This window comes from Typopeltis vanoorti, chromosome 9 (genome assembly GCF_054136105.1).
Source record: "Typopeltis vanoorti isolate ZY-2024b chromosome 9, IOZ_Tvanoo_1.0, whole genome shotgun sequence".
In the NCBI taxonomy this organism is placed as follows: domain Eukaryota; kingdom Metazoa; phylum Arthropoda; class Arachnida; order Uropygi; family Thelyphonidae; genus Typopeltis; species Typopeltis vanoorti.
Window position 1 is genome coordinate 139,236,898 of NC_143557.1, and position 251,425 is coordinate 139,488,322.

The window sequence follows — 251,425 nt, forward strand, 5'->3', positions numbered from 1 at the left end:
TTTTTTTTTTTTTTGATGTCCTGTCTGCTGTGCATCTGACTGTTATCGTTATTATAAGATCTTTATCATAGATAATAATCCTTCGCCTAAAAGATCGTAAATTAATGTGATGGTCCTCTGTCGTAATTGCAATCTCATTTTCTCCAAAATGATTTTTGATCTTCACGAATGAAAGTTTTGTTTTTATTTCTTCTCTCCTTGACTCAGTAATATGTTAACTGGCTACCTAATTACTACCTCTCCGATATTCACCGAACCGTGTTGTGTGCCTGCTTCCATAATTTTCCATTTAATAGCGCTCAACCTGTACGGAAATGCATCCACGAATGCTCGCTCCATTCCCATCCCATAATTCTGTTTCCAAAGCATCTGCTCGCATTTTATCCATTTTCACTACTTCGACCACCGATTGTATCACTCTGCGCACGCGCACTCTCTCTCTCTCTCTCTCTCTCTCTCACACACACACACACACGCGCGCGCGCGCGCGAGTCGTTATGTCTGCTGCAGGCAGTCGCTTGACGGCAATACCCGTTTCTCTGTGATCGGTGTTTCACTTCTTTCATTGCGACACGAGCAGATAATGAGGGTGTCATCAGTCTTGAGCCTCGATGTATACAGAGCGCGTGCATTAAGCTAAACAGCAAACGTCAGTGATTACTTCATTATGTACGGCATAACTCATGGGCAGCTGCTAATGGTCCGTGATAATCCCGCATTATGAATAGTGCTACGAAGCCTGACTGCACGCTTTTAGTTACCATGCAACTGTGCGCTATCGAAAGAAAAAAGAGAAATAAATAAGAATTAAGGAAAGAGCCGCAGTAGTGGCGAGCTTAGATATCTGTAGTGAAAGGGAAAAGAATAGCATTTTCTGTGGGTTTGCTGGAAAAGACTACAATTTGACTGCTTGCACTTTTGAATTTAAACTGCCACTCAAAACTATACACGTTTAAACACGAAAAGCAGAGCGGTGGTCCCATACCAGGCAACTAAATTGGTCTCCAACCTAAACCCATTAACAACATTCGTTCGTATCTGTAGCGGGATTCGAATTCACAACTTCTAGGTTAAAGCGGACACACTCAGCCACGAACCAACAAGATTTTCTGTAGATTTTTCTACTTTTACAGAAGAAATTGGCGATGCTTACCAAACCATTAAAGATTGGATTCTGTCGAATGCAAATCTACCGAACTTGCCTCCAATATCTCAAAGGTGTTGGTGGCAACTTCGATAGATTTCTATGGAACCACTGTTATAGTATACAAATCATATTTCTCGCATCTTTTACAAAACTTGCTTCATTAATGTTTGAAAAACAAGTAAATGACTTGTGATTTTTGTTTTTCAGATCTCCATCTCAACGAAAAATCTAGTGATGTAACCTTAAAAAAAATCGAACCTTTCGAGGTAAGTAGAGTGTGAGTTCTCCAGGATTCGAGAACAAGTGAATGTTTCTATTCGGGCTTTTTATTTTTTTAATTTTGGTTAATTCTTTGAATTACTTCAAAATTGTAGCACCAGAGGGAATACTAGCAAATTCATAAAAATTAGCGAGACATCGCAAATGAACGCCAATTAGTCGTTAAAATAGTAAGAAGAAATTACATTTTAAATATTTCTTCTTATATGGATTTTATTTCTTATAAGAAGTGCAACCTAAATTTTCTTGAGTTTGTTTACCAAGCTGACTTTCAAACTCTTTCTTGTCCCTGCTGATGCAACAGTCCTTCACTCCTTCTATGTCAAGAGCAAGACTGTAACTCGATCCGGTCCTGTTGGCCAGCCAATCCTGTTGTATGTGTTTTACGTCATTAACACGACAGCTTTTCAACTGGATTTTAACTTTTGGAAATTAAAAAGATGTCCGCTGGTGTTAAATGGGGCGGCTAAGGAGGATAAATAAACAGTTGAACTTCTCGTGTTTTTTTCAAGAACTATCCCACAAGAAGGCGGAATGTGCTGGCGCATTGTCATGGTGAACAAATTAGTCGCTTCCATGACATACAATTTTTCTTTGCATTTTCTCTCTTAGCTGCCTTAAACTGACGTCATGAAGTGTTTGGATCGCAGTGCTGGTCTTGAAACAAATTCTTCGTGAATGAATCCTTTCACGATGTGCTTCTGCAGAATTCTCGGATCATCATTTAGTTTATGGTGCCGTTCATAAAGTTTAGCTTTATCTATTCTTGGTTTCAATAATATTATACAATGCCGGAAGTACGACATCTTTCAACAGAATGCGTGAATGATATCTTATTTCCCCATTTGGCTTCCGTCACTATGAACTACACCTCATATCTCAACACTAAAGAAGGATTTGCATAATCTGCACTAATGAGAGACTGAAGTGTTGTAAGAGTCAAGGACATTTCGTTCGACTAATAACGACCGCCCCCTCTACAGCTCATCACCAAAACTAGTCGCTATATTAAACATGTAGCCCTCTAGCGGTCAATTCTTTCGAAGTACCATTTGTATGTAATCGAAGAATATTCGGCATTTATTTTCCTACAGAAAACTGAAAACGCACACACACGCACTTAGAACTCTTTAGTTAGAGAAGCATTCCAAGAACTATAGCAGACGGATTGTATTTCTGAAATTTAAATGAAACTAATAACATAAATGTCATATTAAATGCATTTTGAAAATAAATCAAGGACTTTATGAAGTAACCATTAATTTTTCTTTGCAATATCAGGAGTCAAAGCAGCTTTTTCCCTTAGGGTCATTCCATATTTCTAGTTAGTTTTATGACTATGTAGGCATATATAGACTAATTGCTGTATGGTGCGCGAGTAAACCATGCACTCAATCGAGTATGCAAAGCATTTTTTGAATAACTGATTTGATTTTCTGTTTTGTGAATGAATGTTCATATTTTAGATCTCATTAACAATTGAAAGAGTTTAGAATCCTGTGAAGACGTAAAGCGTGGGATTTTTCAGGCTTGGAGAATCCCTCTCACCTGAGCACGTCACTTATTTACCGTCTCTTTTGCGTGGATAAATGAAGACAGAATTAGCTGTCTAAAATGTCGTCGTCTTCGACGCGAAAAGGAAATGAAAAGTAACAAGCTATCAGATCTGGTTACATCAGGGAAGCGCAGTATGCACGAGGCTGCTTGAAGTGAAGGTTGACAAATGATCTTGGTGTAATTTCTTTAGCACACAACAAAAAGTCCTTCTTCCCTTAGCGCTCTTCCTACTCGGTATTGATTTTTTGGATAGAGTTACATGCATCGTATTGCAGTGGGAGAATATCAGAAGAGCGCTTCCTCCTTCTCTGCCGTTAACTAAGAGAGCAATTCTCACTGCTTCCGCATGACCTTTCTTTAAAATGCTAACGAGTCTGCATTCCTACATATTTCGATGAAAGTTTTATCAACAAGGAAGACGAGCTAAAAACGAAAGAATGAAAAAAAAAAAAGGAAGAACAAAAGATGATGCAGTTACTGCTTCGATCAGTCAGTCGCCAGAGACTAATTTATATAAAAGCAACAAACAAAGTAATTGGGAATTCATTTCTCTTTCCGGCTTCTTTTGTGCTGCCCTCTGTTGGTTGAAAATACAATTACAATTATAATTTTTCGTTCGGAGTGATATCATCTCACGAAGTAAGTTTTTGAAAGATTGCTAGCAATGGAAGATATTTATTTCTGCTTTAAATCTGATCTCAGCATTAGAAATCTTCCCAATAGGCACGATAGCCACTTAGCTCCGTTATGCTTCGTGTGTTTATTCCAATCACATTAACGCCACGCGGACTAGCAATGTGTGATCAAATGTCCTGTTCCGTTTGGCCACCCAAGATCGCTCTCGTTACGGATGACCGACCACACGTTACGAAATGAAACCCCATCGTACAACCATCTCCATCAAATAGCGGCCATCTGCATTGGAACGCAAAGTGAATTACAACACTCGTAGATTAACTAGTACACTGCTGCGAACACCAGGGGGCGCCTTGTTTTCAAATGCACCGCATTCTTCAAATAGATAGATGGGTGGCGAAAGAGAGACACTAATGGATGGCGCCATCTTTTTTAACAGAATGCCTGAACGATATATTATTTCCCCATTCTGCTTCCGTCTAAATGAACTACGCCCCCCCCCACCTTTACTGTCAAATAAGAAGTTTAATAAAGGAAGAAAAATGAAGCACTGGGATTCCAAGAATCCTTTCGCGTACGCATTTGCGGAAACAAACTCAACACCTTCGGCAGTGTTCCTAATTTCATTAGGAACATGCTTCGAAGCGGGTAATTCACCCGCACGTTATGAGTTTCCTACCTACAATCACCTGCTCTGAAAAGCTCATTATCGTAAGCACTCCGCCGCTAGAACCGTGAACGAGGAACCCCTAGGGGAGTGTGGTCGTTAATGTCTTGAATGAGCCAACTACCAGCTCAGCCTTTACTTTATACAGGAAAGGAAACGAAGTTCGTGTAGAAACCGCTAGATGTCGCTTAGTCTACACTGAGAGAATCTGCCTCTTTCTCTTCTAAGTTTAGTCCCGTGATACAACAGCAAATCACGAATTGTTTGGAGAGAAAGGAGGGTTGAGTGACAATTTCTTGTCATTCACGTACAACTTGTTCTTATAGTACACAATACCTCGGCGAGGGTTTTCGACTATCCATCATTGTGACAGATTCTGCATAGTGACAGAAATTTAGGGTATTCTCGAACTCTCTCCGCAAGGCCTTAAGCAAGAAACTCTGAATGGAAAATTTATTCGTTGCGATAGAAAACTGTCTCGTGAAAAAAATAAGACATGGGTATGTGACAAGGACACGCAACAGTGGTTAATTCTCTTCTCCGCAAACTTTGAGTAAAGAATTTTAAAGACCTTCTGAATACTGAACGAGAAGAAATGGGCGTTTAGAAGTTTGTGCACACATCCAAAAAAGATTCAGAAAACCAACCGACACCTGCATTCTCTTTTATTTGTTACGCTCTACATTCCAGTTTCTATCGACGTCTGCAGTTATGCTGGAATATAGAAAATATTTCAATACCCGCGCGTGAGAGTACGTGTGTGTGTGTCGTTCCTTTTATGTGAATCCCACCCAATAAAGGTTGGACAATTTTTAATATATCACTATATCCTTTGTCCCATTGGGACATAGGATTACATAATCTTGGAACGGAGGGGATCAAACATGGAACTTAGTTTTCGTTTGTCAAGCCACTTCACGCCTCCTGTAAACAGGATGGTCTCATGTTGAACTGCATATCATATCATCCATCTGAGGAAATGTGCTTTGAACCTACCTTTAACTGCCTTAAATAGTATTAAACATTTATTTAATATTTAAAACAAATTATAATTCTAAACTACGATCTTATCCACGCCGTGAACGCCCGTAGCTTAGTCAGTATCGAAACTCCCCTTTGCTTGAAAAAACTAGGGTTCAAATCCCATTTAGGGCGCGAAGAAACTACAAAGGTTCTTTATAGTTTTATAAAGGGATTCTATATGCGATTCGAAGAAGCTTTATTTGCTTTCCAACTGGAGGAAAGGTTTTATAAGAGGCTGACAGAGATTTTCCTTCACCGAAACTCAGGTCTGCCATCCATTTAAATAGACTAGAAAGAACACACGCAGCTTACAGACATAAAATAAAAGAAAACGGATTGTAGAAGTTGTTGCATTTGTACACCGTTTTCAAAATGTTTCGGCATAGAGATGTTGTTGTTGTTGTTGTTGTTGTTGTCTGAAACATTCCTTCTGAAAATGGAGTACAAATGCTACGACTCCTACACTCCTTTATTCTTTATTTTAGTGCAATTACATACAGTTTTTTGTTTCTTAAAATGTTTCAGTTTTCTTGTTTTCCGGAGTACGTCAACCAAATATTAAGCCTAGTCTTTGGCCCCTCGCTTTATAGGCTCCGCATATACAAACGTTAGATCTTGAGGCAATTTCAAACTCTCGCTGCTTATTCAAAGGATTTCAAAGCAATCAGAATGGCAGAATAGTTCATGGCCGGCTGACTTCGTGAATAGTCTTTGTTTATTCTTCGTGAATTTCTGATAACTTAATCATGGAATAAAAGATAGAGATGTTTTGAACCTACCTTGGCGGCTCGGTTACGATATAACACTATAAAGCTTTGAGGAATCTGATAGCAATGCGGCGTTTCCATGGTGATCAATAGTAAGGTTTAGTCACTGAAGATGTCACTATCAGCTCATAAACTTCCGCGTATGATTTGTAGAATTTAATATATTTTACAGGACCAAGTTACAATATGATATTTGTTTCTGCTACGTCTGATTCCAAGTTGTTCTAAATATTACTTAAGGACAGGGGCGAATGCTTATCTCGAAATTCACGCTTGCTCTTGTTATCATTCAGGGAGTGAGAGGTGTGATTGAAGTCTGATTAGCGGAATAATGAATTACTGACCATTTAAAACTATACATTTAGAAATTTATGTACGTTTAATCATACAAATACAACATTTATTTTACAAATGATATTCTATCTTTTTCAATTTAGCTACTTGAATACAAATTCTACCCTACGGTTCTTCTTTATGAACTGGTCAATAACATCGTCATGAAAAGTTGGTTGTAACTTAATTTTCCCAAGCAGCACGCACACTTGTAAAGGCTGGCTGAAGCTCACTGGCTAGAGCTACTTTGACTGCGTATGGCCTGTGTTTAAGCAACTGGGTGAGATGATGTGAAATGGCTATGCGCGTGCATGAAATCACTATGCTGCTGCGAGGACCTGGAAGCTCCCACAACCGAGCAAGCCAAGGTAGGTTTGACTAGACGAGCAAGCATCGGCCTTCGATTCACAACGCAAAGCTCAATTATTGCCGCGCAAGCCTTAAGACGTCTTCTGTCTACAAAAATAAAACCCTAAATGGAATGCTTATAAATGCATGCATTCATTAACAAATCAATAGTACTTCTTTCTCAAGTAATGAGCTTGCACAGCAAGCATGGAGAATTCGCCTCTGCTCAAGGAAGATGCTTCTTTTACTTTTAACACCAAAATGAAGCGATTTATTCGTTACATTTAAATGAAGCAACTGTATATTTGTATGGAATGTCTTTAATTTAGGTTCATGTAAAACTATTGGTGCATAGCAGTGGTTTGTTTCGAATTTATCGTAGATTTAGAGATACTCTGAAGTGGAATCCATCGCAAAAATGCGATGTAAAAAATAACATCAACTAGATAAACATGCAAAATTAATATAGATTTAACCTACAGTAACTGATTGGAAAACTTCCATTCCGTATGTCGATTTTTGTCTGATAATTGGAAATATGTCTTGTTCTCTTATACGTCCAATTGGAAAAACACTGGTTTGGCTCCACAACATTTTAAAAGAATTTCAAATACCGAATTTCAGTGAAATCCGTCACAGTGTAAGCATGACATGCGGAATACTTGTTTAGTAGTGCTGCCTTGAAACACACCTAAAGCAGTTTTAAACAGCTAGAGATTATTCTTGGCCAGCAGTTATGTGATAATTAAATAAACCCATATATATATACAGAAAACCAAGCTACAATACTCATGCTATATTCTAAATGAGAATCATCAAAATTTTAGAAATAAAAAACGATCTTAAGTACACTGCTTGGAAAGAAGTCAACAGACACCATAGTGTGAGGTACAAACAGTCATGGCGCCCACCTTAATAAGCTGTGATAGGACCTCCTTTCGCTGTGATAACTGCAAGAATCCTACGATAGCGATCAGTGGGAATTTTTGGACATTTTTCCTGTAGGCATGTAATAAGGTCCTGGACTGTTGTGATGCGGACGTCCGCTGACCACACCTGGCGCTCCAGTTCATCCCACAGATGTTCAATAGGGTTGAGATTAGGGCTTTGTGTAGGCCAGTCCAGTGTGGTGACATTCATGTTCACAGACCACACAGTTATAGCAGTAGCCTTATGACACAGAGCATTGCTGAAAGAGACAATGGTCAGTCATAGAAATAGAAATACAAATAGGAAGCATTGCATTGTCCAGAATGTTCAGATACCTCTCTGGGTTCAACGTTTGTGGCACCACAACAGTGGTCCGATGCCAAACCAGGAAAAACAGGACCATACCATCACACCGCTACCTCCGAATTTCATAGTTGGGGTTACGCACTCTGGTAAGAGGCGTTCACCGGGCATCTGATCCGTAGATGGTGTAACGTGATTCTTCGCTCCATAACACAGCTTTTTAATCTTCTACGTCCCACTGTTCACACTCTTTGCACCATTGAAGACGATGCTAATGTTGGTTCGGATAATATGGGGATTGCATATTGCTGTCCTGCTATGGAAAACTACGTGTGCGCCTCGTTTCTGAATATTTTTGTGCAAATTCCTGTTCCAGTTGATGCCCGGAACTCCGCATTCAACATTGGCCAACGAATTGCGATTTTTACAAATGATCCTTCTTAGTACTCTACTATCATGTTCGGTGAGTGTGGTGGAACGTCCACTGAATTAACGTCCCGCACTTTCATTTCCGTATGGAATCAGATCGGTGATTGTTGACTTGGGATGGCCCAATTTGTCAACAATTTGCCGAACAGATAGGCCTGCAACATGGCATCCTATCACAATTCCTTTTTCGAACTCTGTCAGTTCCCTTCTCGCATCCATTTCATCCTGGACACATTTGCACTGAGACGTGGAAGCATCATATTCCTCCAATTTATATTGGCCACAAACACGTGACCCGTTACATGCCACGATGCACTTTGCCCATGGGAGTGTCGTATACCACGAAAACAAAATAAGGAATAGAAAAAAATATATAATATGTGGAAAAATTTTAAAGAAAAAAATAAGGAAATATTTTTAATTTATTATTTTTTTACCTTTGTGGTTTAGCATCATAAAAGCGTTGCTACAAGGCTACCCATACTACCCGTGCTTGGTTTAATGATGTTGTTAACAATAAAATATACGTAACTTGACCAGATATACCATGGTACTCTTGGATTTTGCTAAGGCTTTTGACAGAATACAGTATGGTAGACTGTTGCATAAATTGGAGGAAATGGGTTTGGGTTATACACTATTAGCATGGATAAGAGGATGGCTGACTGAGAGATAACAAAAAGTGGTATACGAGGGATGTGAGTCTGTAAGGTTTAAGGTAACAAGTGGTGTACCACAAGGATCAGTGCTTGGTCCACGGATCAATCTCTACATTAATGATATCGGGAAGGATTTGACAAGCTACATGCAGCTATTTGCTGATGATGCAAAGATAGGTAGGGTAATCAGGAATGCTGCTGATATGCAGTCTTTGCAGAATGATTTCAATAGGCTGAAATTGTGGGAATGGGAAAATGGATGTGAGTTCAATGTCAGTAAATGCAAATTCATGCACTTTGTGTGATTAGATATCCAATATCATATTATATTGGTGGGATTAGGCTAGAAGAAACTGATGAGGCTAGGAATCTTGGAGTGTTAATAGATAGGAAGTTGAAGTTCAGAGGCCATGCGGCAAAGATTGCAAATATAACACAAAAGATAATTGCAATACTGAAACGAACGTTCATGTAAAGATAAGGATGTTATTTTGCCTCTTTACAATGCCTAGATAAGACTTCACTTGGACTATTGTGCGCAATTGTGGTCGCCTATTTTCCATTGTGATTCTGGTATATTGTAGAGAGTACAAAGGAAAGTGTTTAAAATGATATCAGGATTGTTTCATGCTGATTATGAAGACAGGTTGAGAATTTGTAGATTGCAGACACTAGCAAATAGGAGAAAGAGGGGTGATATGATTGAGACTTACGAACTTCTGAAAGGGTCATACGGAATTTCAATTGATGGAATTTTTCAATTTATGGAGGGTGGAGGAAAGGGCATCCTTGGAAGCTGAGAATGAAGGCCGCCAAGAAGGGTGTGAAGGCTAGATTTTTCTTTCAGAGGGTGGTGCGTGATTGGAATGGATTGCCATTGGATGTTGTGAGTGCAAGCAGTGTGAATGAATTCAAGAATAAGTATATGTAGTATGGGGCCTCCCTCGATGAGTCTCTAACTCCCTGGAGATCTCTCTTTTTTTTATTATTCTTTTAAATATTTACATATGTACAATGATCATCTATTTAGTATATTATTTAACAAGGTTCAGCACTTTGTGCTACATATAATGAGATTTAAATAGTAATGATGACAACAGTTTTTTTTTATATAACAGTCATAATAGTAATTTACAATTATATTGTTCAGAGTTACATAAGTTGTATAATATTTCATGTTGTAGTTTACTATTTTTCTTTTTTCAAGTTTGAAAAGGTATGATTATACAACAGTATTTACACATATGCAATCTGAATATTATGTTTCCTTATTCTCACAAACATACAGTGTAAACTTATAATTTACATTTAAAAGAATTTTTTTTTATTCCATTGCATACATTTGTTACCGTTATTATATACATTACATACATTTGATTACATATGATACATTACTTACATTTGTTTACATGTGATATTTACATTACGTACGTTGGTTTACATATAATACATACATTGCATACATTGGTTTTCATGTGATACGTACATTACATGCATTTGGTTACATATGATACGTCTTGGATGAGAACTAATTTCTTTGCTTTCATCCTCGAAGCTTAAATGTAAGCTTATCTGAGGATGACACCAGTTGGTTATTATTTAATGCGAGCGCACTCACACACACACACACGCGCGCGCGCGCACACGCACGCACGCACACACGCACACGCACGCACGCACGCACACACACACACACACACACACACACACACACACACACACACACACACACACACACACACACACACACACACACACACACACACACACACACACACACACACACACACAATAACTAGGAATGTAATGTATTGATGCATCGCTGAACTGGAAGCCTGAACGAATATATTGTGTTTCATTAGGTTTGTATGCTATTTTGGGTGCGTGTTTCTTGTTCGTAGTATGTCCTTAGACCTCTTTTCAAGCTATTGTAATTTGTAAGGTTTCTGTATTCAAAAGGTAATTTGTTTATCATGTCTGGGATGTAGAAGTTTCGCGTGGCCTTTCCGTAGTGTAGTGATTATTGTATTTATATGTGATATAATTAGTAGTCTGAGGTCTGGTATGTATTTCTGACTGTCCTGTAGTTGGCATCGAAATAATGTTTTAGCAATGCGGCATAATTAATAATAATAATAATAACTTTAGAACGTAAGATAATTTTTATTTATATCACCCCACATGTGGGAGATTTTGAAACCTGTAGCGAACTAATGCAGCGTTTGAGCAGGAATTGGTATACTCATTTTTTTTTCATATGTCTAGTCGTAGTTCATAGTAACTTTGAAGAAATAAAAATATTTTTTTTAAAGTTCAAAAGATTTCCACCAGAAACGTAGTGTCATCTATCGGAGAAGAAATTACTCTCAGTGCCAGTTAACTATCTTTCTCTTCGATCGATATGAACAAGAATAATTTACTCGAATGCTATTTCAGAGAAAGCCGCATTTGAAATGGCAGTGAAATTATTAAAAGTTAGCTTAACGTATTTTGTTATGTAATGTATTTCGCCACAGTAATCGAAAACGTTAATGACAAAAATGGGTCGTTCTAACAAGGGATCCACTCTCTTCTTTAATTCTGTTCATTTTCGGTACTTACTGGGCCATTCTCTGAGCAAGAGGGCTCACAGAAAAGTAAAACACGGGCGTTCCTCCAATTAGATGGAATTTCTTCGTGACGAAAATTATTAAACAAGTCAGCTGAATAATTACAACCAGAGAGAAGTCCGTAAAATTCATAATACAAGCGATTACTCATTTTATGCATAATTAGCTGAAACGCCCAATGAAAAACGGAAGTATTTTTAAATGATATTAAAGAAACCGAATGAAAAATGCGCTGTTAAAAGACAACACCGATAAGGTTCGTTTTAGAGGCGTTCAGTAAAAGTCGTCATTTACATCTTTAGATTTATTTTATCCGTTTTCCCTAAGCAAGTTTTTCCGAGGCTCTTATTGGAAGAGCTTATTGGGATTTGGTTTTTAGGGTGTCTGAATGCCAAACGAATATGTCACTCGTGTAGTCTTCTGACTTGGTTTTCATGAAGAAAACCTTTCACCTCCGTATGTGACTCACCATCAATTGAATAACCCCGATGAAGGATCTACACATCCTAGACTCACACCTATATCTTTCCAGCCAAAGTACCTGATACCGCGCTGCTACAGGGGGCCCATGATAAAAATAGAAAACACGAAATTATATGTGCACAGTTAAATAACAAATAGCACTTCAAAAAAAGTATGATAATGTTCGAAGCACATATTTTGCAAAAGTGTCACCACTAGATTAGAAGGACATCATGACATTGCTCGCCAAAACCTTGGAAATATCGACATTGGAAAAACTCTGAGCTCTGTACTGTGTGGAAATAAATTAAATCTAATGTTAATTTGGCGATATGCACACTGTGAGGCAGTAATTTTTATTTCTAGGTTCAGGACCAGTTGATGACAAGTCTTTGTCTCCTTATAATTCGATTTATTCACAAAATGATTCGAAAATGATTATAATTCCTACATGGCTTGATGAAATTTGCTGATATTTGACATCCAACCAGATTACTATTAAAATTGCTGCGTCGTTTCAGTTTGACGCATTTTAGTAGCAAAATTAGACCCAAAGTAGCCTCCATATTCAATTGTTGTGATTAAATGGCATCATTATACAAAAACATTGATACGAAACGCACCCTATTTATGTTTGTCTACGATCATTCCTCATATTTTCATTTTTGCAATTAGAAATCACTTCTCAAATACTTACTGTAATTAAATAAATAAATACGAAATGCAAAAGGACCTATGAAGAACAAAAAAGTCCTCTAAATAGTTCTTTGTTTATTATATATTAAATTACGCAAACTAATCTTCAGTCATCTCGCATAAACTATCATCTGTTTAGTCTGCCACCTGGTAGACGTAAGCGCAATCTATTGTTTCCATGGAAACAGTGTATCCCATCGAACTTATTCGCTGAAACAATGGCAGTTATTTATCTGTATAGGGATATTCCCAAACAAAGCGTTATATTATGAAAGCATATTTTGGTACTGAAGATTTATAATACCTTGCAGTGCAATGATCGTATGACCAAGGATGATCTCCAGTAACGGGTGCGATGATTTAAAGAAAAACCTGCAAATATCACAAATCGCTTAGCAATTGAAGACCAGATATAATAACGAAAATAAATAGTTTATAACGTCTGTCCCGTTTGGAGAGTACCACACCCCTAAAGCTCACCACCAGTAACTTAGCCACTGTCAGTGTCACCCAACAAACTGAAGCAACTCTTTTTTTTTTGCTGAATGGTCTCATCATTATGACTTCCACCACACACTTCACAATTCAATCATTGCTTCTTTTTTTACTTGAAGGTCCGATAGCGTTGCCAACTGCCCAAATATTCAAATACAAAATTTTAATACAAAAGAACTTTGGCTTATTAAGGATGTTATAGCGAAGTCAAATAGAACTGATAACGAAGGTGTTGTTTATGACAGTAGTGTACACAAGATTTTTTTTCTAAAGCGGATATATTAGGTTTTTCTTAAGGATATGACTAAGGTTTTAATATAAATTAATTTTTCACTGTTATGTATAAATATTCCATATGAATAAATAACAAACATTCACATAATTTTGCAGAGAGACATATTCATCCCAGAGGGCGAGGAGGCTAACTACTCCACTGACTTCCTCACACGTATTACCAGTTTTTGTGTGTGTGTGTGTGTGTGTGTGTGTGTGTGTGTGTGTGTGTGTGTGTGTGTGTGTGTGTGTGTGTGTGTTTGCACCAGTGGAATGCACTGTTTAAGATGTAGGTCTATAATTACACTGAAAAATACATAACAGTAGCTGTGTTGACACGAATAAAAATGAAAATATTTTTTGTCTACTAAATTCGTTTTTGGCAGTGCAATCCCTGTTACCTTATTATAAACATCCCGCTCCCTCAGTACAGGACCGAGTACTTTCTTGCTAAACTCTGACGAATTCGAACACTTCTAAAGAAATATCGTTAATGCATTTTCCAAGCACGCCAGGGGGTGTTCCACTCGCACACGTACAGAGACCAGAACGATGTTAGATAGTAATTAGATTTGTCCTTGTGTCTGAGTATAAGAAATCGATGGCTGGGACAAGACTCCTGGCAAATGGAATAATAAAAGGTTCTTGAAATATTTATTTTGAAACAACTTCATTCGTGTTGTTTCATTCGACGATTGGCGTCCATTATACGTTGCAAAAAGAAAGAAAAAAATAAACGTTTATAGCGCCACAAGTAGCTTGTGTTAACAGCGGTTGGACATATGCGTGATTTTCATGTTAATTTTGTTTTGTATAATATATTCCGAGTTGGAAGTAGAAGTAGCGATATTATCAAGAAGCGGAGGAGATGAGACACATGCTCGAAGTAATTTAGTTGTTAAAAAAGTCGTCACGGTGGCTGAATTGCAATCAACGGATTAAAAAAGTAATTACAGAAGAGTGTTTGTATGTTATCTACTGTGTCGTGCAGAGAAAAGAAAAACAGAACAAAGTATGGGACAAAGTTCGTGCAATAACGAAGGTTAGATCAAAATTCTATGCAGGTACCTTCTCCGTCTTTTTTGTCTGCGTCAATTGCATTAAATATAATATGCAATAAATATTTTGCTTTTGAAGTTTCTCCTAAATAGAAGAAAAGGAAAACGTCACAGGAGACTATGTCACGTGTGTAAGGTCGACATTATTACTAGATGAATGTTGTGTTTGCTAAAACACTGCAAGAAAGTGAGACTGAATGCTGGGATTCTTGCAAATATATATATATATATATATATATATATATATATATATATATATATATATATATATATATATATATATATATATATATATAAAGGGGGTTTAATAATAAAACATGACTAGTTTCGGCTTAAAACAGCCTTCATCAGGTGACATTATAAAAGAAAAGAAAAAATACTAACACTGAAGGTTAAAAGAACTATGAACAACATAGAGAGTCTTTATACATAATTAGCATGAAAACGTTGTAGTTGTATTTAAAGCTGTTCTTGCGTTTGTTGCATTGTTGGGAGAGTGCGTGCTTGCAGCATCACGTGAACGCCAGTACATGATTACAGCTGAATGACTATCTGGGAGGTTGTAGCTCAAGTTATTATTTAGATGAACAGGATTGAAGATGATTTCTCTAGATTCCACGATTTTTCTCTCCAATTCATCATGGCAACGAAAGATGTTAGTAAATCTGTCCCAGCGGACTGCATGACTTGGGGTTTCATCATTAGGATTAGCCGAGAAAAGGATAAGGCATTGGCTCGCTGTCTCTTGTAAGCAATGTCCCTCGCGTGTTCCTCCATGCGTAATTCAATACATTTGTCTGTCTGGCCAAAATAAGGAATATCACAATCACACCAAATTTTGTACACACACCAGGATATTTAAGATGATGATGACTTTTACCGTGACTTGCACTACTTTGAGGGTTAGCTAGACATATATATATATATGGGTTTATATGAAAAAATCGCCTTCTGGGATTTACACATCCCATATTTGGGAATGTCATTCACATCTACACTCTATTACACCGTTCTGAAGTTATCGTGGTCAACTACATCCTTACCGTGAAAAGTACGCGAATCACCTGTTGTTGTTGTACTGGTTGTCATTCACATTTAATGTTAAATTTGCAAACTGGACTCCTTTTGGATCACCATTTATTATCATTTCATGTCAGTTGTATTTTGGGTGTTTGTAATTCTTAGTGCACTTCATGTTAGTTGTATTTTGGGTGTTTGTAATTCGTAGTGCACTTCAAATCACACCAAAGAATAGGCGTGAATTCTTTGGTGTGATTTGAAGTGCACTACGTTCCAAACTGTAACGATATATGAAACGTGGCGCAGTATGCGTTCTTATAAATCTAATACCCTCTACAATCGTTTTGGATGTCAGTACTCTTCCTGTGAGATATGCTTTAAAAGATTCCACGTGTGTTATTTGGTTCAGTAAACCATCAATTGTCTTGCTGAAAGTAAACTCGTCATACCAAAGCGAGTATTAAGCCTTCTACTGAACGAATGCTATCGTGCTCACTGCGAAAGCTCAACACGAACAAATACACCAAGCCATTTTCATGTCAATGGGATCACCGAACCTCGACAGTTGTTGCAGTGTAGCTCACCAGTTGAGATGAAATTTGAAGAGTTGTTCTGCAACAAACGCTGTATGTCTCGAATTAACTATTTTGTGAACTACGAAATTCACGTACGCGCGCGCACACACTCACACAGACAAGAAAGAAAGAGAGAGAGAGAGAGAGAGAGTCCATCTCTGAAGAAAATTTCAACACACACACACACACACACACACACACACACACACACACGCACGCACGCACGCACGCACGCACGCACGCACGCACGCACGCACGCACACACACACACACACACACACACACACACACACACACACACACACACACACACACACACACACACACACACACACACACACACACACACACACACACACACACACACACACCGGTGGTTTAAAATCTGTTCATTTATTCTACTATACAACAATATCTACCAATAATTGTCCGGACACCCCTGTTATTTGAGATTATGGAACAGTCCAGGTTTGTTAATAACATACAAATCCGTGTACAGATAATAGTAGTAGTAAGCAGTAGTTCATCGTAACAGGAAGAGTATGGATATCCATAACACCTGTGGAATACAGGTGGTATGCAACACGACGTGAGCTCAGTGACTTTGAGAGAGGTATTATCGTGGGCTGTTACATTGGTGGCATGTCCATACGTGCCATTCAACTGGAGCATCCAAAATCAACGGTTGGCGATGTGATCAACAAATGGAGACGTTCTGGCATCATTAGTGCAGGAAAACACCCAGGGCGGCCGCCGAAAATGACTGACAGGGACAGTAGGGTGTTAAAACGGGTGGCACACACAAAACCGGCTACGATCGGTACAGACCATCCGTGATGAGTTTCAGAGCCCCAGTAACACCATGGTGAGCACTAATACTCTACGAAAAGAACTCGATTTACTGGGTTTCCACGGAAGAGCAGCGGCACACAAGCCAAACATCACGACAATGAACATGGCGACTCGTCTGGCCTGGTGCAAAGAGCGTGTGAACTGGACAATTAACTACTGGAAAACAATACGCTGGAGCATTGAATCAAAGTTCACCTGCTTCCAGTCTGATGGCAGGGTATGGGTGTGGAGGCAGCCTGGTGAACGCCTGTTACCACAGTAAAGTTTGGTGGTGGAGAAGTAATGGCTTAGGGTGCATTCAGCTGGTTTGGAGTGGGGCCACTGGTCGTTGTCCGTGGTTCCATGAAAGCAGCCCAGTACCTTGATATTATAGATAATCAGCTGCTGCTTACGCTGTGGAGTTTTTGTGTAACTGACCCGTGGTGCTATCAGGACATTGTTGTCTTAGGACATTGCATAACAGCTGTCATAAAGCTGCAGCTGGTATGCAATGGTATAAAAAGATGGGTGTTAAACGACTGCCCTGGCCTGCGCAGAGTCCTGAACTCAATCCCATAGAACACTTATGGAACGATTGAGGTCCAGAGTAGCACGTTCTCGATCTGTCGCTGAACTCAGTGCTGCTTTGATGGAGAATGGAGACAAATTTCACCTGACGTTCTGCCGCACGTTGGTGCAAAGCCTCCCTCTAAGAGTGCAGGAGGTGATCAAAGCCAGAGGTGGACATACCTGGTATTAGGGTTCGCTGCTGATATCAATTGTAAATTGCTAGTGTCCTGACAATTATTTCTTTATAGTGTAGAAGTGGTGTAGTTGTGTGTTCGTATTTTTGTTCCTCTTATTAATGTTGGCCTTGAATTGTTAAAACGGATGGTAAAATTGGTTCGTTGCCACGTAAGCACATAAGGCACCCCCCCCTCTTAATGGTTAATTTTGCCTAACCATCCGTTTTTCCAAGGAATCATTTTCTGTTAGTGAACAAACCCAGTTATCAGAAGTTATATATTATATGACTCCTACCACTGAGAGCTGCAACCCTATAATGCTTCAATATCGTGGGTTAGATAATATGGAAACTCTGCTCTAGAGACCAGGCATGGAACCCGAAAGTCTTCCAAGGAAAGATGAAAGCGAGGGAGGGACGAAATGGAAGTTTGATGGAACTACAGACAAAGGATTTTTACTTATGAGGAAGTATCGAACCTCACACCTAGTCGATCGATAAACCGCTTCTACCCGTGGCTCCGTTGTTGCTGGGCTAAGTGAAGGCTTTCTGCACATTCAGTTGGCACTTTAAGAACGAAATGGGACTTAAACAAGATTCGTTGCAAAGTTGTATTAAACAATGCCTTCACTTATTTCGATGCTTCTACTTAAATATAAGAAGTCATAAGAAGATATGCAACCCGTTTTCTTTACTCCTTTAAATTTTTTTTTTTTTTTTTTGTGTTCTGTGCGCTGTTGTCATTCTTATCAGTGTCCGGACATATGGGGTGATCATGTGAAAAAGACGGTGCGCATCATCGCCTGTTTTCCTTATCACGGTCGGGAAGATTCTAATACGGGTAACGATCAGCTAAGCAGCACGGGAATGGGTTGTCGTTTCTGACACAGCAACACTCAGCAGTTTCCGTTGTTGCGTTACCATAGCGACGTATTTTTTCCCCGCTGCGTGGACAGCGAACGCAGCAAGGCAGTTTCTTCCAATAGACGGCGGATCTTCTCCTCGCTCTTTTGAATCCCCCCCCACTCACCCACACCCACACCGAAGCGGCTGTCTTGCGCTCCTAAAATCGATGTCATCGGCGATAATTTCATGAAGCTCGGTAGTCGTTGGCTAATAAAGAAATGTATTTGGAATTCAGAGGCATCTAAACAGCCCCCTGCAGGCAGATAACAATACTTACAAATGTGTCAATTCACTGCTATTACGTCATCCTCCGGATGCGACTTTAATTGGCTCAGTTTTCTTTCCAGTTGAACAGGAAAGAAAATAAGTTAACTTGCAAAATTCTCTTAACTAGTTTCTTATTCTTAATTTCTCTCTCTCTCTCTCTCTCTACTTTTTTTTTGTTATCGTTTTTAAATGTTTCGCAAAATGAAAAATTTTATTCAAAACGAATTTTATTGAAAAAATTTCGGGGCAACCTCAATCGACCAATTTTTATTTTATTTGCAATAGCTAATACAAAATTACATCTGTAAGAGTATACATGAGCCAGAACTCGATCTGGCATTTAGCTGTTATTAAAATGATGACGACATCACACAAGGATGGTGTTACGAAATGCATCTTTTTAAATTGGATTCTGCTGGGTTGTTTGGAATTATCACGAAAGCAACTAAAGCTCGAATATTATATTATGTTTATCGTAATTATTTTTCATTTATCATTAGAGTAAAAGGATTAAAACCAAATTTATAAAATTTCGTGGTATCTTTAATATATATATATATATATATATATATATATATATATATATATATATATATATATATTAGGATTACCAATTAATTTTATAAGCTTGGTTATTTTACAAACTTAATTGTTTGCATACTTGGGATTAGGAGTTAAATAACCAAGCTTATAAAATTAATTGGTAACCCTAATATACAGTATCACTAATATTGTCAATGATAGTTCATGGAAAATAACAGAAATATCGGCAAAAATACAGTTCCGAACAATTTCAAATTGTACTTACTATATACAAGCAACTGAACAAGGTTACTGCTGAGATCTGCATTTGGTCCTATGGTTACGCTTTAATACTGTTCGATGAAAGACTTTACGTGTTGCATAAAAACGGATTTATATATATATATATATATATATATATATATATATATATATATATATATATATATATATATATATATTATATTACTCATTTATTTAGAAACGACTGTTTTAATCCTAAGTTTTTTAGTCGTAAAAATATCGCAAGCATGACCTTTTCCTGTTTTTTTTTTCTGCTTTTATTTAGCAAATGATTTCGAATAATAATGATAACACTAACTCCTCCCTGGCTTGATAAAATTTATTAAAATTTAAGCTCATTAATTTGTGGATTCATTCTATTTGGATATTTTAATGACAACATTAAGCAAAACGGAATTTCATTCACAGTATATTTTGCCAAAAAACAACTTTAGGTTCACCTGTTATGATAAAGTATAACGTCATTGTGCAAAAATTCTAAAAATGCAACTTTTTTCTGATTGTTTACATTCAGTTCCTTACTAGTTTAATAGTAGATGGCTTTCGGATTAAATTAATAAAAGACTGAAGCTTTAAAAACCCTGAAAAGCGCAGTAACGAATGCCTTTAATATCCATCTGCCATCTTGTTTAATTGTCTCAACGGTGCCAACTTTTTTTCCTTTGACAAGTCAAGAGCCAACCCCGACTTCAATATTATATAATTTAGTATATCTACTGCACTCCATTATCTACAAGAAATTATCTGCTGATTTTTCTTCCCAAGTCGCTAGCAGATTATTTTTAAGGGGAGTTGCAGCTACGCATCTAGAAATGTACTACTCAATTATCTTTTTGTCGACCAAGCCATTACCAGTAAAAAGATTGTCGACTCTTGTGATAATGATATCTGCTTTACATTCTTGGAAGAGCGAGAAGTGATTAAGATAACCTATTAGGAAACTTTGCCTACTCAAACAAAAACATCTCATCTCTCTCTGCGTTTACTGGCGTCACTGGAATCGACCGTACCAAAAAAAAAGTTACAAAAAATGCAAAGCGGTGGTGGCAGGTGTGCACAGCTACACAAAAAAAAAAAAAAAAAAAAAATGCTAAAAGTGCCTCTTACATGCACGTACATCTTTGTAGGCGTCATAACTTGGTTGGTATTTATGTAAGCGTTTTTATAACAGCCTTGGTATATAATCAATGATGAATGTTGTTCTCAGCGTCTTCATTCACTTAAATATGGCATTAATGATAGTATTAAAAAAGAGAATGATAATAATTTCAGTAATAATTAAGTGTTTGATGTCTCTTTTCGTGTACATTGCTATTAATGATGATTTTCTTTCCCTATAGATCATCAAGAGATGTCTAGGAGGAGAAAGAGAAAGCACATCCTTCTAGCATATCAGGAAAATATCACTACGTTAACCGGAAAGTGATATTTTTCTCTTTTTTACCAATCTTCAAACCATCGAATAAATCAATCCCATCTCATCCGAATAAAGGTGAGATAGTCGGACGTCTTAAAGAGCTTTTTTTGGACTTCTTTAAAACGAAGAAGGCGCCAATGTAGCGTGGGAGTTCTTTCAGACAATGCCCCGACAGAAGTTCTTCGCCGATGGTTGCGCAACCCTTGTAGCTGGCGTGCACGCGGATTTGAACTCACAGTGCGAAGCAATGGGGAAGCGGCCTGCAGGTAGATGACACTCTCAAAAGCCACTGGACAAAGTCAACTGAACTCTCTTTCGAGTCACGTGGTTGGGAGAACCTCATGCATTCTCTAATGACCTAAGTGCCTGCAGAGACCACGGACGGACGCGCTTCAAGTTGTAAATCGGCGTTCTCACCTGGCGAGACGTGAGTGTCAATTACGACGTTGTGTGTGGATGACGCAGTGGGCGATTCAATCGAACGTGCTGTGATATGTACATATAAACGATATTCTGTATATTATATATAAAAACAGCTTGCTCGCACTCTTGTTGAACGTGTCTATACGAGTTTGTGTTTTATGTTGTGGCCTAACGTCTTAACAGCTTGAATGCAACGCAGTCACTGCAGCGTATGAAGGGAATTTTTTTTTTCCTATTCTGTGTTCGTGTGACCTGCTGATCTGTTTGTTTATCAATTCCGTGACTGATGCAGATTAACTGTGATGCTTGCATTCCAACTTAATGTTCGTCAAATGACCCTCGGAAACACACGAGGAGCATCATGAAGACCGACCAAGCAGACAATGAACAATCGACATCAGAAACTGACTCACAAAAGGCATCTGAGTTCTCACAGGTAAGTTGAATTTTAGAGAACTATAATTTTATATTAGTAAATAGTGAAACTTATCATACGGTAGTCTCTCTCTCTCTCTCTCTCTCTCTCTCTCTCTCTCTCGGGTATTCTCATTCTACTGTACACGTTTTATATTTTCCACTGTCACTTCTTTTTTATCTGCATGTGTATTTTTTATCGGTGTTCATAGCTGACAGAAAACTCTTCTCCTTTCTGAACTGATTTCTCTTTGATATCATCTGCAAATATATTCATTTGTATGCGCAGATCTTAACTTTGAAGGCTTGCATGAAGTTGCAAAATGTATCCTCTGAATACTCAAAGTATTACTGCACGTAATACCATGTTTCGCAAGATGTATTTCGATTCTAATGCATTACCCATCTCTTACTGTGCTTCGCCTGCCAGCATGAACCACCCAACCAAACATAAGATGTCTCTTTCTTTCCTCATAAAGCGCCAAATGATAGAACCTTAAAAAAGGACTTGCACTGTCCATAAAGAAGCTTGAGTTTCCTTTCCCTGCTTCATTAGCTAATAGGGTACAGCATAAAATATAATTCAGTATTTAAAATGAGTTAATGCATCCTTGTTTCAAAAATTTCCATTAATCCCAATTTCCTAATTTACTGTAAAATTAACTTTTAATTATTATAAATTTTATTATGATTATATAAATATTATGTATATAATTAACTTTAATTATATAATTAAAAATATAATTACTTATATAAATAATTTACATTATTCTAATAGAATTTATGCACTGTAATAATATTATTTACATAATAATAGTAACAATATCAATAATAAATTAACATTTCATTAAAGAATGAATCAGCCGAAATCCTATAAAAATTATATAAAAAGAAGAAGAGCACTTAAGTAGTGTTTCTCTCGAAATTATCATGCATTCCATTTCTATCCCTAACCTGTGTAATAAACGGAATCTTATAACATACCTAAATAGCATTATTATAATTTTGCTCTAAATTAGCTTTCCAATATTTAGTTGTGCATCGAGAATTAATAATGTTGTAAAAAGAGTGTTAATAATTTAGCCAAATCTCGAAAATCCAAATATGACAATGGATCGAACGATTTTTTGTGAATGCAACGTTTATCATGTTGTGAGAAGCTTACAAATCGAAATACATTCTCCTTTTCTATTTGCTGTTATTATGAAACACTCCTTATGAACTAGAAATATAGGTTTATATTTAATTAACACGTTCATTGCCAATCACGCGATATGGCGCGATGCGAGTTCTCACCAAACGGCCGATCACGCGTTATCGCGTGGACGTCGCTAACTAAATAAAAAAATAAAAAAAATTTGCCCACCACACGAAATTCCAATTTTCAGCTTGGCAATGAAAGTGTTAATAGAATATTTAATTGTTTTCTAAATTCAAATTATTTAACCAACGACTTAACTCAAAATAAAATGCAGCCATCTTTTCTTAGATTCTGATAAACAACCAGAGCGCTCTCTCTCTCTCTCTCTCTCTCTGTGAACAAATACATCGGTAAAAATGTCTGAAATTCATTAAAAATTGGGGTGAACGATTAATAATCATAATAATAATAATAATAATAATTATTATTATTATTATTATTGTTCCGGACAACTCCAAGGAGTCGACAGACTCATCGACGGAGACCCTAACATCATGTCGAGAACAACTATTCGACATTCACACAGTATCTATCATACCTTGCCTTGAACTCATTCACGGTCGTAGCACCTACAACAGACTCTGGAAGCTTATTCCACTCATTCACCACTCTCCAAGTAAAAAACCTGGCTCAACACCCTTGTCAACCACGCTCTTGCCCAGCTTCCATGCATGGGCCCTAGTCCTCCCACCACCAGTCATATTTTTCAAAAATATCTTCTGGATCAATCTTATAGAAACCCTTCAGTAATTTGAATGTCTCAATCATATCACTCCTCCTTCGCCTATCGTCCAATCTCTTCAACCTATTCTCATAAGGTTCATTCCACAGACCTGCTATCATCTTGGTCACTCGTCTCTGAATCCTCTCCACTTCCTCCCCATCACGAAGAAACCCTGGTGCCCATAACTGGGCACAGTAGCCCAGATGGGGTCTTATCAAGGCTCGATACAGAGGAACAACAACTTGTTTGTCTCTGCATGTTAAAGTATTTTTCAAAAGCCAAGTGATTTGATGAGCTGATTTAGTCAGTTTTGCAATGTGCCCCCTAAACTTCAATTCTCTATCCACCAACACTCCCAAATCCCTGGCCTCATCAATCTCCTGGAGTACGGGTCCACCAATGCGATATACTGCTGCTATTCTTTTCACCCCAAAATGCATAACCTTACACTTTGCCACATTAAATTGACATCCATTTTTTCTAGCCCAGTCCTCCAAACTATCCAAATCATCCTGTAAAATTTTGACATCCTGTGCACTCACAATTGCTCTACCCAACTTTGCATCATCAGCAAACAAGTGAACACTTCCTCTCAAATCCTTTCCTATATCATTGAAGAACAAATTGAAAAGCAGTGGTCCAAGAACAGAGCCCTGCGGCACATCACTAGTCACAAGCCGTCCTTTAGACTCCACTCCTGAATAAACCACTCTCTGGTATCTATCCTTCAACCAACCTCCTCTCCATCTCACCAACCCTATATCTATCCCCATTTGCTCCAGTTTACTGATTAGGGTTCCATGTGGTATCCTGTCAAAGGCCTTGGCAAGGTCCAGTAGTATCACTGTAAACCCATTACTCCTATCCAGTTCAGCCGTCACTGTGTTATAAAACGTGAGTAAGTTACTGAGGCATGATCTACCCTTCACAAAACCATGTTGTCCCCCATACAATATCCCATTTTCATCTATCCAATCCTGTATTCTTTTCTTGACTAATTTCTCTAAGACCTTGACAACGATTCCTGATATGCTAATCGGTCGGTAATTTACAACAGCAGTCTTGGAACCACCTTTATGCAGTGGAACTATTTTCCCCTCTTTCCACCCCCTCGGGACTAACCCAGACCTGAGACTCAAATTAAACAAAATGGTCAAGGGTACTGACAATTCTTTAGCTGCTTCTCGTACGACACGAGCTGGTATACCATCCAATCCCACGGATGTATTGACATTGAGGTTATGCAATAGACTACTCACCTCCACTTCATTAACCACAATTCCCGTATAATCTAGTGGTTTATTCGTTTCTGCAATGTCACCACCTGGATGATATACTCTTGCAAAGTGCTCACTCAGTAACTCAACTATCTCAACTGATTCAGTTATCTCCCTACCATCGGCATTCTTTAAAATCAATCTGCCATGTACATTTTTCCTTTTACTTGCTACATATCTAAAAAACTGTTTAGGATTCTCTTTAGCCTGCATGGCCAATGTTTTTTCATAATCCTTTTTTGCTTTTCTTACCACACTCGTTACCCTTCTGGCCTGCGCTTTATACCGGTCACGTGCCTGCCGGTCACCTTTCTCCTTAAATTCCCTCCATAGTTGTTTCTTTTTTTGCAGCTCAAGCTTAATGGTGTTATTCATCCATTTAACCCCTACTTGATTTATTATTCGGACTCTAGGTATACAGTCAGCCATTGCTTCATGCAAACACTTCTTAACTGCCTCCCATGCACTATCAACTTCTAGTCCTTGCAGTTTTACATGCCATGGCACTGAACCAATCAAACTCCTAAGCTTGTCATACTTTCCAGCCCGATAATTCCACATGTACCCTGTCTTAATTGAAAATTCCGCACCTTTAGCCACCTCCCAAGTTAAGACTAATGTAATTGATTACCATATCGAAAAATATATTAACACTTTCTATTATTATTAATATCCCCAAGTTTTGAGATATTGAAAGATTCATTTTCTGCCTGTAAACAGAAACCTTTACAGCGTAGAAGTTATAGTTATGGGCATGAATAAAAAATCCAAATTATTCACTAGGCCTTATGAAATATTGTTCAAATGAACCAATGATAACAGACTGGAAAAGTAATGTCATTTATTCAAACTTTCATGACTTTCACTCTTTAATTTGGATTCTAAACTCTTAATAGCTTGATAATTAACTGTTATTCATATTTCGTATTATTTTATAGAATTTGCACTCTAAAATGATCTCATTTAAACCAAACACTGAGGTGACTCCGAGCTTTTAATAACGATTCCAATTACTAATTCAAAATCCATTCGGCCAAGTTACCGGATGGATTTTGTTTGTGGTCAGAGCATAACAACACTAGTATTCAATATCTGATTGAGTGAAGGAATAAGAAGGAATACGTTATTTTAAACATTAGCGTTAGAGAAATTGTGACTGTGTCACACACTTGATTAACCCTAATGACTAACAATTTACGCTTAACACTTTCAGTTTTTGAATGTAAAGCATATCGAAATCTCATTTTAAAAATTTTGATAGAAACCGTACATTTGAAATTCATTCTCAGCTTGCCTTTGCAATTATATATAAAGCATTATTTCAGAACGTTTTGCTTCAATAAACAAAGAATAAGAAAATACTGACTGTGCGAGTTTCATCAGATGTCTTAAAGGGAGGTTGTGGTTCTCAGGTAGAGATTGACTTTTCATTCCGAAGGGAGTGTTCATTAGCAAGCATCAGGGGATTACAAATTTATACTTATTTAATTGAAAACATAAACAAAATAAAGAGACGATTGTAGAAGATTAAGAATTAGCAACAGAATTTTAAAGTTCCGAAACAAACTAATGAAGTCAGCTCGCCACTTAATTCCATCTGATCCGCTGTCAGATCTCTGCTTTTACTTGAAAAAGTGATGGAAAAGTATTCCAATTAATAAAGGATTAACATAACGATGAAATTAATATGATAAAATTACTGGTATTGTGTTGGTTGGAGTGTGTGCTTGTACGACATCTAATTTTGTTTCTTTTTCTAATACGATGTCTGTGGGGGCGTCATTAAGATAAAACCACTATAGGATTATTGCAACCACTCCTCGAAGACAAGTATGATATCGCGCGCTACCTTGTGGAGTTTGTCTTATTCACGCATGATAAATTGACAACATAAATGGGCGCACTTCGTTTGTAATGACGCTCCACACCATTCAGCCCTTTCTTTACTAGTATCAAGAAACCTAAGGAATGTTAGGAAAACATTATCCAGACCATCCCCACAGATGCCGTCTTGTTGGGATCAAGCATTGTCGCCTTCGTGTTTTCGTAGCCATAATATCCTTATGCTTTGGTCGGCATGAAATAAACGAAAGTGGGATTCATCGCGCCATACAACCTTCCTCCATTTCTGTGTTGTTCGATGTCGGTTTTAGGTCAGTCATTCGCCTGAGATACAGCTGCTTGCTTTTGTTCGGCCAGATAAACACACACAAACCCCATAGCCATAACTGTTTTGGAAACAGACGAACTTCCCTGAGGAGTTTGTTGGAGACTAAATTATGGAGTCGGTGTCCCGAAATTAGATAATTTCTGGACAAAAAAATAAATAAATAAAGTGCATTTATAAGGATTCTTTGGTGGTGAATGATATGGAACATCTTTTATCAAGCGTTATCATGAACGATAACGCAGACGCGTAAAAAGACTGCTGGTACTTGGACAGTAGTCAGCAGTTCTTCAACTGGTAATGTGTGAATGTATTCCAAAGACCGCTGTTGTTTTGAACTGCTTCCGAAACAGCTAAGGCTGTGAGGTCTGCGTGTATTGGCTGTTAATTATTCTTCTGAGGTCTGCTTGTTTTGTAGGTTAAACAAATTCGGGTTTTCAGAGGGGAACCCCCCCTCCTCTTCCTGAGTATGAGCTTAGCTAACAGATAAAAACCTTCAGATAAAAAATTCTTTATAAATATTTGTCACGTTTTTGATAGAATTGGAACGTCTTTGAATCCATAAGGCAACGTGAAAATCGACGAACCCTCTCATGACCCTGAGGTCTACGTCCTTAAATAAGGTAGGTTTAAAAGAGAATGAATGGCGAAATTAAACATGCAACCTAGAAGAAGACATTATATAAGGTGAGAAGATATAAAATTGCACAAAGGAAGGCGACGCGAATAGTAAGGCAAGTGAAAAGTGTTGTATGACAAGAAGTTAGCCAATCAGGCACAAAAACAAGAAGAAAACTCCTCATCTCATGTTGAATGTTCTTTTGACATGAGGTCAGTAGAAGAAAAAAAAAAACAATTATGGTAGCATGATATTAGTTAATGGAGTAGATAACCACTGTAAAGAGTATCGTCAAAGTACTTATATGGATAAAGATGTTTCATGCTGATGAAAATATTATACAAGCCTGAAGGAGGAACTCTTATCAGCCTTATGAACAACGACTTTTGTCGTTGTTCATAAGGCTGATAAGACTCAATGACATATCGCTGCGTGTTTTAATAACAGCTTTGCAAAGGTGAGGGGGGGGGGGAGGTTCTAAACTAGAATATTTTTTCGATTACAGGTAGTTGTTTGTGTATCCGGAGTTGGGGTCAAAGTATGAGTCTCTTATAGGATAGACAATGAAAGTGTGTCTTCCATCATGTCAACCAATGACACTGAATTTGTGGTGGACTTGACAAGGAATTCCGTCATGACTATAATGTGTGCACTGATAATGCTTCTTTTCGCTGGCATGTTCTGAGTAGGGGTTTCGATGGTAACAGACTAGAACATGTTGACTGATCAACTGAATTCTTGAATTTAAATATAGTTAACAACGAATCAAACAGAATTTCTTGATTATTTGTGTAAAGCAGGGGTGTCCAACCCGTCGATCGCGGAGCGATTTTTGGTCGATCTCTTGTGTATTCCTCCTTACTTACAAATTTAATTAAAACTGAAAACATGATATTTTATTTATCATTATTTTGTATTATTTTTAATTCGCTTTAAGTGTGTTGCTATTATTTATTTATTTTTCGTTAAAATTGTCAAATCAGTAATTTTCTTATAAGTCCGAGTAAATGAATTAATTTGGATCAGTGGAAGTCAAACAGCGAGCCGAGTGAATACGATTATAAGCAAAGTGTAAAAACTCAATTGTAGCTTAAATATCAAATATTCCAAAGCACATTACATCGATTTTTTATTTAGATTAAGTCCCATGTGAATATTGTAAAAAAATAAACTTTGTTTGTCTCGGTGTAGTTTGTATTAGATGTTTTTGTAAATAACTCTTTTGAAGCTAACTGTATATACTGCTTTAATAAGAATATACTAGAGTGCTAAAAACAAAGGCAATGTTTTTGTCGCCGAAGCTGTACATGGCGGCATTAGAAAGATTGTCATTGAAACTTGTATGTATGAGAAAGGCTTGCAGGCTCTACGTGTAAACATATCCGAAGTCAGTCAGAAAGAGTTCAAACAACTTTCCAATGGCCAGCAACTTACAATCAAAAGAAAGCGGAGGAGAACAAAAGGCGTGCCGAACTTGAAACTTAAGATGAAAGACTCATACCGATTCTTTTGGGTTGCCAAACTGCATGCGAGGTCTCAGAGGAAACCTAATAAAAAGGGACTGAAGCAAGCAGAAGGGGCTCCGGTTTCAGAATTGCTGTCAGAGAGGAGGCCGCCCGGTCCAGAGTCGCCGTCAGAGAGACTACCTGGATCCACGTTGCTTCAGAGAGGAGTTTCCCGCTTCCAGAAAGGAGCTTCTCGGTTCGAGTCGTCGCTAGAGAGAGACTACTTCTAGGCCGCAGACAAGGTTTCAAATTGCCGAAAGGAAGAGTTCCAATTGCCGGAGAAAGGTTTCCAGGCCAGGTTAATGTCAGACATTCACCAGTGTGTTGCGTTTTCATTAAAATTTGATGAATCGAACGACTTCATTGATATTGCTCAGTTAATGGTATTTATTCGCATGGTATTTCAAGATTATTCAAGTAAAGAAGAACTTTTGAAAATTATACAATTATTGGGAAGGACTAGGGGAGAAGACATTTTTTCGGCATTTGATGAATTTGTGAAACAACACAAACTTCCGCTTTCTAAACTTGTGTCTATTACTACTGATGGTGCTCCTGAAATGATAGGTAATAAATGAGGCTTTATTTCATTATGTAAAAACGATGACAAACATCCAGATTTTTTTTAACGTACCACTGTATTATTCACCAACAACTACTGTGCAGTAAAAGATTAAACACAAAAGATGTTTTGGATATTACATTTAAAATTGTAAATTCTGTTCGAGGAAAAGCCCCGCAACGGCGGTTATTTAAATTACAGGCAGATGATGATAGGGAACTTCTGTTGTACAATAATGTTCGCTGGCTCAGCAGAAGTCAATTTTTAGAAAGATTTCTTGTATTAATTAACGATATAAAATTTTTTCTTGATGAAAAAGGAGATATTTATCCACAATTGAGCGATAAAAGAGGGTTGTTATACACTAATCATTTTAGTAGATTTCTGTACTAAATTAAGCAATTTAAATTTAGAGTTACAAGGTAGAGATAAAATTTTAATTGACATGTTAAGTTCAATAAAAACTTTCCAACAATACTTACTTTTATTAAAGAAAAATATAAATGACCGCGAATTTAGATATCTCCATATTTATTGAAATTTTTTTAACAAAATGAAGAAATGTTTCGCTATGATTTAAAATAATTTATTCGTGAAATAGAATTAGTTGAGGAAGAAATAAATTCAAGATTTAAAGATTTTAATAAAACTGAAATGATTGTATCTTTTATCAATAATCCATTTCAAGAAAACTTGAACATCACAGAAATTTCAAATAAAATTAGTCGGCTGTTTGATATTAACCAAGCCGAAGTAGAACTTGAGATAATAAACATTCAGAATAGTTTACATTTAAAATCAATAAACAATGAAGTCATTTGGAAGTATGCACATGAAAAATTCCCAATATTAACTGATATTGCGCGAAAAATTCTGTCTTGTTTCGGATCGACATACTTGTCAGAATCCGCTTTTTCAAATATCACCGTCATAAAAAATCAATTAAGAAACCAAAGTACAAATGATAATTTGGATGGTTGTCTGCGATTGGCCACTTCAACTCATATCAACTTCGCTATGAAAATATTGCGAGGTCCAAACAATGCCAAATTTCACGTTAACTTTTTTTTTTAATCAACCAGCATTTCCTGTAACTTGTGAGTTTGTAATCAATTGTTGTTTTTTCTAACTTTGGTTTTCCAAAATAGAGAAATAAATATTTTATTCCAATATTTTTTTTGTTGTATTAAAATAATTAAAAGTGATAAATACATTTTTAAATACAAAAAGTTTTTAGTTGTGTATTTTTTTTAGTTGTTTATTTTTAGTTGTTTATTTGTGAGTAATCAGATATCAGGTTGGGGAACGTGATCTATATAAGAGAGTAGATCGCCGAATCACTTTTTATAGAAAAGTAGCTCGCGTAGTAAAAAAGGTTGAACACCACTGGTGTAAAGCATCCTTGTTTCTTTATGGATGCTGACTGAATTAGTTTATATACTCTCCTAGAGACGTTAGAAGAGAATCTCCGTAGCTCATTCGGTATAAACGAAGCCCTTTGGTCGGAAAGACCTGGACTCGATTCCCGTCAGTGACGTGAGGAACCTTTATGTGGTCTCTTTCGACTAAAGGTGAGTTAGTGGTTCTCATATACGGAAGTAGAAGGTGTTTTTTTTCACTCGGAAACTCGGGTTTTTCGTCCCTCAGAATAGGCAAACCTACCCCCTGAACACCCGCATCTACAGACATAAGACACTCCTGGAATAAGGATTAACCAACGTACTCCGGAGGGTTTGAGTGTCGACTGCCAGCACGGTGAAGTATGGGTCTACGCGTGAGTGTAAATCAACAACAACAACTGGTTAGAAGAAGTGTCACTGAGATCTTAACAAAAACTCTTTCGTTTTCATTGCTTTATTCACAAAACTTTTTCCAGATTATCTCGACAACCCAGTCGATGTATTCTAAATCTAGTTATATATCTGAATCCCTCATAAATATTATGTTAAATAGCATATAACTGAAATTAGAACTGGAAAAGAAAGCATTGGCAGTCATAATCCGAAAACTTAATCCTCTCTCTCTCTCTCTCTCTCTGTGTTGTGTTGGGTGTGTGTGTGTGTGTGTGTGTGTGTGTGTGTGTGTGTGTGTGTGTGTGTGTGTGTGTGTGTGTGTGTGTGTGTGTGTGTGTGTGTGTGAGGCGGATACGCACACTCAGATCTGAGGTAGTATTGTCAACAAGCGTGGGATACATTTAGCGCGGACTATGAGAAAAGCACGACGAATTCGATATATTCTGCGAGAGCACATTACACATCGACCTTATGCATTCAGAAGACGTCGTGCCTTATGACCGACGCTGTCACCCGAGAGATACAAAACTATGAAGCCATCTCTCCCATGCCGCATATACAACAGCCGCTGCGGAAACTACCCAGTTCCGCTCGAAATGGAAACAGACGTAGGTAATGTCTCCGACCACTCTCTTCTTGGGAAACTGATGGCACTCATCTTGGAATCATTAAAACTTTATTCCCATATTTTCTCTCTTCCCTAGCAGTGACAAATATTCCTTTCTCCAACTAAAATTTTATTCACCAGTGTTGTCGAAGCTGCCCATGGTAAATTCTGGCCATTTGTCACTCTACTATCTGTGCACCGCTTGTTTAGTTATCTAAATGGTCATTTACAATCTTTATGTGTATTGTTGTGAGCGTTATGCTAACAGGTGCGCCCTCTATTGACGTTCTGTCCAACGGTAATGTCACTGTCTTCTTTACAACTCCGAATTTATAATTTAATGCTAAATCAAAAAGATATATAAAGATGAACATAACTGGCTTATGAGTTAGTTTTTCTGAGATGATGCTACTCGCTAGCTGTGGGTTGGCATATACACAAAACTGTGTGTGTGGACCGTCATATACATAGTTTCGTGCATGACAATAGATTTGGGTTCTCTAAAATTAAACAGCCCTTTGTTTTTGAGTGGTATTGAAATAAATGTGTGTTACGAAGCTTGCAAAGTATTTCCAATGCAGTTTTGATAAATTGTTTAGGCTGTAAATTGCACATTTTATCATTTTTGTTTTGTAAATACGCGATGACTAATAATCATGCTTGGAGTAAAGAAAGAAAAAATGATTTACACATACTTCATATGTCACCAAGGAGATTCCCACTCCCAACTTCCGAGACCAGTGCACTTACCACTGAGCTACGGCTATAACTCGATAAATTGCAAACCCTGGCACTAATGTCGTTTTTGAATAAGTGCGGTCCTCGCCAAGTCGCTGTTCCTATATATCTCTAATGCAGCCCATCCTCCTTTTCTAATACTCCTCACCAAAATTATTCCGTTTGTTCCGGTTGTAAGTTAAGTTGTGGTTTTGTATATATTTGCAGTATTCTTTGCCCATTATTATCGTATCCGTGTCTACAAATCGTAAAAATATTAGCAAGGCAGCTCCTGTTCATGAAAGAAAGAATACAAGATGGATTGCATCGTACGATAGATAGTATTAAGTGGTGAGTGAGAGGTAGACTTTGTCTCTGTCTTTGGGATGGCGGAGACGAAAAACCAGCCAGTTAAAAGAATGCTAAAATTTATGAAGCGAAAGCTATGATGATGTTGAGGCATTCTGATATGAACCTTACACAAAGTAAAAGCGATGCGACGTAGATTATGGAACATGCAAAATAGCCATAAAATCCCCTCAACGTTTATCTCTCATTGAAAAGAGCCTGCGTAGCTCAAAATCAGGCTTAATTGAAAGGAAAAAGAACAACACTTTATTTTTATTTTTATTTATTTTTGCTTATCGCATTGACGCCATTGGTTTTATTTATTAGCAACCACTCCTAGTTTTATTAATCATTGACAATTAAAATAGAAGAAAAAGGAAAAAAAGTAATCCTTCAAAAAAAGAAAAACAAGCATCCTGACCCTAAGAAAACAAAGAGTAAGGAGTTCTAACTCGTGTCAGATTAGTTTAGTTTAGTTGTTTTTTTGTTTTTGTTTTTTCAGTTACGTAGCACGCCATTTTTCTCTGCATTACAATGTTTGCGCCGACAATTTTCCCCTAGTTAATTCGTTGATTATGTTTTATTCAGGCGTGTTTGTCTCGCTTTGTTGCCATGAAATATGAACTCGCATACGTACAACAAGCTGTTGGCCTGGAGACTGCATGGCACAGCGTTAAGTAGCTTGGAGACTGCATATTTAATTCGAAGACAAATGCGCACTTAGAAACTTGCAAAAGATCATTTTCATGGCACGAAACGCAATGCCAGAAAAAAAAAAAACATTTTATGGCCTCACAACAACGCCAACGAATATTCTGTGGAGAAACTGCATTTCTTCATAATCAGAGCCAACGGATGCATGCGTTAGTTTCTAATCCGAAACCGAAATATTTATTATTCGGTGCACTTTGAGCCCGTTCGCGGACTTCGTAATAAATCCGACAACCGCGAGACCCTCGTTTAATTAACAAGTTCATTTGCGCCAGTGGTCACATGACAAATCTTGAGACGATATAAATATTCGATACTACTCACACTTTCAACACCGTTCAAGTTCATCTTTTAATACTAACTCTTAGCCAACTTTCCTGCCAAGTTAACTAACAACTGAACACATTCGGAATTAAATTAACAGTTGAAGTAGGTTTATCGTGGCCTTCGTACGGAAATAAATTTTGGCGTATAAATATTCGAAGGTATTTGTGTATTGTAATCTCACCGATGCCTTCTTAATTGAGTTGTTTAGAATATTTTGTAAGCCTAATAGTATATTAGTACGTGGGCAGGTTAAGAACTCTTTCAGTTTTTATTAATTTTATACATTTGTTGTATTTTATTTTTAATTAGTCTTGGTATTTACAGAATCGCTGTAAATACCAAGAGTGAAATGCTTTCCGGGCTCTGCTTCAGGCCTCCAAGAAGGGAGGCGGTGGTCCCCACATGGGCATTGAAATTCCGATCTCACTAAAATTAATCACAAATTTCTTCCAAAGGTGAAATTCAGCCTGGTTGCCGGAGACAGAGGATACTGTAATCCATCTGTCCAAAAAGAAACCGAACCTTTCGAAAATAGAAGAAACAAGCGGCGCCACCTGTTGTATCTTTTTGTTGTCGAAAGCTGCAACCTTCATTAGTGTTGTGTCGACTGTTTATGACATTTGCTTCGTTAGAAGCCGAAGTTAGTGCAAAGAGTGACAGTGTGTTTTGACGAACGGTCGGTCGTCACGATATTCATGCCATACGCGACGAAATCTCGCTATCAATTGCTTCAAAACTTCGAGATAAAGCTCACCATTGACCGTTTGGGCAGGCGGAACGAATTCTTTGTGGATAATGCCCTTGGAATCGTAGAAACAAATCAGCATTGTCTTTACTTTTGACTTCTCCAAGCGACTTTTTTCGGATGCCCTCTTCTGGTGGTCCTTGCAGTGTTCAATTCGATACATTTTTTGGTCGTCGGTCAACTTCTGTTGGGAACAAATCGCGAATTCAATTTACGAAGGCCCAAACTCTCGGTCAAAATGTTGTGCACAGTTGATATTTGAATCCCCAATTCATCCCCCAATCAATCTCATGGACGATTTTGGGTTTTCGTTGATGAAATCACGCACTTTTTCGATGTCAACTTCGCTCAGTCCAGTTTTTGGACAGCACAGCCCGGCTTTTCGTCGTCCTCAAGCGTCTCACGACCACTTTGAAATCGCTTAAACCACTCGTAAACTGGAGTACGGGATAAGCATTCATCATCGTATGCTTTTTGAAGCATTTAATGCGTTTCGGTAAAACTTTTACCAAGTTTAACACAAAAGTCAATCGCAGCTCTCTGTTTGAAACTCATTTTCCGACCGTTCGTCAAAACACACTGTCACTCTTGACACTATAACACGGCTTCTAATGAAACACACGTCATAAACAGTTGACACAACACTAATAAAGGTTGCCGCTTTCGACAACAAAAAGATACAACAGGTGGCGCCACTAGTTTCTTCAATTTTCGAAAAGTTCTGTTTCTTTTTGGGCGGAGGGTGTAGGCCAGCAAATTATGAGATGAATAGGATGAATATAGGAAGGAAATTACTGTAGGAAGAATTCAGTTCCTTTTCTTTCTATTCGAAAAAAAATTCATTTATTTATGTTCAGTTGATGAATTCATTTCATTTCTATTATAAAAATTCCCAAGAACAATCTTCAATGCTGAACCTGTTAGCAGTTATTTTGAATGCCAAGTAATTGAGAGGAAAAACAAAAATTAATAATCAGTTGCCTGGACCTTGTGGAAACTTTTCTTGTTACCATAATGCTAGATCACCCCCGCATAAAGACAATTATAACAGATTCGACATTACTCGTCGACTAGAAAATTTTTCTAGATATTTTTTTCACACAGTTCTTGACTTAGTTGATCTTTAGCATACAAGCATTTTTTATCGGAAACTCAGAAATCATTGGCTCACACTGTTTTGATTTAGCAGCAGTTGTCTGCATAATCTTGCCCCGAAGTATTCAAAATCAACGATAGTCATGAACTCAACTATCGGTGACACAGGGAGAGGAGGAAGAAAAACGAAGAACAACTGGCTGTGTACCACCATAACTCGGTAACCGGGGATTAATTAGGGATAAAAAGATATCGACAATGTATTTCATGAAGTTAGTCATGCTTCTGTTTAAATTCATACACAATTGTTCATTTTTATCTGATGCAATCAAATAATGGAATGAACATTCGTCCGGTAATTACAGGATGAATGAATAAGAGTTAATCTTACTTAATTAGTTAATTACCGCAACACTTTTGTTTTTGAAGGACTTCGGAAATTTCATTAGAACAAAGTCGTGCAGTTTCTCCGCATAAAAATATTATTTGGTGTTGCGATGAATTTCATAATATGCTGAAAAAAGAAAAAGAAAAACATGGCAGAAACAGAGAATGATTAATCACAAATATGAAAAATTGTATATTATTCTTTATATGAGAGAAATTTCTAAATGGAACCGGTTAAAAATCGGATGAGACCCGATAATAACAACACAAAAAATAAACCTCTGCCTGCTGCTCTACTTGAAACAATGTTGTCACACGCACGCACGCACGCACACACACACACACACACACACACACACACACACACACACACACACACACACACACACACACACACACACACACACACACACACACACACACACACACACACACACACACACAGAGAGAGAGAGAGAGAGAGAGAGAGAGAGAAAGAGAAATAAAAACTGGTTCTTTTTTTTTTAGTTGATAGGAGCGAAGCTGGTGATTGTTCACTGCCAGAAAAGGATTTAAAGTAGAAAAAAAAAATCGCTTTCCCAACCATGCGATGAAATCGGATTTTAAGTGAAAAGAAGAAAAAACTGTGAACTTTTATTTATTTTAAATATATGGGTAGGAAACAAACGTTTCAAGAGTTTAATCCTTTTTTTAACTGCGCGAATGTTTAAAAGTGAGTTTGAAAATCCTAACTACTAAAAAAAAGCAGAAGCCTCTGTGGAAACATTGCACAAAAGCAAGCAGCTTTGTTGCAATTCAAAAAAAAAAAAGTTTTTTTTTTCTTTTCCACAGAGAACATAAAATCGACAGTTCTCATTCTTTGTTTTAGCTTTTTTCTGTTTCCCTTCCTTCCTAAAAGATAAAACTCGATTATATTCGTTCAGCTACTTGTTTTGTATTTCAAAAACAAAAAAAAAAAAAATCAAAAGTAGTCATAGTCAAATATGTGATATCGAAAAACATATTGACATTAAAATTAAAAGGCTGAGATTATGTCCAAACTAGGAAACATAATATTTAAGACTCGGTAACTCGGGTTTTTCGTCCCAGAACAAGCAAACCGATCTCGTGAACACACACGGATTACAGTCAGGAATACTTAAGACCCAGCCACAGGCCTGATTCGTCATCTATGCGTTCCGAGCCCGGATAAAATTAGAGGGGTTTGAGATGCTGCCGTACTTCCCTGTAAAAAGGGCCTCACGCATAAATAAAATAATATTTAAGAGAAAGGAACTGTAATATGATTTCTTCAGATTCAGAATGCAGTATTAGTTGTTTGTTTGGAATTATGACAGAATTAGCTGAGACCATCAGGCCGGCGTGTTATAATCTGATAACTGTGCCTCTTCTTCAGACGGTTTTCGGTTCCCTATGATTTCTCATCATGAAAAACCCGATATTTCTGTTCTCGGATTGGGAGATCTTTCTACAATTCACCATCAACAGCTATTAAGGTGTTTCTTCTCCTAGACTGCAATCGAACCCAATCTGACCAAAGGGCATCCTCCGTACGGAAGCTCGCAACATAACGTAAACATTTGCGCTAATATTTGTTTCGAAGGTTGCATTTATTGAGAAATGATGAAAGAGATTTAAAAAAAAGCAACTCCAATTCTTCAACAGCAAGGTTTGAAATATACTGAAGAAATATTTCCTTTTATTATTAAGTTTAATCTCAAATTTCACCGATATTAAAAAGAAATATTTCTTATGCTGCTTCTGTATATCCTACTCTCAAAATTGCTTTTTTTTCTTCTCAAAGAGGACGAAAAGCAATATTCGAAAATAGAAGAAGCATTGCGTGGAACCAAATCTCCTTAAAAGTTGAAATGTGAGCATTTGATACGAAACGATCCAAAAAGATGGGAATATACGAAACGCAGATAAATCACAGGAAATTGAGCACGTGAAAAAATCACGTAAAAAAGAAATCACATGAATTTTAAAACATTTTTCAATCTCGTAAAGATTTTCATATTCTTGAGCGCGGAGAGATGGTTTGGATTTCCTCTGATTTTACAGTGTGACCAAAGGTAATTATTACCGCCTTTCCTAACTGGAATAATTGAAAACTCTCTCTCTCTCTCTCTCTCTCTCTCTCTCTCTCTCTCTCTCTATCTATCTATCTATCTATCTATCTATCTTTCGTGTCAACAGAAACTGTTGCCGTCTCTGTTTTCATTGTTAAGGTCATCCCTTTCCATCCCACATATTATTTGTCGTGCAAAAGCCTAATCTCATTCCAAAACTAGATTGAATAAATATTCACTGCTATTGTGATGACTTCGCGAATCACATCAAAAACTGCAGCCTGTCCAGACATTGGCCACTTTTTAAATGGAAAGAATAACTTAAATGGCTGTGAAAATACTAAAATGCAGCACTACTCTCCTTATTCCCAATAATGTCATCGCTTTACATACCTAAAAATCTGTCATAGTATTAAGGAAAGCTAATTTACTTGAGAAAACTACGCAAGCACATTTCTCGAAGTATCAAAGTAAGATGACGCGACTATGAGAGTAAAGTGGACACTGTCATTATTCAACCCGAAGATTACAGCGTGGATCGCATGGTTATTTAATTAAATAAACAAAAACGCATCTTTAAGAGCATGCGGAGTTCACGTAGAACACAAGAGGAAACAGGTGTCACCTATCATTAGAGGAAGTTGATGAATACTCTGCCAAAAACTCAGCCGTACAGCAAATATTTTCGACAGTAACAAGATTGTAACGTATTTATAAAGATAGTGTCCTTCTTCTGGAAACATCTAGGTTTACATCCCATCTAGGAGATGAAGAACTTTTTTTTTCTTAATCTGAAGGTGAGGTAGCCAGTGTCCTATGTAGATGGACTTGGGTTTTGTTTTTCATATCGTCAAACAGGAAAGTCAGCCAGCGAACACACGCAATTATAAAGCATAATGCTCTAATTCTGCATCTTTCGTTGCGACTGCCATTAATGCAAACAACAGTCTTTAAACATGGATTCGAGCCAGACTAGGACAGCCGGGTAACTTCTTTTTGTGAAAGACTGCAAAGACTATTCAAACCTATAATTGTTTTTGAAGAGAGACTAAGTGTTGGACCCCTGCAGGGAGAGAAAATAAAATTTTCTTAATTATCATTATAGTGTTTGTTTGCTTGCTTGACTAAGCGAGTTGTTTTTATATGCACCTTTTAACATCAAAATAAGACTTTTGTGCAAAAATCTTATTTTGATTTGTGATTGACTGATTATAATAATGTTTCGTTTCTCGCTCCTCCTTGAATAATTAGTTGTACAGTGTAGGGAAATTATTTCTCTTTTTATTAATAACAAAATGTTTTTTGTTACCTCAATAACAAAAAATCCTCTAGTACTTCAAAGATGCCGTTTCATTGAAAGTGGCAAAACTCATGAAAAAATTCCGCCCAAAGAAATACATGCGAATGCCCACATTTATTAAAATACACGGAGAATTTGAAAAAGAATTAGAATATCAGTATTAGGAGGAATTATGTCCTGCAGATTAAATAGCAGTCATCATCATACGTATCAAGGATTAAGGTCGCATGGCCTGTTCCGGCCTTAGAAGTCATCGTTGAATCTTTTAAGAGGACGTCCTGGTTTTCTTTTTCCAAATGGCTTGTACTTTAAGGCTTGTTTTGGTAATCTTTCTGTTTTCATTCTTTGAACGTGTTCCATCCATTTATGTTTATATTTTTTAATTTTTTCTATTACTAGTTCTTGGTTTAATTCTTTCATAATTTCTTCGTTTCTTTTGTGATCATACTTTGCAGTTTTTCTCATAAACTTCATTTCTGCTGTTATTAATCTTCGTTTGTCTGTTTGGTTTATTGTCCAGATTTCGCTTCCATACATTAAGACCGGTAAGGCTAACGTATTGTATACTTTTAGCCTGGTTTGTTTTTGAAATAGGTTTGGTTTAAATATAGAGTTAATTACACCTGTTATTTTTAAATATTTTGCAATTTTTATGTTTATATCTTTTTCATTTTCATATGTGATCGTACATCCTAGGTAGTTAAATGAATTCACCTGTTCTAAGATCTTGTTATCTATTACTATTTTAGTTCTCGCTGGATCTTGTCCTTTAAAGGCCATAGTTTTTTACTTTTCCGTTGATATTATCATACCATAATCTTTGAATATCTCATTCAGATCTAAAATAGCTTTCTGCAGTTTATCTTCAGAATTTTTGTAATTATTATTTGGTCGTCGGCAAAGAAGAGAGTGTTTAAGTTTACTGCAGGAGAAAGTTTAATTCCTTGATGTAAATTTTTATTCCATTTTATTATTATTTCATTTAAGTAGATATTAAGAAGAGTTGCTGAGAGGGGACATCCCTGTCGGACCCCTTGGTTTATATCTCTCGTACATGATCTTATTTGTATTTGATTATTTTCATGTATACTTGTGATAGCTTTTAGGATATTATTTGGTATTTGTCTTTCTTTTAATATGTTAAATAATATGCTTCTTTGAACTTTGTCAAATGCTTTTTCAAAGTCAATAAATGCAATATGTGTTTCTAAATTGTATTCGCTTCTTTTCTCTATTATTAATTTTAGGCAAAAAGCCGGGTCTATACATGATCGTCCTTTTCTAAATCCATTCTGTACTTCTAAAATAAAGTTTTCGGAATATTTCATTAGTTTGCTATTTAGGATTCTGCTGTATATTTTGTAACAGGAATTTAGTATACTGATACCTTTATAGATTTTAGGGTCATCTCTATTACCTTTTTTAAAGATAGGAATCACAATTGCTTTTTTCCATTCTATTGGGGGGATACCAGTTGAATAAATTTTATTTAAATAGCAGTAAGTAGTAAATAACATAAACAATCATGAAAAAGAATTTTGCTTCAGGTGGAGAATTGTAAACAAATATTGTCCACTTGAAATTGTTCTATGTGACCCAAAATTCGATTTGGGTCAAATAGAAACCCAAATCGAATTAACCAGACAAAATGTGAACTCAGGATTCCATTTTGCGTTAAATTTCATAATTCCAATCTATAATGATTACTATCTGTCGAAATAAAATCATTTTGCCAATAAAATTATTCGAGTGTAACCAAAAATTTATTCGTGGACATATTCTGGTCTACATCCCAACTATTAAAATTTTATTCATTCCATCCAGCCAAAGCGGAGTTATTGCAATTACCCCTTCAGCTATTCCGATGATTAAAAAAAAATTATGAAAGTTCGACAAAGTGAGTACTAATCACAAATGCAGAATTTCAGCAATAACCTCAGTCTATAAATAATCTACGCTCGAATGAAAAAATAAAAACGAAGCTAATAGATTCTTATGCAGTTTGAGAAGCGCACCTTAAAAAAATATGAAGGTGGCTTCACCTTTGAGCTTTTCACCCTTACACGAAAGCGGTGTAACAAGCCAGCGAATTATGCCCGTCAATTGCGTATGTTCTTATAACCGATTTGACTGTTTTGCTTGAAGGAAAACCTGAGTTTCTGGGAAAAACCACGCAACTCCTGTATATTATCAAACCAATCTTAATTCGAAAAGACGTTATAAAAAGGTTCTTCGCGATTCATACGGAATTCAAGCCCGTCTTTCCAGTCAAATCAAAGATGCCGATTAATCTGTTGTCATGGAGACCCAATGGGCATTAATTTTACGCCAAATTAAAATCAAATCCAAATTCTAGAAGAATCTTCTTCTTCCTCCCAATTATTTAACACTGTCATCCATCTCAGTCTTCCTCAGAGTGTGATCCTCAGTCCACTAGTTGTCCACGTGGTTTACCTGGCGGGTCGCTCGCGAGAAAATTTGATAAGTAAATACTTATTTTTCATCTTAGTTTGTAAATGTGCAAGTGTGTTTATATTAAACGATATATTAAAAGTTCTTTTAGATAATTCTTTTAATTTCAGTATAATAATATGCATAATATTTGTGGTACATAAAATCAGCACTGTGTCGTCACCGTACGGAGGATAGAGCAGTCTCCTCACTACCCGCGCAAATACATTTGATATACTTCGCACTTTTTATATAAAAAATTTAATTCCTTGATTGCTTGACCTTGAATAAAGCGTTAAATACAAGTGTCTCACTTTTCGGTATAATTCACGATGCATCTCCTTCCTATCCTAACTTCCTTCCTACTTAATTTTCCACTCATCAATATTAAGGTTATGTACGTTGTATGTCAACTACTCTATTTTGCACTTAGGGACGGTATATGAGGCCTCAAATCCCATTTAAAACGCGGGGAACCTTTATAAAGTATTTTCAGCTGAAGATAAATTAGCACGGTTTATAAGGGATGGGCAGGATTTTCCCCTCCACGAACTCCAAATTTTGCTTGCCAAACCTGTAAACTGGTCGCAGAACACACACATTAAAACATAGCCTCTCTAGCCTTCGGCCGAAATTCTAACCAACCGTTTCGTTATAGTAGTTAGTATACAAATTTGACTTGATGTATGAAACTCTCCAAACTAACAATAAGAGGAACTTATTACTGCAGTGCGTCAGTGAGCTACACTTCATCATATGCTGCTTTATCGAGTGTGCCTACAGTGGAACTTATTGCTCTCCTAATTATGAAATAAGAGAACCAGCTGTAAATGTAATGCACTACAGTTTAAAATACTCTTCTAAACGATAGTTGAGCTTTGTCAGTAGAGCTGTGTATTGATTTACTCGTTGGTCACTGTTTGTAATTAAGCATTGCGCAGTGGTTGTATTTGACTGCACTAATTAATGTAATTAATATTATAGTGATAATCGCAATCCCTAGGCCATAAAATATTGATCGTTAATTATTTGATTAATTCTCGTGGCGCCATCTATTGTTGTAATGAAATATTTATTTAAAAATCCAGTTATTTGTTTATCGTTTGCAGTTCAGTGATGAATTCAGTGATGAAGTTCAGAAATGAATTCATTTCTTCATGTTACTATTACATGCAGTGTTTTTTATTTTCCTTTTTTTTTATTAAATCATTCGTGTTCCCCAGTAAATTGCAAATTATCAATGAGGTTATCAATATTTTTGCTGTTTGTCTAACATTTTGGATATTAATGAATTGCACGCATTCAAACGTTTTTGCTGAGATAACATTCGGCGCTGATACTGCTAGCGCCCCCTAGCAGTATCAGCGCCGAATTTTATTTATTTTCTTATCAAAATAAGAAAATAAAATTTGATATATAAATTCCTTTATTTCGTATATCAGTAGATATCATGTTTAAAAGGCATACTTTTATTAATTTCAACAAAGAAAAACTAAATTAACTAAAAATAAATCTCCCTTTGGCTCATACCTAATCAATCAATAAATTTACTAAGATGCAATACATATTAACCCACAAAAAATAATTTATACATAATATTATGCATCAATTGTCATTTTCCGAGGCTTTAAATTTGTTGCTTCAGCATTTTTTATTATCTCACTTACATTGTTTCTCAATGTGAATGTTGTCGTAGATACTAGCGCCACCTAGATGATAAGGCGATCGAAAAATAGTTTTCAATATTTATTTTTAAATATGAAAATTAAAAACTATTTGTAATGTTTTTAACAAATCGTTTATTGTATTTTACTCTTTATTTATAATTTTTAACTATGGAGATTCTAAATTTGCTGCATTTGGTTTGATTTTTTTTTTATGAAACAATTTTGTTCTAAATTTATTGTAACTGGTTGAATAGCAGCCATGAAGTATTGTCTTACTGCCCTCTCTAAACTGTTAAAAACAATTAGTGGAGTAGAAATTTTTTCAAGAAATTTAATATATTTTATAGGATTTTTTTCATGATTTTCAGAGCTGGTCTAGTATCAGGCAATTTCCCTCATATATTTCGCGAAATATTTTTATATTGACTTTAACATCTGACTATGAATATTTAGCGCTTAAGTATGCCTTCGTATTTATCTTAATAAACATGTAATTACTGGAATCTTTCTTATGAGATGCCTTGGCATGTTACATCTTGCGCCAGAAACAGTTTTATGAACTGGATCAGGCTGCTGCTAATAGACGAGTTTCGTGTTCTTCTGAAGTTTTGACTAACGATCAATTATCTTTATTTAGAACAGATAAGTAACATTATTTGTGAAGTTGGGTAAGTGTGAAAATGGAAAACTTGATGTGTTATTAAGAGGTCGACACAATGATCAAGCAATTACTAAAAGTTCTGACAAGTTTAAAAAATAGATGAAAGAAGGCCGGAAGGTTTTTTCACTAAAGATGCGAGAAGCAGTCCCCGCCTCCCAGTAACTCCATCTATTTCGCGTCCGTCTGAGATGGGATAAATCCTAATTAAGGATTTTAAATTCTTGCCATTCCTCTCTTACATCTCCTAAGAGGGAGTATTTTATGTCTGTAAATGCGTGTGTGTGTTCAAGGGCCGATTTGTCTGTGTTAAGGGACGAAATACCGGAGTTTCCTGCAGAACCCCCCCCCCCACCGATATACGAGACCTGCTTACTCATTTTTAATTGCGGAAGCCCTGATAAAGGTTGCTCACACCACAGACGGGTTTCGAACCCAGATCTTTCCAACCAAAGGGCTCCGTCGAAATCAAATAAGCTCGTCCAATGCAGGAAATAGGCAGCAAACATTCCTTCCATGTAAACGGAGGTTTATATCTACTTCAACTAGCCAGAGTACCCGCGGACGTTGTTGTTGATGTCGCTATTAAATCCTAAAACAATAGCGTTCGCGGAGAATCCTTTCTTCATTAAAACTTTGTACTTGTTAGTTGGCACACGTCCCTTTTACTCGTGATTTCTTTAAATCGCAAGCGAACGAGACGCATGCCAATGTGCAATTATTGAATCGGAGAAATAGTGTTCGCGTGAAACATATGTCATTGTTCTCAGTCGTTTATACTACACGATAGGTTTTGTCACTCGCGAGAACAAGTCATCACAATGAAACTTTACAACCCGACATTTATTTCGCTTGATTCGCTCTCGCCATCTGAAGATGGTGTTATTGAGTTCTGATAGGCAGCCATTAGTATAGTGATCAACTGATAGCTCTACTGGAAAGCTATTACCGCATTTTCTTCAATAATCACGCAATCAGAACAACGCTTGAGTTGTTCTCAGAGAGATAAAAGACGGAATTAAACCACTTTTATAGATTTAGAAATCAGCTTTTACGTGCACGCAGGTCTGTTTGATCCGAACATTACTTCTCACTTTTGTCGAAAACTTAGCGACCTAAAACTCAAATATTTTTAGGTAAAATTTGTCATGCAGTTTTGATGAGACGAGTTAACATAATGAACTTCGGCCGCTCAGTATACTGGCTCTAATAACTGGAAAAGAATAATCTATTAAACCTTCTCATGGATCATGGGTATCAGTTGGAGTAGCGCTACCGCTACATTTAAATGAAAGAAAAAAAAATAAACTTCATGTTCTACTTTCTGTTATTATAGTGCAATTAGCTGCGTCTCTTTTTTTTATTTCATCCTTTTCTAATTAATATTGCACTGCAGCAATTATTTATAAAAACGAGATCTCTTTTCTAATTACTTAAACACATTACAACACGCAAAAATCTTCAGATGGCAATGCACTTAATGTATAGCGGCTAAATGATCCAAAGCTTAATGGTAGTTTGGCTTATTTCGAACTGTAATGAACAAAACAAAAAAGGAATGGGCAGACCGCTTTTATCTTCAGTCACAAGATGTGTGTGTACGAATCATTTGCACGCTCTGTGGGAGTTCTCCAGAGGTTTCAAAATCTATGGAAATTATAGTTTCATAAACCACCGGCTCTGACTGTAATGGTAGTTAGAAAACATTCCAAATTTCCATGTAATTAGACTACTTTATACGGATCTGGTTAGTTGCTACATTCTAAGATTTCGTAGAATTATAAAAAGGCTACAATGTATGCAGAGTGTTGGCTGTAACTTTAGGAAGACTAGTTCCCTCAAATTTCGTACAACTGCTCAATATTATGAATATCTTTTTAAGCCATAAACTGTCATAGAAAAAAAAATAGGTGACCATGCAATAGGCATTAATCTGCATAACCACACAAATCAATAGTGTTCTTGCATTTACAGGAGGATAAACGTGGATACAAATGTCTCTATGAGATGCACAATTTACTTGCTTGGATCTTTAGCAGACAGTCAATAGTAAACTTGGCTCTTTTCCATGCGCAGTGTTAGAAATGTCTGTCTAAAAATTCAAAAAATTTCTTTATGAAGTACTAACGTCGTACGGTGTATATACAAATGAATACAACCTGTCGAGACAGAGACTTCAACAGTTGTGCAAAAAATTTGATTAGAAAGAGTTTTCGATGTTTCCAGATTCATATTACTCTCTCTCTCTCTCTCTCTCTCTCTCTCTCTCTCTCTCTAAATTCTGTATAATTTAGCAACGGACCTACAATTAAATAATTGTGATGACAATTTCCTTCATACCAAACACGATGAGTACAAACACAAAATGGCGTCCATGAACGTGGTTATTACGAAGCTATTGACCGAGGATATTGTGAATATTAATGGTAATGAACTGCATGTAATCAACAGAGGATTCATCTTTATTGAGGAGAAGTTCACCACTCCTTGTATGAGAAAGGATTAACCCTTAAAAGATAGTCTTCATAATGCTGTTCAGTCCTTGTCTTTCCAAACAAAGGATACTTTACCTTGTTCTTAGACAAAAAATCAATATCTGAAATATCTTTAAGAAATTCGTGATAAAAGTTATGAGAATTCAAAACTTAATAACCTGTCCTATGCGAACATCAGTTAGATTTCTAAGAAACCATGTTACTTGGATTTGATTGGCCCTAAAGTCCTTGGACAGTAAGCATAACATGTAAGGGGAAGAAGAGATCAATTTATTTTAATTAAAAACTTAAGAGAATTCAGAGAGAATATAGTAAAGATAAATTTATATATATATTTCTCTTGTAGGGGTGCTGCAAAACTCAGCTTTATAGAGAGAGAATCCAAAATGATCGAGGTGATATAAAAACTGAAAGTAACTATATTCCGAAAATCTGAGGAAGCATTCGGAGCACTTAAAAAGTCATTAAATGAGCTAAGCAGCAATAACTCTGGGCAGACTCCCGTCACTGGGCTACAAGATAACTGGATGGAATGCAGTCGTATATATTTCAATTGTTAAAGTAGCAGCAAAAGCCACTGGAAGCCTGAAATTGAAAAAGTAGCTGGAGTGGATGATGTCGATTCCCAGATGACTGGAGTCGTAGAGTCCGTCTACTAACCCACTTCGGAAAAGGAAATAAAAAATTAAATGCGAAAGAATTTCCCTGTCGCGTGTTCGTGACATGGTTTATGCAAATAATATTTGGAAAGCAACTAAGAAAAAGCTTTAAAAATAAATATTCATGACGGAAAGTAATTTATGTAGATGGAATTGTCATTAGTCTTCCATAATGAGGATATTAATGATCCGTCATCTTTTTTATAGCCAGATAAATGGAAACTTAAAGGTTTCGAATTTTACCAGAGAGTATATAAAGAGATATTTAAGACTAACAGTTCGCTTGTCAAAAATAAGAAACTTTTCAGTTTCTTATATCTTGAAAATACATATAATAAGATACTAAAGACAAAATTGATAGAAACTGGAAATATTTCGTCTGATAAATAGAACCACACTGGCATCGGCATATAGTTTACACTTAATTTGTAATTCAAAGGTTAACAAAAAGATGATGGATCATTAATATCGTCATTATGGATGACTAATGAATAGATGATGGTGGTGACATCGAATCAGATATAAAACAGAGTTACATAATGAGTGGTGAGGGTATAAGAACCTCCTAGTTAATAGCACATTGGACTCGTCAGTTGACTTAAGGGACTAGTTCATTTAGGTAAAATCGCTGTCGAATTCTTGTAAGATTCCTGGATGATACTTGTCTTCTGATGAAACTCCTTATCTTGTTGGAAGTGTCCCTCACATTCGAAAGAAATGGTCAGCATAAGTAGATGTACTCAATTGGCAAAGATTTGCAGGATTAATCACATCCCCCCCCGCTCTTCTTCTGATATCAAACTTCACAACTATGTTTTAGATGTTTTGTATGCTTTGTTCAATCTTCTGTTATCCGATGCTGATGCACTTATATCCAGCTTACTTGTGGCTGCTTGTTTCTGTTGCTGGCACGATATAGCCGAGGTTATCTACTGTTATACCCATTCGATACCATGTTCTGAAGCATAAACTTCTCCGTGATCGTTGACTGTATACCAGGTACAGGCTGTTTGGTGAACTATAATCAGGTCTGTTCAGTTTTATGACCCTGTTAAATCTTTGTCTGGCTGTCGCACCGATTAGCTGTTTCCGGCCACGTGCCTAAGTTGACATGATGTTTTCCGTTTATCGTAACAGTCTAGGTATACCGTAGTTTGTTTGCAAGACCATCTAGGCAAGGCAATGGCTTCCGAGCTTCTCTTACTCGCTTTCCCTCCCGTATCACTATCGCACTCTCAGCTGAAGCTGAGAGTGCGATAGTGATATAACTCGGCTCATAACTGCGTTTTGTAATTATAACGGATGACGTCGCACGTGCACACGCACGCACGCACGCACGCACACACACACTTGAACGGAGATTCTCGCCAGGAAGAGAAACGTTGCCCTCTTCGTGTGAGACTGGCTAACTCCCTATTAGTTCAAAAGCCCTTCCGTACGACATCTACGACTTTTCATTTCATATCCCGAGCCTCACCCGTGTCGCCAAGCATATGTTTCTAATAATTGTGTTAATGAATGCGATCTCCATTTTTACACTATCAATGGACAAGATCAGTGGCTGCTTGGCTTGAAATCGTGGGGTGCTGCAACTTTCGAAATATACACACACACACACTGTAAGTTCAGTGCATACGTGTTTGGATAAAATATTAAAATTGTGGTAAAAATTAAAAAATAAAAATAAACATTAAAAATATTGTTTATTATCGATAAAATTATGAAGTTTGGTATAATTCAAAATTACTTAAAAATGAAATCCATTATTATAACCCCAGTAATGTTCTAAAATAAAAACTATAACAAATGTTATGTCTTTAATTGTAATGTCCAAATATTTAAAGAGACGGAGTAAACACGATGAGCACTACGAACACTCTACTACTGGCGCAAACTGCATATAAACAACAGTGGAACTGCACGACGGACAGTGCCGCATTACGCTAATAGCTCGCATCTCACTATCACGTGCATACGCTTGCGTGCGTAGCAATATAACACTGTGTAAACACAGTGCTGCTAGCGCCCTCCAAGTGCTACAAGATTGATTTTTATTATCTTTTATACAAAATAAGAGAATTGTATGGGATTGCTGATGATAAAATTAAATATTACAAGCAAATATAAATAAATTAATAAATATATCGAGAGAAATTAGGGGTGTTGCAGTTCCGTAGTGCCTATGCACGAGTCGCCCCTAGACTAGATCAATGAAAATTAGAATAAACTTAATAACACGTCCATCCTATGACAAGGGATGGCGACGTGTCTACCGTTGTGTTAAAATAAACTTTTGAATTCCACTTCGATTTAACTTTCTTAAGGTCGTTAATTTTAAGCTAAAATCAATATTATCACTCAGACAAAGCTATATTAAATAATTAATGTTCGTACGACATTACTCTTTAATTTTTTTTTTCGTTCCATTTATTCTAGGAATTTCAGTGACTAGGATTTCGTTATTTTCTAATAGAAAAAGGCTTTTATCGTTCCTTCAGGCAAAACAGTTTTTTTTTGCCATTATAAAGAGAAACGAGTTGAGTAAGGTTTTTATAGCAAAGAAAATCATCTAAATTTTAATGACTTTGGGCTATTATGAAAAGGATACGAAAATAATGTTCACTGAAGCGAAGTAGAAAGAAAGAAAAAAAAAACTTTCTAAACCTGTGCAATTGCGTTTCTTGTTCTGAAATTTCATAATTACTTTGGCCGTATAACATTTATTTCGTTGATTGCGCAGAACGAAGTCCTTAATTCAACCTCCGGGCATTTAGCATTGAAAGCACGTGACTTAACTCGAAAGCAACTGATATAAGAAAAACATAGTGTCTTATAACTCGTTATTATGCATTTTTGAGACGTAATAAAATTGAACTTGTGAAGTTTCTAAGACATCTTTACAAAGACCTTGTTCTAAAAAAAAAAAAAAAAAAACAGAGAAAGCATTTCTTCTTCGAGAGTAATCGCAACAATTGCACGTTTTCGTTTGGGCTGAATGGCGACTAAAAGTCTAGAGTTATTGTGTGCGTGTGTGTGTGATATTGTAGCTGTTAAATTTTCTATCATTTCTCTTAACTGAGCAGTAAAATGCGTCTGAAGGAAAGCAAAATTGAAATAGTTTGACAAAAGATTCTCTAAGTTTTGTTTAGTAAACGTCTTTTTCACCCTAATGGATGCTGTTTGAAATAATAAAATCATTTGGAAGTGTTTCAAAATGTTTACTATTATTACTATTGAAAATCACAAAAAAGAATTATTTATATAGCAAACATAACGCTCACAATAAATGTAATCTCACTCCCATATGCCTTTTTATTTGAAAACAGTGACGTCAATAATGTACAGTCGTTTCTTTTTTTCTTTTGGTAATATTTTTTTTTTCAAATGTATAAGCGAAAAGTTAATTTTTAAACCCGTCAGGATTTTTTGCACATTTGTTGCTCGATCATGTTCTTCATTATTGACAGTTTAATTCGTTTAATTTCTACGGAAAGTTAATTTTCTTATGCGTGAATTACATAAGCATCTGTGAAGTTGAAAAGGAACAAAATGAAATTATTTTTTTTTATTGGATGCTCAGGCTTTAGTTTAAATGTCAATATAATTCATACATTTTAAATATTAGTATAATAATATCTATACACCATTTGGTATATATTTAAACTTGTTGATAATGATAACGGATAATTCATTCATAGTTTTCAATAAAACTGACTGATCTTAGAGAAATAAAGGTTGGCGCCAAGGTTATAGAAAACGATGGGGAGGTTGTCTGAAACGAGGTGATGTCACAATTGCAATATATAGTTAATTAAAAAAAAAAAAAAAACAGCACTACCTAGAAAAGTTGTAATTTTTACTTTATACGGAAACAATATATTTAAAAATTCACACCATCAAATAGCTATCGCAATATTGACGTAATAATTGATTGCATAAGCAGCAAATTCTTCACCAAGACAAACAATCATCCAAACCCGCTGATCAAGCAAGCTTCAGACTACAATGAAGCAGAATTCTACAAATACGAAAGATCCAAGTCAATTTTATGCTCAGCTGACCACATCTAATCTCACTGCCCTTCCTGGGCCAGCTTAACGCTCAATAACTCTCCACTCAAACAACTCCCCCTCAGACAAAGGGGAATATAAAAAGCACTTATGCTTCACCCAAACAAATCTGCAACGTTCTGCCTTCTGCAACCTTCATTGCCGGTTGCTGAGTGATAAATGTACCCACTTTTCCACCAACAATCTGCTGGTTTAAATTCTCTAATAAGCCTGGATGTATGCGAATGTTCTTATATAGCAGATGAATCTCACGCCTCTGTGAAACACGGCCTTGCTCATTGGACGTATGAAGTGGCTTGAAAAAAACTCATGTTTTGTCTCTAGAGCGGGGTCTGGACTATGTCGTTTCTTCTATTGTTCGTGACGGATATCACAGCAACATATTAGCAAAAACACTGGATGTCAGCATTCAACATACATCAGATCTTTCATGGAAGAGATATATCAACATATATCTCTTCCAGAATAAAACATGAGATTGGTGATGTGCAAAGGAAACCTGAAAGTGGAGAGAAAAGATTATCTACGAATAAGTAAGTAAATGACTGTGGTTCTAGGGGAAAGATATGCTGACAAAAGCATGTTACTTGAGACTCCATTAAGCAAGTGGTGGTCTCACACCAGACGATAAAAATTATCTGCTAGCGATGCTGTCACAGTGGGATAAGACCCTACACACCGCAAGACAAACACTCCAAGACAAACACGCTCTCCACTCAGGCAGGATTATAATAGAATCCTTAAGTTGCCACACTTTTCCTGCAGTCTAAATACGAACTGTGTGTGTCCTCAAAGTACAGCGCTAGCTACTGGTGTTTGTACACTGAACAAATGAAAAAAAAAAAAAAGCCTGTATATTGCCGGAAGGTTTATGTAGACTGTAGTCCTTTAGTTTCCATGCTGGTAAAGATAACGGACTGCCGTTGTGAAAGAGAACTGCCTATAACATTCAATGACTTGCACAGGAGTTTTAAAAATAGTTTTTTTTTTTTTTTTTGAAGTTTCTGCAGGAAAAGTGTGGCATAGCTCCCAGCAGGAGCTATGCCAACAGCTCTATTTCAACAAACACATCACGACTCTTAGAGAGTTTCAAACAAGTTGGTCTCATGGGGTGTGGAGATAAGCTCGCAATGACTTCACATCGAAATGAAGGTTTAGCTTGCAGCGAATTACGGCCATAAGAGCGGAAGGAAAGTGAAATAAGATTTGGAAAGATGAAGGAGAATGAAGTAGGATACAGACCATAAGATCCGTGTGTTTGTTGCTGAGTTAAAATGGAGTAAATGTTTACTGATGATTTTTTTATAATTTCGATATTTTCAAAGGATTCATCGAATGAACGGTAATTGGTTCACTAATTTACGGAGCCAATAAAATGACCTTTCATTTCATTTAGCAGAAAATGGCGCCCAAGGTTTAATGAATAGAAGATTGAAATCAACAAAATTGTTATTTAGACAGAACCCAGCTTCACTTGTGCTTTTTCAAGCAATATCAAATAAACGCTGGAGTTATAATTGCTTCGTATAACTGAACAAAAACATTATCTTTGATATTTAAGCCCGAGATTGCATATCACATACGTACGATTGCAGTCAGTAACATCTAAATCAATGTTCAAAGCACGCTAATCAGTTGAACAAGTTTTCGTATTGACATTTAGGTAGTTAAAGCCGAAAGGTTTCAATGGGTTATATTTACAAACTGTGTATTCTTCTTCTTTCAATAAAAATATCAACTGATTCCTTATTTCGCAAAACCATCGCTTATAGCCAACACATAGCACTGATAGGCTACAGATTCTTCTACCTCTCGTATATGTGCGTATATTACAGCCTTTGCTTCAGAAACAGGTGAGACATGGATTGTGCAAAGATCATTGGAAATCGAAATACGTACATATATGCTGGATCTGTTGCTAATCTGGACTTCTCCATGAGAAGTCCAGATTAACACCAGATTGCAGGTATATGATTATGCTTTCACAGAACTTATATACAGTAGGCATGTAAATTATTACAGATTTACAGTACCGCGGGCGTGTGGCACTTCATTTACCCCATTTACACCAGTTATCTTTGTTATTTTAAAACAGTAAAGACCAGGGCTCACGCTAGGCTGCACATCGCCCGTCTGCAAAGCAGAAATGGGAGCCCCCAAACAAATGGCAATTTATTTATTTTTTTTATTTTTATCATAATCACGTGGAAAGAATTTACAATAATTTTTTGTAAATTTGTAACTGTAACTTTGCAAATTTGTAACTTTTTGTAACTCTCAATTTGCAGCAATTATATTGACTTACCTAATTATTATTACTTAATTCGTTTACAAAAATTTAATAATTAATAGGCGCGTCCACCTTGTAGTGGCGCTCGCCTGCAATGCAGGCTCGCTTTCCCCGGCCCTGGTAAAGACAATATGTAGAGAGACGATTGTTTGGCTCTTTCACTATATGTACAGGGTGGCCATAAAATAACTTTCCCTCTTTGGAGGCATCTGTAGCTAAAACAAATAAATGATTTCGGTGAAAAAAAAAAGATTTAGTATCAAAAGTCACTGATAGGGGAAATTTTGGCGCTGGTGGAGCCGAAAACAAGCGGATAATTACATTAAAGGCAGATAAAAATGGAATAATAACATTTTGACGGTGTAAGGGTCGTCACACAAGTAAAGCACGCTGAGGCAAGGTAGGACGCATATTGAGCACAATTCGTCAGTCATTCGAATACCTGCCTGAACGTTCCCAATCCCTTTTTAAGTGGAATTGGCGCTGCTGTCACGTACGCACAGTAAAATTTGCATAATCCTTTTTGCCTGCGTTTACTGCAAATATTTTACTGCTTTCGGCTCCGCCAGCGCCAAAATTTCCCCTATCGGAGACTTTTGGTACTAAATCTTCTTTTCGCGGAATTCATCTCCCCATGCCTTCGAAAGTCTCGATATAAAATGTGGTCTCATTCCGTGTATTAGTTTTAGCTACAGATACCGCCAAAGAGGAAAAGTTAATTTATGGCCACCCTTATATTCTGCAATCATTTTTACTTAAGGATGATGTCGTAGGATGAATTTGGGATTCATCAAGTCTATGTACAGACAAAGTCTGAACTATTCGGTCTTTCCTACTTTCTGAACTTTCTTACGCTATAAGATTCATCAATAAATTAAGAAGATTTATTTACACGTAACACTTGATGAATGGTCGGTATTAGACTATGTACCTGAGTGCTCTGATTCTGTTGAGCAGTCAAGTTGTTTAAAAAGCGATAGTATATAGCGGAAAGGTGTTTGTTATCCAGCGCAAATACTTTCCTATTTCTTTTCGCTCTTCCTGTGATAACCTCATTAATACACTTCTCCTTCTAATATCCAGTAAATATTTTTTTCTTTGCAATTCTCCTACCTCCTACCTTATAAGAAATAAAATTTCATAATAAAGTTGGAAAACGTGCGTGTGACTTAGTAGACATTAAGGAGTTTATACTGAATAACACTCATAATAACTGTCTGATAAGGCGAGTTATTAGAGATGTTCTTTTTGAAGGTTAGGCGTATTATTACCTCGTGTTTAGAAGAAGATAGTAGCTGGAAGCCATCCGAAGTTTATGTAATGTATTTGACAAAATTCTTGCACTGCTGGAACATCGTTCTGCATTGCGGCTCATATATCAACATCACGGTGTTTGCTTCGACAGCATCCTCTGTCTAAACCTAGTTAACAGTATCGTCATCATCATTCGCTATCTAGCCTAAGAGTGCAGTTTATAATCTCCCCAGAACAAACACCCTTCCGTGTATCACCACAATTAATGCTACCGTTCGTGAGGTCGCTAATAAGAAGTAGAATTCAATTATGTGTTTGTGATTGATGGTCAGCGCTGACCTTCCTCTTGACAACAAAACACCCCTATAATTACACAGCCTCCCGTTGGTGTGGCTAATGGCGTGTAGCTGTAATAAGAGAGCCGTAGTTTTATGTGGCAGCGATAAACATGACCGAGATTGCTTGGTAAAGTCTTTCTCACAACTAACGAGTTTGTCCTAAGCAAACACTGCCCATTCGCCTTATATTTGATAGTTATAGTTATTAAGTGTTGAATGCTGGGGGGAAAGTGGTTCGAGGCCATTTATTAACATTGGTAGACGTTGGTCGATGTTCAGCTTTTCTTTACATCTGAGAATCTGCATTGAAGATGATCAACGTCATCTTTTAACCTTTGCGATTTCGATCTGTGTTCTGACTTCAGTGCTACGTGGACATCTGAGCAGTTATGTCAGATTGAATATAATTAGCCTCTAATCCAGAACATGTTGATACGCTAGCTGTTGGTAAAAGCATAAAATCTGGATATATTTCATACAGTTCAGCACAAATCGTTGCCTCGAGCGCTGTAGGCAATATTATAATGGACATGTGGTTGTATTACAGCCAAAGTCGATTGCATTTCTCTTCGTATGGAAGTTTTGCCCTTATATTTCTCCCTTGAGATGAACTCGGAGGATGTCCGAAACAGCAGCCGCTACCCTCCATAAAACCACTCCGATATCTTGAGTTTTCAGTGTATTAGGAAATTGCAAGCACAACCGAAACTTGTCGGCAACATGAGATGGCGTGTGTTTTCACTGCAGACTCACAGATTTTGATACTCACAACGAGTGTTTGCGTATACTTAACTTTTATTTCAAACATATTTAAATAGATAAGATTTCTAATATTGATTTAGATACTGTATTAATGTATTGTCACACACACACACACACACACACACACACACACACACACACACACACACACACACACACACACACACACATACACAGAGAGAGAGAGAGAGAGAGAGAGAGAGAATCACTTTAACCTCTATTTCTGTGTCTGTTCTACTGGTACTACCACTGAAGTCTGTGCTCCATTGAACTTACTTTGCAATCATTTCTCCACTTTCTGCTATGGCTGTAGAAACAAGGCCAGCAGTGGTCTCTCTTTTCACTCAACTACAAATACACAGAGCTTGCTTATTTTCTTCCTCATTTATTCCGGCTACCTCTAGAATAATGTGTTTCTCAATAATAACAACTTCCGACTGTTCAAGAAAAATGTCAATAGATTTCTTCTTTCTTAACGCTAGCCTGTGCTCCGCACACTATACTGATGAGTCTACCTTGTTTAATGCCTCTATCAGATGGGATCAAAAATATATAAAAAAAAACTGTGTGTATGCACGCGAAATCTTTAAAAATAAACATAAAAATACACTGCTCATTGTTTACGTGCTATGAGCCAAATATGAATAGGGTGCTGCCTTCCACTCTGAAAGGTAGCACCAAATAAAAAGTTTGGTCCGTATTAGGGCTAATCGTTTATTTAAAAATAAAATTAAATAAACACATGGATATTACTGCCTCCCCACCGGGCTCCTCTTGAGACTTTTTATTTCATATAATGTTAAACGTAAAAGAAACGTTAAACAGCTTTTAAATTGAAGAAGTCTTTGTCTGAAGTAGTGTGCCCGGTCGTCTTTTTTCACTAAGTAATACGGCTTTAAAAAATTTAATTCGGATGACGAATAGGATAGTTAATCCCATTTCTGCAGACAGTATGTGTTCTTCTCTGACTGAGTGGCCTGGTTTGGGGATGTTAATGGTGGAGGGCGGGGGACGGGGAAAGTCCTAGTTACCAACAGGGGAACAGTTCCACCTCCGTGTGAGACTGGGTGATTTGTCTTCATTTGAAAATGATGCGAAGTAATAGAGATATAAAGCTCTTATCACTCACTATCAGTGGTAAAGTAAATTCCACATATGGGCGAAATTAGCATACCATTTATACACCATACTGCTACCTGGTTGGCCGAGTGGTTAGCGTGTCCGCTTTCCCGCCAAGAGGCTGCGGGTTCGAATCCTGCCATGGGCATAGATGTTTGTGATTGTCCTACAAACTTTGTGTGGAAAAGGAATCTGCGACCTTATTATAACATAAGATATCATTGCCAAAACCATGTAAGGTACGGCGTCTACGGATGTGAAATTTGTTTTTTTTTTTTTATTTTTTCTGCTTGTAATTAACATATAAAATTTGGTACGCAGGTAGTTCTCGGGAAAATAAAAACCTTTGGCAAAAAAACCTTCGAAAAAAGCCTGTAACTCATGAAATGAGTTACAGGCTTTTGTAGTTCATGATAAAAATAATGTTTCACGCAACATTCGCCTTCACAACATCAAGAAGCGTTTTAGAAGTCTACAGACATCTTCGCTCAATCCACTAAGAATAAGTAGCAAGAATAAACATGAAATAATTTGCCAAATATGAACGTCATTATTGTTAGATTAAAAATTTCCCTGTTTAGTATTGGAGCCAAGTTTTCTGTGACTGTCTTATGCCAACAAAAATGATGCAACGTTTTTCTATTAAATTTTTGTCATCTAGAGTCTTTTAAAAAAATTAGCGTCGAAAACAAATCTTCCTCATTGTCCTTTTTTTTACTTGAGAGGATTCGATTTGTTTTGCCAACAAAAATGAAATTATAACAAGAAACGAAATATTTATAACGAATAATTATAGCGTTGTTATACTTATTCTGTTCAGAAATGAATTTTCAATTGTTGGTTGTTTTCACGAGAACTTGTGTTATTCAAAGAAGAATTGTATCGAGTGTTGATGCTTTTGCTAAAATCCACGAGTGTTTCTGAAGGTAAAGCACATTTATGACATCAATCTGTTATTGGTTTGTGTACTTTTGGCAGATTTGTTCTTTGCTAATTTTGTTTTTACAAATGGTCCGACAGAAACCAAAATTTAAACAATTGGTCAAATGTGAATATTGATTCTATGTATTCAAGTTTATTAAATTTCATCTGACCTAAGCGAAATTACTGCAATGAATACTTTGGGCTCATTTTGCCCCTGCAGCTGGTCTCCGACCCATGCCAGAGTGGAATAAAATGCATCGTTAGCCTCTTTGTATCCAAATTTTATAAAGGCTTGTTGAAATATAATTTGCATACATGATCGGTAATAATATGTCCAAATGTACAAACGGGGAAAATAAAAGTGACAACTTGCAAAACATTCACCTTCTTTTATAAACGGAGAAGAGGAAGATGAAACAGACTTGGAATAAATATGACAGTCCCATTTGATTGATTAATGTGCACTAAATACGCCCTTAGGATCCCGCGTGACAGTTTTGCGACATCTCATTAAAAGCCCAGGTCACAACTCTAATGTTTTCCACTTTTATTAAGTTTAAGCAGTCGAATGCCTCGAGATACAGCATCAAGACAAATGACTGAACAGTTCCATTTGTCTTCCCATATTGCAGACTTTAAATTACGTTTTCAGTATGTATTCATTTCAAGTCAGAGATATGCCTTGCTGATTAGCGAAATTGCAAACTGGATGAAGAAAATTTGCGATTTTAGTACATAATTCGTTATATTTCAGTGAACAAATAATGCATTACTCTTACAAGATTATAATAAACGAGTATCTAAAGCATTCAAATTCCTTATGTTAATATATATGCTAAACAACGAAGACTGTGAAACCAGAATATTCTATCTGTTAATGGTGTGTTTATTCTTCTGACTGGCCTATTGCGGGAAGAAGTTATCTCGCGAGGTTATATCCTCAGAGGATACAACACATATACTGTGCTTATTATTTGTTATTTGTATACTACCCAAAAGGCTGTAAACCTATCGGTACTCAATTCAGGATTGCTGTCTATTTCAAAGGGCCACCCTATATATGAACCCATACTCAAAGACAAAAATAAAAAATCGAAAACCTTAAGGTCGGTCGTTTTTTACAGAAAATTCTTTTTACTGCATGCTCTGTTAGGTTTTGATTCCATGTATGCTTTTTGGTCGGCAGGGGTATCTTTCTGCTGGTGGTAATCACTTAACAGTGATGTTCAATCTCTGTTTTGCTTCTTTCCGTCTCTTCAATTCTTCCTTCTAGTTATTATTATTATTATTATTATTATTATTATTATTATTATTATTATTATTATTATTATTATTATTATTATTATTATACGGGCACCTCCATGGAGTCCAAAGACTCATCGTGGGAGATCCAGTCTATCTACACAATCTCTCATACCTCTCCTTGAACGCATTAACAGACAAAGCACTCACAGCTAACTCTGGCATCCATTTCCACTCATTTACAACCCTCCATTTCTTCATCACTCGACTTCATCAAACAAATCTACTCCTTACACCCCTACTAAACCTTTCTTCAACTTCCAGGGATGACTCTTGTTCTAGCCACTCCGACCAAATGCTGAAATATTTTTCCTGTATGAATCCTATAAAATTCGTTAAGTAATTTAAATGTTTATTGCATATTCCCTCTTTCCCTCCTATCAACCAACTTCTACACTCCACAGATCCTTAATCTATCCTCATAGGGAACGTTCCACAGACCACTCACCATCTTGGTCACTCGCCTCTGAATCCTCTCCACCTCTTCTCATCCCCAAGAAACCCTCCGGACCAGACTTGAGCACACTAATCCAGATGTGGATGTATTAAGGCCTTATAAAGAAGGATTACAACCTCGTTATCTTTACTTGTTAGTGTGGTCTTCAATATCCAAGAAATGTTATGAACTACCTTGGAAACCTTAGTAATATGTCCTTTAAACTTTCTACCTATTTTCATAGTTTGATCTTTTTATTTCCATGCCAAATTTGTTACAGCTGTTATACAATTTAGTTAGAGAATCCTGGAGACTTCCACAGCGATGTATTTAGGAGTACGACATCTGCATTAAGCAAAGAGTTAAGTTTGTTATCTGCGATTCTAATATCGGGTTTAGATTCCTTGAATGTGTCCATGATAACAGTAATAATAATATTAATCCCACTTTCTTTCCTAATGCGATCCATATAGATGATGAATGAGTATAGATAACATGCATCCTTGTTTTAGCCCTGAATTTGCATCAAACCATCTTCTTGTATGCCCTTCAACTCTAATTGCTGACTAGCAACTTAAATATAGATAATGTTCCATTCACCCCATATAATGGTAGTGTTCTGAAAAGCTTTTCTCTGGGCATCGTGTCGTGTGCCTTTTCCAGAGCAACAAAACTTAAATACAGATCCTTGTCATATTCCATATGTCTTAAAGTGATCTTGACAACTTTTATTTTATTTTAATTTTTAATGCGATTTCCACCACGAAAGATGATAGGCCTGTTGTTCATTAGCATGAGTAGGTTAAGGATTGTTTGGGGACTATTTTATTAATTTTGTAATTTTTTGTATTTTTTTAATTTATTCTTTAACATAGTCCAGAATGGACTATGTTAAAATTTGCTCTGGAGACCAAACATGGAACTTTTTCATGCCACTTCGGGCCTCCAATAAGCTGAGCGGTATTCTCGCACCTGGCGATGAAATTCATCTTTCACCTAAAGACAGTCCCAAACATCCATGCCCACTGCGTGATTAGAGCCTGCCAAATTCTGGAATTCAACCCTCTGACCAGGCCTTCTGAATTATGCAGTGCAGCCACTGCTACTTTTATATTTTAGCATTTCGGGTCGAATATCATCCACTCCAGCTGCCTTTCCACATTTCAAGTTTTTGATGGTTTTTTCCTACCTCAAGTATTGATATGTTTGCAATCATCTTGAAAAATTTCTACTTCTGCTTGTTCCATTCAACAATCCTTCAGCGTAATTACTCCAAACATCTTCAATATTTTCGGTTTCAGTTTTTCACGTCACTTTTATCATCTGTGATTCCTTTTAATGTGCTCTTTCCTCCATTTCAAAGCTTTTTCAGTAGCCTCCAGAACATTTTGCCACCTTCTTGATACTTATTTTCTATATTTTTACTGAAGTCTTCCCATGACTTTTCTTTAGGTAGTTTTTCAACATTTTTCTCTGCGTTCTTTTAGGGCATCTGCCGACTTATTTTCTAGGAACTTTTGCCGTGCTTTCTTCTTTTCTAGGAATGCTGCCTTGACTTCATATGTCTACCATGCCGTTCTTATCATGTTACCGTTTTTACATTCTTTTTTTTTACATCCTTATTTTTACAGCCTTGCCGACAAGCTCACTACATGTCTCCCTAGCTGAATCAATCAATGTTCTCTTCAAAGTTTGCCACTGAGACTCTAAATTTGGTTCTTGTTTTCAATTTGTTTCACTTTTTTCTTCAGTAATGTTTGTATAGTTGAGTAGTTTACTTGTAAAAGCTGCTACGTATTGCTGTTTTCAGTGTGCTATTTATTTTTTTCCTATTTAGAACTAACTGATGGTCACTTCCAAAGTGATGGACCGCAAATGCAAATTGAGGATAAGGGGAGTACGTGAAGGATAGCAGAGGGCGGAGAATACTGAAAAATATTACTTGCTGTTTAAAGATTGACGCAGTTGAAAAATAAAATAAAATAAAATAAAATCAGCTATATATATAATCGCTTGACTTCAAGAAATCCGCACAATACTTTCTTTTTCACTTAATGAAACGATAAAAACAGGAAAAAGTACTTTTGCAAGCAAATACTTACTAGCATGTGAACCCTAAACTGCTTACTCAGCAAAATCCCTAGAAGCATAACACGTAAATAAGAACTTGCGAAGCACAACCCAGTTTTAAGGTGTTTTAAAGGCACCTTCAATTTGGGAAGTACATACAGAATTAGATAGGACCATCAGCGAACAGCAGTATTTAAGCATAACATGAAAATAAGTAACTAAATAAGTGTTAATGGTTTCTTTTTATCTTGTCCTGTAATTTTTATAAAACTAAATGCACAAACCTATCTATCTTTAAAAAAAAAAAATAATAAAAATAAAATAAAAATAAAATATATATATATATAGTTTAACGTTATTTAGACACATTAAAATGGAAGTTTTAACACTTGTCGCGAGAAACTAATTCGCTACCATTTCAGTAATTTATCTAATTCTTTATTATTCTGACGATCCTTCTGTAATATGTAATAGACTACTGTGTTTATTACTTTAAAAAAGTCCCAATGAAACTACAAGTTTGTTTTGTTTTATTTAAAAAAAATCGATTTGTAATAGGTAATAGATATATTTATTTTGAAAATGCAAAGTTTCAAAAAAACTGAAGCGAGACCTTTTAGTTGCAATAAAATATTTACTAGAATTAATCGAGTAGTTTATTACTTAGTTATGTACTTGTTATTTATATACTCGCAGAACATTAAATAGTTTCCAACGTCGCAAAACTTTATAACTCCCCGATATCCCGTTTGCTGTGTGACTGTCGTCTGCTTTTTTTTTTTTCTTCTTTATTTTTAATACGTAACCTGTGTATTGCTATTGGTTAGCTGTAGAGTAAGACGGTCTCGTATCGCGCAGGATGAAATGTTCGTCTGATAAGAGGTATATTTTGTTTGATGCATCGTCCCTTTCCTTGCTTCTTGCCAGTATGTTTTCGGCAATTAAAAAACCGCTGATAGTGCAGCGGAGCGATGACGAACACCAAGTCGTACGCGACGCGGCTGCTGTTAATGAAAAGAGTGTTGCCGAGAACGATAACTAGAGAAGAAAAATGGCGACGGAAAGGAGAATTTGACGTGGTGATTAACTTAACTGGTCGATCGTAAATGGGAAACGTACGGATGCAGAAGTCAGAGAAACGTTAATGAGTGCTACATTAAACAGCGGTTCTTTTGAAAATTACTGAAAGAACTGCTGCTGTTGTGAATAGGCAGATGATAAAATGCATTCGAATGATAACGCACGATGTTTTTATCTGAATATCTAATAATATAAATTCTTAAGCATTGAAAAGGGCATTCACACTCTGGAAAAGACCTCTTCAGCCAATGATTACATAGTACTAAATTGCCAAGTGTAATGGATGATTACTTTTTAGCATAACATGGGAATGGATTTATTTAAAAAAAAAAGTAGGAAGGGAGAAAAAAAAGCAAATGAAATCAAATGAAACAAACTCCGTAAGATTACAAGGACATCATTATTTTCTTGATTGTTACTCTAACTAGTTAGAAAGTACTCTTTTAAAGAGTCGAATGCTAGTTTAATTACGATATATCTCTGCTCTTTAAGAATAAAAAAAAAAAATCACATAATACATAGTGCAGTGTTCGGCATTAAAATTTTAATGTTCCGATCAAATTAACCAGATTTGGGCACCATTTTATAACATCGATACACTATTCACATTATGATCAGTTAATCAAATCTTTAGTGAAGATCTGATTGCGGAACCCAATTCAAAAGTTGTGTATGACGTTTTATATGACGTCATAACTCTGACTTGAAATTATGACGCAAGAAAAAACGTTTTCCGAGAGATGGTGCTAGTTGTATGCCTTTTATTACTGAGATATGAGTAAGATATGACTCTTCATTAGAAAATGGGAAAATTAGAAAAACCTGAAACCTGACAAAAATGCTGCAGAATGTCAAAGTTACAGACCTATCGCATTAACTAGCATACTTTGTAAAATTACTGAAAGAATCATACACTCCAGGCTTATGCACTGGCCGACAAAAAATAAGAAAATCAACTACTACCAAACTGCTTATAGAACTCGTCATTCGACAACAGATCAATTATTCCATTTCTGCCAAACAATAATAGACTCATTTCAGGAAAAACCAACAAAAAAGACAACTGCCATATTCCTTGATATGACTGCTGCTTTCGATCGTGTTTGGATCAAAAAATTAATACAAACAATACATGATATTGGAATTAGAGGAAACGCTTTAATCTGGATTGCTGATTTCATCAGAGGAAGAAAGATCAAAGTCAGAATCAATGCAGCAATATCAAAAGAGCGGAGAACCTGGGCTGGTGTTCCCCAGGGCTCAGTACTCAGTCCCTTACTATTCCTTCTATATGTCAATAATATTCATCCCTACCTTACAGAAGACACAAAAGTAACTTGCTATGCAGATGATATAGCCATCTGGCACACTAGTGCTAAAATCAAAGAATCAGAGGAAATTCTAAACAAATCCATGAGAGGATTAGAAAAATGGTCAGACGAACTCAAACTTAAAATCAACCCAGACAAAACAAAACTAAGTACATTTAGTACAGACAGGAAAAATAGACATTCCTACAATCCCAAAGTCATGATCAATAACAAGCTAATTGAAAAAGTCACAAATCCAAAATACCTTGGTATTACGCTTGATCAGGAATTACGTTTTGCACAACACATCTCTAACACTTCCAACAGAGCTCTAAAAAAATTAAATATACTGAAAAGGCTTTGTGGAACAAATTGGGGTGCAAAGCCAAAAATCCTCAAAACTACTTACACTACACTAATAAGGCCAATAATGGAATATGCAGCACCTATCTGGTCACCTTCGGCTTCATCGGTAAAGAAAAAACTAGACAAAATACAAGCAAAAGCATCCAAGATTATCATTGGTGCAGTCTCATCCACTAACAACATCAGAGCCCAACAGGAATGTGGGCTTGACCTGCTGGAGGACAGACGAAAATTTGCCACCATAAAATTCATAAATAATATCAGAAGCTACCAAAGTGATCATATCTCCCTAAAAACTTATGAACATTGGAACCAAATTTGCAGACTTCACAGATCATCGACTTTACAATATGATGACACTATCAGGAAAGAAATAGGTCTTGATCAGCTAAATGTCCACATAAACAAAGAACCTCTATTTTCCAGTCCTTTACCTTCAAATACCTTCATAAATCTAAACCTTACCAAACTCTGTACAAAAAAAGAACCAAAAGAAATGCTTAAAGAAAAAGGCCTAAATACCATCAACCTTCTTTCATCCTCCAAACAGGTTATTTGTTATACCGATGGATCATCAGACACCGATATGATTAATGGAGGCGCTGGTGTTCTCCTTCTACTCCCGAAAGGTGAAAAACTTTCAATAAAAGTTGGATCTGGGAGAATCGCTTCCAATTTTACCAGCGAACTCTACGCAATAATTAAAGCACTAGAAGCCTACTTAAATCTATCATCATCTCAACAATCTGAAGGAATTATAATTTACAGTGACTCAAGATCAGCTATGGAGGCAATCAAAAATGGCAATACCAAGCTCACACAAGACATCCATAAACTCTTAAATCATCTAAAGTGTTTAGGTAAAAGTTGCATTCTACAATGGATTCCTGCTCATGTAGGCATTGATCACAACGAAGCAGCTGATAAATTAGCAAAAGAGGCCAGAGAACTCAACCAAGAAACTCATATGATAACTCTTGCTGATGCCAATGCACTAGCAAAAGCTAAACTAATTCCATTGAAATCAGTGATACAACATCAAATTCCCGAAATCAGTGCTGACAGAAAGACCTCCACCACGATAGCAAGACTGCGAACAGGACATTATAGAGGAATGAAGATCAATACAGATGATACGAGAACATATAGAAACTGCAACAACTGCCCCAATACTGAACTGACACCCACTCACATCTTTACCTGTCCAGCAATTACAGCAGCCTTGCAAGAAATAGATCCTAATCCTGAACAACAGCTCTATACAAACAAAATCACAGACATAGCCAAAGCAGTACAAAGAGCGCACGGAAACATCTAAGACTCTTCAAAGGACAAGACAACAACAACATGAGTAAGATAATCATTATTTTACAAACACCTCCTGGTGTCAAGACTCATCAATTGCATTCTTTTAAAATAACATTTTTTTTTAAATGCTAAGATTTTAGCTAGTCTTAAAACAATAATTCAACAGACAGTGTGTCATTATTAATTAAATTACCACCAAATGCCTTGACACTGTCTATTAATCATTAAGCTCATTATTTGCGAACTAAAATACACTAAATCTTGAGTTGTTCAAAATTCCAGTGCAACTATTTAATTTTTTTAAAAACCATTTCGTTTAAGAAAAGTTATGTCCATAAAAAAGTAATCCAAAAGCAATTTAGAGTCGAACTATGGAAATTAGTTTAATATTTTGACTATATGAGGACATGTCAGAAAGCATCTGCGATGTATTTTAGTAATATGATTATAACAACAATAACGCAGAATGAAAATAAATGCTAAATTTGTCAACTTATGAAGGGTTTTAAAAAATGAGGCTGGTAGTAAGCCGTGTTCTCATCCGTCATCGATGTGCAGTGGTGTAATTATGATTAATCGGTCCTTTGTAATATACTTTCAGCTGACACCTTTTTCGCTTAAGATGGATCCCCTTTATTTATAGCCAGTGCCACGCAGTGGGTAGGAGGCGCCCTTGTGCAACATTTTTTTCAGCGCCCCCATAAAATATGTTTCCATGAAAACGTTTGCGAAAAAGTTTACTTTGTTAAAAGTACAAAACAGTTGATACGCATGCATAAAAATAAATTTTATTTAACAGTAGTAGAACATTGTAATCACTGAAATTCATAAATAAGAAATTTTTAATAATACATTTTTTTTTAATGAAAATTTTTTTATTTTTTATAAATTAATTTTTATAAACAAAAATTACTTTTATTTTAATATAAAAAGAAATATTACATAACAAAGATAATTTGGAGATATGCTTTTAACTATATAACAATTAATATAAATGTAGATTTATTTTACATATTTATCCGTCTTGCTTTTGCCGCCACAAAATTTTTAGTAATATCTTTAATGTCTAATGAATCCATAATATTATTTTTCAATTGATATAATTTGATAAATCCGTTAGACGCTCTCCAGACATTGTTGACCGCAAATAATTAGTTTCAGTTTTGTAAATCTTCTTTCCCCTGATGCTACGGATATTGGTAATGTTAAATAAATACGCATCACAATCGCAGTATTCGGAAACGTGTCGGTTTATTTATTTTCGTATATACAATTTAAAACATCCTGAGGAGCCGAGTCTTTTTAATAAAACATTGCAAAGTTTTTAATTCCTCAAATAAACTCATACCATCAATATCGCGATTGTCGGAATCTTGATTGTCGCTCAGTTTTAAGTGCAAATCTTTACAATGTTTCATTAAATCTTCATCGCTCGAATCTTTTAATTTGCTAATGTCTCAACAATGACTGAAGTTATTGTCGTGTCTAAAATCGCGAAAAAAAAAAAATATTTTAAAATTTTGTTTAGGATTATGCGTTGTCTCATCTGATGCTTCGTAACCAAACATTTTTGTTTTTGTTCTTTTGCGAATGTCTGGAAAAATAGGATCAATATTAAGATCGTTTGCTACTTCTTTTGCAGTTCTAATAATATTTTCAAAATATTGGTCTGTTCGGCGAGTATTTAATTCTTGTATAACATAATCAAGATTTTCTGTAATTTTTCCTATATCAAATGTCGGATTCTGCATTATTTTGCTTGCAACATTTACGAGACTTAAGATTTCGTACCAAACATGAACAGAGCAAATAAATTTAAACGAATAAATCTTTGAAATTAAGTTGTCTGCCTGAACTCTAGAATCGATATCTTTAGTTTCATCTTCCGTAATATCAAAAAGAGCCTGGTAAATTTCCTTGCTATTATTTTTAAGTGGCTTTATTGCTTCTACTCTACTTTCCCACCTAGTAGCAGAAAGTGGTTTCAAATTAAAACACGAATATGTTTTTTTTTTAAAAAAATATAGCCCAACGCTTCACAGATATTGAAAAATAATTATACAATTCCTGTATTATCCCCCAAAAATTTAAAGTTTCACAGGATATCTTAGCTGCATCATTAACTACCAAATTTAATGAATGAGCAGCACACACAAAAAAAAAAACTTTGAATTTATTTCAAGGATTTTTTCTGCAGTCCATTATGTTTGCCTCGCATATTTGAACCGTTATCATAAGCTTGGCCGCGTAAATCCGAAATGTTAATATTCAATAAATTTAAATAATTTTTTATAAATTGAAATAGTCCTTGCCCAGTGGTATCTTCTACAGATTGAAAACCCAAAAAAGTTCATGAATTTCTGCTATATTTGCGTCCTTTGTGCTTGGTCGCTTGAAGTCAGACTTAAGTTCGTCTAGTCGCTGACTGGAGGAAATTTTTCTAAGCCTTTCTTCGACCGATTCCCGAGTTTGTCGATCTCTGGCACGGGCAAGCGGGTTTTTCCTCCCGGAAACTGGAGTTTTTTATCCCGTAAACTCAAGAAAATCGACCTTAGTACCCACATTATTTCAGACAGTAAAATATCTTATTAGGGTTAGGTATCAAGAGATGGCAACACTTATTTGCCAGCCTCTTCATCGGCAACTGCTATAATTAGTGATAGACATGGGCCAGCTATCTCTGATTGGCTACCGATGGAGATTGAACAGCCCACTCCGAAAGCTAGATAGGGTATAAAGACCTCGCCTACTCCCTATAAAGGGAATAAAAAGCGTTAGCTGATTTTTTTTTTATTTTGATTAACAAATCTAATAACAATAGATAATTGTTTTGTGTGGCTTATATCCGGAGAAGTGTCAAGAATTAATGAATAATATTTCGCCTCTTTAACCATTTCTAAACTTTTTTTTTGTTTTATAGCTTCAGAAATTATATGGATAATTTCATTTTGTACTTTATCACCTAAATAATGAGCAATGTTCCTTTTTTTGTGATGTTTGGATGCGATGCAAGTGTTCTGCCATTATCGAATCAAATTTAGCGACAGTTTCTACTAACTTTAAAAAATTGCCGCTGTCATTTTCAAAAAGTTTTTGTGAAGAACCTCTAAAAGCTATACACTGTCTTAATAAATATTGTATTATGTAGATTAACTGTTCTATAACAGATTGCCAATATTTTTTCTCAGTTTCGTATAATCTTTGTTGTTGTGTGCAATCAATAATGCATTTCTTAATCAACGACATTTTAAGTTCGCTGTATTTTGAACAGTTTTTAATGTGCGCGGAATTTGTCTCGTGTATTTTTAGTATATGACTCAAATGTTGGCAATCGTTACAACCGTATTCGTTAGTAAGTTGGGAATTTTGACTACCAAATATTTTGGAATAATAACAGAAAACCGAATTTGGCGATTCTGAATAAACTAAATAACTTCATAAAAGTTTTTCTCCATTTGCTAAAGTTCGATAATAGTATTGTCGTGACGATTCCTTTTCTGTCGTGTTCTAAATCTATCTAGTTTCAAGTCACTTTTATGAATAATACAACTAATTACGAAATGATCACCAATCCAAAAGTAGGGAAATTTATATTTATACTGCGCCACCCTATTCTTAGATTAGTCTATATAAATAGTAGGATCAGTTCTAAATTAAGTTAGCAGTCATCTCATTAGGCCGAATCATCTATTATCATTTTTACTTGGGGTTCCCGCAAGATTCGAATATTTATGAACGGTGCAATAATAAGGAATTCAGGCAAACACAATATTTAGATCAACAAAATAAAACATTTAATATATGATATGGTTAACAAATACAAAAACTCTATTTTAAAATGGAACTATACAATTAACTTAACACATCTTCTTAGGTCACTGATGCTAATTCAATGTTCTAACTTTCATATACTATTCACAGTCTCAAAAACACAAATCTTCTTATCTCAAGTTAATATAACAATTTCACATTTTATTCAGTCTTCACAAATCTATCAGCTCAATGTTTACATTCACAGCAGGCAATAAACTACGTAAGCTATATTCCAAGCAAATATATTCCCGGACCTTGAGCATCGGAGGTATATTACAGTTAATGCTAGAATAGAGAAACTTATACAACTACTCTTACCAGACAAATTCTTCAATACATCAAATTATTGAGAGAGCACTTATGAATTAACTTAATTAACATTAGCGGAACACACATAACAAATATTCTCCATAGTTAAAACTGTATTACTGTAAGTCGCACTTCACTATTCCAAACAACAGTAATTAGGTACTAATATCTTTTCCTGTTCACTTTTCTCCAAGTAATCAATATAACCTTTTCCTAGGGCAACATAGAATTTAATCGTAATCCAGATTAACTGGAACTAATCAGAATTTTCGCATTGACTGTCCAGTTTCCTTTTATCTGATTACGGCATCAACCTTTCTTCATAACAACAGCAGTTTTCGCTTATAACATTAAACTTTATGTTTCACTACTTGTAGGTTCACTTCCGAACACTATACTCATAAATCTCTGCCCTGAGGATTATATAATCTTGGTTCCGCAAAACTCTCTCCTCACTCCTTAATAATAATTCTTCTCTTCCTTCCTATCTTATCTATGACCTTCCCTCTTACCTTACTCTCTATATCCTTCTATATATGACCTTCACTCCCACCTTACGTTCGAACGCCACGCTCTACTCCACTCGTGGTTGTTTACGCGTGCGTCTCCATGACAACAGACTGCACGTAAACATTTCGCTAATGTAATGTATGGTCTATTATTATTCATGAGTGATTACATAACATTAAATATTTCACAAATAAAAACAACAGAATATTTAAGCTACTTCTTTAACTTTTTGATTACGTATACAGTTAAATATAAATTAACACTTTACGTTACACCATATATATTTAGTTATACAAAATTCTAAACATATTATTATTTTATAAACTAATAATAGGTCAGGTTTTGAATAAATTTTTAATTAGTAATTCTTATTTAAAGAATAATAAACAATTTTATATAAACCATGATTAATATTTAATAAGCAATGTTAAATGTGAATAAAAAATAATAAATTACATAACATGGCTTCATTCACAATTTAACATAGGCTCACCCTTTCTTTGAAAAATATATAGAATATATATCTCTATATAAATAGAGATATATAGAGAGAAAGAGAAAGAGGAGGGAAGGTCATAGATAAGATAGAGAGGAAGAGAAGAATTATTATTAAGGAGTGAGGAGAGAATTTTGCGGAACCAAGATTATAAAATCCTCAGGGCAGAAATTTATAAGTATAGTGTTCGGAAGTGAACCTATAAGTAGTGAAACATAAAGTTTAATGTTATAAGCGAAATCTGCTGTTGTTATGAAGAAAGGTTGGTGCCGTAATCAGATAAAAGGAAACTGGACAGTCAATGCGAAAATTCTGATTAGTTCTAGTTAATCTGAATTACGATTAAATTCTATGTTGCCCTAGGAAAAGGTTATATTGATTACTTGGAGAAAAGTGAACAAGAAAAGATATTAGTACCTAATTACTGTTGTTTGGAATAGTGAAGTGCGACTTACAGTAATACAGTTTTAACTATGGACAATATTTGTCATGTGTGTTCCGCTAATGTTAATTAAGTTAATTCATAAGTGCTCTCTCAATAATTTGATGTATTGAAGAATTTGTCTGGTAAGAGTAGTTGTATAAGTTTTTCTATTCTAGCATTAACTGTAATATATCTCCGATGCTCAAGGTCCGGGAATATATTTGCTTGGAATATAGCTTACGTAGTTTATTGCCTGCTGTGAATATAAACATTGAGCTGAAAGATTTGTGAAGACTGAATAAAATGTGAAATTGTTATATTAACTTGAGATAAGAAGATTTGTGTTTTTGAGACTGTGAATAGTATATGAAAGTTAGAACATTGAATTAGCATCAGTGACCTAAGAAGAAGTGTTAAGTTAATTGTATAGTTCCATTTTAAAATAGAGTTCTTGTATTTGTTAACCATATCATATATTAAATGTTTTATTTTGTTGATCTAAATATTGTGTTTGCCTGAATTCCTTATTATTGCACCGTTCATAAATATTCGAATCTTGCGGGAACCCCAAATAAAAATGATAATAGATGATTCGGCCTAATGAGATGACTGCTAACTTAATTTAGAACTGATCCTACCATTTATATAGACTAATCTAAGAATAGGGTGGCGCAGTATAAATATAAATTTCCCTACTTTGGGATTGGTGATCATTTCGTAATTAGTTGTATTACTCATAAAAGTGACTTGAAACTAGATAGATCACTTATGAATAATACAACTAATTACGAAATGATCACCAATCCAAAAGTAGGGAAATTTATATTTATACTGCGCCACCCTATTCTTAGATTAGTCTATATAAATAGTAGGATCAGTTCTAAATTAAGTTAGCAGTCATCTCATTAGGCCGAATCATCTATTATCATTTTTATTTGGGGTTCCCGCAAGATTCGAATATTTATGAACGGTGCAATAATAAGGAATTCAGGCAAACACAATATTTAGATCAACAAAATAAAACATTTAATATATGATATGGTTAACAAATACAAGAACTCTATTTTAAAATGGAATTATACAATTAACTTAACACATCTTCTTAGGTCACTGATGCTAATCCAATGTTCTAACTTTCATATACTATTCACAGTCTCAAAAACACAAATCTTCTTATCTCAAGTTAATATAACAATTTCACTTCTTATTCAATCTTCACAGATCTATCAGCTCAATGTTTATATTCACAGCAGGCAATAAACTACGTAAGCTATATTCCAAGCAAATATATTCCCGGACCTTGAGCATCGGAGATATATTACAGTTAATGCTAGAATAGAGAAACTTATACAACTACTCTTACCAGACAAATTCTTCACTACATCAAATTATTGAGAGAGCACTTATGAATTAACTTAATTAACATTAGCGGAACACACATAACAAATATTCTCCATAGTTAAAACTGTATTACTGTAAGTCGCACTTCACTATTCCAAACAACAGTAATTAGGTACTAATATCTTTTCCTGTTCACTTTTCTCCAAGTAATCAATATAACCTTTTCCTAGGGCAACATAGAATTTAATCGTAATCCAGATTAACTGGAACTAATCAGAATTTTCGCATTGACTGTCCAGTTTCCTTTTATCTGATTACGGCATCAACCCTTCTTCATAACAACAGCAGATTTCGCTTATAACATTAAACTTTATGTTTCACTACTTATAGGTTCACTTCCGAACACTATACTCATAAATTTCTGCCCTGAGGATTTTATAATCTTGGTTCCGCAAAGTTCTCTCGTCACTCCTCAATAATAATTCTTCTCTTCCTTTCTATCTTATCTATGACCTCCCCACTTCTTTCTCTTTCTCTCTAACCTTCTATATATATGACCTTCACTCCCACCTTACGTTCGAACGCCACGCTCTACTCCACTCGTGGTTGTTTATGCGTGCGTCTCCATGACAACAGACTGCACGTAAACATTTCGCTAATGTAATGTATGGTCTATTATTATTCATGAGTGATTACATAACATTAAATATTTCACAAAATAAAAACAACAGAATATTTAAGCTACTTCTTTAACTTTTTGATTACGTATACAGTTAAATATAAATTAACACTTTACGTTACACCACATATATTTAGTTATACAAAATTCTAAACATATTATTATTTTATAAACTAATAGCAGGTCAGATTTTGAGTAAATATTTAATTAGTAATTCTTAATTAAGGGATAATAAACAATTTTATATAAGCCATGATTAATATTTAATAAGCAATGTTAAATGTGAATGAAAAATAATAAATTACATAACATAGCTTCATTCACAATTTAACGGTATGAATCGGAAAACTTGCGTTTAGATTCATCTTTGGGAAATTCTTTATTAAAACTACTTGACGCGGGCAATGCTCAACTAAACAATCTCTAACTTTGGTAGTTATATGGTAAGGCCAAGTACTTGGATCATTAACATTAAAATTTAAAGTAAAATTTGAAGTTTCGTGTTTCGCTCAATCGGAATCCAATATTTTTTCTGCTGCAACTTCTGTAGACAGTCCAGTCAGGTCAGTTTCATTTTCGCATGTAACATTTGCTTCCTCATAGTTACCTTGTGTCCTCTCTTTTTCTGTGGTAGAGCTACACGGAGTACTTGCTTCGTCAGAACTTTCTGTTCTTCGTTTTTTATGTCGTCCTGAAGTTAAAAATTTATTCAGCGATCCAGCCAATTTATGTTCTAGTTGTACTCGTTGCAATTGTTTTTTCCTGTTTTGTGCACCAGATAACTTCTTTGGCTTTTTTACCGACGTCTAGGGGTTAACATACTTGGTTAGACTTTAAAATAAGAAGAGCGTTAAAAGTTGTCCACAAAATGAATAATAATTGTTGAAATTTTTCCTTAAACTTATTTTTTAAACTCTATTATTTGTAAGGTAATAAATAAAAATGGTCGAAAACTGACTATTTTTTTTTTACTACAGAATTTGATTTTTCAGATGTTTTGAATAATAAATATGCTTACATTTTAGGGTTTTTTTTTTTTTTTTGAAAATTAACAATATTAGGCACTGATTGATTTCTCAGTGATATTTATTTAATATTTTTTACATTCTGGTAATTGTTTAATAATTAAGAAATTTCTAGAATATTAAAATTATTTATTAAAGAAATTAGTAAAAGGACCCCAACCCCAATGTCTTCCAACCAGAACAAGAACAAATATATAAATAAATCTCTTATTGGAAATTATTTATTTTCTAGACGTCTACCCAACATAAGATAAAAAATCTTTTGTTTTCAAAATAAGATAACTAATGAAACAATTTAATTGATTTACAAACTTGGCAAAGATATAATAGTTTACGTGAATAATAATCCAAATTCACAAAAACAAATCAAAAATTGTCCGAAGTCACTTACACACAGAATACACAATACACTCAATATGTTTCCCATTCATTATTACCAAGTACCTTTTCAAAATACCCTTATCAAAATAATAATAATAAATAAAAATATATTTCTGTTTTATTTGAATTTAGATATACATTTCAACAACAACAACAACAAAAAAAAAGATTTATTTTTAATAGAACAAAATTTATAAAGATACTATACATTTTTACTTAATATAAATAATTTATCATCAATGAAAGGAGTGAAATTGCTTATTTCTATATCCGCTATATTGCTCTCTTTTGTGCGTTTTATAAATCCAGTCTTTAACCAATGATCCATACTTAACAATTTGAAAGCTAAAAAAATTAGCGTATTTACTCGACTATAACTCGCACTTTTTCCCAAAATTAAAGCTAAAAAATCGTGGTCCGAGATATATGTGGGGATTTTCGTAAACTAAAGTTTTCAGGGGAAAAAAACTGAAAATGGGTATGACTTAAAAAGAAGTTTCTGTTCTCCATCACTTCTTCTGTCCTCGAGAGCAGTTTCCTTGTGTGCAATCAAAGTTATCTACCGAAACAGAGTCATCTCCTTTCCCATTATATCAAGCAAAAATTACCAGTAATTTAAGACTTGAGATACGTAATGAACAATCCTTGACAAATTACTAATGAGAAGTGAAAGATGTGCGCGATTGTAGGCCAGTAGAGAAAAAGCAACTATTAAGAAGTGTATATGATTGGTGCGGTATTAACAAAAGATCGCGCGACCCAAACAACACAAGCTTACAATTGCTAATTCTCTTAAACCGATTTCCGTAATATCTGGAATGCATTCACTATATATTTCTTAGTTTTAACACGCTCATGACGTGGTAGTGTCAAGCAAAACTATATGTTGCACCTGCAACATGTGGTTTGCTCCAGTCTATACAGCAGAGGAGATGTGATTATTAGTTAGTGTTTAAATATTCCCAGTCGTCTCTAATTGCACTGTTTGTTGAGAAATATATTACACAGTCTGCAAATGTCTGTGAACCTTATTCAGTGACATGAGAAAACGAATTGTTTTTCGTGTTTCTGCAGTATAGTTGCTGTTGTGGAGGGCGTATTGTTTACTGCAGGGAGTAAATTGTGAAAGTCGGGGCGATAGTGATTCGCAATTTGATTCTATATATATATATATATATATATATATATATAGACTATAAAAGTTTATGAAATTCACACCGTATGATACTTTATCGGTTGTTTCCTTAAGTATCTAATAAGTGGGTTCTAAAATGTTTAGTTTTAGTATGTATGACTGCAATTTTTTATTAATAAAATATAATAAGCAGATATTTAACTTTCAATGGGAAATGGCGCCTTTTTTATTTGGTAAACTAAATGCTGTATTTTTGTAAAATATCATGTTGCCGTAATACGGCTGAACGAGCACCCTTATTAAGCAGCGCCTTGAGGCAGGCTGCCTCTATGCTACACCCTGTCGACGGTACTGGGCAAAGCACAGCGTAAGAATGAATTCACGGTCTGTCTTAAACTAACAATTTCCACTAAAAATATAATAAACAATCGAGAATATTTATACAATTTTCGCTGATTCGATGCTCTCTGTGAAATAAAATCTGTGGTAATATTGATAACGTTTCACTTCAAACAAATTATAATAAAACTGATGATGTATTAAGTTAAAAATGTTGTTAGATTATTTAGAATTCATAATAATTTGACTGATTTAATTTTATTTTTATCGCATTAACTATAATTTGTAATTGTAATATTTATATAGTACGATATAATTCAAGAATAAGAAAATTTAAATATATATATATATATATATATATATATATTATTATTATTATTATTATTATTATTATTTTCCGCCGTGAAATGGCGCCCCTATCTTCAAGCGCCCTTGTGTGGCGCACAATCTGCACAACCGCACGGCTTGGCCCTGTTTATAGCATCCCATCCCTCTTCCTAAGCTCTTTCACTGGATTCGCTAATTCTTTTTCTTCCCCACTATGAGATTCTTGCTGCATGGTAGTTATGTCGCTGTTTGTGTAGATACGTACCACGATTTGTCTTTGTCAGTGATATGGTTGATCATTTTGAATAAGCTAAACCACTCGTATATACTCGATACGTTCACCACTGTCCTATGTTGTTCTTTTAGCGGAACAGCAATGTTCACAAGGATAATTCAGCAAGAAAGCTGTTTAATCAAAGTCAACAATGACATTTAAATAACAGTCGGTTCTCGTGCTGGTGGTTGCATTCATAAATACAACATGGTAGGCTTCATCTTTGCTCGAGTTTCAAGTATTATACACCAAATCGATGGATTCCATTCCTCGGAATGGATTTTTTTAGATACGTTGCACATCATGACGGATACCGATTTATACAGGAACATTATAAAGTAACTTTACGGCTTACCCATGTAGCAAAAATTATATAGAATTTTATTTAAAAACTTCACCATATTTCATCTAACGTTACGTGGACTTCATCAGGGAGACACACCGTTAAGCACATTCAAAAAATTAATTACAATAATGAATCATAAATCATGCGCATATTAGTTCGTGTCTCGGTCACAGCTCAAGCATATAATATTACACTATTATAGTTCAAAGGAACAATTGTAAAAAATTGCGTAGATAAAAAAAATAAATAATAAAAAAAAACGTACGAACAGTTACTAGTGATCACTTCCCAAAACTTGCATATCCTCATGAAGTCTGATCACTTCAGATTCGGACGATTCCGTAGAGTTTCACATGTTTCAAGGAAACGTCGATCGAATTTGAACTTGCTGGAATGGAGAAGTTTAGTCTACTTCCAAAGAATTATGTGCATAGTGTCAACGGCGTGCAAAGCAAGGCCAGACTTGTCAAATGCCAAAAATATAATATGGTCTTGATGTTCTTCAATTCTAATCAATGCAGAATAGCTAATCTGTCCAAAACAACAAAGATGGCATGAGCAGGGTACTTGATAAACGCCTGGTAAGGAAAGTGGTGGTAATGCATCTTTTGTGGATGGCGGAAAGGAAGACACTTTCCGAGCTGGTCTGAAGAAAGTATGTAGATTGAATTTTCGACGAATCTTTCCAAAACCACCTCCTTTAAATATACTCTTCTCAGAAGTGCAAGCTGTACATTTCCTTCGCCAGAACACCGATCTTGTCTTCACAAAGGCTGACAAAGGTAATGTCACTGATGTCATGGATATTACAGAATACAATTATAAAATTAATGTCTTACTAAGAGACAGGTCAACATAGAGTGTTATCAGCAGAGATCCAACAAAAAGTCAAATCAGCAAACTAAAATTAGTTATTAGACAATTATGAAATTGTGGGATACACTACTGTTGAGAAACTACGAATTCTTCATGCCCATCCGCCTCGTCTCTGTAGTCTTCCAAAAATGCACAAGAATGGCAACTTGTCCTATAATCAGGGGCGCGCCAGTAGTGTCCAGCGCCTGTGTGCAAAACTTTAGTTGGCGCCCCTATCCCCCCTCCAATAAAAAAACACTTTAAAAAACGTTTTTTTTTTTTAAAGTATTTCCTCCTCTTTGGCGCCTTTACTATCCTGTGTGCGTCGCACACATTGCACATATGGCCGGCGTGCCTCTGCCTATAGCAGACTGTATTGGATCTCGAAATCTTTCAAACCGTCTCTCTCGTCATCTTCGTAATCTCTTATATCAAAACAGTCTTGGGTTTAAAGAGAGAATAAAAGATCTATATATGTCCAATAACAAAATTAGGATTTCTTTTGATGTAGTCTCACTTTTCACCAACATACCACTACAAGAGACTCTTCGGTTTTTAGAATCTAATTTCTCAGAAGATATTATTAACTTATTTAAATTCACCATCACTGCAGGCTATTTTAAGTGGAATAATAAGTTATTCAAGCAACTAGAAGGAACAGCGATGAGCAGTCCTCCTATCTCAACAGCCTTCGCAGATTACTTTATGGAACATCTTGAAAAAGAACTCTTTGACACCATAATTCCTTGGCCTCGTGTATGGTTACGTTTTGTTGATGATATATTTGCAGTCTGGTCCCACTCATAGTCAGAATTACTTCAGTTCTTAGAGAAAATAAAGTCCTTGCACTCTCGTATCAAGTTGACTATTGAACGTAAGTCCAATAACCAACATTCTTGAGCTTAAAGATAAAATAAAAGATCTATATATGTCTAATAGCAAGATTATGGTTTCTCACTTAATTATTCTTAAATTTTTTAAAATAATTTTTAAATTATTTTGGTAGTTCTCCCACCATCATTCAACTTAGAAAATGGGTATTATCATGAGTCTTGTACATAGAACTCATGCGATCTTCTCTTCTGATTCCTTTTTGTTAGATGAACTGAATAAAATCAAAAACAGTCTGATATGTAATGGATACAACAAAACTACCATTCAAAAATTATTGTTAATTATCATCCTTCTACAAGACTACAATCTGATATGGATAGAATTTCAATACCCTACCTTAAAGGAACCTTGGAACAAATAGTACGGATTATTCATAAATTCAATCTATACACGTCCTTTAGATTAGCTCGGAAACTGCTTTCTTTCTATCATTCACTAAGGACGCATTGCCACCTCTTTCCTTACCTGGTGTTTATCAAGTACCCTGCTCATGCCATCTTTGTTATTTTGGACAGATTGGCCGCTTTGCATTAATTAGAACTGAAGAACATCAAGACCATATTGGATTTTTGGAATCCGAAAAGTCTAGACGTGCTTTGCACGGCATTGACACTAAGCATAGAATTCTTTGGAACCAGACAAAACTTCTTAATTTCAGCAAGTTCAAATTTGATTTTCTTTTTCCCAGAAACATAAAACTCAACGAAACCGTTCGATCAGACTGCTTGCAAGTTTTGAAAAGCGATTACTATTAATTGTTCATATGTTTTGTTTTGTTTTTATCTTTGCAAATTTTTACAATTGTTCCATTGAACTTAATAGATCATGTAATTCAACTGCGACCGAGACATCAGCTGATATGCGCATAAATTATAACTTACTGTTGTCAGTTCATAATTGGAAAACATTACTGTCTCCCTGGTCCACCGTAACGTTAGATGAAAACTGCAGTTTTTAAATAAAATTCTGTATAATTTTGCCACATGTGTAAGCCATAAAGTTACTTTATGATGTTATGTGCACGTACCCCATTAAAAATATGAATAATAGTACTGGATATTGTTCGAAGTTGTACAAGTGAGAAGTATTATCTTGAATAGAAGTGGGCACAACGTTTTTTGGACGCGGAAGAGGTTGTGGGCGTAACGTGCGTATGCTAGAAAAAGCTGGAGGTGTAAATCAGCCCAAAGAGAGAAAATTTATTTTGTTGAGAGATTTGCACATTGTCAAATTAAGGGGGGAAGTGAAGCGAGATCTCTTATTCTATTTCTTCCAAGAGCAAATAGAATAAGAGAAGTGCACTTTTGATATTACTGACGTTCAATAAAATAAAAAATAAAAATATCTTTGTAAGAAATACTTTTGGATGCCCTTGATTTTTTTTTGCTTTTTGTTTCTAAAAAAAACCCTAATGTTGGCTATCCCAACACAAACAAATGCGGAAAGAATATGATATGAAAAATCCAAGCTACAGGAACGACCGTTTGACAGATTGACCACACAAAATGAATGCCCGTCTATCACGCATTTTCGTCTGATTTATAGACAAGGAACCGAAATCGTGGTTTGTTATTTGGCCTCACAAAAGCACTGAGAAATTTAGTGTAAAAGAAGGAAAAAAAAAAAAAGCGTGAGATGAAGAGTGGGTAGCCCAACGAAAGATGCATTCTTCAGTGTGTTTCAGGAAACTATGGTAAGAAATATGATTGATCGGGCAGACGACACTGAACCGTATTTTTCTCTATCAAACGACGCTAGCAACCGCGCAAAAGAAAACAGCGCGCGAGATATCGGACACCAAACGAATAGCCAACGCAAAAATGTTAGGCCTTTTCAAAAACCGTCGACATAACTGCAGGCTACTTTTCAGTGAACTGAGAACACGCCGCAGGGGCCGAGCGAACGTGTCATGTATGCAATCGACGTTCTACTAGTCTAAAATTAGGTTAGCTGTAAGGTGGACATGCAAATACTGAATGTAAGCGTAATGTATGTGTAGTATAAAATTGTCGATTCATTTTATTTTTTTATTATGGTAAAAAAATGCTTTAAAGGATTATGGAAACGCATTGAAGTTTTCAATAACAAACATGTAGTTCATGCAAATTAAGAAACCGATAGCTGACAAAGAAAAAAAAATCTATACTGTTATAAAATGCTTTTAACAAACTTGTATAATTGTATATAAAGGGTGTCCCAAAATTCACGCAAGATTTAAATTTAGCGGCATTTGTGCGGTAAAGTGTTGCCAACGAGAAAAAAAAGACAGCGTGACAGCTGACAGTTCAGGGTTATTAAAAATGGAGCGCTACACGAAAGAACAACGCATTTTCATTGTTGAGCAATATTTTAAAAATAATGAAGGTTTGGCAGCTACAGTTCGCAATTTTCGTACAAAATATGGTCGGAATAGTGATTTAACTTCATCAACTGTGAAAAGATTAATTAAAAAATTCAACGAAACTGGATCAATCAGCGATCTTATACACTCTGGCCGTCCTTCAACAAGTCGTTCCACAGAAAACATCGAAGCAGTTGGTGAGAGTGTTGCTGAGAGTCCAGGAACATCAATTCGGCACCGTGGTCTTGAATTGGACATTTCGATAAGCTCTCTACAGCGTATTCTCACGAAAGATTTGCATCTTTATGCTTACAAAGTTCAGTTGACTCAAGAACTGAAGCCTACTGACCACACACAGCGAAGAGAGTTCGTTGAATGGATTATGGAACAACAACAACAACAAGTGGAAGCTTATTTTTCGAACAAAATCATCTTCAGCGATGAGGCTCATTTTCATCTTGATGGCTTCGTTAATCGACAAAATTGTCGCATTTGGGGTTCAGAAAATCCACGAGTGATTGTTGAGACACAAATGCATCCACAACGTGTCACGGTTTGGTGCGGATTTTGGGCTGGAGGCATCATCGGTCCATTCTTCTTCGAAAATGCGGCTGTAAGGCAATAACAGTTAATGGTGCTCGCTATCGTGACATGATAATCCAGTTTTGGATTATCATGTCACGATAGCGATTGTGCCTAAATCGCAAGATATGGATGTGGACGAATGTGGTTTCAACAAGATGGTGCCACATGCCATACAGCCCGAGAAACAATTCAATTACTGCATTAGTCATTTCCTGATCGTGTAATTTCCCGTTTTGGTGATCAGAATTGGCTGCCCAGATCATGTGACTTAACGCCGTTGGACTTTTTTCTTTGAGGTTTTTTGAAGTCTAAGGTCCACGACCACCCACGCCTTGACGGAGGAAATTGAGCGCTGTATCAACGAAATTCAGCCACATTTATGCAAAACGGTCATGGAAAATTTCGACAAAAGAGTGCGTATGTGTCAGCAAAGCCGTGGAAGCCATTTACCCGATATGCTGTTCCATGCATAACCCTATAATGTATACTTTATGAAGCAATAAGAAATTACAATTTTTAATTAAAAACCTGTGCTTTCTATCGAAATTACTTCTTGCGTGAATTTTGGGAGACACCCTGTATAACACATGTCTCGTGATTAAAATGTGCAATATTGTATAATTAATACATCTGTAGATTTTTGCTACAAATGATAAAAATGATGATAAAAAAAACCTTGACTACTTGGGGATCAGAAACCACTCGTAAAAATGCATCAAAGAACTCAGTCAGTAAATCCATAGTTGGTGCCACGTGCTGCATCTAGCAATGTCGGCACTAGCAATACATTCATATATTGCTAGTGCAATATATGAATATTCAATTATAGAAATAAGCTCTATTGTAAATTGTATATGTTTGAAATCTTTATCCAGCATTGAATACAATATAAGAAACAAAATACAGTACGATAATGTAAGAGAAAATAACGCAAAACAACACACAATTAAGTTAAAAGCACGCTATTTGTATTTCGCATTTGAAACCAGGGGATACGGTTTATGTACCATCCAGGTTTCAAGGTCAGTTTTTGGTATTGATTGGCAGCAACTCTGTTTCTTTATTTGAGCTGTGAACAGAATAAATAGTAGCTAGAATCTAAATAATTTGTTAAATTAATCATTGTTAGGGTTTCTTCAGCATAATCTTAAATTGTGAAATATTATTTTCCAGTTTTATTTTGAGCCTCCGTAGCTCAGTCGGTATAGACGAAGCCCTTTGGTCGGAAAGTCCTGGGTTCGATTCTCGTCAGTGACGTGAGGAACCTTTATCTGGTCTCTTTCGACTAAAGGTGGGTTAACCGGTCTCATAAGGAGGTAGGGTGTTTTTACCCCGAAACTCGGGTTTTCCCAATCCCCAGAATTCATGAATACTTCCCAGCCATATGCCGATCCTGAGCGCGGATAAAATGGGGGGGGGGGGGGAAGCAATGGTGAACTATCCTGTAAAATTCTCACTGGGAATACTTTTGTAAGCAATGCCTACAAAGTCACCTACGGTTGAAAACGACTGAAAAGGAAAATCAGATAGATAGATAGTTTTATTTTTGAATCAAGGTTGTTGTATATTTTAGGAGATAATTATGTAAAATAATTATTTTCACGGGCACCTTTGGTGGCAAATTAAGTGCGCTTTTTCCTCTTTTCGTGTTATATGTCAATAAGCTGTTTGACATCTACACGTCACACTCCTAAATACTAAACACATCCGAATATGAACACTCTCTAGAGCTGGACAGCTGCATTGTTCTTTGAAAATACAATTTCTTGGTAGTATTCTGTGTAGGGAATCCCATTTTTTGAAAACAAAAATCCGGGACACAATACATTTTGCAGAATTAAGGGTTAAGAGAAATAAATTTTATTCGTTACCATTATGTATTTTAAAATAAAAAAATTAAATATTTATTTGAATTATTAATGTAGATAACATAAATGTTTATACATGCGTCAAATAAATAGAATTCTAATAACAATACTTAAACACAGATGACAATACTTAACACGTAACACCTGACGCGTGAAGCTTAGTTCGCATAGCGTACGATATCCGACGGTCCGAAATGTTTCTCATTGGTTGAAAGAAAATGAACTATCGTGGTACGTTAATATTCAAAAACATGTCGACCAATGAGAAACATTTCGGACCGTCAGATATCGTACGCTATGCGAACTAAAGCTTGAGACAAAAGATTGCAAAAAATTTACGGCCGACCAGACGAACGAAATAGAAAAGGCATCAAAGGACGGATGAAAGGGACACCGGTAACCTCAAGTGGCGGTGGTAAGGTACAGAAATTTCTTATTCAGTTAACATTAGAGGAAAGGAGTGAACGAGAATTTAGTTGGATAGTAAGATGGACAATTACTTAGAGAACTTTTGAGTGATTAATGTGTTTAGGGATTTGTTAGTTCCATTGGACGGGTAGTCTGAAGATTTAAGATTTTGTGGGAGACCTAATTAATGTGGAGGGGGGGCCTATGTTGCAATGGAAGTTAGGAATTATGAACATGTATTTTATGCTAAGGGTGTATTTATTTATTTAACCTAAGGATGTGTGTTGCATGTTTATCAATTAGAGTGTTCTTTCATTGTTTGTCAATTGATTTAGCAATGATAATGTGATATGCTTTTGATATGTTTAAACCTATTTGTAAGCTCATTAGATTTTTAATAAACATGTTTCGCTATGTAAAAAAAAAAAAAAAAAAAAAAAAAAAAAAAAAAAAACGAACGAAATGGATGACGTGGTTGCGATTAGTTAGTTAAACATACAGTTGGGCGACTGTCTCCCTCATTCTGACATTCTTTTCTCCGGCTGAATGAAATGTATGGAACTAAATCGTTTTCCCAAAAATCTAGCATTCTGGTAATTCACCGAACTACAAAATAAATATGTCTCTGCTTTTTGTTTTGTAAACATACGTTTTTAAAAGCACCCCAAAATATTACGACTTGTACTTATTCTTATTAGAAATGTTAATATTTTTATATTCTAAAAAATCCGGGGCATTTAGCGTTCCGAAGTAAACATATCGGGACGCCGGAACAGAAGTAATAAAACCGGGACTGTCCCGGGCAAACCGGGACGTATGGGATCTCTAATTCTGTGTCAATTGGAGCATTTCTTTTCATTAATTCGAAAACTATAAACTTTGCTTTTCTTCTGTTTAAATATTTGTTTCTAGAAGTTCTATTAACCAATAGGTGACATTCGATTATATCATCAAACTGATTTAGTGTTTCAATACTAGATCATCTTTATGCACCACTTCCTGCAAAACGTCAGAGTGCGCTGCAACTTTTTTTTTTTTTTTTTGCGAATTTAAGCAAAACAGTTTCGAAACGATACACAGCACTAACTCGATGTAACAGCATTTCCCAACGTGTGGGCCACAGCTGGTATCGATCCTTGGACAAAAACAATTGGCCGATTTGTAGCAAATATAAAAATTCAATTATGGCCTATGCACCGATAAAAATAAACGCCCGAAATGTGCAACTGTTGTTTATTCAAGTGTTTAATTACACGTGCATACACACGGAAAATACGCACTAAGTGGCAAAACAAAGTAAAATGTTTGTCGCTGCACTTGGATCCATGCTTTGATGTACAGTGGCAGTGCAGCCAGTCACAGTGAAATTCAAACTATTTAAATATATTAGCAAAAGAAGGTCATCACCAAAGACGAAAATAGACAGTACAAGGAATAAAGACATCAGTCACGGAACTTGAAGTAAGTAAGGAACTGAAGAAGTTAAATTCGGGTTGTTTGGGCACCTAAATAACACGGACAGGAATAACAATGCAGATAATTTGCTCATATTGTTTCTAGATAGACTAGAAACAGTCAGTAGGTGAGTAATAACTTATTATCAGCTGGTCTTCCATGAAATCATCTACAAAGGAGGATCTTTAAACATGAATATCAAGATAGTCATCAACCTAAGCAATGAACTTATTCCAATATCTTACTATATGATATCCGAACATCCTTTGTAATGGTCCTTAGCCACTAATCTGTACGACTTCGAAGAATGCCCCTTGATGTGATTATCGCCCTTGCAAAAAAAAACAAAAAAAAAAACAGCCAGAATATTAACTTCCTTTTAACTGGTTGTTCTTAGCTTCAATCCGCTGTTCACCAACACATTTAGATACTTTACTTCATCCACTCTTTCTCCTCCCTGTCCTTTGTTATGAACTTATGACCACTTAGATCCGAACTTCAGTCGACCAAAATGCATAATCACAGCACATTGAAATTAGACTAAGCACCATAATGTCAGTATCGTATTTAATAACTCTTCTAATCTTTGCATTATCTGCAAAGAACTAAACATTACCCATGGTACTCTCAATATTAAGATTAAACATAAAAGGGAGAGAATCGATCCTTGGGGAGGGGGGAAACTCCACTAGTAACTCTCAATATTCTCATGTTAAATAGCTGTTTTCTTACTTTTCATTGTTTGATCTGTACAATTAATCTTTGGTATCATACTGTATTATGCAGTATAATCACATGACTATAATGTACCAATCAACAATTGTTTTTCCTTTTTTTTATGCGTCAATAAAAAAGAATTCGAAATTCCTTAAATTTAAGAATTAATTTATTAGGCCTGCATTAAAATTTGTGAATCTATTTTTCTATTTTTTTTTTTTAATTATCAACAAATTCCAAAAGTAGTTTTACAATGTAATGCCATTGGATATATTTAGCGGTAGTCGTCGATAGATAGCCGCTGAGTTTACGTGAGTTGTGCGTGTCGTGCAGAATAATGCGACTGCGCAAAATCACTCATGAGTGGAATTAATAATGACAACATAATTTTGTAAACACTAACGAACGGCAATTAAAAGAAATTGATCCCGTTCATACTTGAATGAAATATTAATGGAAGAGTGCTTCTGACGCTTAAAGTGTATATCATTGTCGACTAAGTAAATATTACCGTAATGTACAGAGCGCCGCGAATGCGGTGTGGCCGAAAATGACATCCGTTAGAAGAATTCAGTTCATTCGGCTGTTAAATTTAGAAATATGCTTCCGATGACAATCACAGCTTCTCTATCTACGGCGAATTTACAAACTGGAAGTGAGCATACCTAATTTCCAGACATTATAGATTCTCCTAATGATTTTAATGCGTCGATAGTAATTCTAAATAATGTAGCGAACTTCCTATCGAACTGATTATATTGGTAATTTATGCTATGAGAAAGATGAAATGTGCTCCATATTACGGTAGTGCACCACCTCTTCTCAAAATTAAATGGGAGGGAGGGAGGGAAAATGTACCGAGCGTGGATAAAATTAGCTCTCGGTTTTTTAGTCTTTCTAATCAGGGAAACTTATAGCCATAGAACGTCGAGCTCATAGCTTATTGGTGTTGTTTCGTTTTGTCAGCCATTTTACATAGACTGAAATTGTGGTATGTAACAGCCATGTTATTGCTCATAAAGTAACCTAAGTAAAGTGTTAATGGTAGCATATGCTTCACAACGATTTTTGTTATTTCTGATGAAAATTGTGAGGATAAATGTTCATTATGCTATTTAAAAAAATAAAAAAGGTAAAATTTATTAAAAGCTTCTTGCTGACGGCTGCCTATTAATGATGAATGTTTCTAACTTGCAGCCAACTTTCTGTTTTTCCCATTTCGAATAAACTGTGGGTACGTTTGCTGATTACTTAAAAATTCTTTGAGCTGACATTAATTTTTTCAGTTTCAAGACGTCTCTTTGTACTTTAATTGTATGAATGATTTGTGGTGTAAAAGAAACGACACGCTATTACATAACGAGCTTTTTATGATTATCTCGGATAATTTTCACACTCTTTTTTAGTAAGGGATTTTAACTGAAGTCAGCACACAGTATATTTTTATCCTCAGATTGATCAATAAAAGATATTTTACTCTTCGCGGTCAAATTTAATGTTCATGACGATATGCTAACTGAAGATGATAAACACAGAGTAACTTAGGAGTAAAATACATGGGCTGTTCGATGAGTAATAAGACTAATTTTACTGTGGCGAAACCACTCATCACAATATTGATTTCTGTGGAATAAAGAAATGTTGCTGTCTGTATTAACAAAAGAGGTTGATAGATGGTGTATACGGGCTGATGTGCCAGAGTGTCACGTGACTAAACGCAAGTGCTCATCGGCGCGCCTACGAGGCGCGACCAGTCTTCGAAATGGAAGCGTCCTTGGAACAGCGTTATGCGATTAAATTTCGAAATGCGAAAAAATCGGCATCGGACACTTTTAACATGATACTCGAAGCTTTCCACGATGAAGCAATGTCGAGAGCAAGTGTTTTTCGCTGGCATAAAACTTTTAAGGAAGGCAAAATGTGGAAGATCTTGAACGTGAGGAAAGACCTTCAACGTCTATCACAGAGACAATGATCAACACAGCAGCGATTATCATCAAGCACGTCAAAAAGAAGCGTCCATTGCTGAAGAATGGCTTCTTATTGCACCACGATATTGCAAGGCCACATATTGCTGGTTGTGTAGTGGACGTTTTGCAGAAGAACAACACAGATATCCTACCACACCCTCCATACAGTCCTGATCTCGCACCGTGCTTTTTCTGGCTGTTTCCTCAGCTCAAGAAACCCTAAGAGGCTGCCATTTCGAAAGCAACAAAGCATGTGTAAAATCTGCGGAGGCGGTTTTGAAAGAACTCTCAAAAAACGGACTCTCACATGTGTTTTAAGAAGTGGGCGCAACATTGGGACAAATGCATCGAGTCTCACGGTAGTTACTTCGAAAAAGACCATGTAAATGATGACGATTAAAGGTAATCTGTTTTCTGTATAAATATAGTCTTATTACTTATTGAACAGCCTACGTATATTAAACAGTTTAATCATGTTTGGAATGACGCCATTATTTCCAAAAATCACTGTCCTGAAATGCGATTAGTATTCAACGCAAAAAGAAGTAAATTACAAAGTGCTTCCATTTGCTGCATTTCAGACAAAAATAAATTCAGCCGTATCCATTGCCAATATCTGCCAAGCGATGCCTGAAACCTAATCACTGCTAAGTGCCAGAAGATTCTAGAAGAATTACTGACATTCGAAATCAATTATGAGTCAGGTCCTAGTAGTTATCGGTTTGATATATGACATTATCTTATGGTTGTATGACTTTCCAAGTCATGTATTATTACTTTTTATCTCCCTCATGTCAATTGCTATTTCCGTAGCTTATAATTGTGGACATATTTTAATCGACTTAATGTACATCGGACTTCAGATGTAGTCTCCACTTATCTTTAATGTGTCTTAATATCCGATCAGTAGAAAAAGGACTAATACTTGTATGCCCTTCTATTAGAAAAAGTATTGAAACTGGGAACAGCTTTTTTTTGTCTGTTTGTTGTTCATATATTCGTAATATCACGTTGTTCATTCTTATATTGTAAATCCAAACGTATGTTTGAAAATATTGCAGTAATTATAAAAGTAAGGAGCTGTCGGTCTCTATATATTTGAGCCGGGGGAAGATTTGGAGTGAAAGTGAGAAAAGGGCTCGTAGTCGAGGAAGATTAGCGAGTTAAAAAAAAAAATAAATAAAAATGAGATAGGAATTTGAATTACTGAATAAAATTTTAAGACTGTGCAAATTCCTGGTTCAAAGTTCGAAAGATTATGGAGATACTGTATATAGGTTATTATTTTCAATGTAGCAGAATTTATTACTATTTTTTCGAAAATTATGTAAAATTTTCTATGTATATGGCGTATTTCATAAAGATCCCAAATTTACGATGCTATTTTAAAAGTAACAAAAAAAAAAAAAAGTCATACAGCAGAGGAAAACATCAAAAGCGTTAAATGAACATTTCTGTCAACTGCAGTTAGCGCTGTATTTTGTGAGTGAAGCAAAATGACTAATTTTCAAAAAATGTGAAACTTCAAAAAAAAATTCTGCATTCTCTTGTACTTTATTTTACTCGACTGCACTGTGTAGGGGTATATCGAGGAATGTTTTCATTTACTCAAAGACACTTAATGAACTAAAATAATGCATCTGCAAAATCGTAGTATTAGTGACTAGCAGGGCGGGTTGTCTTTAATATTACAGTATACACGTGGCGTGTGGAAAAGAACAGTTTCGAAGCTAACCACATCGATATGGATGAGATTAATTGTATTGGGGAAAAAAAATAAAAAATTGCTTACAAACTTTTTGAAAAATCTTCAGATGAAATAAAAAACAGTATTAATGTCAAGTTCTATTTATTTCGCATGGAGTTTTCCCCTTTCCTGTCCCATCCCTTAGGACGGGAGAGGAAACTCAGGTCTTTCCGACCAAAGGGCTTCGTTTATGCTGACTGAGCTACGAAGGCTCTAACCAGTACAATAAACATTATCCACACCAAGTTCCTTTCTTTTTTTTTTCATAAGCGAAATACATTTCTCAAACCCTCAATTTATCTAGAAGGTATTTTACAAACATCCTGGTACAATTCGAATTCTGTTTGGCTTCGAACTTTGAAATTCGGCTTGTAAGGCATGCATACTGACACATCAGTAAAATTTGTTAGCCTATTTCACTTTTGATTTCACAAAGAGGAGAATCATGTAAAATGAAAAGAAACTGTGCTGTGTGCTGTGATGCTTAGAAGAATAAAGCTTCCTCCCCCCCTTCCCCAACAAATGGACTAACTAATTTGCAGTAAGAAATCGAAGTTTCAGATGTTATTTAGTATAACCTTCGGCAGGTCTTCTTGTTTTGTTTTTTTTAAGTGTATAAATATTAGTATTCTAAGTTCAATCACCAAGAAGTGCAGCAATGAGGTCACTGAAATAAAAAAATAAGCTCATATAAAATATGATCTTCGAGGTTGTATCATTTAAAAATGCAATACGGTGGTAACCCATTTCCCAGCGCACAAGCTACTTTCACAGTTCTGTCATTTTAGAGACCTATAATAAATTTAATTTCCAAAATGAGACCGTTTAGAAGGCCTTCTCTACAAAAATTACGGTATTCGACAAAATGCTGATGTCTTTATCAAGCGTGTTGTCCAATCAGATTGATCTTATGCTTCATGAAATAAAAATTATAATTTTTATTTCAATTAAAACATTTTGGATTGCCATTACAGTTATGAAGAATGTATATCACATGACTGATCAAATATGGTCACTATCAAAAACTTCCTTTTTCTTGATTAGCGCACCCAAAGAACACCCTCTCTGAGGAGCACTCTAGTAGCTGTTTCCAATACAGGTCAATACGAGTCATCTTTATCCACTACAGCAGTGATGGCAAACCTTTTTACCCAGGTGTGTCAAACATCTTTTTTTTTTTTGTAAAATATTGACGTTGTTGATGTGCAACGCTTGCATACATGCATTATAAATGTAACTACATAATCATAGATGGTGACTTATACATATCCTATTAGGCTATTTATTTAATAGGACATTGATATAAAATCTATGAATTCATATTATACAATTAGTTTAATAAAGTGAAATTACAAACTTCCATTACATTTAATGACTTTTCTGTTGCGGAGTGCTGGTAGAAAGTCCCTTTATGGAAGGGCTATAGTGTGGACATTTTAATGCTACACAGGCAGTGCTGAAATCATTGCTCAATCTATTTCTCCCTTTCGATTTGATATTATTTAAGGCAGAAAATAGAGTATGTAGAAGAGAAAATTGTTAGAAGAGCTTTAACAAAGATTTTAAGAGCATGAAAGTTTTCGGGAGGGCTATTTCACACGCTTAGAATTTCACAGTCTGAATTTTTACACACAGTATCATGCAGACGCTCAAGTTCTTCTAATTCATTTCTAAGAGCAATAAACTTTCTTTTCCAGATAGGATTACACTGAAAGTCGGCTAGTTGCATTTCTAAATCTTTTAAATCCAACCACTCAAAGCCATCTAATTTAAGATCCATGAATTCTGCTTCATCAGGATACTTTATGAATTGGATTGTTTGTTCCAATATTCGATATTGTTCAAATCTAGAAGAAAACTGCTCAGTTATTGCCTTTAGAACTTTGATAGATCGGTTGATATGTTGTTCACGATTTTTGGGGCTGGTTTCGTTAAAAAAATTTTTCACTCTTGGGAAATACTTAAAATTGTTACTTTCTAAATCATGTTGAAATATTTTGAGTTTATTCTCAAAGCTCTTGATCGTGCCAAACATAACATCGACAGATTTTCCTTCAGAAAATTTCCGACCAGAAATTCATTCAGGCGCAATGAAAAATCTGTGAAAAACATCAGCATACTGGGCCAAGCAGAATCGTTCAACTGAGAAAATTCGTATTCCCTTCGTATTTAAATAAAATTTAATTTCATTTAAACATTCACCAAACCATTCAAGTATTTGGCCACGACTCAACCATCGAATATTATTGTACATTAATAGACCATTGTACACTGATTTAACTTCGCTTAAAAGTGAATTAAATTCTCTTGTTTAAAGCCCTGGCAGCAATAAAATTAGTTACCTTTGTCGCAATTCTCATCACGTTATACAAACCCTTTAAGCCTGATTTCACACAGTATCTCCTGATGTATAATATAATGGAAACAAACCAGGGGATGACCAACATATTCTGTAAATTGTTTCATAAAACCGACATTAGTGCCATATTAGGCGCCATCAATTGTGATCGAAAATATTTTCGATAAATCTACCTGTTTCTCACGGAACACTTTAACAACACAGTCGCATATGTCTTTACCTGTCATGTTTTGAGATAAATTTTCTAACTTTATCAATTCCTCGTGCATAGAATCACCGTGAACATACCTTGCAATAATAGCCAATCGAACTGATGACGCAATATCTGTAGTTTCGTCGAAACAAATGGGAAAATAATGGCATGAGTTCAAGTCTTGTTGTATTTGATTTTCTATACTAGCATTCATCGATATAACTCTGTCTTTAATAGTATTCCTACTTAATGGTAACTCTTTCATGCGCTTTACAATAGCTTCGTGTTACAATAGTTTACAACAAGTGGTCTCTATGGAGACTAAGGGGTGGCATGATAGGGGAGACATAAATTAGTGAGAAACTATCAGATAGAACAGGGAGAATACTACGTGGAGAAATAGGCTGAAGGAGGGAACTTCCCTTCTTAGCTGTTTTAAGGATTGCATGGATAAAAAAGAGAGAAGTAGATTTTTGCGTGGAAAGTAATGAATGAGTGGATGGCAACAACAATAATTTGAGTTAAAATTTCATAATTCCTTATTATGAAAGTCCTCAAATAAAAATGGTGCACACTTTACAGAAGCTTCTTTAATATAATCACCATCACTAAGTGGTTTCCCATGTTCAACAATAGTATGTGAAATACTGTAACTTGCGGCTACTAAATTTGAAGGTCCTGAAACAAATTTAATTGAAATCCCTGATTGTGATTCTGCCAGTTTTAGCTGTTGCGATATGTATTCTTTGCGCTCTTCAAAAGTTTTTTTCTAGGAGCCATTTGTGCTTAGTTTCAAAATGTCTTCTTACACTCCAAGTTCTACTCACAGGTAGCTCACTCACCACACAATTTACAGAGAATTTTATCGCCTCCGTCAATAACAGCATATTGTTTAATCCAGGCATCTTGGAAATTTCTTCCACTTCCTTTCTGTGATAACTTTAGTTTTTATTAGTGCTAGCTGCCATTGTAAAAGGGTTCACAAATTAAAAAGGAGCACAATTATATACAGCGGTAATTAAGCAGTAATAATTAATAAGAAATAACAATTACTGGAAAAAAATTATACACCAGCAACTCAAATTAGACCATGCAAGACTACTTCTTTCAGCAGGGTTGCCAGATTTATTACTGGTACGTTCATAGCAACCTTATTACGTTTTACTCTCTATCATGCTACCAAATAGCAGCTATTTAGTAGGTTTTGTTGCGACGTCATCGTAAGTTGTTACTATTTGCATTATTTAACAAAATTTACTGAATTTATTGCAACTATAAAAATGTTTTCATTATTTACTCAGATAAATTCAATATTTAATGCTGAGAATTATATTTTCTGTTAAAGTGGTTTTAAATATGTTTAGAACTTTTTTTATTATTATTATCCCATGGTATTATTACACCAGATCATAGAGGTCAAGTTCATGTATTTTATACTGCACCTTTTCTGGGTTGTTATAGAGTTCACATTTGGAAATATTCATACAGGTTAGCAAATGCATTGGTGATGCTTCCTCTATGTTACAGATTTTGCAGGTGGGGAAGACTTTTATGCCATTGCTAAACTTGATTGGTCTTGTGTGACCGGTCTTGAGGCGAGAGATCATGGTAGTGGCACTGCGATTAAACTTGGAGTTGATGGTAGCTCCTGGATTTTCTGCTGAGTACCAGTAGTGAATCATGTCCCGGAGAATTGTTCTTTTTATGTTTTCTTTTTGAATGGTTTAAAAAAAATTGAAATCTGTGATATCACTTGATGTTGCGGCCATTTTTGCTACTTCATCTGCAGTTTCGTTTCCCTTTAATCCCACATGGGATGGGATCCATTGGAAGATTAGTTCGGAATACTTATGTAGTTTGTTTTTCTTTTTCCCGTCATGGAGACAAATTTCAGTGATGTTTAGAACTTGTATTACTCAGTCGAGAGACTTGGAATGCATGCATGAACGAATTTCACACAGAAGTCAAATGAAAACTTTAAGTTTATAATATATAAAGCACGTATTTATAAGTTTGTATCATATAATATTGATAATAATTTTTATAAGTGTTTATAATATCATATGGCTATGCAGAAATTATAATGATTAAGAAAGAAAACGTAAACTTAAAATGCTCGTTGTTTATAGGCTAACTACAGAATAAAATAGAAATAGGCTAAATATAAAATATAATTCTTTCAATGAACCGAAACCTACTTTCGCCTTAACTGAGAGCGATCTTACACGATTTATCGCTATTTTTTCATCAGAATACCAATAATTTTCAACATCCAAGGTGTGCCACCTAAAACCCTGAAGTGTGTCAGTGCTGACACGCGTGTCATAGGTTCGCCATCACTGCTGTAGAGTCTACACCTGTAGACGCTAGAGGATAAAAATGAAATACCATCAGAGAAAACAATTGATGTAGCGTTAATGAATTGAAGGATGTTCCAGGAATCTATCAGAATGAAGCTGGGCATGCGAATGCATTATATTTGCCAGCAGAAACCTGACGATTCATAACAACCACTACAGCCGAGTAGTGCTCGTCAAATGTAGTGTCCAGATTGATGATGCACCGAGAAACGGTCATACAAATCTCTCTAGAAATGAAGAGGATGAGTAGAACTCCCTGGAGTGCATTTCAAGGACTATTCAGTTTGTGGCGAATATTGGAATGATGAAACTACTAACTGGGTATCGGATTGACATCAGATACGAACATAACAACAAGAGGTCTCTATGGAGACTAAGGGGTGACATGATAGGGGAGACATACGTTAGTGAGAAACTATCAGATAGAACATGGAGAATACTACGTGACTACGTGGAGAAATAGGCTGAAGGAGGGAACTTCCCTTTTTAGCTGTTTTAAGGATTGTATGGATAAAGAAGAGAAAAGTAGATTTTTGCGTGGAAAGTAATGAATGAATGGATGGCAACAACAATAATTTGAGTTAAAATTGAGACTTGAAAATTAGGTAAAAGAGTGAAAATGATACGAAATTATTTGCATTATATCAGCTCTTAGCATATTTAGTGCGTACAGTAAATTGTGGAATTTATTTGTTTACTATAAGGCATAATGAAGCACTTCTCAGAGCAAGAAATATCTATGTAACAGGAAAAATTAAGAAAGAGAAACAATTTTAATGATAAAAATATATTTATTGTCATCAATTCTTTATATTAATATTGATAATATGACCAGTTTTAATACACTTTTAAATATAATTTAATTTGCGTTGCCTCGTGATCAAAACCAGTGATTCTTAAGTCTGTGAATGTGGACCGATTTTCAGGACATTTCACAGTTAGTCATCTTTGAAGCAGGCAAGTGTGTACGGGATTCCTCCAAGAAAAAAAAATTAAGATTTTAAAGTCGACACAGATTGTTGGTTGTTTTGAAATTACTGCCGAAGCGAAGCTATTGTTAGTTAATTGATAGTTAATAAAAACAAAAGTACGTGTACTTCGCCCTTCAGTGTTAGAAATTAGAACTAAAAAAAATATTTTTATTGCAATTATTTATTTACTTTCTTTTTAAATATTTCCAAAATGGTACTCATTATCACTGGAGTCTTCCTTTTTACAGCGTATTTCACTGGTTGTGTGGAAGATTCACATCATATTTGAAATAATGACGTGGATACATTAGTCCGTATGGCAGTTGACACAGTGGCCAATCAAATTGTCATCACATTATCAATCAGTAAGAGTAGTTGCCAGAACTTTATGTCTAGTTTGCATAGTATTGCAGGTGGAAGTTTCATTGCCTATTGTTGTTAAATGTTCGAATGATATTCGTTTGGAAACTCTGGACCTCAGTTTCTTTGTTATAAAAAAAAAAGATTCAAAGAAAGATTCTTATTATTTTAAAATAAAATATATTCAACTGGTATCCCCCCAGTATAATGGAAAAAAGCAACTGTGATTCCTATCTTTAAAAAGGTAATAGAAATGACCGTAAAAACTATAGAGGTATCAGTATACTAAATTCATGTTACAAAATATATACAGCAGAATCTTAAATAGCAAACTAATGAAATATTCCGAAAATTTTATTTCAGAAGTACAGAATGGATTTAGAAAAGGACGATCATGTATAGACCCAGCCTTTTGCCTAAAATTAATAGTAGAGAAAAGAAGAGAATATAATTTGGAAACACATTGCATTTATTGACTTTGAAAAAGCATTTGACAAAGTTAAAAGAAGCATTTTATTTAACATATTAAAAGAAAGACAAATACCGAATAATATCCTAAAAGCTATCACAAGTATATATGAAAATAATCAAATACAAATGAGATTAAATCACGAGCTATCGTATACGAGAGAGATAAACCAAGGGGTCCGACAGTGATGTCTCCCTCTCAACAACTATTTTTAATATCTACTTAAATGAAATAATAAAATGGAATAAAAATTTCCATCAAGGTATTAAACTTTCTCCTACTGTGAACTTAAACACTCTCCTCTTTGCCGACGACCAAATAATAATTACAAATTCTGAAGATAACTTACAGAAAGCTATTTTAAATCTAAATGAGATATCCAAAGATTATGGTATGATAATATCAACAGAAAAATCAAAACTATGGCCTTTAAAGGACAAGATCCACCAAGAACTAAAATAATAATAGATAACAAGATCTTAGAACGGGTGAATTCATTTAACTACCTAGGATGTATGATCACATATGGAAATGAAAAAGATATAAACCTAAAAATTGAGAAATATTTAAAAATAACAGGTGCAATTAACTGTGTATTTAAACCAAACCTAGTTCAAAAACAAACCAGACTAAAAGTATACAATACATTAGCCCTACCAGTCTTAATGTATGGAAGCGAAATCTGGACAATAAAACAAAAAGACAAACAAAGATTAAGAACAGCAGAAATGAAGTTTCTGAGTAAAACTGAAACGAAGAAATTATGAAAGAAGTAAACCAGGAATCAGTAATAGAAAAAATTAAAAAATATAAACATAAATGGATGGGACACGTTCAAAGAATGAAAACAGAAAGATTCCAAAACAAGCCTTAAAGTACAAGCCATTAGGAAAATGAAAACCAGGATGTCCTGTTAATCGATTTAATGATGACTTCTAAGACCCGAACAGGCCACGCTAGGCCTAAATCCTTGATACGCATAATGATGAAAAAAAAAATTATTTGCACTTTACTTTCGGGAATAAAATAAATTTTTAACAGTAACAGTATAGGGTGAAGTGCACTGAAATGGGTAAGAGTATTCTAAATTTCCGGTCCCTATTATTTTATTGATGTATTATGATAATATAAAAGCTACCAGATCTTATTACCGACTACTGAATTAGAAGTCTTTACGTAGATGTGCGTAAACGTCACTTACTCAGCGTACATGCAAAATACTTGGTCACGTGTCATCCGTCACCACGTATTCTAGGCAACTACTGTATTTACGATGCTACTTGTCAGTAATTGTCATTAGTGTTGATCACAATGGGAAAAACATAGGATCTTTCGAAATTCGATAAAGGGCTTACTGTAGGTAACCGTCTGGCTGAAACTACGATTTTGAAAACAGCAGAGCTGATTGGTTTCTCAAAAGTGAGGTATTCGATATCCTGGGAGTTTAATCAGTGGAAAAGTAACCTACGTTTCTTGTCTAAGAGACGTAAGCATGGTCCGAAGATAGTCTGTCAAGAACGAGTTCGCCGTCATCTGAGAAGATTTATACAGGCAAACAGAACTTCCTGTTGAAGTCATCTTGTAGTGAAAGCACTGATTGCTGCGAAGAACTGGAAAGTTCGTCTACAGTGGTGTCAGGACACATCATGACTGGACACTGGAAAAAATGTCATGTGATCCCACGAGTCAGGGTAAACCTTCTCATTTAGAGGCGGTAGGCAGAGAGTTTTGCAGGATCCCCATAAATCAATGAACCCAACTTGCCTTGTAAACACAACTCAAGGCTCTGGAGGTAGTGTTATGGTGTGGGGCATGATCATGATCTGTTGTTACAGAACGGAACACTTTGATATTGCTGGAAGGCTGGGTGACCTCCAAGGAATATCTGAACATTATAGCCGATCAAGTCCATCCTACAATGTTGACTTTTATCCAGCAGGTTACGGTTTGTTCACGGACGACAATGCCACTGTCCATCGAGCAAGAACTGTTCAGCGGATTTTCAGCGAGCATGGCAGCAACTTTCACCATCTTTCTTGGCTACCAGAAAGCCCGGATCTGAAACCCCCATTGAGAATGTGTGGCCTCTTTGTGTGTGTGTGTGTGTGTGTGTGTGTGTGTGTGTGTGTGTATACTATTGCGTATACGAAGTAACTTATTGTATTCGTACAAATGCATACCTTATGCCAGAGCTAGAAACACGTCAACCACTGTTTTTTCTCAATATGGACTGTAAAATGTAACACATCCCACTCTACGTCCGCATGACCCACTTCCAACAGTGAGGCATGTGACCATCTTCCGATGGTCACGTGACTCGGAGAAGCATTGGTTATCACGAAAATGAACGTGCTTATAAATACAGTATGTGATATAAATAAAAAAAAAATTATAACAGCCTAAAAGGGATAAGCACCGGTTCGATAACTCAGAAAGGTTTAGGGTTAGGTTCACAGAGTACAACCTCTTTGAAATTACACAAATTACTTCATCCCATCTTCCCTAGTCAAATTATAAAATATTAAAATTAAATAGATAAAATAGATAAAATAAACTGTAACGCCTTTAATTCCCCACGGAGAGTAAGGGAGGCTGTTTATCCATAACTAACTTTTTTGAGGACTTGAGCAGACAACTCGATCCTTAGCCGTCACTGTCAGCTGGCTCAAGATTATAAGTGATTTTCGTAGGCATCCGGGGAGTGGATTACAGCAGATAACTCTCGCCATCCTGTGATCTCTAACGCTAAAGCTGTATATTAGTGTCTGAAATAGTGTGGGTTCTCCAGTTCGTTTTTATGGAGTTGAGGAGTTAAAATCTGATTTTCTGAGAGATAAACCTTACCTGTCAATGCAAAAGATAGAGTAAATCGGAAACCGATTGAAAACGTGCCTAGAAAAAGTTTAGGCGGCGATTAGACGTTAAACTTAGCAACATTAAATTTACTTTTCATTCATCTGCTTTTTAAAGCCAACCTATGAAAATTAACTTATAAAAGCAAAGCCATGATAGCTCTGTGCCACTACCTTCCCGATGCAGTCAGCAAACACTAAATGTCTCCTCTCAAATCGTAAATATTATCATCAATATATATATAACATGGAGGCGGCCCTAAAACAGAATCGTGAATACATCTTATTATCCCCCCCTCTTTTTTTTTTATTTGAGACATCACTCTTCCATCACAACTACTAACTTCTACTAGCCAAATAAATGGAAATAATCCATTAAATATTCTATTGAGCTCCTTTTTGAAATATGGAAAAATCACTGTACACCTCCTATAATGCAGTGAGAAAACTGAAGGTTTCTATTCTTAAAATACAAAATTTATTTGCTTTCTCTAACCAGTCTCTACCATTTTTATCAACACTTCTGATTTGCAAACTGGTCTGTTTTTCATCAATGACATGTACGCTCCCTTGTGCTGTGCACTATTTTTCTCTTTCCATTCTTCTGGAATTATTCCTGTTGCCAGACCTGTTAAACAACTAAGTCAAGGACATAAATATTTTGTACATTCTCCCAACACAGGCGGTGATGTCCCACAACAGTTCTTGAACTGCTAGTCTCTGTATTTCTTCCAAACTGTATTCGGTGCCAATTCATTATCATGAGATATAAAGGATACTCAGTTGCAAGAGAACTATGAATATCCTTTATACCTAATGATTACCTGCATAACATCAATTTGCAATACCTGTTTAAAATCAATCAATGAACTATTCAATATCGTTTATATGATACTCTCTCTCTTCACTACTAGTTTTCGGAAATGCCGACTTCGTCAGGTGAATACAGTACCAGGGAGTAAACATCTTAAAAAACATTCTACTTTAACAAACACAGAGTTTAGAACAAGTAGTAGTTGTGTTTGAAATTGAGTCTGAGCGTTAGTTCTGACGTGAAGCACTTTGCGTGTGAATGATATCACGAGTACGCCAAAACTGGATTACAGCGCTGTAACTGAGATTGCTGTTTAGATAGGCAGGGTCGAGAGCTATTTCTTTGGATTCCAGGATACGTCTCTCTAATTTGTAGGAGCATTATGGATGTTTGAAGTCAAGTTCCAGTCTATTTAATTTTTTGACGTCCTTCAACATTGGTATTAGCAGAGAATAAACGTGGCTGGATAGGGCACCCAACCTTCTTCAGTTCCCAGGAATATACAAAATCATTTGCAGTTGTGGCAAACCATATTATGGCCAGACAGAAAAGTCCATCTCTCTTCGCCAAGAACATCAACGTGACGTTTCTTACAACAGAACCCGTGCTAAGGTTGTCCAGCCACATTTTATTCTCTGCCAATACCAATGTGAAAGACGACAACATCAAATAGACTGGAACTTCAAACATCCATAAATGCTGCGATGAATTACAAAGACGTATCTTGGAATCCAAAGAAATAGCTCTCGACCCTGCACATCTAAACAGCAATCTCAGTTATAGCCTACCCGATTCACATGGCGCTGTAATCCAGTTTTCGCGCACTCGTGATATCATTCTTCACACGGATAGCGTTTCACGCCAGAACTAACGCTCGGACTCAATTTCAAACACAACTACTACTTGTTCTGAACTCTGTGTTTGTCAGTGTGCAGTGTTTTTTAAGATATCGTTTACTCCCTGGCACTGTATTCACTTGACGAAGTCGGCATTTCCGATGAAACTAGTAGTGAAACCTTATTATTAAATCTGTTATATTTTTCTCGAAGTTTAAGTCAGTTATTAATAATTTTATATATATATATATATATATATATATATATATTTTTTTTTTTTTAAACCTGGTTTTACTCCATTTCCCAATCAAGTTTGCGCTTGCAGGTAGTGTAAGTCTAACTGACCCATAAGGTAGTGCAAGTCTAGGCAACTCGTAGTAAAGGTGGAATAAGCTCTGATCACTATTCTTAATATTTACCCTTAATGCAAAGCCCATCTCCTTGAGGAGATGTATGATGCTACGCATTAAAGGCAAGGGGCCACTACCCAGACCGTTTTCGACCTTTATTGAGGTCTCATCAGTGGGAGCCAGGCTTAGAAATACCAAGGTAAAGTAATACAGAGCTTATAAGTATTTTACCAAAACAAGTTACCAAAAGGTGCTTTGAACTTATTAAATAAAAATCTCAGGATGAGAGATAGATTTAGAAAGTTTTTTACCTTGGGTATAATATATGTTGAGAGTTTATTTTTCACTTGGTTAGACTATAATGAGTTTAGTTTAATCCTTTATCCAAGTGTGAGCAAACAAAGTTTACGCCTGAAGGTGTCTTCAGGACTGGGGTAAGGTAGTACAACACCAGACAACTAGTTGCAAAGGTGGAGAAAGCTCTCCACCTTTGCAACGAGTGTTGTACTACCTTACCCCAGTCCTGAAGAGACACTTTCAGGCGCAAACTTTGTTTGCTCACACTTGGATAAAGGATTAAACTAAACTCATTATAGGGTATAATATACGTTAAAGATACCAAGCTATTTTAAACCTGGTTTTACTCCATTTCCCAAGTAAGCAAACAGACAAATAAGTCAAGTTTGCGCCTGCACATAGTGTGAATCTAACTGACCCACAAGGTTGTGCAAGTCTAGGCAACTCGTAGTAAAGGTGGTATAAGCTCTGATCACTATTCTTAATAATATATCCTTAATGCAAAGTCCATTTCCTTGAGGAGCTTATACCACTTTTACCACGAGTTGCCTAGACTTGTACTACCTTGTGGGTCAGTTAGATTCACACTATGTGCAGGCGCAAACTTGACTTATTTGTCTGTTTGCTTACTTGGGAAATGGAGTAAAACCAGGTTTAAAATAGCTTGGTATCTTTAACGTATATTATACTCAAGGTAAAATACTTTCTTCATCTATCTCTCATCCTGAGATTTTTATTTAATAAGTTCAAAGCACCTTTTGGTAACTTGTTTTGGTAAAATGCTTATAAGCTCTGTATTACTTGACCGTGGTATTTCTAATCCTGGCTCCCGCTGATGATACCTCAATAAAGATCGAAACCGGTCCGGGTAGTGGCCCCCTTGCCTTTAATGCGTAGCATCATACATCTCCTCAAGGAAATGGGCTTTGCATTAAGGGTAAATATTAAGAATAGTGATCAGAGCTTATACCACCTTTACCACGAATTGCCTAGACTTGTACTACCTTGTGGCTCAGTTAGACTTAGACTACGTGCAGGCGCAAACTCGACTTATTTGTCTGTTTGCTTACTTGGGAAATGGAGTAAAACCAGGTTTAAAATAGCTTGGTATCTTTATACTCAAGGTAAAATACTTTCTACATATATGTAGAAAGTTTTTTACCTTCGGTAAAAAAGTACCGTTTTTTTTTTTTTCATATTTCCCGGCCGTCCCGTCGTTTTAATAAAAATGTCAATTTTGTCCCGTTTTTAATAAAAACTATAAATATACTTTAGTATTGGTAAGTCATAAATTATTATTCATAACCTATAATCGTATATCGATATCATGGATATCAATAATTTGTATAACCATGGAATCGTATTGTTGCATACTAAATATCGAATCTGCACTGATTTATTCAGAGAAAATAAAAAATTCACGTTGGCAACACTTGCGCGTTTCAGACGAGACGTCTGTTCTGCTATAGCGTTCTGCTGCTGTCGACTGTTTACCTTGAGATTGAATGGTTTGCAGTGAAAGTACACAAATACTGTACTTCAATATACACACAAGTCAGAGTTGAAGAACTGAACGGAGAATTTCTATGAAACCAGTATGCCATTCAAGTGGAAGTGCAGTTTAGGAAACACTGAGAAGTTCAAGCTACTAAGGATGGCACCTGAATGAAAAGAAATACAGGGCAGCCTAAACGTGGAACTCATCACACGCACAGAAACAGAAGAAACTCGTGTATTCGATCAGTGGACCCTCATAAAATCTATAATTGTGAGGCAGTTGGATATATGGAATAAAGAAAGCATTCCTGTATCTGATAGATGAGTACAGATTTTTTTTTTTTTTTTTCTGAAATGAGCGAAAAACGCCTGGACTTTCAAGACTTTTGTAATATTGTAGTTTATTACTACGATAAAAAGCCAAGAGGCTATTGTTGTACTTCCCAAGTGATGACTTACACTTGGACTCACCGATAGTTCTTCGGCATGAAACTCTTGGATTTCGATGAATTTCGATCTCCGAGTTTCGTACCCGGCCGTAAAATAATACGGGATTTATTATCCCCTTAACTTAATTGTAGTTTATTCTTTGTCTTCCAGGAAATACAGCACCTGTTGAGAGAATATTTTGTTATGAACAGTATGTGGTCAAAGGAGAAATCTAGATTAAGTATTGAGGGCTATGTTAGTTGTAAGACAAAATTGTGTCATGGAGTGTGAGAAGTTTTATGAGCTGTTGAAAGACCGAAATTTACTGCGTAAGATCACTTCATCGAAGAAATATTCATGGTACGATCGTGATGAAATACAGTCACTCTCTACATCTATCTAAATATTTTGTATGGGTTCTGTCACTGAAGAATAATGTAAGCTCAATATGTTTATGTAATAAAACTGTTTATTGTCTTTTTCATGAATACAGAATATTACATAACCCCCGCGTTTTTGCCATCCCAGAATCCCGTTTTTGTCTCAAGGAAATATGGTCAGCCTATTTATTGAGGTCTCATCAGTGGGAGCCGGACCAGGGAGAGATATCAAGATTGAATACATACTAAGGCAAGTGATATGAAGTAATTAGTCTCTATATACAAGTAGCTCAGACATGAATATATTTCACGCGCAAAACATTGTTTTGCTTCCTTGGGAAAAGGATTAAAACCAAGTATAAAATTTCTTGGTATCTTTAGCACGCGCACACACACACATATATACTTCAGGTATATGTATTTCAATCACAAGTATGAAACGAACCATATTTCAGAGTAGTAGCCTCACACCGGCGATGAAAATCAAACGTCAAGGTTTCATGACTGCAAAGAACACATGCAGTTAACCAGGGGCGAATTCTCCATGCTTGCTGCTCAAGCTCATTACTTTAGAAAGAAGTAATATTTATTTGTTAATAAATGCACGCATTTATAAGCATTCCATTTAGGCTTTTAGTTTTGTAGACAGAAGATGTCTTAAGCTTGCGCGGCAATAATTGAGCTTTGCGTTGTGTATCGAAGGCCGATGCTTGCTCGTCTAGTCAAAACTACCTCGGCTGTGGGAGCTTCCAGGCCCTCGCTACAACGCTGTGATTTCATGGGCGCTCATAGCCATTTCCTCTCCCTTCACGTCGTCTTAAACACAGGCCATACGCAGTCAACGTAGTTCTAGCCAGTGAGCTTCAGCCAGCCTTTACAAGTGTGCGTGCTGCTTGGGAAAATTAAGTTACAACCAACTTTTGATGACGATGTTATTGACCAGTTCATAAAGAAGAACCGGAGGGTAGAAGTTGTATTCAAGTAGCTAAATCGAAAAAGATAGAATATCGTTTTTAAAATAAATGTTGTATTTGTATGATTAAATGTACAGAAATTTCTAAATCTATAGTTTTAAATGTTCAGTAATTCATTATTCCGCTAATCAGACTTCAATCACACCTCTCAATCCCTGAATGATAACAAGAGCAAGCGTGAATTTCAAGCCCAGCATTCGCCCCTGCAGTTAACAGACATATTACACTGGCTTTAATTGCTTCAGCTCTAATAACAACAACAACCACAGCAATCAGCTAGTTCAACAGCACTTCATTCGATCTTATAAATCTTAAGGACGGCATTTTAATATGCAAAAATGCCCCTCTTGCGAAATATTTCTGCACTTAATGACTTTCACTGCGATAAGATTAATAAATATCTTATTTATTAATATTATCGCTTCTTATTTGGAAGTTTCATCATATAATAAGCAGTTCCGAGCAGTAGCACGCGATTCACCCAAATTTAATTGAATAAAATTGAAACAGTTTCTAATTGCTGTACAAAATACTAATTACAGATTCAGCCAAATTATCAAACAGAAATTACTACTAAAAGTTCGCCTATGAATAGTCTTGCTTGCTCGTTATTGGCAAAAAAATTTCGGTTTTCAAAGCTAAAGGGACTCTGAATACGGGATTCGAATCCGGTCTCTCTAACCAAAGGACACAGCATCACAACACTGGAGCGCCGGTCAGACATCATCTATATAGTCCTAGTCCTATCGCTTCGCGTGGTGAATTGAGACTTCTTGTGACTCCGTTTGTAAATATATATATAAAAAAAAAATTAATAAAATTTTATTAAGGAATTTTTTTATTATGAAAAATTAAATTATGAATATAATTTGATTTTTATTGCAACGATTACTATCTGTGATAATATCCCGTCTAAAAATTACGCCTCTCCTTTCAAAAAAACAAATAATTTGATATTTGATTACATGTAACATTTTATGCTAGAAACTATTCTGAACGAATGTAATAAACAAAAGATCTGACACCATCGAATTCTACAGCAAGGTAAGATATTTTGGTTTAAATTATGTTGATCTATTGTTTGGGACCTCCGCACACCTTTAATTAGCAATACTACATAAAGAAAAAATAGATCTAGTTTAAATGTCTGTAGATGTTAGCTACATTAACGTTAACATTAACACAGGCGGAATTCAAGTTTATTAAGGAACTTGATATAAATCTTCAGTACGCTTAATGAATAAATAAACATTTTATTTACTTTTGTTTACAAAAATCATTGAACTTGCGCATTTATGCGTTTTGAGAAGATCAAAAATGTCAACATATGCTTGATAGCTTTGCACAGAACTTTATATCGAAGCCCTTTTGTATCCTGGCAGCAATTATATAAATATAGGCAGCAAATCATGCACTTCATCTCATGCCTAGATCTTTTGTTGGTTTTTGAGGATAGTATTGATAATATTTTGTGATATTTTGGAGGAGAGTATTTTGATAAAATGTAGCTATTTCAACGCGCAGCATCGCAAGCTGCAACTTGCTTCCCGCAGCGAAAGATGTAGAGGAATGCTATCTAGAAACAGCCAATGATCACGAAGACCTTTGTAAGGCTGATCGGGATTCAAGGTCATCGATTAGTTGAGAAGGATGGCTGCGCTAGTGAGGCGAATGTCTGACGCCTCGGAATGGAGATTCCCAACGATAAACCGAACAACATCTGTATTTAATCTCAACCTAAAAAGTATGACAGTATGGAGTACTTCGTAAGTAAGTGACTTGCTAAATGATTTTGGAAAACTGGTGAGTACTTTCTGCTGTTCACTCCGTTCGTAACAAACCGGTAGTCCATCCTCTTGCCGTCAGTTAAAGCGTCGCAATCGAAATGCTGGTCTCTCATGTGATGTGTTGCTCAAAGCACAGATTCTCTCCATTCAAGAAGTACAACGGTCGCATATTTTGCTCAGAAAAATAATCATTGCATGTCAGGCAGTTGCGAATTATTTCCGTCATTTATTACGCTATTCCGTCTTAGGATGACAGCAGAAGTGTTTCATTTTGAACGTGTTGTCGTCGTCCATTGATGAGCTGAGAAGTTCACATATTTACTATCTAAATCTGTCCGAAAAAATACCATCCAACGGCCACTGTTAGTCAATATACGTCCTCCTATGTGCTTGCGGTCATTTTTCTTTTACATCTAAGATATTTTCATGCCTTTATTTTGGAATATATCTGCCGAATTATTAATTACCTTGCAAAAGCAGGAATTTTTATAAAAATGGCTGCGGTTCATTTGCTTCTTCGTATTAGGACTTTTATGTATAACCGTAGATGCATACCTAGATATATTAACGATGGAAAGTCATTTAGGTTGATGCACGAAGTAGCAATATCCAAAATATTCGAAATTACAGAACTGCATTTTTGAAATTCATATTTTGGGCGATAATAAAATGACATTTTGTACACAAATCTAAAATGAAGGAACTAGAACATGTACAGCTGTGTGGCATCGTTTGAATTGAAGTGCCATGTGATAGATAGTACCAAGAAAATTAATAAGAATCATCTAATTTCCCTTTGGGAGCACAGTATTACTCTCGGCCATGGGAAATGGAATGAACAAGGTAAGGATACACTTTTGAATTCCTAAATACGCTACCCTTTAAATCTTTCAGAATGTAATTCTCTATTTTTATTGATCGTTATTGATATGTTTTATGTGCGGCGGGGGGGGGGTATTGAAAAAACAAAGTTCGTTAGAATTATTGTAGCGTTTGTTTACGGAAGTGTTCACTAGAAACCTGAAGATTTTATTCATTGAGGATCAAGTCGTTTGTTATAGAAAAACCTATATACTTCCGGGTTATTATCCCCCCCCCCCCATTCATGTGTTTCTTGAAAAGTTGTTTATTTTGATTCAGAAAAGTCATTTTTGATAGTGGCAGCATTTTTTTTTATAAGAATTGCCGATCCAAGGATTTTTTCTTAAGTCACCATACCATATGTTATAAACTATTAATAGCATGATAAACAGTTGTTTTCATTAGAAAATGAAAATTTTCTTGAGCAACAAGTATTTTTGTTATGAATGATATTTCTTATTGTTTACTTTACTGCTTCATTAAGTAGGTCCTATTTTTTTATATATATTTTACAAAATAAGCTGACGTCCTCACCCTGTATATTTGCTTCTAGAACCATAATCAACAGCATAATGTACATTTTATGAACTGAATTTCGTTGATCTTTTAATCATTGAGACAACTGACTTAGAAGTAGAGTCGTTTTGATAGTTTGAATATGTAGGTGCCAATCACATTTCATATATATGCCCTGCATTATATATGAATTTTACATATGTGCACTTCACATTCAGTAATATGATTTATCCAAGGCTTATGTATTGTTTAAGTTATGAGATTCTGGAGGTGGAGTTGGGAACTCTCTATGTGATTAACGATTTCACTTTAAGAAAAGTTGGCTGAGTGGTTAGCTTTCCAAATCTCCAATCAACAGATTGCAGGTTTGAATCCTGCTGCAGGCATGGATGTTTGTGATTGTCTTACCTTTTGTACTGATACAACCTTTGATATGGCACAGTATGACCTTTGCTCTCCTTGTGCCATTAAAATCATCATCACTTTAAGAAAAATCCTGTTAAATAAGATGTATTAACTAGCTTCATGCTAGTTAGTTTTCTTTGAGTAATTTTTCCAACATGTATATTATCTTATCCATGAAGTTTTTTACAGTCATGGTTAAATTAGCCATTGTTAGATGCTAGGATCCCTTGTTTCAACTATAATTTCACCAGACATCAACAGATGCAAAACAAAGACCTCATCAGTGGGAGCTGATGAGGTCTTTGAGAACTTATTGAGGAATAACACGATCATGGTTTGGGCCATTTTTCCTTGCCAACCATTTAAAGATTCTCGATCAATCCACACTCTTCAAATATATTTCTTGCATTTTTATTCAGTCCCATGGATGAGACCAGTATTATTCAAGAGTCATGGAAGTGGCTGCTCTTGATACTGGATATGTCATGAAACTACTTCAGGCCCGATGTTATAGTGGGATTAAACTCTGCATCATGATAGCAAAGTGATAACAGCTCTACCCAGTCAGTAGTGAATTGAGTATGAATTGAGAATTAACAGTGAATGGATAATAGCATTATCCATTCACTGTTAAATGTCTATAGCCAGCCCTTGTTGCAGTTTTTTGGGTAGAGTAGTTATCATCATAAAGATGAGTTTTCTACAAACCAATTTAAAACAAATTGCTCTGATCTGTGAGAAATAGTTTTTCAACTGCTGTTGATTTACCAGTTATAGGGACTACCATTCACAATACAAGAGAGGGGAGTATAATAAGAGCTCTCGGAACAGATCTTGTTGGTCATTTGACATGTACTTTCACTCTAAATATTCAGTTGAAACAAATTGATTACATATATAAAGTTTGTTTATAATTTCAACCTGACTTTTCTTCTAAAATAGAAATATTGAAACAGCAAAAACTAATAAAATTGAGCATTAAATGCTGCAATTAACATATAATGTCTATATGTTGATATTTTATTATTTCACAAACACTCCTCTGGAGTTAGACACTCATCAAGGAACATGATAGGAAGTGATCTAACAAGTACAATATTTATCATATTGTAAATTGATTCCAGTATCTGTGCATTCACTAATTGGCTGGTCTCCATGCAAAAAATGCTATGCCTTACTGTCCCATGCAGCACACCTTTATACAATTTCCAGGAATGACATCATCCTTATTTTGTCTCTTTTCTCAATCTTTTGAAAAATACTTGGGGTATCTATTTGATAATCTCCTTCTAACACTTTATTTCTAAACTGTATCATCATTCCTCTACCCATTTACCAAGCCCTGAAAATTACATTTCTTCAGCCTGTAATCATAACCAGTATTCCACAAACTCAATACATTGCTCTTGTTCTATGCCTCTGAACCTTTTCCAAATCTTGCCTATGTTCGAGAAATCCAGTAACCAAATCTATGTGGTCTAATGAAACCCTTTGTATAGTGGAATGACCATCCCTTTAACTTTATCACTCTTCTTTTTTATTGTATATCTTTTGCAATATGTCCTTTGAACATCAGTTTTCAATGCATCATTATCCAAGATTGTCACTTCCTCCACTTCTTGTAATACACCACCACTGTGATGCAAAGCATTTTTATATTTCTGAGTTCTGAATTGCAAAAACTCTGCATTTATTGATGTTGAATTGTAATTGCCAGTTGTCTTCCCATGTAGCCACTCTGTTTAAATCATTGCAAATACAAACTCTTTGAATCTAACTTAGTAGGTCTGCCTAACTTTGCATCATTTGCAAGGAGTTATCTCCTTGCAAACTACTCACAGTATCATTGATATACAGGTTAACAGCAGTGTTCTCAGGATAGAATGTTGATAGTTATTAGATATTTATCAGGGAGCTAGTTTTATATGCATTCAACTAATGAATTATTCACACCCATTCCTCATAGCTTATATAACAATCTACTGTGGCAGTCTGTCAAATATCTTTTGCAGTACAGCATATGAATCTTCTTTATCTACCTGTGCAGTTGCCTTCCTATAAAATGTAACTAGATTACTTAGACAAGACCGTCCTATAACAAAATCTATGTTGACCTCTATACCAGTGTTTTTCAAACTGTGAGCCATGAAATAAGCATAATCATAGAAATAATAGAAAATATCAGAATGGATTTCACAGAGGTATGAAATCTGTGAAACACTTAAAACACTGATTTGAGTGTGTGTAGAAGTATTCAGATCTAACTATAAGACACAAATGGATGCCATGCTTAAGAAAATATGCATTTAAATGAACTTAAATGTTAATATACTCATATTTGTTAATAACTTTGTTTTTTTTTTTTTACTTGCATGTAGTAAGAGCATGTACTGTTTCGTGAAACTTTTGTTCAGTTTACTGTGTGCGTGTGGTAGGTCATAATGTAAAATATTTCATATTGCGAGTTGCTGACAAAATAGTATGAAAAACACTGCTCTATACTTGTTTTTATGTGCATTTTTTTAAGTGTGTGTGTGTAACTGTATGCATATGTGCAACAAATGGCATAATCTTAAACTGTAACTGTTTCTGTGTAATTTGACATGGATGCTGATAATGGGTTGTTAGTGGAAACTGTTACCTTTTGTACAGCTCTGTAAACTCAAACTTTTATGCTTTTATATGTTGATGTGGATGATTCGTAATAGAGGTTCAGTGTAGTGGTGGAGACAGAGTTGTATAGTAGGTGTCCTCTCGCGCTGAGTCTTCAGACTCCTTGGAGGTGTTACGAATAATAATAATATACTTGATTTGTTCTTAAGTTGCCTAAAGTCATCTTCGGTCATCATCCTGTCTTTGGATTAGGGACCTTTTGGTTTCTGCTGTTATATTACTTCATCACTTCACTAAGTTTATGATGCTTTTATGGAAAAGTAGGAAGAATAACGTATTCCCTTTGATTAAAGATACCAAGAAATTATGTACTTGGTTTAATCCTTTATCCAAGTGTAAATAAACCTTTTGGAAACTCATATATATAAAAATATGGCCTGCATTAGGGCAGTTCACTCAAGATTCTATTCTAGTATTTCATAAAAAAGTATTCGAACTGATTTTGTGTGGTGGGGATATGCATGCTTTTTGGATCTTTTCCTGTCTACTTGGTAATCCAAAATCTAATCATTGTCTTATTATTCAGTAGAACTGTTTTAATGACATTTCTATATGTCTGTTCTTCTCATCATTGCCATAATCCATTATGCTATCAAAATTCTTGGAACCCTAAATTTCAAGTCTTATCTACCATTATCTACAGGTCATTATCTCCTGTGCTTCCTTCAATAATATGCAACATTTTTCATCTTTTGCTTTCCACATTTCAAAGCCTTGCTCCTCACAGCACTGAAGTGCTTAGACTCATTTCCCATGCAGTCTTCAAATCCTCCTGGAGAACCATGATATCAGTTATGAGTCTTCACATCTCTCTCTCTGTCTTCTGAACTTTGCATCACCTGCATTGAATTGCATATTATTATATAAACCTAGTAAATTATACTTAACACAAAATTATATTCTTGTTTAATCCTTTATCCAAGTAAGCAAACAAGCTTTTTTTTTTTCATGAAGTATTTTCATGTTTACTTCACATGAATTGCCTTAATATTCCATAATACAAAGCATACTTCCTTTTGGATGTGTATATTGCTATGCATTAAGAAAGGGTCTAAACTATGCCAGTTTTACCAAAGTTGATTTAAGGTAAAAGTCATATTTTCCATATACAAGTAGTCAAAAGGTTACCAGTTAAAAGTGAATATACTTGGATATAAAGCAAATTATACATGATAAGAATATAATTTCTTGTTAAGTATAAATACTTTGTAACCAAGTGGAAAAGTCTTCTACTCTTATAAAACTTTTCTCATAAATTAAAGATGCCAAGAAATTATATTCTTGGTTTAATCCTTTATCCAAGTGTAAGCAAACAATGTATGCACCTAAAGCATTTTCAGGACTGGGCAACTCATATATAGAAGTATCCCATAATGCAAAGCACATATCCTTATGGACATGTATAATGCTATGCATTATGGGAAGGGTCATACCCAGACCAGTTTCAACCATTATTGAGGTCTCATCAGTGGGAGCCAGACCCAGAGGTGATACCAAGGTTGAGGTAATGAAGAAGTCATATTTTCATATATAAGTAGCCAAAAGGTGTCACACCTTCTATATAGTTGCCCAGTGTTGAAAATATTTCAGGCTCAAATGTTGTTTGCTTACACTTTGATAAAGGATTAAACCAAGAACGTAATTTCTTGGCATCTTTAATTTAAAGCAGGGCTGTCCAACCTTAAGTAATCCGAGGGTCGCATTAAAAAAAAAAATTATTCCGAGAGCCGCATCACAATGCATATCTAGTAATTTGGTGAGCAGCAGCGACACAATCTCGAAAGCTGAACAAACGAACAACACTAATTACTCATGTTCACGTTCCCCGTGAGCGCCCAGAGCATGCGCGTTGGAACAAAACAGTGTAAGAACACTTCTTTGGCACGTCTAATATTTGAAAAACATGTGGGTATATAGTGATGTAAAAGCACCAAATAAAATTAGGAACATCGAGATTATCAATTAGTGATAGAATTAAAATATCTAACGTGCATTCGATTCAAATTGTCATTTTATATTTTGCTTGTGAAAATCAAAACCTACAGGCGGGCCGCACAAAATCACACTGCAGGTCACATGTGGCCTGCAGACAGTGCTTTGAACAGCCCTGATTTACAATATAACCAAGTGGAAAATCTTCCAAAAATCTTTCCCAGTATTATTAACATAAGTTAAATAATATGATCTATAAAATAGACTCTACTGGCTCATTACAAATATTGTTTTCCTCTTCTTAGAGACTGCTCTCGCACGTCAGTTAAACAAGATGCTAGTAGAGGTAACAGAATTTACTTTTCTGTATTGCACTGGATCAGCCAGTATAGCCTTAGAATAAGTTTTGTTGTATGAAGTATGTAGAAAGACTTATGTTCAGTTCTAGTTTGTGTCATAATTCAGCCTCGAAGTCATAAAGATCCTGTAAAAAAAAAAGTTTTGCTTGGTTACTAAGTAAATTATAATAAGCAATAAATTATATTATTGTTTATTACTTAACCTAAGCAAAGTTTGCAGATGAAATGTCTTTGCAGAACGGCTACTTGTGTATAGAGACTGCTGACTCGGTGTCTCACAATGCAAAACATTTCTTTTCAGAAATGTATACTGCTGTGCATTATGGGAAGGTCACTACCAAGACCAATTTCCACATTTATGGAGGGTTCATCAGTAGGAAATAGACCCAGGAAGATACCGAAGTCAAATCAATATAGAATTTGTATATTTTCCATATATATATGTATATATTTCATCATACATATCTATATATTTCATCATACATTTTTTTTTTTTTTTTCTTGCTTGGTTACCAATTTAATTTACAAGTACCCAGGTTGTGAAGATACCTCATGTGCAAAGGTTACAAACCTAGTACATTTGGTACTATGGATTTTTTTTTTTTTTGTATTAGTTTTATTTATTTTGTATTTTTAATTTATTCTTTAACATAGTCCAGAAACGTTGCTCTAGAGAAGAAACGGAATTTTTTCAAGCTACTTCAGGCCTCCAATAAGCAGGGTGGTGGTCTCACACTGAGCAGTGAAATTCATCTGTCACTTTAAGGATTGAAACAAGAATATAATTTCTGGCCTCTTATATTTTACTTAGTAACCAAGCAAAAAAAAAAAAAAACCCTTTCTATTGACTTTCTCTAATCCAGAGTATTTTAATAATATGGCAATACATCATTTGATTTGTATATGGAAAATATGACCTCTGCATTGATTTAACTTCAGTGACTTCTTGGGTCTAGTCCCACTGATGAGAATTCCATAAAGATATCGAAACTGGTTCTGGGTAGTGACCTTTCCCATAATGCAATGCATTATTAAGAATTAAAACAACAATATGGTTTTTCTATTATAATCTACAGAAGGATCTATTAATGTTATGATCAAATATAGTGTGAATTGTAGCCATAATAGTAATTTGTATACAAAATGCCTTAATGATAATTTGTGTATAATTATTCTTTAAATTGATAATGAAGTCTTATTTTATTTTAGGTTCTTCCTGGTCTTTATGTCGGAAACTTTCGTGATGCAAAAGATCAGGAACAACTCCGAGCCAACAATATCACCCATATAGTTTCCATCCATGATAATGCAAAGAAAGTCCATGAGGTAAAATTTTATGTCAAGTATTTGTGTAAAAGGTATATCATGGTATTGGTCATATCCAGGTTTGTCAAGAATCATAGTGATTGGTTGGTTTAAGTGGGCAGCTCTTTCCTATCTATTATATATAGGCTGTGAGTATGGATCTCTGTATGGAATGAATGTTTGCTGACGCCTTTAAGGTGGTATATAATTTCCATTAAGTAGATCTCCCAGATTATATAATAGGCATGTTAAGCCAGTTAGATTCAGTCTAATTAAATCACCGATGTATCATATTTTTTTACAATCTTCATGGGTGAAAATGTCATTAAAAACATCAGAAACAAGGAAGATGTTGGTAGCATTAATCGAGTTTATTTGCCCAACGATTATCAACACATTGCAAAAGTTGGTTAAGTGAGAATAATATATAGGTGGGAATAGAAATAAAAGGATGTTAAATCTTTCAGGAGGATTGGAAGGAGAAGAAGCATCATTTATAATAGGCACACAGTGAAATCATAATGAGCTGAAGGATTTAGAACTCGTATTCTGGGTTGCTTAATGTAGTGCATGTTTAAAGGTAAATATTGGGAACCTAGAAAATGGAAGATATCTGGGCTTTAAACCTAGATTTGGGATCTAGGTTTAAACATCATCATCCTTACATTGATGATGTTGGTTTGTATCCTCCCATTTTAAACTTTCAACTTTCAGTATCTTCTGATTTTTTTTTCCAGAAATAGATTGAAAAGAATCTTGTCCAAACTGCATTCCCAAAATTCTTATGGATCCTGATGGCATTTCTTTAATTGTTTGGAAGGTTTGTATCAACTTTCTGTACTAGACTGCCTTTTCACATGTGTGTATCTTGGAGCTTGGAAACTAGCCTGTATCCAGTCTCTTCCCAAGAAAAGCAGCAAATCTTTATCATTAAATTACTATTCTTTTGCACTTAATTCTTTCTAAAATAATGGAAAGACCAACAATCAATTTCTGTGCTGCCCTGAAACCTCTGAACTAATATCCATTATGGGTTTTATCCACTTTTATTGTTCAGTTGGACTCTTCTTGTTTATGCTACCCAATTTTGGGTAGATTCAATGGAAAAGGATATCTCATGAGATTCAAATAGTGAATCTCATGTGTTCTGCTTGATATCACCGAGCATTTGAATGGTTTGGCATAAAGGCCTAGCTCCCATCATATGCTCTCCTCATACTGAAGTCAGAAGAGAGAGAGCATATCGTGCCATCTTCTGACTTCAGTATGAGAAACTGACCTTATGACTCAAACTTGCAATTAATAATAGTGTTCCACATGGTTTCGTTCTTGAGTAGGTGAAAGAATGAAACATGTGGAACACATGTCACCTACTCTCTTCTGTATAGCTACAACCTTTTTGTTAACTGCAACTTTAATCCATATCTAGTTCATTGCAGCACACTGCATTCTGCTTTCTCATTTGACAAACCCTGTGCTACACAAATCAACAGACTGCCAGAATATTAACTTCTATAGTCTGAAATTGTGATTTCCAAAACATTCTTCAGTAGAATTGTAATATCTTGTTAATTTTGATGACAACAAAACTTAAGCCGATTTTATTTTATTGTTGATATGGATATCTCCATGCCATCAGAAAATTTACCACAGGAGACCCATATTAACCGTCATTCACACATTACCTATCATGCCTCTCCCAAAACTCATTCACTGTCAGGGCACTCATAACTACCTCTGGAAATCCATTCCACTCGTTCACTATTCTCCAAATAGAATCTAGTTTATACTCGCACTGTCATTCTTACTAACCATGCCCTTATATAACTTCCTGATTGAAATATTTTTTTTTGCCTATCTCATAGAACCCCCTTTAGTAACTTAAGTTTCTGTCATGTCACCTATTTTCCATCAGTTTATTCTCATGTGGAGCATTCCACAGACATGTCACCGTCTTACTCACTTGTTTCTGATTCCTCTCATCCAAGAATTCGGGTAACAAACAAACCTGTGCATAGCAGTCAAAATGTGGCCATATCATATTCTTATAAAGAGGGATAAGAACCTATTCTCTACTTGTCAATGTGTTCTTTAACATTCAAGTAACTGAGCTATGGAGATATTTGCCAACTTTTGCAATATGCTCTCTGAACTTCAATTCTGTCCCACTATCATTCCCAGATCCTAGCCTTCTCAATTTACAGCAATCCAGTAGCATCAGTGGAATGCCACAGCATGTAATCTTTCATCCCAAAGTGCATAACTTCACAATTTTGAAATATTAAATTGACAACCTCTTTTGCCTATGCTGTCAGTTTATTTAAATCATCCTTCAGGATATCTGTATCACCTTTAACAACTACTGCCCTCGCCAGTTTTTCATCATCAACAGACTGAATATCTCCCTTAAATCATTCCCTCTGTCATTAATATACAAATTAAGGAGTAGTGACCCTAGTACAGAACCCCATGGTACTCCACTAGTCATCTTTATTCTCCTAGATTCCACTCCTCCACATTCTACTCTCTGGTATTTGTCTGTCAGCCACCCTCCCTATCCATGCTACCAGCTTCATATCCATACCTATTTGCTCCAACTTTTGTAATAGTTTTCCATATGGTATTCTGTCAGATACTTTTGCCAAGTCCAGCAGTTTCATGGTATAGCCATTTCCCTTATCTAATTCTGCTGTCACTCTATTATAAAACATGAGTAAATCTGATGCAAAGGCAAGACCTACCTTTTACAAAGCCATTCTGTCCATCATAAAGTATCATATTCCTGTTCATCCACTGCAGGATTTTATCGTTAACCAATATGTCCAATATTTTAACCACTAGTCCTAAGATATTAACTGGTATATAATTTGATACTACTGTCTTGGAACTACCTTTATGTAATGAAACTGTCTTATCATTTTTCCACTCCCTTGGAACCTTGCCAGATCCGAGTTACTAACTTGGACAACTTCATTACAGGTACTGCTAGTTCTCTTGCACATATGCATAGCATAGGGGCCGACATGCCATCCACTCCCACTGCTTATTCACATTGATATCTTTTAGTATTTTTAGTATGCTGAGAACCTCCTGTTCTATCTGAATTCTGACATCAGTCTCTCTTTCATACAAGCAACTGCAAAAATCTCAACTTGGATGATGCACCTTTTCAAAGTGACTCAGCAATTCAGTTGTTTCTTTTTGCTTCTCTCATCTTCCTGCCATCACCATTAATGATCATTATCCTTCCATAGTCATTCTTCTTGTTACTTACTACATGCAGTGGTATACTTAGATTTTACAAAGGATTTTGATAGATTTCCATACCACAAGTTGGTAATTAAAATGGAGCAAATGGAATTAGGTGATAGATTAATGAGTTGGATAGGTGGCTCACTCTCAGATTGGTATCAGCAACTTGTGTATGGGGGATGCAGTATCTTGGAACAGGAAATTCACTAGTAGTGTGCTGCAGGAGTCTGTTCTGAGACCATTGTTATTTAGTTTGTATATTAATGATATTACGATGGGTTTAACTGGTGATATACAACTGTTTGCAGATGATGCAAAACTGGGAAGAGTGATGAGGAATCGAGCAGATGTTGTAGCCTTACAAGAGAACTTGAATAGATTCTATGAGTGGTATGAAATAGTATGAGACTATGTTAATTGAGTGTTGCAAATGTACACTACTGAAATTGGGTAGGCAACAATGGGATGCAAAGTATACACTTGGGAGAAATTTTGAAGAAAGTTGAGGATTTAAGATACCTTTAGAGTGGTGGTGAGAAGGATCCGAGTTTAAAGGTTGTACAAGTTGAAGTCATATCACATGACATTGATGCAGAGGACCTGAATGTGCAGAAATAAAGAGGTTCTGGTTCCATTGTATAAGGCTTTGATATTCATATGGATTCACGGATTTGTTCCCCTGGCTCTCATGGTGATGGGGGTTTATTGGAAAGGGTCCCAAGGAAAACTGACTAAAGTGGTAACTGGTCTTTGGAATCTGGGATATGAAGACAGATTGATTGAATGCATTTTGCAAACCCTTGCAAATAAGAGAGAATTGAGAACCATGTAACAACCATAACAGCCATTTAAGTTGGTAAATGGTTTTTATCAGATTACTGTGAAAGAAATTTTTCCTAGAATGGAACAAGAGGACATTCTTGGAAGCTGTATTAGGAGGGTGTGAGTAAGGGCATAAAGGATCAGGTTCTTTGCATGGAAAATGGTTGGTGAGCGGAATGCATTTGACTGACACTGTGGTGAATGCTGATACATTGAATGATTTAAAGCACAGTTTGATGCACTTTGTATGTAACAGTGTGAACCTCCTACAATGAGCCTTTTGACTCCATGGAGGCCTGGTGTTAATAATAACAAAAAATTCTTTTGGATTCAGACTGCCTAGCTAATTTTCTCACATAATCTGATTTGATCTTTGTTACTATACTAGTCACCCTTCTTTCTCATCACTTTTTTCTTTATATTCCCTCCACAATGTTTATTTTTTTCAACAATATTCCTACCACAATGTGTTCTTTAACATAGAAGTCATCTTCTGAACTAATTTACCAACTTTTCTGGTAGTGGGTTTAAATTCCGGTGCAGGCATGTATCTTTGTGATTGTCTTACTTTGTGTACTGCTTTAAGCTTTGATATGGCACAGTATAACCTTTATCATCCTTGCACCATTAAAATCATAAATCATCATCATTGACTTTTCCAATATGCCCTCTAACTTCAACTCTCTTTTACCTCAAACCTTATCCTCATGACTTGGGTTATGCAGTCTGATACTGTTTTACTCAAATGATCCCTGACCAATTCCCATGCATTACTTGCATTCTTTTCTTGTAGCTTTTCAAACCATGGCACTGCTCCAAAATGCCTCCCAAGTTTGTCAAAATTACCAGATGCTTGGGAGCATCCCAGAACATGCCTGCATGATGACTCTTCCTGATTGGAGGCAGTTTGTATCTTTGTCATGGGTACATTTTTGGTGTGCTGTTACCAGATCCAGCACTCTCAAAACGACTTGTCTCCATGCCATGCTGTTTCAGGTAATTATCCCTTAGCAACTGTATAAATTCCACTTCCATTTTGCCATGTCTCCTTTCCTCCATCCAATCTATGTTCCCAGACTTGAAATTCCCTATAATAATTGCTCAGCCTGTATTCATGGTGCTAATCTGCCAATACATGGTATCCACATCTTTCACAGGAAGATGTGGATACCATGTATTGGCAGATGAGCCTCAGCTATAGCAGCAACAAACAATATATTGTGTACTATTGGCCTGTATCTCATATCTCAAATAAACCATCTCTCTGTCCTAAAATCATCTTTAACGTTGAATTTTGTTGGTTGAAATTCTTCAGTTATCATCTGTGCTATCCCACTTCTTGTCTTATTCCCTCCAACTCCTCCCTGAAAATACAATAACCTTTACATTCTATCCTTGTAACTATCATTTTCTGTTAACCAGCTCTCATTTTTGCCAAGTCAAGCTGTACCAAAAACTCCTCGTTTATTTCTGGTATTCAGATACATTTCAACATTCCCTTGGATCCACATTTACTCTTTTGTAATGTCATTACCGATCCATTCAGATTTGAACCCCCCCCCCCCCCCCCGCAATACTTCTAATTTCATAGATTTTGCACTTCCAACCTCTCACTGAATGGGAATATAACAAGGATCTGTATTTGAGTTTTGCACATCTGAAAAAGGCATATGCCAAGAGGAAAGCTGTTCAAAATGTTTCAGTTATATGGTGTAAAAGGGACATTATAACAAGAAATACATAGTCTGCATTTGAGTTGTAAATCAGCAGTTAGAACTGAAGGAGGTATTATGAAGGAAGGTAGTATTATTAAACTTGATATCAAAATTGGATATGTTAATCTCAGCTCTTTACTTTATGCATCCAGGACAAGTCTGCAGGATTCCCTGACCTAATTGAAACATTGAAAACATCAACTTTCAGTGAAGCACAACTTAGGAAAATTAAATTTTAGAAATAGACAGCAGAATTAGCAAAGCTGATATGATATGAAGTCAGCTGAATAAATTTATATGGAATAAGAGAGATTAGTTCATACACTAAATTAGCTGTATACAAGACAGTGTTCAAACCAATTTTAACTTGTGGATCTGAGTGCTGGATTAGAAATAAAACTCTTGATCAAAGACTGGAGACTGCAGATATGAGAGTCCTGAGAAAGATTAGAGAACTGAACAGAAGGCAGTATCATATTAAAAATGAAGATATTAGGAAAGAACTTAACATTGTTAGCATTTAGGAATGTGTTAGCAGAGCTAATCTCAGGTGGTGTGGCCACTTTAAACAGAATGGGGGAGGAAAGATTAGCTAAACAAGTGTTCTTTGCCAGGATGTCAGGAAAAAGACCCAGAGGAAGACCAATATATAGGTCGATTGATACAGTAAAAAGTGTCTTAGAAGACAGAAATATAAGATCTAATAATGGGAGGTTGGAATGTTGACAAATAACAGGCTTATCTGGAGGAAAATTGTTGATAGGAAGTTAGTAATGATGTAACTTTTCATGTAGTACTATCATAAGATCCTGTGCACCTTTGAGGGTATTGTTATGTCTTGTTTTTATCTCTCGTTTGTATAATGCTATTTTGAATGGTCACTACTCTTTCCTTTACCTTATTATATATGTTAGCCTCTGTCTGCTATCTTTAACCCTTATATATCTCTGATCATCTGCTTAACACTGAGTATATGATCTTACTGCTTATCTGACAATTTCTTAAGTTTTGGGCACCCAGAAAATACCTATTCCCTGATCTCTATAAGTCATCCACATTCACTCAGACAAATTTATTTCCTGCACCAGCCTGGGCTTTAAGGACAGAGTCAAACTCAGCTTAACGATGGTTATAGAGTATCAGATGCTACTAATATAATTCACTTGAAATCAGAAGCCATAGGTTTTTCCTTTTTGTCTGTTTGCAGTCGTGCCCCTTTTCCTTTCTTACTTAGGATGTCCCCGCGCACATATATGATCACCAGGTTCGTATTTTTTTATGAAGGGTCTAGGTCAGTCTATATGGTCAGAAAAGCAAGCATGGAAGGTAACAAACAAATTTAATGAATTCATAATTAATTACAATACAAAGACAAAATTGATATTTATGCTAGATTAAAACTCTTATGTTTCTCTCACTTTCTCATTCTTAGATAAACATGGATTTCTTAAGCTCTACAATACTATTCCTTTAACTTATCTAATATTTAGTTTACAACTTGATAGGAGCAAGCTAGGTATTTGGCACATTATTAATCTCCCTCAAGTAGGTCATGACAGAATCTCCAGTAAATTAACAGTTCTCAGAATTCAGTCTAATGGTATAGTCATTCACACACATAATAATTCTTCATGTTTATCCTTATCATAAATTCAAGTTACACTTTCTTCCGTTTCTGTTAGTCAAGTTCTCTAAAGGGCTAGAATATGTAAAAGTACTTATCTACACTATCTTAGGTTCTTTCGGGATTTTCTCCTTCCTTCCTTCTTACGAAGTTCTGGCTGCCTTGGTTCTGTTGCCACGTGGGAATCACGTGCTCGCCCTGGATTGGGTACTCGGTTTCTTTACTAAGGATTTACGTCAATGCTATTCCTTATCGACGGCCTGCGTTCAAGATTTGCCGTGTTCTGTGGCAGATCTATACTGGGATTTCTCGGAGATCAGCTCTTAAAGATAAGAACTGAATCACGATGATCACTCGAAGCACATGAGGAGAATAAAGGAACAAACAAAACGGGGGGGGGTCAGTTCTGTGTTGTAGGTTTTGATCTCTCCTTTCGCCCTCCTGATTCGTTCCCGACTGGGTGATTTCACTGATCCTCATACGGGGCTTTCCAATTCTGGGAATGCATGCTTTTTGATGTTTTCTTAGAGGTAGCACCCACAGACGCTTACGCTGATATTGTAGTATTGGGCGACCTTTGCCCCTTCTTACCAAATTATTGGCATTCTTTCACGTGTAGAAATTCACTGATAATTACTCTCATGTGAGCCCTTTTTGTTGACTTACAGCTACATTAAAGTATAAACACACTAACTACAATACAAACAGTTCTTATTCTAATTTGCCAGTTGTTATTTCTTTTAAGACATAGTTAAATTGTACCAAATGATAAGTATGCTCATTTAATGGATATCTTCTGTTAGACTCTGGAAAGGTGACCTCATTTAGAGTGAGGTCGCCCATTTCAGATCTAACAGTATATGTCAAGAATTTGATGAACCTATCACTGAAGAAACTCTCTCTAAGCATCCACTTCCAAAACCATTCTAATGCATCAGACATATGCAAGTCCTGTCTTCCACCAGATTCACTCCATACATTTATGAACTGCACACCTTCCTGCATAATATTCTCATTGACTCATTTGCAAACACTACCCTTCTTCTCAGTTCAGTCCTGTTGTGCCAAGGCAGAAGATGCACAATCACTTTCTCACTCTTCTTTTTTTGCTTCTATCAGCAACTCTTTTATATCTTCTTTCATTGTATATTTTTCACCTTTAAAATCGTTCGTGCCAGCCAAATTAGCGATTTCTTACAATTCTCCCTCTGCAAACTAACAGTTTCATTAACATCCATGATCTTTGTACCTGGGATACATACATACTTTTGTATCCCAAAACTTTGTCACTTTGTTATCATAACCTCCATATAATACCTTCTCCTCACTCCCAGTTTCTATCACTTTCATACTTTTCCATTCCCATTGCTTTCATTTTCCCTCCTGCTGTGTCACACATCATCATTTCTCCAGTTGCTTCAGCTTATGGTCTGTGCTGTGAAGGATACCACGTAAGCATGCTATTTCACTCCTTATCATCCTCTTCTTTCATTCATATTTTTTGTGCACTGCCATACACTCCTTCCACATTCTGTACAACACTTTCACTATCTTGCCTTATATCATTAATATTAGTTACATCAATCTCCTGGACACAACTTTCATTTCTTGCTCTCAAAACATTTCTGACTCTCTCATTTTAGTGCCATAAACCATTCACTCTTGCAATGAGTACATGTCCTATGTTTCATTGCATCGTACAAAATAATCCCTTATTCTAAACTCAGTGAAAAAGGAATTGGCTGCCACTTTCCTTGTATGCATTGGTGCCATGAAAAACACTTTCTGAATGATATCATGTATTAAATTTCATAAACACACACACACACACACACACACACACACACACACACACACACACACACACACACACAAAGCTTTATGGTCTAAACCAAGTAAAATAACAAAAATAATCACTGAAATTACTAATATTCACTAAAATAAAAGACTTATCTGTAACTTGTTGTGTAGTTCTCTACTTGTTTCTGTGGAGAACATATTAGAACTAATTATTTTCAGTATTAAACCATACACGAAGATGTCAAACAGAAATTGTTTTAATTCAACTAAACTAGTTTTGTGAAAAACATTTTCACTTCATCAGGAAATAGCACAAATAAATTAATAAACTAGAAGGACTTATATGACTTCTGTAAGCCACATGCAGCACTGCTTTTACTATGCACTATGCTAGCATCGCCTCCAAATTTTACACAATAATTTTCTGTACACTATTCTGTCATTTGTGTTTGCCAAGTTCAGCAGTATCAAGGTATAGCTGTATTCCCTTATCTAATTCTGTGTGCGTAAGTTTGTGCCAGCTTGCCAGTCAGGCAAATTTCGCGCTAATCAGATATTAGTCTGAATGCGCTCTACTATAGTCATCTAATATATCATAGATGCATGTTTAAGACTGGATCTGGTCAATTTATAAGCTTTTTTATTAATGCTATGGCTAATTTTGATCCTGTATAACTACCAGTTTTGAAGTTAATGCATTAACTGCTAATGTGTTTATCAGTCTGTGCATAAAAATTTTATGCATTTTATAAGTGATACAAAATCATTTATTTATGATGCTATTTTTTGCTACAATTTTGCTTCTAACTTATGTCTTGAATCACTTATTTAAAAAAAAAAAAAAAATCAGTTTCTTATCTGCCATTATGAGCAAACAAAAACATTCATCAATAAAAATTTCAATAAACTAAAACTCTTTAGTCTACCTGTATAACTACACAGTTGGTTTTGCATTAGGAACACCCACCTAATAATGCATTGGTCCACCTCTGTGCAATCACAGGTCTCAGATGCTTAGGAACAGATTCCACAAGGTGTCTGACATCCTCCATGCGTAACTTGACCCATGTCTGCTGCACCAACTCTGTCAGTTCACGTCATTCTATGGAGGAGGATCAGCAGTTCTCACACCCTGTTCTAGCATGTCCCACACCTATTCAATTAGGTTACAGTCCAGGGACAAGGCAGTGTGGCAAATTTGTTGGTGTGTTCCTCTAACCACCAAGTTGTTTTATGAGCCCAATGACAAGGTGCATTGTCCTGTTGAAAGATAGCACTGTGGTTGGGGTAGACCTCCTGCAGATATAGAGGTGGTCAGCTACCAGGTCCCTGTAGTGTTTACCATTCAGTCTTTGTGGGATGATAACCAATGGACTTAGGGCATGTCAGGAAAAAGCTCCCCAGCATACAGTAATTAATTAACCACCCAGAAATTTTAGAGTATGAGACTGCATGTCTCACCGGTTCCTTGGCTGGCAGCAGGAGAATTTTAAAAATCTACTGAAAGGTATGCAGTTTTTTTTTACCAGTTACTGAGAGATTAATGCCTATTTCTTGACATTTTGTCTTCTGTCTGTATTTCAGATTGTCAATGTTTATGCTGCCACTGCAAAGGGCTGTATAAGGGAAGGCTGAAAAGTTCTGATAAACACCTAGAACAAAAATGATATTAAAGCAGCTGTTATAACTACAAGAAAGTACATATCTTAAAACCCTTTAACCCCCCCTTGTTTCATCAAATTGTAATCATTTGTTGTTTTTTTTAGGATATATAAGGAGATATGTCAGAGGTTTTGAAGAAATTCGAAGACACCGAGATGTGAGCCATGATCAAGTTTTTCATGCTGCAAGAAAAGTCTGCAACTGAGATTCAATATGAACCTCAGACAGCAGATGCCCCAGGTCAGGAAGACCTTCCACAGCAATCACACGTGAAAAACAGCAATGCAGTGCTTGCTATGATCCTTAATGATAGATGAATGCCAGCCAAAAAACATGCAGACTCTCTCGATATCCAGGGAACAAGTTGGGATCATTAGCCCAACTTGTTCCCTGGACATGCAGAAACTCCCAGTGAAGTGCGTCCCATATTTGAATGCCAACCAAAAGAGAGAATGTGTGCTGTCGTCTCAAGGGATTTTTGGTCATTTTGAGAAATCGGGTGCAAATTTTTTGGCTTATGTTGCGACTGTCGAAACATGGCTTCATCACTATGACCTAGAGACCAAGCAACAGTGAATGCAGTGGAGACAGAAAGGTTCTCTACATCCAAAGAAGTTCTGAACCCAAAAGTCAGCAGGGAAGGTTCTTGCCATTGTCTTTTGCGATATGGATGATGTAATCCTTACCAAGTACCTAAAAAAAAAAAAAAAAAAAAAAAAAGGTGAAACTGTTATAACAGCAGTTTATTCAACAGCTCTGAAGGAATTGAAGGAAAAATGCTGCAGGAAACTGAACAGAGGCGTGTTGCTTTTGCAGGACAACGCACCTGCTCACACTTCTCGTGAAACCCAACAGACAATACATGTGCTTTAAATGTCTGCTTCACCCACTCTGTTTACCAGACCTGGCCCCATCTGACTATTTCCGGTTCCCAAATTAAAGAAAGACTTGGAAAGAACAAAATTTACCACAGATGTTGAAGTCATATCTGCAGCTGAGGACTTGTTTTATGCAACAAGGGAAAGACTTTTTTCTCAGAGGATTGCAAATGATACAGGCTTTATAACAAGTGTATAACACTTTGTGGAGAATATGTAGAATAATGTGTAAGTTACATGGTTCTACATTTCCTTCATGGTGATTATCACAACTTTTCAGTACACCTTCATATTTGCAGAAATGTGAGGTTTCCAAACTCATGACTAATGCTTTTTTGAGACATTTTGAGATTGAATTTAAAGTTTATGAAAGAAGTGTAGAATCAGCTTGTATATCTAAGTTTCTTTTTTCTTGCTATCTTGTTATCAAGCATATGTGAGTAGAATTAATCTAAGGTAGTACGATCAATTGAACAGAATGTTGAGGAAACATTCTGGTTAATTGATCATAACACCTTAAATGAACTCTTTTCACAACATTTTGAAATCTTAACAAAGTTTCTTTTTTTCATATCTTATTTTTTATGATTCTGCCATTGATTCATTTTTCTAATTTTTCTCATGTATGCTGAAATATTAAATATAATCTTCAATCAACTGTTTTATTTCTACCCAGTTTAAAGTTTTATGAAGTAAAATTTATGAGAAAATATTTGTGTGAATCCTTGAGAAGACTCAGGTCATAGAACATACAATAGCTGGAGAAAGCACTGGAGACTTGTGAAATTGAACATCTCAAGTCTTGCAGAAATGAGGAGAAATGTAGAACAGATAATTGACTTGAAGAGTTTCTTGATCAAATAGAAATGGAAACCAAACATAATAGAATTTAAGGGATACTATGATTGTATGATCTCTTTAACGGTTAAAAGTTGTCAAAGAGGCCAAATTATCACATATGGAGAGTACCGTAATGACGATAATCCAGATCTGTCTACCAATAAGCTCTCATAGTGATGCTAAAGGGATGATTTCTACAACATAATGTTGTTGTTGTTGTATGTGCCATCTGATTGTTTTCGACTCTTGGTGATCTTATGAACAAAGGCGAGTTCATTCTTCCCCTCAATCTTCCCTAACATAACTGCCTTTTCCAATAATTCATCAGCTCACATATTATGTCCAAAGTACAACTTATGTTTAGTGATCATAGTCTCCAAGGAGCATTCTGTCTTTATATTCTCTTAAATCTTATTGGTCATTCTTGCAGTCCATGAGATTCTTAATAGTCTCCTCCACACCCATAATTCAAATGAATAGATTTGCTTTCTATCTTTCTTCTTAATAATCCAGCTTTCACATCCACACATCACTACTGGAAATACCATTACTTTTAAGTATAATTTCTGGGAAATTCCCATGCTACTCCTCTTAAACATTATTAATATAATTAATGGCTATTTTAGCCTGTTTTTGTTTAGAAGTGTCCCTTATATTTAATACATTGGCTAACATAACTCAAAAGGGATATATATATATATATATATATATATATATTTTAGGGCATTATGGGAGTATAGAAGGCAATTATGGCAGAATAAAAAATGTGGAAAGATTATAAACATACCTTGATTTTGGTTTAAAGATGCCTTCTAAATCCAAGCTCTTGTTGAAGGGGGGGGGGAAGAGAGGGAAAGAACATGGGGATGTACTTGAGACACGGGAAATAAGTTTGGGAACCCGGGTCTTGCACTACCTGTAGGATGAGCTAGTCTTGCATCACTTGCAGGCGTAAACTTGACATTTTTGTCTGTTTGCTTACTCGGGAAAAATGGAGTAAAACCAGGTTTAAAATTGCTTGGTATCTTTAACATAATTACACCCAAGGTAAAAACACTTTCTACATATATATATATATATATATATATATATATATATATATATATATCTTATTTTGTTGTGGGGAGAGGGGGGGGGAAGAAGGGGAAGGGTATCCTTATGTGGAAACTGGGGCAAGGGTTTATGGGGTGTGGACCGTTTCGGTGATCGTCTGACCATCGTCGGAACTTTGTGGGAATGACTGTAGGGCTATGTCAAGGCTGCAAGATGTATCTGCCAAATTTGGGCATTTGTTGGCGCTAAATTGGCCGGAGGCGTGGCTTAATTTGTAAGTTTTGGAACGTCCAACATTCGGAAATTAGGTAGGGGCGGTGGACGTTGATAGAATTACCATCGCATTTTATGGCAATAGTTTCAGATATTCTAAGCATCGTTTCGTTTTCTTGTTTGTCAATTTGGGGGATGTGTTTTAGTTCAAGGGCATGAGCTGCAATTTCAGTCTTCCCTGTATTTTGTGGTTTGTTTTTCTTTTTGATGTTGCGATGTTTTTTCGTGTTCAGATATTCTGGAATGGGAATATTGCAATCCCTGAAGTGCTCTTGTAGTCTAGTCCATAATGACCTAATTGTAGAGCCCGTGTAGGTGACGTCACAGTCTTTTTGACAAGGAAATTTGTAGACTACGTTGTGGTGTTCGAATAATTCTTTATGAGTGAGAGATTTAGTAGGTTTTAGGAGAGTTGCTAATTTATGGTTTGTGGTGATATTTTTATTATTATTGCCATTACTTTGACAATTCTAACTTTCATGGCCTTACTCACACCTCTATCTTTCATACTTTTTGCCAGGTTTAGCATCTTTTTTTTTTCCACGACTATCCTTTTAATTTCATCTTCACATTTATCATTATCATCATTTCTGATTCTGGACCCCAGTAAATCATAACTTTCAATGATTTCTGTTTTATCTCCCTCTATTGAGGGTACAGTAATGACGATAATCCAGGTCTGTGTTTTGCTGATGTTTAAATTAAGCCTGACTTTGTTATTTTCTATCTTAACTAACCAATACAATGAACTGCACCAGATCTTCCTTAGTTTTTGCTATGAGGGTTGTGTCATCTGCAACCTGGATCCTTGTCTAAATCAGCCATTCTAATAACATATTCACTATAAATATTGAAAAGATTGGGTGACAGTACACGCTCCCATTCCAGATCTTCCTTAGTTTTTGCTATGAGTGTTGTATCATTTGCATATGTTAAGTTATTTATTTTCCTGCTACCAATCTTAATGCCAGCTGGATCCTTGTCTAAATCAGCCATTCTCATAACATATTCACTCTAAATATTAAAAAGGTTGGTTAACAGTACACAATCCCTCTGCACCCCTTTTTCCACTCAAACACTGTCTATCTCTAAAGACTGTTTTTACTGAGGCTTCTTGGTTGTCATACAGCTCTCTTATCAAGAGAATTAGACGTTCAGATATTCCCTTCGATCTCGTTACAATCCACAGTCTGTTGTGATCCACACATTCAAATGCTTTCTTATAATCAATAAAACAAATGAATACTTAATTCTGAAATTCTCTTGTTCTTTATATAATCCATCTCATGTTTGCTATTTGATCTCTAGTTCCTCTATCTCTCCTAAAGCCTGCCTGTTCTTATGGCATTTCTCTATTCACATATGGCTCCAACCTTTATTGGACCACTTTCAGCATAACTTTATTTGCATGTGAAATTAAAGTGATGGTTCTATAATTATCACAATCTCTGTCATTTGATTTTTTGGAGATTGGGATGAATACTGATGTTTTCCGATCTCTAGGCCAGTATATTTTCTTCCAAACCTGTTGACAAATTTATTATGATTATTATTCAGGCTTCCATGGAGTCAAGGGACTCATCGTGGGAGGTCCTTTCTAGGAAACACTTCCTGGAGCTTTTTTCTTTTGGCTGTTCCATTGCTGATATCACTTCACTTTTCATTATCATGGGTTCTTCAACAAATTCTCTCCTTTCAAATTCTTCTTCAATATTATTATCTTTCTTTTACAAATCCTCTACATACTCTTTCCATCTTTTTTCACTGCTTCTTCTTCCATCAGACATTTACCTGAATTACTTTTTTACAACTCCTAATCTAGGGATAAACTTCCCTGTAACATCATTTATTTTTCTAAACAGATCTCTTGTTCTACCTATAATATTGCTTTCTTCAATTTCCTTGCATCTTTTGTTTAGATATTTTTCCTTATCTTTCCTGGCCTGTCTTTGGAAATCTCCACTCATTTGTTTAACCATCTCTTTGTTTCTCTGAAGGTTTGTTTTTCTTCTTTCCTCTGCTATTTGAATAGCTTCTTCTGACAACCATTTACAATCTTTCTTGTTGCTTTATTAAGAGTATTGCTTCTTCTATGATTACCTTTTATTTCTTGCCACAGTTCTTCTATTTCTCTTCCTGTCTTCTCTAAACTTTTTAATTTCTTACCGACTTCTACTTTAAATGCTTAATTTATAGGATCTAAATCAAATCTGATACCCTCCTTTTGTTTCTTTTTAGCTCTTAATTTCAATTTAACTTCAGCTATTAATAATTCATGATCTGTCCTGCAGTCTGCATCAGGTAGTGTTTTAGCTACTTGGATAGCAATCTATCTGATTTCATATTCTCCAATAGGTGAAGTGCATGTGTACAATCTTCTTTTATGTTGTTTGAAACAAGCGTTTGCAATAAAGCAACTGTTCTCAACACAAAACTCCAACATTCTTTCTCCTGCTTCTTTCCTCAGTCCCAAACCAAATTTTCTAGTGATGCCTCATTCTTCTTTTCATCCACTTTTGCATTCCAATCACCTAATATCAAAAGAAAATCGGTTTTATCAGTGCTGTATACTACTTGTAGGCTGCTATAAAATTCTTCTACCTCATCTTCAACTGAATCTGTAGTGGATGCATACATCTGTATGAGTTTAACATTTACTGGGTATGCCTTTATTCTGATTAGAATTATTCTATCAAACACTGGGTTGTAACCCAAAATATATTTTCTGTATTCTCTTCTTACTGTGAATGCTACTCCATTTCTCCAAAAGTTTTTATCTCAACAGTAATACATCATAAAATCATCGGCATTAAAGTGATCCATTCCTGACATCTTAATTTGAAATCTTCTCATTTCTTTCTTCACTACTTCCCAGTTTTCCTTGATGCATACTTTTTACATTTCATGTTCCTATTTAAAGCAGAGGCATCTTCTTCCGAGATTTACTCTATCAGAAGTTGAACTTCCAGAAGGCTTTGATCCAGTTTCATCATTCTTGTTAACTTCATCGGAAGTTCCTCTCTGCTCTTTCCCAGTAGCCATTTCAGTGCCTTCCGACCTGGGTGTCCCATCTTTCAGCACTATATCACAATAACTTAAATTTCTGTTCATAAGATTTTCTTGGCAAAATATATACTGAAGTGGTTTGCCATTGCCTTCAGAAGAAGGCAATGGCAAACTAAGTAAGGCTAAACAAACTGCAAGAGATGAAGAAAAGTAAAATAGGAAAGATTGGGGTGGGGGAAAGAAGCAAGGAGGAAAGAAAGAAAGAAGAGTAGGGACCAGTCTACAGATAATATAATGGATATATATTACAGGAAATAAGGCATCAGATACCTTGGGTTCCCCACTCCCGTACTCAGTAAAGTGAGCCCTTGAGGCGTTACAACATAATAAATGCTGCAAAAATGAAGGTAGTGGGTTTTTCAATGCCTCAATAGGCAAGAGAATTTCATTTGCACCAAAGTAAGTCTCTTACAGTGACAAATTCCTTTTTCAAGAGGAATCCTAAAAGAGAATGACCATAGTGCTCTCCAAGTAACTCAATAGCTGAAATAGATTACATATTATTCAAGCAGAAACTGTCCTGAAGACGAAGGTAATAATGCAAGAAATGAACATAAACTGGGCTGTATATTGGCCAAAGAATTTTTAATAATAAAAATAAAGTAAAAACACCAATAAGTTTCGCCAACTTGGCTGTTTGGTTTCGTCAGGGCATAAAAAATGATACAAAACAACTTAAATAGTTTATGAAGGAATAAACCAAATACAAATGCATTTTTTATAAATTCAGAAGAATGCGTACATCAACTCATGGAGCATGTTTGATATCAACTATTGTTATGCAAGTACGTTCTGTAATTTGCAGCAAAATTAAACTCTGGCATACTTAGGGATCTTATGAAGGTCTTTCAAATCTCAGCTAGAATTAATCCTTGATTTCTGTTGAGGCTGTGTTTGGAACGAATGACTACTATAGCTTCTTTGATGTTTCAGGAGTGGAAGTCTTCCTGTAGATAGAGCATAGAACTTTTGTCCCATTCGATGGCATGGTTCGTACTCGAGAAATGAAGGGCTAACCCAGAGCTGTCTTCTCTGTTGTATTTTACATCTCCGATGTGTTCTCTTTTTCTTATATCCAAATTTCTTGAAGTCTGGCCAAGGTAGTTTAAACCACATGAACAGGGGATGTTATAGACACAGGCGTATTTGAAAGAAAGCATTACTATCTTTCGGAGATCTTAACAAGTGGCAGATAGTCTTTATAGGTTTGAAAGTCACTCGTATTTCATTTAAACTATATTGGTTAGACTTCAAGAAGTTTAGAAATAAGAAAAAGAGAACATGTCAGAGATGTAAACAACAACAGAGGGTTTTCATCCCAGATATAGGAAAATTGGCCACAGAATATACGCTTAGCAGACAAACATACCATTAATGGATGGTATATGGTGGAGTGTATAGATGGCGGATGATGACAATGTGTTGATGGAGAATTAATTAGTGCACATGGTGGATTGTGTACTCCTATAATGAGTTCCTGGAGGCATCATGTAACAATAAGCACTGGAGTTGCTGAGGAAAATGATTGTGCTGTCAGGGATATGGGTTTGGAGAAAATCAAGATTTAAAGAAGAAAGAAAATCAGAAAATTCAGATGATTACTTGTTAGGAAAGCAATAGAGTAGCATGAATTTGGTGGAGATGTAAGATTTTTTTTAGTCACAGGTGATCAAAAAAGAGATTCTGTTTTGGACATTCTTCTATATGAGATATGAATGCATGTACACAGATCGCCTTTGAAGAGTCAAAAATTATATAATTGGGGAAAGTGATAGTGGCAAAGAAGTCCAGTTATACTTACCAAGAAATTATGTTCTTGTTTAATCCTTTATCCAAGTGCAAGCATATTAAAGTTTGCACATAAAGTATCTTCACAACTAGGCTAGTTGTATATAGATGCTGATAACTTCATATCAAATGCTTTAGCAGGACTGTAATTAGGATGTATGTTGCCCCTTGGCAAGCACTATTTTGTTGTCCCTAATTCACGAAAATATGTATAAAAAACTGTTTTATTATTCAAATACAAATTTGCTGCTCCTTGCCATTGCCTTAGTTGCTTAATGGTTACAATGGCTCTGTGCCTTAATATCCCATAATGCAAAACACACTTTCTTTCAGAAGTGCATAATACTATGCATTAAGAGCAGGTAACTACCCAGACCTCATAAGTTTGGAACAAACCAAGGAAGATACCAAGAATGAATTAATGCAGAAATCATATATTTCTCATATACAAGTAGCAAAAAAGTGTATTACCTTATTATTAAAATACTTTGGATCAAGATAGTTATAGAAAGTTTTTCACTTAGTTAAAAAGTTAATTATATTTGCCAAGAAATTGTATTCTTTTTAATCCTTTTTCCAAGAGTATAGTACAAGGAAACCATAACCTCAGCTTCTGCATGTGAATGTCCTCCTCATCATTGCCACAATCCATTATTGATGATCTTACAGTTTTAACAGTATGACCCCTAAACTTCAAATTTTCAACCTCCACTCTCAGATCTCTCATCTTTTCCACCTCCTTTAATTTTTTTCACATTAATTGTATATCCTGCACAACTTTGCTACCAAATTTTAAGACTTTGCAGCATTAAACTGAGCTCCACTCACTTGCCCCCTCACACAGTTTATTGAGATACTCTTGCAAGGCCACAACATCCATTCTGTTTTGCATATTTTTTCCCAACTTTCCACCATTTAGCAATCAGCTGCATATCTCTGGTTAAGCCTGTTCCAATATCATAACCATATAAGTTAAACAATAATAACTTGCACTTATTAGTGAACTTCCTTTTTGTTTTGGGAAAACACTCTTCCATACATAATCCATTGATACCTACCTGACAGCCAGTCAGTTATTCAACTCACTAGTCTCTTATCCAACTCCATCTATTTTAATTTAGTTAGCAGCTTGTCATGTGGCAGTATATATAGAGGTCTTTTGAAAAATCCAAGTATACTGTATATACATCTCCCTTGTACAGCAAATTCATCACCTTGTTGTAACATATAAGCAAATCACTAAAACATGACCTTCCCTTAACACACCCATATTGACCATCATAGAGAATGCTTTTCGACCCAATTCTGAATTTTAATCTTGCATACAGCCAATTTAGTGTTTTAACTAATATTTCTCTTATTCCATATAAATTTATTCAGTTGACTTCCATCATATTAGTTTTGCTTATTCTGTTGTCTGTTTCTATATTCTAATGTAGAATATTCACTAAAAATTGTGCCTAATAGCTGAATTATTTTACTTGTTCTAAAGGTTCTTCTCAATTTTCTATGTACCTACCTAGTTTCATATTTTTTTGTCTTTTTATTGCTGATTTCAGCAATAAAAATACAATTTGTTATAGGTGTTATTCAATTTAGTTAAGGAACCTTGCAGACTTGTACCATTGTATAGCATCATCTGCATAATATAAAGAGCTAAGATAATCTCCAATTTTGATATCAGGTTTAATGCCATTTTCCTTCATGATGTGATCCATATAGATGATGAAAGAGTGGAGATTGTGTACCGATGTCTTTCTTACACCTCATTTTACATTGAGACATCATCTTTCCACACCTCCAATTTTAACTACTGACTTTGAATTGAAGGAAGTGTAGAAAGATGGTTTGATAATAATTGTATTAATATATTAATTATACAATTGTACAAGACAGTTATATTTATTATCCTTTAAGCACTGAGAATATAGCTGATGTTTTTCCACCTGTTTAGTTTTTGTCTTTTTAATGACAGTTATACCGAATTGGTTAGTGCAGTAATTGATATGTAGTAATTTATTTATTTATAAGGATAGCATCTTCATAAATAACTAAACATAATACTTCACAGTTCTGATATTGATCAATATCACTTCACTTAATTATGTGATCTATATTGATTATGCACAATGGAGAAGATTGTATAAAATCTTGCCTTATTCCTGGTTTAATGTCAGACCCATTTTCCTTTCATTACATAATATGTTCAAGTTTGGAATATTGGAATTTGCAATTAAGTTAAAATGTACATGCTGTCTTCTAAACGTGGCATATGCTTCTAGTTAATGTGATAGCAATGAATCTTCTGAGTGCAAAAATCCTGAATATAGTTCATTACAACTTTGAAAATTATTATTTTTTGAAAAATATTTTCTTAAGTGAAATCTCAGTCAATACATAAATAATAAACATTGAAGAAAATAATTAAAACAGGACTTCTACTTGGCATTCAATATTATTAAAAGGAAGGATATTTATAATCATGTAGGCAAATACGTGTGTAGAGGCTTAAGTGCTGTGAGGACATCATGTTGGATGCTTAATGGATTTTTTACAACATTCAAAAAGAATTAAAATAGAATTTAATACTTCCTATATTTCGTCCTAGTCACTAGGACATCTACGGGGATTACAAAAACAATTAATGTAACATATACACAAATAACAAACAATACCAAATTGTTTGTTATTTGTGTTTGGACACCTCTAGGGAGTCCAAAGACTCATCGAGGGAGGGCACCTGCTCTACAATTGCGTCTCCACCATTCAATCACCAACTGACTGCAACTACACCAATGCCATCTACCGCCGACCACCACCGATATTTCCACAGACAATCACAAACATCCATGTCCACAGTGGGATTCGAACCTACAGCCTTTTGGCTGGAGAGCGGATATGCTGTCCACTTGGCCAACCAGGCTGGCAAAAGTTATTAGTGCTTATTTGGCATTTAAAACCCATCACTTATCAGTCACAGCACATCCCTTACAGATCATGTTACATTTTACACCCACATCAGATACCACTTACAATAATTATAGAAATAATCATTGCAGGCCCATTAGAGATTATATTTCATTCACTGCTCATTAGAGGAGAACATTCTCACAGAATCAGTATTACATTACTTGCAAACTGTTTGATTTCTCAAACTAAGTTGAGAAATTAATTGAGAGTTGATTTAAATTAAATTTTATTTAATTAAATCTTAATAGGTATTAGAAAATTTCATTGCAATTGAAATATTCTGGCACTATGTTAGCATGCACAACTTTTCTGCTATTCAGCATTTTAAAAGTACACCTAAACCTCTTTTTATTATTATTATTATTATTTCGGGCGACTCCAGGAGTCCTTAGACTCGTCGAGGGAGGCCCTAAACATCATGTCCACACAACTATGCGATTACATTCTCACAGTATCTATCATACCTTGTCTTGAACTCGTTCACCGTCATAGCACCCACAACAGACTCTGGCAGCTTATTCCACTCATTTACCACTCTAAACGTAAAGAACCCAGCTCTAACACCCCTGCTAACCACACTCTTGCCCAGCTTCCATAGGTGTCCCCTACTTCTCCCACCACCAGTCCTGATCTCAAAAATATCCTCTGAATTAATCCTATAGAATCCCTTTAGCAATTTGAATGTCTCAATCATATCTCCCCTCCTCTGCCTATCAACTAGTTTCTGCAACCCACAAATCTTCAACCTGTTCTCATATGGTTCATTCCATAGACCTGTTATCATCTTAGTCACTTGCCTCTGGATCCTCTCCACCTCCTCCCCATCAAGAAGGAACCGAGGTGACCAAATCTGGGCACAGTAGTCGAGATGAGGTCTTATCAAGGCTCGGTACAGAGGTACAATAACTTGCTTGTCTCTGCTCGTCAAGGTATTTTTTTAACAACCAAGTGAGTTGATGAGCTGATTTAGCTACTTTTGCAGTGTGCCCCCTAAACTTCATCTCCCTATCCACCAACACTCCCAAGTCCCTGGTCTCATCAATCTCTTGGAGTACAGTTCCACCAATGTGGTATACTGCTGCTAATCTTTTCACCCCAAAATGCATAACCTTACATTTTGTCACATTCAATTGACATCCATTCTCCTTAGCCCAGAACTCCAATCTATCTAAGTCATCCTGCAAGACTTTGACATCTTCTGCATTCACTATTGCCCTACCCAACTTTGCATCATCAGCGAACAAATGAATTGTTCCACTTAGATCCTTCCCTATATCGTTAATGAACAGATTAAACAGCAGTGGTCCAAGAACAGAACCCTGCGCCACACCACTAGTCACAGGCCATCTTTTGGACTCTACTCCTGAATAAACTACTCTTTGATATCTCTCCCTCAACCAACCACCTATCCACCTCACCAACCCTATATCCATTCCCATATGTTGTAGTTTACGGATTAGTATTCCATGTGGTATCCTGTCAAACGCCTTTGTCAGGTCCAGCAGTATCACTGTAAACCCGTTTCCCTTATCCAGTTCAGCCGTCACCTTGTTATAAAACTTGAGCAAGTTACTGAAGCATGATCTACCCTTCACAAAGCCATGCTGTCCCCTGTACAGTATCTCGTTTTCATCAATCCATTCCTGTATTTTTCCCTTGACTACTTTCTCTAAGACCTTGACAACGACTCCTGATATGCTGATCGGTCGGTAATTTGCAACCGTAGTCTTGGATCCTCCTTTATGCAGTGAAACTATTTTCCCCTCTTTCCACACCTTCGGGACTAAGCCAGACCTGAGACTCAGATTAAACAACATGGTCAAGGGCACTGATAATTCTTTAGCCGCTTCACACAAGACCCGTGCCGGTATACCATCCAATCCCACAGATGTGTTCACATTAAGGTTCTGTAATAGACTAGTCACCTCCACTTCATTCATCACTATTCCCGTATAAACTAATGGTTCCTTCATTTTTTCAATGTCACCACCTGGATGATATGCTTTTGCAAAGTGCGCGCTCAGTAACTCCACTATATCGACTGATTCAGTGACCTCCTTACCATTGTCATTCCTTAAAATCAGTTTACCGTGTACAGTTTTTTTCTTGCTTGCAGCATATTGAAAGAACTGTTTTGGATTCTCTTTTGCTTGCAAAGCTAGTTTCCTTTCATAATCCGCTTTTGCTTTTTTTACCACACTCGTTACCTTTCTGGCCTGCACTTTATACCGTTCGTGTGCTTGCAGGTCACCCCTTTCTTTAAATTCCCTCCACAGTTGTTTCTTTTTTTGCAGCTCAAGCTTAATGGTGTTATCCATCCATTTAACCCGTACTTGTTTTACTATTCGGACCCTAGGTATACAATCAGCCATTACCTCCTGTAAATGCTCCTTGACCACTTCCCATGCTCTATCGACGTCCAGCCCTTGCAGTTGTACATGCCATGGCACTGATCCAAGCAATTTCCTAAGCTTGTCATACTTGCCAGCACAAAAATTTCCTCTAGTCGCTGACTAGACTCGAAACCAAGTCTTCCTTCGTGCGGCCAAGCGCCACATCCACTGTGCTACACAGGCTCCTTCAAAACTTCGCCAAGGGTACTTGGTATTCCCAGGTGGTCACCCTCCCAAGTACTAACCAAGCTCAACGCTGCTTAACTTCGGTGATCGGATGAGAACCGGTGCGTTCAGCGCCAGATGACCCTTGACAAAAATTTCCTCTAGTCGCCGACTAGACTTGAAACCAAGTCTTCCTTCGTGCGGCCAAGTGCCGTGGTTGGCAAACGCCACATCCACTGAGTTACACAGGCTCAAATGGGAATTTTTGGGAATTTTTTTTATGCAAATTCGGAGTTATGCGAATTGGGGTATCAAAATAATTTTTTTGATATCAACCTAAATTGACCAACCTAAGTCTGAGGGAAAAAATCCGTAATTCAAGAAAATTCTGAGAATTTTGTAGAATTGCATTCTCGTTTCAATTAAGAAAATTCTAAATTCTTATGAATTTCATTTTTTGGGAATTCCCCGAATTACATAACTGACTGCGCATAAAAAAAGCAGTTCTTAGCAGTTTGAATTTGGTGTTTGAGTCGACAACACAGTTACTGCATTTTTTGCATTTGCATTTTTTTAAGTGAAATCAAAATAAAAATCGCATTGTAAAATTAATAATTTTGCCAAGAAATAATAAATGGTAAGCTATATGTTTTTCAGACTTTCATTTCATTAACCAAAGATTTTAATCCAGCCCTCACATGATGTTGCTGAAAAAAGGAAAGCCGTTTCCTTGGATATAAAAATTCTAAATTTTAGATCATCTTCAAACTGGGGAAGGTGTGATGGCTGTGGGTAAGCATTTTGGAGTCCGTGAATCAACTGTCAAATCTATAAAGAAAAATGAAGAGGCTATTAGAAAAGCTGTATGTTCTGGTACAAAATCGAGTGTGAAATTATCATCATACACAAGAGATGTTCTAGAAAAGGCCGAAAAAGCTTTAGTGATGTGGATAGAAGATAATGTACAAAAAAGGATGCCAGTTGATGGAAATTCCATCAAGCAATCAGCATTGAGATTTTATGAACAGATTAAAAAACTGCAGCCAGATACTTCATCTCAATCGAGGAAAAAATATGAATTTCATGCTCTTCATAATATAAAAATTAAAGGTGAAACAGCTGCTAAAGCATTTCCACAAAAACTTGCTAAAATAATTGAAGATGGAGGTTACACTCGTGAACAAGTTTGGAATATGGATGAAACCGGCCTTTTCTGGAAAAAAATGCCAAGCAGAATTTACGTATCAAAAATGCAAACAACTGTTGGTGGGTTCAAAGCAGTAAAGGATCGCATAACACTTCTATTTTGTTCGAACGCTTTAGGAGATCGGATGTTAAAACCACTGCTCATAAATCGATCATTAAGACCACGGCCAGTGAAAGGCATAGATTTTCAAAAATTGCCAGTTCATTGGATGGCCAACAAAAATGCTTGGGTGACCATTGATATTTTCACTGAGTGGTTTCGCAAACATTTTGTGCCAGAAGTTAGACGCTATTTGAATGACAAGGGTCTCGAATTTAAAGTGCTTTTGATTCTTGATAATGCACCCGGTCATCCTGCCATAGAACACCCAAATGTGCATTTTTTTTTTTTTTTCTGCCACCCAATACCACATCATTGCTACAACCTCTAGATCAGGGTATAATTGCGACTTTTAAAACATATTATTTCAGATGAACATTTCAGTACATTTTGAACAAGCTAAATGACGATGAAACACTGTCAGTTATGGATGTGTGGAAAAAATTTTCAATTATGGATTGTATTGATCAGGTTCAATTATTGTTATCTGAATTGAGACCAGAAACTATGAATGCATGCCGGAAAGCTATTTGGCCCGCATGTGTTAAAGAGAATGCTCCTGTTCCTTTCAATCATACTGCAGAATTTCCCAATATAATAAGTTTGGCATGTGAAATTGGCAGAGAAGGATTTGATGATCTTACGTCGGCGGATATCGAAGAATTGTTAATTGATAACCTCTTAGCAAAGACGAAATAGCGGAGATTGTTTCTGAGACTCCAGAAAGTGAAGAAGTTAATGATAATGATCAAGATAATCCTACTTTTACTGCTGATATAATTAAAGAAGGTCTTAAACTGGCCAGTAATTTAGGCAATTATTTTGCCCGACATGATCCAAATGAAGAACGTGGTGGGAAGCTTTCACATGAGCTTAAGTTGTTAATGTCTTCATACAGAGAATTATATTGCAACTTATCTAAAGCATCAACACAGTGATTAATAACTGAGTTCATGCCTAAAACTACTGAAACAATCAGTGGTACTTTTGTTCAAGACATGACAAGAAGAATTCCACAAGTTGAGGCGGAAGTCTGACGATAATACCATATCTAGTTCTAGTGATATTACAGTCTCACGAAAATGAAAGCTTTCGCATTTATTGTCAGAAACTGATAGCAAATAACATAATTTTTTTATAGAATCCTTAGCAAACAACTGAAATGAATGTTTTTTTTAAGTTATTAAAATTCATTATATGTGTGTGTTCTCCATGAAATGTAAATAAAAATCTTATGATCCTAATGAGTTTAATGTTTGTTTTTTTTTCATTATTTTGCTTATATTTCAGGTTTGGAACCAATCTTCACTTTTTCTATGGAGTCAGTAGTTCTTTTTACGTGAATTCTATTTATGCGTAATTTTTAGGAATGTATCTATCACGTAAAAAGAGGTTTAGGTGTATTGTGATCGAATGATCCTTAAGTTAATATTATGCACCAGATCCCTCCTCCTTATACATATATTAGGCCTAGACGTTCTTCCATATGAGACCGGCTAACTCACCTTTAGTCAAAAGAGACCAGATAAAGGTTCCTCACATAACTCGGAATCAAAACCCAGGTCTTTCTGACCAAAGGGCTTCATCTATACTGACTGAGCTATAGAGGCTCATTATGCTCCAGATGAGAGTGGCAGATAGGAAATATTTTCTGATATGTCTTGCATTTCTTTCATGCATGTAGTTATAGCTACATAACTAATACAACCCATATGGATTGTATTCAAATATAGTTATCTTCAGAAGGTTTGGAATGTTTACATTGCCTGTATGTTTGGGGGGGGGGGGGGTAGTTGTTAAATTGTTAAAAAATCTTAAAGATGGATTAACTTTGGTCTGATAAAGCACATTATGGCTGAATGTGCTACTTACTTAAGATGCATTAATTGTTTGTTGGGTATGCTTCTCCATGAGCGCATGCACACACGCACAAAGTTGCATGTTTTTACAGTAGCTTAAATATCAGAAATTTTTTCACTTTCATGGCTGGGTTATTTTAGCAGTTCTAAGTTTTAAAGACTGAACTTGAGCTCATACAAAAGGGAGGAACTGTAGAGCACGCTGAGCATAGAACCTCTGGCTTATATTGCTCAATGTTGTTATTGTACATATAACATATTGTTAAGTATGTGTCAGAAGATAATGCAATAGTGAGGGTTATAGAGAATTGGTTGAAGCGCACAGGTTGGATAGCAGCAGTAGAACCCACTATAAGATTACCATTGGATTGAGGAAGCCTGATCTTGTAGTAAAGAAAGGAAATGAGTTAGTCATTATTGACATAAAAGTTGTGGCTTGGCAACCACTTGCTACCCTCCATCATGAAAAATCTTCCTTCTGTGCTGTGAAAACCAAGATTTGGTGTGGCTACTTCAGGAAGAATGTCACATCGTACAAAAATTTATCTTTGCAACTGTATCATTTAAAGGTATATATATGGTGTCAGCAAAGTTATATGGACTTATTAAGCTTTTGATTGTTTCAGGCTGATTTCAAGATACTCTGTTTGTGTGCCTTGCAAGGCATGCATACTGGCAGCATGGAGGACTTACCAGAGAATGACATCTCGAATCCCCAAGTCTAGAGTTGGATAGCACAGGATATTGTTAAGGCTTAAGCCTCTGCTGGTCATACATGTGGGACAATAGTATGTAGCACTGTTTTCAGTGTGAAGTGTAAAAATAAAACATTAAAAAAAAAAATCAACAGCCTTTCTTGAGTGGGATTCACGTAAAGTAAACTACATCCTACACCCTGAATGGAGAAATCTGAAAATATATTTGCAAAAAAAAAAAAAAAAAAATTCAGTACTGGCATACCTGGCCAACTAGCAGCTAAAAATAATATAGGTTCCTGCTGACCAACTTAAAACAGTAAGATGAGGAGTCCCTAAATGGTCAAAGCTGTATAACTGTAGCTTTATTTTAAAACTGAATGGAAAAGAAGGGCTACGAATTTAGCACTTAACTCATCAAACTGTATTCTGTATCAACAAAACTTGCAAACAAAAATGATGACACCTTGATGAAATATTATGCTGGTTGGAACATCACCTGATTATATGATGCCCACCACTGTTTTCATCAGAAGATAGGACAAATAGTGAAAATGCAGCTGCTAAAACAAATTTGCACTCAGCAGAATTGAAGATAGACATCATCATCAATCAGAAGGATCGCTGAAAAAGAAGTTATACTCACAGAACAATTAGAGAAGCATGGTATTGTCTACTATGGTGCTGAAATGAAGAAGCTTAAAACAGTTAAAATATTTCTAAATAGTAACCATAAATTGTTGTGTCTAGGCAGTACTGATAAAGGAAGGAATAGCTATAATGTTAAACACTAAATGCACAGATAATCTTGATAGCCAAGTGGTTTCGAGTAGAGCATTGAGGGCATACATCAAAATGGGAATTAGACATTGAAACTTACTTGTGCCTGGTCTCACAGAAGGTTCTATTAAGAAAGAACTTGGAGTTTCTGAAGTCATCAGAAATGCAGCTGACATAAAAAGGAAAAGTTAATTCTTGTTGGATATATGAAAAAGGAGAGAAGGAAATTAATACCAGACATATGGAAATATTTGGAGAAAAGGACAAAGCTAATGAGAATGTTAAACACCTGCTGATTGGCTGAACAACTCATTAATAATACCATGTTCCACCACTAAAATGTACACAACTTAATGTATAGATAAGATACAAGAATTAAAATTCTCATTGACCATGTTATTGTATCTTTATGCTAGTTCAGGATACAAGAGTAGAGTAATTTGAAATAGGAATTGATCACAATTTTATTATAATCAGAATAAATATATTGAAAAAAAAATTCAGCCATGAGGCATATGGCAAAATGTACAAGAGGGGGGGGGGGAATCAAAATTTCATGGCATACTTAAGAAACTTAAAGTTGCAGGCTTTAAACAGTGATTAGATACACTGTTTAACAGAGTGTTAAACAGTGTATATAAATAACTAAACAGGAGTCATAGGAAGATCTTGGAAAGGAGAGAGAGAGGCTAAATATAGAAAATGTTGCAAAGTGGCTTTGGTTCTACTCAAAAAAAAGTTTAGAAATGGAGGAAAGCGTATTATAAAAGGAACCAGAGTTGACAAAGGGTGACATAAAAACTGAAGATAAAGATTTTTTAGATGTTTAAAGTAATTAATTTTCGAGATATGAACACAGAGGTCAAAAATATTTAAGAGGAATGCAAATGACTCATATCAGTACTTCAGGTAGGAAAAAACAAGCTGAAATGTGAGAGAGGAAGAGAGAACTTAATTACAAGAGGAACAGGGAAATGGGTGGACAGGGAGTCATGGCATAGAGAGAGAGTGAATGTTGAAAGTGGCTGTAAACATGTGTATGAAGATGGAGTATATTGCAATATGGGTGGAGAAGTGGAGACTGAGCAGGTATATGTGGTAAGCAGTGATAAAGATGATTTGGCAGGTGTAGTGGGGAAATCACAACCAATATATGACTTGGATAGGACTGGCTATAGACCTAAAAATGAACTGTTGTGTTTGTTTACAAATGCCAGAAGTATCAGAAATAAAGGGGATGAAACGGTTTCAGTAATTGAGTTTATTCGCCCCTAAATCATTAGAATAAGTGTAACATGGGTGAATGAAGATGATATCGTAACGTGAATAGAAATGGAAGCTACAGTATTTTTCATGAGGATAGAAAGGGTAGGAGGGGAGTGCTGCTGATGATAGCAGGGGAATTAAGTCTATATAAAGTAGACATGAAAGGGGGAAATAGTGGTAATGGTTATGAGGCAGTGTGGTGTAACGTGGAGGTTGAGAGGAAGACATATTTAGTTGGATGTTGCTCAGGTAAAAACTATTAAAACTAATCATGATGGTACAAAAGATGAGTTAGTGGCATTATATGGCGACTCCATTATTAAAGGTGTGCTGGATGATAGGATGCACAAGGTATGTTTTCCAGGTGGTAAAATGAGTAGAGTGATTGAGGCATTGGATATGGGGAGTGAGCAGAGGAGTTTATGGTTTTAATCGGCATGAATGATTTGACAGAGGACAAAGAGCAAGTCAGAATGGATGTCAGGAGGATGCTTAGAAGGATAAAAGAGAATAGTGTGACAGGAAGGGTAGTCAGCATGTTGCCTAGGTATGACTGTGGTGAGATGAGGTGGAGAGCAAGGATTATGAATGATATGCTGGCTGAAATGTGTGAGGAGATGGGAGTACGATAATAATAAATTTATTTGAATCCTTTATCCAAGTGTGAGCAAACAAAGTTTGTGCCTGAAAGTATCTTCAGGACTGGGGTAAGGTAGTACAACATCGGTCAACTCGTTGCAAAGGTGGAGCACACTATCAACACTCCTATCTCAGTATCTCCTATAATGCAAAACACATCTCCTTGCAGATATGTATAATGCTATGCATTAAGGGAAGGGCCACTACCCAGACTAGTTTCGACCTTTATTGAGGTCTCTTCAGTGGGAGCTATGCCCAAGTGGAGATACCAGGCAGAAGCATCTTCATCAGATGGGAGTATGGTTTGTTAATGTGTGGAATGAGTTTGAAGGAAGAAGTGAACTGTATGGGAGTGATGGACTGCATTTGAGTGGTTGTGGTGCGAGTCGCTTGGAGAGAGTGCTGCTGGAAGGTAGAGAAGTGAGTAGAGTGAGAGAGAATGAATCAGATCAAGCAGGAAGTGATGTGGAAGAGCAGAAGAGATTGAAGAGGTGGTTACGAATGAGGAAGTGAGTGGTATGAGTATAGAAAATGAGAGAATGGGTGTGCAAGAGGAGCAGGGAAACGGCGAGGCTCACTGTGGACAGGGATACACAGCGTGAGAAAGGTGGATGCTCCAAGAGGAGGTGAGAGAATGTGTAGGCAGGAAAGTAATGGGATAATCAGGGATCAAAAGGAAACAGATGGAATTGCAAAGGGTTCTAAAATGAAGAAGCAGAAAAGGAAATGGCCCCAGTCCAGCATGGAGAGATCACATCGAGTGAGTGGTATCAGTGGAACTAGCTGTAGATCCAGAAATGAGCTGTTGTGTTTGTATACAAATGCTAGAAGTATAAGAAACAAGGCAGATGAAATGGTTGCACTAATTGTGTCTGTTCACCCAAAGATTGTCGGAATAAGTGAGACATAGTTGGAAGAGGATGACATCCTTACAGGAATAGAGATGGAAGGGTATGATGTGTTTCGTGAGGATAGAAGGGGTAAAAAGGGAGGGGGGAGTGCTATTGATGATAGAGAAAGAGTTATGTCCATACAAAGTAGAGATGCAAGACGGAAATAGTGCCAGTGGTTTTGAGGCAGTTTGGTGTGAGATAGAGGCGAATGGAATCAAATACTTGGTGGGATGTTGTTATAGACCAGGTAATGTGGATGGTGAAATGTATAATCAAATTGCCCAAGCAAATAAGAAAAGGTTGATTATTATGGGTGATTTTAATTATGGCAATATAGACTGGAATGATGAGATAGCAACTGGAAGTAAAGAAAATGAGTTTTTGAGGGATAACTACCTGAGACAGTATGTAGCAGAGGGCACACGAGGATTAAGTGTCTTGGATTTGGTCATCTCATCAGAAGATGTAATTATAAATGAGGTGTCAAATCATCCACCAATTGGTGAGAGTGACCATGAGGTGATTACCTAGGTGGTTGCCAGCAGTGTGAGGACCTCTGTGAGAAAAGGGTATATGTGGAACTACAAGGAGAGGGTGATTATGAAGAGCTCAGGAGACAGTTTGCGGGTGTAGCGTGGAATGAGAAGTTAGCTGAAAAAGAGATCAATGCAGCTTGGGGGATTTTCAAAAGACTATCTAGTAGATGCAATGTCTAAGTGTATTCCAAGGGTGAGAAGGTTAAATAAGGTAGGTGCGAGATGGATGAATAAAGAGATTAAGCATGCAATACAGAGAAAGAGCGCATTGTGGAGGCAGCATAAGAGAAGTGGAAATAACCAATTCCATGAGGTCGACAAAGACCAGGCAAGGAGGGTGACTTGGTTGGTGAGGATAGCTAAAGAGAGGTATAAGGGGGACCGGAAAGTAATCAATTATTTTTAATAGGTCATTTTTAGCCAATTGTTTTTTCTGATACACATAAATTATTAAATTTGATTTTTATTTAAATATTAGCATTACTTTTCTATTTAAAAAATCTGTATTTTTTAATTTTAGATTATTTTTTTTAATATGGCAGACTTTAAAGTTGAAGAGCACCATTTACGTCATTGTATGTTATTTGTTTCACCAAGGAAAGAATGCTGAACTTATGGAGACGTATTGAAGGTTAACAAATATCAGCGATGGTTTAGGAGATTTGCAGAAAAAAATTTTGATCTCTCTGATCGTCCTCAATCTGGAAGACCTCTTACTCTAGATGTCGATGCTCTTAAGACTCTTGTTGAATCAGATCCAAAACAAACCATACAAGAATTAGCAGAGAAACTTAATTCATCATGGTCAACTGTCTAAGAGCACTTACATAAGAGTGGCAAGAAAGGGTGTATGGGTACCGCATGAACTGTCAGAAAACAAAGCACAGAGACGGGCGATTTACAATTTGTTGTTGACCAGACAACAAAATGACCCCTTTTTGGAATGAGTCGTAACTGGTGACGAAAAATGGGTGCTGTATAAGAATAATAAATGCAAAAAAAACGGTGGCTTTCTCCAAATCAAACTCCAATTCCAACACCTAAAGATGGACTTCATCCACAAAAGGTTCTTTTGTGCGTTTGGTGCGATATTCATGGAATTATTCATTACGAACTCATGGAACAAGGTAAGACTATCACAGCAGCCATCTACTGTGAACAATTAGAGTGACTACATCAAGCATTGTTAATCAAATGTCCTGCACTTGTCAATCGAAAAGGAGTAATTTTGCAGCAAGATAATGCAAAACCACATTCTGCAAGAATGACTCAAGAAAAAATTAGGCAGTTAGGATGGGAACTTCTACCACATCCTCCATATTCTCCAGATATTGCCCCTAGTGACTATCACTTATTCAGGTCCTTAGAACACAGCATAAGAAACAAAACCTTCCGTTCGCAAGATGATGTCCAAAGAAGTTTGATATCATTTTTTGTCTCCAAAGAAAAAACTTTTTTCAAAAAAGTAATTCTAAACTTAGTAGATCGTTGGAATAAGGTTATAATGAATGATGATGCTTATAGAATTGAATAATGTTAATTTGTTCTTTAATAAAATTTATATTAAAAATGTAGGTCAAAAAATTTATTACTTTCCAGTCACCCATATATAAACAGCAGTTAGCTAATGAAGTCATAAAGAATCCTAAGGAGTTCTTTCAATATGTAGCCAGCAAAAGAAAGAATGATCATGGAAGGATGACATTCATTGGAGAAAATGGTATAAAGACGGCTGATGCTGAATGTGTGGTAGAGATACTTAATGAGCAGTTCATAAAGATCTTTCAATCTTGTGTGTGACTTCGTGGAGGGATTGAGAGCAGTTGATGATGGGGAGGAGAGACTGACTGTCGGTGAGCAAGAGGTGTATGGGGAGTTGAGTAAACTAGATGTTAATAAGGCTGTGGGACTTGATAATATATCACCACGTATTCTGAAAGAATGTGCCAGGGAGTTGACATCTGCCTTGACATATTTTTTTAATATGAGTCTTGCACTCGGTCAAGTTCCTAAGGAGGGTAAGATTGTGCCGCTTCATAAAGGAGGTGATCGAACTCAAGCATCAAACTATAGGCCTATCTGTGTGTCAAGTGTTGTGGTTAAGTTGTTGGAGAAGCTTGTGAGAACTAGGATCCAGAGTTGGGTTGATAACAATGGTATTATCTTTGATGGACAGCATGGATTTGCTAAAAGGAGATAATGTTTTAGTAATCTACTTACTTATTACAATAAAATGACTGCTTCCTTGGACAGAGGAGAAGGATACACAGTAATATACTTAGATTTTGCAAAGGCTTTTGATAGAGTAGTTCATGATATATTGATAGTTAAACTAGAGCAGATGGGGTTGGATATTGGATTAGTGCATTGGATTGGAGACCAGCTATCTGATAGGTATCAACAAGTTGTGTATGGGGATACAATATCCAGGAAAAGGAAAGTCACTAGTGGAGTGCCTGAGGGATCTGTTTTGAGGCCATCACTATTTAACTTGTATGTTAACGATATAGGTGAAGATTTGAATGGAGATATTCAGTTGTTTGCAGATGATGCAAAGTTGTGACGAACCTAAGAAACAAGTGAAGATGTTGTGGCCTTACAAGAAGACTTGAATAAATTGAGTGATTGGGCACGGAAATAAAAATGTGAGTTCAATGTTGCAAAATTTAAGGTTTTAAAATTTGGAAAACAAAGATGGAATGCAGAATTTATGCTTGGGGAGAATATATTGTTGGAGGTGGAAGAAATAAGAGCTCTGGGGGTGATAGTGGATAAGGATCTGAAATTTAGGGGACACAGCCAAAATTGTGAAGACAACACAAAGGCTTCTGGGAATGATGCGGAGGACACTGATGTGTAGAAGTGGGGAGATTCTTGTTCCGTTGTATAAGGCTTTGATTAGGCCACACATGGACTGTTGTGCCCAGATTTGGTCACCTGGTTTTCAGAAGGATGAAGAGATGGAAAGCATCCAAAAGTGATTGATTAAGGTGGTTTCTGACCTCTGGAATGTCGAGTATGAGGAAAGATTGAGAAGATGTAATTTGCAGAGTCTGGTGGACAGGAGGAAGAGAGCAGATATGATAGAGACCTATAAGTTGGTAAAGGGTTGTTATAGGATCAATGCTGGAGAAGTTCTACAGAAAATAGTGAGAGATCGGGGGAAGAACCAGAGGTCATCCCTGGAAACTGTATAAAGAGGGTGTGAGTAGGGGAGTGAGGGGCAGATTTCTTCGTGCAGAGTTGTAAATGATTGGAATGCCTCCTGAGAGTGTGGTGTCTGCAAGGAGTTTAAATGTGTTCAAGGCACGGTATGATGAGCTGTGTGTGTGTGATAAAAGGACCTCCCGGATGAGTCTTTGACTCCATGAATTTTTGGAGTAATAATAAGCCTGAGAATGTGGAAGATGGTGATGAAGAAATGTATAAACAATGTGGATTAGTGAACAAAGGAAGGGTAATTATTATGGGTGATTTTAATTATGGCGGTATAGATTGGAATGAATAGATAGCATTTGAGAATAAGGAAAGTGAATTTCTCAAGTTCTTGAGAGATAACTCTCTCAGGCAGCACGTAAAGGAAGGCACGGGAGGATCAAGAGTTCTAGATCTGATCATTTCGTCAGAGGATTTAATTGTTAGAGGAGTTTCACATTTTCCTCCAGTTGGTGAAAGTGATCACCTGTGTTGTGGCTAGTCATATGCAGGCTTTTGCGGGGAAAAATATATGTGGAATTATAAGGCTGGTGATTATGACAACTTCACGCTATAACATGGAACGAGGAGTTGAGCGGTGAGGAAATAAATGCTGCATGGGAACTTACAAAGTAATACATAACAGCATCAATGTACAAATGTATCCCAAAAGCCAAATGGCTGAATAAGGTAGGTGTAAAATGGATAAATGTGGAGCTAATGCATGAAATCTAGAAAAAGAAAGCTTTGGAGAAAGTACAAGATGAATAATGGTAATCAGTCACATGAAGAATATAAAGAATAAGCCAGGAGAGTGACTTAGTTAGTAAGGAAAACAAAAGTAGAGTATGAGCAGAAATTGGCAAATCAGTCTAAGAAAAACCCTAGAGAGTTTTTTAGATATGTGTCAAGTAGAAGGAGGAAAAATGAAGTCAAGGGATGAAAGTGGTATAACGGTAACTGCTGCAAAAGACATTGTTGAGGTATTCAGTGATCAATTTATAAGTGTGTTTCATCCTGATCAGGGTAGAATCATGAGGAACTTAAGTGTAGAGGACATAGGAGAGGATAGCTTAATTGTGAGTGAGCAGGAGGTATTTGAGGAAATAAATAACCTTGATGTTAATAAGGCGATAGGATCTGATGACATATCACCATGCATCTTAAGGGAATATTCCAGAGAACTGGCAGTAGCATTGGCATGCCTGTTTAATAAGAGTTTTACAACAGCACAGGTTCCAAGAGAGTGGAGGGAGGGTAAAATTGTTCCACTGCATAAAGGCTGTGATAAGTCTGTAGCTTCAAATTATAGGCCAGTCTGTATATCTGGAGTTATGGTGAAGGTCTGGAGAGATTGGTGAGAAGTAGGATACAGAAATGGTTTGATAATAGCAGTATTCTCTGTGGTTATCAGCATGGGTTTGTTAAAGGGAGATCATGTTTCACTAACTTACTTATGTACTATAACAAGGTGACAAATACCTTGGACAGAGGAGATGCATATACAGTGGTGTACTTGGATTTTGCAAAGGCTTTTACATAGACTGCCACATGACAAGCTCATAGATAAATTGAAACAAATGGGATTGGATAACAGACTTCTGTGTTGGATCAGTGACTGGCTGTCAGATAGGTATCAAAAAGTTGTATATGGTAGTGCAGTATCTCGAAAGAGAAAGGTCACCAGCGGTGTGCTGCAGGGGTCAGTTTTGGGGCTATTGTTGTTCAATTTGTATGTTAATGATATTGAGTTGGGTTTAACTAGTAATATCCAGCTGTTTGCAGATGATGGAAAACTGGGGAGAGCAATGCACAGTCAGGCTGATGTTAATGCCTTCCAAGAGGACTTGAATAGATTGCATGAATGGGCAGGTAAGTGGAACTGTCAGTTCAGTGTTGTCAAGTGTAAGGTTTTGAGATTTGGTAAGCAATGATGGGATGCAAAGTATACACTTGGTGGGGAAACTTTAACAGAAGTAGGGATGAGAGTCTAGGAGTGATGGTGGACAAGGACCTGAAATTCAGGGGCCACATTGCACAAGTTGCGAAGACATCACATCGAATAATGGCAATGATGCAGGGAACCCTGACATGCAGAAATAGAGAGATTATGATTTCATTGTATAAGGCCTTGATCAGGGCTCATATGGATTATTGTGCACAGATTTGGTCGCCAGGTTTTCATGGTGACAAGGATATGTTGGAAAGGGTACAGAGAAGATTCACAAAGGTAGTCAGTGGTCTTTGGGATGTGGAGTACAAGGACACATTGAGAGAATGTAAGTTGCAGAGCCTTGTGAATAGGGGGAAGAGGGGGATATGATTGAGACATATAAGCTGGTCAGGGTAGACATGGAAGAGATTTTTCATAGAATTGGAGAGGGGAGTAGAACAAGAGGCCATTGCTGGAAACTGTATAAGGGGGGGGTGAGCAAAGGAGTGAGGAGCAGGTGCTTTTCATGGAGGGTGGTTGGTGAGCGGAATGCGTTGCCTGAGTGTATTGTGAATGTGGACACATTGAATCAGTTTAAGACTCGGTTGGATGAGCATTGTATGCAATAATGAGTACCTCCCACGATGAGTCTCTGACTCCATGGAGCCAGATGTTAATAATAATGTAGAAAGCAGATGGAGTAGGTAATATTTAACCAAAAATGCTGAAATATAGAAGTATGAAAGTTTTACATCAGCAACACTGCATAATTCAGAAGGCTTGGTCATCATTATCATTAATTTCCTTATAGAAGTACCCTCAAGGGGGTGTGCAGGATTTTGCATTATTACTAATCTCCTATCAACAGTGTTCCTCCAAATTCTATTACTTTCCAGTGTTCCTATGTTGTCATGTCTTATTTTTCTGTGTTTTAGGACATTTCTGACCGAATCAGTCCACCTTGATCTTTTCTTTTTTACTGGTTTTTTTTGCTTCCATCTTGACATCAAATACCTGTTTTGCTAACCTTTCCTTTTCCATTCTGTTTAAGTAACCATAGCATCTTAGATTAGCTGATCACATTCTTGAATGTTAACAATGCCAACCTCGTTCTTAATATCTTCATTTTTAATATGATTCCATCTGTTCAGTCTCTAATTTTTCTCAGAACTTATATTTGTGGTCTCTAGTCTTAGATCATTTGCTTTTATTTTTAACTCTCAGATCCTTAAGTTAAAATTGGTTTGAATACTGTCTTGTAGACTTCTACTTGAGTGCTTAGGCTCCATACCATAACCAGCTTTGCGTAATTTGTTATCTATTTCCACATGTGATTTGCTGGCTTCACTAAAAAGTTGTGCCTAAATAGCTGAAATATTTACTTTACTTGTTAATAGTGGAGATAATGTATGCCCTTGTTTTTACACTTGATTTTACATCAAACCATATGCCAGTACTTTCTTCAATTCTAACTGCTAATTACAATGTAATACAGACTATATATTGCTCTGTATAACATTCCACTTACCCCCATATATAGCATTTTGAAAAGCATTCCTCTTGACATCTTGTTGTATACTTCTTGCAGTCTACAAATTAGATCTTGGAAAAAGCACACAGTTCTTCAGATATTTTTCACAAACTGAAAATCTGATCTTGAGAACCCCTATTTACCCTAAACCCAGTTCCTTCTTCTCCATGTTTCTCTTCCACAATTTTTCTTAGCCTCTTTTCAAGTATGCTTGCAAAAAATTTTACCTGAAATGCTCATTAGGAAAATATTTCTCTGTAATTCTCACATTAAGTTTTCTTTCCCTTTTTATAGATGGGTATTATGAGAGCTCTATTCCAATCATTTCTAATTTGACTTTCTCTATGCCTTCTGTCTTATTCAGTGCAACTACTAAACATTTTAGGTCTGTATTTGAACATTTCTGGTCAGATATAATTTACTCCAGCTGCCTTTCCATATTTCAGGTTTTTCATGAATTTTCTACCTCAAAGATTGATATGTACTCCTGATTGCATTCCTCTTGAATGATTTCTACCATTGTGCTGTCAGTGCTTGTTTCATTTAGCATTCTTTCAAAGTAATTATTCCATACATCTAGAATATCTTTATCTTCAGTTTCATTATCATCACTGATAACTATACAGTACTTTTTCCCATTTCTAAGCTTTTTAGATACTCTTTGGAATATTTTGCCGACCTCCTAATATTGATTATTATTATTATTCAGGCTTCCATAGAGTCAAGAGACTCATCGTGGGAGGTCCTTCCTAGGAAACACAAAGTATATCATACCACTCATTGACCGTTCTTGATCTCACCGCTCTACCAGGCAATACATTCCATGGTTCAACCACCCTCCACGCAAAGAAACCACTCCTCACCCTCTTGCTCACAGCCTCCTTTTGCAACCTCCGGGGATGGCCCCTTGTCATTGCTCCTTTCCACTGTTCTACCAAGCAAAAGAACTCCTTAGTGTCCACCTGTAACTGCTTTTAAACAGTTTAAAAGTCTCAATCCTTCTATCCACCAAACTCTGCAGTCCACATTCCTTCAGCCGATCCTCATAACTAACATTGTACAATCCTGAAAATATCCTTATCTGCCTCTGTACCCTTTCCATGGTTAATTTATCTCCTTCAATTCCTGGAGACCAAATTTGAGTGTGGTCTGACCAGGGTCTTATATAACAGAATGATGACTCTTTTATCTCTGTAGGTCAGCGTCATTCTCAGTATGGCAGCAATCCTCTGTGTTACCTTCACCACTTTTGCAATATGCTCCCTCAATTTCAGTTTTTTATCAGTCATCATCCCCAGATCTCTTCTCCCCTACTTCCTCCAGTACATCTCCTCCCATCGATGTATCCCAAACTTCAAGACTTTACATCTTGCTGCATTAAACTGCAACCCCCACTCATTTACCCATTTCTCTAGTTTATTCAAATTCTCTTGTAAGGCTGCCACATCTGCACTATTACTAATAACCCTTCCCAGCTTCACATCATCTGCAAAAACTGAATATCCCCTTGCAATCCATTAACAATGTCATTGATATACAGGTTAAACAATACAGGTCCCATTACTGAGCCCTGTGGAACCCCACTTGTAACCTTCTGCTTCTCTGATATTACCCCACTTACACAACGCTCTGATACCTATCAGACAGCCAATCCTGAATCCAGTTAACTAACTGACATCTAAACCCATGTGCTGCAACTCAAATATGAGCTTATCATGTGGCACCCTGTCAAACGCCTTTGCAAAATCCAAAAAAATGGCAATATATGCCTTTCCATCATCAACTGCTCTTGTCACTTTATTATAAAAGGCAATCATATTACTGAAGCAAGAGCACCCCTTAACAAATCCATGTTAATTCTCACAGATAACATTACCTTTATCTGCCCAATGGTGTATATAGTCCCTCACTAATTTCTCCAAGACCTTGGACCTTAACAACTACTGTTGACACACAAACTGGCCTATAATTAGACACTTCCAGCCTGCTACCGCCCTTATGCAATGCCACTATCTTACCTTCCTTCCATTCCTTGGGTACCTTTCCCACAGCCAGACTTTCATTGAAAAGCCAAATCAACAGAGCTGTCTGTTCTTTAGCACATTTTCTCAAAACCTGTAGTGAAATATCATCCACTCTCTCCTCTAAACCTTGAGCCTGTCCCTCTAGTATTAAAATTTTTTATCCCACAATGCCAGTCTTTCACAATCATTTCTCCTCCTACTGACCACATAGCTAAAAAAAATTCCCTAGGATTTTCTTTGGATCTGAGTGCCAATCTCTTCTTATATTCCAGTTTTGCATTCCTCACCAACTGCTTTCGGATAACTGGATTATGCTCTTTTGCATTTTCTTTCAAAAGCTGACTTCTCCTAATATATAATGTTTGAAAGTTTGGATTATTTGGAGCGCAATATGTGTTATATCAAGAGCCAAAACTTATTGCCAAACACCTGCCATTATTAACGTAAGTCTTCTAACGCAAGGGTGATTACTACAGGAGCTTTCTGTACATTTTGGTAAGAACATCAAAGATAAGCGACAGGAGCTTATCTTTGATGTTCTTACCAAAGTCTTTCCATGACTTTTGTTTAGGTCTGGAAAAGGTATAAGGCCTGATGTAAAACCAGGTAAAACAATGATATATATCCACTGATATATCCAATGTTATAAAAAAATTATCAGAAAGGAATTATGACAATGAACCATTACTTATAAAATATTTTAATGAAGAAAACATATCATACTTAATATTACAAATAAAGTACTATTACTGTTCTAGAAATAAGTCAGTTTAATAGACTTTAGTATTTTCTTCATTCATTGAAGTTTTTTTTAGAAATCACATGCAATACAAGTATATATGTCTGTATGCACTTTGGAATCCTTACAAATTTTCATTGAACCCTAGAGTTCCACAGAACCCAGTTTAAGAAACACTGGTCTGTATCTCTACTGTGAAATGCCTTAACAAAGTTATTTCTCAATATGTTCACTATATTTCCTACCCTAGTTACTTTATAAACTACTCCTTCCAGAAATCATCCTTCCATAATTATTTCTTTTCTTTTTGGATCTATAACAGGAAAACTGCTTGGGATTTCCTCTTTCTTATTTTGCTAGCTTCTAATGTGACAATTTTCATTTCTATACTAGACTATTTCTTTCTTACCTTGCATTTTATATTCTTCATCTGATATCCTGTTTTTGACATTTAGAAAGGGAATAAGAAACTGGAATTGAGAATATTGAAGCAGTAATCAAAGACAAGAAAGAAGCATATAAACAATGGATAAATACATAATCACTTAGAAGCAGAAATTAATTATAAACACAAAAGAGCATTAGCAAAAAATACATGCAGGAATAGACAAACATGAAATCATTTCATAGCAAAATTGGAAAGAGGTATGCATTGTGAAGAGACCAAATACATACCAAATTCTAAGAAACATGAATAAGGAAGTAAAAGAAAAGATTCTACTTGAAATAATCAAGAAAACCTTGCTGGACCTCTTCCAAAACTTATGTCAAGATAGATGAAACTAAAACTGATACAGTGCTAACTACTAACTATATGGTGGAAGAAATTATGGTACAAGATATCCAACAAGTAATAAGGATTTTCTTAAGTAAATTAAGAAAATCCTTTGGAGATGATGGAATAAATATAGAACTTATTAAATTTGCAACTATTCTGTTTATCAAATTATCAAATGACTTTAAATTATTTACCAATGTCTGGCAACAAGGAAAAATACCAGAAAGTTGGAATTATCATTCCAGTACAGTGGTGCCTTGGTTAACAACGGCAGATAACGATGTACTTGGTTAACGATGAGTGGCTGTAAAAAAAAAAAAAAAAAAAAAAAAAAAAAAAAAAAAAAAAAAAAAAAAAAAATCTCTTGGTTAACGACTCTCGATTATGTGAACCTCTATCCGATCTAAAAAACCGGAATTTTCCGATCGCACTCAGCCATGCGCTGGAAGACATTGTCGAATAGAGAATAGCCACACGGCATAGCTGTGAAGCTCAGATATGTTTGACCCATCATAGCCAGCTGTTTACGTTTTCCATTTATTGTTTCTTTTCTTGTAGTGTACTGTGCTTTATTTTAAAATGTGTGGTTATAAATGCGTTTTATGATGAAAATGAGTATTTAAGCATTTATTTTTTATGTGTTGGTTCATATAGACAATAAATCGGTGGGTGCGTGTCACTGTTCATTCGCCATTAAAAGGCAAAATCAAATCTCATTCTGTGTAATAATCGTTGTATCTATAAGCTGCTAATCAGTGTACGTTACGGTAAGTACTGTGTCTAATATCGTCACCTTACAAGCAAAATGCACTGAGTCAAAAATTGCAGGTTTTCGAATTTAACTGTTAACTTTTATTTTAAAAAGTTTTTTTTTTTTGAAATTTTATTTTATTTTCAGGTGATGATATGTTCTTCGTATCCCTTGTCTTAGTGCTGTACAATTTGTAATAATACCGTATTTTGCATATCTTTTCTTTTATAGAGCGAATTTTTTTTACCGTTTGACAAAATGGGTCCCAAAAAGAAAGCTAGTGAAGGGGAAAAAAAAAAAAAAACAGAAAAATTTTCTCTATTGAACAGAAGAAAGAAATAATAGCAAAACATGATGAAGATGTGAAGGTTATGCAGCTAGCTCAAATATATGAAACCAGTCATTGTACAATATCAACCATTTTGGCTAAGAAAGAAGAACTTATGGTAGCTAAGGGAACTTCAAGGTTGAATGTCAGCAGGCTTCTTTTTGAGCAAATGGAAAGTCAATTACTAATTTGGATTAAAGAAAGAGAAATGGCAGGCAATACTACATCTCAAAATACAATCTGTCAAAAAGCTAAACAGATTTATCAAGATTTGAAAAAGAAGACTTCGGGATCAAGTTCTGAGGTAGATGATGATTTCAAAGGTAGCAAAGGTTGGTTTGACAACTTAAAAAAAGAACAGGAATTCATAGTGTGGTCAGACACAGAGAGGCAGCTAGTGCTGACAAAGCAGCAGCAGATAAATTTGTCAATAGCTTTACATGAATTATAGAAGAAGGAGGATTCCTACCTCAACAAGTCTCCAATTGTGATGAGACTGGGTTATTTTGGAAGAAAATGCCCAACAGGATATTTATCATAAAAGAAGAAAAAACACTTCCTGGGCATAAACCAATGAATAATAGGCTAACATTGCTTTTAGCAGCAAATGCAAGTGGAGACTGCAAGGTAAAACCAATGTTAATCTACCACTCAGAGAATCCCCGAGCATTCAAAAAGTTCAATGTCTCTAAATTTAATCTCGGTGTTTTGTGGAAGTCTAACAGCAAAGCCTGGGTCACAAGAATAGAATTTAGAGACTGGATTCGCGAAGTGTTTGGACCAACTGTCAAAGCCTATCTTGAGCAAAACAGTCTGCCTCTAAAAGCCATTTTAACCTTGGATAACGCATCTGACCATCCAATAGGCATACAAGAAGAGCTACCAGAGGAATTAGATTTTATTTATCCAAGACTGTATCTCTGATTCAACCTATGGATCAGCTGATAATTGCAAATTTTAAAAAACTTTACACAAGGGCACTTTTTACCAGGTGCTTTGAAATGTGTGAGGCTACCAACATAACCCTAAGAAAATTTTGGAAGGAAGAATTCAACATTGTCATAGCAATTAGGCTAATTGTAAAGGCTTGGCAAGAAGTAACAATGAAATGTCTCAAAGCAGCATGGAGGAAACTGTGTCCTTCCTTTGGTAATGAAGAAACTTCAGATGAAGGACACAAATTGGTAAAAGATATTGTGACAACTGCTCATGATCTTAACTTGGAAGTAGAGGAAGAAGATGTTGAAGAATTATTGGAGATGCATGACTGAGAACTAACTACTGACGAGCTAAAAGAACTTTTCAAGCAGCATTGTGAAGAAAAGGAAATGGAAATTTCATCTGAAGATGAGGATGGAGAGAAAGAACAAATTAAGACTGCTGAAATCAAAAATGTTTTGGCAAAGTGGGAGGAAGTTCAAAATGTTGCTATGAAATGCAATCCAAACAAATCTGAGGTTATCAGAACTGCAGATCTATTTAATGATAAGTCCATACAGTAGACAGAAGCAAACAACCCTAGACATGTTTTTTACAGGTCCATTTGTCAAAAAACTCTGAAGTGAGCCCAATTGTTCTTTTGGTGAAGATTGATAATTAAAAACTGTTTTCATGAACAATTCATTTTATTAATGTTAATTTTTTTGTAGCAAATACGTATACTGTATAATAAATAAATGATATTTACCATATTTTTATGACATTTTAAATGAGTTTTATCTGCATTTTTAATATGTACTATGGTTGTGGGAGGAGCCGGAACAAATTAATCGATTTTCAATTAAATCTTATGGGGAATCACGCATTGGATAACGACAGTAATCCTGGAATCGATTACCGTCGTTAATCAAGGCACCACTGTATATAAAAAGGCGATAAGTGCAACTGTGAAAACTACAGAGGAATAAGTATCCTAAATATTTGTTATAAGTCATACATCATCAAATTCCTGACATGTATCATCAAGGGGATGTACGGGATATGTGATAGTACTACATGAAAAATTTACATCATTACTTCCTATCTACAATTTTCCTCCAAATCAATCTGTTACCAACATTCTCAGATCTTATATTTCTATCTTCTAAGACACTTTTTGCCATATCAATCCACCTATATCTTGGTCTTCCTCTGGGTCTTTTTCCTGCCAACCTGGCAGAGAACACTTGTTTTGCTAATCTTTCCTCTCCAATTCTGTTTAAGTGACCACCTGAGATTAGCTCTGCTAACACATTCCTGGATGCTGACAATGTCAAGTTCTTTCCTATTATCCTCGTTTTTAATATAATATTGCCATTGATGCCATCTGTTCATGCCTCTAATCTTTCTCTGGACTCTAGTATCATCAACTATTCTTTGGTCAAGTGTTTTACTTCTAACCAGCTCTCAGATCCATAAATTAAAATTGGATTGAACACTAGTCGTATACATGAATATTAATTTCAAAACTTAAATCATTTTAGTCTTAAGCAGGATAAAATTTAATTTCATATTGAAAAGAAGAACATGTAAGAAAGTTTTAAAACAAATAAAAGTTGAGCAGCTCTCAGATGTGAACTGTAGACTAAAATATGCAAACATTATCCAAGAAAAAATGAAAGAGTTTGAGAACAAACCTTGGAGATTCAGTGGCCAGCTCTGAAGAAAACATTGATTGATTCTGCCAGAGAGGCATGTGGTGAGGTTGACTGCAAGGATAGAAAAATCAGAACTCCCTGGTGGACACAGGAAGTTAAAGAGGCAGTGAAAGAAAAAAAGAAAGCACATCAAAAGTTCCTGCCTGGCAAATAAATCAGCTTGTGCTCTTAGAGAATACAGAGACAAATGTAAGAAAGCTAAACACTGTGTAAAACTAGCTAAACAAAAGTCATGAGAAGACTTTGGAAAGAACATAGAAAATTAATATCAAGAAGGTGGCAAGATATTCTGAAATTGAAGAAGCTCGGAAATGGAGGAAAGAATGCTGTAAAAGGAATTAGAGATGATAAAGGTGATATGAAAACTGGAGAAAAAGATATCCTTGAAATATGGAATAATTACTTCAAAAAATTGCTAAATGAAACAAGCAGTGATGACAGCACAGTGATTTAAAAAAAAAAAAAAAAAAAAACTGACCGGGCATGCAATCAGGAATGCATATCGATGCTTGAAGTAGAAAAAAACCATCAAAGGTTTTAAATGTGGAAACACAACTGGAGTAGATTCAGGGCAAGAGTCTTCAGGAGTAGATTCTTCAGGGCGAGAACGGTCAATGAGTTTAAGGAGTGGTATGATAGACTTTGTATTTCTTAGGGGGGAGACCTCCCCTCGACGAGTCTTGACAGACTTTATGTTCTTAGGAAGGACCTCCCACGATGAGTCTTTTGACTCCATGGAGGCCTGAATAATAATAATAATAATAGATATCAGACCAGAAATGCTCAAGTATTATTATTATTATTATTCAGGCCCATGGAGTCAAAAGACTCATCGTGGGAGGGCCTTCCTAAGAAAAAAAATTTTATCATACCACTCCTTAAACTCATTGACCGTTCTCGCTCTCACCACTCCAGCAGGCAATGCATTCCACGGTTCAACCACTCCTCGCCCTCTTTCTCACAGTTTCCTTTCATAAATTCCAGGGATGGCCTCTTGTCATCACTTCTTCCTGCTGTTCAACCAAGCGAAAGAACTCCCCAGTGTCAACCCTGTAACCACCTCTCAACTGTTTAAAAGTCTCAATCATATCACCTCTCCTTCTATCCACCAAACTCTGCAGTCCACATTCCCTCAGCCGATCCTCATAACCAAAATTGTACAGTCCTGAAACCATCTTTGTCATCCGTCTTGGTACCCTTTCCACAGTTAATTTATCCCCTTCAAATCCTGAGGACCAAATCTGAGAACAATAGTATAAGTGTGGTCTGATCAGAGACTTATACAACGGAATGATAACTCTTTTATCTCTGCAGGTCAGTGTCCTTCTCATAATTGCAGCAATCCTCTGTGTTACCTTCACCACCTTTGCAATGTCCTCTAAATTTCTGGTTTTTATCAATCATCAACCCCAGATCTTTTATCTCCCCTACTTCCTCCAGTATAACTCCTTCCATAGAGTATGCAGCATCCCATCGATGTTTCCCAAACCTCAAGACCTTGCATTTTGCTGCATTAAACTGATACCCCCATTCATTTGCCCATTTAAAAAAAAAAAAAAAAAACACTGACCGGGCATGCAATCAGGAATGCATATCGATGCTTGAAGTAGAAAAAAACCATCAAAGGTTTTAAATGTGGAAACACAACTGGAGTAGATTCAGGGCAAGTGCAGATGCGGTACTAGATATAGTACCGCATCTGCACTATTACTAATAATCCTTCTCAGCTTCGCATCATCCGCAAACAACTGAACATCCCCTTGCAATCCACTGGCAATGTCATTGATATAAAGGTTAAACAATATAGGTCCTAGTACTGAGCCCTGTGGAACCCTACTTGTAACCCTCTGCCTCCTTGAAACTGCTCCACCATACACAATTCTCTGATACCTATCAGACAGCCAATCCTGAATCCAGTTGACCAATCTGACATCCAGACCCATTTGCTGCAACTTAAGTATCAGCTTATCATGTGGCACCCTGTCAAATACTTTCGCTAAGTCTAAGAAAATTGCAGTATATGCCTTTCCCTCATCTAATGTGCTTGTAACTTTATTATAAAAGGCTAGCATATTGCTAAAAACAAGAGCGCCCTTTCACAAATCCATGTTGACTCTCACAGATAACATTACCCTCATCTTCCCAATTCTGTACACAGTCCCTCACTACTCTCTCCAAGATCTTAACAACTACTGATGACACACAAACTGGCCTATCATTAGACACTTCCAGTCTGTTACCACCCTTATGCAATGGCACTATCTTACCTTCCTTCCATTTCCTGGGCACCTATCCCGCAGCCAGACTTTCATTGAAAATTGAAAATGTGCTAGGGCACTGTCAGTTCCCTAGCACATTCTCTCAAAACTTGTGGTGAAATACCATCCATTACCAAAGCTTTACTGACATCCAGAGTACTCAGTATCTGAAACACACTCTCATTCTGCACCTCTAAACCTCGAACTAGCCTTATCCCTCTAGCATTAAAACTGGCTCCTCCAGGATGAAATACTTCAATAAAGTGTTCATTGAACAATTCCACTATGTCCTCTGCATCAGTCACTCTATTCCCATTTTTATCCCACAATATCATTCTTCCACAGTATCAGCCTACTGGCCACATAGCTAAAAAAAATTCCCTAGGATTTTCTTTGGATCTTAGGGTCAATCTCCTCTCATATTCCAGTTTCGCCTTCCTTACCACACTAGTCATTCTTCTGGCCTGTGTCTTATATTCTTGATGCATCTTCTCTTCACCTGTGTCCTTATATCTCTTCCATAGCCTCTTTTTCGCATGGAATTCCTGTTTAATATTGTTTGTCATCAACTTTACTCCAAATTGTCCTCTTCTTCACTCATTGTATACAACTTACCATTGCCACTAACAAATATTCTTTCACAGTTTCCCACGCACTAATGATATCCCAGCCTTCCAATTCCTCCCTCCATGAAACTTCCCGAAGTTGACGTCTAAGACTATTATAAACACCTGCTTTATAATTCCACATAAGTTCCTGTCTCTTTGATACTCCTGCATGTCTATCATTTTCCAAGTCAAAACCATATGGTCACTCTCTCCAACTGGTGGGAGAGATGTCATCTCAGTTATTATCAACTCTTCTGACAAATCCAAAACTCTTGAACCTCTTGTTCCCTCTGTTACATGTTGCCTAAGACATTTGTCCCTCAAGAACTCTAGAAATTCCATTCCCTTATTGCTACATGCATCTTCCTCTTCCCATTTTATACTGCTATAGTTAAATCTCCCATAACAATCATTCTTCTTGCACTTGCCAAACTTAACTGTCTAGACATCTACTGGTCCCCATCCTCTGTGCTCCTGGGTCTGTAGCAACATCCCACTAAATATCCTGTCTTGCCTACCTCTACCTCACACCACATGCTCTCAAAATCATTTGTCTCATTTCCTTCCAAAGCCTCCACTCTTAGAGGACATAGGTCGTCACTTATTATAAGCAGTACCCCACCACCATGCTTTCCCCTCCTATCCTGCCGAAAAATGCTGTACCCAGCGACTTCTATTCCTGTTATTATATCCAGAAGAGGATATAATAACAGGAATAGAATCTTCTGTCAACCATGTCTCAGTGATCTCAATAATTTTTGGCCAGGCTGATATCTGTGCCACCAATTCCTCTCCCTTATTCCAGGTACTGGCATTAGTATAAAGCATATAAATGCCATTGTTTCTATACCCAGCATTATTATTACTATTATTACGGGCAACTCCAGGGAGTCATTAGACTCATCGAGGGAGGCCCCAAATCATATTCATCACAACTATTTGACATTCATACAGTATCTATCATACCTCGCCTTAAACTTATTCACTGTCACAGCATCCACCACAGACTCAGGGAGCGCATTCCACTCATTCACTACTCTAAAAGTAAAGAACCCAGCTCTGACACCTTTACTAACCACACTTTTGCCCAGTTTCCATGGATGTCCCCTAGTCCTCTCACAACCAGCCCTGTTCTCAAAAATATCTTCTGAATTAATTTTATAGAAACCCTTCAGTAATTTGAATGTCTCAATCATATCTCCCCTCCTCCGCCTATCAACCAATTTTTGCAACCCACAAATCCTCAACCTGTTCTCCTACGGTTCATTCCACAGACCTGCTATCATCTTGGTCACTTGCCTCTGGATCCTCTCCACCTCCTCCCCATCAAGAAGAAACCTAGGTGACCAAATCTGAGCACAGTAGTCTAGATGGGGTCTTATCAAGGCTCGATAGAGAGGAACAATAACCTGCTTGTCAACGTATTCTTCAGCAACCAAGTGATTTGATGAGCTGTTTTGGTCACTTTTGCAATGTGTCCCCTAAATTTCAATTCCTTATCTACCAACACTCCTAAATCTCGTGCCTCATCGATTTCCTGGAGCAGGGTTCCACCAATGCAGTAAACTGCCGCCAATCTTTTCACCCCAAAATGCATAACCTTACATTTTGCCACATTAAACTGACATCCATTCTCCTTAGCCCAGACCTCCAATCTATCCAAATCATCCTGCAAAATTTTGACGTCATCTGCATTCACTATTGCCCTGCCCAACTTCTCATCATCCGCAAACAAATGAACTGTTCCTCTCAGATCATTTCCTATATCATTTATGAACAAATTAAACAGCAGTGGTCCAAGAACAGATCCTTGTGGCACACCACTAGTCACAGGCCGTCTTGTGGACTCTACTTCCGAGTAAACCACTCTCTGATATCTCTCCGTCAACCACCCTCCTATCCATCTCACCAACCCTATGTCCATTCCCATATGCTGCAATTTACTGATTAGAATTCCATGTGGAATCCTGTCAAAGGCCTTGGCCTTTGACAGGATTATCCCCTCCATTATCCCCTCTAGACTGCACTGGGCTCAGTGTTACCTGATGTCGTCTCCCAAGTATCCATTCCCACAAGAGGCCACCCCTGCTATCATCCTCCCTGGGACACACTGACTCATTCAGAGCAACAATCTCTCCAGATGCCTACGTCCTTCCTCATTCAAATGTAAGCGGTCTCTCACATATATACAAAAAGGTAGGAAATTAATAATGATGTAAATTTTTCATCTAGTACTATCATATCCTGTACACCCCTTGAGGGTAAATGTCAGGAATTTGATGATGATGATGAAACTTCTATCTATATATATGTATATATGTATGATTTAAGAAATATTTATGAAGAGGAAAAGGGCTTCCAAAAATCACACACCTGCTTATGAAACCCAACAGACCAGTGGTGCGCCAACCATATGTGCAATGTGTGCAATGCACACAGGTGCCAGGATAGTAAAGGCACCAAAGAGGAGGAAATACTTAAAAAAAAAATAAAAAAAAAAAAAGTTTTTAAAGTGATTTTTTTATTGGGGGGAGGGATAGGGGCACCATCTAAAGTTTTGAAAGTTTATTTTTCATTTGGTTAGACTATAATAAATTTTGTTTAATCCTTCTGCAAAGAGATGTGTTTTGAGATACTGAGATAGGAGTGATGTTAGCTTGCTCCACCTCTGCAACGAGTTTCCCGGTGTTGTACCACCTTACCCCAGTCCTGAAGATACTTTCAGGCTTTTTTCAGTTTGCTCACACTTGGATAAAGGGTTAAACTAAATTTATTACAACTAAAGTTTTGCACATAGACGCCGGACACTACTGGTGTGCCCCTGCAACAGACATTTGTATGTTGGGTTTCATGAGCTTTGATTATCTGTCTCACCAATCCTATTCACCAGACCTGGCCCCATCTGACTATTTGCTATTCCAAAATTTAAAGAAACACTTGAAAGGAAGAAAATTTAGGCGAAATCATATCTAAAGCTGAGGACTGGTTTGTGCAAAAAGGGAAAGACTTTTTATCTCATAGGAATTCCAAATGATTCAGCAGCATTATAAGAAATGTATAATGCTTCATTGGAAATATGTAGAATAATGGGTAAGTTACATAGTTCTACTTCAATTCCGTCATAGTGATTATCACAATTTCCTAGCGCACTCTCATTAATCCCTAAAAGGGTTATGTCGCATTTCTATATATCTAGACTAATTGTTCAGATATGCTTTTCTGTGTTCAGAGGAAATAAAGGGAGAATTGAAAAGATTCAGTAGCTGGTAACCAAGATAAAATCTGGCTTATTGAATTGTACATATGAGGACAAATTAAGGATACGGTCTTCAACATTTCAGTAATTACAGATGGAAGAGAGATGTGTTCTTCTCATAGCATGTGGTAAGTGTGTGGGATGAGCTACTAGGATGCTGAATGCATCTTCAGTGAATGTTTTTAAATAATGATAGGTATTTAGTTATTCTATGATTATATATCTATCATTCTTTGAATAATAGGCATTTAGTCACAGAACTCATTGAGGAAGGGCCTGAAAGACATCTTCCCTCATTTAGTCCCTGACTCCTTATAAGAACCTTCATAATAATAATAAGATTCATGCATTAGTTCAATATATATATTTTACTTCTGTAGTAACATTTTTTTTTTCTGCTTTCCCCACATAACGGCTTTATTCATTCATTTCACGCCCACTCTGTTTATCCTTTTAACCTTAGGTTTACAATTATTCAATGCTGGGTTCCAAGAGTGCAATTGATTTCTTTTCCTCCAAGTACTTCCAGTTGCTGTAGTATTTCCAGAAGCTGTATAATAAGAAAATGTTGGCAATTTTTTTTTTTAAATTTCTTTTTCAGATTGAGTATAAGCAGTATGTGATGTTAATAATAATAAGCTAACACCTTTTAGTAGGTGAGGCCTTTTAACCCTATCTAGCTTTTGGAGACTGAGTGGGCAGTTCAGTCTCCACCAATCAGAGATAGCTGGCCCATGACTATCACTAATTATAAGCTGCCATTGATGAAGAGACCAGCAAGCAAGTGCTGCCATCTCTTGGTACCTAACCCTAATAGAATATGTTGCTGTGTGAATTAATGTGGGTTCTATGGTAGATTTTCTTTAGTTTATGGGATGAAAAACTTGAGTTTCTGGGAGAAAAAAACTGCTTGCCCATGCCAGAGATTGACTAACTCAGGAACCAGTTGAAGATAGGCTTAGAAAATGTTTCCCCAGTCAGCGACTAGACTTGAACTAAAGTCTATATTCGAGCAGCCTAGCACAGAAGATGCAAGCACCACTTCCACTGAGCTACACAGGCCTTAGTATGTGGTGTTTGTATGTGCTAGGCCGCCCGAATATAGACTTTAGTTCAAGTAATAATCAGCTAACGCCTTTTTATTCCCGTATATGGGGAGTAGGCGAGGCCATTTAGCCCTATCTAACTTTTGGAGACTGAGTGGGCAGTTCAATCTCCACTGGTACCAATCAGAGATAGATGGCCCAAGGCTATCACTAATTAAGCGGTACGCAGTGAAGAGAGACGGCTCAAATGTGCCGCCATCTCGTGGTCCCTAACCCTAACACAATATATTTAATGTCTGAAATAATGTGGGTTCTATGGTCGATTTTTTTGAGTTTACAGGACGAAAAACCCAAGTTTCCTGGAGGAAAAACCTGCTTGCCCGTGCCAGAGATCGACTAACTCGGGAACCGGTTGAAAAAAGGCTTAGAAAAATTTCCTCTGGTCGCCGACTAGACTCGAAACCAAGTCTTCCTTCGTTCGGCCAAGCACTGTGGTGTGCAAATGCCACATCCACTGAGCTACACAGGTGATATCTACCTTGAATTAATAGTATTTCAAGTAATACCTTCAAGTAATATCTACCTTGAATTATGCCAACTTGTTTAAACTGCCTCACACAAACCCAGCCATTTTGCCATTCATTATTCATCATTCATTATTCAAAATTGTAAGAAGTGATTGACTAATGTGAATATGTGAAAGGAAGTTAGTAAGATGATGAAAGCATCTCAGGATGAAGTGTGGCATTCTGTAGTGTTTCAATCATCAGAGGTATGGTAAATAGCCAAGTGAATGTTTTCCATTTGGTGCAGTGAAATAGATCTTTGACACATTGCATGGAAAGAATTAATAGGCATCAGAGTTCATTGTGGGCATAAATGATGAAGGTGAGAAAAAAGAACGTAGAAAGGGATCTGAGGAAGTTGCTTCAGCTGGAAGAATAATGGCAATACTGAAAACTGGTTAGTATGTTGCCCATGTGTGAAAATAGTGAGTTGAGAAAAGTAGAGATAATGAATGGTAAAATGGCTGGGTTTGTGTGAGGCAATTTAAATAAGTTGGCATAATTCAAGGTAGATATATTGCAGTTGAATGTGTTTTGTGTTGAACATTAAGAGCTGCTGTTGGATAATGAGAGTGTACAGAGTTCAGATAGTGTCTATGGAGATGAGAAGGATGTGAATGAAAATCATATAAAAACATGATGATCAGAGTGGGGGGAGAGAGAGAGAGAGATGTAGTATAGCAGCTGGTATTAATGGAATAGCCTCGGAGAGTGGGATTATGTTTTTTGATAATATCAGAGCTCAATATTATTATTATGGGCAACTCCAATAATAATAATAATATTGAACTCTGATATTATCAAAAAAACATATGTGGCATTGAGTGAACCGGTGTGCTCAAAGATAATTGGCATGAAGTGAAACTTGATTGACTGTGAATGATATGCTGGCAGGAATGGAAATGGAGGAATATAGAATCTTATGGAAGAATAGAAAGGGGAAGAGGCGGTACTGTTAATTGATAGCAAGGGAATTTTATTCACTAAGAGGGGGAAATAATACCTGGAATAATTTTGAGGCTATTTGGTGGGAGTTTGAAATTAATAAAGTAGTATATCTGGGGTGTTTCTTATAGACCTGGGAATGCATTTGGCATTGACTCTTTCACATATCCAACAAGTTTTGACAAACTGGTTAGACATGTAAAAGGGAATTTATCTCTTCAAATTCACTTAGCACAGCCTTTTGCCTTTTATCCTGCTGAGTGCTGCCACATGAACCCTTTGGTGCAATTCAAAAATTTGAGTGTATAACTGCTTTCTACTTGAAGTCGTCAGTTATACAAGTTGCCACAAGCTGATTTATCTGAATTTGAAGTTGTAATTATTATTATCAACAGACCTCCATAGAGTCAAGAGACTCATCATGGGAGGCCCTCCTCTCACATGCACAGCTCATTTTATCTCAACTTAAATGTATACACTGTCCCTGCACTCACCACACTCTCAGACAATGCATTCCAATCATCTCTCATACCACTCTCCATGCAGAAAATATACTCCATATTCCCTTGCTCACACTACCTTATAGCTTCCTGGAATAGTCTTGTCTCCAGATATTCTGTGGAAAATCTCATTCAAGCTAATCTGGTAATTACCCCTTACCAACTTATGTCTTGATCATAGGTCCTCTCTTTCTTCTATCCACTAGGCTCTGTAATTTGCATTTTCTCAATCTGTTCTCATATTCCACATCCCAGAGACCAGAAACCAACTTAGTTAATTGTCTCTGAACCCTCTGCAACATCTCATCATCCTTTTGAAAACTTGTTGATGAAATCTGTGCACAGTAATCCATAGGTGGCCTGATCAAAGTCTTGTACACTAGTGTAAAATGGGTAGGTTTTGTTTAAAATGATGTCCTTTTATTCCCTTTGTATATCTTACACACTTTTACTTTACTTTTATCTATTATTCTGCTGTCTCTATCAATTATTGTTATCCTTCCCTCATTTATCTTTGTTTTAACTTTCTCTATCCTTCATCTTTTGTATACCTCTATTCACTGTTACTCTATTTTATTTTTACTTTACGTTATGCTCTACCTTTATGCTCTATTTTCTTTTACTCTATTTTTACTTTACTCTTTACCTAAAATACTACTGGTTACTTATCATCTAATACCTTGGAAATCTTGAAAATTTATTTAATGTTACGACTGCGCCACCAAGATATCCCTTTATGAGTATTAAATATATTTAAGATTACCTGCAGCATCTCTCTATATCTATCTCGAGCATTATTGACAGTCATGGCTACTCTTATTTAACTTTGCACACAGGTTTGCATTTTTTTAGAAACAGTGCATTGGAATAAGGATCAGTGAATACACATTCTTTAGCATAACAAACATATTTATTAAACTAGGATACATTATTACAGTTTCTTAAATAAATTGGCTCTACAAAAAATTAAAAGCTAAGAATTATAATCTCATTCAATATATTTACACATTAAATTACACAGCAATACTATCATATTCCAATTTATAACTTCGTTCATTCTGCTGCTAAGAATTATAATCTCATGCAATATACACACATTAAAATACACAGCAATACTATCAAGTACCAATCTATAATTTCATTCATTCTGCTGCTAAGAATTATAATCTCATACATCATTGTACATACATAATGAACATGCAGCAATGCTATCATACAAGAATCTGTGTTTGCATTCTAGAACTAATCTGTTCAAACAGTATGCACATATCTCAAACAACAAGTTTACCTATCTAAATTATCTCAACTATTCTTTAGCCTCTTAGTCGGGACAAATCATCACAATTTAACTTTTATATATATATATATATATATATATCCAACCAAATACATGTACTTCAAACAACAAATATGCTATATCTAAATCACTGCCAGTATTTCTTTAACCTCGTATTCCGGGACAAATTATCACAATTTAACTTTATATATGTCCAGCTGAATATATAAATACTTCATTCAAGGTTGTACTCACAGTTCTTTTCATGACACAATTATCTGAACTGGCTCTTTCGTCTCTTATCTGGTTCTACTGGCTTCTTTTCTGGCCTAGGCCTCATCATTCGTGTGGGTTCCTTTTCGTTAGCTCTGTCTCGTTGTAGAAGATTTTCGGGGGGGATTGAATCATGGCTCACCGATACCATCTGCTTTTCCGCTCTGGGTTTCAACTTTCGTGCGGGCTTCTTTCCATTTAGCACCGTCGCATCTTGAAGGATTCCCGGGCATGATGCATGTTACAGTTCAGTTTCTCCCTAGACAATTCCCTACTTCTCTTCGGACGTTGAAACGGACTCGTGATGCTGGATTCCAAGACACTACAAGAGGAGACTGTGTACCGGCATACAGCTGCTGTACCGCTGCATACTGCCTCCATCTGCTACATTTTCGACCTGCTGCTTCTGGATACCTGGATAAAGAGCCCCTTTGATACTTCTGGGTCCTTTCTTATACTCCCTCTTGCAGTCCCTGGAATAAAGGTTGAGAACCCCAAGCATCTGTTCAATGTGACCTTCGAGTTGTTGTTTACTTTTGTTTCTCCCAGAACACACAAAAACAATCTTATTCACTATACACGGGATATCCTTTAGTTGTTCACCACCTGTTGATGCACTGTCCTTGGGACACTCGTTAAGTTAAGCTTTGAACAATTCTTCCTTCTACTGGCCACATATCGAAAAAGCTTTATAGGATTTCTTTTTGCATCATTTCCTAACTACTGCTCATACTGCACTTTTGCTACCCTTAGCGAGTCACCTTCCCTGATTGCTCATTATACTCATGTAACTGATTATCTCCACTCATCTTGTGATGCCTTCACAATGCCTTTTTTTTTCCAGATTGCATGCTTCACCTCTTCAGTCATCCATTTTCACCTGACCTTTTGAATACATTGCCTCTGTTAGATACTTTTTGAGTAGAGACTAATCAGCACTGATTTTCTTCCCATGCAATTCCTCATTCCATGATATTGCTACATGCTGCCACCTGAGTTTGCAATAATCACTTGCCTTATTGTTCCACATAACTCTTTCTCACAATATAGCTGGTCACTACCCAAGTGATCATGTTTACCACCTAGAGAAAGTGATCACTTAGGAAGGCATAAATACATAACCATTATCCCTCTGCTTCCAAAAAAATAGCATTTCTCTCTTCTGCTCGAGGCATTACTTCACCTCATAACAGCTATTAATGTTATACAAATCACAAATCTGCCCAACTATTGAAAATTGCTCTCACGTTTAGGGTGGCTGCCACAAGAGCTCCCAAAAAATACTTAACTCAGTACAGAAGTGAACAAATGGATTGATTAAGGATCCATTTCACTCTGCCTACCTTCACATGAATGTTTGGTTTCTGCATTGTGTTATCTTCTATAAGTATTTCCATGATAAATATTCCCATGAAATGCATGCATCTACAACCGAATATCCTTTCCCAGTTTCAGCTCCAAACTCACAGATCCCTGCTACCATAGTATTGTGGAACAGGGCCCCCCCCCCCATATGTTTCTCAAGGAATACATTATAACCTTCAAAGCAAATGTAAATAAGTTTCCCTTTTCTCATCTCACTACCCATACACATTACTAATGCACATTACTAAAGACCAACCAATCTCTTGTATATGGGCTCAACATAAATAAAAAATTTTAAAAAAGCTAAAATTGAGTATTCCAATGAAAAAGTTAAGTGTGTACAAAAGTTTTTAAAAATGAACATTTGAACAGCTTAAGAATACAAATATTATAAATTTTATTAAAAAAAAAAGTGGAAGTTTAAAATAAAAAAACAAACTTGACAAACCTGCTGCCAGAAGCTGAAGAAAATAAATATGACTTAAGGATTCACACTTGAAATTTGTTTTGTGAAGATAGAAAAACAAATTTGGAATGCATTCAAGAAATATAAAAAATAAGTAAAATAAACTCCAGAAAAATAACGTACAGGAAATTATAGCCCAGTAAAAAGCATAAAAAAGTGAATTGATTCATTTGTGGGTGTGAAGAAGACTAATAAGAAGGTTTTAGAAACAGACTACTTCTTTGGGGAAATGATCGCTAAACAGAAGTTAATGTACTTGGGGCATATTATGCAAGCAGATGAATCATTGGAAAAAGCAGTTATGTTGGGAAGATTGAGAGCATGAAGAGGAGAGGAAAGGAAGACTGCTAAAAAAAAAAAAAAGAGGCTGAGTGTGATGGAGAGCCTTTGTTCACAAGATCACCAGGAGTCAGAAATGAATGGATGGCACATAATTAAAAGGCATAAAAAAAAAAAAAAAGCTTTAGATTTTCTTAATTGCTGATGAGCACTTCAGTTAGGTGTTACAAGCTCAGCTTGTAACATCTAACTAAAGTACCTCTACATTTTTCCTTTCTTTTAGGCTTACACGGTGATCCGAATGCATTTTTGAAAATTATGGAGACAACTACCGTGTTTGAATAAAAACATTAGTTTAATATAACTAAAATCTACATTCGATGTTTCGACCTTTATGTCAAGGTCATCTTCTGGAGCATACAACTATACACAGGAAACAAGTTATACTACAATCAAACTGGTTTGTTAAAGACACTGACCAATCGCTACAACAATTGTTGGCCTGACCTCTGGTGAAGAAAATAATAAATATGACTTAAGGATTCACACTTGAAATTTGTTTATGAAGATAGAAAAACAAGAACTTTGGAATGCATTCGAGAAATATAAAAAATAAGTAAAATAAACTCCAGAAAAATAACGTACAGGAAATTATAGCCCAGTAAAAAGCATAAAAAAGTGAATTGATTCATTTATGGGTGTGAAGAAGACTAATAAGAAGGTTTTAGAAAATGACTGCTTCTTTGGGGGAAAAAAATAAAGTACCTCTACATCTGCAATCGCCATTTGAAGAAAAACGCTGACCAGCGAGGAAAATTTTTAGTTTTGGGAAGAGATAAAGTCAGAGGGAGTCAAATCTGGGGAATATGATGTTCCAATAATTCATAGTGCAGATCCCTTAATTTTCTCATTGCCAAAACACCTTTGTGGGCAGGTGCATTGTCCTGATGAAAAATGATTTTTTTCTTCTGCAAACCGGGTCTTTTCTCACGAATTTTTTCGTCTAGTCTGGTTAAAAGATCAGAATAATATTTCTCAGTTATTGTTTTACCCTTTCCAAGATAATTAATAAACAACATGCCTTTAGCATCCCAAAACACCGATGCGATGACCTTGTCTTCTTTGGTGCTGGACAACCGGCTTCTCTCCATATTTTTGACTGCTGTTTGGATTCTGGTGTATCCAAGTCTCATCTATAGTAATAAATCGACGACAAAATCAGTTTAATTCTTGTTAAAACGCTCCAAACACTGGTCAGAGATTTTCATGCGAGTGCTTTTTTGATCTGCACAGCACCCATCTTGTGCAGAGCTTTTTCATTTGCAATTCTTCATGCAAAATATATCTTACACGTTCTTTTGAAATGCCTATCGTCTCAGAAATTTCACACACTTTGACTCGCTGGTCATCCCATACCATATTGTGCACTGATCAATGATTTCTGGTGTTACACTTTTTGGACATCCTTCACGTGGATCATCTTCGAGGTTGGTACAGCTGCATTTTAAACTCAACCAACAGCCCATTTCTTAATTGTTGAAAATGAAGGCGAAGAGTTTCCATAAACTTTTATGAACTTAGAATGAATTTCTTTTGGCGTTAAACCTTCTTTTACAAAGAATTTTATAACTGCACGATACTTAATTTTATCTATTTCAAGGGATACAAACAACACTTTGGCTACTGACAGCTGTATGAAAACAACTACTTGATAGAATGACTTGCAGTTTCAAATGGATGGATGTGATAGACGTACCAACTTAGAAAGAAAAAAAATCGTGCCGATAGTGTCGCCATCTATGGTCGAGGCCAAGAACTTTTTAGACCATCCACGTAAACCTTGAAACTCTAAAAACATAGATAGAAACTGATGTCCAAATCACCACCAGTGGAATATATTATTATTATTGCTTCATGGAGTCCAAAGGCCCAGTCTATCCATACAATACTTATCATAATACAAAAATCTAGCCTTGAGTCTTTTACTAATCATACTTTCACTCAATTTACAAGGGCTTTTTGTTTTGCCCCTTGCCATTCACCATCTAGGTCACTCATCTTCAGGAAATTTTTATTATACCTATGCACAGTAATCCTGATATGACCTCATAAAAAGGAATGATAATTTCCTTATATCTGCTGGTTAGTGTGTTCTTCAGTAAACTAAATAATTCTGAGCTGACATGGCGATTTTGCAGTATGCTCTCTTTAAACTTTAATTCCCTAGCTACTAACAGTTGAAATCCTTAGCACCATCAATTGCCTGGAGTACAGCCCCCATCATTATATAATACACAGCTTGTAATTTTTTTGTTCCAAAATCCATAATTTTGATCCTTTTCCACATTAAACTGGCATCCATTATCTTTTGTCCATACCATCAGCCTATTCAAATCATCTTGGAAATTCTTTACATTACCTTTATTAATTTAAGCTCTCCAGTTTTGCATCAGCAAACATCTCAGTATTTCCCTTCAAATCATTTCTTATCATTGATATAGAATAGTAGTAGTAGTTGAAGTATAGATCCCTACCACATACACTGATACCTACCTTCTTCTGGATTCTGCTCCTTCATATACTTAAATCTTTGGAAGTATCTAAGTATATGAAGGAGCAGAATCCATTCATTCCTGTTTGTTTTTTAGAGTTTCATGTAATGTCCTGTCAGATGCCTTTGCAAAATCCAGCATTATTACCATGTAGTTGTTCCCTTCATCTGTTAAATTTATTAATTTTTCAACTACCGTATATTATCGCATATAATGCAAAAAATTTATGGTCTAAAGTTAGGGGGTTCGCATTATATGTGGATCTTAAAAAATATGACATCTTATGTCAACTGTCATCATTACTGGCCTAAAGGGTGAAGCAGATGTTTTTCATATTCCCTGCTATCTGATGTGGAAAACTGTGAGTGGGAAAAGATTTATGAGCCTGTAGCTCACCCTGAGTGGGCCTGAGGATTAGTCATTGGAGTTTTGGTTTAAAATAGCTTTTGGACTTTTGTGCTTGGAGTAGTCTGTTGCATCGTAATTTGCCACTAGTTGAATTAGATTATTAGGATGCATAGATGCTTTTGAGAAAAATTTAGTTGCTATAGTCTGCATGAAGGTGTAAATATAGGGGATATTTATGTCCCGGTGAAGTTGTACAGTGCGTACAAACCATGGTGTGTTCAGGATCATTTTGAGACATTTATTTTGCATACAAAATGCCAATATCCTAAAATCACGTTGTAATTTTAGGATATTGGTATCAGCAGTATGGCTCCAAGCCGGAGAAGCATATGTGAGTATAGGACGAATCATCATTTTGTAATATAAGTGGCTTGATTCTGGTGCTCAATTTGCTGTTCCTATTAATTAATGGATAGAGCTGCGCAATGATTTTTGACATCTTTAGACATAGAGTTTTGATATGGGAGCTGAAGGTCAACTTTCTGTCCAGCAATACGCCAAGATATTTGATCTCAGTTTGTCATGGGATTTTTGTGTTGAACAAGAGAACGTCTCCAATATGAAGCATTGTTCTTCTGGCGAATAGTACGGCTAAGTTCTTCTGCAGATTTACTTGAAGTCGCCATTTGGCAAAGTATTGTTCAATTAGCAGTAGATTTTCCTGCAGTTTTTTTATTGCTAGGTGCGGTTTTAAAGATCTGATTAATATTGCTATATCATCTGCTTATAGAGCTTTGATAGATGACAGAAGGTTGTGCGGGATATCACACATATGTATATGGAGAAGAGAGTCGGCACCAGTAGGGATCCTTGTGGGATCCCAGCTATGATGCGTTTTTGAGTTGAGAGTGTGCCATTTAACTTAACTTGCATGCGCCTATCATGGAGGTATGATCTGATCAGATGAACCACTTCCAGTGGTATTCCGGATGTTATCATTTTGTATAGCAAGCCATAATGCCAAACTTTGTCAAATGCACTGGCTATGTCAAGGAAAATAGCCAGTGTATTGACGCCAGTTATATCCCATGGTGACATATTCCACTAATCTGAAATCTGTTGTGTGGTGCTGTGCAACTGACGGAACCCAAACTGCTCCTCAGGAAGAATGTTTAGCTTGCATACTGATTCTTGGAGTCTGGTGAGAATAACTTTCTCAGCAATTTTGCTCAGATTAGAGATAAGGCTGATAGGTCTGTAACTTTGAGATAATCGCAGATCTTTTCCTGTTTTATGGATTGGGATTATATCCGCTAGTTTCCAGTGGGAAGGGAAATATTTGTAGTGTAGGATGGAGTTTATTATGTTAGTCAGATGTACAATAGTTGTTCGAGGTAGTAGTTTTATCACCTTGTTGGTGATTTCGTCAGGTCCAGAAGTCTTTTTATTCTGTAACTTCTTGATTATATCCTATATTTCTGCAGATGATGTGGGTGCAATTCGACTAGAGTATGTGATAGAAGATTTGAGCATCGATCTGACGTGTCGGTGGATCTTGTATATCTTGTATATGTGATTGAAGTCGAGGTGGTCGTAAGAGGGTTTACATTGGCTCTCTAGATTTCTTGCTATTGTTGCCTCGGCTTTATATGCATTGGTATGGATGAGGCCAACATCTCTTTGGAAAAGCGGAAGGGGTTTGTTTTTGTTCTTGATCTTTTTGATTGGATTCCATATGGAGTGGTTATTAGTAGAGACAGAAGTCAATTTTTCCTCCCAAATTTGACTTCTATGCACTGTGAGGTCATCTCTTATTGCGGAGTTGAATCTATCCAATATTCTTTTGTCTTGCAGTGCTCGGGTGTTGTGATATCTCTTTCTTGCCCTGATCTTCTCTCTGATCAAGTTCATGATGTCTTCTGGCAAGTGATTTGGTCTGCGGGTAGTTGTGGATGCAACGGCTGTGTTAATTTGTTGAGTTAGATCCTTTACAGCTATTTCAATTTCATCTGTTGATTTTATTATTGGCATAGGACCAATATCTTTTGGAAGTACCTTGGATAGCTTGTCCCAGGGTATGAATGAATGTCGGAGGGGAAACAAATTGTCTTGTTTTCCCAGCTTTAATAGAATGGGATTGTGGTTGGATGTTAGATCATTGAGTGTCATTATACTGTACTGTAGTCTTACATTTTGTAGGACAGCTATGTCTAAAACATTAGCCCGACCATATGTGTCGTGATGGGTAGGCTCGGTGGGGCCTGCCACAACCACGTTGGTGGATTCTGAGTAGTTGGCTAGTATTTGTCCATTTGTATTGATGGAACGGCTGTTCCAGTCAGGATGCTTAGAATTAAAGTTGCTGGCCATATTAGACTTGCACACACAATATATACTACCTAATGCCTATGCAACCAAATCTACTTGACCCACTCACATTCGGCTACTGAGCGCGCATCTGTGCATAAAGCTAGTAATGTAAGTAGTGCTAATATCCTGCCCCTTTGGCAGTATACTAGCACAGTTATATCGGTTTAACCACAGTTCATTTTAAATATTATTCGTTAAACAAACCTAGCCTGAAAACGAGCCAACAGAAACGCAAACGTTCACCTTTTGAAGCAGGATTTAAATCGCGTGGTGTGCAGTTTGCAGAAGAACATAAGAACATATATGAAAGCGAGGATGATGCACAACAAAATGGAGAGCATGATGACAATGACAACTGCTGCACTGATGACGCAATGCCTACAGATGAATTTATAAATGAAATGTTTGATAAGTCAAAAGATGAAAAAGAATTTAAAGGATTTTGTTTTAAAATAAATATTTCTTTCATTAATTCGTATTGTTTTATTTATAATGTTAGGGAACAAGATTAACAGAACGCATACTTTAGGGCTAGTTTTCAAACAAAATTTTTAGTTCGCATTATATGCGAAAATATACGGTAATCATGTTATCCATATTAGTTCATTAAAATAATGTTATATAAGGGAACGTGTTGTGAAGGTGGGAGATGAATTTCATCACTCAGTGTGAGACCACCAATCCACTTATTGGAGGCTTGAAGTGGCTTAAAAAAAGTTTCATGTTTGGTCTCTAGATGAGGGTTTCTGCATTATGTAAAATTAAATAGGGGAAAAAATATATAAAATTGGTAAAATTAGGAAAAAAAATCCTTAGGCGACCCATAGTATAAAATGTACTATAGATTAGCATATAACCTTTCCTGGGTGAGAACAACATAAAAAAAAAAAAAAAAAAAAAAAAGGGGCAGGAGATGAATTTGGAGGCCTTAAGTGGCTTGAAAAAAGTTCCATGTTTGATTTCTAAAGCATGCTTATCCCAATGATAGTAGTAAGGCGATTCACATTAAAAAAAAAAAAAAAATCCTGTTTCTAACCTCTTTTTCATCCAGAAAGTATCACACCCACAAAGAAACATGATTCTCTCTCTCTCTTGTCCTTTCTAAGGAAATGTACAAATTCTTATTTTAATGCAGAAGAGAGCAGTTAGGTTAATCAGTTACCTGATTCATTGCATTCTGTTTTCCATATATGTTCTTTTTCTACAGCTATTTTCCTGGTGTCATGTTTCATTAGAATTAGATAAGTAATTCTTTCACCTTTCTCTAAGCCTGTTAAGAGATAAGCAGTATATACAGACAGTGTGAGGGTGTAGCATGGAATGAGGAGTTAGCTGGAAAAGAGATCAATGCAGCTTGGGAGATTTTCAAAAACTGTTTAGTAGATGCAATGTCTAAATGTATTCCAAGGGTGAGAAGGTTAAATAAGGTGGGTGTGAGATGGATGAATAAAGAGATTAAGCATGCAATACAGAGAAAGAGCGCATTGTGGAGGCAGCATAAGAGAAGTGGAAATAACCAATTCCATGAGGTCTACAAAGACCAAGCGAGGAGGGTGACTTGATTGGTGAGGGTAGCTAAAGAGAGGTATGAACAGCAGTTGGCTAATGAAGCCAAAAAGAATCCTAAGGAGTTCTTTCGCTATGTAGCCAGCAAAAGAAAGAATAATTATGAAAGGATGACATTGATTGGAAAAAATGGTATGAAGACAGCTGATGCAGAATGTATGGTGGAGATACTTAATGAGCAGTTCATAAAGATCTTTCAATCTTGTGAATGTGACTTCATGGAGAGATTAAGAGCAGTTGATGATGGGGAGGAGAGACTGACTGTAAGTGAGCAAGAGGTGTTTGGGGAGTTGAGTAAACTAGATGTAAATAAGGCTGTGGTACTTGATAATATATCACCGCGTATTCTGAAGGAATGTGCCAGAGAGTTGACACCTGCCTTGACATATTTTTTTAATACGAGTCTTGCACTTGGTCAAGTCCCTAAAGAGTGGAAGGAGGGCAAGATTGTGCCACTTCATAAAGGAGGTGATCGAACTCAAGCATCAAACTATAGGCCTATCTGTGTGTCAGGTGTTGTGGTTAAGTTGTTGGAGAAGCTTGTGAGAACTAGGATCCGGAGTTGGGTTGATAACAATGGTATTATCTTTGATGGACAGCATGGATTTGCTAAAGGGAGGTCATGTTTTAGTAATCTGCTTATTACAATAAAGTGACTGCTTCCTTGGACAGAGGAAAAGGATACACAGTAATATACTTGGATTTTGCAAAGGCTTTTGATAGCTGGCTATCTGATAGGTATCAACAAGTTGTGTATGGCAGGAGTGATATCCAGGAAAAGGAAAGTCACTAGTGGACTGCCTCAGGGGTCTGTTTTAGGTCCATTGCTGTTTAACTTGTTTATTAATGATATAGGTAAAGATTTGGATGGAGATATTCAGTTGTTTGCAGATGATGCAAAGTTGGGACAAACCATGAAGTGTAGTGAAGATGTGGTCTTATAGGAAGACTTTAATAAATTGAGTGATTGGGCACGGAAATGGGGATGTGAGTTCAATGTTGCAAAATGTAAGGGTTTTAAAATTTGGAAAACAAAGATGGGATGCAGAATTTATGCTTAGTGAGAATATATTGTTGGAGGTAGAAGAAATAAGAGATCTGGGGGTGATAGTGGATAAGGATCTAAAATTTAGGGGACACATCGCCAAAATTGTGAAGACAACACAAAGGCTTGTGGGAATGATGCGGAGGACACTGACGTGTTGTTCCGTTGTATAAGGCTTTGATTATGCCACACATGGACTATTGTGCCCAGATTTGGTCACCGGGTTTTCAGAAGGATGAAGAGATGTTTGAAAGGGTCCAAAGGAGACTGACTAAGGTAGTTTCTGACCTCTGGAATGTCGAGTATGAGGAAAGATTGAGAAGATGTAATTTGCAGAGTCTGGTGAAGAGGAGGAAGAGGGGAGATATGATAGAGACCTACAAGTTGGTAAGGGGTTGTTATAGGATCAATGCTGGAGAAGTTTTGCAGAGAATAGTGGGAGATCAGGGGAGAACTAGAGGTCATCCCTGGAAACTGTATAAAGAGGGTGTGAGTAGGGGAGTGAGAGGCAGGTTTTTTTCGTGCAGAGTTGTGAATGATTGGAATGCCTTGCCTGAGAATGTGGTGTCTGCAAAGAGTTTGAATGTGTTTAAAACACATAATGATGAGCTGTGTGTATGTGTGTGTATGTGATAAAAGGACCTCCCAGATGAGTCTTTGACTCAATGTGATCTTGGGGTGGTAATAATAATATAAAAAGAGATATATATTTCATTCACAGTTAACTTCAAACTCACATAATAAATTTTTAATTGGTTTTATTTTCTCTCTCTCTCTCTGTTGCTGCCATTTGGAACAATCTCTCTTCCTGTATAGTTGCTAAAACAAAAGTTAATGTTAAGGTTTCTTCTTGACTATTACCCTTGTAGTGCTGGTATTAGTGTAGGTCATAAGTGAACTACTGCTCTCATTTTTGAATTAAAAAAATGTGGGAAAACAAAGCTAAGTGGATAATAATCCATGGTGTTAGAAAGAATAGAGATAATATAGGTGGATAATGTGTAGGCTACTGAAGAAAGATCAGAAATAGAGGAAAGAATACAACAAGAGGAATCAACAGTAAAGTTATATAAATATGAAGTTAATGATCTTCTGAATGTTCGGGGAACAATTATTAAATGAAGACTGGTATTAGAAAATTCTTGCTACATATCCCAATGGTAAAAGCTGCTGCTTGTTGAATGCAGAAGCACTTCAGTTTCAAATTGCATGTAAAGAACAAAAGCTTGAAAAAATCTGCTCTGGATAACTTGTATAGCTTCTTGAATTTATAAGGCTTATATTTTGTCTTAAGTCCAGAAGAAATGTCTTACTCCAGGATATTTCTTGGGCTACTGAAAATATTAGAAAGGGAGGAGAGAACATTTTAATATTGTATGTATATATATTTTACAACATATATACCATCCTTCAGGACATTTGGTCACAAAGTGAAATCGTAGATTGTAGTATGGCTTACATTGTACTGATTGATAAAAAGGAAATAAAACAATGTGTAAATTATAGAATTTTCTAGTTCAGTTGTTCTTGCAAGATTTGTCTAAGCATATTTTATTTTATTTTTATTTTTTCTTTATAATGTAAATCAAGCCCTTGACATGCTGAAACCACTCATACATTAGGATGGCAAGTGGACTAAGGACAACATTAATCCAGAATCCCTGTTCTAGAATCCAAACATGTAACTTTTTTAAGTCACTTTAAGCCTACAGTAAGCAGGGTGGTGGTCTCAGACTGTTCAGAAAAATTGTCTGCCCCCAAAGACATTCGCAGACATCCATGCCAACAGTAGGTTCAAGCCCACTGCCTTTTGGTGGTGGGGGGGGGGGGGGGGAATTGTTCACAGCACTAAAATTATGTTGCGTAAATGGAATCTCATACCTAATATATGACTTATAATTGAATTGTAGACATCGAATTGTAGAAAGTTAAATTAAAAGATATGGCTCAACATTTAAATCTGTGGGCTATGCTTATAATCTTGATGGTTGTCATTGTTAAGAAAATTGGTGTTAAACCAGATATTAAAACTAGAAGTATTATTCTTGGTTCTTTACTCTGTGGAGATAATGATATTCTCTTAAATAAATCTACACGTCTATGCGGTTAGCCTAGTTGCTATGTGCTTCACAACCATATGCCTGGGAAAGGAGTGTCCTGGGTTTGATTCCCGTTGCCGACATGAGGAGCTTAAGGATCTGTCTCTCATAGCCAAGTTAGTCAGTCTTGGGCATGGACAGAAGGTTTTCCCTCCCACAAGCAGGCAAATCATCCTCGTGAACATACCCAGTTACAGCTGTAGAATATACTGGGAGGCACAGGGCTAGTCACCTTATCCTCGGGGCGGATATGACTTATACGGACTTAAGATAGCTGTATAACATGTCAGCAGGCCTAACACAGAAAAAAGAAGAAGATAAATCTACAAATCTTCAAAATCTTGAACCTAAACCAGATTAAATAACTTATAGCATGGTATGAAAATCATGGTAACTTATTTCATACAGGTATGGTATGAAAATCCGCATTAAAAAAAATGGAAACTGAAAACTCAGTTCATCATCATGTAGCTTCCTCAATGCAATGCAAGGGTGCAGCACCATGTTCTTCCAGTCCTCTCTGTTGGCAGCTCTTCTTTTTGTTTCAGCATAGTCACATGATCTTATATCGTCAAACCATGTCCTTTTTATTTTTACCCCTTGATCCCTTTCCCATAATCTTTCCTTCTAAAACTGTTGGTGTCTCCTGTCCTGCTAATCCTCTCAGTGTTCTGCCAGTCTCATCTTTCTGTGGATCATTTCCTGCAATCTCTGTATTTTCATTCTCTGTGGTACCTCTGCATTTGTTACATGCAGAGAGATTTTCAGGGCTCTTCTGTAGCACCACATTTCAAAGGCCACTATCTGTTGTCTTACTCTCTTCTTGAATATCCAGGTCTCACTTCCATATGTGAAAAACTGGCCCAACTAATGTTCTTATCATTCTCTTCTTTGTTTCTATACCCACAGAACTTCTGAGCAGATCTTTATTTTTCCAGAAGGTATCTTTAGCTATGGTGGTTCTTGTTTTTATTTCTCTATCTTGTTTTCCATGTGTAGTAAAGTAGGTATCTAAATATTTGTATTCTATTGTCTGCTCAATTTTTATATTTTTTGTGAATATTTCTGGCTCAGATCTATTTTCTTTCGAGATTCTCATAAACTCAGTTCATGATTATTAAAAAAAATATTAACTCTAGATACAACTTTTATTCATCATCATTTCTGATATGTACCCCCAACAGGCATTCAGGTTATGCTGACAGCACTACATTATTAATCTCCTATCAACAATTTTCCTCCAAATCAGTCTATTACTTGTGAGCATTCCAGTATTGTTATATCTAACATTTCGTGCTCTTTCCTGCCAACTTGGCATCAAACACCTGTTTGGAAAACCTCTCCTCGCCCATTCTATTTAAGTGGTCATATCACCCTAGATTAGCTCTGCTGACACATTCTTGAATGCTAATAATGTCAAGTTTTTTACTAATATCTTCATTTTTAATATGGTTCTGCCATTGATGCCATCGGTTCAGTCTTAATTTTATTCAGAACCCTACTATCTGTAGTCTCTAGTCTTTGATTAAGTGCTTTATTTTTAACCTAACTCTCAGATCCATAACTTAAATTGGTTTAAACACTGTCTTGTATATAGCTACTTTGGTGTTTTGGCTACCCACTATACCAGCTTTGCTTATTTGGTTGTTTGTTTCTAGATATAACTTTGCCATCTTCACTAAAAATTGTGACTAAATAGCTGAAATCTTTTGCTTGTTCTATAGGATCTCCATTTAGAATGCAGCTGAAGTTTTCTATACTCCTATGTATATGCATAGTTTTGGTCTTTTTATTACTGATTTTCATGCCAGATTTGTTACATTTGTTATTCAATTTAGTTAGAGAATCATGGATACTTCAACTAGATGTGTTTAGCAGTACATCATCATCTGCATAAAGCAAAGAGCCAAGTTTGACATCTTCAATTTTAATATCAGACCTAATGCCACTTTCTTTCATAATGTGATCCATATAGATGATGAATGACAGTGGAGAAAATGTGCATCCTTGTCATACCCCTGATTTTACATCAATCAACTTCCTGTATTTCCTTCAGTTCTAACTGGTGACTGATAAGTTAAATATAGACACTGTATTGCTCTGTATAATGTTCAATGTTTCCCATATAATTGTGTTTTAAAAAGCTTTTCTCTGGGTACCTTGTCATATGCCTTTTTCAGATCTACAAAACTTAAGTACAGATCCTTGTCGTATTCCTATGATTTCTCAACTATGTCTTAAAGTGAAAATCTGATTGACAACCTTTTATTTGTCCTAAACCCAGCTTGTTCTCCAATTTTCTCTTCCACAATCTTTCTGAACCTCTTTTCAAGTATGTTTGCATAAATCTTACATGGAACACTTAGTAGAAAAATTCCTCTGTAATTCTCATATTCAGCTTTATTCCCTTTTCTATAGATGGGTACTATGAAATCTCTGTTTATTCATTGGGAATTTGACCTACTGACCAGGCCCTCTGAATTATGCCATTGCAAAATTTTATACCTCCATACTTAAGGATTTCTGGTCAGATATCATCTACTCCAGCTGCCTTTCCACATTTCAAGCTTTTGAACAACTTTTTCTACATCAAGTATTGATATGTACTCCTTGTGTTAAAAAATAAACCATAGGGGTTCTTATTTTTCTATCCTTGCAGACAACTTCACCACATATCCTCCTTCTTGAATCATTGAATGTCTGTCTTCAGAGTTTGACTCTAAGTCAAGGTTTGGTTCTTGTTTTCAATTTGTTTCGTTTTTTCTTCAATAATGTTTGTATAGTTGAGCCTACAATTTACCCGTAAAAGCTGCTGAACTTAATTCTTTTTAAAGCTTTCATACATACCGTTCTATACAATGCATATTCACTTTTATTCTGCTTAGCACTAAATAATGGTCACTTCCAATTTTCAATATCTCTCTACAGTCTTGTATCCTGAACCAGCAGGATGATATCACTATCAACAATGACATAGTCAATGAGGCTTTTCTTATTTCTTGTCTTCTCTCCATGTGAACTTGTGCACATATTTTAGTAAGGATTAGTCCATGTCCTATTATAATTATCATTATTATTAATTTTGCCCTTTTCTCCAAATTTTCCAAAAAAAATCTTCCTATATTCTTGGTGGGATACATTTCCTACTCTGCTGTTCAGATCTCCAACAAGAATCACTTTTTTATTTATGTCAGCTGCCTGTTCTAATGACGCAAATTCCTCCACTGCTTCCTTAGAAGAACCTTCTGTGGGACCTTCATAGGCACAAATAAGTTTGATTGTCTAATTTCCTATTTTGAAGTTTGCGACATAACTCTACTTGAAACTGCCTTCCAATCAAAAAGTTTATCTTCGTGATGAATAGTATTCATCACGAATAATATTCATTGTGTTGAATACTATTGCTGCTACTTCCTTTCCTTGATCAATAGAGGGTACAATTTGGTCAGCTAAGTCCTGAATTGCCAGCCCATCCTTGTATACCATGTGAAGGTGAGAATCGGACATTAGGTCAAAGTCCCAGTTGGTTCTCCATATTTCTGAAAGGCGATGACGAGGTCTCCTCCCAGTTATTTGTCTTTGATCCTTTTAGCAATGTTTATTCAAGATGACAAATTATTAATATTATTACATGATACCTCCAGGGATTCCAAGGACTCGTTGCTGGGGTACTTGAGTCCACTACACACAACTTACTGTCTCCCCTACTGCTTAATTCTCCAAATACAACACTACTACCACCACCAGTATTTTTTGTCTGTAAATTGTGTGTTCTCATGGCCAAGTTGCCTGTGCATGGAATGAAAACCTTGCATTGCTAGGATGAAAATACCCTGCTACCTTTGTATGAGATCTGCAAACTCACCTTCAATTGAAAAAAAAAACACATATAAAGATTCCTCTTGTCATGACCAGAATCGAATACAAATCTTTTCCAATTGAAAGATGTAATATTCTGCTGTTCTTCCAATTTCACTGCAGAGGTGCTTGGACATAGGGACAATATCAACAAGGTTGATATTATGTAGGCACTAGCTAAATGAAATTAAAAGGAATGAGAAAAAATTGATTAAAACATCAAATCAGTGCAATATACAAGATGTTCATTTAATATATTTAGCTGATAGTTAGATATAAAACATTTGATCAAACATTAAATGTTACAAATGTTTGGATTTGGAAAAATCAACGAAATGCATCCAGAAAAACAGTATGTAAAATTAAAATATAGGGGAACTAACTATGGTTAGTATTGAAGAATGTGTAAGCAAAGTATAAAGTGATTCCCATTCATTGTATCTCCTATCTAGGAGGTTGACTACCACGATGTGACTCATGGTTAACTACGGGCATTGTGGCGAGAACCCTATCTCCTCCACGTATTGTAAGTATTCATGACTAATCCGTGTGTGTTCACAGGACCGGTTGCCTACTCTGAGGGATGAAAAACCCTCTACCTCCCTATGAGACCAGCTAACTCACCTTTAGTTGAAAGAGACCAGATAAAGGTTCCTCATGTCATAGATGGGAATCGAACCCAGGTCTTTCTGACCAAAGGGCTTTGTCTATACCAACTGAGCTACAGAGGTTCATAATGTGATACAGTTATTAAACAAAATGAGAGGTTGAAAATTAATTAAACATGTTTTTTAAGTAATAGCAATTAACTGTCATATCCAAAAACAAATCTCTTAGCTTTTTTGACTATGTAGCACATAGTCAAATTTCTAGAAAATTTCTGGGCATTATCCCAGTGAAAATGGAGTTTGTATCCATATTGCTAGATTGCCAAAGTTATAAGTTTGATTGTAGTTGCTGACTAGAGGAACTGTCATCTTGCTAGAATACATTCTCATGTTATTCACTCTGCCACAGGCAAGTAGGATTTTCCTCTTAGAATTTCAGGCTTTTAACCCCACAACTTGCCTCCGTAGCGTAATTGGAAGAACGACAGTACATTGCGCTCTTCGATTGGAATAAGCCTAAGTTCGATTCTCGTCACGACAGGAGGAATCTTTATCTGGACGATTTTAAATCGAAGGTGAGTTAGCCGATCTCATACGGAGGTAGCAGGGCTTTTTCTCCTGGAAACTCGGGTTTTTCATCCCGCATACAGACAAATCGGCCCTTTAGAACACAGGCAATTTACAGACATAGAATACCAGTTGTGGTGGAGGTGGGTGGCAGATGGCATTGATGGAGATGATTCGTATTAGCAGTTCGGTGTAGTGGTTGAGACAGTTGTGGGTGTCCTCCCACGATGAGTCTTCGGACTCCTTGGAGGTGTCAGGAATAATAATAATAACTCAAGAGAAATTAAACCATTGAAAAACTTATACTACTTTAGACAATGATATATAGTGTTAAGGATGAGGACCAGATGGCAGCAGTTATTCTGTTGTGTTTCTTCCTGATATCTAATTATTTATCCCCTCAGGTCTTGAAAAGTTAGGGATAAATGTCCACACCTATTCCCTTTGGGGAATAAGCGTGCATTAGCAGATTGTTGTTGTTATTATATGACATGATAAACAAAATTGCAGCTAGAGCCATTTCTTTCAATAAATATTCCAAAATTAATTGGCTAATACTGCAAAAAATTTTACTGAAAGTGGATACATTCCTAAAAAAATCCACTAACCTTTCAAAACTCATCTGCAGACTAAAAGAGAAAGTTTATACCACCTTAGGAAACCTTAGAAAAAAATCAAGGAAATGCATCAAAAAATTTCAGTTACAAACCACTTACAAACCAGATATCCACTGCCAGTATCGAAACACTAAAAAATAAGTCATTTCAAAAATTACTTTTTCTCAGCATACATTAAAAATACACCAATTTGAATAAATTTGGATACAACAAACAGGACCTTTGAATGCCAAAGATGAGAGATACTCTGCAAGAAAAAACAACAAAACTGGTTGCACCCAAAGATTGCAGTTGGAGTACTAGCTTGAGTCTTTTTTTATTTATTTATTATTTTTTTTTTTATTGTGTATCATTTGTGGATTCTCAATATTAATAAATCCATAATTGGGTTGTGGCATAACATAAATTGTTTTAGTTCTTTATTATTGTTCTGTATTATCTGTAAATCTCTTCATAGATCTGTGTGTCTAACCAATGCATGTATTTAAATACCTGCTTGAATTTTACAGAATTGAGTATGAGATAAACTATATTTCTAAAGAAAAGGTAATATATGCTTTTGTAGGAGTCATTAGATTTGTTCTGTATGTGGATGGATGTAAAGTACATTATGCTTTATATATATATATATATATATATATATATATATAGCATTAGTTTAAAATTGAAATGTGTTTTTTTTTTTTTAACTGTGTAGGACAAAGAATATCTTTGTATCCAGGCATCAGACTCACCATGTCAGAACTTGACCCAGTTTTTTTCACGGTGCAATGACTTCATACATAAGGCTCGATCAAATGGTGGTAGTGTCCTTATTCACTGGTAAGTTATAATCATACTTATAACAATATTTTATTTTTGTTGTGTTATATTATTTGGCTCTATCTATCTAGAGATTTAATTGTTGTTTTTATTTATTTGTATAGTTTGCGACAAACATTACTTTGAAATAGAAAAGAGAGATTTCATCTTGAATATTCAGTATTCCACCCAATCCTTAATGCCATTTTCATACATGCTGAATGGTCATTATATTTTTGCCATATAAACCTCAACCAGTTGTTTTTTAATGTGAGAAATACGTGTTCTGTCCATTAATTAGTCTTGCATTTCATTATTAATCATCTTTACCAGTTTTGCATCATTTGAAAATTTTGGCACTAAACTTGTAATTACAACAGTATGTTACGTGTCATTAAAAAATTAAGAATAATGGTGGATCTCATACTGATCTCTGTGGAACCTCATTAGTTACAAAACGCCTAATCAGAGGTATCACTACTACTCTCTCTCGATTCTTCTTTGACCATTTCAGGGCTTTACCCTTGACACCATATTTCTCCAATTTATAAATAATATGATTGTATGATGAAGTGTGGATTACCTTCTTAAAATCCACATATCATTAAATTCCTGATATTTCTCTACCTTTAGGAATGTATGGAATTTCATGAATTCCATTACTAAATTCCTATTGACAGTTTCCTTCCAAATTAGTATATTATCTGTTGGGACTCGATTATTTTTCAGATCTTATGTTACACTTACATCAGAGGCTTAATGGAATGAAACAGCACTAAGAAAGGATTAAAAAATATCCTTTAATTCTTCCAGTGTTTCGTCTTAGTCACTGCAACATCTCAGTGAGTACAATATGAGACGTAACGCGTGTGCACAGGTAGCACAAAACTAAGTGAAACATGGATGAAAGATTAGAATCTTAACTTGGTAGGGCATTCTCTGTGGGCACCTGTTGGCAGCCTAGAATGTAAACTGGGATCTTGAAGTATTAGTGTTTCCCATATTTTGGGAAGAATGGATTACTTAAGAGTCAAAGCCAAATAACTGGGAGGAGTCCTCCACATCTCCATTCAGGAATGTGGAGAACTGACTGGGGTTTTTGACCTAATGTCCAATCTCACCTTCACTGTAGAAGAAGAAAAAGCCCAACAACAGTAGAACTGAAGATAGGAACCATCAATATAACGAGTATTAATGGAAAGGAAATCGAATTTGCAGAAGAATTGATAAAGTACCATGTGGACATAATTGGCATTACTGAGACAAAGAAGACAAAAATAGGTGAGATCTTACTAAATAATAGTTATAGGATGTTATATTCAAGCAATAATGATCAAGGAAAGTGTTGGATTCTAATTATGTAGAAAATAGAATAAATGTTATTTGATTCAGAATCCAACATGATTTTCCATCACAAAGGCTGCGTTTGTAAATATTATTTAATGCAAATAACGTAAATTATAATTTGATATCATATAACTACCTTAATTATATCAAATATTTAATTATTTAATCAAAGAAATGTGTTAATGGCTTAATAATATTTAATATTTAAGATTCTGTATTAAATATTATTAAGCTATTTTATTTATTGTTATGTCAATATTATAAAAACTTGTATTTGCAATATTAACTACGCATTTATTGAGAAGCAAATATTCTAATTATTCCTATTTGTGTATAAAGCTTAATGGCATGTAATGACTCAATGTAGTAGTATAGCCTTGTCTAATATTGGCGACAATGTTTATGTTTGTCTGTTGTCGTAGAGACGCGTGAAATAAACGAGCGCAAGTGGAACAGAGCGTGGGCTAAAGAGAGAATAAAAAAAATATATAAAAAGTAAAGAGTTGGGATGGAAACTTGGAAGTGAGAGGATGCAGGGTGATAAAATAAAGAAGTAGAAGTAAATAAAAGGTTCTTAAGGGTAGGAGTTAAGTGGATAATTTTTATAAGTGAGCAAGAACGTAACGAATTTTATGGTTAGCTGAAAGTGAAATCAGCAGTAATAACAGAAGGAAAATTAAAGCTACAATCGGATAAAGTAAAAAGCTGAACATTCAAGGAAGAATTCTGAATAAACCCAGCTGGTCTAGTATTGCAGCTTATTTCCGATTTGCCCTAAAGAGAACCTCACAGTGTTTTAATTAATTTATGAGTGGTAATAAGGATGGTTGAAGTGCCCTGTAATTGATGTCAGGAATTCTGAAGCGTAATTGATAGTGCGTTAAGTATAACTGCGGATAAGTTTTGTAGATGTGTTTTTATTCTTTAAGTGTGATAAGTAAATTCCAGAAGTTTGCTTACAACATAATAGATGTTCTAGGAACCATTTCCGGTAAGGTCTATCATAGTGTATTATTAACTTTAACTGTGGAAACCCTTCGTGATTGAGAGTTGGAGATAAGAATTGTTTGAAAGATATTTTCAGCTATTAGATCCTGTAATATTTTGAACTTGTAGCATGACTGAGAAATGTATGTAAACTAATTAGATTGGATGTTCAGTTATATTCATTTAAGTGTAAAAACTTTATAACCCTGGAGCTAAGAAGGTGTATGTGAAGACTTGGAAGATTGTGCTAATGTAATTGACTTGACTTAATGTTTGACTTATTTCTATTGTTTAAAATTAGAAGTAAAATTTATGTAAGTGTTATATGACCTATATTAAATGCTTTATTTGTTAACCTAACTGTTGTATTTGCCTGAAATTCTTTTTACTGCACCGTTCACAAAAATTCGAATCTAGCGGGAATCCCAAAGAGAGAAAATAAATATTTCGGCCTGAATGAGTGAGAAGACTGCTAACTAACTTTGAATTGATCCTACTATTTCATATAGATTTATCTAAGGATAGAGTGGCGCAGTATAATAGAAATTTCTCTACCCTTAGATCAGTGATCAATTTACAATTAGTTTTCTTTTATTTTATGAAAGTGACTTTTAACAAGATGGCGGATTCGAACATCAAGAGAACAACATCACGACAAAAGTAAATGTAATATATCTGCTATTTAGCAATATCAGATTATTCTTTCCATTTTATTTATTTGTTTAATCAAAATCAGCTGCCACTAAAAATAATGTAAGATAATCTGATATTACTAAATACCAGATATCCTACAAAAGAGTAGCGATAGCATTCAACACCAAAGATAAACTTCTTGATTGGAAGGCAGTTTCAAGTAGAGTATTATATGGACAAACTTCAAAATGAGGGAAATGGACAATGAAACTTATTTGTGCCTACGGTCCCAGAGAAGGTTCTTCTAAGGGAGAAGAGGAAGAATTTTTTGAGTCATTAGAACCAGCAGCTGACATAAAGAAAATGGAAAACACGGTTCTTGTTAATCTGAACGGCAGAGTAGGAAATGAAGCCTGCCAGACATATAGGAACATTTTTGGAAAAATTGAGGAAAAGGTAAAATTAATAATAAAGGTAGGTATTTTCTGGACTTCTGCTCAGGACATGGAATAGTTATTACTAACACCATGTTCCAACATAAAGATGTGCACAAGTTCACATGGAGAGAAGACAATAAATAAGAAATGCCTCATTGACTGCGTCGTTGTTGATAGTGATATCTTCATGCTGGTTCAAGATACAAGAGTGTATGAAGGATTTAAAATTGGAAGTGACCATTACTTAGTGCTAATCAGGATAAAAATGAATATCGCATTGAACAGAACAGTATATAAGAAAGCTTTAAAAATAAAGTTCAGCAGCTTTTACAAGTAAACTGTAGACTTTACTATACAAACATTATTGATGTAAAATGAAACAGATTGAATACAAGGACCAAACTTTGGAGTCTCAGTGGAAACTCTGAAAAAGACATTGACTGATTCAGTTAGGAAAGTATGTGGTGAAGTTGTCTGCAAGGATAGAAAAATGAGAACCCCATGGTCAGTACAAGATGTTAAAGAACAGTCTTGAAAAAGAAGAAATCATACCGAAAGTTCCTAGCAAATAAGTCAGTAGACGTCCTAAACAAATACAGAGAAACGAAGCTAGCAGTGACAGAACCATACTAGAGAGGAGTGCATATCAGTAGTTGAGATAGAAAATGCCATCAAAAGCTTGAAATATGGAAAGGCAGCTGGAGTAGATAGATGATATTAGATCAGAAATGCTGTGGAGAAAAGTATGGAGGTATAAAAGTTTTGCAGTAGTTACACTGTATATGACAAGGTACACAGAGAAAAGCTTTTTAAACCATTACAATTATATGGGAAAAATGGAACATTATGCAGAGCAATACATAGTCTGTATTCCAGTTGTCGGTCACCAGTTAGAATTGAAGGAAATACAAGAAGATGGTTTGATGTAAAATATGGGGTATGACAAGGGATGCACATTATCTCCACTCTTATTCATCATCTGTATAGATTACATTATGAAAGAATGTGGCATTAGACGCGATATTAGAATTGGACATGTTTCTCATTATCTCCACCCGTTCAAATTTAGTTCTTTGCTTTATGCAGATAATGTTGCATTCCTAAACACATCTAGTGCACTTCAGCTATATTCTGAATGGAGATCCCATAGAACAGGTAAAATATTTCTACTATTTTGGCTCAGGTTTTTTAGTGAAGATTTACGAAAGCTGGTAAGATGGGTAGCCAGGTGAATAAATTTATAAATGTTATAGCCATTGTTTATGAATGTGTCACTAATGATTTTTAGTTCTTGTTTCAGGGCCTGCTGGTTAGAGCAAATAGTTGTGGCTCTGTTTTTAAGGGTGTTTATGACTCCATATTTTTGTGCTGGGTGGTGATATGAATTCGCATGTATGTATTGGCCTGTGTGTGTCGGTTTTCGGTAGACCGTGAAGGATAGATTGCCTGAAGGAAGACGTGTAACTAGTGTGTCTAGGAACGGGAGCGAATTTTGGTTTTCGATTTCGATGGTAAATTGTATGCGTTCGTGTTGTTTGTTTAGGTGGCTGAGGAATGTGTTTAGCGTTTGTCGACCATGCGGCCAGATCGCGAACACGTCGTCAACGTATCTGAGCCAGATTGTCGGTCGAAGCGTGGCGGAATCAAGAGCCCTTTGCTCAAAGGTTTCCATGTAGAAGTTCGCGATTGGGGGGGATAATGGTGAGCCCATGGCCGTACCTTCCTTTTGTAGGTAGAATTTGTTTTGCCACACGAAGTAATCAGACTTTAGTACGTGGGCAAAGAGGGCCGTAATGTCGGGCGGAAATTTGTTCTGTAGTAGGAGAATTGTGTCATTGATGGGGACATTAGTGAAAAGGGCAGAAACGTCAAAACTGACTAATAAGTCGTCTTTGTCGAGCGTTATGTTTTTGATTATGTTTATAAAGTGTTGTGTGTTTTTTACGTAGGAGGGGGAATGACCTACCAACTCCTTGAGTGTTGCTGCTAATTTCTTGGCTAGCTGGTAATTGGGACTGTCTATTCCTTCCACTATTGGTCGAAGGGGCACATTTTGTTTGTGTATTTTCGGAACCCCATATATTCTGGGGGGGGGGCGTAGTGGGGTTTGAGTTTTTTAACTGTGTCTGGTGGCCAAGAAGTGACGAACTTTAATAGTTTTTCTGTTTTGTCCTTTATCCTCTTTGTTGGGTTATAGTTTACCATTTTATATGTGTTGTTATCGGCTACTAGTTGGTTCATTTGCAGTATGTATGTTGACCTGTCAAGGACAACAGTGGCACTGCCTTTATCAGCTTTCGTTAATAGTATGTTTTGTTTGGCTTTTAACGATTTAATTGCTGCTAATTCTGTTTTAGTCAGGTTGTTCTGTATGGTTTTCTTGGTATTTAGGACATTACTGGTTTCTAGTCGTATTTTGTCTGGTATGTTGTTAGGTAGGGATCTGATGCCTCTTTCAATGTGGTAGATAAAATCTAATTTGTTTACCTTTTTAGGCGCTATTGCGTAGTTCAGTCCTTTATTCAGCAGCGTGAGTTCGCCGTTGTTCAGGGTGTGGCTTGATAAGTTGATCACATGGTTCTTGCTTGTCGGTGGTTGGTCGCTTCTTGTCTTCCTTGTTTGTTGTTCATTGTTGTTTCTCGGGGAGGAAGTCCTCTGATTGGCTGCCATATTTTGCCGTTGTTTCAACCTGTGGAATTTTTTCTTGAGTTTTTCTTTGTTCTTTTCTAGGGTATGCTTGGCCGAATTGTCAGTAATTCTTTCAAGTGCTTGTAGAATGTCTTGGTTAACATAGTTCGATAGCTCTAATTGTAATTCAGAAACTAGATTTTGTGTTGTAGCTAGGTTTCGGCGGGCTGTTTGGATCTGTTCTCTAAGCATTGCTTTTTCTGTGCGGTCATAGATACGAAGTGCCTTAGCGGACGTAAATTTCTTTTTTAGCCTGATGCAGATCGGAATGAGGTTATTGTCTCTGCATCTCTTTAAAAAGGCCAGCCAATTGATCAGGAGAGAAATACGAATCTTTAGCTTACCATAGCGATTACAGCGCTTGTGGGTATCATTTCCATGGATGATCTGAATCCTTTCTTTTAGGCTTGCACGGTGATCCGAATGCATTTTTGGAAATTATGGAGACAACTACCGTGTTTGAATAAAAACTTTAGTTTACTATTACTAAAATTTTACAATTCGACGTTTCGACCTTTATGTCAAGGTCGAAACGAGAACTAAAAATCAGAAAAAATCAACAGAATCCTACAACATTATAACCTTAATGCCACCTTTAAACCACCCACTAAACTTAAAACCATATTCAGCTCCTCTAAGGACCCTCTCCTCCCATTAGCACATCCTGGAGTCTATTGCATCCGCTGCACCTGTAACTTACCGTACATTGGTGAAACAGGACGGACAATCCCTATACGCAAAAAAGAACACATTAAATATAACCATTATGGTGAAGCAGGCCTCTCAGACCACGCACTCAACACCTTACACCAAATCAACTGGAAAAGCACCTGCTCCTTACACCGCACAAAAACATGGTACGAAAGAAAATTTAAAGAATCCTGCGAAATCCTGATAAACCACCCAAATATCAACAATAAAGATGGTATGAAAATTCCAAGGATCTGGATGGCACACATTCAGCCAACCTAATTTGAAAGATTCAACACAAGTCAGGACTCTAGCCAATCTGCTATTATTAGAAACCATTCCACTCCAACTGGCTGGAATGATGTTAATATATGTATATAGTAGACAACACAAATAATAGGACTTTAGCGTTGATGTATAATTTTTTTTTTTTTTTTTTTCCCACCAGAGGTCAGGCCAACAATTGTGGTAGCGGTTAGTCAGTGTCTTTAACGAACCAGTATGATTGTAGTATAGCTTGTTTCCTGTGTATATTTGTACGCTCCAGAAGATGACATTGACATAAAGGTCGAAACGTCGAATTGTAAAATTTTAGTAATAGTAAACTAAAGTTTTTATTCAAACACGGTAGTTGTCTCCATAATTTCCAAAAATGCATATGCATGAGTTTATTTTTATATTATTGAGATATGATTTTAGTCTAAAAACCTTTTGTTCAAATAAATGTATTCTTTTAAACTAAAACTTGTGAGTTCTTGTGTCTGAGACTGAACTACCGCTTAGAAAAGTTCGGACCTGTATAAGTAGGGGATACTGTATAAAGAGCATGAAAAAGGGATCCACGACTGCATACCACGTGATCTCTAACCTCAGTTAAATTGTTGAGATGATTAGTAGCTTAAGCCTTAGTATCAGAAATTGGTTTCTGGCTAGCGCAGTCGTTCCTAAAATAATTTGTCAGGAACTGATTTCTGGACCATGTAACTTCTTAAGATATGAAACTAAATTAGGGTATTATAAGAAAACAAAATAAACAAAAGCTAAAAGGAAAACCAGAAAGGAGAACCATAGGACGTAACACTCTACTAAGGTAGAAGTGGAGGAATTTTTTGAGGCTCTAGAGAAAGCTACTGACACAATGCAAAAGGAAAAGTTGGTCCTTGTTGGGGATCTAAATAGCAGAGTAGGAAATGATTGTCAGACATACAAAAATGTTTTGCAAAAATTTGGAGAAAAGAGCAAAGCTAATAATAATGGCAAATACATATTGGATTTCTGCTCAAGACATGGACTGGTTATTACTAACACCGTGTTCCAACATAAAAATGTGCAAATTCACATGGAGAGAAGAGGCAAGAAATAAGAAAAGTCTCATTGACTATATTATTGTAGATAGGGATGTTTTTTCCCTGGTGCAGGACACCAGAGTGTACAGAGGATTTGAAATTGGACGTGATCACTATCTAGTCTTGAGCAGGATAAAATTGAATTTTATATCGAAAAGAATAACATGTAAGAAAGTTTTAAAGCGAATAAAAGTTGAGCAGCTCTCAGATGTGAACTCTAGACTAAAATACACAAACATTATTGGAAAAAAAAATGAAAGAGTTTGAGAACAAGAACCAAATCTTGGAGATTCAGTGGCAAACCTTGAAGAAAACTCTGATTGATTGATTCAGCCAGAGAGGCATGTGGTGAGGTTGTCTGCAAGGATAGAAAAATCAGAACTCCATAGTGGACACAGGAAGTTAAAGAGGCAGCGAAGGAAAAGAAGAAAGCATATCAAAATGTCCTGGCAAATAAGTCAGCTTGTGCTCTTATAGAATACAGAGACAAATGTAAGAAAGCTAAACACTGTGTAAAACTAGCTAAACAAAAGTCATGGGAGGACTTTGGCAAGAACATAGAAAATAAATATCAAGAAGGTGGCAAAATATTCTGCAGGTTGTTGAAGAAGCTCAGAAATGGAGGAAAGAGTGCTGTAAAAGGAAGTTAGAGATGATAAAGGTGACATGAAAACAGAGAAAAAGATATCCTTGAAGTATTAAATAATTACTTCGAAAAATTACTAAATGAAACAAGCAGTGATAGCACAGTGGTAAAAAACACTCAACAGGCATACAATCAGGAATAGATATCCATACTTGAAGTAGAAAAAGCTATCAAATGCTTGAAATGTGGAAAGGCAGCAGGAGTAGATGATATCGACCAGAAATGCTAAAGTATGGATGTATAAAAGTCTTACAGTAGCTGCACTGCATAGTTCAAGAGGCCTGGACAGAGGGATGAATTCTGAATGATTGGAGTACAGCTTTCTTAGTACCCATATATAAAAAGGGAAATTAAACCGAATGTGAGAATTACATGGGTATTTCTCTAGTGAATGTTCTTGGTAAGATTTATGACAGTATACTTGAGAAACGGTTGAGAAGGATTGTGGAAGACAAGCTTGGTGAAGAACAAACTGGGTTCAGGCCAAATAGAGGCTGTCAGGATCAGATCTTCACTTTATGACAAATAGCTGAGAAATATGGAAAAGGCATATGACAAGGTTCCAAGAGAGAAGCTATTCAATACATTACAGTTATATGGCGTCAATGGGGCATTATATCAAGCAATTGCTTAACCTTTATATCAATGACATTGTCAGTGGATTGCAAGGGGATATTCAGTTGTTTGCAGATGATGCGAAGCTGGGAAGGATTATTAGTAATAGTGCAGATGCGGCAGCCCTGCAAGAGGATTTGAATAAGCTAGATAGATGGGCAAATAAATGGGGTATCAGTTTAATGCAGCAAAATGTAAGGTCTTGAGGTTTGGGAAACATCGATGGGACGCTGCATACTCTATGGGAGGAGTTATACTGGAGGAAGTAGGGGAGACAAGAGATCTTGGGTTGATGATTGATAGAAACCTGACATTTAGGGGACATATTGTAAAGGTGGTGAAGGTAACACAGAGGATTGCTGCAATAATGAGGACACTGACCTGCAGAGATAAAATGGTTATCATTCCATTGTATAAGACCCTGATCAGACCACACTTGGACAATTGTTCTCAGATTTGGACCCCAGGATTTGAAGGGGATAAATTAACTGTGGAAAGGGTACAAAGGCAGATAACAAAGATGGTTTCAGGACTGTACAATGATAGTTATGAGGATCACTGAGAGAATGTGGACTGCAGAGTTTGGTGGATAGAAGGAGAGGTGATATGATTGAGACTTTTAAACTGTTGAGAGGTGGTCACATGGTTGAAACTGGGGAGTTCTTTCGCTTGGTTGAACAGCAGGAAGGAGTGATGACAAGAGGCCATCCCTGGAAGTTCCTTTCGTAACTTCCAGGGATGGCCTCTTGTTATCACTGCGATCATCTGTGAGCAAGAGGGTGAGGTGTGGTTTCTTTGCACGAAGAGTGGTTGAACCATGGAATGCATTTCCTGATGGAGTGGTGAGAGCGAGAACGGTCAATGCGTTCAAAGAGTGTTATGATTGACTTTGTGTTTCTTAGGGGGGGGGGCACCTCCCCTCGATGAGTCTTGATAGACTTTGTGTTTCTTAGGAAGGACCTCCCACAATGAGTCTTTTGACTCCATGGAGGCCTGAATAATAATAATAATAATACTTAGTCTTTATTTGAGTTGCAAGTCAGCATTTAGTCTTTATTTGAGTTGCAAGTCAGCATTTAGAATTGAAGGAAGTACAGGAAGATGGTTTAATGTTAAATCTGGTGTGAGACAGAGATGTACATTATCCCCTCTGTTATTCATTATCTATATGGATCACATTATGAAGGAAAGTGGTATTAAACATGATATCAGAATTGGAGATGTTAATGTCAGCCCTTAGCTTTGTGCGGACGATATTATACTTCGAAATAAATCTGCTACAAGTTTGCAAGATTCCCTGACTAAATTGAATAACTGTTGTAATAGTATGGTATGAAGATCAGCAATAAAAAGACAAAGACAATGAAAATAGATAGAATCGTTGAAAATGTCAACTGTGTTTTGAATGGTGAACCTGTGGAACAAGTAAAATGTTTCAGCTACTTAGGCACGATTTTTAGTGAAGATGGTAAATTAAATATGTAAATAGACAACAGAATCAACAAAGCTGGTATGGTAGGCAGTCAGTTGAATAAATTCATATGGAATAAGAGAGAAATTAGTCGGAACGCTAAATTAGCTGTATACAAGATAGTGTTCAAACCAGTTTTAACTTATGGATCTGAGAGCTGAGTCAGAAGTAAAACACTTGACCAAAGACTAGAGACTGCAGATATGAGAGAGAGTCCTGAGAAAGATTAGAGGCATGAACAGATGGCATCAATGGCAATATCATATTAAAAACGAGGATATTAGGAAAGAACTTGACATTGTCAGCATCCAGGATTGCATTAGCAGAGCTATTCTCAGGTGGTATGATCACTTAAATAGAATGGGAGAGGAAAGATTAGCAAAACAAGTGTTCTCTGCCAGGTTGGCAGGAAAACGACCCAGAGGAAGACCAAGATATAGGTGGATTGATATGGTACAAAGTGCCTTAGACGATAGAAATATAAGATCTGATAATGTTGGAGTCTTGACAAGTAACAGACTGATTTGGAGGAAAATTGTAGATAGGAAGTTAGTAATGATGTAAATTTTTCATCTAGTACTGTCATATCCTGTACACCCCTTGAGGGGACATGTCAGGAATTTGATGATGATGATGACATGTAGCTTAACTATCATACATTAATCTCCATATTCTCTCAGGGCATCTGCTGACTTACTTGCTAGGATACTTTGAACTGTCTCTAATTTCTTATGTACCCCATGGAGTTCTATTTTTTTTTTTTTTTTCTTTGCAAACAACTTCACTCCATGCCTCTCTGGCTAAGTCGGTCAATGTTTTCTTCAGATTCTGCCACTTTGATTACACGGTCTGGCTCTTGTCTCTAGATTGATTCATTTTTTCTTTAATAATATTTGAGTCTACAGTTCGCTTTTATAAACTACTGTATTTTATTATTTTCAATATGATATTTAGTTTTATCCTGCCTCAAAACTTAGTGTTAATCACTTCCTGTTTCAAATCCTGTATATTCTTGTTTCCTAAATCATTGGGAAGATGTTGCTGTCAACAATAACATAGTGAAACTTTTCTTATTTTTGTTCCTTGTCTTTGTGAATTTTTGCACACCATTATGTTGAAATATGGTGTTGGTAACAACTAATTCATGTCCTGAACAGAAATCCAGCAGATACCATTATTATTAGCTTTGTTCTTTTCTCCATATTTTTCTAGAACATATCAGTATGTCTGGTATTCATTTCCTGCTCTGCTATTTAGATCTCTAACAAGGATTTTTTCCTGGACTTGTTATCCTTGTTCATTTAGTATCCATGTTGATGACAATTCCTTAAAAGGAGAACAGAGAACCAGTGCCCTCTGAGGATGGGAAATGAGGTCAGAAGCTATTGGGACTCCACATTCCTTAAAAGGCTGCATGGGAGTTGCATCACTGTTGTCCAGCTTTGACCCTTAAGCAACCTCACATGTTGTTGAAATGTTTCTTACATCTAATTTTGTTGTATATCAGGAGAACTGGGGAAATTTTCAGTTGTAGAGGGTCTCCCATTGTAGAAGACACACACACAAAGCATCAGACCATGCTTTAAACTCATTCAATGTATCTGAATTCACCACAATGTCAGGCAGTGCATTCCATCTTCATGCAAAAAATGTTATGCCCCTGCTCACACCTTCATTATAGAGTTTCCAGGGATTTCCAGTTGTTCTATCCCCTTCTCCCTTTCTGTGAAAGATTTCTTTTACATTAACCTGGTAACAATAATTTAACAACATAAATTTTGTTGTATTTGGAGTCATTTGGACAGACTGTTATTGGAACCGAGAGTAACGCATACAGAATATGAATGTGAGCAAGTAAGAAGAGATGTGAATGAGCAGGAGAGTAAAGAATGAAAGAGAGAGAGAGAGATTGAAGTAGTGCTTATCAATGAAGAAGTTGGTAGCATGAGTATAGAGAATGAGAGAACAAGTGTGCAAGACAAACAGGGAAAGGAGTAGACTCAGGATGTACATGGGAACACAGAGTGAGAAAGGTTGTTGCTTCAAGAGGATGTGAATGCTTGTGTAGACAAAACGGGAAGGGGATATAGGGAAAAACAGTTGGATTTGAAGAAGATTCTGAGATGAGTAATGAGAGAAAAAAAAAATGGCACAAGGAAGGTATAGAGAGGTCACGTCTAATAAGCGGTATCAGTGAAACTTGTTATAGATCAAGGAATGAGCTGTTGTGTTTGTATATGAATGCTAGAAATATCAAAAACAAGGACAGTGAAATGGTTGCATTGATTGAATTCATTCACCCAAAAATTGGAATAAGTGAGACATGGTTGGATGAGGATGACATCCTGACAGAAATAGAGATGGAAAGTATGATGTATTTCATGAAGACAGAAAGGGTAAAAAGAGAGGTGGAGTGCTGTTAATGATAAAAAAAGAAAAAGAAAAAGAAAAAAGAGTTATGTCCATACAAGGTACAGGTGGGGTGGCGGGGTAGTAGTTTTGAGGTAGTGTGGTGTGAGATAGAGCTGAATAGAATGAAATACTTTATTGGATGTTGCTATAGACCTGGTAATGAGGAGGATAGTGACCAGGAATTTTATAAGCAAACTAGCTAAGCGAAGAGGAAAAGGATGATCATTATGGGTGATTTTAATTATGGCAATATAGATTATGATGACCAGATAGCAATTGAAAGTAGATAGAATGAGTTTCTTGAGTTTTTGAAGAACAACTACCTCAGGCAGTATCTAATAGAGGGCATGTGTGGATGGAGGGTCTTGGATTTGATCATCCCATCAGAGAATGTTATTATAAATGAGGTGTCAAATCTTCCTCCAGTTGATAAGAGTGACCATGAAGTGATTACCTGGGTGGTTGCCAACTATGTGAGGACTTCTGTGAGGAAAGGGTAAATGAGGGGATACCCATAAATAACATGGAATCTGAACTTGGTGCACATGCATTTTCTGTGGATGATGCCACTAGGCATGATGAGTGTGCAGTTTTCCACACCAGTGTGGCAATTGTCATCATCCTGTGTGAACTGGTATATTGTTCTGGCTGCTCTTTTGTTAGCGCTTACAAGCAAGTTTGGCAATTTTGTGATGGCTGACCACCAGGAAAAGAGAGTGTGCTTGAATATTTTGTTTTCTTTTGGGTGAAACTTCAACTGAAACTACTGTTATGCTTCAGCAAGCCTTTCAGGACAATACTTTAAGTAAAACACAGGTCTGTGAGTGGTTTCCCCCTTTCAAAAATGTGGATTTTGTCACTTGAAGACCAACCACAATCAGGGCAACCTTTGACAAGCAGAAATGAAGAAAACATCAAAGGTTTTCCAGGTAGTCAATGAAGATTATTGAAAAATCATTATGCAATTTTCAGAATATTTGCAAATGAAACATTTGTCTGCTAAATTTGGGCTTCGTTTGCTCACAGAGGATCATAAAAAAAAATCGCATGAGTGTTTGCTGCAATTTGTGGTAGCAAGTTCCTAATGACCAGAACTTTCTCTCAAAAGTTGTGACCGGGATGAGTCTTGGTGCTACGATTATGATCCAGAAACAAAACATGCATCAAGCCAATGGAAGCATGTAAATTCACAGAGACCCAAGAAGGCATGTTAAGTTCGATCAAATGTCAAGACAGTGTTAATTTGTTTTTTTTTTTGATGTGAATGGAATTATGCACAAAGAATTTATTCCTCCTGGATAGACAGTGAACCAACATTTTGAGAAGATTGTGCGATGAGAAAATAGCCAGAAATGTGAAGTAGCAGAGATTGGTTGCTGCACCACGACAATGCCTCAGCCCACACGACCTTGTCTTCTTGGGTAGAGGCTTAAGTGCTGTGAGGACATTATGTTGGAGGTTTAATGGATTTTTTACAACACTCAAAAAGAATTAAAATAGAATTTAATACTTCCTATAATTCGTCCTAGTCACTAGGACATCTACGTGGATTACAAAAACAATTAATGTAACATGCACACAAAAACTTACAATACTAAGCCCAACCACGTGGGTGACACTAAAGTCCTATCTAGGTGGAGCGCCCTCTAAGGGCGGTAGTAGGTGGCCTGGAATGTAAGGTGGGACCTCTGGTGATGAGTGTTTCCCAAATCTTCGGAAGCTTAATGCAACCGTATTTATCAAGATTTGGTTGGTTTCTGAGAGCTGCTGCTGCTTCTAAGAAAAGGCTCTCTTTCTTGAATTTGCTGTGGTGGAGCATGGTGGTTTTCTTCCATGATACTCTGTGGGTGGTGTCCAAAACATGGTCAGCCAAGCCTAAATGGCCATAGTTGTGTTTAACGATGTATGACTTGTGTTCCTCCAGGCGGATGGATGCTGATCTGCCTGTCTGTCCAAAGTATGCAAGCTTACAGGAACAGGGTACTTTGTAAACTCCAGGCAGAGAGAGAGAGGAGGGAGCTGATCTTTCGTAGAACGGATAAGGATAGCAAGTTTGCGGTAGGGCTTATATGCTGTGTGTAGGTTATACTTTTTTAGTATCTTGGCTATTTTTTCCGAAGTGTCCCGGATGTAGGGTATGGTGATGGTATTTTTAAAATCTTGTTGACGAGAGGGATGGGGAATGGGGGAGGAATTGATTATTTTTTTGATACTGTGTTCACTATAGCCATTGGAGAGGTAAGTTCTGTGTATGTGGTTAAGCTCAGTAGCGAGGGCGGTTCCACTGGAACAAAGATTGTGGGCTCTCTTGGTAAGAGTTTTAATGATGCCATAACAAAGAGGAGATATCAAAGCTTACTAATATGTCTGTATTATTCAAGGTTAAATTTTCTGTGAGGGCTTTAAAGTGAGTCGAGTTTTTTATATAGGAAGCAGAATTTCCGGTGAGGAGGACAGAGAGTTGGCCAGCTGTTTAGACAGTCTGTAACAAGGTGCATTGGTGGCATCTACTATTGGACTGAGTGGGGAATTGGGTTTGTGGATTTTTGGTAAACTGTATATTTGGGGGGGATGGGAGCGGAAAGGTTTAAGTTTTTTAGTGATGTCAGGGGGCCAGAAGGTTACTTTTTTAAGTAAGATTTTTAATTTCTTAACTTGTGTTTTTGTGGGGTCGTGTTCTAGCGGGATGTAGGTAACGCGATCGCGGAGGATAATGTTCATTTTACGATTGTATTCGCTTGTATTAAGAACGAATTATCCTCTGCAACGCGCTACCTACATCTAGGTAGCACGATTGCAGAGATCGCATCATATAACCTTTTGGCCCCCTGACGTCATGAAAAATCTTAAACCTTTCTGCTCCCATCCCTGCCGAATATACGGTTTACCAAAAATCCACAAACCCAATTCCCCACTCAGGCCTATAGTAGATGCCACCAATGCACCTTGTTACAGACTGTCTGAACAGCTGGCCAACTCTCTGTTCCCCCTCACTGGAAATTCCGCTTCCTATATAAAAAACTCGACCCACTTTAAAGCCCTCACAGAAAATTTAACCTTGAATAATACAGACATATTAGTAAGCTTTGATATCTCCTCTTTGTTTACCAATATTCCCTTAACTGACACTTTATCTCTCTTAGAAAACGTTTTTCCCACTGCCATCTTAGATCTCTTTTCCTTTGCCATCAACTCTGGGTATTTCTCTTGGAAGAACAAAATCTACAAGCAGATAGAGGGGACCCCCCCGCTTGCCAATTTCTATATGGAAGATTTCGAAAAACGAGCCATAGACTCAGCCCCACTCAAACCTTCTATCTGGCTAAGATATGTAGATGATGTGTTCTCTATTTGGCCTAATGGCCCAGACACGTTAGTCTCCTTCCTCAGTCATCTCAATAGCCTACATCCAAGAATCCAGTTTACTATGGAAAAGGAAAAGAACAATTGTTTACCCTTCCTAGACACCTTAGTCACACGCCTGCCTAATGATACACTTGCCTTCACCGTATACAGAAAACCTACACACACAGGCAGATACATTCACAAACTCTCCCACCACCACCCTTCTCAACAATATGGCATCATTAAAACCCTTACCAAGAGAGCCCACAATCTTTGTTCCAGTGGAACTGCCCTCACTACTGAGCTTAACCACATACACAGAACTTACCTCTCGAATGGCTACAGCGAACACAGTATCAAAAAAATAATCAATTCCTCCCCCATTCCCCATCCCTCTCGTCAACAAGATTTTAAAAATGCCATCACCATACCCTACATCCGAGGCACTTCGGAAAAAATAGCCAAGATACTAAAAAAGCATAACCTACACACAGCATATAAGCCCTACCGCAAACTTGCTACCCTTATCCGTTCTACGAAAGATCAGCTCCCTCCACTCTCTCTGCCTGAAGTTTACAAAGTACCCTGTTCCTGTAAGCTTGCGTACTTTGGACAGACAGGCAGATCAGCATCCATCCGCCTGGAGGAACACAAGTCATACATCGTTAAACACAACTATGGCCATTCAGGCTTGGCTGACCATGTTTTGGACACCACCCACAGAGTATCATGGAAGAAAGCCACCATGCTCAACCACAGCAAATTCAAGAAAGAGAGACTTTTCTTAGAAGCAGCAGCAGCTCTCAGAAACCAACCAAATCTTAATAAATACGGTTGCATTAAGCTTCCGAAGATTTGGGAAACACTCATCACCAGAGGTCCCACCTTACATTCCAGGCCACCTACTACCGCCCTTAGAGGGTGCTCCACCTAGATAGGACTTTAGTGTCACCCACGTGGTTGGGCTTAGTATTGTAAGTTTTTGTGTGCATGTTACATTATTGTTTTTGTAATCCCCGTAGATGTCCTAGTGACTAGGATGAAATATAGGAAGTATTAAATTCTATTTTAATTCTTTTTGAGTGTTGTAAAAAAAATCCATTAAACCTCCAACATAACGACCTTGTCTGTCCAACACCCTCGATCTCTCTCTCCATGTGACTTTTTTATTCCCACGGGTAAAGAAAATCATGAAAGGGCAGCAATTTGTTGATCTGGATGATGTGAAAAAAAAAAAAGTTGCTGGAGGCCATCAGTATTCCAGCTGAACAGTTCCAGTTTTCAGTGGAAAAAGCACTGGGAGAAGTGCATTGACTCACATGGAGAGTACTTTGAAGGAGACTAGAAGGGAAAAAAAAAAAAGAAGCATATTATAAATGGTTAAGCAGCAAAAGATTAGAAGATGAAATAGAATATAAAAGAATAAGAGCCATAGCTAAAAGAGAAATCAGAAAAAGACATAGAGAATCATGGAACAATTTTTTTTTCTAATTTAGAACATGATTTATATAAAATAAGACCCAATGTTACTAAGATTTTGAAACATTGAAGTATAGATACTGAAGAAAATGTAAACTTAAACACCAAATTGAAATTAGAAGAATTTTTAAATTTCTATACAGAATTGTGGATAGATGAATATTTTAAAAATGATAACTGGGAAGCATTTAATGAAAAGAAAATAACTAAAGAAGAATTAGAAATCAGCCCTGAAAGAAACGAGAAATGGAAAATCACCTAATGAAGATAAGTTAGGTTCAGAATTATATAAATATGCAGGAATAAGGTTCAAAGAAAGACTTCTATTTTTAAATAAAATCTGTTCGACAAGTAACCTACCAATAGAATGAAAAAAGCAACTGTTGATCCATATCTTTAAAAAAAGGTAGTAGAGATGACCCTAAAAATTATAGAGGTATAAGTATTCTGAATTCCTGTTACAAAATATATAGCAGAATTTTAAATAACGAGCTAATAAAATATTCTGAAAACTTTATTTTAGAAGCACAGAATGGATTTTGAGAAGGACGATCATGTATAGACCCGGCTTTTGCTTAATTAATAATATAGAAAAGAAGAGAATACAATTTAGAAACACATATTACATTTATTGACTTTGAAAAGCATTTGACAAAGTTAAAAGAAGCATATATATGAAAATAATCAAATACGAATAAGATTAAATTATGAACTATCGTGGGTGAGAGAGATAAACTAAGGATCGCGACAGGGATGTCCCATTTCAGCAACTCTTTTTAATATTTATCTAAATGAAATAATAATAAAATGGAATAAAAATTTCCATCAAGGTTTTAAACTTTCTCTTACTGTGAACTTAAACATTCTTTTTGCTGATGACCAAATAATAATTACAAATTCTGAAGATAACTTACAGAAAGATATTTTAAATTCAAATGAGATAGCCAAAGATTATGGAATGATAATATCAACAGAAAAATCAAAAATGATGGCCAAGGTCCAGTAAGAACTAAAATAGATAACAAGATTTTAGAACAGGTGAATTCATTTAACTACTTAGGATGCATAATTGCATGTAAAAATCAAAAAGATCTAAACCTAAAAATTGTGAAATATTTAAAAATAACAGGTACATTTAAACCTAACCTAGTTAAAAAAAAAAAAAAAAAAAAAAAAAACCAGACTAAAAGTATACAATACATTTGGAAGTGAATCTTGACAATAAAACAAAAAAGATGAACAAAGATTAATAACAGCTGAAATGAAGTTTACAAGAAAAACTGCAAAGTATACTCTATTTGATCACAAAAGAAATTATGAAAGAATTAAACCAGGACGTCCTCTTCAGAGATTCAACAATGACTTCTAAGGCTGGAACAGGCCACACTAGGCCTAAATCCTTGACAAGCATGATGATGGTTAATTTGGGTACCACCACCCCCGTATGTGGGCTGGTGATTATGAGAAGCTCGGGAGACAGCTTGCAGCTGTAGCATGGAACGAGTTGTGTGGAAAGATCAGTGCCACTTGGATGATGGCCTTTAAATATATTCCAAAGGTCAGAAAATTAAATAACATAGGTGTGAAATGGATGAATGAAGAGATTAAGCATGCATTACAGATAAAAAAAAAAAAAAAAAAAAAAAAAAAAAAAAAAATCATGGAGGCAACATAAGAGGAGTGAAGAGGAATGGTAATGATCAATTCCATGTGGAGTTCAAAGAACAGGCAAGGAGGGTAACTTGCTAAGAATTGCAAAAGATCAGTATCAGCAACAGTTAGCTAATGAAACAAAAAAAAATCCCAGCATCTTATCAAGGTTCGATAAAGAGGAATAATAACCTGCTTGTCTCTGCTTGCCAAAGTATTCTTCAGTAATCAAATAATCAGATAAGCTACTTTAGCCACTATTGCCATGTTCCATCTAAAACTACAACTTCCACCAACACGCCTAATTCTCTGGCTTCATCAATTTCCTGAGTACAGTTCCATCAACATGGTATACAGCTGGTAATCTTTGTAGGCATAGGTTTCTGTAGTTTAGCAGTTCAAAAGAAAGATTTTGGTATTGCGACCACATCTTTATTAAGATAAATAAAGATAAACAAACCTGACAAGTTTATTATGTCGTTTGACTTACATCTTCAGCAGTTAAAGGTAACTAAAAAGCTTAAACACAAGAAATGAGAAATTACTCAAAATAGTCCATTAGATGTTGTTATGGCAGTCTAACTGTTCATCAAATTAAAAAATCCTAATGCAGAATCAATACACATGTTAATGCATGCTATGTTTGAACAATGCTAGATGTTGTCACGTTCTGTTGTTTGCATTCACTCTGTCTGAGGTCTGACTTAGGTATATTTTTTATCAATGCTGACCAAACGTTTTGTAGATAGACCTTGGTTTTTGTTGCATTGCATTGGGATTCTAAGCTTATTTGAAGCTTCCTAATTTCCTTGTGAAACAGTTTATTTTTCAATATAAGGCATGTTCGTTTAATGCCAAAGTACATTATGGCCAGTGGAAGTTGTGTGGGATGCTAGGCCTGATTTGTGTTCTCTCCTTTATTGCACGTCTTTTTGATGTTCATTCAAATGAATTTCCACTAATCTTCCTGTCTGACCTATGTAACAGATGCCACAGGAACAGTGAGTTTTATAGACATCTGGGTTTTTTGAAGGGTGATGTGGAGGTTTTGGGGGCTGTAGAAATCTTGATATTTTTTCTAGTGGTAGAAAAGCTACTTTAATGTTATGCTTGTATAGTAATTTGGCCAATTTGTCCATACCATTCTTGATGTATGGTAGTATAATTACGTTCTTGAAATCTTGCTTTTGTGAGATGCTTGTAGGAGGTGTGTTGAGGATTTTCTTGATTGTCTTAGATTCAAAACCATTTTTTGTGACGATCTCTGTTAAATAATGTAAAAAATACATAAGAAAGATACTCTTTTAAGACCAATAGTGGATGGAAGAGACTCTCCGACCGCAAATCTGGCAAAACACCTCACTAACATGATTTTATGAGGAAAAACAACATTATTCATTAAGAACAATGTACATTTCATTGAGAAGGTAAAGGATATATATACATAAAACCTTCAGACATCTTGGCTAGTTTGGATGTAGTCAGCCTTTTTTACAAATGTTCCTAGAAATGAAACAGTGAATCCTCCTTGAAGATCTTTTTCCACGGGACATTGTAGAAATATATAAACATTGCATAAGAAATACGTTCTTCATATATCAAGACAAATTTTGTGAACAAAAAAGAAGGATGGGGCTCCCCTCTATCCCCAATTTTAGCAAACCTATATATGGAAAATTTTGAAAATAATGCATTAAACAACTATCATAAGAAACCGAAAATTTGACTTCGTTATGTAGACTATATTTTCATATGGCCAGGAATAACAGAGGAACTCACTGCCTTTAAAGATTATCTTAGTAATCTACACAACAACATAAAATTCACTTTGGAACAGGAAGTACATAAAAAAACTACCTTTCCTTGATATCCTAATAGAAAGCAATGAAAATGAAAACAGATTATCTTTCTCCATTTATAGAAAACCCATCAACATAGGAAGATTTCTTAATGCTGCCTCACACCACCACCACATGCAAAAAATAGGTTTAATAAAAACCTTGAGGGATAGAGCTTACAATATTTCCAACACAGAAGAAAAACGGAAGGAAGAATTACATTATTTAACACAGATCCTCACAAAAAATGGTTTTGAACCTAAGACAATCAAGAAAATCTTCAACACCTCCTACAAGCATCTCACCAAAGCAAGATTTCAAGAGCGCAATTACGCTACTATACATACAAATTGGCCAAATTACTATACAAGCATAACATTAAAATAGCTTTTCTACCACTAGAAAAAATATCAAGATTTCTACAGCCCCAAAACCTCCATATCACCCTTTAAAAAAAACAGGTGTTTATAAAATTTACTGTTCCTGTGGCCTCTGTTACATAGACAGGAAGATCAGGGGAAATTCGTATGAACAAATATCAAAAAGACGTGCAAAAAAAAGGAGAGAACACAAATCAGGCCTAGCATCCCCACAACTTCCACTGGCCATAATGTACTTTGGCATAAAACGAACATGTCTTACATTAAAAAAAAACTGTTTCACAAGGAAATTAGGAAGCTGCAAATATGCTTAGAATCCCAATGCAATGCAACAAAAACCAGGGCTTAATTCTACAAAATGTTTGGTCAGCATTCATAAAAAATATACCTGTCAGACCTCGAACAGAGTGAACGTGACAACATCCAGCATTGTTCAAATATAGCATGCATTAATGTGTGTATCGATTCTGCATTAGGATTTTTTAATTTGATGAACAGTTAGACTGCCATAACAACATCTAATGGACTATTTTGAGTAATTTCTCAGTTCTTGTGTTTAAGCTTTTTAGTTACCTTTAACTGCTGAAAGCTCTAGTTTCCCTGATTTTGCACATCCGTTTTCACTTTCTTCAACAACACTTTTTACAGATTCTGAACATCAAATCCATTCAGATGCAAGCCATCTTTCTTGTATAAGTCCTTTTTCCCATCAAACTCACTCCAAACTCCACATATATTCTTCCTGCATAACCAACGCAGGAGGACGAGGTTGGAAATTAGACCAGTGCATTGGATTGGAGATTGGCTGCCTGATAGATGTCAACAATTTGTGTAAGGAGGATCAATATCCCAGAAGAGGAAAGTTATTAGTAGTGTTCCTCAGGTGTCTATTTTATGACCATTGCTGTTTAACCTGTATATTGTTGATTTGAACGGGGATGTACTCATACAATTGCTTGCAGATGATGCATAGTCAGGATGAGCTATGAGTAGATTATAGCAAACGTTGTGGCATTATAAGAAGACTTGAACAGACTGAGTGAATGGGCATAGGAGCCAGTTCAATTTGCAAAATGTAAGGCTTTAAAATTTGGAAAACAAAGATGGGATGTAGAATTTACTCTTAGTGGGAGATATATTGTTAGAGGTGGAGAAAATAAGAGATATTGGGGTGATGGTGGATAAGGATCTAATATTTAGAGGACATATTGCCAAAATTGTGAGAACAACAGTGATTTGCAGAGTTTAGTGGGTAGGAGGAAGAGGGTTGATATATGACAGAGATGCTCAAGTTGGTAAGCGGTTGTTATAGGATTAACATTGAAGTTTTTCATAAAATGGTAAGAGATTGGGGAAGAACAAAAGGCAATCACTGGAAGCTGTATAAGGAGGGCGTGAGAAGCAGGTTGTTTGCATAGAGAGTTGTGAATGATTGGAATGCATTGCCTGTGTGTCTGTTGAGAATTTGAATGTGTTTAAGGTACAGTATGATGAGCTGTGTGTATGACAAAAGGGACCTCCTAGATGAATCTGTGATTCCATGGGGTCTTAGAATAATAATAATAGTAATAATTTCTAATCTGGAATGTTTAAAATGCAGTAATTATTTAGAAGTATGTTAAATCTGTGCCACTTCAAAACATAATATGTTAGCTAAATCAGAAAAAAAGTTATCATGTAGGTTCTTTTCTATCTGCGGCATGATGAATTTTTCCTTGGAGCGATAGTGAAATCATGGCCTCTTGGTAGAACATTAGTTTCATTTTAGGGAAGTTTAAAATGCGACATTTAGCTAACTGTTTGTCAGTAGGCATTTGAAAAGTAGAAAATTCATAACATCTTTCAAGATTTTAAAACTTTGCAGTTTAACTTTAGATTTGGTTTAGCTTATAGAAATGCTCTCTTATCAGATTAATAGAGATGTGAAAGAGGACATTTTATATAACTCTGGGAACTTTGGATTACATTATATAAGCTATAAATCAAAATATTAACTTTCGACATATTTGACACAACAGAACTGATTCAGATTTGCTATATAAATCATGTGGTGTGCTTGAAGATTTGATAGTTCCTTTAATTCTGTCATAATTAGGAATAGATCAGAGTCACAGTAGCTTTTAAGAAATGTACCATTGCATGCTTCAGATGTATCAAGGTGGTTAGTCATCTTCTGAAATTGATTCCTGTATAAGAGAGTAAATTCATTTATCTATGCTAATATAATTAATAGATATAATGAACTTTACATGTAAAGTACATAAAGAGAAAAGTATTTAATATAACAAGACATTTTGTAGTGAATATCTCATCATGAGTGTATGTGTAGCTCAGCGGAAGTGGCATTGTGCCTCCAGGGTGCTAGGCCTTTCAAAGTGTCCTAAGTTCGATTCTTGTTGCTGCTAGAAGAACTTTTGAAGCCTCCATAGGACAACTGGAAGAACAATAGTACGTTGTTTCCTTTGATTGGAAAAGGCCTGAGTTCAATTCTCATCGTAATGAGTGGAATCTTTATATGGGCTTTTTAAGAAGGTGAGTTAGCCGATCTTATAGAGAGATAGCAGGGTTTTTCTCCTGGAAACTCAGGTTTTTCATCTCACATACTGACAAATCGGCCTTAAGAACACATGCAATTTACAGACATAAAAAAAAAAAACTAGTGGCAGTGAGCAGTAGGTGATGTTGGTGTAGATAATGGTAATGGGTTAGGGATTATTATTATTAGGGATAATGGCGGTTAATTTATACTAAATTCATTATAAGTTGAAGTTGTCAATAAAATGAGTGTCTATTCAAGACACTAATTTGATTGACAAGTATATTATTGTTTATGTAATTGGTTCTTCCTCTACTTGAGTGGTAGTGATTTGTATTTCATGGGTATTTGTATTCAAAAAAGTGTCAAAAGCATAAAGTTTCAGTTTCATTATTAAGTGAAATTTTTAACTCATGTTAGAGAACTGGATGTCTAAGCATTATGCATTTTTGATATAGATCAACAAACTGTTAGCAGATTTCCAGTAGTATGGGATTTAGTTAATTTAACTAATTTATATGATTTTGTGCCAAATCTTGAATCTGTTTGCAATTTAAAATGCTTTTTTTTTTTCATAGACGCTATAACGATGATTAAAAAAAAAATTTAACTTTTTAATAGCCTTGCAGGTGTATCCCGTAGTGTAACTATTGCTGTGGCTTACATAATGTCAGTCACATCGCTAACATGTAAAGATGCTCTAAAGGTCATACGAGGAGCTAGAAGTGTAGCAAATCCGAACTGTGGATTTCAGAAACAGTTGCATCACTTTGAATTCCACAGATTGAATGAAGTGAGTATTTTTAAGTTTTCATTTTTAGATATAAAGATCCAGAATTATAGTAGTTAATTACTGTTAACTGTATTTAAAAAGCATCTAATGTGTATAATAATGTCAAGTCTATACATCCTTGTCATATTACAAGTTGAGTGTTTAATGGAATGGCTATTTCCAAGGTTAGATACTGGAAGCTACTGGATTCATCAAATGAAAATAGGAAAGTCAAACTTGGGGTGATTGATTAAAAAAAAAAAAAATCAACAGAATACAGTTAACAAAAATGTGATTACTTTGTTTCTGAAAGCATGTATAAGAATGAATGATAAACAATAAATTACACGATAACCACAGTAATTAACTTCAGTGAAACGAAAGTACAGATATTTTGTACTGAAAATACCAATGGTACATCATCGTTGTGTAGAAACAAGCAAATCAAAGGAATGGGAATACAAGGTACATACAGTAGTCGGTGGTTTACCAATTAAAAACCGTTTGCTGCGGGCTGGAAATTAATATTAATAAATAATATTATTAAAATATTATTATAATATAATAGTATGATTATTTATATGAATAGATTATGTATAAGAATGGACAGAATTAGCAATATAATATCTAAACTGGGTTATCACAAAAAACATCCAGATGTATTTATATCATTTGGATTCAATTCCTGCATATAAATACCAAACAAATTTATCTGTATTGAAATTATTAAATGCATATCATATAAACCTAATTTTTAATTTAAAAAAAAAAGAGTGAAATAGAATATTTCAAGTTAAGTATAATGATAAAACTCATTATGTGATTCGCATGACATTACAGGTAATAAGCTGGGTCCAATTCAGATTGAAGAAATAACCAAAATATTTGTTTAAAAACAAGTGACACCAGTAGTGACTTAAGTATATTACAAAGTAGAGAATGATTAGCTATGTTGTATTCAACATGGCTATTAAAGTCACCAAGTTCCTGATATCCTCATTTATATCCTATTATTCTCCAAGTTCCTACTTAGACATATTCACTCCCCTAATCCTTCTCAGGATTGTCATATTTGTGGTCTCTAGTCTGTGATCATGTGTTTTATTTTTGACTCGTTTCTCAAATTCATAAGTTCAGATTGGGTTGAATGCTGTCTTCAGCATTCAACTAGCTAGCCTACTGTTTTGACTAATTTCTCCCTTATGCCATATAAATTCATTCAGTTTGACTTCCTACTATACCATACCAACTTTGCTAATTCTGTTGTCTGTTTCCATATTTAATTTGCCATCTTCACTAAAAATTGTGCCTGAATAGCTGAAATGTTTTACTTGTTCTATATGTTCTCTATTCAGAATGTAATCAATGTTTCCACCTGTTTTCATTGTCTTTTTATTATTGATTTACATACCAAATTTATTACAACATTTATTCAGTTTAGTCAGGAAATCTTGCAGACTGGATTTATTTAGAAGTATAACAAAATCTGCATAAAGTAGAGTTTCAATTAATATCTCAGATTAAGTTTAATACCACTTTCCTTAATAACGTAATCCATATCGAAGATGAATAACAGTGGAGATAATGTACATCCTTGTTTCACACCTGATTTAACATCATACCATCTTCTGTATCTCCTTCAATTCCAACTGCTAATTACAACTCAATATAGACTATTGCTTGATCTAATGTCCCATATGACAACTTTAGTCTTGGAACCTTGTCATATGCATTTTCCAAATCTACAAAAGTTAAATGCAAATTCTTGTTATATTCCCATGACTTCTCCACGATTTATCTTAAAGTGAAAATTTGATTCTGACAACCTCTGTTTGACCTGAATCCAGCTTATTCTTCTACATGCTTCCTTCTACAATTTTGCTCAGCTGTTTCTCAAATATACTTGCAGAAATCTTAACAGGACTGCTCGGTAGGAATTCCGCATTTCAGGTGTTTGATGTCTTGTTCTACTTGAAATATTGATATGTTTCATTCCTGTTGAGTGTTTTCAGCCATTATACTGTCACTGCTCTTGTTTAATTTAGCAATCTTTCAAGTAATCTAGACATCTATAATATCTTTATCTTCATAATTGCGTCTGCGCACCCAGAGATTGTCGGAATAAGTGAGACATGGTTAGATGAGGATGACATCCTGACAGGAATAGAGATGGAAAGGTATGATGTGTTTCGTGAGGATAGAAGGGGTAAAAAGGGAGGGGGAGTGCTATTGATGATAGAGAAAGAGTTATGTCCATACAAGGTAGAGATGCAAGAGGGAAATGGGGCCAGTGGTTTTGAGACAGTATGGTGTGAGATAGAGGTGAATAGAATCAATTACTTGGTGGGATGTTGTTATAGACCTGGTAATGTGGATGGTGGTGATAGTGAAATGTATAGTCAAATAAGCCAAGCAAATAAGAAAAGGGTGATCGTTATGGGTGATTTTAATTATGGCAATATAGACTGGAATGAAGAGATAGCAACTGGAAGTAAAGAAAATGAGTTTCTTGAGTTTTTGAGGGATAACTACCTCAGACAGTATGTAACAGAAGGCACACGAGGATTAAGGGTCTTGCATTTGGTCATCTCATCGGAGGATGTAATTATCAGTGAGGTATCAAATTTATTTATTTTAAGTATCGAATTTATTTTGATACTTAATCACACACATTGATTAAGGGTCTTGGATTTGGTCATCTCATCGGAGGATGTAATTATCAGTGAGGTATCAAATCATCCACCAATTGGTGAAAGTGACCATGAGGTGTGATTACTTGGGTGGTTGCCAGCAGTGCAAGGACCCCTGTGAAAAAAGGATGTATGTGGAACTACAAGGGGGGGTGATTATGAAGAGCTCAGGAGACAGCTTGCAGGTGTAGCATGGAATGAGGAGTTAGCGGGAAAAGAGATCAATGCAGCTTGGGGGATTTTCAAAAAATATTTAGTAGATGCAATGTCTAAATGTATACCATGGGTGAGAAGGTTAAATAAGGTAGGTGTGAGATGGATGAATAAAGAGATTAAGCATGCAATATAGAGAAAAAGGGCACTGTGAAGGCAGCATAAGAGAAGGGGACGTAACCAATTTCATGGTCTACAAAGACCAGGCAAGGAGGGTGACTTGGTTGGTTAGAGTAGCTAAAGAGAGGTATGAACAGCACTTAGCTAATAAAGCCAAAAAGAATCCTAGGGAGTTCTTTCGATATGTAGCCAGCCAAAGAAAGAATGATTATGGAAGGATGACATTGATTGGAGGAAATGGTATAAAGACAGCTGTTGCAGAATGTGTGGTGGAGATACTTAATGAGCAGTTCATAAAGATCTTTCAATCTTGTGAATGTGACTTCATGGAGAGATTGAGAGCAGTTGATGATGGGGAGGAGAGACTGACTGTAAGTGAGCAAGAGGTGTTTGGGGAGTTGAGTAAACTAGATGTAAATAAGGCTGTGAGACTTGATAATATATCACCACGTATTCTGAAGGAATGTGCCAGAGAGTTGACACCTGCCTTGACATATTTTTTTAATACGAGTCTTGCACTTGGTCAAGTCCCTAAAGAGTGGAAGGAGGGCAAGATTGTGCCACTTCATAAAGGAGGTGATCGAACTCAAGCATCAAACTATAGGCCTATCTGTGTGTCAGGTGTTGTGGTTAAGTTGTTGGAGAAGCTTGTGAGAACTAGGATCCAGAGTTGGGTTGACAACAATGGTATAATCTTTGATGGACAGCATGGATTTGCTAAAGGGAGGTCATGTTTTAGTAATCTACTTACTTATTACAATAAAGTGACTGCTTCCTTGGACAGAGGAGAAGGATACACAGTAATATACTTGGATTTTGCAAAAGCTTTTGATAGAGTACCTCATGATAAGTTGACAGTCAAACTAGAGCAGATGGGGTTGGATACTAGATTAGTGCATTGGATTGGAGACTGGCTATCTGATAGGTATCAACAAGTTGTGTATGGGGGTGCAATATCCAGGAAAAGGAAAGTCACTAGTGGAGTGCCTCAGGGATCTGTTTTAGGGCCATTACTATTTAACTTGTATATTAATGATATTGGCAAAGATTTGGATGGAGATATTCAGTTGTTTGCAGATGATGCAAAGTTGGGACGAACCATAAAGAGTAGTGAAGATGTTGTGGCCTTGCAAGAAGACTTGAATAAATTGAGTGATTGGGCAAGCAAATGGGGATGTGAGTTCAATGTTGCAAAATGTAAGGTTTTAAAATTTGGAAAACAAAGATGGGATGCAGAATTTATGCTTGGTGAGAATATATTGTTGGAAGTAGTGGAAATAAGAGCTCTGGGGGTGATAGTGGATAAGAATCTAAAATTTAGGGGACACATCGCCAAAATTATGAAGACAACACAAAGACTTCTGGGAATGATGCGGAGGACACTGACTTGTAGAAATACGGAGATTCTTGTTCCATTGTATAAGGCTTTGATTAGGCCACACATGGACTATTGTGCCCAGATTCGGTCACCTGGTTTTCAGACGGATGAAGAGATGTTGGAAAGGGTCCAAAGGCGATTGATTAAGGTGGTTTTTGACCTCTGGAATGTCGAGTATGAGGAAAGATTGAAAATATGTAATTTGCAGAGTCTAGTGGAGAGAAGGAAGAGGGGAGATATGATAGAGACCTACAATTTGTTAAGGGGTTGTTATAAGATCAATGGTGGAGAAGTTCTGCAGAGAATAGTGGGAGATCAAGGGAGAACCAGAGGTCATCCCTGGAAACTGTATAAAGAGGGTGTAAGTAGGGGAGTGAGAGGCAGGTTTTTTTCATGCAGAGTTGTGAGTGATTGGAATGCCTTGCCTGGGAGTGTGGTGTCTGCAAGGAGTTTGAATGTGTTTAAGACGCTGTATGATGAGATGTGTGTGTGAGATAAAAGGACCTCCTAGATGAGTCTTTGACTCCATGAGGTCTTGTTTAATAATAATTATAATAATAATAATAATAATATTTTTAGAGGTATCTGTGGCATAGTATAATTATTAAAGGAACATGTAAGCCTACAGTAATAACTTTTAATTAATGAGGTACAGATATTTCTTACTAAAACTATGTACTGTTTCTTCATCAGTCTGCAGAGTTCCAATCCCCTACATTCCAGGAATCTCATAACCTATAGGTAGAATTTTAAAAAAGTACCAATTGATATCCACGTATATTCCTATCAACAAAATTTCTTTTTTATTGCCTTCTACAAAAGTTAAACTGTCATCTCTATCTCTGGCAGGTGTTTACCAAATACCATGTGAATGCGATGTTTCTTATTTTGGACAAACTGGCTGTTCTGTGGATAAAAGAATTAAAGAACATCAATATTATGAATAATATAAGCACGTAAACACAAGAAAGATATTTAATTAACCAAATATTTCAGTCTGGAAAAAGCAGACCATCTTCAGTGGCACTACAAGAACAGTTTAAAAAAAAATACAAGGTGGAATACTTACAATAGATCATTTAAAAATAAAACAAGCTGCGTGATGTTATATCATTAAGTATTAAAGGGAATATTTTTAAGCAGAGACATGATTGAAATAAAGATATTAATTAATAATATTAAATAACAAAAAATTAATATGAATTAATGAGTTATCCTGATTAGCCTTTCCCAGATTTTTGATATAGATATACAGTCATTCCAATTCAGGTTAGGACGATGGAGTAAGGCCTCTACACTTTCTTTGAATAAACGTTCAATTTTATAAATGGGATCTATGTAAGAGGAGAGTTTTTTTTGACCAAAGGATGTTGTGGTTAGTTTCAATCCCGTGCTGAGCCAATCCAGATTTTTCAGGTTTGTTGTGATGAAGGGAGGATTGATGTTCTTGGATTCTTTTTTCAAGAGAACGTCCAGTTTGTCCAAAATAGGAGTGATCACAGTTGCAGGGAATTTGATAAACTCCAGGAAGAGACATAGTTGAGTGTTTGTCTTTAGGAGAAGGAAAATGAGAAGATAATTTGTTAATAGGTGAATACATAGCTGTTAACTCATATCTCTTCAGAATTCTTGCGATAGGTTCTGAAATCCCAGAGATGTATGGAATTGGAACTTGATGTATTGAATCTTTGTTGTTTTGTAGTTGATTATAAGAATCGAGAAGATGTTGAGTTCTCTTTTCGGAAAAGCCATTGAGTTTCATGTGTTAACATGAAACTCAATGAATACGTAGCTGTTAACATTGAGTTAACAGCTATGTATTCACCTATTAACAAATTATCTTCCCATTTTCCTTCTTCTAAAGACAAACGCTCAACTATGTCTCTTCCTGGAGTTTATCAAATTCCCTGCAACTGTGATCTCTCCTATTTTGGACAAACTGGATGTTCTCTTGAAAAAAGAATCCAAGAACATCAATCCTCCCTTCATCACAACAAACCTGAAAAATCTGGATTGGCTCAGCACGGGATTGAAACTAACCACAACATCCTTTGGTCAAAAAAAACTCTCCTCTTACATAGATCCCATTTATAAAATTGAACGTTTATTCAAAGAAAGTGTAGAGGCCTTACTCCATCGTCCTAACCTGAATTGGAATGACTGTATATCTATATCAAAAATCTGGGAAAGGCTAATCAGGATAACTCATTAATTCATATTAATTTTTTGTTATTTAATATTATTAATTAATATCTTTATTTCAATCATGTCTCTGCTTAAAAATATTCCCTTTAATACTTAGTGAACATCACGTGGCTTGTTTTATTTTTAAATGATCTATTGTTAGTATTCCACCTTGTATTTTTTTTTTTAAACTGTTCTTGTAGTGCCACTGAAGCTGGTCTGCTATTTCCAGACCAAAATATTTGGTTAATTAAATATCTTTCTTGTGTTTATGTGCTTGTATTATTCAGTCTTTATGTCACAAGTATCCTTAAAACATCAACATCAATATTATATTGAATACAACAAACCTCAGATGTCTGGTCTAGCACAACACAGTATTAACACTACCCATAATATCCAGTGGGATAAAACTATTCTCCTCCATAGATGCAGGTTCAAATATGAATGCCTTTTTAAAGAAAGTTGTGAAGCTATTTTACACCGATCGAATTTAAATCGAAATGATTGTCTCTCTCTCTCTCTCTCTCTCAAAGATCTGGGAGACTTCTATTTTATGTAATCATTAAAAAAAGCAATTATCTTAAATATTAATTATTATTTTCTATCATTTCCTAGCGCTTGACAACTATGTATTTTAATAGGTGATCCACTGAATATTCGTTACTTGTATTCCATTCCTATAACTGTTTGTAACACTGAAGATGTACTATTAATTTTAGTATGAAATATCTGTACCTTATTAATTGAAAGTTATTACTGTGGTCTTACGTGTTCCTTTAATAATCTTTATCTTCAGTTTTCTGTCATCTTTATCATTGTCCATTTCTAAGCTTTTTCAATATCTTCCAGAATATTTTGTCACATTTATTTTCTCTGTTCTTACCAAAATCTTCACATGAATTGTGTTTAGCTAGTTTTATACAGTGCTTTGCTTTCTTATATTTTTCTCCATATTCTCTAAGAGCACAATCTGACTGATTTCTCAAGCACTTTTGATATACTTTCTTCTTTTCCTTCACTTCCTCTAACTTTGAGTCTACCATGGAGTTCTGAATTTTCTATCCTCACAGACAACCTCACCACATGTCATTGGCTGAATTCAATCAATGTTTTCTTCAAAATTTTCTACTGACTCCAAGTTTGGTTCTTGTTTTCAAACTCACACTTTTTTTGAATAATATTTGAGTATTTTAGTCTACTGTTCACATCTGAAAACTGCTCAACTTTGATTCAGTTTAAAACTTTCTTACACACTCTTCTTTCCAATATAAAATTCAGTTTTATCCTGCTCAAAACTGAATGGTGAGAACCTCCAGTTTTTAATCCTCTCTATACTTTGTGTCTTGAACCAATGGTAAGACATCACTATCAAACAGTAACATACATAGTCAATGAGACTTTTCTTATTTCTTTCATCTTTTCTTCATGTGAATTTGTACACATTTTTCTGTTTGAACTTAACTAGTCCACATCCTGTACAGAAATCCAGCAGATACACACCATTATTATTAGCTTTGCTCTTTTCTCTAAATTTTCCCAAAACATTTCTATGCGTCTGGTAATCATTTCCTACTCCGCCGTTTAGATCTTAAACAAGAATTGACTTTTCTTTTTTCACTGTATTGGCTGCCTTCTCTAATGCTTAAGAGGAAGCCAATGAGATTCCTTAGTTGGAATCTCACTGTCCATTACTCCACTTGATATTGCCTGACATTCAAGAAGTTTATCCTCATATTTAGTGTTGAATACTATAGTAGCTATGCCTTCTTTACTTTTCTTTTCCATTGATGCTTCTGTTGTTGAGTTAGGATGTGTTCTGGGATTTATTCCAATAGCTGATGTTTCACTGTTCACTCTGCTTCTGTAGGGAAATCAACGGGGCTATGTTTAATTGAGTGACACCCAAGCTGGCATGAAATTCTGTAATGTTATACCATCATTATGCATTAAACCATTAAGAATACACTTTGATTGGCTAAATCCATTGCTAGCCCATCCTCATCCATTCAGCATCCAAGTAGATACCTAACAGGGTGCACTATGAGAAAGTGAGGATTGGACATTAGATCAGAAGCATTAGTTCTCTGAATTATTCCTTAAAGGCTATGTGGATGTCTCCTCAGTTATAGAGCTTTGACCCTAAAGCACCCCTTCATGAATCATTTATAATCTTCATAAATAATAATTTTATAAATAAATCATTTATATACAGCAATGGTACAATTACAGAGCCTTGAGAAACACTGCTAGCCACCTGATATTCCTGGATTCTGCTTCTTCATATACTCTTTAATATCTATCCATCAGCTACCTTTATATCCATATCATCAGCTTCATATCCATCCCCATTTGTTCCAGTCTTTGTAAGATCCTGTCAAATGCCTTTGCAAAATTCATAGTATCACTGCATAGCCATTTCTTTTTTTCTTGACACTTATAAAAAGTGAGTAAATTACCAAGACATGGCCAATCCATCACAAAGCAGTCCTCTCCCTCCCCTCCAATAGAGTATCATATTATTATCCATTCCTAAATTCTGTTTTTGACCAGCTTTTCCAATACCTTTATCACCACTACCATGGTGCTGATTGGTCTATAATTTGCTTCCTCAGTCTTGCTAGCTCCTTTATGCAATGGAATTATTTTTCTTTCTTCCACCTCCTTGGAACTTTGCCATAACTGAGACTTAAGTTAAACAGACTAGTCAGAGTCAATTCCAATTGCGTTGCACATTCTCATAATATGCAACTGATATCCTATGTTATCTAATTCTCATTTTTGCATTGACATTCTGCTATATCTTAAGTACCTCTAGTTCATCCTCTATATCAGCCTCTATTACCATATCATTTCCTGCCACAGCAATATCTTCATTTGGATGATAGACTTGCAAAGTGGTTGCTATGTAACTCGACTATTTTTGTCTGCTCCTATTACAAGCACTTCCATTTAAATTAAATTAATTATCTTTAAATTAAAATTATCTTTCTATAGTCATTCTTCCTTTTACTTGCCACCTAGACAAAGCATTTGGGATTTCCTTTGGTATATTTGGCTAATTTTTTCTTGTAATCTGATTTTGCCTTCCTTAACATGCTGTTCATCTTTCTTTTTATATACTCTCTAGAACATTTTTTCAGTTATTTCTTAATGATACTACTCATCCATCTAACTACTACTTAATTTATACATTCTGATATTGCTCCCTTCAGACATCCTCCCCTTGCAGATTTTATGCCATGGCACTGCTTCAAGCTGCCTCCTAAAGTTGTAGCAAATACCTGTCCCATGGTTTCACATATACCCCTTTCTTAATTGAAAATTCTACATGTTTGCAACCTCTCAAGTCAGGATCACATGGTCATTCTTCCTAATAAGAAGCAATGTAACATCCTGGTTTTGGGCCAGTCTTCTAATCTTAGCTGGTAACTTTATTGAAGGAGCTATACTGGCGGAAGTAGGGGAGACAAGAGATCTGGGGTTCATGATTGATAGAAAACTGAAATTTATGGGACATATTGCAAAGGTGGTGAAAGTAACACAGAGAATTGCTGCAATAGTGAGAAGGATGCTGACTTGCAGAGATAAAAAAAAAAGTTATCATTCCGTTGTATAAGACCCTGATCAGACCACACTTAGACTATTGTTCTCAGATTTGGTCCCCAGGATTTGAAGGGGATAAATTAACTGTGGAAAAGGGTACAAAGGCAGATAAAAAAAGATGGTTTCAGGTAGATCCTCATAACTGTACAATGTTAGTTATGAGGATCGGCTGAGGGAATGTGGACTACAGAGTTTGGTGGATAGAAGAAGGAGAGGTGATATGATTGGGACTTTTAAACTGTCAAGAGGTGGTTACAGGGTTGACACTGGGAAGTTCTTTTGCTTAGTTGAACAGCTGGAAGGAGTGATGACAAGGGGGCCATCCCTAAAAGTTGCAAAAGGAAACTGTGAGCAAGAGGGTGAGGAGTAGTTTCTTTGCATGGAGGGTGGTTGAACCATGGAATGCATTGCCTGATAGAGTGGTGAGAGAACGGTCAATGAGTGGTATGATAGACTTTGTGTTTCCTAGGAAGGACCTCCCACAATGAGATCCATGGAGCCTGAATAATAATAATAAATAAATAAATAAATTCCATTTCAAAAGAAAGATTCCAGTATTGCAACCGCATATTTATTAAGATAAATAAAAATAAACAAACCTGACAAGTTTCGTATGTTATTTGACTTACATCTTCAGGGGTTAAAGGTAATTAAATGTTTAAACGCAAGAAATGAGAAATTACTCAAAATAGCCCATTCTATGATGTTTATGGCTGTCTAACTGTTCATTAAATTAAAAAATCCGAATTCAGAATCTGTGCATGCTAAGATTGAACAATGCTGGATGTTATCATGTTCTGTTGTTCACGTTCACACTTTCCGAGGTCTGACTTAGGTATATTTTTTATCAATGCTGACCAAACTTGGTGTAGAATTAAGGCCTCATTGCATTGCATTGGAATTCTAAGCATATTAGCAGCTTCTTTAAATTTCCTTGTGAAACAGTTTTTTCAATATAAGACATGTTCATTTTATGCCAGAGTACATTATGGCTGGTGGAAGTTGTGTGGGATGCTAGGCCTGATTTGTATTCTCTCCTTTTTTTGCACGTCTTTTTGGTGTTCGTTCATACGAATTTTTCCTGACCTTCCTGTCTGGCCTACTTAGCAGATGCCACAGGAACAATGAATTTTATATACATCTAGTTTTTTTTAAAGTGTGATGTGGAGGTTTGGGGGGGGGGGGGCTGTAGAAATCTTGGTATTTTTTCTGGTGGAAGTAAAGCAACTTTAATATTATGTTTGTTTAGTTTTCTTCCGCTAGCAAAAATATCAAGATTTCTACATCCCCCAAAACTTCTACATCACACTTTAAAAAAAACAGGTGTATATAAAATTCATTGTTCCTGTGGCATCTGCTACTTAGGCCAGATGGGAAGATCAGGGGAAATTCATACGAATGAACACCAAAAAAGACGTGCAAAAAAGGAGAGAACACAAATCAGGCCAGCATCCCACGCAACTTCCGCTGGCCATAATATACTATGGCATAAAACGAACATGTCTTATATTGAAAAAAAACTGTTTCACAAGGAAATTAGGAAGCTGCAAATATACTTAGAATCCCAATGCAATGTAACAAAAACCAAGGCCTAATTCTACACCAAATTTGGTCAGCATTGATAAAAAATATACCTAAGTTAGACCTCGGACAGTGTGAACGTGAACAACAGAACGTGACAACATCCAGCATTATTCAAAGCATGCACAGATTCTGAATTCAGATTTTTTAATTTAATGAATAGTTAGACGGCCATAACATCATAGAATGGACTATTTTGATAATTTCTCATTTCTTGTGTTTAAACTTTTAGTTACCTTGAACCCCCGAAGATGTAAGTCAAATGACATACGAAACTTGTCAGGTTTGTTTATTTTTATCTTAATAAATATGCGGTCGCAATATGGAATCTTTCTTTTGAACTGCTAAACCTATGCCTACAAAAATTCCATTTCATTCTTGTTTTTTTTTTCATTTTTCTAGTCTATGTCCCTGGAGTTAGTCCTCCATAGTAATCACTTGACCTACACTCATTGTGCCAGTGCATGTCTTCTGCATTCTCCCTTGTACTCCCAGCTCACTGCAGCAATCAATTGTTTTGTCTTCTTGGCCTTTTATTTTGCACATTACCTTAAATGAACTATCTTCTATATTGCTGTCTTTCTGATTATCTCTTACTTTTTTTGCAGCACAAAAAAAGTAGGAATACTGCAACTCATCGGCAGTATCCCTCCCCATTCATACCCTTCCTGAAAACACTGTGTCTTTCATTTTGTCCTTGTAATCATTGTCTGCTATCAACCAAGTCTCACTAATGCCCGAAACTTCTCCCTCTAATTCCTGATACTTTTAGTATTAGTATATGTAAACAGTAGCATGACCTTAGATAGGCCTCCAACTACCTTTACACCTTGTACTGCCAAATTTGTTAGGATTTATTTAGGAGTATAATATCACCTGGATAAAGTAAAGAGCTGAGATTAATATTTCCAGTTTTGATATCGGGCCTGATATCACTTTCCTTAATTATGATCTTTATGGATGATGAATAACAGCAGAAATAGTGTGTGCCCCTTTTCTCATACCTTATTTTACATTAAACCAGCTTCATATACAGGAATATCTTGTATAACGTGGTTTTGAACAATGCGGGTTTTGGTCTAATGCAGTTTTTATTATTACACATCATTATTACACTAACATTGTCAACACTGACCAGCAACTCCCGGGTGCCACAAGTGACAGCCACGTTTATGCAGTAGTTATTCGGTTTTTTATTATTTAAGTATGAGTGAAAAGAGACAAAACAAAGAAGACACTGTTGGAGTAACAAAAAAAAACGCAAGTGGTTCACATTAGAGAAGAAACTTGAAATTATAAAATGTCACGAGAATGGCGCTTTGTTTGCTAAAATAGCACTTGAGAATTCAATGAATGAGTCATCTGTATGAACAATTATTCAGAGCAAAGAAAAGATTAAACAACATGGAATGAGCACCGCTTCTTATATGTCAAAAGTGATCACAAGAAATCAATCTTCTACAATGGATAATATGGAACGCCTTCGAATGATCTGGATTGAAGATTGTAATCAGAAAAAGATTCCTTTGAGTTAAATGATAATCCAGGCAAAAGCAACAAGTCTATATGACAAAATAAAAGAAAATGAAAGCGAAAATGAAGGAGGTACAACCAGCGAAACTTTTATAGCAAGCCGCGGGTGGTTCTACAATTTCAAAAAGCATATTGGACTCCATAACGTAAGAATCCAAGGTGAAAGCGCAAGTGCTGACACTAGAACTGCAGAATTATTTCCCAATGAATTGAAGGAGCTTATTGAGAAGGAAGGCTATATAGATGATCAAATTTTTAACGCTGACTAGACTGGCTTGTTCTGGAAAAGAATGCCATCGCGCACATTTCTAGCAGAGAAGGAAAAAACACAAGCTGGTATAAAGTGTCAAAAGACCGATTGACACTTTTACTAGGAGGTAATGCATCACGTGATTTAAAATTAAAGCCACTGTTAGTGTACAGAGCGGAAAACCCAAGAGCTCTTAAGGGCTTTACAAAGAACAATTTACCTGTTCATTGGCGTTCGAATAAAAAAAGCGTGGGTGACTCGTTTAATTTTCGAAGACTGGTTTAAAACTTGTTTTTGCCCTGAAGTTAAAAACTATTGTAAAAAGAATGATATTACTTTCAAAATTTTGCTTTTATTAGACAATGCGCCAGCCCATCCAACTCTATTGACTGACTTAGATGAAAATGTCGAGATTCATTTTTTCCCTCCAAACACAACATCACTTCTGCAGCTGATGGATCAAGGCGTTATCTCAACTTTCAAGGCTTACTGTTTAAGATGAACTTTTGCTCAAGCTATTAAAGCTGGAGCTGAAGAAGATTCTTAGACTTGGAGTGAATTTTGGAAGAAATTTAACATAAAAGATGCCATTCAAAATATTTATGAATCTTGGCAAGAGATGACTCAAAGCAACATGAGAGCCATATGGCATAATATCTTGCTGCATTGTTCAAAGGACTTTGTTGCCTTTGCAACACAGAAAGAGGAAATCTCAGCAGAAATTGTACAGATGGGCAAAGATCTTGGTTTTACAAGTTTAGATTGTAACAATGTGAACGAATGTATTGATTCTCATTCAAATTATTTGGATGATGATATCCTTTTGGAGTCGGAACAACAACGAGCATGAAGCAGAAGATGATGATGATGACCCCACTGATGCCATGTTGAAGAATTTTCCTTTGCTGACTTTTCAACTTTTGTGAGAAAAATCGACGAAGCTGCCAACTTTTTCATAAATGCTGACCCGAATTTGGAAAGAAGCATCAAAGTGAGACAAAGTCTCAATAATGCCATCAAATGCTACAGAGATCTAGTACTTGAAGAGACAAAGAAGACAAGGATGGATCAATGATCCATCTGCAGCTTCTCCCACTTAAGTGGGGTCACTGTTGATGATGAGTCTCCTCCACATCCTCCTGTCTTGGACTGTCACCACATCCAAGTTCTTCATCCTCTTCTACCAGCTCCCTCCATCTCTTCTTTGGCTGCCCACGCTTCCTCCTTCCTTGCACATCCATCTGCATGACCCTTCTTGCCACATATTTGTCCTCCCTCCTCATCACATGACCAAACCATCTCAACCTTGCCTTCTGTATCTTCACTCCTAAGTTTACTTTATAAAAAGTAAATTACTGTATGCTAAAATTGAAGCAATATTTGTTTTGTTTTCTACAACTTTTATATCAGTTTAAAAGGATTTTATTTGTTATTTAGTTAATAAAAATAACATTTTTTTTAAACATTTTTATTATCCTAAATGTTTGTAATAAACAAATTAAATTGAAAATCTTTATAAATAGACCTTGAACAACGCGATTTTGCATAGCCACGACACTTCTTGGAACCAATCAACCGTGCTATACAAGGCATTCCTGTACTCTAAATTCTGACTACTGATTTACAACTCAGACGTTAAGTAGGTTTTGCTTATATATGTCCTGTTTATACCATATAATTGTAGTCTTTTGAACAGCTTTACTCTTGCTTGTCACATGCCTTTTCCAGATCTAGAAAATTGAAATACAGAGACTTGTTATATTCCCACAATTTCTTAACTATTTTTCTCAAAGTGAAAATCTGATTATGACAGTCTGTTTATTCTGTCCCAGCTTGTTCTTCTCTAAGTTTCCTTTCCTTAGTTTTCTTAGCTCCTTCTGAAGAATACTTTCAAAAATCTTACCTGGAACACCCAGTAGGAAACTTCCTCTAATGTTCACATTGATCTTTCTTTCCCTTTTTATAGATGAATACTCTGACAGCTCTACCCTCAGTCATCCTGGAATTAGACCTTCTTCCAGTAGCATGACCTTAGGCCTCCTAAGGTCATGCTACTGGATTCCTTTCTGAATTATATAGCACAACATTTTAACCATTATACCTCCACATTTGAGCAGTTCTGGTCAAATAATATCTATTTCAACCTGCTTTCCACATTTTGGATTTTGATTGGCATTTTCTACTTTAAGTATTAGGATGTACTCCTGATTGCATATCTCTTCAAATTCTATGATGATATACCATCATTTTGTTTTAGTTTATGCCAGAGATTTTAGAATTTTTTTGGCACAAATAAACTGTACATGTTTTAGACATTATATACAGTTTATTTTAACAAAAAAAAATTTTAAAAAGTAGGTTCTCTGATCTGTTATTCTTGAGGCTTTGCCATTAGTCATATGTTATTTTTTTAAAAAAATAAAGAAATGAACACTTTTTTTTAATAAAAAATCCAACATTTCTTACTCAGAAATAATTCAAAAACTTCTATAAGCTAGATATATAGTAATACCTCTGCTTACAGAGATTCATAGATATGCTGTTGTGATACTTCAACTTACAACTAGCTATTGCTAGTTGTAAGTTCATTCAGTGAATCAGTAGTTGAAAACTGTTGGATAATGTACCTAATCATCCAACAACTACGTGGAAAAAAGTTCTTGGCCTTGACCATAGATGGCAACACTATTGGCAAGATTTTTTTTTCTAAGTTGGTACATCTGTCATAATTATTCATGTGAAATTGCAACTCATTCTATCAAGTAGTTTGTTTTATACAGCTGTCTGAAGCAAAAGTGTTTTGTGTATCCCTTCAAATGGATAAAATTGAGAATCGCAGTTATAAAATTCCTTGTGAAAGAAGGTTTAATGCCAAAAGAAATTCATTTGAAGTTCATAAAAGTTTATGTGCATTCCTCATTTTTTGACAATTAAGAAATGGGCTGCCGAGTTTAAATGTGCTGTACCAGCCTTGAAGATGATCCACATGAAGGACGTTTAAAAAGTGTAACAACACCAGAAATCATTGAGGAAGTGCACGATATAGTATTGGATGACCAGCATGTCAAAGTCCATGAAATTGCTGAGACTATAAACATTTCAAAAGAACATAGGATATATTTTGCATGAAGAATTGCATATGAAAAGCTTTGCGCAAGATGGGTGTCGTGCTTGCTCACAGCAGATCAAAAATGCACTCGCATGAAAATCTCTGAACAGTGCTTGGAACGTTTTAACAAGAATAAAACATTTTGTGTGTCGATTTATTACTATGGATGAGACTTGGATTCACCATTACACACCAGAATCCAAACAGCAGTCAAAACAGTGGACAGAAGCCGGTTGTTCAGCGTCAAAGAAGACAAAGTCGGTTCCATGAGCAGGAAAGGTCATTGCATTGGTGTTTTGGGATGCTAAAGTCATTTCGTTTATTAATTATCTTAAAAAGGGTAAAACAATAACCGGAGAATATTATTCCGATCTTTTAAGACTAGACAAAAAAATTCGTGATAAAAGACCCGATTTGCAGAAGAAAAAAAATCATCTTTCATCAGGACAATGCACCTGCCCACAAAGATGTTTTGGCAATGGGAAAATTAAGGGATCTGCACTATGAATTGTTGGAACATCCACCCTATTCCCCAGAGTCGACTCCCTCTGACTTCTATCTCTTCCCAGAACTAAAACTTTTCCTCACTGGTCAGTGTGTTTCTTCAAATCAAGAGGTAGAGAGGTATTTTGCAGATCTTACTGAGAACCACTACAGGGATGGGATAATGGTGCTGGAGCATGGCTGGAATAAATGTATTAGTCTTAAGGGAGATTGTGTTGAAAAATAAAAATAATTTTGAAATTATAAATTCATTTTTTCATTGTTAGGCCAAGAACTTTTCAGACCACCCTCGTATATGTGACTATCATGATAAATATAAATAACATTTTTGTTTGCAAATGCAACTTCCCTCATACATTCAGTGGATGACCACTGAAGGAGAGAATGACAAATCATTGAAACAGTTCTGGAGAGAGTTCAACATTTACAAAGCTGTTAAAGAAACATCAATGCCATCTGAAAGAAACTCATTCCCCAGTTTGTTCAAGATCTCAAGAACATGAAGATGTAATTAGAAACCTTGTGGAAATGACTAGAACATTAGAATTTAATTTAGAGGAGAATGACTTTTAGTGTTGCAAAGTCATAAAAAAGGAATTGAGCATTGGAGATTTAATGGAGCTTGAAGACCAGAAAAATATAGATGGGTTTCAGAGAAAGAACAAGTAATTGAACTATCAAAACAATTTTTGAGACTGAGCAGATGACAGAATGCTTAATATTTGAGAAAGGACTGGCTGGCTGACTAGCTTAAGAGTTCAGAATACAATGCTGAGCAGTTTGCAAGTGTTTGGTGCAGTGCATGATACAGTTTTGCTTGCTGTAACTGATTTACAACTAGGGAAAAAAAAGCTATCAGGCAACATTGGATAAGTACATTAAGATGCCATCAACACTTGCATACGTTAAGAATATTTTAAATGATTAGTATGTATTTATAATGTACTGTATTAGTTTTCTTATAATTGCATATGTGTGTACATTTATGTGCTTAATAGGAATTGAATCAAGTTTTCTTTTCATAAACAGAAGCTGTTTAGCTTTAATTATCCTTTTGAAATGAATAAACCACATATGTTAAAAATACATTGTATTTAAGCACCATGTGACTTACATGATTTTTCATCTTGCATAGAAACTTTGGAACAAATATACTGCATAAGGTTAATTAATAGGGGTGCTTAAGGGTCAAAGCTGTATAACTGAGAGGAGACCTCCACATAGCCTTTAAAGGAATGCGGAGAACCGACCAGGGCTTCTGACCTAATATCCAATCCTCACCTTCTCGTGGTGCACCCTGTTGGGTATCTACTTTGATACTGAACGAACGAGGATGGGCTGGCAATTTGGGATTTAGCCGACCAAATTGTATTCTTATTGGTTAAACCAAAATAAAAAATGATGGTACAACATGACAAAATTTCATGCCGGCTGGGGCGTCACCCGGTTAAACAAGGCCCCCGTTGTTTTCGCCAGGGAACCAGGGCGAACAGCGAAAAGTCAGCTACTGGAACAAATCTGAAAACAAACCCCAACTCAACATCACCAGAGTTAAAGATCGGTACTATCAACGTAAGAAGCCTGAATGGCAAAGAAATGGAGCTAGCTGAGGAATTAGATAAGTACCAGTTCGACATAATAGGGGTGACTGAAACAAAAAAGACCAAAACTGGTGAGATCTTTCTGAGCAATAAATACAAAATGTTATATTCAGGCAATAACAATCAAGGAAAAGAAGGAGTAGCCATAGTATTCAACACAAAATACGAGGCTAATCTTCTTGAATGGCAGTCAGTCTCAAGTAGAGTAATGTGGGCAAATATGAGAATGGGGAACTGGACAATGAGACTTATTTGTGCCTATGGTCCCACAGAAGGTTCTACTAAGGTAGAAGTGGAGGAATTTTTTAAGGCTTTAGAAAAAGCAACTGACACAATGAAAAAGGAAAAGTTGGTCCTTGTTGGGGATCTAAATAGTAGAGTAGGAAATGATTGTGAGACATACAAAAATATTTTGGGAAAATTTGGAGAAAAGAGCAAAGCTAATAATAATGGCAAATATCTGTTGGATTTCTGCTCAGGACATGGACTGGTTATTACTAACACCATGTTCCAACATAAAAATGTGCACAAATTCACATGGAGAGAAGAGGCTAGGAATAAGAAAAGTCTCATTGACTATGTTATTGTTGATAGTGATGTTTTCTCCCTGGTGCAGGACACCAGAGTATACAGAGCATTTGAAATTGGAAGTGATCACTATTTAGTCTTGAGCAGGATAAAATTGAATTTCATATTGAAAAGAATAACATGTAGGAAAGTTTTAAAGCGAATAAAAGTTGAGCAGCTCTCAGATGTAAACTGTAGACTAAAATACAGAAATATTATTGAAAAGAAAATGAAAGAGTTTGAGAACAGGAATCAAACCTTGGAGATTCAGTGGCAAACTCTGAAGGAAACATTGATTGATTCTGCCAGAGAGGCATGTGGTGAGGTTGTGTGCAAAGATAAAAAAATCAGAACTCCCTGGTGGACACAGGAAGTTAAAGAGGCAGTGAAGGAAAAGAAGAAAGCATATCAAAAGTTCCTGGCAAATAAGTCAGCTTTTACTCTTACAGAATATAGAGACAAATGTAAGAAAGCTAAACAGTGTGTAAAACTAGCTAAACAAAAGTCATGGGAGGACTTTGGCAAGAATATAGAAAATAAATATCAAGAAGGTGGCAAAATATTCTGGAGGTTGTTGAAGAAGCTTAGGAATGGAGGAAAGAGTGCTGTAAAAGGAATTAGAGATGATAAAGGTGAAATGAAAACAGGAGAAAAAGATATCCTTGAAGTATGGAGTAATTACTTTGAAAAACTGCTAAATGAAACAAGCAGTGATGACAGCACAGTGATAAAAAAACACTGACCAGGCATGCAGTCAGGAATACATATCCATACTTGAAGTAGAAAAAGCCATCAAAGGCTTGAAATGTGGAAAGGCAGCAGGAGTAGATGATATTCGACCAGAAATGCTGAAGTATGGTGGTATAAGAGTCTTACAGTGGCTGCACTGCATAGTTCAGAAAGCCTGGACAGAGGGACGAATTCCCGATGATTGGAGTAGAGCTCTCATAGTACCCATATATAAAAAGGGAAATAAAACTGAATGTGAGAATTACAGAGGTATTTCCCTACTGAGTGTTCCTGGCAAGATCTATGCAAGTATACTTGAGAAACGGTTGAGAAGAATTGTGGAAGAAAAGCTTGGTGAAGAACAAACTGGATTCAGGCCAAATAGAGGCTGTCAGGATCAGATCTTCACTTTTCCGACAAATAGTCGAGAAAGCATGGGAATATAACAAAGATCTGTATTTAAGTTTTGTCGATTTGGAAAAGGCATATGACAAGGTGCCAAGAGAGAAGCTATTCAATACGCTGCAGTTATATGGTGTCAATGGGGCATTATATCAAGCAATACTTAGTCTTTATTTGAGTTGTGAGTCAGCAGTTAGAATTGAAGGAAGTACAGGAAGATGGTTTAATGTTAAATCTGGTGTGAGACAAGGATGTACATTATCCCCTCTGTTATTCATTATCTATATGGATCACATTATGAAGGAATGTGGTATTAAACCTGATATCAAAATTGGAGATGTTAATGTCAGCTCTTTGCTTTATGCGGATGATGTTATACTTCTAAATAAATCCGCTGCAAGTCTGCAAGATTCTCTGACTAAATTGAATAGCTGTTGTAATAGATATGGTATGAAGGTCAGCAATAAGAAGACAAAGACGATGAAAATAGGCAGAATCATTGAAAATGTCAACTGTGTTGTGAATGGAGAACCTGTGGAACAAGTAAAACATTTCAGCTACTTAGGCACAATTTTTACTGAAGATGGTAAACTAAATATAGAAATAGACAACAGAATCAGCAAAGCTGGTATCGTGGGAAGTCAATTGAATAAATTCATATGGAATAAGAAAGAAATTAGTCGGAACACTAAATTAGCTGTATACAAGACTGTGTTCAAACCAATTTTAACTTATGGATCTGAGAGCTGAGTCAGAAGTAAAACACTTGACCAAAGACTAGAGACTGCAGATATGAGAGATAGTCCTGAGAAAGATTAGAGGCATGAACAGATGGCATCAATGGCAATATCATATTAAAAACGAGGATATTAGGAAAGAACTTGACATTGTCAGCATCCAGGATTGCATTAGCAGAGCTATTCTCAGGTGGTATGATCACTTAAATAGAATGGGAGAGGAAAGATAGCAAAACAAGTGTTCTCTGCCAGGTTGGCAGGAAAACGACCCAGAGGAAGACCAAGATATAGGTGGATTGATATGGTACAAAGTGCCTTAGACGATAGAAATATAAGATCTGATAATGTTGGAGTCTTGACAAGTAACAGACTTATTTGGAGGAAAATTGTAGATAGGAAGTTAGTAATGATGTAATTTTTTCATGTAGTACTGTCATATCCTGTACACCCCTTGAGGGTACATGGCAGGAATTTGATGATGATGATGGTTAATTAATAATACTTTATTATTATTATTACAGGTATCTCCATGGAGTTAGTAGACTCATTGCGGGAGACCCAAAACTAACAAAACATTATCATATCTCTTCTTGAATTCATTTACAGACGAAGAACTCGCAACTGAGTCTGGCAATGAATTCCACTCATTCACCACTTTCCAGGTGAAAAACCTCATTTTCACACCCTTGTTGACCACGCTTTTCTTTAATTTCCAGGAATGACCTCTTGTTTTCCATTACTATCACAAAGCTAAAACATTTCCCCTGTATCAATCTTATAAAAACCTTTTAGTAATTTAAATGTTTCTATCATATCCCCTCTTCTCTGCCTATCAACCAACCTCTGCAATCCACAAGCTATCAATGTAGGGAGCATTTTTTACATCACTCACCAACCTAGTCACTCTCCTCTGAACCCTTTCCACTACCTACTCATCTCTAAGGAATCCAGGCAACCAGACCTGAACACAGTAATCCAAATGTGGAAGTATCAATGCTTTATAAAGGGGAATAATAACCTCTTTATCTCTGGATGTTAGCGTGTTCCCTCAATAACCACGTAATCCTATGTGTAATCTTGGACACCTTAACAATGTGTCCCCTGAACTTCATCTCCCTATCCACCAACACCCCTAAGTCCCTAGCCTCATCAATCTCTTGGAGTACCGTTCCATCATACACAGCCAGTAATCTTTTAATCCCAAAATGCTTATATGCATAACCTTACACTTTTCCACGCTGAATTGACATCTATTACCCTTCGCCCATTTTGCCAGCTTATTTAAATCATCCTGCAAACTCTCAACATCAGCTTGATTTTTTATTGCACTACCCAACTTTGCATCATCAGCAAACAACTGAATATTTCCCCTCAAGCCATCTCCTATATCATTTATGTACAAATTAAACAACAATGGACCAAGCACAGAGCCCTGAGGCACACCACTGATCACCTGCCTCATCCTGGACTCTGTCCATACACCACCTTCTGGTATCTCTCCCTGAGCCATTCTCCTATCCATATCGTCAGTTTAGTATCCATTCCCATCTGCTCCAATTTGCATAACAGCGTTCCATGGGGTATCCTGTCAAAAGCCTTAGCAAAATCCAGAAGTATCACTGTGTAGCCATTTCCTTTGTCCAACTCAGATGTCATTCTATTATAAAAAGTTAATAGATTGCTAAGGCAGAATCTACCTTTAACAAAACAATGTTGACCCCTATAGAGTATCATAGCCTGATCCACCCATTCTTGAATTTTGTCTTTAACCAATTTTTCCAATACTTTTACCACCACTCCCGAGATGGTGATTGGTCTGTAATTAACTACCGCAGTTTTAGAGCCACCTTTATGCAAAGGAACTACTTTGTCTTCCTTCAACACCCTAGGGATCATATCAGAGTTCAAACTTAAGTTAAATAACCAAGTAAGAGGCGATGACAATTCCTTTGCACATTCACGCAACACCCGAGCTGATATTCCATCTAAACCTACAGCAGTGTTTGTATTTAAATTTGCAATATATTAAATATCCCTGATTTCTTAACTTCAATTCTCACATTAGTTATTGCTACAGGTACAAAGATATCCTCACTTAGGTGATAGACTTTTGAAAATTGAACACTCAGTAATTCGACCATTACATTTGAATTTGTCACCTCAATGCCATCAGCACCCACTAAAGTTATCCTTCCAAAGTCATTCTTTCTTTTACTTGCAGCATAGCAGAAGAACTCTTTGGGATTACCCTTGATCTCATTGGCTAAGGTCTCCTCATAATCTGATTTAGCTTTTCTTACTATGCTGGTAACCTTCCTAGCTTGAGCCTTGTACTGCTCGTGGGTGTACTGATTGCCTTTCTCCTTGTACATTCTCCATAACATTTTCTTTTTTTGCAGATCAAGCTTGATACTACTGCTCATCCATCTAACGCCTACCTTGTTTGTCTTCCTGACCATGGGGGACACAATCTGATATTGCTTTCCTCAGATACCCGCTGATTTTATCCCATGCACTGCCATGGGATGACTGCAAACTCACTCCGTAGCTTGTTATAATTGCCTAACTTGTAGTTCCATATATATCCCTTCTTAACAGAAAAATCCACAGATTTTGCAACCTCTGAAGTCAATACCACATGATCGCTCTCACCAATTGGAGGTAACGAGGACACCTTACTTATGCATATATCCTCTGAACCAATGACCAGGTCCAACACTCTCACACCACATGTCCCTTCAGTTATGTACTGTTTCAAGTAATTATCTTGCAGAAGATGTATGAACTCCATTTCCTTTTTGCCACATGATATTTCCTCCTTCCAATTGATATCACCATAATTAAAATCCCCCATAATAATCGCTAGTACCCTGCGCTAATTTGCTGATGCATGAATTCAATATCATCCCCTATGCACCCTGGCCTATAGCAGCAACCAACTATATATTTGGTTGCATTGATTTCAATTTCACACCAGACTGCCTCCTGGTGTGAAACAGATCTCTGTTATCTTGATATACTACTTTCTTTGGCTGCAACTCATTGGCTATCATTAACAGTACTCCTCCCCCTGTTCTATTTTCTCTATCCTCCCTGAAAATACCGTACCCATCACATTCAATTCCAGTGACCATATCTTCTGCTGACAGCCAAATTTCGCTAATGCCTACAACTTTTGGTGAGATTGCACTCACTAATGCCAAAAATTCTTCTCTCTTATTTCGATTGCTTCTTGCATTGGTATACAAAAATTGCAGATTCCCTTTAGTTTTTGTACCAGCTTTAGAACTGATATGCACGTCACTAATTTCAGTAGTTCCATGCCGATTTTTATCTCCTCTATTCTGCAATTTATTCTGCGAATAAGGATCAACAAATATACAATCACTGCTAAAGTTTCTCTCTCTTACACTCGACCTTTTCAATTTTAGTTTCCCTGCCCAATTCAACTTGTTCAGAAAACAGTAACTTCTTCAATTGCTTATGACCTTCCATGTTCAGATGCAACCCATCTCTAGCATACAACTGTCTTTTTCCTTCAAACACACTCCAGACATCAACAAATTCCAGACCTCTTTTTTGCACATTCTTGCAATCATATCATTAATTATCATCCCTCGTCTACTTAACTCATAATTGTCAAAACGGAGCAGCACACACACTATCCTCCCATTGACACTTTTCTTCTTCACAATATCTAACAATGTTCTTAAATCTTTTGCTACCCGATTTATACTACCACTCAGGTCATTTGTACCCACCATAACTATCATCTTGTCTGCATCATGCCCTCTCTTTATTACTAAAGCCACTCTCTCTATTGTCCACCAGCCAAGCACTCCTCAGACATACTGCTCTCCATACCCTTAATCATTAAATCACCATATATTTTACCACTCTTAACTTCATTCACGTTCAAACAAGTGTCACTCATGGCCTCATTTTCTACTCTATTCAGCATGACTCCCAGTTTCATTACTCAACACTCTTTTACTTACTCCCTCACTCTCACGACATCTCGTTTCTTCTAGACCTCTTGTGCTTTTATTTTGTTGACTCCCAATCACTCCCATACTACTATTACTTCATCATTCACCAAAGACTCTCCCATAAGTAATCCTGTTCTAGTTACTTCAGTTAAAGTAATCTCTGTAGTCCTAATTTCTCTGTTCAACACATTTAACTCAGTTTTAACTTCCAGTATCTCCTTACTGAGCACTTCCAATTCCTCTTGCAGAAGGGGGTCACTTTTCATTTTCACGAACTCCTGCCGAGGTTCTTTCACTACGGTCCTGATGTCTGCTTCCATTCCTAAACGCTCCAGCGTATCCCGACACTTCTCACATATGTCGACATTTTCATTCTTCTCATTTAGCCAGACCCTCTATAGATCCTTCACATTCTTCAGCACATACATGTAGCAGTTTCCGCAACGCATCCATTGCGAAAAATCTAATGCTGAGCCAGCCTTTCATGTAGAAGTTCTGTGCGGCATTGACGTATGCTTCTTGTTGGACGCCATCTTTAGACGCTGAAGTAGTGAAACAAACAGTAGCAAAAACACAATATATACAATAGAGTTTCAAACATTAACACCACTGAAGGACACTTGTACTTGTACAAATTGTGATGCACAACGGTAGCGCAATTTGAGAAAAAAAGCAATACTATACTTAAATTTAAAAACATGTTTTCTAGCCTAACTGAACACGACTGTCAAATTCACCAACGACGCTAGCGCCACCTTAAGGATAACAAAACTGTCTCTTTTTAATTTCATCTCTGAATTTTGCTTTGAATTCCTATTTTATTCATTTTTTTTGTTTCATTCCATTCTAGGAAAGGAAACGCATGCAAGAAAAGTATCCTGAATCAACATTTGAAGGAGATGAAACAGAATGTCGCAAAATGCTAGTCGTATATCATGCTAGCACACGTTCTAAAGAACCATGTATGGGCATATGTAGGAGATATCCACCTCCATCTTCCCCAAAACGTTCTCCACATCGAGATAACTCTCGTTCATCATGACAACTGTTTCCCACGGCAAAGGCCAGCATAGATTCTTATCTTTTGGTCTGTCCATCAGGAATTTTGTACTGCATGTATGCAAGTCAGGTGCTCAATATTTGTGTGCATGAGTGTGTGTGTGTGTGTGTGTGTGTGTGGTTATGTATGCACCTAATGTACTGCCCTATAGTAGATATACCAAAAAATTAATATTAGAAGAAATTTTTTTGTGCCTTCATTTAGTGTAAACTATTAAAAAAATCAAAATGTAAAATACAGATGTTATTTAAGAAATAACTGCAAAAGCATTCCAAAGTTGTCCACATGGTTTAAAGATATCAGTAAAACCTGATAAAAATGTGATTTGGCTATTTTAGATTATATGTATAATAGTTGAAATAGTCTCGAAAATGTATATATTATATAAAGTGAATAATGATAAAATGAATGAATGAAATATCATTACCTGTGAATGTACCTATACTTTCATGAGGTACTTTGACATCTAATGTGGTTATCCTGTGCACTATATATTGGTTGAAATTTAATTCCCACAGTGAATTGTAGGAATTAAAAACGTAGTGGCATTAACAAAAACCTGAACATATTATTACATGCTTCATTATCATTTAGAAACATTATATTGATTGATTGATTGAGCAAGTTGATTTACTATTTAGCTATGAACATAGAATATTTTATTTTTATTCTTTAGTGGTGTGGTGTTTTCTTTACAATGAAGAAGCTTAGAAAAAAAAAAAACAGTAAAAATAAAGCAAAAAAAAAATAATGTAAATATTGTATTTACTCAAGCTTTCAAAGGGAGATTTGTGATATTTTTTAACAATTGGTACTAAATATGAAAACTAAAAAAAAAAGTAAAAAAAAAATTGTCATGTACAGTATGTTTTAAATATTATTCTTGTATGAGTATGGGAAATATCTGTTATATATTAACAGATGGAAATGAACTGTTTTGTATTGAGAGGAATAGTTTTTAATCATGCCGAAAAAAAAAAAAAATATATATATATATATATGTTCTTGGTGTAAGTTGTTTGTTACTGTGCACTTTTCAAGAGGAATTTTTTTTTTTTTTAACATGGTATCACTTATGTCATAATTTATGTAATCATTACTAAACATTCTCATTTAATCCACAAGGTGCCCCTGATGTTTCTAATAATTTGTCTAATCACTATTTTTACTAGAAAACATTCATTGTTGTCATATTAGAAACCTCATCTCAAATGTTTCTTAATTATAGAACATAACACATGCAAAATATAGCTATTGGCCAACTAGAATTATCCAAAGAAGGAAAATGATGCTAAGTGTGCATTTCTGCCAGTAACATATTTTGAAGCTATGCACGTTGAGTCCTGCAAGTAGATTTTGTTGCACGTTGAGTCCTGCAAGTCATTTTATATAATGAAAGGTTGTAAACCTATGGTACATTTGTACCATGGGTAGACTAAAGTATTTATTTCATTTATTTTTTTTTTTTTTAATTTTTTATATACTCTGGAAACCCTGCTCTAGAGACTAAACATGGGATTTTTTTCCAAGTCACTTTAGGCCTCTAATAAGCATGTCACTGATCTCCCACTGAGTAACAAAACTCATCTCCCATCTAAAGACATTTGCAAACATCCATGCCATGGTGACATTTGAACCTGCAGGCTGTGGGTTATGCTAACTTCTCAAGCAATCAGGCTGGCGGCTGGCTGTTTGTATGCTGCAGAAGCAAGTACAGAACTACTATACCTTTAGTTATGTTACAAATGATTCAACCTAAAGTACATTTTCTCTCTTTTTTAATCAGAACCATTGATATAAAAACTATGGCAAGTAAACCTGCCATAATTAAAAAAAAAATGTAATTAAAAAGAAACTTTTTTATTTTTGCATATATTCTACAGAAAATTCACTTTTTTCTTTCTCAGTTATTGGCAGTAAAATGCAAGATTGTATTGAAGTATTACTTTGACATGCTTAATATATAAACAGAATTTGAGGAGAGCTTTCTAAATGACAACATTGAACTTTTCCTTGTCAGTAAGAATTGTTGTCTGTAATAGTCTGCTGTTGGTGACCACCCAAATTAATCTGTCATCAAAGATATGACTAGCCTAGTAATAAGGTATGGTTTTTTTTTCCTCAAAGTTTTTAGTTTGGATTATGTTTCTCCCAATTATTAGGAAAATATTCTTGGTACTTGCAGTAAACCTTGCTCCTTGAACTTCAGGATCAGACTAACTAAAGTAAAAACAGGCAAAAAGGGATGATGTTTCCATGCGAGAGACAATACCTTGTGGGATTTTGTGCTCTATTTCTTGTATGTTGTCAGTCAACTGGGTCCAATTAACATTATCATATAAATTTAAATACAGCACTTGATAAGTGCAAACTTTTATGTGAATCAGGCTTTTTATATATATATATATATATATATATATATATATATATATATATAATTTCGCTATGCATTATTATAGCTAAACCACAAAACATTCTAAGTGTAACATATTTTTATTTCATAACAAAGAGAAGTATATGTGAATAAACATTCTAAAGAATATTTTGCTTCTCAAATGGGAATAATTTTTCTGAAAAATACACGAATGTCAACATACTTTGAAAAATAATAGGATAGCATGCTATTAGCCTGCTCCTGAAGATTAGTAAATGGGAACTCACTGAAGATTTGAGTAAGCTGCAGCACTAGCCATTAATTAAAAAAAAACTTAAGGCTTTTTTTGAATGATATTGTTACTGTGATAAGATAGCTAAAGTATTATCATATTACATCTATAATTTAGAGGATTTTGCTCTATAAAAACGTATGCAGTGAGATATCTATTGTTTTTAAGGACTGGATATTTTTTTTTATTTTACCAAAACTTGCTCAAGAAAAAAATGATCTAACTGTATAACTCATAAATGTACATAGTAGTTCACATTTAAAAATAGTTGGTCGTGAATTTTTTTTTTTTTTGTTGTTGTCGTAAAAAAAATAAATAAAAATAAGTTGTTTAATATTTTGTTTGAGTACCTGGGTTTGAACAAACTTATTATCAGCACTAAATTTTATTTATTAAGTCCCTTTCAGAGAATTTTTGTTGATTTTTCATCCTCTGATCTGCTTATAACAAATGAATTCGTGATGTCATGAACAAAATTTTTCCAGTTCAAGAGATATCTTGGTGAGATGATGAAGAGCAACTGAATAAGTTAATAAAGAAGTTGTCACATACAGTGAAATAATTTTTCAAGAAATTCACAATGTGTACAAGTTATTTATATCCATCCTTATGCCTGTTTGGATTTTCATTCAGCAGTTGATAAGTATTAGTTTGCTTAAATCATCTATACATACTATATTAGGCAAAATGTAAATTTTCACATCCAACCAGAGATTTTATTTTGGACATTTCTCTTTTTTGGAGATCACATCCTTCCACACTGCCATACTTTGTATATCCCTTTCACTGTTTGTTGCTGTTTGTTTTTATAGTTCACTATGGATTGTAATGAACAATATGTGTTTTCTGAATACTTCACAGTTTTTTTTTATTTATTTCATTTTTTGGAAATTTTCTGAAAAACATTAACTTTATTGTGCATTCTCTTTCACTTCAACATCAGTTTTCCATTTTGTCACCTGATATTTGTTAAATCAACTGGAGAATTCTTATCCACAATGTAGCCAAATTTTGGACTTAGTTTTCAGCCTTCTTAGGTTTAATTCAAAGTTTACTAAATAAAAATGCACATTTGTTCTGAAACTGTTTAGCATGCTCAGATTTATCAGTTGGGCTTATCTTATTTAGTCTTGTGGCATACTAGTGCAGACTCCATACAGTATTGCAGTGAGTTTCAAGATTCAATTAATTTCTGATTATCAGTTTGTAGTATGTGTGCAAATATAATTATACAGATAATAAGGATAGCAATTTGTAATCATTGTAAATGATCTTTGCAAAACTAGGATAATTGGATTGCATCATATTGTTAGTCTAGCCCATATGTATTCAGTGTGTCATGTTCTGTCAGCAAAAATATTATGAATGTTTGTTATGAAATAATTTAAAAATATGAGTATGATTGCGAAACTGTTATCTTAAGGTAGTTATTTTCTCTAAAAAGTTAATTTGAAAAACGAACTGTAATACATTAACAAAGCATGTTACATATTTCAGTAATATTCTTTGTTAATGGCTCTAAAATCTGATATGGATGAGAGTTTGATATGCCCACAATGAGTATTAACTACAGTACAATCATTTAGAGTGTCACTTTATTATTTATATAAAAATTACTGTCAAATACTTTGTCATTTTATGACATGGAATTTTTAGTCCAAATTTATTGTTAAACTGAAATAGCCAATCTAAATTCAGACTTATGCTATATTATTTGAAGATTACAGAGGTATCAACGTAATAGAAGTTTGTTGCAAGTTTAAATAAACACCTATCTTAAGCTTAATTTAAAGGGAAGCACTGAGCTGTTAATATGCAAATTATTAAATATCAGTAAACATCACTTAGTTTCTTTTATTACTTGGTGGAGGGAATATGTTACAGTTCAAACTGAACTGAAAAATTTTTTTTTTTCTCATCATTAGAAATTTTTACAAGGAATATAATCTTAATATTCATATAAATGAAACCAGTTAGTTTCTTCAAATCTATTAAGAAATAAGGTGCTTTCTTAAACCTGTATAGGAGAAGGTTATTTTTCCTTTGTGGATGTGTTAATCATACCATGATAAGAAAGTGTAACATAGCATTCCTGTGTTCAAACACTGATACCTATTTATTATATAAATATTTTAATTGAAACTGATTTTAATTTTAAAGTATTTGTGAAATATTTCTTTGATATATATGAACAATGTATAAAAGAATTTTAAGATCACTTATTCTGTTAGGAATTAAATTACTTCAAGAAATATGTTTAGAAAGCTGAAAATAATGACCCATCATTTTTGGGCTAATATTTATCCTTTTAAAAGAAGTTTATATTATGTCTCTGAGCATCCAACTTTTTTACTTCAGATATCATTGATAGTTTTTTTTCTCCCCTATAAAATGTTACACCCTTTATTCCACCATCGGTAAGATATACTTTACAGTAATTTAAAAATTTAAACTAGTGTAAAGTCCTACATTTTAACTTCACATTATTCTCTTAATGGAATGCAGTAGTGGTTCATGAGCAATTTGTTAAACTAAGCAAGTAATCTGCAAAAAAAGAAATGTTTAAGAACTTATATATTATGTACCATTGCGTTAGAATTCCATTTGTTTAATTTTATCCCCTGGCTGTTTACATTTTATATTTTGTCTTCTTTGTTTTTTAAATTTCATAACTTTCTACTTGTTTATCTATAATTTCATTCTGCAATAATTAACCTAACCCTTTGAAAAAGAGGACATTAGTTCATAGTAACAGTCTCCCTATGCAAATTGCATATTGCAATTTGAAGTGGTACCTCATGACTTGAGGAGTTGCCTTGTACATAATTCCAGTCCCATGCAATTTGAAGTGCTGCATAGAGTAAAACTGTGTAGGGATGGGGGGGGGGGGGAGTCATAACAAAATCAAAGAATATCACATTATATGCATATCCCTTGTTAAATGTGCTTTTGTATATCTTGTTGTAAAATTGTTGGTCAGGTTGAATTTTCCTTTAGATAGTTATGGTTATATAATAGATGAATTATGCAGACCTGGAAGGTTGCCTTATGCCTAGAGCTTCGAATAGCGGTGGGAATGTTCTGTTGTTGGTAACAGAACAAAATCTCTTTCCACAAAGTGCCATATCCTTACTAATCCATTCCTCTTATTATTTTTTTTTATTCCATTTCTTGTGACCTTTTTCAGGATTTTCAAATTTTCATTTTATATCAAATCTTTTTGGTTTGTGATATAGAAGGAGTTTTTTTTTATTATATATATATTATTTTCATGTTAAGATCTCATCCAGTCTTACATGTCTCTAAATCATTTACTCCATTATCTTTTCTCTTTAGCGAAAATCTTGATAGGTCAAATTCTGGTATAATTGCCCTTTCAGCATCAAATGTGAATTTCTTGTGCTGTTAAAAATATTGATTAAAAATCAGCATATTGTATTTGGAACTCTTTAATCATCTATCCCCTTTTCTCTCTCTTCTGAAAATACTATTCAGTATACTAAATTTTTATTTGTGCATAATTATTTTTCATGACATTTGTATATATATAGCTATAGAAGCCTTGAGCATATTATTCATTTGTTAGAAAAGCTGAAAAAATTATCCAGAAATAATCTTTTAAAAATGTCATATTTCTGTCTTAAAATGAATGTTATATTAATTCATATAAAATTATATTTTGAAAGAGATGTAAGTGAGAGAAAGATCATTAAAATATTTTTACTGGGGGTAAATATTGTAAACCTTTGTTTGACATTAAGTTTTAGAAATTAAGGTTTAATAACTTTTACTGTCTGAGCCATTGAATTTATAAGACATGTTGCTGTCATTTAAGATATTATAAGTGGATGACTGAAATCACATAGTGGCATTTGGTTTATGTAAATAAAAATATGTACTAATAGAAGTATGTTTATACTCATAGAATGCATTGTACAAGAATAGCATTTAAGAGGTCTGTTATTCAGATTATTGTTTTGACTTGTATTCTTTGAATATAAAGAGAAAAGAGCTTTTGTGCATTGCACTAATATCCATGTTATGCGATCAGTAGAAAATTTAAAATGGAAGAGAAAATTGACATGTTATAATTTATAAATATAATTTTTGTTCTACTGTATGGTTGAAAAATATTACTGTTGTCTCAAATGTAATTACAAAGTGTTAATATAGAATCATGATTGCTTTTCTGAAAGTTGACAAGTTAGAAAAATCCTTGCTTGTAATTATTTTGTAAATTGTCATTATAGTAAATTCTATTTTTGTAACAAAGTGAGGATTGGGAAATGTTGCATTTTCATCTTTGCATGAGAGAGATCCTTCGAGGACACAGAAAATTAATATTTACTGGAGCACCCTTAAAATTTATTATCAGAGGAATTAATTGTGATGTCAGCTTGGAGCCCTGGGTCTGTTCATGCAAGACTCTTTACTTCATATATATATAGATAGATATATTTGTGTGTGTTTTAATTGATTCATATCCCAGTGCATTTAGTCTAATATTAAGTAAGCAAGGGAAATTTATTAAAACAATAAAACAGATTTAACTTATATGATTTTTCCATATCATTTGTAGTGGTGATGTTTGAATATTTAAATCATCTTAGTTCTCAATGAAACTTAAATTCACAATTTATATTCCGCTTTGATATTATAATTTTTTTCTTGATAACTAAGGCAGATTTCCAAAAGTTAAGAGAATTAAAATCACTGAAATGAACAGTGAACACCTGTCAGAAAATTAAATATCTTTTGTTGCATTGCTCTAAATGTGTAAATAATATGGAGATGTCAGTGGAAAAGTATGAATTAAAAAATAATTCACAGCAGTACATAATTAACGAAGCATAGGATTAGTAATATTATAATAAATATTATAACATGGAGAATTTTAAAATTCTTATTCAGGTTATGTATATTGTGAAGGTAGCATATTTTTGAATAAGTGCATTTTCTAGTTGTTACTGTTGCCTGAACTAGTTGGTATTGGGAGGGGGGGGGGGGGGGTAGAGATAGAATATAGTTGGAAAGAAAAGTTATGATTCTTTGTGTATATTTGCACTAACAGTTATTCCTAGTTTAAAAATACAAATTATTCTTAGTTTGTACTTTTAAACTAGGAACAGCTGTTTATATCATAATATTATTTTTTCCATTTTTAGATAATATGGGGTAAATGTGTTGAAAGTCATCAGCGGAAGCCAGACCCAGAGGTGATACTAAGGTTGAAGTAATGCAGAAGTCATATTTTCATATACAAGTTGCCAAAAGGTGTCACACTTTATTATTATAATACTCTGGTTTAGAGATAGATAGTTGTTGAAAGTTTTTCACTTGGTTATACTATAAATTAAAGATACCAAGAAATTATATACTTGGCTTAATCCTTTTTCCAAGTGTAAGCAAACAAATTTTGTGCCTGAAGTATTTTCAGGACTGGGCAACTCAACCTTGAGTATCACCTCTGGGCCTGGCTCCCACTGACGAGACCTCAATAAAAGTCAAAACTGGTCTGGGTAGTGGCCCTTCCTATAATGCATAGCAGTATACATATCTGCAAGGAGATGTGCTTTGCATTATGGGATACTAAGGCAAGTAATGTGAAGTCATACCACCTTTACTACGAGTTGCCCCAGTCCTGAAAATACTTCAGGTGCAAACTTTGTTTGCTTACACTTGGAAAAAAGGATTAAACCAAGTATATAATATCTTGGTACCTTTTAATTTAAATGTGTTGAAATGTT

The 251,425-nt window shown here is 35.9% G+C and overlaps 1 protein-coding gene and 1 non-coding gene across 2 annotated transcripts; one reads left to right on the forward strand and one right to left on the reverse strand.

Annotated features, from left to right (window-relative positions):
* Positions 1-108,684: 108,684 nt before the first annotated feature.
* LOC150103620 (dual specificity protein phosphatase 22-like) lies at positions 108,685-242,994 on the forward strand. Its single transcript, XM_090398497.1, has 5 exons — positions 108,685-108,820; positions 115,933-116,049; positions 191,384-191,508; positions 216,609-216,780; positions 242,803-242,994. The coding sequence occupies exons 1-5, from the start codon at positions 108,800-108,802 to the stop codon at positions 242,992-242,994; spliced, it is 627 nt and encodes a 208-aa protein (XP_090254623.1). The 5' UTR covers positions 108,685-108,799.
* On the reverse strand, positions 140,361-140,479 carry LOC150103621 (5S ribosomal RNA). The gene has a single exon (XR_016548889.1). It is a non-coding gene; the product is annotated as a 5S ribosomal RNA (ribosomal RNA).
* Positions 242,995-251,425: the final 8,431 nt, after the last annotated feature.

What these genes read in the sequence shown, in the direction of transcription:
- LOC150103620 (XM_090398497.1), top strand. Translation starts at nt 108,800, where the DNA reads ATGGGAAATGGAATGAACAAG. An exon ending in ATGCAAAGAAAGTCCATGAG is followed by an intron (nt 116,050 to 191,383) that starts GTAAAATTTTAT and finishes TTAACTGTGTAG; the next exon opens with GACAAAGAATATCTTTGTAT. An exon ending in GGTAGTGTCCTTATTCACTG is followed by an intron (nt 191,509 to 216,608) that starts GTAAGTTATAAT and finishes ACTTTTTAATAG; the next exon opens with CCTTGCAGGTGTATCCCGTA.